This window comes from Homo sapiens, chromosome 18 (genome assembly GCF_000001405.40).
Source record: "Homo sapiens chromosome 18, GRCh38.p14 Primary Assembly".
In the NCBI taxonomy this organism is placed as follows: Eukaryota; Metazoa; Chordata; class Mammalia; order Primates; family Hominidae; genus Homo; species Homo sapiens.
In genome coordinates, this window is record NC_000018.10 from 54,694,703 (window position 1) to 54,983,060 (window position 288,358).

At 38.2% G+C, this 288,358-nt stretch overlaps 2 protein-coding genes and 2 pseudogenes across 30 annotated transcripts, besides 6 other annotated features; 3 read left to right on the forward strand and 1 right to left on the reverse strand.

Moving 5' to 3' along the window:
• Nucleotides 17,636-17,930: a silencer, noted in NCBI's record as "tiled region #14135; HepG2 Repressive non-DNase unmatched - State 10:DNaseD". NCBI's record gives its function as "represses a minimal TATA promoter and a strong SV40 promoter by Sharpr-MPRA in HepG2 cells {active_cell/tissue: HepG2}" and the evidence as "EXISTENCE:reporter gene assay evidence [ECO:0000049][PMID:27701403]".
• RAB27B (RAB27B, member RAS oncogene family) lies at nt 23,155-200,814 on the forward strand. 9 transcript variants are annotated; one of them, XR_007066208.1, is made up of 9 exons: nt 23,155-23,233; nt 23,365-23,439; nt 133,394-133,998; nt 182,865-183,036; nt 184,667-184,752; nt 189,631-189,734; nt 193,293-193,416; nt 194,522-198,404; nt 199,828-200,814. XR_007066208.1 is itself a non-coding variant. In XM_017025913.2 (9 exons), exons 5-9 carry the CDS (start codon nt 182,884-182,886, stop codon nt 194,709-194,711), a joined length of 657 nt encoding a protein of 218 aa, XP_016881402.1. In that variant the 5' UTR covers nt 23,155-23,233; nt 23,365-23,439; nt 133,394-133,998; nt 167,318-167,521; nt 182,865-182,883; the 3' UTR covers nt 194,712-200,814. The 9 variants fall into 9 exon arrangements, 8 of the variants coding, with proteins under 8 accessions (XP_016881402.1, XP_006722581.1, XP_016881403.1 ...); XM_017025913.2 differs by adding an exon at nt 167,318-167,521 and having other exon boundaries at nt 194,522-200,814; XM_006722518.2 differs by having other exon boundaries at nt 198,290-200,814.
• Nucleotides 39,416-39,710: a silencer, noted in NCBI's record as "tiled region #5858; HepG2 Repressive non-DNase unmatched - State 24:Quies". NCBI's record gives its function as "represses a minimal TATA promoter and a strong SV40 promoter by Sharpr-MPRA in HepG2 cells {active_cell/tissue: HepG2}" and the evidence as "EXISTENCE:reporter gene assay evidence [ECO:0000049][PMID:27701403]".
• On the forward strand, nt 49,971-50,954 carry RPSAP57 (ribosomal protein SA pseudogene 57; annotated as a pseudogene).
• Nucleotides 158,176-158,470: a silencer, noted in NCBI's record as "tiled region #14713; K562 Repressive DNase unmatched - State 9:DNaseU". NCBI's record gives its function as "represses a minimal TATA promoter and a strong SV40 promoter by Sharpr-MPRA in K562 cells {active_cell/tissue: K562}" and the evidence as "EXISTENCE:reporter gene assay evidence [ECO:0000049][PMID:27701403]".
• A 5,992-nt stretch (nt 200,815-206,806) lies between the features above and the next one.
• On the reverse strand, nt 206,807-264,759 carry CCDC68 (coiled-coil domain containing 68). 21 transcript variants are annotated; one of them, XM_011526199.3, is made up of 12 exons: nt 264,634-264,759; nt 250,724-250,775; nt 247,973-248,097; nt 246,295-246,381; nt 243,255-243,395; nt 242,131-242,256; nt 240,118-240,246; nt 234,098-234,180; nt 224,569-224,674; nt 223,211-223,294; nt 213,084-213,160; nt 206,807-209,713 (listed from the first exon to the last, which is right to left on the reverse strand). In XM_011526199.3, exons 3-12 carry the CDS (start codon nt 248,087-248,089, stop codon nt 209,656-209,658), a joined length of 1,008 nt encoding a protein of 335 aa, XP_011524501.1. In that variant the 5' UTR covers nt 248,090-248,097; nt 250,724-250,775; nt 264,634-264,759; the 3' UTR covers nt 206,807-209,655. The 21 variants fall into 21 exon arrangements, with proteins under 21 accessions (XP_011524501.1, XP_047293820.1, NP_079490.1 ...); XM_047437864.1 differs by having other exon boundaries at nt 250,686-250,775; NM_025214.3 differs by having other exon boundaries at nt 247,973-248,101; nt 250,686-250,775.
• Nucleotides 211,202-211,433: a silencer, noted in NCBI's record as "fragment chr18:52573135-52573366 (GRCh37/hg19 assembly coordinates)". NCBI's record gives its function as "represses an EF-1alpha promoter that drives an FKBP-Casp9 reporter gene in an ReSE screen in K562 erythroleukemia cells {active_cell/tissue: K562}" and the evidence as "EXISTENCE:reporter gene assay evidence [ECO:0000049][PMID:32094911]".
• MAP1LC3P (microtubule associated protein 1 light chain 3 pseudogene) lies at nt 259,711-260,335 on the forward strand (annotated as a pseudogene).
• Nucleotides 273,238-274,437: an enhancer, noted in NCBI's record as "P300/CBP strongly-dependent group 1 enhancer chr18:52635171-52636370 (GRCh37/hg19 assembly coordinates)". NCBI's record gives its function as "activates an origin of replication core promoter dependent on BRD2, BRD4, P300/CBP, MED14 and CDK7 cofactors, with strong dependence on P300/CBP, by STARR-seq in HCT116 cells {active_cell/tissue: HCT116}" and the evidence as "EXISTENCE:reporter gene assay evidence [ECO:0000049][PMID:35650434]".
• Nucleotides 280,360-281,559: an enhancer, noted in NCBI's record as "MED14-independent group 3 enhancer chr18:52642293-52643492 (GRCh37/hg19 assembly coordinates)". NCBI's record gives its function as "activates an origin of replication core promoter dependent on BRD2, BRD4, P300/CBP and CDK7 cofactors, and independent of MED14, by STARR-seq in HCT116 cells {active_cell/tissue: HCT116}" and the evidence as "EXISTENCE:reporter gene assay evidence [ECO:0000049][PMID:35650434]".

Consider the following 288,358-nt stretch of genomic DNA (forward strand, 5'->3'; position numbering starts at 1 on the left):
CACACTTTTACAAGTTATTCTAGTTTTATGGTGTGGTTTGATATTTAATAGAGAATTAGCAAGGGAAAGCTAATTATTCTTTTCCAAATCAGCTTTTAATTCTCATAAAAATACTTTTGGTAATGTCATATTCATTGGCCTTATGTTTATAGATGAATTTAGTGAAACTTATCCCTATAATGTTAAATTCTTTCAATACAGGAAGTTAGTCTCTCTCTATTTCTCTCTCACTGTCTGTTTTAATTGGGTCTTCTTTTATGTCCTTTAATAAAGATCAATACTTTTCTTCATGAATTTCTTCATGTAATTCTTCTCATTTCTTCATGCTCATTTCTAGTTGAGTTTGTACATAGGGATTTCATGTATTTTTGTTGCTATTAGGAATATCCATCTTACATAACATTTTAATCTCATTGGTTACTGAGGGTTTATGGATCTATTTATTTAGCTTCTCTAACTGACCGATATCAAACCCACACTCCTGTCTTTACTTAGCTATTCCATGTGACTGACTTCAGGGCCTTCACACCCTGACCTGACTGTAACTATTATTCAAGCCAAGTTCCACCTCTATCCACTCATCCTACACATCCTTCTTAGACTCCTTGCCGTTTTCTCCCATGTCTGAATCAATGCTGCATTTGTCTCAGAGCCATTTGTTTAATATTTAGCATATTACCAAGCTACATGATTTTACAAATATAAATAATGAAGAAATAGTTTTAATAACAGAATAACAGGGAAGGGGACCTGAAAAGGAAAGATTCAACAAAGAAACAGAGCTGTCTCCTGGTGCACACCTTCTCCTGAGCTCACCCACCACAACTCCCACCTTAGGTAGCAATTTTAAAATTATAGTTTTTTATTTTTATTTTCATTTATTTATTTTTTTTGAGACAGAGTCTCACTCTGTCACCAAGGCTGGAGTGCAGTGGCGTGATCTTGGCTCACTGCAACCTCCGCCTCCTGGGTTCAAGCAGTTCTCTGCCTCAGCCTCCTGAGTAGCTGAGATTACAACGTGCCCACCACTATGCTTGAGTAATTTTTTGTATTTTTAGTAGAGACGGGGTTTCACCATCTTGGCCAGGCTGATCTTGAACTCCTGACCTCATGATCCACCCGCCTTGGCCTCCCAAATAAAATTGTTTTTTAAGGGCCCCACCTTAGGTAGCAATTTTAAAATTATATTTTTGGTGTCATACTAACACATGTGACTTTCAGTGGACAAGGAAGAGTTGCAAGAGAAAAGTTGTTTCCTAACATTGTAGTTTGAAAAATTCTATAGGAGGTATGGCTGAAGACCAGTAGAGAGAGTGCTTCTACTAGTTCCACCATGATCAAATCATCCATGGCTAAACGTCTGTGAGAAATCAATCTGCAGGTATAATGAAATAATTCAGAGTCTGAAGCTTTTATTGTATTGGCTGACTTTCACTTCAGTCTACTTTTGGGGAAAATTTTCTCACTATTTTATAAATAGTGAGAAAATTTATGTAAAATATGAGTTTATGCAATAAAATAGGAGAATATGCACAACAAAATTGGGTGATAGTCATAAAATTCTAATTAGATATGTTTTCTTTTCTTGTGGCATTTTGAAGTTTTAGAATTGAATGGGTAGTTGATCCTATTCCTTTAAACTAGGGTCTTTTCTGACCTTATTTTGAGGTTCAGGCAATGATTTCTCTGTTTCTGTGAATTAATTGGGCATTTATACCTGAATTGCTACAAAACATATAAGTTCTTATCTCTTGATAGGTTTTGGGGGCAACAGAGTCAATAAAATGTTTGTCTCAAAAGACAGTGATCTGTGTACCAGGATTTAAAGTAGATCTTTCAAGGTGGAAGACAGAAATTGGGTAAAGTTTGTGACAGAGCATTTTAGGCTTGGTGGGTCCATTGAGGGATGGTCTTGAATAGAATGTTGATAAATTGTTGTGTTATATAGCAAGCTGTTTGCCCAGATGAGCAAACTTTTCCTAGACAGATGGGTTTGCAAGAATTTTCTAATGTAAACAGAGACTTTAAAAAAATTGGTTTAATTTTCTAATGTAAACAGAGACTTTAAAAAAATTGGACCAGCATTTTTCCAGAACAAATAGTCGTTATGTTGACACAAGTGTTCTTAGTTCCCAATCCTTATGGTTGAGTTGTTTTCAGGCAGGTGATGTTAATTCACATAAAGCAGTGTAGCTGCAATAAGCTAACTAAATAAGGCAAATTTGGAATATAGAGAATATTGAAAGATGCTGAAAAATTTGCTTGTTCTTCTGAGTGTTAAATTTAGTGTCAGGATAGTGGACATTGCTACTATGAAGCTCTTTGGCAATATCGGAGCCCTCTTCAGTTTGTTCTTGGGCTTCCCTGTCTCCCAGATACTCAGCTACTTGTTCTGCTTTGGCAGTTAAAATATAAACCAACTCCATTTGGGCTGTAGTGTTTCTGTTCCCTGTGGCTTCCAGTGCCACATCTAGAGCCACTGGCTCCTACCAATACTTCTAGGCAACACATCACAGTGCATGGGATTCGTCTTCCCCAGAAGATGCCGAAGTGGCCAGGTGACACAACCTGGAGGTGTAGGAGAGAGTGAACTCCCTTCATGGTAAACCTCAAGGAATGATAGAAAGAGAAACAGATTGGATCCAGCAGTAAATCCTCTCTTCCTTGCTCTGACATACTATTTTGAGGCATGGTACAGATGTCTGGAACTCTCTTACTACACTGAGCACATATATTGCTGAGTGGCTGTCTTGGTCCCTTTGAGCTTTCTGAGAATCGGTGGTCAGCTTGATGATGCATCATTGTGCATTTGCTTTCCATCTTTGCCTCCCTCATTTACCATTTTAAAAATTCTTACTTCCCAATAAAGCATTTTCCTTCCCAATAAAGGGTTTTCCTTCCCAATAAAGCATTAGTATTTAAGCCTTGCCTCAGGTTCTGTAATATTTTCTAGGAAACCTAGGTTAATACATTAACCTTAAGCTACTAAATCTCACAGTCCTCAGTTTTCTTGACTGTAAAATGAAGGGATTTACCTAAATTATTTCTATGATCCTTTTCAGCACTGATATACCATTACTATAATTTAGCCACTAAAATTTGTGTGCAAAGAAGTATGATAGGAAGCTGACTCTGGTAGCACACACCATCAAGATTGTTGGAAGTATAAGGAAAATAAGCTAAAGCAATCTGGGGAGAACAGGTACTTGCAAAAAGGGCTGTCCTGGTCTGATGACTACTATAGCAAAGATGATTTAATCCTGGCTCTCAGAAAAGTCACTGAAATTGCAATATTGTAAAAATAAATGTAGAAAGGAAGATTATGTAAAAATTCATGGAAAACACATGACTGATGCTGACAGTCATTGAAAAAAGGTGGGCTTCATGAATTCATTAATTCATGCTGACCAGGACATGCTGTCTACTTTGCTGCCAGACCACTGAACTCTAAGGGAGTTCTAATTAGAAAATAGCATATTTTTCATATTAAGAAATTCCTTATTGAACAATGAGAACATATGGACACAGGAAGGGGAACATCACACACCGGGGACTATTGTGGGGTGGGGGGACGGGGGAGGGATAGCATTAGGAGATATACCTAATGCTAAATGACGAGTTAATGGGCGCAGCACACCAACATGGCACATGTATACATATGTAACAAACCTGCACGTTGTGCACATGTACCCTAAAACTTAAAGTATAATAATAATTAAAAAAAAAAGAAATTCCTTGATAGCTCAATGACTTCTAAGAAAATTGAATTCCCCAGGATGTTGATTTGGGGTCTTCCCAGCACACGTAGTCTGTATACGCCACTGAATAATGAGGGTTCAGTTTTGGGTAAGGAGGGAGGTGTCCAAAAAGATTTTCCAACTAAAAAACTTCCAGTGGCAGCCACAGGGCATAAGGTAGGCTTTTTGGTGATGGGTTTAGAATGTCTATCTGAGATGCTGCCCTTCATTCTCTACATAGGGTGCATAGAATTCAGATGCTCAGAGATGGAAAAGGTCTCAGATATCACCTAATTGAGCCCCTTCACTTTACTAGTAGGGAAAAAGAAGCCCCGAGAAGTGAAATAACTTATGCAAGATTACACAACTGGACAATGAATGACCCTAGAAAAAAATGGGTTGCACAAATTGTTTTTTCTCCACATTTTACAAAAGAATCAAAGTAAAGCCAATGTTCTGTAAAAAATGCACAAACATACTAATATACCATGATGGGGAAGTTTTTACTTCCTCCAATAACAAAGGCTTCTTTACCATCGAATTCAGTTATAGTCCATAGATAATATTAAGTATGAACAGTATACTTTCTTGTCCCTCTGTCGTCTGGAACTTTGCAAATAGACAAATCTTTACCACTATAAAGATATGGCAAAACCCGTGATCTAGTTAGGGTCTAATGTAATGAATTAAAATAGAGAAGTCCACACTGCTTCTCAATTGGCCAGGTCAGCCCCACACCATAGATCATCTATTCAATGAAATGGACAAGCAGGAACTGCCCTTGTGAAGTATAATTAGAAAGAAACAGATTTGTCCCTGGTTGACTTGAAGTTCTACTACTGTGTCTTGATGTATTATGAGGTAAGTATGTTGTGCTAATAATTACCTCTTTTTCCATGAGTAAGCTGTAGCAGCATTGATGTAATAGGTTATGCGATACTATTGAATACCTGAATCTACCATTCCCTGGTTTTTATTTCAATGTTGCATAAATCACAAGGTATTGAACTACCTTAATACTCTCTATCCTCTATTAGGGTAATACTCAGTTCATTCACCGAGTTACTCATTCGATAGTAATATCTCCATCTTGTGGAAGCCACAGCACAATGAAGATTCAAGGAAAACAAAGGCTCAAAGCACATAGTGATGTAGTGTAAAAATAAACAGCAAGATAAAATACTTTCAGGAATCACTGTGTAAGAAAATATTACATATGACAGGTACAGATAAAATAGAACTCCTATGGAGAGTTGTTAGGAGGGAGATAACATTTTCTCACTGATGGGATGAAGAAAAGTAAATGAATGACTTTCAACATAGGCCTTGAAGAATTGGTGTGATTTGAATGACTGCGCAGTAGGTATTAGGGTAAATGATATAAAGATATCTTATGCACATAGAATGCACCACAAATGTATAAGGGCTTAAAAATTCAGACTAGTAAAGGAAATTAAGGTCAGAAAGGCAAGTTGAGGCTGATTTAAAGAGTATTAAAAACTAATTAAAGGAATTTTAACTTTATTCTGTAAGCAATCTAAATTCATTGAAGATTTATGAGCAGGAGGATATGGTTTGGCTGGGTCCCCACCCAAATCTCACCTTGAATTGTGATAATCCCCACATGTCAAAGGCAGGGCCATGTGGAGATAATTGAATCATACTGTTTCCCCCATACTGTTCTCGTGGTAGTGAATAAGTTTCACAAGATCTGATGGTTCTATAAATGGGAATTCCCTGCACAAACTCTCTTGCCTGCCGCTGTGTAAGATACTTTCCTTATACTTCCAACAGTCTTGACTTTGCTCCACCATCACCTTCTGCCATGATTGTGAGGCCTCCCCAGCCACGTGGAACTGTGTCAATTAAGCCTCTTTCCTCTATAAATTAACCAGTCTCAGGTATGTCTTTATTAGCAGTATGCGAACAGACTAATACACAGGACATTAAGGTAATTAGAACTTTTTAAAAAGAAAACTTAATCTGGCACAAGTATGTAAAGAAAAAAGGTGAGGAAGATGTGACGGTAAGAAGTAGACCAGTAAGGAGGCTACTTCAGTGGTATAGTCTAGAGGTAAAATATGCCAGAGTGAGGAGGAGACTGACGGTAGAATGCTAAGAAGCTGGTGTGAGAAAAGATCAGATGGGAGTAGTGAGAGAAAAGAGAGCCAAGGCCTATTCTTGGGGAAATTTCCACCAGTAAGATACAAGAGGAAGAACACCTAAGGAGAAAAAGAAGGAGCAGAGGAAAAGCAGAAAACTGGAGGGCTTTGGAACCCAAGAAAAAAGAGAGCCAGAAAAAAGGATCAGTAGTGTCAAAGGCCAGGAGAGGTCAAGTAAACGAGGCATTCTCACTGTGACTAAGCAGCAATGACAGAGCAAAGGGTCACAAGGAGATGCTGAAAGTGTCCATGCAGAGGATTTGGATGTATTCTTTCCAGAAGTTTGGCTGTGAATAGTGGTGGTGATATCAATGGGTACAACCTTCTGGAAGAAAATGTGGCCAGCCCACATGCTTAAACTCTTTACACAGGACATGTATACTTTGATCCAGCAATTTCATTGTAAGGATGGTGGCAAAGATTAAAATATATAATACTGAGGAATTGTTAATTTATAATACATTCATAAAACAATACTATTAATAGATAGGCACTAAAGTATGTCTTTTAGCAAAGTTTAGCACTTTTTCTGCAAAGGCCAAATAGCTTTATGGTACAATCTCCATCACAACTACTCAACTCTGTTGCTAAAACTTTGGTTTATATGTAAACAAATAAACATGGCTGTGATCTAATAAAACTTGGTTTACAAAAGCAGGTGGCAGGCTACATTTGACCTAAAGGCCATGGTTTGTCAACCCCTTTCTTTGAAGAATATGTAGTGAGTTGAAGACAATATGACAATTTAAATAATTACAATTAACCATGTGAGAAATGATAGGCTTTCCAAATTAGTGAAATAAAACATGGCATGTGTGTATGTGTGTATACCAGTCTTTTAAAAAAGTGTATCTTTGAATATTGGCATCACGGTGAATTTTATTTCTCTTTAATGCCTATTTATATTATCACATTTTCTACAATAACTATTTACTCCTTTTTTGTAATCAGGAAAAATGCTATTTTTATATAAAATTTTGTAGTAAGAAAAGTAAAATGAGATTACAACTGAAATGGTACCTTAAATGATGGTTCCAAACTGAAAACCCAGCAGGTCTTCATCGTTGGAAAATTCCATTGATACATGAATTCTGAATTAATGGTGCATAACTTTAAAGCCTTCTCCATGAGCTCTGTCTGTTGGGGAATTTGCAGTCTTGGCAAGGCTAATCAACACTTGCTAATTATCAAGATCAAGTTTTTTCTTGTTGTTGTTGTTGTTTTTCTCTAGATGAAGTCTTGCTCTGTCACCCAGGCTGGAGTGCAGTGGCACGATCTCGGCTCACTGCAAACTCTGCCTACCGGGTTCAAGCGATTCTCCTGCCTCAGCCTCCTGAGTAGCTGGGATTACAGGCACACACCACCACGCCCGGCTAATTTTTGTGTTCTTAGTAGAGATGGGGTTTCACCATGTTGGCCAGGCTGGTCTCGAACTCTTGAACTTGTCTTCTGCCTGCCTCAGCCTCCCAAAGTGCTGGGATTACAGGCGTAAGCCACCAAACCCGGCCCAAGATCAAGTTTACAAGGACCATCTTCCTAACAAGGTGAGAAGATAATGTCTATGATAGCATTGGCATTAGTATTTCAGAGGTGTTCACACGCCGAACTCCTCCTCCCTACTACCATCCTAAAAACTTTCAGAGCTTTCTTTCTGTTTCTCATTGTTCCATGTTATTCCACGAACTTGCTGCTTTTAAAGCCTTTGCACATGCTCTTTCCTCTGAGTGGAATAGGGCTTTGCTCTCTCATTTCTTTTTCGAGAAGGTAAAAATTATTTGTTACCTACAAAGGATTAATACAAGATACACGTAAGAGTTAAAGTATAATAATATAAGGAATGCCCGTAAACCCAAGAATTAGATCATTAGTAATAAATAGATTGCTTGTCGTGCTTTACTATCCCACCTGGGAAGTAATCACTAGCCTAATAATCCCCTGCTTTTTTTGAATACATACTTTTATCCCATTTGCGTGTATGTTTAACTTGTTGTTTAATTCTGCTAATTTAAAAAAAATTTCTATAAGCATTGTATCGTATTTATTCTTCTGGGATTTACTTTTTTAGTTAACATCATGTTTCCAAAATTTGGTTGTGTATAGTTTAAGGTTCTACATTTTTACTGTTGTATATTATTCTACATTTTTACTGTTGTATATTATTCTTTGTGTAAAAAGAGTGTTGATGGTTTATTTAGTCTCTTTTTCATGGCTATTGGAATGTTTGAGTTTTTATTACTCAAATATTGTTCTCATGAGCATTCTTGTGTATGTCTCTTGGGTATTACTCCATGAGCAGAATTACTGGATTATAGGATATTTGTTTTAATTTCTTTCATAACGTTAGGGTGAATCAGACTTTCTGTTTCTTTTGAATCTGTTTTGGTAAATTATATTTTTCTATGCATTTGTCCATTTTCAAGTTTCCAGATCTATTGGCATGAAGTTGTCCATAGTGTTCTCCTGTTACCTTTATCTGCCATTATCTGTCTTTATTGTTTTTTAAATTTTAATCAGGCCTAACTGGCATACAGTAAACCACACATATTTAAAGCGTCTAATTTGCTGGGGGTGGCAACCATGGGGATGTGCTTCTCACATCTTCTACTGCTAGGAAAGTGAGCGAATGAGGACACCAACACTGGGCTCTGAATCCATTGCTGTGTTTGTGCCAGGGCCACAGTTCCCCAAGGCTGCTTCTTCCACCCAGGGACCAAGTGCAGTAGGGAACTGAGATAGGCCCATTCCTGCAAGAGGCAGCACTCTCCATCAGCCTTGCCAACCTTTCTTAGAGCTCCACTCGAGTCCATGACCTTCCTGTCTTCCATCCTGCTTTCTTCATGTTTCTCTCCCCCACACTTGGGTCAGTTCTGCCACCTGTCTGCAGGCTCTCCCAGCCTTCCCTGGATGTTTCCTCCAACTCCCTTGCAGTATATTACCCCAGTAGATCTCTCATGATCTGGTCCTGTCATGGTATCTGTCTGCTTCTGTCATGATATCTGCTTCTTGAGGACTCCACTTGACACCGACACAAGTACACTCTATGAAAGCATCACCACTCTCGAAACAATGAGCACATCTATCAGCCATTGTTTCCCAAAGTCTCTTTTTGCCCCTTTGTAATCCATCCTTTCTTCTACCCTGTCATCATGCAACAATGGATCTAATTTCTGCCACTATAGATTAATTTCCATCCACTGGTAGTTCATAGAAATGAAATCATACAATCTGTGCCCTTTTAAAAATATGGTTTTAAAAATTCAGCATAATTATTTTGAGATTCATTTACATTGTTGCCATCTATCAATCATTAATTCCTTTTTACTGCTGAGTGGCATTTTACTGTACAGATATGCCACAACTTGTTTATCCATTGTTATCCATTATCTAGTTTGCTTATTATATAAAAATCTCTTGATGGAGATTAATGTTGTGTTCCATTTTCAATAATCATGATGAAAGTTATGATAATGGAAACTAAACTGAAGTTAGTTAGTTTAAAGTGAAACTAATAAAAGTTAAATTGAAACTGAAGTTGCTAAGAAAATTCATATATAAGTCTTTGTATAGTTTTTATCTTTCTTGGACAAACACCTAGAAATGGAATGAACAGCTGGAGCATATGAGAGATGTATGTTTAATTTTTTAAGAAACTGAAAAGCTTTTTTCTAAAGTGTTTTTAAATGTTTTTTGTGCCTTTTCTCTCTTACGTTACATAAAAAAATAACTTTTGACTTTGTTGATTCTCAGTACTATTTCTTTCTTTTTACTACAGATTTCTTTCTTATTTCATTGATTGCTTCTCTAATATTTACTATCTCCTAGCTTGATTTTCTGCCTTATTATTTGCTAATACAAGAATTTAAGACCTGGAATTTATCTATCTCTAAGTGTACTTTCATGGAATTCCATACGTAGTGTTTTCTGATTTCCAATTATTTTAAAACTTATGTTGTGATTTAGGTTTTGACCTATTAATTTTTGAGAAGTGTGGTTGTATTTATGAACTGTACAGGAAAGGTGTATTTATCATTTTGTTCTGATATATATATATATATATATATGAAATTGCACTCTGGCCAAAGAACATGGCCTCTGTGATACTGATTCTTCAGAAATTTTTGTGGTTGGGCATGGTGGCTCATGCCTGTAATCCCAACATGTTGGGAGGCCAAGGCAGGAGGATCCCTTAAGCTCAGGAGTTCAAGACCAACCTTGGTAACATGGTGAAACCCCGTCTCTACAAAAAAATACAAGTTTTTGCAATTTGAATTATGACCAAGCACATGATCAATTTTTTTTTTTTTTGAGTCAGGGTCTCACTTTGTCATGCAGGCTGGAGTGCAGTGACATGAACACGGTTCACTGAAGCCCCGACCTCCCACACTCAAGCAATCCTCTCACCTCAGCCTCCTTAGTAGTTGGGACTACAGGCATGCCCCGCCATGCCCAACTAATTTTTGTATTTTTTATAGAGATGGGGCCTTGCCATGTTGTCCAGGCTGGTCTCAAACTCCTGGGCTCAAGTGATCCTTCCTCCTTGGCCTCCCAAAGTGCTGGGATTACAGGTGTGAGACACTGTGCCAGGCTGATCTATATTGAGAAATGTAATATGTTTATATGAGAAGAAGATACATTCTTTGTTTTTCTTCATATCTACTAAATCAATATTTTTTTATGTTGGGTCTTTTCGATTTTTATAACCATTTTATTGGCCTATTGATAAGTGAGAACTCTTTGTGTTCCTATTTATTTTTGCTCTACAAATTTTCTGACTATTCTATTCATGACGTAGAACTTTCTCTTCTTGATCAATAGATCTTGAGATTATACATGTCATCCTAAGACATAATGATACACTAAACTTTTCATCAGCATATAGTCATCTTCTATATTCCTATAATGTTTCTATCTTAATGTCTCTTTAATCTGATACTAACAAGCCATATCAGCTTTATTTTGGTTAGTATTTGACTGGTTTATATTTTACTTTATTTTGTTTTTGTTCATTCAAAATACCTGTGTTCTTATGCTTTAAGCAATATCTCTTGTTGATGATATAGAGCTGTATCCTTTTTTTAAAAAAATCAAATCTGATAATCTTTGTCCTTAAAATGGTGAGTTTAGTATGTTTATTACTATGGATATTGATCTATTTGTACTTGTTTCTTTTGTGTTACTTTTGCTTTGTAATTGTATGACTTTTTCTAAGCTGATGCATTTTAAGGAATTGTTGAAGTTTATTGCATTTATGTTTATCTAATTTTATTTATTCCTGTCATTTGATTGAATGCATTCAGTGTAGATTTTACTCTTTCAGTGATTACCCTCAAAATTTTATCATGCATATTCTCTTTAAAAATTTGAATAAACCTAAACATCTCTTATCCTTCCAAACAATAAAATATCTGTGGAATAATTTAATTTGCAAAACTCCCTTTCTATTTGCATGCGATTTAATTCTTCTTTCTTAGCTCCACAAATTAGACTTCATTGTCTGCTTTTCCCCCCATGAATATACAGCATAATTATAATTTAATTTGCCTATCATTCTTTATTGTATCTCTGATGTTCTCCTTGAATTATTTACCTATTTATGATCCTTTAGAAATTATCTTATATGGTTCTCTTTGTGTTATCACATGTGGGTGTTTATACACCCACATTTTTAAATCTGTAAAAGTCTTTGCCTCACCCTTATTCTTAAAGGATTTTTTTTTTCTGGATATTCGATTCTGCATTGATCTTACTGTCATTTGACTTCCACAGATGCTGTAGAGGAATCTGATCTAATTTTAATTTCTTCATAGGTGATCTGTATGTTCCCCCCACTTTTAAGAGCTTCTGTCTTTGATGTTAAGTAGTTTCACTATGATGATTCTAGCTGTGAATTTTTATTGTTATTGTTATTGCCATATATCCTGCTTAGTGTATGTTGTGTTTTCTAGATCCATACAGATTCTTTTTAAGCTTTGAAAATTTAGATCCATTATCAAATTAAATGTCGCTTCTCCACTTTCTTTAATCTTTAATTTTGGGCTTTTCACTAGATGTATTTTTGAGTTTCTTATTCTAGCCTCTATATCTCTTAATGTCTCTCATTTTCTACATCCTTATCTCTCTATATTGCATTCTGGATAATTTCTAATGATATATATTTCAACTCATGTAGTCTCTCTTCAGCTAAATCTACTATGTTATTAGGTTGATGGATGTAGATATTATTTCAACAAGTATCTTTTTATTCTATGAAACACCATTTTTCCTCAAATGCATGATTATTCCTGGATTATTTTTGCTTCATTGGTCCGTTTATCATCATATTCCTTATTTTTTTAAGCATGAAATACACAGCTCTTCTGTATTCTGCACCTAGTTGTTTCAAATCTCAGTACTTGATCATTTAAATATGGTATTTTGAACATTTGAGTGATTCTCTCTTATTGTGGCTTTTTTGTACATTTGGTGATATTTATTTTTATTTTTGTTTTAAGTTCTGGGGTACATGTGTAGGATGTACAGGTTTGTTGCATAGGTAAATGTGTGCCATGGTGGTTTGCTACACCTATCAACACATCACCTAGGTATTAAGCCCAGCATGCATTAGCTATTTTTCCTAATGCTCTCCCTCCCCTCACCCACCCCACAAGATGCCCCAGTGTGTGTTGTTCCCCTCCCTGTGTCCATGTGTCCTCATTGTTCAGCTCCCACTTATAAGTGAGAACATGCAGGGTTTGGTTTTCTGTTCCTGAATTAGTTTGCTGAGGATAATGGCTTCCAGCTCTACCCATGTACATGCAAAGGACATTATCTCATTCCTTTTTATGGCTGCATAGTATTCCATGGTGTGTATGTACCACATTTTCTTTATCCAGTCTATCATTGATTGGCATTTTGGTTTATTCCATGTCTTTGCTATTGTGAATGGTGCTGCAATGAATATACGTGTGCATGTATCTTTATAATAGAATGATTTATATTCCTTTGGGTATATACCCAGTAATGGGATTGCTGGGTCAAATGGCATTTCTGGTTCTAGATCTTTGAGGAATCCTCACACTGTCTTCCACAATGGTTGAACTAATTTACCTTCCCACCAGCAGTGTAAAAGCATTCCTATTTCTCCACAACCTCGCCAGCATCCGTTGTTTCTACACTTTTTGATAATTGCCATTCTGAATGGCAGGAGATGGTATCTCATTATGGTTTTGATTTGCATTTCTCTAATGATTAGTGATGTTGAGCTTTTTTTGTTTGTTGGCTGCATGAATGTCTTCTTTTGAGAAGTGTCTGTTCATGTCCTTTGCCCACTTTTTATTGGGTTTGTTTTTTTTTCTTATAAATTTGTTCAAGTTCCTTGTAGATTCTGGGTACTAGACCTTTGTCAGATGCATAGATTGCAAAAATTTTCTCCCAACCTGTAGTTTGCATTTGGTGATATTTAATTGTGTATTAATACTTGATTTTAGTTATTGGGAGTACTGAGTTTCTAAGTTGGGAATTGGAAAGAATTCCTCCAGAGAGAATTTTTTCCTGTCAAAAGAAGGACTTCAAACCAACACCTATCCCCAGGATACCTTCATGCATATTGCAGATGACCTAAAGACCAGTTTGCAGAGAGAAGAAATGCTTTGAGCAACCTCAAAGAAATGCTTTGAGCCTGGGGTAACCCTGCCCTTTCCAGGCACCCATTCCTGTCACTTGCCTACGGGCTGCTCCTTATTATCCTGGCATGGGCTTATGTAATTAGTTTTGTGTTTCTTATTTGTTTCATATTCAACAAATATGATATCCATGGGATATCCATGGAGACTTCTTTGGTCACCTGTGAGAACACTGCTATATCAGAGAGAGAGAGAGAGAGTGTGCTTGCATGAGATAGTGTGTGTTTTAAGGTTTTTGTTCCTGATAGTAAAGTGGAAGTTGAATACCATTATTACAGTTTAACTGCAGATTAATAAATCATAACTAAATTTTAAAAATGAAATTGAAAGGAATAGAAAAAATTAGTGTGGATTGCAGGTAGTAAGGGCTATAGTGTCATTGTTAGAAAGTTTTGTTTAAATTTTATATATGTATATGTTTGCATGGGTATGATAATTTAAAATATTTGGTATATATTTGTGGTTACAAGAAGGTTTGCAAGCTATTGGTTCAGAAGTCTTCCTCTTTTGCCTTCCTTTTTTCACCTAATTAACTCTCTCCCATCTTTTAAATGTCAGCTCAGATGTTACTTGCTAAGGAAAGCCTTCATCATACTCTGATAGATTTGGTTCTATTGTCAATTGCTTTCAAGAGTCATTTCCCTTTACTTTCAAGACTTCACCTCAGGTTGTAATTGAAATTTCACAGTGATATTGTTTGATAGATGTCTGTCTCCCACAGCAGACTGTGGGCTCCATGAAAGTAGACTGTCCATAGCTTTGTTCATCCTCATATTCTCAGTGCCTAACACAATAGTTGAAACATAGTAGGCACTTAATAAATATGTTTTAAATAAATGAATGTATCTTCTCATGAAATCTTCCCATATGATCTCATTTTAGTGATACCAGCAATATTGGAACACCCCATGGGGTATGATGAGCAGACTGAGGGCATCTTCTTTCACTAGATGTGCAAGCTCTTCTGTGAATTAACTCTTTAAACCACAAAAGCACATTCCTAGTTTTCAGAAAACTGGGACATGATTGAACACAGTTGGGATAAAAGGGCTTCCCCTATTGAAACTCACAGCAGCTCAAAGTAAAATTTGACAATTCTTTTTTTTTGAGACAAAGTCTCTCTCTGTCATACAGGCTGGAGTGCAGTTGTGGGATCTCAGCTCACTGCAACTTCTGCCTCCCAGGTTCAAGTGATTCTTGTGCCTCAGCCTCCTGAGTAGCTGGGATTACGGCCATGTGCCACCATGCCTGGCTAATTTTTTTTTTTTGTACTTTTAGTAGAGATGGGGTTTCACTATGTTGGCCAGGCTGGTCTTGAACTCCTAACTTCAAGTGATCTGCCTGCCTCAGCCTCCCAAAGTGCTGGGATTACAGGAGTGAGCCACCGCACCCGACCGAGAATTCTTTTAATAATGACCTCCAGTTTAACCCTTCTAATAGTGTGAATGCCAGGTACACTAAATGGTAGAAATATGAACTGGGGTCTTCCCAGAAACTTTCTGCTACAACTTCTTGTGAAGGCAAGAGAAGGCTTAGCTGTAAAGAAGCAATAAGGCATATTCACTACATATCTTTTAGCAATTATTCTGCAATCATGAAAATTCTGAAGAATACCAAATAACTTCAACACCTTTAACAAAGAATTCAGTGAAGATGAAAGTGTTTTGGAAAGTAGATTAACTAATTATTGATATACCATAACTGTTACAGTAGATAGCGAGTCAGGCATGAGCGGGGCAGGAGAGCCTCTGCCTCCCTAGGAATATCAGGCAACCATCAGGTGATGGCCAAGCAGTTATTACACTGCTTCTCTAAAATAATAATTGGTCACTGCTAGTGCGAGGGAAAGGCAGTCTCCCAGTAGAAAAACCTGAAACTGATGGTCAATAGGTTCCTGATAAGATCTCAGGAGTTGGGCGAGTGGGCTCAAGCATGCACATTAAGAGGTAAAGTGACGGAGTTGAACTGTTCCTCGTAGGAACATTCAGCTGGTAAGGGAAGAACGCCTCAAGTGAGTATGCATACAACTCCAGTAAACACACTGTGCATAGGGCCCCTCCCAAGTGCTAGCAGGCCACTGTGCATGCAGACAGCCCACCCCAAGGCAAGAATCAGGGGAGAAAGGAAACAAGACCCCAGAAGTATGCCAACATATAAAACCCCAAGTCAGAGGTCAAACTGTGCACTTGATCTCCCAAGCCACCTGCTTGGCCCTCTTCCAAGTGTACTTAGCTTCCTTTCATCCCTGCCCTAAAACGTTTTAATAAACTTTCACTCCTGCTCTAAAACTTGCCTTGGTCTGTCACTCTGCCTTATGACCCCTCGGTTGAATTCTTTCTTCTGAGGAGGCAAGAATTGGGGCTGATGCAGACCTGTATGGATTCACCACCGCTAACATAACCATATTCATTTTCCATCATGTTTTTATGACAACTAAAAGCTATATTATGATGATGATGATGATGATGATGATGATGATGATGATGAAGTTCCTCAAAATGGGGCTTTGTTATGTAAATAATGAAAAAGTCACTGATGGCAACTGATGAGATTATTTGTGGCCATTTTTTGGTCTTCATTTTCATAGACTTTAGAGAATGTGTTTTCAAGATATTCTCAAGGTGACCTTTCCTTGGTAGAGCATACCTTGCATGCCATTAAATATACAGACAAACTGGGTATGACTCCTTCAGTCTGGTTAGGAATTTTTGTGTAGAGCTCTCCTGTCTATGTACATTTCCTGGACTCTACTTAGCCTATTGGCAAAGGTGCTCTACGCTATGTGTTTAAAAGCATTTATATTAGATGACACTGCTTTAATTTATATTACATATAGTGAGGCAAAGTCCATGTTAAGTCCTTTCCTTGTGCCATTATAAATGTTTAATTTGGTTCAGGACAGGAAGGCTACCGAAGTTATATCCAAACAAAGCATATGATGTATTACAAGGGAAGTCTGATGTGATGAGGATACCACCTTGGTCATTTTAAAAAAATGCTAGTTACATTAGAAAGCATAAGACATACACTTTAAATCTTTTACCTCAACTTAAAATAGATAAATGTTAACTTATTTGTCACTCTTTTACAATGAGGACAAGTTCTTTCCTTTGAGTGTGTATGAGTATCAAGTGTCTATAATTTCTAGTTTTAGTTCTGTTAAGTGGAGCAAGAACACAAAACCCTTGCAAAGCCATCTGAATACATAATTCTCTATTATTTTTGTTTGTTTGTTTTCAGACACAGTTTCACTCTCGCTGGAGTGCAGTGATGCAATCTTGGCTCACTGCAACCTCCACCTCCCAGGTTCAAGTAGTTCTTGTGCCTCAGCCTTCCAAGTAGCTGGTATTACAGGTGTGCACCACCACATCTAGCTAATTTTTGTATTTTTAGTAGAGACAGGGTTTCGCCATATTGGCCAGGCTGGTCTCGAACTCGTGACCTCAAGTGATCCACCTGTCTGAACCTCCCAAAGTGCTGGGATTACAGGCATGAGCCACCATGTCACAAAATTTACTTTCAATCCTCTAGAATATTTTGGGCCCATAGCTGATTTGGCAACAATTTATTTTAGCGAATCATCTTTATCTAGTTGTTACAAAGCATTACATTTATTTTTCTTAGAAATAGTAACTCTCTTTTGCACTCATATCTTATCAGTATAAACACCTTTCAATTCAATTATATAGTTACACTAAAAATACATCCAACACTAACAGCTTTGGTACTATACGCTAATGAATCTTGGTTTACGTGTAACTCAAATAGAGTGGAAGAACACGGACATGCTTGGGAGTAAACACTAGCCTTCTACATGTGTGGACATCAGTCAGCATGTTTTGTTGAGTAGATTGGAGTAAGTCGGTTAAAATGAGGAGCATTGGGACTGGGGGTGAGGCAAAAGTGATGGCAATGATGATTTATTGAAGCTTCTTTAAAAGAGCTTTACTCTATCTACAAATATGAATTATTCTCAGTGTTGATACAAATAACATAGTCACACAAGATGTTGAATATATTGTGGAATTCAAATATTTAAAAGAACGGTGGGGCTGGTAAGAAATGCATTTGCAATGTAGTATAATGTAGTATAGTTTCATCTCATATCTTTTTCTTAGATGAGTCATGTTACTTGGTGTTATTATTCTAAGCATTTGATCACCCCAGGTCATGAAAAGCATGACACACTTGTTTTGAGACAGAAAATTTCTCTTACTACATGAATCCAGAAAGCACATGATTCACATTTTATATGCCTTTGAAACGGGAAATGTTCCCTTGTTCCCCTAGCAGGGTGTGTGATGGGGGTGTGGCTCGCTTCTTCAGTGCCTGCTGCTCAAAACTCTAGGGGAGCCCAGAGACAGGCAGGCTGTGGGGCTCCAACCTCACTGCAGTGTCTAGGCATGAATGTTTATAGCTCCTGAAGCCCCAGTGGGTTTGTGTTACAGGGTGCTCTCTTGGTTTGCTGTCTATAGGCAGCTTATGTTAACCAGCTCAATTAGACTCTACACCTTGTCACAAGGACAGAGGGCATTCTGTATCCTGGGTTCTTGCCTTGGTGTACCAGAAGAATCGGATCACAGGTGGGCTTGGAGAATGAGTGCCAAGTTTTATTGAGTGGAAATAGCTCTTCACTGCTGGATGAGCCAGAAGGGAGACGGTTTTCCCCTGGAGTTGGGCCGCTCAGGCACATGCCAAACTCCGCCTCTCCTGCAGGTGGATGGCCTGCCAGTGTGCCAGCGTTTGTTGGTGTGCTCTTCTGCCGGCATGCTCCCTCCGTGTCCTCTTGATGTCCAGCAGCTTGTCTTCTTCCACTGATGTTTTCCTCTCGCCCTCCAGCAGCTTTCATCTCTGCCTTGCTAGGGTCTCAGCTTTTTATAGGCCCAAGAGAGGGGTGTGGTGGGCCAGGGTGGTCTTGGAAAATGCAACATTTGGGCACAAAGGCAGAAGTGCCTGTCCTCACCTAGGTCTGTGGGGCTAGGGCCCTAGCCAGGGACCTGCCTTTCTCTACCCAGCATTTCTCTACCCTCCTCCTGTATCACCTTGAAGAGGTAGAGGTTCTGTTTTATTTTAATAACCACCACAATTTATTTAACCATTCCTTGATCCACGTATAGAATATTCATGCTAAGCACTCTGCATGTATGATCCTATCTAATCCTAAACAAACTCTTTGCAGAGGTATTATTACTGGATTATACTTATGAAGAAACTGAGATTCACTTTGTAAAGTTTCAAAGTGAAAGAAGCTTGAAAGTCATTGCTGTTATCAATGCTGCACATCTCCAGAGTGGCAGCCTTTGGCTTTATGCTACTAAATATAGTGGTTTCCTTTTCTAAAAAGAAACACTTTTTTTTTTGTTTTGAGATGGAGTTTTCTTCTTGTTGCCTAGGCTGGAGTGCTATGGCATGATCTTAGCTCACTGCAACCTCTGTCTTCCGGGTTCAAGTGATTCTCCTTCCTTGGCCTCCCGAGTAACTGGGATTACAGGCATGTGCCACCACGCCCGGCCAATTTTGAATTTTTAGTAGAGATGGGGTTTCACCATATTGGCCAGGCTGGTCTTGAACTCCTGACCTCAGGTGATCCAGCTACTTCGGCCTCCCAGAGTGCTGAGATTACGGGCGTGAGCCGCCGTGCCCGGCAGGTTTTCTTTTTGTAATGGGGAGCTATTCTGTGCTAGGCCTTTAAATGTAGTTGACATGGGGTCATCACAAGAAGCCTATGAAGTACTACTTATTAAACTATATGGAAGCACAAAGTGTCAGATTTAAATCCAGGTCTGTAGTCCCAAAGTCAGTGATTATCCCACTCTATTCTATAACAGATACATTTGCATATGGCACCTGACTGCCACAATTCACTAGCACGTGAGTACACATAAGGTCACATATAATTGATAACCAATCCCACAGGATCTGAGCCCCCCTTCACCGGCTCATCCATGAATTCCAGCTCCTTACAATGTCCTTCACTGCACAGTCATCTTGAAAAGCCACAGACTGGTCCAAGTCACACTGTTCTTATAGTCACCATTGGCTTTTGGCAAGTTGAGCCCAAGATCTGTGATACCAGCACCCCCCTTTACAAACCTGGGCACTGTGACACAGCTGTCCCTGCAGAACCAGCAGTTCCTGACCTGATGGGGGTCCCCAGTGATTCTTCCAGGCACTGAATCTCAACACACCTGTGTGAGCCAAGCAGACTGAAAGGGAAGAGGATAACAGCACCCACACATTTCAAGTTTTCTCAGGGCCAAAATACTACAGAGTTTATGAGCTATCTATCTTAGTCAATTCAGGCTTCTGTAACAAAGTGTAGACTGGGTGGTTTATAAACAACATAAATTTTCTTTTCACAGTTCTGGAGGCTGGAAGTCCAAGATCAGAGTGCCAGCACAGTCAGGTTCTGCTGAGGGTTCTCTTCTGAGTTGTAGGCTGCCCACTTCCCTTTCGATCCTCACATAGCAGAAAGTGGGTGAGAGAGCTCTTGCGAGTCTCTTTGATAAGAACACTAATCCCACCCATTAGCGCTCTACCCTCATGACCTAATCTCTCAATGACCCCCACATTCTGAAACCATCACATTAAGGGTTAGAATCCCAACATATGAATTCTGGGGGGACACAAATATTCAGTCTATTGCAGTATCTTAGGGTTTTCAGTTTGTATGGAGTCTTTTTCTATTACAATCATGTCCATCTCAGTCACAAAGATCTACAAAGACCCACCACTCCCCTCTACCCGCAGGTCCTGTGGTGAGGTCTGTTTCCTCAAGCTGGGATCCTTCTGATTTATGGTGACATGTCTCTCAGCAGCCTCACTTTTCTTCTCTCCACCTGGAGTCATTGCACAGATGACATGTCAGTGTATGTCTGAGGCCCAATCATGGACATAGTGCTTTGTTTCTCAGGGAGCTCTCCAATATTATAAAAATCAGTAGCTACAGAGAAATGCTTAATGGTGGGGCATTGCCTCCCTCACACACTAGCCACTCCCCTTCTGCAGTCCAGCCCATTCACCACTTTGTAATAACAAGGATCTAATTGAGGGTACATTAGTGTCCTTTGGTGCTGATCAACTTCTTTAAAAATAAAAAAAGTCTCATTTCAGAAAACATGCTGAATTAGGAAGAAGTGGAAAGAAGTGCAGTGGATAAGCAAACCACAATCCTCAGGCCTCAACGAGGCATTCTTTCATTGATCACTAATCACTCTGGGTTCACCTGACTCTAGTCATCAACATGGCTCCCTAGTCTTGAAGTTGTCCAACCACAGTCAAAGCTGTTTGACCTGCACATGACAAACAGGTTGATTTCTGGATCCTTAGATCCTATAAAAACATCACTGTCCCTTGTGGTTGGGTTCAGTCTCACCCCATGCCTTTTGGATCTGTACTTTTTCCATGAGAAACACTAGCCTTGAGTTCTCCACAGCAAGAGTCTTACCTTGATTTTTTCTCTCCTTCCCTCAGAAGCCCTGAGCCTCAGCCTCAATGGCACATTGCCTTGTTATGGGCTGATATACCTTGTTACTGCTACTACACTTCATCCTGTGGTCTGAATGCCTGGACCACAAGGTATGAGCTGCCCTCCCTGCTCTGGAAGGCAACCATCTCTTGGTGGAGAGGAACACTCTCCTGATGACTACTTGCCAATGTGAGGCTTTGATCCAGGGCCTACAGTGCCCACATACCTGTACCTGTACTCCCTGTCTTCACCTGTCTTAGTACTGGTATTTACTCTGCTAACCAATCTTACTAGAGTTCACTTTCCATATTCTAGTCCCTTCTGTACCAACCTGCCCACTGCCACCTGAACTCTATGTACTCTGGGGAAAAAAAGAAATCAGTTGGGTTGAATTCTCAAACCCAATTGCCCAGTTCCACTCCATACTCATAACATCCAGACATAGAAGCCCTTAGCAAATATAGCATATTCTGACTTACATTGTCCATTCTTTTATGGCAAGTATTTTATGTACATGTAATTATTTGATTATACACATACACTAATATTTTTCTCTATATTTAAATTATAAGCTCCTGGCTGGGCACAGTGGCTCACACCTGTAATCCCAGCACTTTGGGAGGCCAAGGTGGGCAGATCACTTCAGCTCAGGAGTTCAATACCAGCCTGACCAACATGGTGAAACTCTGTCTCTACTAAAAGTACAAATATTAGCTGGGCATGGCGTGCACACAAGAATTGCTTGAGCCTGAGAGGCAGGAGGCTCCAGTAAGTTGAGATTGCACCACTGCAATCCATCCTCAGCAATAGAGTGAGACTCCGACTCAAAAAAATAAAAAATAAAAAATTATAAGCTCCTTAGAGGCAAACATATACTTAGCACAGTCCCTTATTAAAAGTAGTTGTGCAGAGAAGTATGCTAAATTGAATTTAATCACTTACAAGATTAACTTCTGTACCCGTATTCTATAGTGTAATTTCTCAGCTTACTGCCTCATTTATCTTTTCACAAATATTTACTGAGGGCCTGTTGCATGCTGGGTAATCTTCCAGGGGTTACTTTATCAAAGTCAATAGAGGCTGGGCATAGTGGCTCATGCCTGTAACCCCAGCACTTTGGAGGCCAAGGCAGGTGGATTGCTTTAGCTCAGGAGTTCGAGACCAGCCTGGGCAATATGGTGAAATCCCATCTCTACCCAAAATACAAATAATTAGCCAAGCATGCTGGCACACCATTGGTCCCAGCTACTCTGGAGGCTGAGGTTGGAGAATTGCTTGACCTGGGAGAAGGAGATTGCAGTGAGCCGAGATGGCACCACTGCACACCAGCTTGAGTGACAAGAGGAAGACCCTGTCTCAAAAAAAAAAAAAAAAAAAAAAGTCAGTAGAACAGATTCCTTCACAGATACTACATTGCAGGGGAGTTCAACAATAACTAAATTACAAAATATAAATGTCATGATGGGGAAAAGGTGGGGGGAATGAATAGAGAAAGATGAAGAGTGGCGTTTACATGAAGTGACACTTGAACGTTTTGTCTCTTTTATAGAATAAGTTTCTGGAGGTCTCAATTTTGTTTGTTTTTGCATTTATTTCATTTTAAATGTTTGAACAGCATAAGCTACTAACGGACTTTTTAGGCTTTTAGCAAACACTTTTTGCAAATAGTTACGTAAATATATCAGACTTTGAAAACCTCCTACTTCTTAATTTTTTTCCCTTACACATTAAACATGGAAAAAAGAAAACAAAACACATGGATTTTAGTAGATATAGGATATTATCAAATTAGTTTTCTTTTTAACAGCCCTCTGGCTTCAACATTTTCATGAGCATCATTTATTTAACAGACAAGATCATCTATAATCCTTTTTGGTTTCAACAGCAGTGTCTGATTGACAGTAGCAAACTCTATTTACTGATCATTTTTCCCAAACCCAAACCCCACTGCCCTGATGCTTAGCTGGCTGACATCCCTGAAAATCTTTGGTGATAATCATTAGAAGAATCACCAGAAACAGGGAGGCTCTTTGGAGCTACCTTGTGTGCTAACCTGGCGCAGGCACTAGGACCGCCCAGGAGCCGATAGGCAGCCACGCTTCACAGCCTGTCAGAGGGACTGAGCCGCCTTTGCTGTTACACAGGAAGAGAGCAGGCAGCATCAGTATCGGCTCAGCATCCTTCCCCCTTCTGTTCGATTAGAAGGTATTTACTTGCTATTTATCACTCAGGCTTTGAATACTGTCACGTGCCTTTAGTGTTCCCTTAATATGATGCTCTGAAATGCTGTCCAGCACCTATTGGGTTACTATATTATTTTATGTTAATTTCCACAGCTGATCGAAGCAACAGTGCCATAAAGAAATGGGCTAGATATTTCCAGAGGCTGCAATCTGGAGGCGTTTGGAGGTGTGAGTACGTTGGTCACAGATCTCTAATGTGTTGGCTGTATTAGTCGTGTCTCTTGACCTTCCTCTTCTTCGTTGAAAGAGCCAATGTGAGATGCCATCTGCATATTTCATTCATAAAGGAAATGCAACTAGATGGTGACAGAAACCGCTAATGATGGGCCTGAAACTCTACTTTGGAGTGGCTGTGGTTTCCTCTTCCAGCCTGTGGGTTTGCAAGAGAAGCTGGGTTTGCAACTGAGTTTGAATGGGAAAGAGATTTTGCTCAGGGCTGCAGACTGCGTGCATGGATTCTGCTTTCTGTTTTCAAAGCTCAAAGACTGTCCTTTCTAATCATTGCCATGGTGCAGTGTTGGAGTCTTTTTATGCTTTCTTTATTTCTGCAAATACTCCTATCATAGATGTAGACTGCCAGAAAGCTATTAAGTCATTTGGTGCCCCACAGTGTAAAGCCACTGAAGAGAAATCTAGTTTGCTTTTTCTTAACCATATACCATATACTTTTTCCTGACTCAATACCACAGCTAGTAGATGGCACACAGAAACATTAAAAAACAATGCTAATCTAAGATTCTTTTTTCCTGTTCAAAAATAATTTTGATTATGCATGATAAGAGAGTAGTTTGCTATTAGAAAACCCAAATGATTATGATTTTATGGGGGAGATGGAAAATTCTTTTTGAGTATTTTACAAATCAATTGAAGGTGCTTTTTAAGAGCCTTGGTGCCAATTTTATGCATTCAAGGCTCTTTTAATACTTTAAAGCCTTCCCAAACTGTTAGATGTGGTTTTGACCACAGTAATTAGTTTAAATTTGTATACATTATGCCAAAATGTAATAGGCAAGTGTATTCATAAATGAACAAAATATTGAGTTCTGCTAGTGGACAATTCATGGTAAGATAAACATGTAAGATAAAATTCATTGTAAGATGAACAGTACCAACAAAATTTATTTCAGGAAAGAAAATATTTAACTAAGACACAATGCAAGGCATCAACATTAAAAGTGTGACTTTAATGAAAAACATTTGTTAAATAATTTTTAAAATACTTCTAATGGTTCAAAAAAGTATATGTTTAAGTTTCTTGTATTTGATATATTGAAATATCCTAAATGTGATTTCAAAGTGTTTAGGTATCAAAGTTTTGAAAATGTATCTATAGTTCCCTTAACACTCTTTATTTGGTAAACAAAAGAGGGGCAGAGGATATGAGGGAGAAAGAGACTAAGTTTTACTTTACTGTTTTTTAAATATTTTGAATATTCTGATATAATATTTACTATATAGGTATGCTACCTATACTTTTTAAATGTAACTAAAATTACTAATGATTGTAATTATTAACTTGCAGTATCTGTAGCAAATGAAAATAAATATATCGAAAACATGTTTATATTGCTATATAACATTTCTTAGGCAGAGAAAGTCATTTTTTCTAGATAGTGATTTGCTTCTGAAGGAAGTTAGGGAAATTAGATTGGGGGTGGTAGTAAACTTTCATTAGTTTCTGGGCAAAAGTAATTTTTTAAACCTATTTTTGCATTGGTGCACCTACAATTTATTTTCAAGTTTGTGTATATTACATATCTTCATAAACTTTGTGTTATTAAAGTTTTCTCCTTTCTCTTTTTAAAATGCTTCCTATATTCCAAGTCTGTAAAGATGACTCAATTCTTCAAATTAAAACTTAGTTTTGAAAATTCCTACCCATCATATAATGATTTGCAGCCTTAAACTTCAGTTTCATGTCAGACTCATCATTACACATGTCTTGTTAATAATTTTAAATAACTTCATTTTATGTTAAGTATAAAGATTCATTGAATTCAATGATGATAGGGGAAAAAGTCCCAAGAAGTATGTTTTTATTCAGAATTTGACAGACACACTTTTCAGGACATGAATTTTGAACTTTCTTCCTGAATTTAAGTCCTAAAATTAAGTCCACTGGCTTGACCTAATCAAATGAAGACAGTTGGCACAGTGCTTAGCAGAAGTTCAGAATTACTAGCAAACAAATGGGACTTAAGCTAAGAAATAAAATGTAAAGGCTAAAATGAATTTGTTAGAATGTACAATCACTACTTTGTCAATGAGTTTGATGCCTGAGGTTATCCCAAGGCCTTGAAAAGTCTTGCAGCCCAAGAGATTCAGGTAGATATCAATATTATACAGATTTACTTGGTAGTGTTAAGGTTGACATTTCTAACAGATGGATTTTAACATGCATATTTTTAGCAAAAATAGTTCCAATAAATAGTAAATCTCATTCCACCGATTTCACCAACAGCAGTACTTTTCCATCCAAAAAGACAGACAATATTCCCTAACAGAAATTCTTTCATGAATAGAATACTTAGACATTTCTAAAAGACAGATTTTACATTATTTCTACATAGAAAAATATAGCATTTACAGTACTAAGCCATCCAGAAGAAGCTAACATAAAGGAAGAAGTATCAGCAAAATTATTCTAGTATTGCAGTTTGCTTTTTCAAATTTCTTTTTCTGAGCATCTGTATAAGTAAGAAAATATATCTCCTAGTAGAAACCACAGAAAAATGCAATAAGTCATCCAGGGACCAATGGTAGACCTGTGGGAGACAGTGTTTACTGAATGGATGAGAAAAAGAAATGTGGAAGAATAACAAACGGTCCTTTTTTATTTGTCATGAAAGATAATTCCAATTCTAATATGAGTTTTTAAGAATCTGTTGGCCACATACACATGCCACAATAAATAGGAATTACATGTAACTTGAGATTTTCCCATTATGATTTCCCCTTAAATAAAAGACTTAAAGGAAAGAAAATGAGAGTATGTAAGTGATGTGTCATCTCCACATCAGTTATAGTTGTGTGAACTGGGAGGCACAAATTATGTATTTTGTTGGAGTTTGGCCAAAGGGAAAGTTATTATCCATCATATAGTTTGGGAAGAAGTTTTTCTCCAGAGAAAAGGTTTTGTTGTTTCCAGAACTGGATGTTACTTATAAAGAAATAAGTTTATAGATATGCAGAAAGCTTTTAAATATATGAGATTCAGTTTTTGAGTGTAAAGGACACATACGCAATGTGTTCATACATTTGTTGATATGCAAGTTTATCCAAAACATTGCTTTAACTTGTCCCTCCTGGTTGACACAACTATAACTGATGTGAACATGGGAGACGATTAATATACCTTCACTCCTTTTCCCTTAAATATATTAGTTGATAGGGAGGAAGTTAACGCTAAGGAAACTTGTTGATAAATATTAATCATGATTTCACAGATGTTTAAATTGCAAATAAGATTTGCTCTTTCACATAATAGTGAACGTTGGAGTTTGCAGGCTGGAATCAGTGTAACATTTTTTGGACACAGCAATTAATGTCTTTGAATTATTTTTCATTAATATGTATTAATGATCTCTTGCTGTATTGCAAGTATGGGAGTTGGAGCAGTAAACAAGTTATGTCCCCCCTTGCACAGTTTCCATCATTTTGTGAAGGAATAGAGGCAAAAAGCAAGCAATTAAATATTATTAACCAAATGCATTGTTACTAAAATTATGTTGTTATTATTACTATAATTTATTGCCAATTAAATAAACCAGAATATATCTGATGAGTGCTAACTGGAAAATTAAAAGAGGATACTGTGATAAGGAATGGCTTTGTGGCATTTTCAGTTAGGGTTGTTTGGAAGACTTCCTGAAAAAGTGATGTATCATCAGGGATCCAGGTGAAAAAGTTAGCCAGATAATGAGAGGCACGGTGCTACAACAGCAAGTGTGTGGATTTAGAAGCAAACCTGCTGCAGTTTAAATCCATTCTGTGTCATTCTGAAACTTTGAAATCTTGAGAAATTTACCCTTGGAGCCCGTTTCATAAAACGTTATAGAATTTTGACAAGAGGAAAAATGAGATGATATATGTTGACTTTCTATGACACTATGGAAGAATTTAATTTCCATGATGACTTACGAAGTGCTACAACTTTATGAACTAACTCCTTCAAATACTTCATCCAACAAACAAGTATTTGATTGTTTTACCACTCCTGTACCGCTTTCTTTAAATTTTTTGGGTGAATTCTGTCACAGAGTTGAGGGAGAAAAGACTGGCACTTCCACAGACAACAGAAAAAGAAAGAATTGTTTCCGAATCTTCTAAAGAGCAAGCCTCAGCTAGGATCTTTGTTAGATGCAGATGTTATTAATTTTGCTTATTTCCCCAGAAACCACCAACACACTGGTTGATGGGTGTTGATTATGGTGCTGCTCCTCTCAGGCAATGCTGTAGTGAGATGACTACATCCACGGAGGTTAGACATAGCCTCTGGAAGGACTGTGCTTACTGGGCTCAGCCCATCACATCCCACTTCTTGAGAAGTTGAGTGCGATGCACATGGCATTTCATAGTGCACAGCACAGCTTTCAGGCTCAAGTAGAAGAGGCAATTGATAAAGATCAGTATTTCTTTGATAAATTTATGGATAAAGAAGGTAGTTCATTGATACTTGGAGAATTCACATCTAAAGATGCTTGGGGTTTTGTCATCTCATAGGCGTGCAGCCATGAAATACATACCTGCACACAAACATGCACATGTATTCCCCCAAGCAACTGCTATACATTTTTTTAAGTAGAAAATTGCTATGGTGTGATTTTAAGTATTTTCCTTCTATTGTTCTTGACACTACAGTTATGCATAGGATCAAAATGGTTCAACAATATTTTTCCCCAGTTATTTCAAAGGAAAACCTTCCTCCTGGAGTCTATCAGCTAGCTGTATTTGAAGCTACTTTATCAAACAAAAGTCAAAACAGAAAACTAAACTAAATTTTTTTTTAAATGGAAAAGTCTGGCATAGAAAAGAGGCATGGTTGGGGGAAAATGTCTGTGATGGGTTTGGACTTGATTGAGACAACTTTCCAATCTTGTAAAAGAAAATGGAATTCCCCTGAGTGGCAGCCACAGACAAATTGACATGTTCAGGCTAAAATGTGTCCTTGTTCAGAACCAGGAAAGAGCAAAGGCTCTTGCTGGGGATAAAATAAGCAGTGGGAGAGAGGTGGGCCAGGAGTAAAACTCAAGTTTATGAGACCTTGTGCTGCTACTGTTTAAAATCTACCTGCGGCTCTGAGGTGCCCCACCGGCGTGTTATTGGAGATGTAACTTGATCTACTTGGGGCCTATTCTTTATTGCTATGTATTGGGATTGGGTTTTATGATAATCAACAGTATCAGGTAGTTATTTTGTCATTTTCTTCAAAAATTTATCTATTATTCAACTATTATGCTTGGAACAATTCTGGAACTTATGTTTATTGCAAATAAAACATCAGAAATGTGGAAGGAATAAGTGAGTTCAGGAGGTCTACTAATCCCACATATAGTATAATCCTGAATATAAGTAGTAATATTGACTGTAAATAATAAAAAATTTTATTAAGATTGTATAATTCTGAGAGAAACAATAGATAGCTAGAGAATTAGATAGACATAGATAGATAGATAGATAGATGATACGTAGGTAGATAGATAAACAGATAGATAAAATCCCTAGTAACACATCAACATTTAAAGACAATCTTCAAGGTATGCATCTAGCAGCTTGCATAATTTTTCTCTCCCACATTTTAATTCAGTCAATTGAGTACTTATTTAAAACACCAAATTATTTACAACTTTGTTTTAATTATGACAACTATGATTCCTTCCAGTGTCACTACGAATTAATCTACCAGTAAATGTCATAAAGCAATAAGGGCAACAGGTCATGAAATATAAATATATTTTTTCATGTAAATATTTATTTGCAAAGACGAGACTATAATCCAACTGTTGGATGGCGCCAGAACCATGGCATAGTGGCCAAAATGTGTGCTCTTTAGGGAACATACTTTTATAAATTCATATTTGGTTTTTCAAATGTGATTTTAGTGGTGAGGAGTATCACGTGTGTAAATGTGGGGAATTTTTATTTACATCAAAAGTTGGATGTCAAAATAAAGGTAAAACTGGCTGAGTCTCACAAAATATTAATGAAGCAGGAAAAATTTTAAAAATTTTAGAAGCATCCAAAAATTCAACCAGGTCAAGAAAGACATGACTTAGCAACAGCATATATAGAAAATTACTTAGTAGTTTGAATTCTCAGTAAACTCAATGTGAGTGGACAATGCAATGTGGCTACTAGAAAAGTTAATGTTATGTGGCTACTAGAAAAGTTAATGCATGCTTAGGCTACACTAAAGGGAACAAGGTATCTAGAACATGGGAGGTGACAGCCCAATAATACCGTATTACTGGCTGGGTGCCGTGGCTCATGCCTGTAATCCCAGCGCTTTGGGAGGCTTAGGCAGGGGGATAACTTGAGATCAGGAGTTCGAGACCAGCCTGGCCAACATGGTGAAACTCCGTCCCTAATAAAAATACAAAAATTAACCAGGTGTAGTGGTGTGCTCCTGAGGTGGGAGAATTGCTTGAACCTGGGAGACGAAGGTTGCAGTGAGCCGAGATCACACCGCTGCATTCTAGCCTGGGTAAGAGAGGTATCAAAAACAAAAACAAACAAACAAACAAAAACCTACTATACTACTGTATTACTCAGTGATTCTGTTTCCAGTTCTGGGCTTCTCACATTAGGAGGGCTCTAGATTCATTAAAAACCATATCAAGGAGGTTTTTAAGAGGATGGAGAAGTTTCAAACTTTTTCAAAGGATGAACAGAGGATATTTTGTTTGGTGAACAGAATGGTTAAGAGTAAACTTGATTCTTACTTATGATCTGTTGTTAACAATTTGAATGCTATTACATGAAAGAGGAATGAGACTTGTACTTTAGGGCGCAGTAAGAGAACTTTTCTAGACCAATAGTGGAATCTCAGTGAGAGCTCAGTGGACCTCATTAGGGATGGTGACTCCTGTGGCAGAGAGGTGTGTTTCATGGCAATGTGGTGCAGAGGGAAGAATATGGTTTGAGGAATCAGATAGATCTGAGGGCACCTCTAAAGGGTGCCACTTATGACTTATCTCTGTGATCTATACTTTAAAAGAAAAATGGAAAGAGTGCCTTTCAAGGTTACCAGAAAGATTACATGAGATAATATATGTAAAGCACTGAAAACAATAGGTATCCTGTAAACGTTAGTTCTTTTTTTTCTTCCTTCTGTCTCTGGCAGTGATTAACCTTTGAGTGAGAACCATTTCAGGGTGAGTTTACTAAGGATTCAAGTTTCCAAACAGTGACTGAACTACGTGACTTCAATGTACCTTACTTACCTCATTGAAATTCCATGTAAAAACTTAATACTGGATTACTTTATAGGAGTTGTGTAAGTTCTTTAAAAGGTAATGTTTGTTGCCTGTATTAGTGCATTCTCATTATGCTATAAAGAACCGCCCAAGACTGGGTAATTTATAAAGGAAAGAGGTTTAATTGCCTCACAGTTCGGCATGGCACGGGAGGCCTCAGGAAACTTGCAGTCATGGCAGAGGGCACCTCTTCACACGGTGGCAGGAGAAAGAATGAGCCTAGTGAAGGGGAAAGCCCCTTATAAAACTATCAGATATCGTGAGAACTAACTCACTATCACGAGAATAGGACGAGGGAAACCACCCCCATGATTAAATTATCTCCACCTGGTCTCTGTCACGACATGTGGGGATTATGGGAATTACAATTCAAGATGAGATTTGGGTGGGGACACAGCAAAATCATGTCATAGTCTATGCAATGTGTTCATAAACACTAGCTTATAGAAAATGTAAAGAACTCTTTGGAATCTAACTTGTTATGGAAATCATTGGTGAACCAGCTGCATAATAAAGTGAAAGAAGATAGCTTCAATATATTGATACTTCATGACAGCTCATCTATGAGACCTGCAGATGTCCTGAAAGTTAGAGTGGAACTAATTTAAAACATTTCACTTTACATGAAACAGACTGTATTTTTATAAGCAAGGTCCAATATACTATAAATCTACTTTTTAATGTTAAGTTGAATAATAATTCAAGTAAGAAAGACTCTAGACCTACTCTTTCCCCCAAGTTACTCAATAGCCTATCGTATTTTAAATAAAAACTCAAGTATCATAAATCTGAGGGTTGCAAAGTATATTTAGTATTCCAGTTTAAGTTATCTAGGTGATACTGCCATTAAACTGATGACGACAACATTAAGAAAAAGTGGTTGGCCGAAGAGAATTTTGAATACATCTCACACTGAAGTATGACATCATTTTTGCTTGTTTTCAGGTTTCCAAAAATTCATGATGTTTAGCAGTAAGATTTTCCCCACAGCCTGCCTTTTAAACTAGCCTGAGTTATGAACATCTATCACACAGACTCCATCACTGTTCTTCCTGTTCGCTAACATTCAGCAGAGTTGATTTCAAATTGTTTCACAAAAAAAGCCCTGTTAGGAAGTAGATTTCTAATTTCACACATGATTAAAAGTAAACACACAAAAAGGCCATTTTACCCATATTTTGAAGGGCACATAGGTTTAATTCTACAGTAATAATACTGGAGGAAACATTGTTTTAGGTCCTTGTAAAACATATTATGATTTATATGATTTTCTTTGTATAAACACTTCTACCTTCAAATTGTGTCATTAATTTTACAGTAATTTCATTTATTCTGTAAGGGCAACTCTACCTTTTCAACCATTATGCCAGTTTTGAAATATATCTATTTCGTAAACAATCTCTAGACTGCTAATGGGTTTTGCATGTTGGCAAGGATACAGCAGAATAAATAATAACTAAAAATCCATGTTGACCTGTTGTCTTCATTGTCATATCAAAATAAGATTTTAGTTTTTTAAAGAAAGAGTTTCTATTTTTGTTTGTTTGTTTTGAGACAGAGTTTTGCTCCTGTTGTCCAGGCTGGAGTGCAATGGCACAATCTCAGCTCACTGCAACCTCCGCCTCCCGGGTTTAAGCATTCTACCTCAGCCTATAGCTGGGATTACAGGCATGTGCCACTATGCCCGACTAATTTTTGTATTTTTAGTAGAGACAGAATTTCATCATGTTGGCCAGGCTGGTCTTGAACTCCTGACCTCACGTGATCCGCCTGCCTCGGCCTTCCAAAGTGCTGGGATTACAGGTGTGAACCACTGTGCCCAGCCCAGAATTTATATATATATATATTTTAAATCTGAATGTGTTAAATACAAATTGACACAGAACAGTAGAGAGTCAGGTGTATATATAAAATGAAAAGCAAAATGTAAGTCTAAGACACAGAAAATTTTGGAAAGCTAACTTTGATTTCAAATTCAACTTCCTAAATATGATTTGGGATTTCCTTAGTGGGTGAATAAGGGCAGGCAATTAAGGTCCATTCTCTTACTTTTCAAGAGCTTCAGTTCTGGTAGTGGGGTGCCTCGGAGGCAGATAGCAAAAGTGTATGCATTAAAACAAGTTTTGTGTAAAGGATTTGTTAGACAAAAAACCAAATATTTGTGGGTGAGTTCTTAATACTAAATAAAGATAGTTGTATATTGTTTTAAACAAATTTAGATTTGCCTTTTAGATATAATCACATGCATTACTATAAATTATTTTTTCCTTTTAATATAGTCAGGAAAAATCCACAGCATTTAGCAACAGCATACCTTTGGATAAAACTGCTTATAGTTATATGTTTCGTTTCAGCATCAGTGAGAAAATATACATTATTATGCCACCGTTTAAAATGCTGGTGCTCCTTTATTTTATATAGTGTTTTATTGCTTCATATGTGGAATATTAAAATCACCTTAACAGCTAGCCGGATGAGATAATCACACTCCACGCTACAGCTCCCTGACTACAGCTAAAAACTCTGCATAAAATACGGCAGGTTTGAAGGTCTCTGCAAGGGCTCTGAAAAGTGGATAAGAATAAGAGGACTTACACGAAAGCCAGAAATAGAGGGGAGACTGAGCAGTACATTTCCTGGGGTTTTAATTTATATTTTGTATATACCAACAGGCTCCAGATCAGTCTAAGCTGCAGAGCTTTGAATAGGAACACACCAAAAAAGCTCCAGAAAAATTCACTTCCTCTGGCCAGAAGATGGGAGTGGGGTAGGGGTGGGGAGGCTACAGAAAAGCCTTTAGACTCTTGGCCATCTCCATCCAAGTGTCAGCAAAGAACTAGCAGCCCTCCCCTCCCTCTCATGGGGGTGGCGTTGGGGATGGCAGCCTCAGTGGGGTGAAGTTTTTGTTATCTTTTACTCTTGCCCCCCTCAGCTAGAAAGACAATCTCAGACCCTGAGGGGTGAAGCCCATGGTAACTGTCAGTCCAGAATCCTCTACCTAGCAAAATTAAATCTCTCAGAAATAGAGCAAACTGGGAAAATTATCAAGTGAAAACTAAACAAATTCATCACTAGTAGGTCTACTTAAAGGAAATACTAAAGGAAGTTCTTTGAGTGGAAGGGAAATGGTTAAAAGGGGGAACCAGCTGGCTGTGGTGGCTCATGCCTGTAATCCCAGCACTTTGGGAGGCAGAGGCAGACTGAGCACTTGAGGTCAGGGGTTTGAGACCAGCCTGGCCAACATGGCAAAATCCTGTCTCTATCAAAAATACAAGAAGTTAGCCAGGCCTGGTGGTGCACACCTGTAATCCCAGCTACTTGAGAGTCTTAGGCAGGAGAATTGCTTTAACCAGGGGGACAGAGGTTGCTGTGAACCAAGATCACACCACTGTACTCCAGCCTGGAAGACAGAGTAAGACTCTGTCTCAAAAAAAAAAAAAAAAAAAAAAAAACCCAAAAAAAAAAAAAAAAAAAACCACCACCAAAGGAAACCTGCCTACAAATTCAGGAATTTTTGTTTAAAAATTAGTAGAAATCTTAAATATCTGAGTATACAACATGGGCTATTTTTCACCTCTTATATTCATTATAACATATAAAACTATTAAAAACAAAAAGCATAACATTGCCTGATGGACTTTTTCACAGGCTGACGTAGTTACCTGTGAAAACTGTAACATCAAGGAGACAGTCTACGGGTACTTATTTATTTGTAAAGTTTCTATTTATTAGTGCTATTTGGAATACAAAATATCACTCTAACAAGATTAGGGAAAATTAAAAGGGAAGCATAAATACAAGGGGCCTAGAATGATTAAGTTTAAATATTTACCTAGTAAGAATTTCGAGATAAGAGACTAGGGAGAAAAGGAGAGGAGTGATATTCTAAGGGTTAATGACCAAGAGCTTTCCTGAAAAAGGCCGGAAGGAAGATACTAAGCACACTTAACCCCAAGAAGGATATCTAGAAAGGAGCCTACATCCTCAATATATTAGAGTTAGATTGTGGAACACCAATGACAAGATAAAATTTGAATGAGTTTAAAAGCAAGGTGGATGGAAAATGGAGGCAATCGTTTGATTTATAGCATTCTAAAGTATCTTGTATTGCTTGAGAAAAGGTTAATTCTGTTCATTAGCTTCAGACTTTGTTAAGACAAGTGTGTTATAAAGTTTTTGAAAAGGAATAAGAGGGAATTTTTAAAGCCTGATTAACCCATAGAAAGCAGGCAAATATAATAGTAAAAACAAGCAAAACAACAACAAAAACTTAGTAAATGGAAAGCACAAAATAAATCCACCATCAGAGAACATGATACTATAAGTGAATTAATCTAATCAACTTTAGATTTAAAAAAATAATCCACTTATGTGCTTCTTATAAGAGATACCCTTAAGACAAAAGGACAAAAAAAAAATGTTGAAAGTTAAGACCAGCCTCACATTAGTGATTGTTCAGTTAATACCATTTGCCTTAAATGACTCTCGAAGAGTTCTAATTTGCTGAAGACTCTTTTTCTCCATTTGGTATAATTTGCTAAGGAAAGATGCAATAAGAAGTGATAATTTGGGTTTTTTTAGGTAAACTCATGCTCACCAGTTTACTTAATATAAAATTTTCTGGTCAGAAAATATCTCAAAAAACAAATTTATATATTCATAATTCTAATTGTACATTGTGTTTGGGTAAACCCAAACAGAGTGAAGAGGTTGTATCTTTTATGACGTTTTAGTCTGTCACGTACATCACTGTTTCCATAGATTTAGGAAGTGCTCTTGTGTTTAGTTTTTATTTTGCCCTGAAGACGTTATCTGGACTTATAACTATGTTCAAGTGTATTTGGAATGAAAAATTAACCATAAGTTCCGAAAAGTTGAAAAACAGGTGCTGACATGGACTGCGCCTTCCGACAAATGCATGGTTCTCCGCCAATGCCCTCCCGTCATCAAGTCCTCCTCACTTGACAAGTACAATAAACTGTCATCATGCTATAGTTATTAGCGTGCTGCATTTACTTCTTTTTTATTTTTTAATTACCTATATGATATGGTTTGGATGTGTGTCCCCTCCAAATCTCATGTTGAAATGTGACCTCCAGTGTTGGAGGTGGGGCCCGGTGGAGGTGTTTGGGTCACGGGGGTTGATGCCTCATGAATGGCTTGGTGCCCTCCCGTGGTTATGAGTTCACATGGGAGCTGGTGTTGATGGAGCCTGACTCCTCCTCCTCACTCTCTCGCTCCCTCTCTTGCCATGTAATGTGCTGGCTCCACTTCACCTTCTGCCATGAGTAAAAGCTTCCTGAGGCCTCACCAGAAGCAGATGCCAGCACCAGGCTTCCTCTACCTCCTACACAACCATGAGTCAAAATAAACCACTTTTCTTTATAAATTACCCAGTCTCAGATATTCCTTTATAGTAATGCAAGAACGTACTAACACACTACATGAGTTTGTTTACATTGTTACTGTTTTTCTCTCTGTGAAAGCTTTTGAGAATCTAGAATTGGGATAAAACACATTGTCATTTTTGCTACTGAAGTAATAGTCATATGTATTTTTTCATTTGAAATTATTTAATTTGGCAATAAGGATTTTAGGAATAAATTCATATCACTAAATAAGGGATAGGTATAATACACAAATGTCTAACAAGCAGATATGAAATGAAGGCTGGAATAGCAATAATCATAGTAGGGAAATAAATTTTAAAGCAGAAAAAATTTAGGATTTCAAGGGACTGTGAAATAATTGTAAAAGTTGTAATTCATTAGTTCAATATATGCTGAACCTGTAAGTACCTGAAGATGTAGCCTAAAATGTATTAACAGAATATATAGAGCAACAAAAAAATGGGCAAATCCATAGTCATAGTGAGAGATTTGACCAAAGTTCTTTCAGAAACTGGGCAAAAATTCATAATGATATAGGAAGTTTGAACAACACAATTTAAATCTCAATCCAATGGATGCATATGAAATCTTCACCCAATCTGCCAGGTGTGGTGGCTCATGCCTGTAATCCCAGCACTTTGGGAGGCTGAGGCGGGCAGATCACCTGAGGTTGGGAGTTGGAGACCAGCCTGACCAATGTGAAGAAACCCTATGTCTACTAAAAATACAAAATTAGCCAGGTGTGGTGGCGCATGCCTGTAATCCCAGCTACTCAGAAGGCTGAGGCAGGAGAATTGCTTGAACCCGAGAGGCAACAAGAGTGAAATTCCATCTCAAAAAATAACAACAACAAAAAAAGAAAGTTATTCTTTTTTAAGTATACATACACATTCTTTTTAGGCATAAACATTTACAAAAATGTACTAGGTTCCAACACAAAGCAAGTCTTAACAAATGACAAAGATCAATGTCATACAATTAACATCTTTTACTCACAATGTTAAAAAATTATTTTGTAGGCTATTTTAACAGAATCTTAGGACATAGAAATTTGTATGACCTTTAACAGACTGCTTCAATTTCTGTCCGTGATAAGTTTTAGTTGTTTAAAATTTCCCATTTGTCTAAATTCAAACTAGATCAAAATTTTATTTCAGATCTTTAGCAACTTTGCTGTCAGTATAAAAAAGGTGGGAAGACATACTGAGTATTGTGTAAGCTCTCTGATAAAGAATGACCATTTTTTATGTCTTGGCAAGAAGAAAACTCTAGGAAAGATATAAATCTTGTCTCATTCTATGTGCATATCAAAAGTTATCTATCTAAAGAACAAATGGCTCAATAAAAGAGTGATTGCTCCTGGCAAAGTTATTTAAATGGTACTTTTTCATTTAGAATGGATCATGATAGTTGATATCACAATGAAAAGATTTGGTGTATTCCAGGTCTGAGTTCTTTTCAGAATGTTCAAGTTTATTTCTTTCAATAATACTCTGCCTCTGTTAATATATTCAAACTTTACAGTTTTGGAATATATAAAGTGATATTTGAAAGAGACATTTGAAATCTTGGCCAACATCCCCAGTTTAGAAATAAGAAGCCTGAGATTCTAAGTGGTCAGGTGCAGAGTCCGGTGTCACAACACATCATTACTGGAAACAGAAGCCATGGCTTATGATTCTTAACCAGGTATTATTGTACCATAATATAGTTTTGTTAAAATATAATTTTAAAAGAAAAAATAATAACTCTCAGGAAATATATAATCAACATGTGTAAAAGAATTTCTTTAGCTTATTAGTTAATAAAGAATATCAGTAAGATATAATGACTAGTTCAGAGAGCATTTAAGAAATTAGATATTAATCATCAATTTTAAAAACAAATATTAGGATAAGATTGCTGAGTTAAAAATAAAAGGTATTGAGGTTTTCTGTTCCACCAGACAAAAGTTATTTATATTTCTACAGGACCAACCTCTATAGGTTAACAAGCAACTTCACCAAATCTGGGACTTTTAATCAATAGTAACCTTGATACAAACTAAATCCCTTCCCTTAGACAATCCTAAGTGGCCTTTTCCCCCATATGTTATTGAAACAACTTTCTGCTCATCTTTTACCTTATTTTCATGCTTTAGATTAGATCAACCAACTAGGTCTATATGTCAAATTCAACTCATCACCTGTTTTGTAAATGAAGTCTTTTTATTTTTTATTTTTTTAGAGATGGGGTTTTGCTCTGTTACCCAGGCTGGAGTGTGGTGGCATGATCATAGCTCACTGTAACCTCAAACTCCTGGGCTCAAGCAATCCTTCTGCCTCAGCTTCCCAAGTAGCTGGGACTATAGGTGCATACCACCATGCCTGGCTAATTTTTAAAAATCTTTTTTAGAGATGAGGTCTTGCTATGTTGCATAGGCTGGTCTCAAACTCCTCAGCTCAAGTGATCCTCCTGCCTCTGCCTCTCAAAGCACTGGGATTACAGGCATGAGCCACCATACCCAGCTGTAAATGAAGTCTTCTTAGAGTCCAGGTTTTATCTGATTATTTCCAGGGGTGCATCCATAACATTAATTAATCATACAGTTCTTATTGAGTTTGCTCTGCCAGTGTAGAACTCTACAATATTGAGCAACTACTGAGGTCACAAAATTCACTTCTGTCTAGAAATTTTCAGAAGGAACTTGAGTTAGACTCTTGATCTCTCTTGTTCTTCTTTTCTAAGGCTAGGAAACCAACCCCAAAACATTCCGTCCACTAGATTTTTCCTGTAGTACCTATAAATTTAGGTGAAATCTTCTGTTCTAGAGCCCCCCCCCCCCAAATTTGCTAAGCTCCTTGGCCTTCCAGAAGTTTACTTCTTTCCTATTCCCTGTCCTAGGACTCTAGAAGCAGGTCCTGCATCAACTCACATATGTTCCTTAATGGTGAGTTGCTGCCATACTTGATTAAATATGAATCCCTCTCAAATATGGCACTCCAAGTGTAGATTTGGTTGCTACAGTGATTTAGGCGGTTAAGTTCTGGTAAAAATAGGCAGAGATTCTTATCAATCCTATGCAAATAACTTATTACCTTGGAAAGTAAGAAGAGTCTAAAAATATTTGGTTCCAAATTTTGAGTGAGTCAGTGACACTTAGGTATCATTTAGAACATTTAAGTTTACAAAAGCATAATCTACTAAGGAAAGGGTTAAAGATAGCTTAAGAAGAAAGATAGTGGTTCCCTATATACTTACTAAAAGCAGAAAATTAAAACAATGTCAGCCATATTCCAGACAAATAATCACAATTAAATTTTCCTCATGAGCTCATTTAGTCCTGGTGATTAATTTTTCTTCTTGCCTTGGATCTGAGGTCAGCGGTCTGCCTGTGTGTAATACGTCTGCTAGTGGACTGAAAGGAGCCTAGGAGATGATGACTCACTCCACTGTAGAGTCGGAGAGTTGTCTAAGCCATGAGAATTTGGAAACCTATCCCTAAGAGCCTGTTCTTTGCAGAGTACTTGATACTGTCTCTTCTATGAGACTCTGGAACTGTCTTTTGTGCCAGACACCAATTCTAGCCTATAACTTAGAGCAGAGACTTCAGGCAAGCACCAAGAAGCAGAGATCTATTTGATGATGAGACTGATTGGCTGTGGTTAATTTATTACAATAACCAATAATATAAGGACAAAGGACAGTAAAATCCTCCCATAGGTTCTCATAATGACTTGATCAATGTTTTCTCTGAAGGTAAGATTAGATTATGGAAGGCACTGAAGAATCTCCAAAGCCTTTTTAAAAAGCACATAATTTCTGATATATTTATATGAATATTTTAGTTATATAAATAGCCTAAGGAAGCCTGGGCATCTCTTTTGATTTTATTATTCTTTCCACAAATCTCTTGGAATGGTATTGAACAAATTAGTAAATATGAAGCCACCAAACAAACCTAAGTATTTCTAGCATCTCTCGTTTTATAAGATAAAAGAACAAATTTCTCAAGTGCCCTCTATGAAACCTGAGAAATAATTCTGTGGGTGAATTTTAGGGGATCCAAAGCTGAAATATAATTTTGAAATTATGAATCTCAGACAAACATAAATGTACATATGTGAATAATTTTGTATAACACATTAATTAATAAGAACTAGATTTATGATTGGTTTGGGAAAATGTGAGAAATTATGTGTATCTAGACAATTTAACAAAGATTTGTTAAAACAAAATTACTGAGTCACATTATAAAACTGGCCAATATCTACCATAAATCTTTGGCATTACTTGTTCTGCCAGGCAAAAATTATTTGCATATCTAACAGACAAAACTCTACCAATTAACAAGTAATTTTACAAAGACTAGAAACTTTCATTAATAACAAAAAATGAGACAAACTAAGTGCATACCTGTGCTGTGCTGTCCAGTAAGGTAGCCACTAGCTATTGAAACGTGGCTACTTAAATGTAAATTTAAATTAATTAAAATGAAATATAATGTAAAAAGCAGTTCTTCAGTCACACTCTCCACTTTTCTTGTGCTCAGTAACTACACTTTCTGAGGCTACCACACTGTACATCACAGAAATTTATCTGGGACAGAGCTGTGCCTATCTAGACGATGCATGGGTGACCATGGCCCTTATATGATATTACTGGAACATGCTGACCACATTTTTGCCTTATTTCAGATAATTTTTCTGACACTTTTTTTTTGAGATGGTGTTTCACTCTGTTGCCCAGGCTGGAGTACATCTCAGCTCACTGCAACCTCCGCCTCCTGGGTTCAAGCAATTCTTCTGCTGCAGCCTCCTGAGTAGCTGGGATTACAGGCACCTGCCACCATACCCAGTTAATTTTTTATTTTTTTATATTTTTAGTAGACAAAGGGTTTCGCCATGTTGGCCAGGCTGGTCTTGAACTCTTGACCTCAGGTGATCCACCCACCTTGGCCTCCCAAGGTGCTGGGATTAGAGGTGTGAGTCACCACTCCCAGCTGACACTTTTGTGATAGAATTTATAACCATTTAAAAGTAAAATTAGGTAGTAAATGCCTGTTGCATGAAAGGACTTTTCATATATCAGGACCATGCCAAACTGGATAATTTTATGAGTAAACCAAATGATACATAATATTTTTGGTAGTGTCACATTTTAAAGAAGTGGCTTTAGAGCAACACACACTTTAAAAAATGTATAATATTACCAAAATATAGTATGTATTACTTGGTTTACTTGGTTTCATAGGGGTTGATTCAGTTAACCTCTACAAAACCATGCAAGTTGGGATATTTGTGAATGGTCTGATAAAACTGAGTAGGGTCAAAATGGGAAGATGTGAGGTAAGGCAACCGCAGTATCTAAGAAAATTTGTGCTGCCTTTTGCTTCATGTAGAATTTTATTTTTCTATGCTCGATTATGATGAAACGGAATTGCTGCAAAAGTAACTTTCGTATTCAATAGAACCTAGTTTTATAATAGCACCCAATAGTGCAGTAAGGAAATACAACATTATCTAATTGGATGTTATTAAAATGGAGATAGTTAACTTTATAATAAAGAACTACTTTACCATGGTTTTCTCATTAGCAAAATGAAAGTCTTATTTCCTTGAATTTCATTATTGTTGTAAATTTCTTCATTTAGTAAAAAAAAAAGGCTATTAATAGCTATTAGGTGCCTATTACATGAACAAGATAGAAACAGGGTCTTCCCATCTGGAGGGTGCAGACTGATAAGGAAGATAGAAAATGAATAACTAATTAATAAATTGCATGAAGAAGTACAAAGGGAAGCCTTCTTTAGTCTCTGGGTGTGTGTGTGGAGGATGCAGTCAAGAAAGTCATCTCCAAGAAAGTGATATTTCGATAAGACCAGAGGATAAGTAGGAATTTTCTAGGCTAAGGGGGGTTTTGGAGGGAATTGAGTGAGGAATTTCAGGAAGGAGATATCATGTAGAAAAGCCCTGACAAAAGAGATAGCATAAGCGTTTGAGTTTTTCATTGGATAGGACACTGCTGGAGTGTCGTATGTAATGGCAAAGTTTGAACAAATAAGCTATGTTTTGCCAAAGAGAAATGTACACTCACCCATGGGATGTAATAATGAGGAATGGGAAGTCTTAGGGACTCGAAAGAACAGTTTTTAAATGTTATTTCCTTTTGTGGCAAAAAGAAAGAGAACAAATTGGTGCAGATTATCTTCATACATCAAATTGCAACAGAAGACTGCATAAGTAAACCACCTCCAAATGACATGCTTCTCATTCACAATTGCTCAAAATGATTCTCTCTGTGGAAAAAAAAACTACTTACATAGTCATGGACTTTCCACAAAGGTCAGTTTCGAACCATATCATAGTTTACTCATTCACTGTTGACTCTCTGGGTTGTCTTATGCACACAAGGCTTCTTCCCTGGATGGGTTAAGAGTTAAATCTTGGATGGGCTTATTGACTTTAGGCATCAAGAAGAGAAAGAGGCTACTCCCTTTGTCTAGAATAACAACCACAATTTTATTGCCAAAAGTAACTCAACCTTTATTTATAGTTTCAGTTATAGGCCATCTACATTAAGATACCTAAATAACATTAAATTTGATTGCAGAGTTTTATATTAGCTAATGAGTAGATTGATCAAAATTTAATTTTGAAGTTTATCTGGTACATCTTGGCATCATCTCTCTTCCTTTCCACATATCTCTTAGGATATATTTATCCAACTCTGTTAGAAATACGTGTTGCTGGGTTTGGCATCTTTCTCGAATGTGAGCACAAAATAATCTTTGTATTTCCAGCACTTACTGCAGTGCCTGGCAAAGAGAGATGCTCAATACATGTTTATTGAAAGAATAAACAAGTGAAAAAAATGAATGTGAACATAGGAGAAAGGAGAAATCTTTAAATGACTTTTTCTCTTAAATAAATGAATTTTTCACTTCAAATGGATGTGACCATATCTAAATTATTTGACTAAATAATATTGAAGAGGCAAGATTTTTCAAACATAAGAATATCAATATAATCATTTATAATATGTTCAACTTTTATCGAACACCAACTAGGTTCAAATCAGCCATAAAAAGAGGTGTCAGACATACTTCTTGCCTTCTAGAAACTTGTGACAAAGTTGAACAAGAAAAATGTGTGCTTAAAAATGTAATGGTCAATGTAGAAAATATATGCTACCTGCTGAATGGGTACAATAAAAAAAGAGAGATGCCAGACTTCGGAAGGTAAAGAGAAATCACAGGTTTGTAAGAGAGAAGAGCCTACGTATTATACTAGACTCCTCTGATTGTTCTTAGATGACTAACCACTGAGTCATAATCTTGTCTTTCTGCATATATTTCTCATTATTTATTTTATAGCTGACTGCCTTTGAATACATTGCTTACATTTTCCACATAAGAATAACTGGAAAAGAGGAGGAAATGAATATTTGTTGATCACCCATTGATATGGTTGGGCTCCGTGTCCCCACCCAAATCTCATCTCAAATTATAATCCCCATAATCCCCATGTATTGAGGGAGGGATCTGGTGGGAGGTGACTGGATCATGGGGGTGGTTTCTCCCATGCTGTTCTCGTGATAGTGAATCAGTTCTCGTGAGATCTGATGGTTTTTTAAGTGGCGGTTTCCTCTCTTGCTGTCTCTCTCACTTGCTGCCATGTAAAACATGCCTGATTCCCCTTCCACCATGATTGTAAGTTTCCTGATGCTTCCCCACCCATGCAGAACTGTGAGTCAATTAAACCCCTTTCTTTATAAATTACCCAGTCCCAGGGAAGTTCTTTACAGCAGTGTGAAAATGGACTAATACACCTATCATATCCCAGACATTGCAATCAGATTTTTCCATAACGTACCTCTACCTTAAATCCCTTTTTAGAACATAACCACATTCATCTGTTTTTTAATTTGATCTGCACCTTTTGCTAGTTGTGGAACAAAACTTACTTGAATGTTTTTCATGAAACAATTTTGTTATAATATACTTTACCTAAAATAAGCCTCATTTATTTTAATTGTACAACTCAATGAGTCTTGAGAAATGTATATCTCTGTGTAACTATGGGTGTCTTCAAGATAGAGAATATTATCACCCCCCAAATTTCCCTGATGCTTCTTTGCAGTCAACCCTAGCCTTGGGCTGCCTTTAATATGCTATTTGTCACTGCAAGTTGATTTGCCTTCTGTGGAATTACATATAAATGCATCATACAATATGTATGCTTTTGTGTATGTCTGCTTTCACTCCATGTCATGTTTTTGAGTTTTGCTGTGTGTTGTTTCATTTTAATTTATTAGTACTCAATAGTATTCCACCATATAGAAATACTACCTTTTGGCCAGGTGTGGTGGCTCATGCCTGTAATCCCAGCACTTTGGGAGGCTGAAGCGGGTGGATCACCTGAGGTCAGGAGTTTCAGACCAGCCTGGCCAACATGGTGAAACCCCATCCCTACTAAAAATACAAAAAGTTAGCCAGGCGTGGTGGTGGGTGCCTGTAATCCCATCTACTTGGGATGCTGAGGCATAAGAATTGCTTGAACCTGGTAGGCGGAGGTTACAGTGAGCTGAGATCCTGCCATTGCACTCCAGCCTGGGCAACAAGAGCGAAACTCCATCTCAAAAAAAAAAAAAAAAAGAAAGAAAGAAATACTACCTTTTTAAAATCCATTCTCCTGTTGATGTACCCTTAAATTCTTTCTTTCTTTTTTTCTTTCTTTTTTTTTTTTGCTGCTATGAATAAAGTTGCTATGACCTTTGATCTTCAAATCTTTGTGTGGCACATTTTTATTTCTCTTGGTGAATACCTAAGAGTGGAATGGCTGAGCCACATGCTAAGTGTACATTTAGCTTTGTAAGAAGCTGCCAAATTTTATTCCAAAGTGATTGTTGCATTTTACTTTCTCCAGTACAAATAGTTTCTCCACATTCCCATCAGCATTTCGTATTCTTAATATTTTTAAGTTTAACCCTTCTAGTGGGTATGTAGTGGTATCTCACTGTGATTAATTTGCATTTCTTCGAAGTCCTAATGGTATTGAGCTTCTTTATGTGAGCTTATTAGACATTCATATATTTTCTTTTGAGAAATGTCTACTCAAATCATTTGCCCATGTAGATGTGTAAGAGTTATCTATATATTCTGGATACAAATTGTTTGTAAGATATATGTATTGCAAATATGTTCTTCTCTCATTCTGCAGCTTGCCTCTTTATTTTCATAACAGCTTAATTTGATATAGTCCCACTTACCTATTATTGTCTTTTATGGTTTGTTCATGGTCTGGTAACAAGTTCATGGAGGAAGAATTCATCTCATGGCTACAATTATTAAAATTCAGTTACTTGATTGATTCTGGATAAGGCAGTAATGTTAAGGATCTTCCTATAAGAATGATTATTTCTTATAGTTTCTATTAGCTCATCCCCAGATAATGAAACAATTCTCAGACATTGTCCTCCTAACCCCTTAGATGTCTAAATAGAAAGAGTTATAGAGCCTCAGGGATATGAAGGAAATGATGAGTCATTCTTGCAATCCTTACGTTGAATAAACATTTTAGTATTCAGACCATTTTTTCCAACACAAATTTCCAGAACCTATTTTTATTAAAGAGAGCAATCTAACGTAACTCATCTGGATATTAGAACAAGAAAGGAAATGAGGACCTTCTTTCCAATGTTTTATTTATAGGATACCTGCCTGAGTTTCCACAGCTTGACAGTGGAATGTCTCCAGTCAACATGTCACTTTCTCTCAAGTAGAATCATGACCTAGGAGTGGCTAAAGTGGTCCTGTTGGCACAGTGAGAGCTTTCTAATTAGTTAGATCTAGGTATACATGCTGGATCAGCAACTTTGGCAAGTCTCTTAAAAGTTCTGAGCCACAGCTTCCTTCATTTGTAAAATGTAAAGCTTGGGATATATAAGCCAGTATATAGCAGGCTCTCACTAAGTGATAGATAGACATAGACAGATGATAGATAGATAGATAGATGATAGATCGATAGATAGATAATATAAAGAATGAAATGAGGAGATTTTACTGCTAGTGCATTTTTATTAACAGAAGAAAGGAGGCTGAGAAATTGATGAAAACATATGACAAGACTAAAACTTGGTCTTTATTTTCAATAAACTCTACCTAGGTTTTTGGTCATGATGATAATCTAATAACCTACTTTCATAAAAAGCATTTATTCCGGAAGTCATGGATACTAAATAGTGTCCCTAGCATACAAAACCTAAGAGGCAAGTGGTATCACAATAATTTTCAAAGATAAGGTAAAATACAGTTAAATGTTACTAAGACCATATCTTCCTATGAGACCCTTTAAATTTTGAATTAGTAAATCAAAACTTGAAAAATACAAAAGGACAACATTAGAACACTCACCTACATTCCTCCGCCCATCCCACCATGTCACCCACAGCCCTGTTCCTTAAAGCTAAAGAGGTTTATCACCTATTCAGTGTTTCCATTTGCCAATACAGTCAAAGATGAATGTATATTATTTCCTCCCTTTTGTCACAAAAAAGTTAGTATACTAAGTTCACTGTTGTGCATCTGGCTTTTAAGAAATATAGTGGCCATGAGAAGCTACTAAGAATCATTCCAATCTTATGTACTGTGCTGCTGAACCAAGAACTCTAAGCTCTTTTTTTCTTCTTTTTTTGAGACAGGGCCTCGCTGTGTTGCACAGGTTGGAGTGCAGTGGTACAATCTCAGCTCACTACAACCTCTGACTCTTGGGCTCAAGCCATCCTCCCACCCCAGCCTCCCAAGTGGCTGGGATTACAGGCATGCACCACCATGCCCAGCTAATTTTTTGTTTGTTTGTATTTTTTGTAGAGAGAGGGTCTCACCATGTTGCCCAAGCTGGTCTTGAACTCTGGGCTCAAGCAGTCCACCCACCTCCATCTCCCAAAGTGCTGAGATTACAGGGGTGAACCACTGTACCTGGCCTCTAAGCTTTCTTTAAGTAAAAAGTGACCTACCTCCTGGCAATGGCTTAGTTCTCCTTTTGCCTAAGCTGGCAGTAGGTAAGAAGTCAAGGCCTCTATAATATCTGAAGACATAGTCTAGAGTTAAATACTTGCAAAAACAAGCTCTGAGGATTCTGACATTCTACCTTCTGGCAAAATCAGTCTTAAGGGGTTTGTTTTGGCCTGAAGGCTTGTGCTACAAATAAAAGTATATTTCAGTGTAAAAGTTAATGCAGCTTTTCATAGAGGAGTGAATGTTTTCATATGCAAAGCTTGAAAGGGAAAGAGAATCTAAAGCAGTCTTATTTTTCTGATTAGGACAAATGACCAGGAGAAAGCCTTTAAGGCAATTGTTTGCAAAATGACTTAATTATCACCCTGGAGGAAACTGTAAGCCTCTTGTAACACTGTCCTTCAGGAAACTTACAGGAGAGACCTTTCTGGCAGTCGTAATGGTGGGTGGAATACAGTGTTGAAGTCATTATCGTACATGCGGTTTATTTGATGATTAAATTGCCTGGAAGCAGTTTCATCTTTCTGAGTTTATAAGCATCCTAGCTTGTTTTTCAAAAACCTAAAAGTACATGTACATGATGTTACTTAAATCTATCAGAACGGAAGGCAGGAGGAAGTTGGGGTCAGTCATACAAATGTTATAAAGTATAAGGTCATTTAAATCATTTGTAATTTATTTACTAAGAATACATTTGCTATGTCTGCAATAGATTGGCCTTCATTTCTGTGTTTTGCCTCTGCTAATAATCAAGTTTATTTGCATTTTCTGAGTATAAAGCAAGTAATTATGAGAACAAGTGCCCTGAAGACAGCTGAGTGGTAGGTGTAAGGCAGTCTGGCTTCCAGATTTTCTATGTTTCTAGACTGTGAGACAGAAAACAGCAAATCCCTGGAGTCTAACCACAAGGAGGATGCTGCCCACTTGCATATGAAGACCAAAAGCTTCCAGTTGCATAACACTGTGCTTTCCTCTGTGGATGTTGGCCATATCCCAGGACCTTGATAATAGGGCTCATGACTCCTAAAGTGTGCAGGAAAGCCTTGCAAATTTTGCATCTATGTCAACTCACCCTGTGAGGTCAGCTTTTGGCAGGATGACCAGACCATGTACTACTTTTGGAAGCCTGCAGAAGTTGCTGGCAATCCTCAGAAGTGTGTCTTCCAATTTGGAACAAGATTTTCAAGCCTAGATAGAAACAGAGAAGATCACTTTTCTTCCTGGTCCTGTATAACATAATCTCAAGCATTCTTGGACACCCACTCTTATTGCCTAAGCCAATGATTTTGTATCTGGTCCTTAATTCCACACTACTCTGCAGCATCTCATTCAGCTATTGTGCTATTTAGCTTTTACATACTGTAGTTTTCAACATTTTGTGTCACTGTAATTTTCAGCATTTTATGTCACTATATTAACATAACTGAATTAGAAGCTCTTTTTGTGGTGGTATTCTATTATTCATTCAGCCCATATTGATTGAGTTCCTACTATGAATCAGATCCTCTTCTAGGGGCTGATAATAGAGTTCCTGTTATCTTGGAGCTCCAGACAGTACAATGCAAATATGGAAATGCAGCTATAATATGTCAGATGTGAATAATTAATGAAGATCAAGGGCCGAGAGAGTAGGAGCTGATTTCCATTGAATCATGAGTGAGGAAAACTCAGTCCATGTGGAACTTAGGCAGAGTCCTGAGATCAGTGAGGGAATGAGCCATTCAGACAATAAATGCGGGAAAAAGCACCTAAGGCAGAGGGAATGATGACTGGTGGATGCCTGGTCCTTGCATAGCAGTGTGTTTGTCACATTCCAGGAAGAGCAAGAAGGTAAATATGGCTAGAATAAAGAGGGAGAGAGGAGAGTAATAGGAGGTGAGATCAGATACACAACAAAGAGCCAGAGTGGACAGAGCGAATCAGCTCATAGATCCTTGATAGAACTGTGGCCTTTATGCCCAGTGAGATGAGAAACCCTTGAAGAGGTGGGAAAAATAAGAGACATGCTCTGTCACGTGTTAATGGTTCACTTGAGTGCCCTTAGGAAATCGACCGTAAGGGAGGTGGGGAGAAGCACAGACCAGTTACAGAGATATCACATCACAGTCCAGACAAGAGATGTTAGTGGTGAAAACCAGTGCCTAGAGGAGTGATTCTGATGTAATTTATATCCAGCAATCATCCCTCGAGATAATTTGGGCCAAGCAATTTGCCTGAATCTGTTCTTTTTACCATTGTACTAACTTATTAAAATCAACAGTGAATAAATGTTATATGAAGAAGATAGATTGATTTCATTCATTGGAAAGTGTGTGAGCCATGGCTACTTGTATATCTCCTAGGTAGCTCATATTGGACCCATTCAAAATGATTAGCAGATTTGGATGCTTAATATTTCTTCTACCTTTCCTGTCTCATTTTAGGGCAAAGTTTTAGTTATTTATTTTTATTTCAAAATGTGATAAAGAAATCTTCTAAGAGAAGATAAAAACCTGTTTTTATTTTCCTTTAAGATTTGGGCTATACTGATATTCTAGCATTTTGAGGCTTAGACAATAGGTGACTATATCTCATCATTAGCAATCTAGACCCAACAGCTTGTTTCTTTTTGAAGGAGAATATAGAGAGGGTCAGGCCCAAGGCTATCTGAGGAAGAAAAATATTTCAGAAAACATTCTTTTCATCACATACACACAAATGACAAATGTTTGGGGTAATGGATATGATAATTATTCTTATTTGATCATTACGTATACATTGTATACATGTATTGAACTATCACAATATACCCCATAATTATGTACAATAATTATGTGTCAGTTAAAAATAATAGTAGCCTTTCCATATTACCCAGAGAGGGTCCATATGACATTATTCTGAATTCCTCTCAGAACTTAAAGGGAAACTTTTACAATGGCCAGAACCTGTGATGTCCTGAACATGAAAGAGGAGGATGTCCTCAAATTTCTTGCAGCAGGAACTCACTTGGGTGGCACCAAGATTGACTTCCAAGTGGAACAGTACATCTGCAAAAGGAAAAGTGATGGCATCTGCATCCTAAATCTGAAGAGGACCTGGGAGAAGCTTCTGCTGGTGGCTCATGCCATCATCACTGTTGAAAGCCCTGCTGATTCAGTGTCATATTCTCCAGGAACACTGGCAAGTGGGCTTTGCTGAAGTTTGCTGCTACCACTTGAGTCACTCCTATTGCTGGCCACTTTGCTCCTGGAACCTTCCCGCACCAGATCCAGGCAGCCTTCCAGGAGCTGCGTCTGCTGGTGGTTACCGATCCCAGCCTCTCACACAGGCATCTTACACTAACCTGCCTACCATTGCTCTGGGTCACACAGATTCTCCTCTTTGCTGTGTGGACATTGCCATCCCATGTAACAACAAGAGAGGCCCCTCAGTGGGCCTGACATGGTGGATGCCAGCCTGGGAAGTTCTGCATAAGCATGGCATCATCTCCCGTGAACGCCCATGGGAGGTCATGCCTGATCACTACTTCTACAGGGATCCTGAAGAGATTGAATAGGAAGAGCAGGCTGTGGCTGAAATTCCCAGGAGGAATTTCAGGGTAACTAGACTGCTGCATATCTTGAGTTCACTGCTACTCAGCCTGCAGATACCTCTGGGCCCACTCAGCAGTTCCCTACTCAAGACTGGAGCTCTTGGCCTGCCACAGAAGCCTGGTCTGCAACTCGACTGCTCAGGCCACCAGATGGGTAGGAACAACCACTGAGAGGTCTTAAGCTGTTCTTCCACAGACTCTAAAGCAAGATGGAAATAAGCTTGATGAAAAATAACCATCAGCTTCTAAAAACATTAATAAAAATAAAAGCAAAAAAATTTTTAAAAGAGTCATTAGAAGCATTCACACTGTCAATCAGTAAATATTTATTGGGATATGTATTCATAAATATTTATAAATATAAGTATTTATAAATATTTATTATTTATATATAAGTATTTATAAATATTAAATATTTATATTTATTATATTATATATTATTATTTATAATATTTAATAAAATAAATATAAGTATTTATAAATATTTATTAGCTACACTGCTGGCCAAGATAAATAGATACAAAGATGGATACTGCAGTCTGGTTGATGAAATAGCAACTAATATACAGCGATGCCAATCACAGGATACAGATATGCAGGATGCTATGAAAACTGAGAAGGGAGGCGGTCTCACTCTATATGGGTGAAGCATGCCACAAGATATTGATATGTGAGATGAAGCTTCAAGGAGATGCAGGTGGACAAGGAGGTGCACTGACAAGTTTTAGTCTTTGTTTGAGAAGACTGAAATTAGTAGGGATTCCCTCTAAAAATGAAATAGTCCACAACTGAAGAAAAACTTGAAGATTACGCCAGTGTCATCAGATGGCAAGAATATCCATAAGTTAGATCTCAGGTATGAGGTAAGACTCCTAATTGCCGGTCGGATGAGACAAAAATCAGGAAGTTGACTTTGGTTTCTGGACGGTAAGAATGTTACTGCTATTGGGAGGATTTGTGGTAAGACCTGAGCCCTCAGTGGTGTCAATAATCTTTAAAGACTTGTTTTGAAGTATTGCTACATGGGTCATACTTTATTCCATGAAAAGCTTCCTGAAATATTGCAAGCATTTTTGAAAAACAAATTTGGCCTTATTTTATACAGATCAGAGATGCTTGTAGATATAAGAATCTTACAACTTATTGTTTTTATGTAGTTAACACTCTTTTCGTCTTTGGAGGCATTCAAGCTTACTATTAAGATAGAGAGGCTGGAATAAATCAGCTTTGATGCAGATTCAGGCTCTAGTACCTACCTGCTGTCCTTCTTTACTTTAATTAGCCTTTGTTTTGTCATCCAAAAAATTGAGAGAATAATAGTGCCTTCATCACAGAATTATGATGGAAACACAATCAGTATATGTAAAGCACTTAGCAAAATGGCTGGTGTGTGTTAAATACTTAATGCATAAGATTTCTTATTATACTCAATCCACAATTCACTTTTTGTATACTTGCATTTCATAATGATTTGGCCTCAAGTAACATACTAACTTATATAACACAAACCAACCTTTATCTAAGAATTCTGGCTTAGGGGCTATGATGAGAATATGCTTCCTGATAGTGAAGAAAAACAGTACAGAGATTTAATGTTTCCCTGTAAATAAAATAAAATCAGTCTCCATGTATCTAAAAAATGTGTATCTGCTTTGGATTATTTTATAAAGTTTTGCCAGGCAAGACCAAGACAGGATTTTTATGTTTGGCTTTGTTACACCCCAGCCTACTCTCCATAGAGCAGGACCTCCTCCCCACAATCTCCAATCCTATATAGCCTCAAGTTTCTCCTCAACTGCCTTCATTTTTGCTTGTGAAAGAAGAAATCTATCTTGCGTAACTTTTTCTGTCCCCTCCTGATGATGAAAATTTGCCAGCCCAATGTCTCACTCTCCATATTACCTTATAGAAGAATACTAGTTAATATAATAGTGATTGTTAATATCTATGGCCTACTTCCAAATGACGTGGATAAACTAGCAAAGTCCTTTTAATACATTCATTTTGTTTTAGTCTTAAATAGATTTAAACAAAAATAAAAACCTGGGTAATACCAATGCCATTTTGCCATGGATATGAATTGTGAATTGAGAAAGATGGCTGATGATGCTTAATGAATGACCACAGTGGATAATTCAGTCTGAGGAGTGTGAGAAGACTTTTAAACAAAATCTGAATAATAGGTCTTGACATTTCAGTGCACATGTGTTTGTGTGTATGTGCCCACCTGCATGTATATGAGTTCATTTAAATTCTTTTGCTTCTCATACTTTGCCTACCAAATAATTATGATTTTCCAAAATATGCGTGGGTTTCAGAGCCAATGTTAGTTATTAAATTGTGTAATTAGAACTTTGCAGCTTGAGTATTTTATGTTCTCATAAAGATTTTGTGCATAAAGACTTTATTAAATGTTTCTCGGCTGGGCTTGGTGGCTCCTGCCTATAGTCCCAGTACTTTGGGAGACCAAGGAAGGCAGGTCACTTGAACCCAGGAGTTCGAGACCAGCCTGGACAACATAGTAAAACCCCATCTTTGCAAAAAATACAAAAATTAGCCATGCTTGGTGATGTTGCTGTTGTCCCAACTACCTGGGAGGCTAGGGTGGGAGGATGACTTGAGCCCAGGGAAGTGAAGGTTGCAATGAGATGAGATGGTGCCACTGCACTCCAGCCTGAGCAATAGAGTGAGACCTTGTCTCAAAAACAAAAAACTAAACAAAAACAAGACTTTCTCAGTGGTTGATCCTATTCTATTTAAAATTATAATATTTAATTATATCTACAAAATCATCTGAGTTCTCTTAAGAATTTACACATTTCCTGTGAGGATGGTGTGATAAAGATATAAGCACTAAAGGGACTTTGGAGTGCTCTGTAGAAGTCAGAATGATTATTGTCGGAATTTGATGATATAGATTCTCCCAGAACCTCACAGCAGTTCTCACTTCTATGCCTTAACACACTGGGATTCACTATGATATATGTCACAAATAATTTCTTATTAATAAAATACAACCATTTCCAAATGAATCACTCAAGTTTACATTGATTTAAAACTCCCTAAAACAGTGTGGTCCTCTTGAGTGTGAAAAAAGGCAGTAGTTACAGATATTTTGTGTAAGGCTTAAAACATGGTCTCAGACTATAGTGGGACTATGAGTCTCCTGGGGAGGCTGGTAAAATGCAGATAGATGGACCCAACCTGGGTTGAGGCACAAATTTGCATGTTTAATGAGTAACTCAGGTGATTCTGACACAGATGCATAGACATTGCATTTTCACAAACAGTGGTGATGGGGTCAAAGGAAAGCTTCCCATCTGTCCTTTATAGGTTCACTGAAAATGAACTGACAAAAGACAGATTAATAGATGAAAAAGGTATACAGCATTTATTTTAATGCATGTGTGGACACAGAAGCCATACCCAAAGTATGAAACTCAAAGAGGAACTAAATGGTTGAGGTTCACATATGCTCTTCATAGAAGAAAGGTGTACAGACCCAGGAGGCAGACATCATTTTGTAAACTATTCTCTGATTCTCTGTGAAAGATGGATGGGACAAATTATGGAAGGTGAGGGGCAGAACACGGGTTGTCTTATTATGCAGGTAAAGTTCCCCAGGTAACTTCTGGGAGTTGCCCTTAGAAGAATAGGTGAAAAGACTGTCTGGGCATGGTGATGACTCCCAATCTCTTTTCTTCTTCCTTGGTGTGATCCTTCCTGGTTATCTGATGAGGTTTCTAGGGAAGGGGCCTTAAGACAATCGCATTTCTTTTGCAAAGAATCTTCCTTAGATAAGAAAATTTCAGAAAGAGTCCCTTCCAGTGATTCTGGAAAGAGGATCTGAGAGACAGGGAGGTAGGGGAAAGTCAGAGAGAGAACTTGGTTCTTAGGCTTATTTCTATGGCCTTTCCATTTTCAAAGCACTCGCATGCTGAAACGCCAGGTTTTGGAGAATCATTTTCTGAGCCCCAGTGGCAGCTTGACTTCACCAAAGGCATTCCTTCCAGCCCAAATCCCTTGCTCTAACTCTCAGTCTGTAAGACCTGCTGGGGTATATCCTCAGCCAAAGGAGTTTTGGCTCACAGATCCTAACTCCTTACGACAGGTGCCAACATCTGGTAATTCCTAATGAGTTACCCTCCTACTCAACTGTATTATCAGAGATTGCAGAGGAGTTCTCTAGATTGTGTTTCACTTCCACCTACAAAGAAAACTGAAAAACAATTTTTTTATTTCTAAAAAGAATGTTATATTTTTTAAAAGCTACTGAGTGGGATAAAAGAGTCCAAAGAAAGCTACAATTATTAGCGACTTATCTTGAGATAAGGAGAGCTAATACAGAAGGAAGAAAGGAATAACATTTTTCTAATATTCATAAGTGTAAAATAGAGGCTTTGGATTTGGGTGGGGGGTTGGTTGTTTTTTTGTTTTGCTTCAAGCTCTAATAATGTTAGCTGTGTTTTATACTGTCAATTAATACCTGTTAGTAATTGTGCTCTTTGTTTTGGACTTTTAAAAATAAATACTGTTTAGAAATCCATAGAGACAAGCTTTTAAATATACCTACTGTTATTGAATGGCTCATCATTGATATTTGGGATTTTGCATCAATTAATGTCATAATTTCAACAATTCTGTACTTGAACTAAAAAGATAAATGACTCATGCTATATTTATGTGCAACAGAAGTTCCAGTTTTCCTCAGTAGTCACTCTAGTATGTCTCTGTCCATTCATATTTATAAAGGGAACTGCTTCCTTCCATTTTTTATCAATTAAATTAATGATCATTTTCAGAATCTTATAATGATCCAGCGCTAGAATATTAGAAAACAAATATTCTATTTACAGTCAGCAATGTGAAGATGTAACTATCTCTTGAAATGTTAGGAATCTTTGTTTTTTATTTGCTTGAGTACAGAAGGATAACATTACAAATTTTACTTGAATTTTTAATGTTTAAAGTTTTAAATTGCACTGAACAACTGTATAGAAATTGGACCTTCCTTCCTTCTTCCTTCTTTTCCTCCTTTCTTTTCATTGTCACTGATACAACACCTATTCATCGTTAGTCAATTTGGCTAACACTAAAGAAACAAAGACCCAGCCTTTGACAGCTCTCCCAGAGTTAATGATTAGTTGCAGAGACAGAGGAAGGACACAGTAAACCCAACAGAAGTTAGTAAGTACTGTGGAAGCATCAGATACTGAGTTCCCTGAAGGAATTCATTCATTTTTTGAGTGCCAGGCTCTGTCTTAGTGCTGAGGATGCAGAGTACATTCACCGAATTCAAGACACTCAGGTTATAGAGAAGAATGATTAATTATAATACCATGTTATAAGTCTAATGATAGAAAATTGCACAGAATATTTCAAAAAGCAAAGAACCCATAAGTCAATGGAAACAAGGTGCCATTTTCTGGAAGAGAATGTAACAGAAATGAGTCTTAGGTGATGGGCAGGAGTTAGTCAAGCAAAAAGCAGAAGGCCACAGGCACAGGTTGCAAAGCATGTCGGAGAGGAGCAACAAACAAAATGTTACTTCTGGGGAATTGAGTTCTAGGCAGAGAGTAGAAAGTTGTAAGTGGAGAGGAAGGCAGATGACAGTCTGCAGAGAGGCCCATGGCCACCTGAAGAGAAAGGACTTTATCCTGCCCTCGAGAGACACTGAAGTTAAGAGGGCAGTCAGACAGCTTTTTACCTTTTACACTCTGGCAGTTTTATAGCCAATTGGTTTAAGAAAGACAATACTAGGAGCTTGAGGCACTGGAGTAGTTCATATGAGAGGGGAGGGACAGGAGTGCTGAAGAGGATGGTAGCAGAGAGATATAAAGGAGGTGAGGTCTACAGCACTTAGTGGTTGGCTGACAAGGGGAAGTGATGTAGAGGGGGAAAGTCAAGAAAGACACCCCAAGTTCTAGCTTGGTTGACTAGATGGAGGCAGTGCTAGTGACTGAGAATTTTGGAGGTGAAATAGACATGAAGAAAATGATCAATTTGCTTTTGGACACATTGATTTGAGGTCCCTGTGTAACCTTGGAGGAGCCATCACAGGTAATTAGATATTTGAATGTAGGAGTCGGCATATGAGAAATTAAATAGACTTGGGGGTCACAGATTAAAGGGATCGTTGAAAAACTCTTTTGAGTTTTATTTTGGACACAATGAATTTAGGAAGTCATTGGAATGTAGCAATGCCCCTACAAAACTCAGAAGTGAGGTTGAGTAAAAAACCAGAGCATATTCATGGACTCTATTTCTCTGAGAATACACAAAGTATGACTGACTAGGCAGGTAAATCTACCCAGGTGCTGGAGGAAGATGTAAGAGATATAGGGAAATCGATGAAGCATAGAATAAAGAAGCTCCATAAGAAATTGAGCATCGCATGTATGAAGTTGTGGGAAAGCAGTTGAGGAGATGACACAGTCATTACAGAACATACTGAGCCAGGAAACTATAGAAAATACTGAGCCAGTTCCTGAAATAAAAATTTCTCTGGTTATCATTTCTCTTGGGCTACAAAGTCACAATTTACACTAGCTGGGGTTTCATAGTCCTCAGTGGCCGCAACAGGCTCATGCCCTTAGATCCAAATTGCGGCGTTATGGTAAGGAGCTAGTTCTTCCCGTCACAGAAGTTATTACTACTTGCAGCCATTCAATTTAGCACATCATGACATACAGGTGTGCATTTTTCTGTACTTGCTTTGCATGTAAATTGAGGCAGTGGTGAACATGGTGGTGAGCTCACTTTTTTCAAATTTATTTTAAAATTGTAAGCTGACAATTTATAATTTTCTATATATGGGCACTAACTGTCACATTAAGCCATAGCCTTGGTTCATTCAGGCTTATGGGTGGTGACTCTCAAATCTGGCTACCAACTGGAATCATTTGAGGAGCTTTTATTAAAGACCGATGAAACAATCCATGCTCCAAAGATTATGAGTTAATTGCTCTGGGGTGGGGCCCAAGCGTTTGTAAATTTTAAAAGTCCCCCAGGTGATTCTCATGTGCAAACAAGATTGAGAATCATTGCTGTAAAGTAAGAAAACACCTGCTTTACCAAATCAGAGTAGCTGCGAATAAATTGAATAAAATAGGGAATGTGTGGGAGAGTGTATTCACATGGTGGGGGCATTGAGGAGTGAAACAGCAGAGTCCTAAGAAAGCAGCAAGAAAGGTTTTCTATTTGGGGTTTGTTTGTTATTTTTAACATTTAAAGTTACCTGTGGAAGGTAGGCAATTGACTGGAGCAGTAGGCAGCCTAGAAGTTTCTGTGTTCCTCCCAGCAGCCAGGAGGTCTATGAAAGTCCCTTATCAGCAGAGCAGAGATGCGTGCTGTTGTGGCCATTCTACAGGGCATTCATCCCACCATGGAAGAGTTCCACCAGCTGCATATTTATAGTTGCCTGCCTTGGGGAGTCTGCCCCTTTTTCCAAGCTATCCACTTGGCTGTCTACTTTTTGTGTCTATCTCCAGAGAGATATAAAGGAGGTGAGATCTGTAGCACTTAGTGATTGACTGATAGAGGAAGTGATATAGAGGAGGAAAGTCAGGAAAGACACCCCAAGGTCTAGCTTGGGTGACTAGATGGAGGGCAGTGCTAGTGACTGAGAATTTTGGGGGTGAGATAGGCATGAAGAAAATGATCAATTTGCTTAACATTGATTTGAGGTGCCTGTGTCACCTTGGAAGAGCCATCACAGGTAATTAGAAATTTGAATGTAGGAGTCTGGGCATGTGAGATATTAAATACATTTGGGGGTCACAAGATTAAAGGGATCATTTAAAAAACTCTGAGTTTAATTTGGACACAATGAATTTAGGAAGTCATTGAAATGTGGCAATGCCCCTACAAAACTCAGAGGTGAGGTTGAGTGAGAAACCAGCAGCATATTCATGGACCATTTTTCTTCCATGCCTTGTATTCTAGTACCTTGTTGAATCTGCAGGCTTAACTAGTTAATCATTGTTTGGCTTTGGGCAAGTTATTCTAATTCCTCTACTTTCTATTTCTTCATCTGTACATAAGTTTGCTGTGAGGGTAAAATCAGATAATACATCTAATGTACCCATCTCAGTGGTAAACAGATTGTAAGCCCACAGAAAAAATGGTGATTTTCCTTTTTAATGGCAGCCACAATAAAGTAGCCAGTCCTCGTGTAAATCAAGTGGCAGTGCAGTTCTACGCATGATTTATAATTTATTTTGTTATTTGTTTTCTTCTTCACCCAGATTTTTCCCTAAAACAAAAACATGTCTATAAGCTTTCACAGGTGCATTTAATGTAATGAACAACAGAAGAAATAAGAAAGATACCTGTGTATGTTAATTGCTTGGTAATTTGTACGTAATTTATCTCAATGCATAATTTATGTCACTTATCACACCCAGTAGTTTTGCCATTTTATAAAATAGTAAGTTAATTTCCAGCCCACCGGAGCCATACACACTCACACACTTGGGGTTTAGAAGAAATATTTATACCAGCAGACCCAACTGTTTATGGATTCTCTATCTCCACTTAGAGACATTAGACCAAGAAAATGGTGCCCTGTTTACAGAATGAGGGTTGAACAGGACTGTTCTTTTTGAATGTGTACCCTTGTTTAAAAAATGCTTTATAAATTGCATTAATGATATGGTTTGGCTCTGTGTCCCCACCTAACTCTCATCTTGAATTGTAATCTCCAGGTGTTGAGGGAGAGACCGGGTGGGAGGTGATTGCATCGTAAGGGCAATTTCCCCCACGCTGTTCTCGTGATAGGGAGCGAGTTCTCATGAGATCTGGTGGTTTTATAAGTGGTAGCTCCTCTCTTGTTCTCTCTCTCGTCACCACGTGAAGAAGGTCCTTGCTTCCCCTTGCCTTCTACCATAATTGTAAGTTTCCTGAGGCCTCCCCAGCCATGGCTAACTGTGAGTCAATTAAATCTCTTTCTTTTATAAATTTTCCAGTCTCAGGTAGTATCTTTATAGCGGTGTGAGAACGGACTAATAGAATTAGCTATATGAATATAAGTTGTTATTGTTAGCAGAAAACGTTCTTGGATCTAGTGCAGAAAGGAATTCAAGGCAAATTGCAAAGTACAGTGAGAAGCAATTGAGCTTTATTGAAAGCTCCTCCATTACAGAGTAGGGCGTCCTCAGAAAGCAAGTGGAGGAATGCACCGTCTTTGTTTCAAGTTTTTCTTATGTACGGATCTTGTCTACGTAAAGGTAAACTAAGCTGTAACTATGTGTAGGTGGGCTGACAGCATGACAACATTTATCATTTTGTTGATTTAAAGAAAACTATTTCTGACATTTTAATGTGTAAATACATCAAAGCATAACTATAATTATCCTGAAAGCATATATTGTTATGAGTATTGGGACATCTGGACTTTCTGTTGTTGGAGTTTATCCTTGTAGGTATCTTTAAATTGTTTCCTGAGTTGTAAATATCTTATAACCATGTGACTGGCAATAAATGTGCCTTGCTAGTTTTGAGGTGGAGTTGATTTTAAAATGGTGTCAACTCTGGCTCTCCTAGGCTCCTGCATCCCTGACATTATTGCTATTAGGATGATGATTTATTGACTCTTCTGTGAAAGAAAAAGTTTGAAAATAGCACATTTTCAGAACACAGCATATTGCTCTGTTGGCACTTTGGAAATGCTTGCTTACTTGCATTTTTAAACATGTCACTTAAGGCTGGGCACAGTGGTTCACACCTGTAATCCCAGCACTTTGAGGGGCCCAGGCAGGCGGATCACCCGAGGTCAGGAGTTCAAGACCAGCCTGGCCAACACGATGAAACCCCGTCTCTACTAAAAATACAAAAATTAGCTGGGCATGGTGGTGCACACCTGTAGTCTCAGCTACTTGGGAGGCTGAGGCAGGAGAATCACTTGGACCTGGGAGGCAGAGGTTGCAGTGAGCTGAGATCGCACCAGTGCACTCCAACCTGGGCAACAGAGCAAGACTCCATCTCAAAAAATTAAATAAATAAATAAATAACTTAAAACTTTCACCTGAAAAGGGTTTTGTATTAAAAAATAGTTTCTCTGTGGCATCAGGTTTAAGGGAGAGTCTCTAGAATTCTTCTCCTATGTGACAATGACAATGTAATCCTCACAATTAAAGGCCATGATAAATTACAAGTAGGTGATTTCCCCTTCCAGGCACTTTGATATTTCACCCTTTTCAGAGCTAAGGAGAGGTCAGATAAAATAGGCCAACAGTATGGTCTGCATCAGATCACTACTTTGCAGTAATTTTATTGTGCAAATGCCTCATCTGACACCAGATCTCCATCTTTATTAACATTTAGTTTGAATTCCTGGAAGGAAAAATCAATAATAGCAAATGCCCCTGTTTTAGCACAGCCATCAGAGTTCCATCAGTCAAATGAATGTGTAGGAAAATCATCTTGGTATCAGTGGGCAATGATCTTATTAAACTATTGCACAAGGGGAAGCTGAATATTACATAGAAAGCAAATACCAGCGCCACCAAAATCTGTCCTTTGTCACAGCCATGTTTGAAATAAAGAAACAACCAGCAAAGACTTCAACCTATTAATAGTAACTGTTTTGATTGGCTGTTTCAGTAGGGATATAGGTAGTATTTTCTATCTGCAGTTTATTTGTGTCTCTATACAAAAGTGAAAACATCTATCACTGAATAATAAAGAATCATAACTGAGTAGTATTATCGACCTACTGAAAAAGTATGAGGTGATAATTGATTTTTCAGCTAGGTCATTCTGTGAAACATGACCTCCATTGTACAAAAATCAACAGGAAAGATGAAGGAATTACCCAAAAGTTTGCCTGTTCTGTACCAGTGATATTTCCTTAGGTAACAGAAGGACAATGTGAAAGTACTAATTTACATTTCCTTGGAATCATTGCCACCATTTCAGTTGAAACTGGAAGCATTTCCTTTCTATTCCACATTGTACTTAATTAGGTCTCCCACATTATTTAAAGAGCTCAACATTGATATCCTGACTATAGGTTCGATTCTTCCTGCCCCTAAAATACTGCTTTTCTACCATGTTTTTTTTCCTCCAGCCTTCTTTAGCCCCTAGGAACTTACCATACTGTTATTCAGAGCTACCAATTCAATGTGGAGAGTATAGTAATACTACAGCTGTAGTATTCTGAAGAATACCACAGAGCTGGTGTTGATGAACAGGAGCCTACTGTGCTGTCTTCTGGACTTGGATGTATTTATGAGTCTGGGCAGGGCTAGCAACAAGCCAGACTTTGATGTATATTTGTCTGGTTTACCTTAGTACTGTACCAGATATTTATGTTAAATGAATATGGATGAATGGGTAGAAGAAGGCATGAAGCATGAAGGTGACAGATACAGGAATACATTACTAAGGTCAGTTGAGAAACTTCATTTGACTTAAAAGATGATGAATTTCTGTACCTATCATCATAGTACTCATCAGGTTCTTCCTTTATATCTAACTAAAGTTTCATATTTCATCTTAGTTAAAAATGTATAGGGTAATCTTCATGGAAACAGATCAACCAAAGCTATTCCACTTGGCAAACAAGTGGTATGGGGTTCAGATAGTATGACACCTGCAATGATCGCTAGAGGTCTGGATAGAGCCAGGACACAAATGTTCAGAGATCCATTAGGCTCAAGGTTGCTGGTCAATGAGAGATGGAGACCAGTGGTCCTGGTTTCAGAGCAGGAGTAGGCCAAAGTCTCAATTAGGAGACAGACCCAGATATTAGCATGCCAAGCATAAGCAGAAAAGGAAAGTGTACAGGTAACAACCATTTAAAAGGACATCAGAGTCAGACAGAATAGGGGACCCTGGGAGCCCATGGATTCCCAAGCCAGTATCAAAGAAAGTCAGGATCAAAATGCAGAGATAAAATTTGAGCTCTTGAGGGCTCAGGAAAAAAGCTATTGCTCTAACATCAGAGTGGCTCTAACCTCTGCTGGATGTCTGTTGGACATCAATTAGAAGACTATTTCCTTCTAAACTTCGCAATTATCATACCTTTTGACTATAAACTATTTCATCTTAATTTGAGAAACAACAATTGCATAATAGTAACAAAGATGGTGTGAAATTAAATCAACTCTTTCATGAGAAAGCTGTTGATATCTAATTTTATTTACAACCTCTTGTATATATAATGAATTGTTATATGTGTTCACTAAGAACTGAATATGAACAAATTTGTATAAATTATAAAAGGGACAATGTAATTTATCTCTAAGGACCAATTTGATAAAATTGGGACAAAAAAGATTACTTATTTTTCTTTGTAAACACTGAACAAGATAGTTCTAGTTGAGATCATTCTAGTACAGGACAATAATAGGTTTTATGGGACTTGAAGTTTGTAAAATTTGAGAAAGCCTCTTTGATTTAATTATAATATAATTAATTATAAATACAAAATTAGGTATGAAAACAATCTTTCCAAATGACAAAAATCCCAGAAATTACAAATTCTTTTAAAAATTGACAAATACAAAAAAATCACAAAATCTAGAAATATTTTTATTAGTAAATTATCTGGCATGCCTCTACAATACTTGCTTTTCTTTTTTTGAGATGGAGTTTCACTCTTGTTGCCTAGGCTGGAGTGCAGTGGTGCGCTCTCGGCTCTGTTGAGTATTAGGTGTAAGATCAATGCTGTGCTTTGTAACCTAGGTTTTTTTTAAGCCTGTATTTTCTAGACAATGTGTTGCCCTCTGTTAGATAATAACCAAGTGTTTTTCAATTCAATATCTAGGTAGAGGTATGACAATTAAGATTGTTGTCAATTCCCTGGTCATTTGATGCAGACACTGCCTTCACTGTAATTTAAAAAAATATTCAGTAACTTCTCATTCATTCCATTCAATGTACTTAATACTTACCTGAGCCATTATGTTTAGGGCATTGTGTTAGTAACTGTGGATGATATGAAGAAAGGCCGTAGAAAGGTTTTTCCTTTGAAGAACTGACAGTCTCAATTAAAGAGATTAAACTAGCATCCAAATAAATGCAGTACAAAATTTAATAAGAGAAATACCCAAAGTGTGTTTTAAACAAAATGTTAAGAGGATACAAAAGGTAGAAAAATATATCAGGTTTGGGAGAAATCAGGAAAGACTTCATGTATGAAGGATCATCAGAGATGGCTTTTAAAGGTTGTGCAGTTGGTAGACAATGATGTCTCTCTCTCCAGCTTGCAAGCGACCAAAAACAATTAAAAAAAAAAAAAAAGGAACAACGACAGAGCTAAGAGACCCTACCAGACTTTAATACCAAGTTTTGCCAGGAATTCTGAATGAATAACTTGCTCTCAGAAAACCTCCCTGAAATGAAGGCATTCGATGGTGATTCTAATGAGCTCTGTAGTATGCTGAAGTGGGAGCAAATGCCAGACCAACAAACAGGAGACTGGGTGTCTTGTCCCTGAGCAATCACTAATTAGCTTTGAGTCATTTAACTTGCACAATCCTGGGCCTCATTTAAAATGAGGTTGAGGGATCAGAAGACTTCAAACGTCTCTCTATAGCTCTGAAATTGTATAATTAGCACAAACTCAACCCCAATTTCTATTATTATATTCTTACAAGAAGTAAAGAAACATTTCCTTTTAATTTTTCAAAGTTTTGTATTCTATCAGTGAGAAACACAGTAGAACACACAGTATTTGGTCAATAAGCACATGTTGAATCACTACTAGTGTCAAGAAATACAGCCTGCAAAGTGGAAGTCACTAACTGGTACTGAGAAAGTTAGTACCATCATTGTCTACCAACTGCACAACCTTTAAAAGCCATCTCTGATGATCCTTCATACATGAAGTCTTTCCTGATTTCTCCCAAACCTGATATATTTTTCTACCTTTTGTATCCTCTTAACATTTTGTTTAAAACACACTTTGGGTATTTCTCTTATTAAATTTTGTACTGCATTTATTTGGATGCTAGTTTAATCTCTTTAATTGAGACTGTCAGTTCTTCAGAAAACCTCCCTCAAATGAAGGCATTCGATGGTGATTCTAATGAGCTCTGTAGTATGCTGAAGTGGGAGCAAATGCCAGACCAACAAACAGGAGACTGGGTGTCTTGTGCCTGAGCAATCACTAATTAGCTCTGTGATACCGACAGAAGGCAGGGAAATACTGGGTAGAGGAGGGCAGTCCCTGGCGAGGGCCACACCCTCAAGCCTAAGACTGTGGCCTAAAGTGAGAATGTGCATTCCTGTTTTCCCATTCAAATGCGCTGTTTGGCCCACCCCTCCCCACCATCCTGTACCCATAAAAAGCCCAGGCTCTACTGGCAGAGGGGCAGCAGAGTGATAGGGAAGAAGAGAAGAGAAGCAGCAGCTGGGTGTTGGAGAGGAGCAGCCTGACTTCAGAGGTACAGCCTGATGGCTGGACTTCAGAGAAGAGTCCAGCCAGGGACAGCCGTTTAGCCAGTGGAAGACCACCTTCCCACTCCATCCCCTTTCCAGCTCCTTATACCACTGAGAGCCACTTTCATTGGCAATAAAATCCTCTGCATTTACCATCTTCAATTTGTTCCTGCAACCTGATTCTTCCTGGACACCAAACAAGAGCTCGGGATACAGAGGACTGTCAAACCGAGCTGTTAAATACATAAGCCATATGCAGACAGCAAAGCTAAAAGAGCACACTGTAACACACACCCTCTGGGACTCTGGAGGTTGTGGATACCCCCCAGAAGCTGCCGTGGGGGCCACACAAAGTTCTACTCCTGCCGGTGACCAGAAGCACTCATCCCAGCCCCTGCACCCACTTACCTATGATCTCCCCATCCTGTGAGGTGTTGAGAGTTGGGGGCTGAGTAAATGTGCCATCCCCTTAGCAAGTCCTGTGAAAGGGTCAAGGGAACCATCTCACTTCAGATGTAAATTCAGAGGGATAGGAATACAAAGATAACTAGGAATGCTGAGTGAAATATACTACATATCTAGGTAGAGGATGTAGGGGAGGGAGGTGGGGATGTAGCTTATAGACAACTTGAAATTTTATTCTGAGTGAGGTGAAATGCTATGAAGGGTTTTATATACATAATTTAGGAAATACATAATTTAAAGTTTTGAAAATATCATTTTGGGAGCTAATAGTCCTTAGGGGTCAAGGATGGAAGCAGGGAGGCAGGAGGCCATTGCTTTAGTCCAGGCAACAGATGATGACTTGAACTTGGACATGGCAGGACTATAAACATCTTAGTGAAAGGAGAAAAGTGTGATGTGCAAATTGATGCTACAGGGTAACGTAACACAGAGAAGAGGTGAGATTCAAACCAGATCATGAAAAGGGGAAGAACTTTAAGTGGGCAGGATGGCAATTCTCTTCAGGCAGAGCTCAAGAGGCAACAATGAGGATGCCATGTTTGGTGGGACATGGAGTAGCTGTACCTGAAGCCCTGGATTCTCTCATGGAAGGGAGATAAAGCATTACAGCTAGATGAAAGGTCTTTGAATAATACTCTTAGGAAATGGGAGAATATTCTTTAGATCATATATAGGAAGAGATCATTGTTGAATCAATGGGAAAGGTCTATGGAGGGGCAACTGTTAAAGGAGAGGTATTCTTTTTTTTTTTTTTTAACTGAATATCAAGATATTTGCTTGAGAATCTGATATCACAAATGGGATAATTTATAGTATTTCATTTCCTTCATTCTCCCTGCATGCCCTGTCTCTCAGAAGTTATAATTTGGGAAGTAAATCAAGATTTCAGCTTAAATTGATACCAGAGCACTCAGAAGTTCATACTGAGCCCCATTGTAGTTTTTCAGGCTGAGCTCAACTCCTTAGACTCTTTAAGATGTAAGTCTTTGCTTTCCTTTTAGATAGGTGAGATCAGTTTCCTTCCCTAAAAAGAAATATTTTCACTCAAATAGATAGAGTGAATCAAAATATAGAGTTGTTACAGTCCTAAAGTTTGCATGAGAAATTCAACACATTTATTCATCTCTGCCACATAAATGCATTTCCTATCTTCAGTACAATTTATCTTCAAAACTTTGCTCTATTTGAATTGCAACAAAATATACTAAGCTATGGGTATTTTTAATAGAAAATACCAAACAGTAAAACAGGAAATGTTACCCTACTTCCCTGCTTACATACAACAGTTATAAACCTTCATCTCAGTTTATCCTCTTTTCACAACAGACCCAAGTAGGCAATAACAATCACTGGGCTGCCACATAGCCCTTTCTCTTCCAAAAACCAATGCTTCTCTTATTTCTAAAGTAGTGAAGAAGAAAAACTCAAGAGGCAATAATCCAATGTGTCAATAAATCTCATTGGCTCTATTTAAAAATCTAAAATAGAAGCACTTGTGTGTTACCAGACGATGCCTCTGATGGATTGTTGATATCTGAATGGCCTCTTAACTGCTCTGGCTGCTTCACCCTTATTCCCTGTAGCAGATTGACTAGTGTCCCTCCAAAATCCATGCCCACCCAGAGTCTCCTAATGTGACTTTATTTGGGATTAAGTCTTTACAGATGTAATTAGGGTAAGAATTGAGATGAGATCCTAATGGATTAGGATGGGCTCCAAATCCAGTGGCAGTGTCCTTATAAGAGACAGAAAAAGAGAAGATACAGAAACACAGCAAAGAAGGAGATGTGAAGACAGAGACAGAGATTGGAGTAATGCGTCTACAAGCCAAGGAACAACAGAAATTGGCAGCGTAAGATAGATTCTCCCTATGAACCTCCTCAAGAATATCCCTGTTGACCTCTTGATTTCACACTTCCGATAATTCTGTAGTTTTGTTTTGTTTTGTTTTTTAGATGGAGTCTTGCTCTGTTGCCTAGGCTGGAGTGCAGTGGCACCATCTTGGCTCACTGCAACCTCCACCTCCTGAGTGCAAGCAATTATCCTGCCTCAGCCTCCTGAGTAGCTGGGATTACAGAAGTGTGCCACCAAGCCTGGCTAATTTTTGAATTTTTAGTAGAGACGAGGTTTCACCGTGTTGGCCAGGAAATTCTGTAGCTTTAAGCCATCCAGTTGGTTGTAATTTTCTACGGCAGCCCTGGGAAATGAATACACTCCCCCATAGTCTAACTTTATTTCCTCCTACTCCCGCTCTTGTTCACTCTGCCACATTGTGCACTTTGCAATAAGTTAGGCAATCCAAAGCACAATCCTGACTTGAGCCTTGACACTTGCTATTTCCTCTCTTGGGAGTATCTTTCCTTCAGATGTGTGCTAGGCTTTCTCAGTAACGTCTTTAACATTCTGAAAGATTACTTGTCTCTGAGGTCTTCCCTGGTGATCTAATTGAAAAAATCACATACCTTCCTCCTCCCCAACACACCGGGCCCCACTCCTTATCTGTCTTCCCTGCTTTATTATTCTTCTCAGTACCTACGACTCAGACAAATATTTTACTCCTCCATTCGCATATTACAGCTCCTTCCTCCAGTTTGCAGGCTCTGTGGCCAGGGATTTTTACTCTTTTGCTTGCTCCTATATCCCTCACACCTGGGGGGTTCAGTGTGTGTCACAATGAGTGTACCCAGGCATAAAGGAATAAATGTGTAAATTAAAGAAATTTATTTTCCTTCAAATTTATTTTTACTTAATGCATTCATTCATTCATCAAATATTTATTGAGTCTCTAAGCTCAAGGCTTTGATGAATATTAGGGTTTTTTAAAGCAACGCTTAAAGTTTTAAGTTTTCTGAAGGCAAGGAAAACTTTCAGGAAACTTATAACTTCAAAGAGTAAATAAATAATATAGACAAAAAGCAGTAAGGGAGGGTAAGGGAAAGCAATCTAAAGTGAGAGTATTATGGTTCACATACTGTGCTGGTATTTTTAGTGTTTGAAATATTTTAATGTATGTTAATAAATTCATCATTTTATATATATGTCTATGTGTTTGTTTATTTATTTATTTATTTATTTATTTTTGAGAAGTCACAATACAGACCAATGAAGGACAAGCTCCTTCCAAAACCATAAATTGCTATAGAGCCCAGGGAGGGAGAGGCCATTTCAGACCAAGTTGTTGCTTTTTGGAGGAGGTGGTATTTAAGCAAAGCTATGATGGGTTGCATGATTTTGGTAGGTGGAGATTATCAGTACATGCTCCAGGGATAGCAAATAAGATCATGGATGTAACAGATGTGCACTGTGTCCAGGTTTAGTGGGAGAGAAGCCTGGAAATACAGGCTGAAATATTCTGCCTATGGTACGATGTGAAGTGGATTCCTCTAGTTCTGTTCGAAGGAGAGAGAAACGGGTAGGAAGAGTCTCTGCCATTTGAATGTATTTGAAAAACTTTATGACTCAGGTTTTTATCCTTAAATCCCTGTGCCTTACTTGTTTCTCCTCCCCTGGGCACATCCATTTTAAGTACTAAAGTCCCACACTCAATTCAGGACTCCAGCAAGTGTCTGGTCTCAGTAGAAAATGGCAAATCGGATGAATGAGAGATATGATGGAGCCTGGTTTTCAACTCTTGGTTTTGCTAAGGGAAGAAGTATTGAGAAGGGGAAACTTTCTAAGTTCTCTTTCCCTGGTTATCTGTGGAATTTGTCACCTCTAATCAAGCCATCTCTCTGCTAGCTCTGACATCTGAACATTGCTCTTTCTCATGCACACATTTCTTTTCAGGAGACTATTCTCTGTCTTGCCCATTATATATACTTATGAAGCAGTAGTTATTGATTTTTATTTACTGCAGCTTGTTTATGGATACCTCTTTCTTCCTCCTAGCTTTCCCTAGATGTCATTGACCCTGTGTTTACCATCTTTGCATTGCCTCATTGTGTCACAGAGCCAAGCACAGACCAGACACCTAATGAACACCCATCGAACTGGGCTAATTTCTCAAGGAATAAGTATTGTTTTGCTACTTCAACTCTCATATCCATATGGGTAAATTTCAACACTCTATCTCTGACCAGACTTTGTAATTCAATTCTGTATCTCCTGAAATGCAATATTGTAAATATTGTAGGAATTAAAGTCTTAGCCATACTCCATGTTGAGTGTGTGTATTTTAAAGCAAATACCTGATATCTCTGCCACTCACTTTTCTCGTCTGCACAATGGGAATGATAATAATCATATCCATATCTCATTTGGGAAATAGGCTAAGATGGGAGAGTAGCTCTTTGAGTAGTTGTCCCTTCCCTATGCCACCGTTAGGTGACAGAACATCTCCCTTTGGATATTTGTCATTATTTCCCAACACAGAATCCCTCCACCAATCCTATTCTCTCTTAGAATTTTCCTTTCTCTGTGACTGACACTACAACTATCTTAGGTCTAAACTTGGATGTTGTTTTTCCATTGTCCCTTTTATTTCATTGTTCCTCAGGCTTATTGATTCTTCTTTCAAAATGCATTTCAAATTTATCTACTCCAGGGAAGGTGTTTGTCCTAAACTCCAAACTTTGTCTTCTAACTGCCGCATGCTGTCTGTGGCATCTCACAATTGAACTCCCACCAAACATCACCAATCAGAAATGGTTTTGAAAAAGACTGCTTGTGTCATTTTACTTCCCAAGCAGAAATCCTCCAGTTCTTATCCACTGTGCTTCTTTTATTCACAATCATTTGTTATTTTAATTAACCAACATTTTTAAAATTCCCGTTTCATGCCCAGGCAGGTTGCAAGATGCTAGGGATGAAAAGGAAAAACAAAACAAAAAAAAACAAAAAAACAAACAAGCAAAAAAAACCAAAAAGAAAACCACATGACTTTGGGAAGATTCTGGAGTTCTCATTAGCATAACGATTTTTACATTCTGCTTAAATTCCCCCAATTCAGTCTTTATTTTGCTCCTGGCTTCAAATGATCCTTCTACCTCAGCCTCCCAAAATGCTAGGATTGCAGGTGTGAGCCACTGTGCCCAGCCCCTCTCTGATCTTAATTTCCCATTCCCTGGAGCCCAGTGCTCACCCTCACTCCTGTCCCAGACACCCTAAGTTCTATATTCCCAAGAATAACATGTTTCATTCCATTTGACTTCAAGATATTGTTCGTGCTGTTCCCTAACCCAGAATGTCCTTCATTTGTTAAGCAAATATGCATTGGTCAACCTTGTGCCAGGCACTTTGATTTCTATATGTCCTTCAGGATCTAATTTAAAATTTGCTTTGTTCCAGTTAAGCTCAAATTGAAAATCCCAATGCCTTCATTTGTACCTTATGGAGACACTGGACACTGAATTATTTACTGCCTTAGGGTTTTGCTTACTTGTTGCATGTCTTGTTTATACCTAATACAATTATAAACTCAAGAAATCTAGAGTCATTTTTAACTTCTTATATCTCCTTCTTCCTTTCCTTTCCCCATACCCACTTCAACCACACAATTAGCTGCCTACAGGAAACATTTTGTAAATTCTTTTTAGTAAAACAAAGTATTGAAGGAGGAGATATTTGCCCACACCCCATTGCTCACTGTGATAAGGCAACTTACTAATGTTTGTTTTGTGGGAGATTAGTTGTTTCAGAAACTTAGGTACACACAAGGGCTTTCACATTCAAATATGTTTGGGAAATTATGAGTTAATTAAAGTTAAACCAGTTTGTTTACAGCAGGACATTAATTTCTTCTAGAAGAAATTATAGATTTCCAAATTTATTTTGAAAACACCAACTTTTTGGCGAAGACACATTTTTAGAATGAATGGTCAACAATCACACGTCCAGAATTGCCTGAGAATTCCTGGAGTTCAGTCTTAGATTTGTAATTGTTACATGGAATAACACATGGCTTTCTTCCATCTTACCACTTCATCATCTTCATGGTAGACCCTCCAGAAATAATCAAAAGCAGGAAATAATAGAAACAAATATAAAGCAAAGTCAACAGGAAACACAGTAAATGGAGTCATTATGGATTAATGAAAGGACAGTCATGGCCCTGTAAATCGAAGCTAAAGAAGTTGTTTTGCAGTTGAGTAGAAGCAGGCAGGCATATGCAAAGAGCACCAGGTTAGGATTTGGGAGACCTGGGTTTCATTTCTGGCTTTGCCTTCGGTTGCCTTAAAATTTGAGCAGATCATTGAATGTCTCCACATCTCCTTTTTGTTTTTGTTTTTTTTTAAGTTTTTTTGTTTTTTGTTTTGGTGTGTTTTCCCATTTATTTAATGAAGAGATTAGATTAAATACGTGCTAAAATACCTCCTAGATCTAATGTTTATGTTTCTGCAATGCAGATTCTTAACATTTTAGTCGGGCTTCACCTCTGCATACCAATCTGTGAAATATGCCTAAAGACATAGGCGTAGTGTATGAAATATTAGAAATCTATGGTGAGGAACTCCTGAAAATGACTGGTTGATGTTGCATACCCCTCTGGTAGTTTATGTGCTGGTTCCCCAGAGATAATGAACTCAGGTTGTTAGTTGTGAAATGTCATTTCTGTTATTCATTCTGAAGTGAGGAAACAATGGCTGCCTAGGGAATTTTTAATGTGAGGTATGGAGCTAAGTCATCACTAATGCATTGTAATGTGACTTTTCTAATGGAGCCTTGTGGAAGATTATGACTGGTTCAGTTTTGCCTCTTCTTTAAATTGTGCCAAATGACAAGAATGCAGGCATTTGGCCAAAGCTGACCAGGAACTTTTGAGGACCATCCAATTCACTAAGTTTGTGATTGATCACAAATTTGAGTTCTAAACACATAGGGAAGAAGGTGGGGAAACTTTAGTCAATTACAGGTTTTACCACGCTGGGAACCAAAGATTTTCCTTTCTTTTATCTTGCATTTTAAACAGATTGCTTACAGGAATGAAACACCCAAATACTTTCTCCATTTGCTCTCCTAAATGTTTGCTCTAATACTCCTAAAACAGGTTTTTGCTTGGGTAAATAACATGGAAAGGCAAATAACTCCACATACAACTGTTTACCCAGTGGCTCATGCCAGTGTGTGGTGGGCAGTATTGATTTTTCTGGAGTTATACAGCTCTTCTAACTAAGATGGTTAAAGGTCATAGTATAGTTATCAGGTGAGGTAATGGTCATGAGGGTATTTAATTGCCATAGTTATTCAACTGTGTATTTTTGAGATACCACCAGTAGATGGTGATTAATTAGTGGCTCTTTTTAAAAACAAGATACAACTGAAAATAATATAGGAAAGAACTCTTTGTATCAAGGTGTTCATAAACACAATTAGAAAATCACTGCCCTTTTGTGTTTTAGATGATGATCGTGAATAATAGTATGAAGTCAATGATGTTGATTATCTTCAGTGTTTATCTTATTTAATATACACTTATTTCATTCCATGTGGTCTGTCCACAACCAGCTGAATTCAGACCTTGATTATTTTGCCTGTTTCCCACAATTCACACAAAATAAGCATAAATGCCACCCTTGGCACATGGAATGCTGCAATAATTGTATGACTGAGTTCTGCTTATTGTGTGGACTCAATGAAGTCAGCCTATCTCCAGCAAGTAATCAGATTGTAAAGGGATGTTTGTTCCATAAAGTTGCCTAGAATCATCTCAGGGAGTGCTTGTGTTGGAGGAGGTGGTGGGAAAATTAAATAATGATCAGGGATATAGTAATAAATAAGAGATAGTCCCTTCTTCCAAGAATCTCCGGCTAATAGAGACTTGGAGAGGAAAGATGGGGAAAGCAATAATTACAGTACTGTCTAGTAGGGGCCAATGCAGAGGAGAGACAAGGAAGATGTGGGGGGAGTGGATGGATACCTGGAGGAGGTAAAACTTGGGCTCGAATTTGTGGGATGAGTGGAAATTTATTAGGTAATTAAAGAGGGAATCTTTTCAGATATAACAGCAAATCAAAAAGAGGGGATTAGAGAATGAGGTGTGTTACGGGAACACAAAAATGTTCCTATGGATAAAGCACAAAGGTGTTTGTAAAATGTAGCGATATGTGGCTTGTGGCTGGAAGCAGCAATATGTGGCAATGGCTGCATGGTGAAAGGTATTGAATGGCAAACAAATTTTAATTTAAAAAAATCATTGTTTGAAGGTACCGAACAGCCATTGGTAACTTGCAACTTTTTTTCCTACTCTTTATGTATAGATACATAATTTTCATATGTACTAAAAGTGGTCATATGCAGGCTTTCCTTATTTGATTCCACCTTTGCCTCTTTATTGTCATCACTAAACTACCTTCTCAAGGTAATCAATGTCAGCAATCTAACTCTCATGTTTTTCTCAGGATTTATTATCTTTTCTCACACTGCCATGAATAAATAGCTGAGACTGGGTAATTTATCAAGGAAAGAGGTTTAATTGACTCACAGTTCTGCATTGCTGGGGAGGCCTCAGAAAACTTAAAATCATGGTGGAAGGTAAAGGAGAAGCAGGCACCTTTGTCACAGGGTACCAGGACGAAGTGAGTACAACGGGGGAAATGACAGACACTTATAAAACAGTCACATCTCATGAGAACTCACTCACTATCATGAGGACAGCATGGGGAAACTGCCCCCATGATCCAATTAACTCCACCTGGTCCTGCCCTTGACATGTAGGGATTATGGGGATTACAATTCGAGGTGAGGGTTGGGTGGGGACACAGAGCCAAACCATATCATTCCACCAGGCCACTCCCAAATCTCATGTCCTTCTCACATTCCAAAACCAATCATGCCTTCCCAAAAGTCCCCCAAAGTCTTAACTCATTGCAGCATTAACTCAAAAGTCCACAGTCCATAGTCTCATCTGAGACAAGGCAAGTCTCTTCTGTTTATGAGCCTTTATAATCAAAGCAAGTTAGTTACTTCCAAGATACAATGGAGGTACAGGCCTTGGATAAATAAACCCATTCCAAATAGGATAAATTGGCCAAAAGAAAGGAGCTACAGGCCCCATGCAAGTCAGAAATCCAATAGGGTAATCCTTAAAGTTCCAAAATAATTTCCTTTGACTCCACGTCTCACCTCTGTCTGGGGCAGTCCACTGTGTGTAAAATGCCATCTGATGATTACATAAGAACATCTTTTTTAAAGTATATTTCTTCACCATTTCAATTTGATCTTCTAGAAATAGCCTCTTTTATTGTTTGTCCATCTTGTTTTTTTGTTGTTGTTGTTGTTGTTAATTTTTGAGAGCTCTTTTCTATCCTCTGCAACAGTAATATTTATTCAAAGTCTATGATTTGGTCTATTGGTTTTGTTAGCAGCATATTTTCCCATACAAAAGATCTAACTTTATCTGATATCTTTTTGTTTACACTATTAGGGTTTCCAGTTGTGGTTAAGAAGGACTTCCATGTGATTGCTTAGATATTCTTGCAATATTTTAAGGTTTTATATACATGATTAAGTTTCTAATCCATGTGGTATTTGTTTTTGTACTATATAATGTAAATCAGCAGTCTGATTTCATTTTTTTTCTAGTTAAGTAGTCCCTTGGACCAACACTATTTACTTAATAAACCACATTTTTCTCCACTGAATTTAAATACAACTGTTATCATATGCTAAGTTCTTCTTCTTTTATTTTTTATTTTTTGCTTGAGACAAAGTCTTGCTGTCTCCCAGGCTGGATTGTGCAATCTTGGCTCAATGCAACCTCAGCTTCTTGGGTTCAAGTGATTCTCCTGCCTCAGCCTCCTGAGTAACTGGGATTACACGTGTGCACCACTATGCCTGGCTAATTTTTTGTATTTTTAGTAGAGACTGGTCTCAAACTCCCAACCTTAAGTGATCCACCTACCTTGGCCTCCCAAAGTTCTGGAATTACACGTGTGAGCCACCACACCCAGCCATCATACAGTAAGTTCTATGTTCTAAGACAGGGGTTGCCAACACCTGGGACATGGACTGCTACTGGTCTATGGCCTGTTAGGAACAGGGCCACATAGCAGGAGGTGAGTGGAGGTGAATGAGCAAAGCTTCTTCTGTGTTTACAGCCACTCCCTGTAACTTGCATTACCGCCCAAGCTCCACCTCCTGTCTGATTGGCAGCGGCATTAGATTCTCATAGGATCATGAACCCTATTGTGAACTATGCATTTGAGGGATCTAAGTGTGTACTCCTTATGATAATCTAATGCCTGATGATCTGTCACTGTCTCCCATCACCCCCCAGATGGGACCATCTAGTTGCAGAACAAGCTGAGGGCTCCTACTGATTCTACATTATGGTGAGTTGTATAATTATTTCATTATCTAGTGCAATGTAATAATAATCGAAACAAAGTGCACAATAAATGTAATGGACTTGAGTCATCCCAAAACCACCCCCCAACCAACATGGAAAAATTGTCTTCCACAAAACCAGTCCATGGTGCCAAAAATTTCGGGGACCGCTACTCTTTGATCTATTTCTAGTCTCAGTTCTGTTTCTTTGATCTTTTTTTTTTCCTATTGCTATACCACGTTGTTTAATAGCAGACGTATAGTACTTTCTAGTATTAGATAAGGCATATCCCTTTCTGTTTTTCAACATTTTCTGCAGGTCTTTTTATTCCATTATAAACACCAGCATCATTTGATTCAATTCAAAAAATCTTTTTGGGGTTCGAATTAGAAATGCATTATATTTATATGTTAATTCTAGGAGCAGAGACACTAGTTTTTCTCATTTAGGTTCTGTCCCTTTCTTGTTAAACTGGAGGGTCTTCAGGAGTGGCTAGACATGAACAGATGTGTATTTTGAAGGCTCCATGCAGTATGAGGATGGAAGATGGATTAGACTGCAGTAAGATGGGGTGAGCAAGAGAGACCAATGTGTATTTTTTGCCACTATCCAGAAAATGCTGACTTCTGGCTAAGGCAGTGACAGTCAGTTTGGCCAAGAAGGCACTGAAAGAAGAGTCATTTTATAGATAAAATGAACACTAATTGGTTTTCATAAACAGTTTTATTGAAGCATTGATATAAAAAAACTGCACATGTTTAATGTATACAATTTGGTGAATTTGCAATAACATGAGTTTGTAACAGAACTTGTGTGGAAGTTGAAGGATACGGAAGAGTCTAATGTCTCAGGGTCTTGGCTAGATTGCGACTGGACTCATATCTGTGCCATTCATGATGAGAAGTCGAAGTGAGGTAAACATTTCTAAGGGTAGAGCAACAACGAGCCCAACACTGGACACATTCATTTTGAATTGCCTAATAATAGATGGCAATTTGGAAATCTGGAGCTGAGGCAAGAAATCAAAGTTGGAAGTACAAAATGGTATTATGGTGATAGAGCTGATAGTTTAGTGTGTGTGTGTGTGTGTGTGTGTGTGTGTGTGTGTGTGTGTGTGTGATGGCTCTAAAAAGACTTTGTAAAGTAAGAAAAAAGTTCATCAAAAGAACTCCTTCACATTCTCTTTAAAAACTCACATTTGACTTCATGAGTGGCAAGGTAGTAGGGGATATTTCTACTTATAAAGAAGCCAGGCTGAGGAGAAATCTTCACTCAGTTTTTCCAAAATCATTAGAAGAAAGGACTAAAACCCAAGCAGCCTTGGATACTGTGATCTGAAGACCCCAAGCAAGAATGAGGATTTGTTTTATTTATGATGTTGGCAAAGCCTACTCACTACTTTAGGCAGTTAAGAGAAAAATATATCATCTCTATTACTTAATGGAATAAAGAGTTTCACATTTGAACACATTGACTCACACACATTCAACCTACACAAACACACTGGTTTACTGAAAAGCTCCTCTTTAATTTCTTCATGTTGCTTTTGCTTTTTGGTGAGCTGCCATGTTTATTTCTAATGATGAGTTTCTTTAGGGAATGTGTCTCGTCACCTCTAGTGACAATATTATCAGTATAGTCACATAGAGGTCCTGGATAGGGACTGCTTTGTTAAATGACATTTGGCAACTGCCTGATGAGGTTTAGCCAATTTCCATGCCAGATATTTAGTAACATAATGTATCATGGGTTAGATGCCAATGGTTCTTGGACCATTTCCTCTCTGTGCTTACATGCTATGGACCCAGGGGGTGACTAACAAAGTGGCACACTTTATTCATCTGTGAATAACAGCATGTGCAAATGAAGACTGGGAATTAGAGCTCTCCTGCCTCTTCTGGAGAAAAGAGAATGTTGTGGTGGCTCATCCTTAATTCTGTATTGGCCTCTAGGCTTATCCATGTTGATTGTTCCTACGATTCCACACAGCAATTTGAATCAAAATGTGAGATCTTTCGTTTTAATCGTTATATGCAGCCAAATTTCAAATAGACATCCAGTGTGAAAACAAGAGACATTTTGCCTTTAACTAGTTACGTTGACTTAAGACAGTTAAAATCCTTACTCCAAACTCAGTCTCTTTTATTAATTATTTAAAAAACCCTTAAGATGTTATATTTAATATTGAATCTCTTGCATAATCAATACTATAAGCCATGCTTCTTATTCATTCACTTATTTAACAAGTTTTCATTAGGGATATGCTTGGTATAATCATCAGGCTAGGTATGGTGATTATACCTACCTTGTATATTGCATTGCATGCTGTCCTTCATGGTTTCATCTGTTTCCTCCTTTCTTTGTACAACTTTCCCTTTGCCATCTGGAAGAATAATATCAATTTGCTTCAGAATTTAATTCGGTGCTCCTTTCACACATTTCTTACTCCATGACTGTGTTTACATGCACTTTCAAATCCACTGTATTTTCAGAATGTTTTTAAAGCCATAGATCAATTGCCATGCCTATACTTCTTTTTTTTTTTAAATCTTCACCAATCCTTTTTTGGTTCATTTGGCAAAGGCCATCTCATATTTCTGTCCTGAATTTAATTAAATTGAGCAGACATTAGCTTTGAAATTTCATTTTCTAAAGCACTAAAGGAAATAAATGTTTTTAGAGTCAAGTAAATAGTTAGAGTGATCAAAATTTTCCTGTTACTAAGGTCATCATTCAATACAGGGATGCCCATTCTCTTCAAAGATGCTCTTGATGTACCTTCTAAATGGAAGCTCAGCAACCATGGCGTGCTGCCTTGGTGAAGGGGCTGTAGAGGCAGAGTGGCTGCACCAAGGGTAGAGATGAATTTGGCCTGGTTTTCCCAAAAGGAAACAGACCACAAAGCTTCTGCAAAGGAAAGGGACAGAGGTATTGCCATGGTCATGAACCTTAGTTTCATTCTATGATGCAGTATGATAGTCTTTACTCTTTCACTGTGAATTTTGTCACAGGTAGTCCTATCTTCCAAGCACATAACTCTGCGAGGCACTATCTTAGGTGTTATAGATACACACGAATAAGAAGGATTCTTTGCCATGAGGATTCACATTCTAGCAGAGGACAGAGAGACATAAAGCAAGAGACAATCTACTTTCTTTTTTTTTTTTTTCTTTTGAGACAGAGTCTCACTCTGTCACCCAGGCTGGAGTGCAGTGGCATCATCTCGGCTCACTGCAACCTCTGCCTTCCAGGTTCAAGCAATTCTCTGCCTCAGCCTCCCGAGTAGCTGGGATTACAGGCACCTGCCACCAGACCCGGCTAATTTTTGTATTTTAGTAGAGATGGGGTTTCATTATCTTCACCAAGGCCAGGCTGGTCTTGGACTCCTGACCTCATGATCCACCCGCCTCGGCCTCCCGAAGTGCTAGGATTACAGGCATGAGACATCGCGCCCGGCTGAGACAATCTACTTTCTACCACCAGAATAGGTTAGTTAATTTAACTAAATACAACTTCTATTTTTTTTCCTATTATTGTCTTCAAATAATAACCAGAGACGCCTTCAAGAAACTATGCAACTGAATAGCTAACACACACGGCATCCCTGCCAATTTGTACTCTCAACCAGCATTCTACTCTACCTCCTCCAACAAGTGATGGTAAGAGACAAAAAATCATGTATTACTATTCAGAAACAATTATAACCCTAGAAGGCTTGATTTTAATGTTGGGAAAATTTTCCAAAAATATTAGCATGTTAATAGGTAACTTATATTGAGTATCTATTCTGTGCCAGTCACTGAACCAAGCACTTTTGATGTGTAATCTCAATAATCCTTCCAACAACTTAAAGAAGGTACTATTATTTTTCCATTTTATAGGTAAGAAAACAGAAGCTCATAGAGATAAAGTAACTGACTCAGGTTACATGGTTTTCAGGGTAGAACCAGAATCCAAACACAGAGCATTTGACAGGCTTTGAAGCCAGTTCTCCTGACTACTGTTAAGAGAGCTTAACCTCTAGAATATCCTCATCCTCATTAAAAACTGGCAGTAAAAATGTAAGCAACTGATGATTGATGCTTATTGCATTTTAGAGAGATAGCTAAGTCTTTCATAAACACATTCCTTTTAATTCCCTTTACAATCCAGAGAGGTCAAGACTGTTCATTTTCACTTTTGTTTCTATTCTGTAATAAAGAAACACTGTTCAACAATTGTTTAAGCCAGTAAAATAGCATCTTTTCTTTTTTCTTGGTCATTCTCTATCCCATTATCCTGCTTTGTTTTCTTTACAGAACTTTCCTGTATCTGAAGTAGCTGATGTTTATTTGTATATTCTCAGCCTCCCCTCACGGGATCAGAGGCTGCTTGTGTTTTGTTCACTGCTGCATCCCCTGAGCCCTGAGCCTAGAACTATACCTTAAAAATGCTTGGCACCTAATTAATATCTGCTCAGTGGATGAATGAATAAACACAAAAAAAGCCTGTGTGCTGTCGGGAGCTATCAGTCACTGCTTTTGCATCCTGGGAGGAACTTGGCCTCTGTCCTTCCTACTGCTTCCTCAGAGAGCCTGACCTCAGAACAGGTGTTCAGCTTCTCATCCAGGCACAACTTGGGACTGTGTCTCCCCTTCTTTGGCGTGGCATCTTCCTAGAGGCCATGACCACAGCATCAACATAAAACAGCTCTGAAATCGTGTAAGGCCCAGAAACAATGTCTGGCAAATCCTCAAGCTCCCATTAGCTAAATGATAGAATGGAGCAGCTGCGCTTCAGACCTTATTCTTAAATCTGGAATTGATGCCAAATTAACAATATTCCAGCCATTACTCTTCCAGAAAACAGGGTAGATTTCTTGGCCTAAGTTTTGTCCTCTTGGCATCATATTGCCAAGGAAAATGTGTCCAGAGATTTGTCTCCAAAAGCCTGCTGCCTCAGGCTACAAACCGGTCATTTCATCATGCGGAAACTCTTCCTATTTCTGTCAATTGTCATGTTTTGCCTCCTGGCCTTCAGGATGCCACTAATGTATATGTACCAAATGGAGTCTGACCCCAGAATAAATATCTGCTGCAGTGAATTGAATCTGACATATGATGTTTCCTGCAATCTAACTTTGTCTATCTCTTCATCAACTTCTATATCCCTCTCCCATGAAACTACTTGTAATTTCCTCCACATCTATGCTGCCTCAACTCAGAGCTCTTGCTCATGCTGCTGCCTCTTCCTGAAATGCTCATGAAACTCCCCTCTTTGTCACCTAGCCAATTTCTAATATTCCCCAATCTCTTGCCAATGCACCGGTCACTCATATCAGCTCATGGTCAGCCTCGGCACAGTCATTCAACATCATCCACCTACTGGGCGTCTAGGTGCCTTGCAGTGCACCAGGCACCAGGAAGTGTGGTGATGTCATAAGATAATCATGGGAAAATTATAAGACTTGCTGGCATCTCCACCAAAAATCTCTTGTGGAAAAGATGCTGGAGTTGTACAAAAATCAGAATGTGTAGAATCTGCAAATTCCTGTGTATAAATCCTATTTGTTTGCAAATTAAATTGAATTTGCTTGGCGGTGTTTTTTGTTGTTGTTGTTGTTTTTTAAGAAAATGTCATAGAAAGTAGCCTGTTAGTGTTTCTGATGAGGAAAGAAATTTGCCCATAATCCTGGAAATGGTCTCCTGCTCAGGCAGGCAAAGCCTGGCTAGAGGCAGAGATGCCTTCCATCCCTTCCGCACACTTTTCTATTCCACCCCAACTACCAAGTAAACCAAACCTTTTCTGAGGCCTCAATAAAATCAAGCCTCTGACCTTCAGGCAGAAAGCAGGAGCAGCCTGATTCATATTGAGTATTACTGAGCCCTGCGTTGTGTAGGCAACAGGGATCAGTAAAGCCCAACTGGCTGGGGGTTTCCTGAAACCTCCATCTCTTGTGGTTGAATGAATCATAATAAGGACAATCCAGAAGAGAGTAGTCATCACTCATTTTAGGAGATTGCAAAACCAGCAGTGCGTAAAACAGACAACTTCTTTATCCTCACAGAGGATAGATTCTAGTGGGTGCTGCCATGATACCCTGTGCAGATTTCTGTGTGGGCCATGTCAACAATGTTCTGCAGTTGTTGGTTTGTGTGTCTGCCTCTTGGACTGTGAACACCTCTGGAGTCTTATTCAAGTTTATGACCAAAATGCCTAGACTATCTCCAGCACCATGTCAGTCACACAGTGAAGGTTTGATGAATGAATAAATCTCGGGCCTGGCATGGTCAGGCATGCCCGTAATCCCAGCACTTTGGGAGGCCAAGGCTGGTGAATCACTTGAGAATAGCCTGGACAACACGGCGAAACACCGTCTCTACTAAAAATACAAAAATTAGCTGGGTGTGGTGGCACACACTGGTAGTCTCAGCTACTCGGGAGGTTGAGGCAGGAGAATCACCTGAGCCTGGGAGGCAGAGGTTGCAGTGAGCCAAGATGGCACCACTGTATTGGGCCTGGGTGACAAAACAAGTCTTGGTCTCAAAAAAAAATTAAAATAATAAATAAATCTGACCACAATAACATAGATCACACATAAAAATATGGTGCTTAGAAGCATGCTTTATTTGTATACATTCTGGGAAATGTGAGAGAAATCCTCAAATTTACAATAACTTTTTAATAAAATGCATGAAATGTTACAGGATTGAAGAATTTGAATTTTGGTCTGTTTAAGCAAAGAAGGGCATCAAGAATGGTAAATAATTAACAGTGAGTGAGAAGGAAGAGAAAGTACTTGGGCAGGACAGAGAACTTGCAGTTCTCTTAGATCTCTTGGGTACAGGGATGGGTGCAGGTAGTGAATGAGAAAATGTTACTAGAAATGCATTGACTTGAAAACTGATCCTTAGAGGGTTAGAAATGGGTGCAGTATTTCTGCAGCCCAGTGTGCATGCAAACTCCACCTGAGCTCTAGCTGCGCTTAAATTCAGTGGAGAGTTTTAGAGTACAAACTGGAAGGGTTTGAGAGAGATGTGTGGAGCAGCATGGAAATGATTTACCTTTTGTTTTAAGTAATCAGAGAAGAGAACTGCAAATGCAGTTTGTGTACTCAGGAAGTAAATTATCTGTACTCTCAGCTGCAGTTCTTTAGGGTGACTGTATTTAACATTAGCTGTAAACTTTGTTTACTACTTGTCTTAATTTTCCATTTTATCTTCTGAAACATAGATTTAAGTTGCAAAGTGTATTTTCTTATTTCCTTTATGCTGTAATAAAAAACAAGTTTCTTCATGAATTTAATTAAAATTAACTAGTTTTAAAGTACTTCTTCGGACATAATAGAGTGGCATCCTCTCTCCCCCCCCACCCCTTCTTTTTTATTTCTCTTCTTCCTTTGCTCTTAATTTAGCTCTTACTTTCACTAATTGTCTCCGGCAAAAATATAAGGAAGCAATATTGTCAGGCAATGAAAACTTTTAAAAAGTCAACTTGCTAGAGAACTCAACGTACAAGTGAAGTTACAAGGAACAATTTACAGCTTTTCATAATTATACATGTATGTGTAGTTTTTCTTTCAAAAATCTTCAGCCTAATGTTGACCTGGCAATTTCCTTCTTACCAATAAGTCATGTCTCCTTTCTCGACACACCTCATAAATAATATAATCGCCATTTCTTTCTCTAAGGTGCTCCAGGGTTAGCATTTGGGCATTTTGCCCTTAAAGCCATATTTATCATCTTTTCTCCAAAATGGCTACCTTGCCTGAATCCCAATTTCTCTTTCTCCAAATCCTCCACTGTTTCTCCACGTCCTTCAGCATAAGAATCTGACTCCTTAGCTGGAAGAGCATGGCATGAATGAAGGCAACTGATCTTTGAGTCACAAAGTTCTGCATTCAAATCTGCCTCTGACACTTGGGTTAATTAATTAGCCCTGTGAACCTGTAAAGGGAGATAACAATACCTGCAGACAACTTTTGATGAAACCAACTAACACAGGCCTTTGAATCTCTTCGCTGAGCCCATTTGTACTGAGCTTCTGCTTTGTGCCAGACAATTTGCTTGGTTCTAGGGATGAATGATTCTGTCCTCCTGGAGTATAGCATTTAGTAAATGCTCAGTAAATTGAAGCCATAAATGATTACTATTTTCTGTTTATGGCCATCTTCTGCTTTAACCCAGTTTTCTGCCCTCATTTCCTTCCTTTCCATTCTTCTTCCAATAAAAATGATCTGTGCAGGGTCTTTAAAGGCATCCTGCACTTCTTGCCTCTCTGCTTTGTTCAGCCTAGCTTCTACTAACCTAGAATCTCTTTCTCTTTACTTTCTATACAGTTAAGTCCTTTTTTTTTTTTTCTTAGACAGAGTCTTACTCTGTCACCAGGCTGGAGCACAGTGGCGTGATCTCAGCTCACTGCAATTTGCACCCCCAGGTTCAAGCAATTCTTCTGCCTCAGCCTCCTGAGTAGCTGGGACTACAGGTGCGCACCACCACACCCAGCTAATTTTTGTATTTTTAGTAAAGACAGAGTTTCACCATGTTGGCCAGGATGGTCTCAATCTCTTGAACTCATGATCTGTCTGCCTTGGCCTCCCAAAGTGCTAGGATTACAGGCATGAGCCACCGTACCTGGCGCAGTTAAGTCCTTTCACACTTCAAGAATTAGTTGGCTCCAATTATGTCATTCTAGATTGTTTTAAATAGCGGTTATTTCTTCATCTTCAAAATTTTGTAGCTGTGGTCCTCACCATTGAGCAATATAAGAATCAACCAGAGAGCTTATTGATGGTGCCATTCCCAGGTCCCATTTCCACATATTACATTATATTGCAGCCTACTTAGTGTTGAGATCAAAAGTATAGGTTTTGGAAAAAATACGAAGTCACTTCCATAGCAGAACACAATTTCTATTATCCCATTGAGAATCCCACATCCAGAGACTCGGAGGGAGTTGGACAAATCCCCAAGACTGCTCGGTGGGACACAACACAGACAGAATCCCAAGATTAATGCCTCATGTTACTAGGACATGACCAAACTCAAGTGCAGCACAGCCAGGGAGGAATCTACACAGCAACGTACAAAGGTCCAGGATGTGAAAGCTATTCCTTCAGTTGGAAAAAATAGGTCAGTGGGCTTCAGAGTGCAATTCTTCAGACCAGTGATATCAGCATCAATGGGAATTTGTTAGAAATGTACATTATTGGGTCCCACCTAAGACCTATTGCATTAATTTTCTAGGGCTTCCGTAATGAAATACTACAGATGGGTGACTTAAACAGCAGATATTTACTTTGTCATAGTTCTGGAGGCTGGAAATCCAAGGCAAGATGGCAGCAGGGTTAGTTTCTTCTGAGGCCTCTCCCCTTGGCTGTCCCCTCTCCTGACAGCTTCCCCCTCACCCTCTCTACCGTCTCCTGACTGCTTCTCCCTCACCATGTCCCCCCTCTCCTGACGGCTTCCTCCTCACCGTGTCTCCCCTCTCCTGAGGGCTTCCCCCTCACCGTGTCTCCCTTCTCCTGACTGCTTCCCCATCACCGTGTCTCCCCTCTCCTGACAGCTTCTCCCTCACCGCGTCTCCGCCCGTCCTGACAGCTTCCCCATCACCCTGTCTTCCCTCTCCTGACGGCTTCCCCCTCACCCTGTCTCCCCTTTGCTGACTGCTTCCCCCTCACCGTGTCTCCCCTCTCCTGACTGCTTCCCCCTCACCGTGTCTCCCCTCTCCAGACAACCTCCCCCTCACTATGTCTCCGCTGTCCTGATGGCTTCGCCCTCACCGTGTCTTCCGCATCCTGACAGTGTCTCCCCCAACCTGAAGGCTTCGCCTCACCGTGTCTCCCCTCTCCTGATGGTCTCCCCCTCACTGTGTCTCCCCCGTGCTGACTGCTTCCCCCTCACCCTGTCTCCCCTCTCCTGATGGCTTCCCCCTCACCGTGTCTTCCCTGTCCTGACAGCTTCCCCCTCACTGTGTCTCCCCCATCCTGATGGTTTCGCCCTCACCGTGTCTCCCCTTTCTTGATGGCTTCCCCCTCACTGTGTCCTCGCGTGGCCTTTTCTCTCTGCACTTAAATGTCTGTTTCCTAAACTCCTTTTCCAGTAAGGACACCATTCGTATTGGATTAGAGCCAACCCACATGACCTCATATAACTACCTCTTTAAAGGTCCTGTCTCCAAATATGGTCATATTCTGAGATATTGGCAGTTAGGATTTCAACATACAGATTTGGGGGAGGTGGGACATAAGCCCATAACACCTACCCAATCAGAAACTATGGAGAAGGTTCAGTGATCTGTTTCAACAAATTCTCCAGGTGATTCTGCTGAACACTGAGGTTTGCAAACGACTGGATAAACCACCTGGGAGGTTGGATAATGCTGAGCTTTGTACTGGGAGTAGCATATAGGCTAACAGCTCATTAGTAGTGTTCTACATAGCCTTATATTCACACCCATGGTTATACCAATGCCTGCGGGTCTGGGAGAAGTACTCAAATTATTAGGATCATGCTGGGCATGCACAGTGTGGGTCTCTTCCACCCACTGGGTGAGGCTAAGCTGGTTTCACCTTAGCTGCCCTGCATTATCTCTGACCTCTAAGGCCCAGTGACAGCCCAACTGGCCAGCTAGCTGTGGCTCCCTCCTACTCACCAAGCAGGAAGCAGAAATACTCAGCCACTCCATGCTGCTACCTGATTGAAAGTATCACAATGCAGTCTTTGTCTCTAACATTAGTATAGAAGGCCAAACTACCTGTCCACTGGCCTTTCTGCTTGGGTTCTTAGTGTCGGTTTTCTCTGACAACTGGAAGAGAATAGAGGGCAGTGGGTGAGGAGAATGGAGCCTATCTCTGACCTTCATGCTTAGTTCAGCCAGCTTTCATTCTCGGCAGGCCCCTGAATTTGACCACACTTTATTAGTATTAGCCATGATTCAAGGTCCAGAGAGCTTGCCTAACACTATAAATCCTTTCTTCCACAAAGTCTTGGTTGCATCTAGTCCTGCCTGTCTATTTGAATATCTAATAACTTGATACTTGCACAGACTGGTCTTGAATTTGCTTCTTAAACTTTCAATTTGTGATACTAGATTTGGGCTTTTCCTTTTGCAGCTTGCATCCATTTTGGTTCTAGCTCCATCCCACATACCTTTTTCTGCAGGAGTTCCCAGTATGCTGTCCACAGGCACCATGTTACTACATTTATAGCATTGCATATAACACATGGTAGCTGACAAACTTCTTTGCTGGTTAAGCAGTAGCTATATAACCAATGAGCAAACATTATAATCAAGTGGCTGTGATATCTATTTAGGATCAAAAGGGGCTACTGATAGGACTACTCTGAAATGTTACATTTTTCTCAGGGAAATTTTTTTCACACCAAAAATTAAATGTTAGATACCAATTATACTCATAAAAATAGCACAAGTGCCAATCCTGTACAATAATGTGCCCACTAAGCTTTTAAATAAAATTTTAATGAGTTCAAAAGTTAAATGTTTTTGAATTTATTAATTATAGGGATATTTTATTCTGAAGTATAAAGAGTAAGGTTTTAGAAAGTTAATGAGAAAAATTATTTACTCTTGGCTATCATGCCTGGCAATAGTTAACATTCCATTGTGCTCAGGGTAAAGAAATTAATTACTGTTGGAATTCATTATTCTAAAGAATATCCTGCACAATGTGCAGTTGTTATTCTGACATCCACAAAGTTTATAACAGAATAGTAATATAAAGCCAACCTGATATATCATTTTCGTGTCCTGTTTACAAAACAAAATGTATTGAAATTTGACTTCAAGAAGTTACTGAATGTATTTTAGCACAGACTTGGAAAATTTAATCGTAAAGCCAAATAGTATGGTTGCAAATTGTAATGTAAAGAGGAAAAGAAATTTGAATGTAGGAGATATTTTGGATGGGCCACTATGAAATACTTTTTTTGCAGCAATAACTTAGTGCATTCTACTTACTCTAAGAACCTTCACTTCCTTCTGTTGTTTCTTCCTATTTCTTTACTTGTATAACACAACAGTAAGGTATAACCTTATTGGCTATTCTGATATATTTGTGTCATTGATGGTCATATAAATATAATGGAAATTCCAAGAAAACCTCTACAATGATTTTCAAAATTGTTATTAAGACTGAAGTTGTTCCTTAAATTCGACCATAAAACACAGACTGTTCATACATGTCCTCAGTATTTTCTGAATTGGAGTGAAGATGACCCTTGTACAATTTTAGAAAATCATGGTAACAAATCAGTAAACAATAGCTGAGGCTACCATTTGTAACTGAAAATATACCATGCAGTATTCAACTCAGTTCCATTGAAGATGTAAACATAAAGTATCAGAACCCTGTACAAAAACAGAAAAAAATAGGCATCTGACACAATGGTGGGGTCATTATGGATTTCTTAGGATAACATTGACAAGAGTCTCATAATAACTTTTTTTTTTTTCTTTGAGACAGAGTCTCACTCTGTCACCCAGGCTGGAGTGCAGTGGTGTGATCTCAGCTCACCACAACCTCCACTTCCTGGGTTCAAACGATTCTTCCGCCTCAGCCTCCCAAGTAGCTGGGATTACAGGCATGCACCATGATGCCTGGCTAATTTTTTTAAAATTTTTTTATTTTTATTAGAGACGGTTTCACCATGTTGGCCAGGCTGGTCTTGAACTCCTGACCTCAAGTGATCCACACACCATGGCCTCCCAAAGTGCTGGGATTACAAGCATGAGCCATCATGCTTGGCCTCATGATGACTTTTTAAATGCTTTTGGCAACACACAAAGATGATGATTATCATTATGTCAATTATTTTGGAGTTTGAAGAATGTATTTTATCACCTCCCCTACTGTGATTTTTATGGCTCTGATAGCCATTTGTAAGAAGCATTTTAAATGTGGTTACTTAATTAGTAAATATTTTGCTTCAGCTTTAAAATGTTAATTATGAAGCCTATGGCTTTGTGTGTGTGTGTGTGTGTGTGTGTGTATGTATAGCATAATACATAGTGATTATTCTACTTTAGATTTCTTGTTGTCATGTCAGTCTCTTAAAGTTTTAATATTACATATGATTGTAACAAACTCTAGCTTAAGGTAAGCGAAAAGGCAATTTATTGTGAGGATGCACGGGTGTCTAATGGAAACCCAGGAAGCTGGACCTCAGAAATGACCAGGAAGCAGACACTTTGCACTTGCTCCTCTCTTGTCCCTGCTTCCCTCTGGGCATAGGCTTCATTCTTCCCTCTCCGTGGAAACCATATTCTTCCACTGCAGTCTTCATGGTGGAAAATGAATGCCAAACATGTCCCAAGTTTACAGTCACTCCTCAAGAGAGCAGCCAGACTCTGGACTCTCATAATTACATAGGTAGGAGCACATTGGGCCACTTGGATTGTGCCTGGCCCTGAACACTTGTTTGTGACCAGAGGTAGGGTCAATGTTACCCAAATATGTTTGCTCCCATATAGAAATATGAGAAAGAAATGAGAGGGAGACAGTTTTCAAAGACAAGGGTACTGGGAGAGTTATCCATAGGGAGTTCACTATAGTATGCTAATTGGATCACATTACAGAAAGGCATTGCTAACCTATGGCTGGAGAGTCATGCAATTAATTAAAACAATCAAAGCAGAAGTTAGAGTGACAGGGAATGAAGGAGAGAGGCTGCTTCCGATCCCCAGTTGTAGATTGAACCAAGGAATCAAATAATATCCAAATTTCAAATTGCCATCATAACTGGCCTTCACCTTTTTGCATTCCATTTTCTTTTTTTAAACATTGTATTTTTCATTTCAGATTCAGAGGATACATGTGCAGATGTGTTACATGGGTATATTACATGATGCTGTGGTTTGGGCTTCTAATGATCACACTGCCCAGGAAGCAAACATTGTACCGGATAGATTGTTTTTCACCCCTTACCCTCCACCCTCTGTTCCCCATTTTGGAGTTCTCAGTGTCTATTGTTCCCATCTTTGTGTCCAGGAGTACTCAAGTGCATACCCAGTGTTTAACTCCCGCTTGTAAGTGAGAACATACAATATTTGGTTTTCTGTTCCTGTGTCAATTAACTTAGGATAATGGCCTCCAGCTGCATCCATGTTGCTGCACAGGATGTGATTTTGTTCTTTTTTTATGGCTGCGTAGTATTCCATGGTATATACATATCTCAAAATTTTTATCCAATCCACTGTCGATAGGCACCTGGGTTGATTCCATGTCTTTGCTATTGTGAATAGTGCTGCAGTGAACATATGAATGCAGGTGTCTTTTTGGTAGAGTGATTTATTTTCCTTTGGGTGTATACCCAGTAATGGGATTGCTGGGTCAAAAACAGCAGACAATGTGCTACTCTTAAAACATATATCAGATCATGTCATTCCTCAGATAGAATTCCTCTGATGGATGCTCCTCTCACTCAGGGTAGAAAGCCTACCATTACTTTGCCTACCTCTGCCTCACTAAATATGCCCTTTGCCCCCTCCCCTTGGTGTATGCCTCCAGCCACAATGTCCTCCCAACCTATCAGCCAGTCACATTCCTGCCTCAGGGCCTTTGTACCTGCCCTTCCATCTGGCTGAATGTTCTTTTTTTTTTTGAGACGGAGTCTCGCTCTGTCGCCCAGGCTGGAGGGCAGTGGCAAAATCTCGGCTCACTGCAACCTTCGCCTCCCAGGTTCAAGCGATTCTCTTGTCTCAGCCTCTTGAGTAGCTGGGATTACAGGTGTGCATCAGCATGTCTGGCTTTTTTTTGTATTTTAGGTAGAGACAGGGTTTTACCATGTTGGCCAGGCTGGTCTTGAACTCCTGACCTCAAATGATCTGCCTGTCTCGGCCTCCCAAAGTGCTGGGATTACAGGCATCAGCCACTGAACCCGGCCCTGGATGAATGTTCTTTGCTCTCACCTTCCTCAGGTTTTTTTTTTTTTTTTTTTTTTCCAAAATGCCACTTTATCAGCGAGGCTTTGCCTAACCACCCTTTTAAATAATTGATTCCCCCATACTGACTATCCCCCTCCTTCTTATATTTCCCTCAGTAACAACACCTTACACACAAATTTGTATACAGTATATTGATTTATTTTGTTTATAACTGTCTTCTGCCTACAGAATATAAGCTCCATGAAAGTTTGGGGTTTTATTTGTTTTGTTCCCTGTTCTATGCTCAATGCCTAAAACAGTGTTAGGAACATGAAAGGTATTAAATAGGCATGTGTTGTTCAAACATGTAATATGTATACACTGCCTAAGGATAAGGAGAAAATGCAATGCATGTGTATGAACAGTTAGGGGCCAGCGACCATGGTTGATGCTTCAAATGTCTTATTTATCAGCCATCTAAGACAAAACCAATACATAAAGATTCTTCTTATCTTTCAGTTGTGACTATAGAGGCCCAAAAAGGGAAATATTGTCCAAGGTTTTAAGCATTGGAAATGGGTGCAAAACTATGTTAGTCTGACTGATACTTTCCAAAACCACATTCTCTTTCCATGCTTTTAGCATCCAATCTGTCTCATCCTTCTTCTCCTTTTCTACTTTCTCTTCTTCTTCTTGATTTTCTATACTACTCTTCATCCTCTATTTCATCTTTTTTTTGTCTTCTGCAGAATATTTCCTCCTTCCTCAGATAATGTAATGTCTGTTAGTGAAATGTCTGAGAAAGGATGTCCTTTCAACTTTGTATGAAAATTCTTTCCTTGAGTCTTTCCTGAATAATTCTAACCAATTCCACATTTTTGAAGAAAAGTAACATTAACAGTCACATGCCTTTGACAACACTTACTGCCTCTCCAGACCTGTTCTTACTTTTCTTTCTCTGTGTCATCTCACACAGAGAGAAAAGAATGGAAGTTCACGGAGAACAGCTGGGACCCAGGCTTTATTTCTGTCTCATTCCCTGATGATACCCTAATGTGCCACTTTGGTTAATACAAATCAGCAATAAAATAGGACACAGCTGTCTGAAAAGTGTCTCATCTGAAATATGGAAATCCCAAGATGCATGTCTTTCAATACTTAATTAAATAGCATTTAACTCTAGACACATATTTTGTGTCTTTAACATATGCAGTGGACATGCATAAGAATAGTCTTTAAATTATTCTATAAGTTCTTTAAATTATTCTGTAATTATTCTATAAGTCATTGAAAATGTTAACATAATACATTTGAGAGATTTAAAATCACTATGAAACCTAAATGTTCAAGTAATTATTTTTGAAAAATCTCAGAAACATATTTATCTGGAAATGGACTATCTGAAGTTTATCAACTGCAACTGAAAGAGGTGTGTTGACAATTAAATTCAGTTCAATAAGCTATTAAGCGATAAACATGGCCTTACAATTTATTGCAAGGTGTTTGCCTCCTGAATAAGACTATTTAAGCACATCACTCTGCATGAGCAGACATTAATAAAGTTCTGTTTTGCCTGTATGCATCAATTAATAAGACACTGAGTTAAGTTTGCTTGCTTTCCTTAATTCATCATGACCAAGGCAATTTAACAGTTCAAGACACAGTGGATATTCTGAATAGTGAAGCTCGGAAACCTCCCAGTACTAAAGACGGAGTGATAGATATCACCATCTGAATTGTCATTTGGTCTCAGTCCCCATATCTTGGCTCAGTTCTCCGAGGTTGGCTCCATGGACAGGCAGTTTCTTGCCTTGTAGAGGTACCAGCTGCCAGCTCGTCCAGGTTTATTTCCTTCTCATGCAGAATTATCTGGAGTTGTAGTTCACTGCTTTTGAGACTTTCGCTCTGGTCACGTGCCCACTGTTGATTCTGGGGAATGTTCTCTTTCCTACAGGAACCACGTGGTCTAAAAGTGAGCAAAGAATCATTCTCCAAGTATAACTATAGTGTTGTTATTTTCAAAAGGGGAAGGAGCTCTGAGTAAACCAAAACAAGAGACATCTTTACTGCCCCATGGGAGCTTCTAAAGTAACTCTCACAGGAAGAGATGGAAAGGATCATATTGTTTCCTGTTCAGAGAGAAGGCCTTATATCTTGCTTAGCAGGCAGAAAATTTGACTTCTCAGCCTATGCAAACACACACACAAACACAGAAGCAGAGATAGAATTTTTAAAAGATAAAATCTAAGTAATAGCAGTAATGGCATCAAACTTTAAAAATATAATAAAATGCAGAGAAATCTTTAAAAGTCAGTGCAAGCTTTCAGAAGAAAACACTGACTGGATTAAAAAAAAAAAAAAACCTTCTCTAACTTGCCAATCACTAGTGAGATGGTCCAATGAGGTTTATGAAGAATTTATGGCTTTGGCTCCATATGTACATGCCTAAGTTAAGTGTTCATCACTTGTGCCATATAATTTACTCACACTGATTGTTTTCAAGTCAACTTAATTGGCCTAAAGTTCCAGTAAAAGATTCCACTCAAGGAATGTTGAAGCAGAAATATCTGAATCTACATGGTCCCTGGTTGTCACTCAGAACTTGCTATTGTGGCATCCAAGAAAAGATCAACTTTGAGTGTGTTGCTAGCACCAGTTATGTACATCAATGTTTTTGGTATATCTCTTCCTGTGTCCCTCCTTGCTTTACTTTCTCAGCAAGGCCAGACAAAAAATAGAGTGGAAAGAATTAGCCCAGACTGAATTTATACAAACTCAAATGGGAGAAATTTCATTGAAAGAGGCACAGGTTTAGAGACTTCTAAACTCTCCAAGCATTTTAATATTTGTATGAGTAATTGCTAATTGTACATGGTACTAAAGTATGGTGATTCCACTGATTTGTGTTTTTTGTTGTTGTTGTTGTGGTTGTGGTTGTTTTGAGAGAGTCTCACTCTGTCACCCAGGCTGGAATACAGTGGCACGATCTCAGCTCACTGCAAACCCTGCCTCCTGGGTTCAAGTGATTCCTCTGCTTCAGCCTCCTGAATAGCTGGGATTACAGGTGCCTGACACCACACCCAGCTAATTTTTGTGCTTTTAGTGGAGATGGGGTTTCACCATGTTGGCCATGTTGGTCTCAAACTCCTGACCTCAAGTGCTCCTCCTGCCTTGGCCTCCCAAAGTGCTGTGATTACAGGCATGAGCCACTGCACCTGGGCTCAGCTGACTTTTGAGAACAACAAGTCTACAACTGTGTCCCTTGGAAATGCTCTAATTTTACCTTTGGTTCTCTCCCTCAGCTTTAAAGTAATATTAGAAAAAGAAAATAAAGAATAAAGGATAATAATACTTAAGAGTTAGTAACTGGAGTAGATCTCCCAACAGTGGCATCTAGGAAGAAGCTATTTTTGTGTAGGAGCCTCTGCTTCCATCCCAAAACTGTCTGTCAGGGAATAAAACATATGGATTTGGTCAGTATCTCACCCCTTTGCTCAAGGCTTGCATTGCAAGGAACTTGGTAGCACAGGAGTGGTCACTTGGATGAAGAATATGTGTGATTTTCAGTGTTTAAGAGGTCACTGAAACTGCAAACTATGAAATTCACAAATTCACGGTCCTAAGTAACTGTGACATTTTTTTCCTAATATATTTATCCTAGGTATTGTGCCTGGTTATCCTGCCAATAAAGGGAATTTTAGACACTTGGCAGAGTAATTTAATTTTTGTTGCAACATTGCAGTTGAAGAAATGTAGGCCATTACAGGCAGAGCTGTAAGAAAATTTTCAGTTCTTATTGATGATCATATCCATAGCATCCTTAAAATTATATTATGAGAATGAAAAGGACATGTCAACATTGAAACATATTATTTCTGTATTCATACCATTGGCTTTATGCTGTTTTTTATGCATCAAAATCATAAAATTATGTATACCATGGTATGCTTTTAGTCAAAGTGATTAATATTTTCTAAATTGCTATGTGGAATACCATTTAAATAACAATTATTCCTTTTTAAATACTAGGTAAACAAAATATTAGAAAGATGTTTAGATAATATTGTCCCAATAATTAATAAATAATAGAAAAGTAATATATACAAATACCATTTTGCTACATAAATATGTATGTATACATGTTCATTTGAATATATTATTATCCAAATACAGGTTTCATATGTCTTACCTCTACATTCTTTTTTCTGTCTTCCAACACAAAATAATGTTTTTTTATTTGAACTTGGTAAGATGTTGCAAATGACTACTGTTAGGAAAAAAAACAATATGATGAGTGACTTTTTGTAACTTTTACATAGGTTTTTAGATCAAATAGTCTCTGTAATATAACTAACATATCACAAGGACTGGTTATGTTAAAATTACCTTCTTCATCCTTCCTATTTCATTTTTGAAATTAAAGTTAAATACAATAAAGCAATCTGTTACTAGGACTTTTTCAAGTGAACAACCTATCCCAGTGCATTCTACATTTACTAAGGTTTTGCTTTTACCTTTGAGCAGTGGATTATTTTGATAAATTTGAGATAAATTGCTATACTTTTTTAAAACCAAATTCTGTAATTATTTTAATTGATCCATCAATTCATTCAAAATGCTGGGTTTCATAGCTCTTGTTAGTCACAGCTTAACATGAGGTAAATTCCTTACTGAAGGAAAATTAATGAAGTTGAGCAATGAATCATTGAAACCTGGTCATTCCATTGTCAGGAAAAAAAAGAGTATTTAAAGATGTTTTTATTAAAACACACACACAATTTGTTGATCTTACAAAATATTCTCTAAACATTCATCTCTACAAATATAAACTATATCAAACTACGTGTGAGGTATGGCATATTTAAGAGAAAAAAAAGATATAAACCAGATGGTTGTAAAAGTGAGGCTTAGCAGCAGTATTTAGAGACAGTATCCAGGAAACATCAAAACATTTTTCAAAATGAATGAGTGCATTTTTGAAAAATTATTCCTTTTCAAATACTCCCAACCATTTTCTCTAGCCACTGCCATGACCATACCTAGATGCATTTTGAAGGTTGACTACATAAAAGTTATCAGTGATTTAATCTTGCATGATTCTAGAATAGAAGCACAATAAGATTGTTTTGCACATTAAAGTTTAGAGAAAAAAATGAAAAATTTAGTAAACAGATTACTTTCAAAAAGCAAGGTAATTAGCATATATCTTAAGCACAATTTTCAATAAACAAAAATATTTTTTTTCTTGGAGATATTTTTGTATAAGGTGTGCACATTCTCAATATGCTATTTCCAAAATTTATTATTATAGAATAGCTATGTGTAGTATATTTTTATAGAAAGCATATGAGAATTTAGAAATCCAATTAAGTGCTATCTCTAAAAACTTTTTGCCCTGGAAAATTATGACTTGTTAAATATTGTCAACACTTTTGTAAAACATTTTAGCACTTGTAGAATTATCTTCAAGCCTTAATTTTGAACCATGCAGAGAATGACATCACTGAACTTCTTCAACTCTTCTATTTATCACGCTAGATTCAGGATAATTTTTGGCTTTTTCTAAATACAAATTTCATCCTCAAAGTACCAAAATTTTTCTGTTGCTAAGACTATTGCAAAGACACTAACAGCAATTTTAAAAGTAGAATTTTGAAAACATCTTGAACAGGAACATTGCATTAAGAAGGTGGCCCCAGATGACTAATCCAAGAAGGTATTATTTGTCATTTGGATTTTAGCATCCAATATTTGTTTTCCATTTTAATCCCTCTCATTACTTTATAGGCTTGTCTCACAATAGTGATCTAGAGCATTAAAAAAAGAAAAAAGAAAGAAGAAGAAGAAAGAAAGAGTAAAGAAAGGAAAAGAAGAAACCTCAACTCTGTATGGATCAAGTGTATCAGACTTGATTGGGTGCGGTGGCTTATGCCTGTAATCTTAGCACTTTGGGAGGCTGAGGCTAGAGGACTGCTTAAGGCCAGCAGTTTAAGACCAGCCAGGGCAACATAGTGAGACCCCCTCTCTACAAAAATATTTTTAAATCAGCTGGGTGTGGTGGAACACGCCTGTAGTCCCAGCTACTCAGAAAGCTGAGGCAGGAGGTCACTTGAGCCCAAAAGGTCAAGGGAGTCCTGGGAAGGGAAGAGTGTGATCCCTTTAAATGATACGGAAGAGGGGAAGGGAGGTGCTGGGTAGAGGAGGGCGTGGTCCCTGGCTAGGGTTCCACCTCCACGGACCTAGGTGAGGACAGACACTCCTGCCTTGACGCGCAAATATTGCATTTTCCAAGACCACTGGGCCTGCCCATCCTGGGCCTATAAAAACCGGAGACCCTAGCAGGCCGACTCACAGGCGGCCAGACGTCAAGAGGAGCATATCAGCAGACAAAGACACAAGCAGCTGGACAGAGAGAGGACATCTAGAGCGCACGCTGGCTGAAGAGCACACTGGCACATGCTGGCAAGCCAGCAGGCCATCAACCCGCGGGACGAGGTGGAGTTTGGCAGGGCAGTCGGAGGAGAGTAGGGGCCGCCAAGCTGCCCAACTCCAGGGGAAAACCATCTCCCTTCTGGCTCTCCATGGTGGGACAGCTCCTTTAATAAAACTTTGCACTCAATCTCCAAGCCCAGGTGTGATCTGATTTTTCCAGCACGCCAAGGCAAGAACTGGGGATACAGAAAGCCCTCTGTCCTGGTGACAAGGTAGAGGGTCTAATTGAGCTGGTTAACACAAGCCACCTGTAGACAGCAAACTAAGAGACCCTGTAACACATGCCCACTGGGTCTTCAGGAGCTGGAAACATTCACCCCTAGGCACTGCCGTGAGGTCGGAGCCCCATAGCCTGCCTGTCTGTGTGCTCCCCTAGAGGTTTGAGCAGCGGGGTACTGAAGAAGCGAGCCACACCCCCATCGCATGCCCTTTGAGGGGAACAAGGGAACCTTTCGCCTTTCACCATGAGCCACGGTTGCACCACTGTGCTCCAGCCTAAGCAACAGAGCAAGATCCTATCTTAAAAAAAATCAGACTCATAAGCTAACTTTGTGTGCCACGCGCCTTAGTCTCTCTACATGGTCAAATAAATAACAATCTAAACCCCTTTATTCATTTGCATAAACTGAGTAAGATTTAAGAACTTAAATGAACACCCACGTTAATGAACAAGAAGAAATATATTTATGCATGCAAGATAGTGAATAAATTGAATAGACCCTGGTTTTCTAAATAATCGTATTATTTGTTTCCTCTAGTTATTACTATAATTGCTATTACTATCTTCTTTCATATTCCAAACAAGAAATATTTTTTTCTTCACTGCTCCAGTACCTAACAGTCTCTGGTGTTAAGGAACTCGTGAAGATCTACACTGGATTACTGATGGAAGAAAATGTGTTTTACAAATTTCTAACAAAAAGGTATTCTAAAGTTCCGGTAGTACTCATAAAATAGAAAATACTCAGGTATAAGAGATTTGCAAAATTGTCACCAGTGTCAATAGCATAATACAGTCGTTCCTCAGTTTTGACTGTAGGGGAATTGGTTCCAGGATTCAAGTCCACAGTCCTCTGGCAGAGCTGGAGTATAGAAGTCAGCCTTCTGTATATACGGATTTTGCATCCCATGAATTATTTTTAATCTGCATTTGGTTGAAAAAAAATCTGCATTTAAATTGACCCATGCAGTTCAAACCCCTGTAGTATAAGCATCAACTGTAGTTTTTTTTTTTTTTAATTATTGACAGCAACATAATGGCTAACTTATGATATTATTATGTGAAAATTGAGACTATCTCAGTTCCTGATGTAAATGAAACTTGGTAAATGAATGGATATTTGAATTCTCCTTGGGCCTTTGAACAAAAATGTCTCAGCAGACAAAACAGAAACAGAATTCGTTGGATTAAAAATATTTCAACTCCAGTACTAGCAAACCGACTTAGGGAAAAGCCATTTGATCTCACACCTTCTCATTTCCTCCTCTGATAATTCTTTATCCAGAAAGAGTATCCTCTTTCATGTGATATGCCACATAATGAGAGAGGAACATAGATAGGCGATAAAGGACAAGAATCCCCACATATACTCAATCAACTTTGACAGTCAACAGAGAGAGAGAGAGATGTCCTTTTCACATGGTTTTCCCAAGTTCTCAATTAAGGGGCGTTTGGACCAGATAGTCCCTAGGATCTGTCTCTTCCAATGTTCATTTCTTAGGATATTGTGTTATGTTTGAAATAACAGCAAGTAAGCAAATCAAGTCTTGTGATGAACAAATAAAGTCTTCCTCGTGTTGCATGTTGGGCTGAAAACACCACTGGTGATTTGTAATAAATTCAGAACATGGCACACTGTAATGATCCAATCAAGTTTGAAAGTAATTAGAAGCCAGGCGTGGTGATACACGCCTGCAGTCCGAACTATTCGGGAAGCAGAGGAGAGAGGATCTCCTGAGCCCAGGAGTTCAAATCTATCCTGGGCAACATAGTGAGATCCCATCTCTATTTTTAAAAATAGTTACATTTATTCTATTTACTGCATCACAAGAATGCATATGGCATGAAATTCTGCTGTAATTGTCATGATCCACATAAAAATGCACAATCATCTGGATACTTATTAACTTTAATTTGAAAGGCAGGCTGGCTGGGGGATTAAAATTAGATTGTGGAACCAACCTGATTGGCTTTGCATCCTAGCTCTGCCACTTCCTAGGTGTGTAAGAAGTTTGACAAAATACTTAAATTTCTATGCTTCAGTTTTTCTATCTGTATGGAGATTATAAAACTAGTACTTCAATTGGTTATGAGAATTAAGTAAATTAATATATACAAAGTAGCTATTATAGCACCCTGAACTAAGAAAACACTAGATAATAGTCTTCATTGCACACTCTAGTCTTCTTAGAACTCTCTATACACTTTGAGTGCTAGGTGAACACATTTGCATATTTTTCTGAGTGTCATTATCAATGACATTTCAGTAAGATTGCATTTTTATTAAATAAAAAGTTGAGAATAATCAAAATGAGCTCCAGTGGCTGTATTAAAGGTGTGCCTTTTGCATAAGTTTGACATGAGCTCTTACAGCGTAAAAACAAAAGTCTTCAGATTTTTCTGAGAAATGAATTTCAGTTTTACATGTAGGATGATTCTCTGTCTGAGGATATTAAAATGGTTTTGACAGAGATCACATACTGATGTGTGTATTTGATCCACACAATGTTGGAAAAATTCTTGGAATGGCTGTTCCTGTTGTTTTAATGGAAGTTCACGTAAAAAATCTTAATTCCCAGCTTTTTTTGAAGAAGGAGAGACCTGACAACATGTCCAATGGCGATGATTAGCTAGCGCTGAACAGAAGTGGTCCCGTTTAGAGTGCAGGAGCAGTTTAGTTTCTGGGCTCCCCCCAACCCCCAATGTGTTTGTGTCCCTGCTTCTTTTATTTAGTACAAAATAATTAAAAATGTAAATAGAAACAAGACCAGCAATCCTGTCATATGATGCACAAATGAAGTTGTCCTCTAAATTACATGGCTGGTTACTATATATTTGTTACTTTTTTTGACTACTCCTATTTAATGTAGAGACTAAAAGCATTGTTTTCCAAAGTGAAACTTTCCATTCCTAACTGCAGCATAGCAGTCTGGTCTGTTTCCTGTCACCAGCTTCCAAATTTATCATCTTTATACCAGGATGGAAATTGAGCTTTAGAGTGATTTTTTAAAACTTTCCCACTTATGGTTAATTTTACAGAATTTGTGATGCTACCACAATGCCATCCACTGTCACATGCCTGAGGCAAGAGAGTTGAAGTATAGCTTGAGCCCCCCCACACCCGCCCTAGACTAGGAAGTAGCTGTGCTAGGCCCCCAGTTTTAATGAGAATGTCTCAACTTTCACTGTTAAATTTACCCCATAGCAACAAGGCCAACATTGTATTATGGATGTACATGTGTTACCGAAATGCCAAGGGTTTGATCTAGGTCCTCGCCACACAGAAAGCCAATCACTGAGATGACAAGTATCACCAAGAAAGGCTTTGATCAGGTGCTACAGCCAAGGGGATGGGAGATCAGTCTCAACTCCATCTCCCTAACTAACTAAAATTAGAGGTTTATGCAGCAGGGAAGAAATGTGACTATGTGTGAGAAGAGAGGAAGTAGAGAATGGTTAGGAAGCAATCATGATGAATGAAGGGCCTGGAACCTCATTTGGCTGGAAGTGATGATCTAGTAAGTTTCAATCCTTTGATACTTTTGGAGAGGCCTGGGCATCCTTTCCTGAGGAAGAAACTCAGATAAAACAAACTTAAGTTTCAAGCTTTAAAACCAGAAGGGTCAATTTCTATGTATATCCTAGAAACTTGTCTCTAAGACTATTGGGTCAGTTTTGCATGTATGCATTGTATTACAGATGAAGGCATGAGGTAAAAGCTTAAATATCACATTGGAATGAGGTGTGAAGGTAGTTATGCATAAAACCTGTATTTATCATTAGCATTTTTATTTAAATAACTTTATTGAGGTCTAGTCAACATATGCTGCACATATTTAGTGTACCATTTAATAAGTATTGAAACATGTATACACCCGTGAAGCCATCACAATAATTAAATGAATATAATCATCACCCCCAAAGTTTCCTTGTGTCCCTCTGTCCCCAGGCAAACACTGATCTGCTTTCTATTACTATAGACTGGTGAAATGGGAGAGTTTCCTCATCCCCCTTGCAAGATGTGTGACAGGGGTGGCTCGCTCCTTTGGCTGCCCCACTCCTCAAACCCCTGGAGGAAGCATGCAGAAGGGCAGGTACAGAAGCCATGGGGAGTGCTTTTGGGCTCCAGCCCCATGGCTGCATCTAGGGGTGGGTGTCTGTGACTCCTGAAGTCCAAGTGGGCATGCATTCCAGTGTGCTCTTCCATCTTTGCCATCTGCAGACAGCTTGTGCTGATCAGCTCGATAGACCCTCTGTCTTATCGTAAGGGCAGAGGACCAGTATGACAGCTGTCTGTATCCTGAGTGTTTGCCCAGTGTACCAGAAAAATCGGATCACATGTGCACTTGAAAGGTGAATGCAAGCTTTTATTGAGTGATGGAGGTGGTTCTCAGTGAGATGGGTGGGGAGCCAGAAGGGGAGATGGAATGGGAAGGTGGTCTTCCCCTGGAGTCAGGATGCCCAGAGGCAGACTCCCCCCTCTCTCTTACTCTGCTGTGTCATTCTGCCATCACTGGTTTGCCAATCTGCTGGTGTCTATTGCTCTACTCCTCTGCTCCTCTCGACTTTCACCCACTGTGTGTGTGCCCGCTAAGGTCTTGGTTTATATGGACACAGGATATGAGGGCATGGAAGGCCAGAGTGGTCTTGGAATGTGCAACATTTGCGTGCAAGAACAGGAGTGCTTGTTCTCACTTAGGTCTGCAAACACAGGCCCGAGGGTGGACCCCTAGACTGGGACCCTGCCCTTCTCTACCCAGCACTTCCCTGAAAATAAGACAAAATAGTGGCATGATAGTTGTAATAAGAGTTTGGCCACACAGTAGTTGGTCCTGAGCAAGATGTAAAGACATAATTTTCTGCAACATCTGAGTTTAAGAGGAGTCATTGCCGTCTTTTCTCCATTTCAGAAACAGAGATGCAGACTTTTATCTACCCTGATCATGTCTAATGTGACTAATGCCTCTTATTCTGTCAACATCGAGAAAATATATTTCTAGTCCTGTGTAAGTGGGTGCAAATAAATGATATATGCAGAAAGGCAAACAGACATTTGAGTGCAAATGTGTGCACAGGCATATAAGAATTTGGAATTGTTTCTAGGGAATCACATCTCTTAAAATGCAAAAGTGGCCGGACACAGTGGCCCATGCCTGTAAGAGTAGCTTATAGGCACTCTTCTAGCACTTTGTGAGGCCGAGGTGGGTGGCTCACCTGAGGTTAGGAATTCAAGACCAGCCTGGCAACATGGTGATACCCTATCTCTACTAAAAATACAAAAAATTAGCCAGGTGTGGTGGTATGTGCCTGTAGTCCCAGCTACTCTGGGGCTGAATTGCTTGACCCTGGGAGGTGGAGGTTGCAGTGAGCTGAGATTGCACCACTGCACTCCAATTTGGGCCACAGAGTGAGACTCTGTCAAAATAAAAGATAAGATATAAAATAAAATGCAAAAACATCCATTTCTTTGTTCAGAATAGTCTAGTCTAAAGAACAGCCTTTCTCACTCATGGTGACAGACTAAATAAACATCTATCTGTCTTTATTTTCCAGTGACCTAAATCTGGAGTCTAATGAGCAAATATTAAAGGATTGCAGAGTGACTTATGGTCTACTGGGTCTAACCTTGGCTGCCCAATAGACTCGTCTCGGGAGTGGTCTGGGTCATTTCTGTAAACTGAGAATAGTTAACATTTCCAAGTTTGTAGATTTTTAAAGACAGTTTATTTGCATAATGGTATTTCTGAATGGACTTATTTTCTTCCCTTCTTCAAATGATACGCTCACCATCAACTTGTAGTTCTCAATACTGGCTGTGCAATAGAAATATTCAGGAGACATTGTTTTTATTCTTTAAGTATTAGTGTCAGCTCTACCCTTAAAGATTCTGACTTAATTGATTCGGATAAGTTGAATATTGATATTTTTTTTTCAAAACTCCTTAGGTGGTTCTAATGCAAGAACCGCCGTCTATTCTATGATCTAACAACTGACTTCTCTTTCTTTTTCTCTGATCTATTCTCTTTCCTATTAATGTTTTATATTGAGAGTTCATTCCTTCTTCCCATTGGTTAGCAATTCATATCCTGTTTCCTGAGAAATCACAAGCCTGGGAAGCAGCCATCCACCGTAGTGGGACTAAACATAGAGGCAGTCCTCCTCCAAGGCTGAGAAGCCAACAGGAGACCCTGAGGAATCCATGATTGAAGTGTATTCCTGGATCTGGTCACAGAGTCATAGAGGGCGAGGGCTTGAAGAGACTTCAACTGTTGCACAACTCTTCCATTTTGCTGATGACAAAACAGAAGCATGAAGGTGACAGGATCAAAGAACTAGTGCTGATGGAGCTAGATGAGAACCAAGGCCTCGGGTGCCCAGGCTTTCTCTGTCTCCACTCCATCCTGGGGCTACCCCTCTCACAGGAGAGTATTTGAGTCTCTTCACATAAGTGTCCAGGCAGAGAAAAGCCATTCCATTCAGCATAGGTGAGTCAACCTACACTAGGGAAGTTCTTCTGTGTGTGAGGCCTTCAAAGAAAATAGGAAAAACATAGACAGTAGTGGCAGCGTTTCAAAGCACTACTTAATATGAAGATGATAGGACTTGGAGATTCTGAAACTTCTAAGTTGCTAACATTCAGTCACATTCTGTATATCAAAGATGTACTAGTTGAACACTAAATACAATTATTTATTTATGACTTATTTTCATTCATGTTATTAAGAACTAATGTAGTGTATAGCCACATCTTATAAATTCAAAAGAATAATTGTCCATGTCCTAAATGTATTATTAACATTTAAGAAACTATTGAAACATTAAAATCCTCAAGGACAAAGATGAAGGCAAAAATCAAATTGTATGTTTTTTCAGCCACAATCACAAGAGGGTCACGTATGTAAGGACTGTCTTTTATTCAAATTTTCTGGCAATTTTAACTTAAAATTACTATTGTCATTGATCTCTTCCTGGAAACAATTTTTTATTTTAGGCTATGCTTAGAACGAGTTATAAAAATTAAACTTTGTGTAATATTAGACTAATTTTTTTTAACTAAAATTGTGACTCATTAACTTCCAAATTTGTGTTATTGATCATGCTAGGATCATGAGGGAAAATATAGTAAGTTTACATGATTTGTTTAGTTTTGTTTGGACCACTTCATTTATCATCAATGACAGAAAATGTACCCCTAACTTAATGGCACTTTGCTTTCACTAGTGATTTCTCTCAGACTTAAGGAGAAACAAGTAAATCAACTGGAATTTTCTTGATTCTTAAAAGACCAAGTGACATCTGGGGTTAATAATTTTGTAGGTCATAAGATACTATACTAAGTATCCCCATAGGGTATAATATGTGAACATTTTATAAATTTAAATATATATGTTTCAGATTGATTTATACATGAAAATAATAATTTCTGTTTTTTAAAAAACAATGGTTAATACTTTTATTACAAAAGCAAGGTATACTTGCAATATATACAGGAGAAAAATATCAGAATATATAATAAAATGATTTTTTTTTTTTTTTTTTTTTTTTTTTTTTTTTTAGACAGAGTCTTGCTCTGCCACCCAGGCTGGAGTGCAGTGGCGTGATCTCGGCTCACTGCAAGCTCTGCCTCCAGGGTTCATGCCATTCTCCTGCGTCAGCCTCCTGAGTAGATGGGATTACAGGCGTCCACCACCACACCTGGCTAATTTTTCTATTTTTAGTAGAGACGGGGTTTCACCCGTGTTAGCCAGGATAGTCTGTTAGCCAGGATGGTCTTGATCTCCTGACCTTGTGATCCGCCTGCCTCAGCCTCCCAAAGTGCTGGGATTACAGGTGTAAGCCACTGTGCCCAGCCAATAAAATGATTTTTTAAGGAGAATAACCGTTATCCCACCACACAGAAACAATCAGTAAGGACATCAACCAACAGGAACTTGAACTAGTGAGAACTTCTCTTTCAAAGACTTAACTAACTGTCCCTCAGCTCTTCCATCTGTTTTATTCATTGATAATATTTTGAGTTTATAAAAATATTATAATCTATCTTCCATCCATATATAGATTTGTTCATTCCCTTTGGCAGCTCTAAACCACCACACTGTGTGGTTGTTAATAAATTATATTTAACTATTGTAAATGGACATTGGAATTATTTTTAATTATTTGCTATTATAAACCATGTTACAATGAAGAGAATTGTGTATTTACTTGTATCCACCTGTTCAATTATTTCCCTAAGATAAATCCCTAGATGTAGACTTGTTCATGAAAGAACGCATACATTTTTAATGTGATTCAAAGCCTAGATTGCAAAGAACATTTACATTTGCCAGGATTGCATTAGTGGTGCTCTTCCTCCTCCCCACCAATGCTCCACAGCACTGGGCATTAATTCCTTTTTAGTATAATTGATGAAGACCATTTCATTTTAATTTGCATTGACTTCATTGTCATTACAACTATTCATCTCTTGCAACTGTTTGCCATTCTTCTTTTGAGAGGTACCTTTTGTAATTTTTGTCTACACTTTAATTGGAGTATTCCTTGCAGTACCTATTTGAAATACTGCTATAGATTACAGATATTAAGACTTTGTTCCTGCTTACCTTCCCAGCCCCAACTCTAATCTCACCAAGAATATGATGCTGTAAATTAGCCTCTTGTTTATACTAACTTTTTTCCATTGTAGTCATTTTCTCTGGTTATTACTGTTATTATAATGCCCACATTTTAACTGCTGTCTGCTCTCATGGGTGCTCAGACTTTATTATGCTGTTATTATCAGCTCATATATAATAAGTAAAGTACTAAATCTGCAATGGCAAACCATCAATCCATGGGCCAGATCCAGACCACTAAATTTTATTTTATTTTATTTTTTGGAGTTGTTGAATTTTTAAATTTGTTTTGTTCCTGTGTTTTTTTTTTTTTTTTTTTTTTTTAACAGAGTCTTGCTCTGTTGCCCAGGCTGGAGTGCAGTGGCATGATCTAGGCTCACTGCAACCCCCGTCTCCTGGCTTCAAGCAATTCTCCTGCCTCAGATTCCCTAGTAGCTGGGATTACAGGTGCACGCCACCACACCTGGCTAATTTTTGTACTTTTAGTAGAGATGGGGTTTTTTACCATGTTGGCCAGGCTAGTTGCAAACTCCTGACCTCAAGTAATCCACCCATCTTGGCCTCCCAAAGTGTTGGGATTGCAGGTGTGAGCCACTGCACCTGGCCTATTCCTGTGTTTTAATTTAGTTTTTCAACATTCTAAAATTCATCTTCAACATTTATAAAAAAAACTATAAAACTGATTTACAACAATGTATATGACTATTAAAAACCTAGACTCTTTCTCTCTCTTAAAAAACTGGAAAATCTGTCATCACTGTATCCCAGGTCACCAGCTTCCCCATGATGCCCTATTGCTTCATGGCCAGGTTCACACTTACTATTGCCCATCTAGGCCTGTTGACCATTGAGCAGGGTTCATCAGGTTCAGGCATGTTGACATTTTGAGCCAGACGATTCTTTGTTGGGGCTTGGGAAGTTGTCCAGTACATTTCAGGATGATTAGCACATCTCTGGCTTTTACCCACTAGATACTAGTAACACACACTCTACCACCCAGTTGTGACAACCAAAAATATAACCAGCCATTGCCACAGGAGGAGGACAGTGGCCTCACTGTGAGAACCACTGCCTTAAGATTTGGGACCTTTGATCTAGATTTGTTAAACCTGTGGATGATATGGGCTCTGTCAGCAACTATGGAGGTCACTTTTTGCTATCCGCTATTAAAATTGTCAGTCCTATTTTTTTTAGTGTGTAGGAGGGCTACAGAGAATTGAGGACAAGCTCTAATTTGGGTCCTGTGAGAAGGAGATGGAACAGCTGATGGACTTGCAGAATACATAGGCCAGAAGCAATCAACCATCAGGCACCTTGGTCCATCTTGTTGAGTAAGATACTTGACTATGGGATTATCTAAGCTACAAAACCTTCATTTTTGTTAGAGGTGAAGGAGTAAAGTGAGGGATCAAAGTTATTCATGGTACAATGAAATCAAGTTCAAATAATCTTTACATTGTTTGCAAATACAATCTTTGCAATATTTGCTAGAACAGAAAACACACACCCCTGTGATACTGTTAGTAGTAGAAATCCTTGGAGAAGGAGGACACAGAGGTTGTACTCCTGAGATGAGCTGAGTTTCTTCCTTTGTTCCTTTGCTTTGGACAATTGAAGTTAGCCAGTGCTTGGGGTACTGTCACTGTTGCCATAGCTTTTCCACTGGACTTTGCCCACTGGTTCAGTGCCTGCTCTTGTATCTGGTATGTGGTGATTTAAGAGTCAACGTTTTTCTAGGACTTGTTGCAGTAATCTCTTAATTTATGTCCAAGATTGCTCCTTTCTGTTTTGACTGAACGGTCAGCAACTGGGAGATTTTCTCTCAGGCCAAATCATCTCTATTCCCTCCTGAAATCTTTCAAGGTTTCTTGATGTGTGATTTTACACTTCCCTATTTTCCTAAACTGCTAGAGATATTTTCTTATTTCTAAATTCCTTAGTTATTTCAATGGAATATAAGGCAAAAGAGAGTTTAAACATGTAAGCTCAATTTGCTGTCTTGAAACTAGGAGAAGTCAGGAAAAATTTCCTGGCTAGAATGGGGGACATTGACATTATAAAGTCTAACTGGACCAGGGTCATTCTGTGAAACTTTAGGTAAGCTCTTCAACGTAGCAAGAGAATGGGCTATGTCAAGTCTTTGTCAATGGGACATGTGCTGCTTTGGAAAGGTTTTGTCGATGGTGAGTAATCATGTGAGGAGTGGCAGTTTTACCAACTCCCCATTCAGTCCTTTGCTTACATAAGCATTTTGATTTAAAGTAGTATTTATTTATTCATTCATTTATTCAGTTAATATTTATTGAGTTTGTTATAACTGGCACTGAAGCTGAAATACATGAGTGAAAAAAGAAATACAATATTTCTTTCCTTATGAATGTATATCTAGAAGAGGAAAGGAATGCTAATTAAGCAAGGAAAAAAATAAATAGCATAGTTTCACATAGTGATGATGTTTATGATGAAATAAATAAAGATAGCAGATAGAGAAGTACAGAAACTGGGAAAACAAGCTCTTTCAGATAAGGCAGTAGGAAGTCCTCCTAAGAGATGACTTTGAGCAGAATTGGGAGTTGGAAGTAGCAAGCTATGTGATGTTCAGGATGAAGTGTATGCCAGGCAGAAGGGGCATGAGGCTTGACAGATCAGAGAAAACACAAGAAGGCCAGTGTGGCCAGAGTGCAGCAAGCAAGAGGGCATGAGAACAATCCCAAAGATCCTTGAGAACAAAATGAGCAGTTTGCATTTGTGTTTTCCCCTAAACATGATCAGTAGACAGTAGAGGTTTCAGGCAGTGGAACCTGACTTACCTTATTTTTCAAAGCTCTCCCTGGCTTCTGGGTGGAGGGGGTCAAGAATGGAAGCAGTTAGACCAATCAGGAAATTACAGCGTAGTGCAAGCAAGAGATGATGGATGATGATATGCAATACATTGTGAACAGTAGAGACAAATAGAAGTGAACAGACTTGGGATATGTCTTGGAGTTAGGTGGTTCTGCTGGACTGGCAGTATGAGTTGAGCAAAAGAGAAGAATCAGAGGTGATTTCTTGGCTTTGGACTTAAGCAACTGGGGGGATGATGGAACCACTCACTGGGTTGATGATAATTTGGTTAGGACAGGTTTGGGGGTTCATTTAGGAATAGGAGAATCAATAGTTCTGGAAGTTTGGAATTTCTAGTGGTGAAATCAATGATTAGGAAAGTTTGGAGTTTTGGAAGTGACTTTATTAAATTGTCACAAAGGATCGTGGGATTAGTCCTGATGAGGGGGAAGGTGGATAATCAGTCCTGATTATTTCTCCCTCTTCTTGATTGGTGTCTTATGGGGCTCTTCCTATTAATTATGTGGTCAGTCCCATTGATGGCCTTGGAGTTTGTTAGAAATGCAGAACTATTGTCTTATTGTATCAGAATCTACAATTTAAATTCTCCATGAGATGCCTATGCACATTAAAGTTTGACTTCTAGGAAAGAGCAGCTAATCTAATGATAAGGAAACATCCAAACTGAAGGACATTCAACCAAATAACTGGTGGTATGGTTTGACTGTGTCCTCACCAAATCTCAACTTGAATTGTATACCCCAGAATTCCCACATGTTGGTCAGGGGCAGGTAATTGAATCATGGGGACCAATCTTTCCCATGCTATTCTTGTGATAAGTTTTGTGAGATCTGATGGGTTTATGAGGAGTTTCTGCTTTTGCTTCTTCTTCATTTTCTCTTGCTGCCACCAAGTTAGAAGTGCCTTTTGCCTCCTGCCATGATTTGGAGGCCTCCCCAGCCACATGGAACTGTAAGTCCAATTAAACCTCTTTTTCTTGCCATGCTCGGGTGTATCTTTATCAGCAGTGTGAAAACAGACTAATTCAATTGGCCTGTAATCTCCAACGGTGTCAAGATCATGAGGGTCAAAGGAGGACTTTAGAGTGGTTCTATACTAAACAAAAATTAAGAGCCATGAAAACTAAGTGTAATACATGATCCAGAACTGGAGTTGAATCCTTTTGCTCTGGAAGATATTTTTCAGACAACTGGCCAAACTTGAATGGGAAATGGGATCTCTGGGTGAGGTATATGAGAGTTTCTTTCTGCTGTGGTCACTCTTTTTATATATCTTTGAAAAGGTTTCTTTTCTTTCCTTCCTTCCTTCCTTTCTTTTTTTCTTTTTTCTTTCTTTCTTTCTCTTTCTCTCTCTCTTTCTTTCTTTCTTTCTTTCTTTCTTTCTTTCTTTCTTTCTTTCTTTCTCTTTCTTTCTGCCTTCCTGCCTTCCTTCCTTTTTTTTTTTAGTTTTCTGTTCCTCTTTTTTTAATTTTTGACTGCTCTCCACCATTGCATGATGTGCCCAAGCTGACAGGGAGGTTTCTGGAGGTCTCCTTAATCCAAGGGCACTCTGAGCATCCTCCCTAGAGCCTCAGCGAGTTAAGAGCCTCAGCAAAGCCTTTCCAGGGACATGAGGCACTCTGCACACTTCCCTTACACTCAGCTCTGGTTGGCATCACAGACAGCAAGTGGGAATCTTATCAAGTGCCAGGGATGTAGCTGGAAGACAACTCTCGTAGACTAAGGGGTCACTGTGGCATTCATCCGTGGGAAAGGCTATGCTAGAAAACACTACAAAAAGATTTACTCTGGGTCTGGATCTCTTTTCCTTCTGGTTTATTTATTCCTTCAAAGACTGTATAATGTTAAAACTTCATACTTTCCTTTTTCTGTGCTTGTAGAAATTTATGTCTTCCTATTTAAAATGTCAGGGTACTTTCTAGGTACATATACAAAGCACAAAAACAATGTTCACAACAATAAATGGTGGTAATTTTCTCTATATACTTAGAGAATTCATGAGCAACTTTGTCCTTTGTGATTGAAGACTTCCCTCTTTGAAAAGACTACGATCCAGTAGTGTTGATGTGAAAATTCTAGCATAGGTAATTTGTGAGTTCAGGAATCATGTGTTATTTATGTCTTGAAAGTACAGTACAGGTTCTTAAGAATCACTAATAGAGTTGAATGTCTTCTTGAGGTTAATGCATCATTCACCAAGCATTTGTTTTAGTTATTGTACGAAACTTAAGTTCCTACTTTGAAGATCAGGTTTCAGAAGATTGGATCTTATATAGAGTAATAAAAATGCCTCAGAGAAGCATTTAATTTTTATTCCACTGGAAATTATAATTTAAGTCCTCAAATGCAAGTACCACTCCATCAAAATCATACATTGATTACTCGTAAGTTGAGACAAACCCAATTCATGTGAAACCATGTGCTCATTTTTGTACCAGGTCACTCAATTGTATAGCTTCTAATTTAGCTGTTTCATCATGACCCATTGTGAAAATATGAATGATATACTTAGTCCATTTGATCTGCTTGCAACCCATGGGATTTCCTTTAAAGATATAAAACATTGTGCTAGTGCTTCCTTTTTTGTTCTGATACCCACATCCTGTGCTCTGTGGAGAGTCACAGTTTTTGAAATATGTTGACAGCCAGCACAGATAAGCAGTGTACTTAGCCTTTGGTCAAGGACTGGAAACTGGCTAGTATCTGAATCATCTGCTTAATGCAGAACTGCCCTCCTCTTAGGGAGATGCAGCCTGGTGTGTGGTATGACATGGAGCTCTATGGTGTGTTACTGTATGGGAAGCATAGGAGACTGGTTCGAGGAGCAGTCTCTCTTTTTATATCTTTTCACTTTGATTTCAAGTATATGTAGCCAAATGAATACATATATATAATATATGTTATATATTTATATATAATGATATATATAAATAAATAAATGGATAAAGAAATGGGTCCAAGAATGTTAGTAATGATTATATATGTAATTATATATATAAGCCACAATTATATATTATTTATATATATAATCACATAAATATAAGTGACTTAGAATGTTTATGTTTGATATTGTATCATAACATCTTTCAAGTGTAAAACAGGATGGTTAGATTGGCTTTCAGGATGTTATGTTAGTTACTATCAAGCTGAGATGGTTAAGTGGATGGAAAACATGAGTCATTAACACCATATTTAAAATGTTAACAACTAGCAAGAAAAACATTCAAAAAAAATTGAAGAATTATATCAATACCAACTTGCTCAATATCATACATAAACATTCTAAGTCACTTAAAGCAAAAATGAGTAGGTTTGAGTAAATACAGTTGACCACATATTAAACTAATTTTATTTTCTTTATTTTTTTATTTTTTGAGATGGAGTCTCACTGTGTGTCCAGGCTGGAGTCCAGTGGCACAATCTTGGCTCACTGCAACCAGGAGAACTCAAGAGGTTCTCTTGCCTCAGTCTCCTGAGTAGCTGGGACTACAGGTGCACGCCACCACACTCAGCTAATTTTTGTATTTCTAGTACAGATGGGGTTTCACCATGTTGGCTAGGATGGTCTCAATCTCTTGACCTTGTGATCTGCCGGCGTTGGCCTCCCAAAGTGCTGGGATTACAGGCATGAGCCACCGCGCCCGGCCTAAGCTAATTTTGAAATGCAGAACCGCTTTTTGTGGTTTAGTAAAATTAACTAGCCTTTAGTTTTAATTTCAGTATTTTTTCCTGCTCTGAGGTATCACCATCACATGCTGCATCAGTATTTTGGGAAAAAGTCTTTGCATGTCTTTATGGGCACTGACTTTGAGCATAAACCTTTCCTTGAGGGTTCAGCTTTTAGCAGTGGGCAGAAGTGTTGGACAAGCTTTAAACAAGTCCTTACCTTCTTGTTTTAAGGACATAATCTCCTCGGGAACTTGGAGCTTTACAGGATTGAACATGATAACTTGACTCATCACTAAGTCTCCAGCCTTTGACACAACCAGCTCATTTCTTAGCTCTATCAATATGCGTATCATCTGGTTGCCAGCTATGGAAACAAGCCCAACTCATTAATAGTGAATATTTATAAGGAATGACACCTTTGTGGTATTTAAGTACCATCTGTAATTTCTTGTTAGTGATGTTTTGGTAGTTTTCCTGTTGAACATTCACTGGGGAACTGATCAAGTTTACTATGCCCTTGATCTACACTTGACATGTGTAGGTAAATTCTGAAAATGGGATACTTCTGTGCTGGCAGGGGACAAACTGTGAACACCACTGTGTCTGAGCTAGAAGAAAAAAGCAGTTCCATAAACAGCATGAGACATTAAAATTTGCCTTATTACTTCATCACTTCAGGGGATATCATCTATCTCTGAACGTAGGAATCCATATTACTTGGTCTTTTAGATCTTGTTGTCTCCAGTCTGTTTGTATCTTTTGAAGCAGGAGTTAATTTTGCACTAATTATGGTGCTAAACATTGATAACACACTAGCCAGAGGAGTTTCCATAATAATAGAAGGAAGGTGTCCTTCATAAACAAAACTAGTTACATATTATATAATTTTGAAAATTAAGTTTTGTTCATTGTTTACTGCTTAAGATTCTACATATTGTTTGTAATCCTCTAGATAGGCCCAGTGGTGCTGTGGTAACACACATTCCCTGTATCTGATCAGTTTCCCTCTTACTCAGGCTTGGTACAGATGACCCTCCAGGGCAGCAGTCCCCACAGGTTGGGCCAGGATTCTAGGCTGCTGTGGTCTCATGGCATCTCCAATTCAATCCACACTCTCGTGATCACTGAGGCCCACTGTGCACCAACTCATAAATGCTTCCCCTGAGAGAGACACACATCACTTATGCACATATTTCTTTGGCCAAAACCAATCATATAGCCAAACCAGAATTCAGAGGGCAAGGAAATGTAAACGCTCATTTATGTAGAAGTAGAGAACTACTAGATGTTGAGGAACATTAGAAATCTCTTATTATCAGCCTCCACAAATAAAGATGACATGTGTCAACTTGTTCAAACAAAGCCGATATCCATGTGAGTATGCTAAAAAGGTTAGTTTACGATTGATCATTCAGTTCTTTATTGACAAATCTAAATCAATTTGTTTTCCAGTCTATAGTAAAAAATGTAAAATAATGATCATGTGTACACACACATACATATACACACATGCCTTACAGACTTCCAGTTTCCAAATTGATACATACAGTTAAAGACTCCCCATATCACTAAATGAACAGAATAAATATGAATTATTAAAAACAGAAAAATATGGAAAATAATAGATATCTAGCTGTGCTAAAAAATGAGAAGAACCTTTAACATACCAGAAATTATGAAAAATTGCAAAGGGAAAACTAAAGGAAAGCCATGCTGCTAAGATGAGGCCACAGTGAAAAGATGTAACCCAGTGTCCACAGAAGAACTTTTCCTTAGGAAAGACAGTTGACAGTGCAATTAGTACATGATCAATTCTTTGGTTGAAATTTTCCCCCATTGAATTTGTGTCACTGAATTGTATTTTCTTGAGCATTTTTCCAGTTTCTAGTAGAAAGTTGTAATAGGTTACATGATTATCTAGGAAACATTGACACCCTCCCACCTTGCCTCAGGGAATAATTATACTTTTTGACATATTGTTGTTAGATAGGACACATGACTTGCTCTGAACAGTGGTACGTGACTACAAATAGCATCAGTTTCAAGCATGGGTATTAAGAGTTTTGTCTGTTCAGTTTGTCGATCTGGTTGCTTCTGAAGTCTACCACCAGTAGAGTATGCACTGAAGAGCTGCTACCCCTATAAACCTGGGCCCCAGAGTGAGAACTATGGAGCAGACCACATGCCTCAGGGAGCACCTAGTCCCAGGAGGAGGAAAGACATGTGGGACAGACTTGAACTCAACCTGCGAGGTGAATCCTGGAAACTGGAGCACAGACTAGGTCACCTAAGTTGCAGCCAATCCACAGATGGGTGAGCAAGAGAATAAACATTGGTTCAAGCCAATGAAATTTGAAGAGACTTATTATAGCTCATTAATGAAGGAAAGTTTTAGCTAATGCATAAGTCAAAACCAAGTGTTTGGAGGCAAACCTGTTAGGAAATGCTTTAGTTAAGTAAATGTAATTGATTATAAATAAATTACCCATTTAATACAATTCCACATTTATTGAGAATCCACCTACATGCCAGAGACTATGTAAGATGCTTTTCAAAAATTAAGTATGGATGTTGTTAAACAGATCCTACATTAAGATTAATTTCTTGGAAAATTGGGCTATCCTTTCTTAATTGCTTTGTAGACAATATACGCATTCATGTACAGCTAATGATATTTTGAATTGTGCTGACTTTTTAAAAGTGTAAACAGTTATGTTTTACTGTTAAGAATTTAAATAATCATAATTTTATTATTCTGACTGTTCAGCTTTTCAGCATTTGCATAAATTGAAGTTTTGAGAACAATTGATCTGAAAATATTATTGAAAATATACCACATGAGAGCAAGTGAACATCCTCAACATATACAAAGAAGAACAAGTGCCTAGAATGTACCCATACTGAGTGAGAGATGGAAGGATAAAGAGTTAAATTAAAAGATGCTGGTGTCTTTCCTTTAAAGGGTATTTATGCCTACTTTTGTGTGTATATTTTCTTGGTAAAATTAAATTTTCAGGTTTCACAGTGAGGCCTGTCATTTGTATGCCTCCAATAAATTTGCTCGAATAAAAATTAATTCTAGGAAATATTTTGCTTTCCTAATAATATATATTTATCAGAAATTTCTACCAAAGTATGTGTCAGGTATGCAACCCTATAAAGTAGTTATTGTTATTATCATCTAATTTACATAAAAGAGTAAACAAAAGTTTAGAGAGATTGTGAACTTGTCTGAGTTAATATAGTTCTGAAATTTAAATTCAGGACTTCACAGAGTTTGTAAGTGCTCACTAAATAAATGTTGAATGAATGAATTAAAAAAAATCAGGCTGGGTGCCAAGGCTCACACCTGTAATCCCAGCACATTGGGAGGCTGAGGTGGGCAGATCACTTGAGATCAGGAGTTCAAGACCAGCCTGACAAACATAGTGAAACCCCATCTCTACTAAAAATAGAAAAATTAGCTGGGTGTGGTGGCGGGCACCTGTAATCTCAGCTGCTTGGGAGGCTGAAGCATGAGAATCACTTGAACTGGGGAGGAGGCAGAGGTTGCAGTGAGCCGAGATTGTGCCACTGCACTCCAGCCTGGGCAACAGAGCAAGACCCTGTCTCAAAATAAATAAATAAATAAATAAATAAATAAATAAATAAATAAATAAATAAGAAAACCTCTGTGAACCCTCCCCCTGCAATTGTAGACTCCTTGAGACCAGGAATCATGGCTTTTGTATGAATTCTGTTGTTAAATTATCTTTGTATCGTCAGCATCTAGTCCATTATTATTGGTTCTCGATAAATGTTACCTGAAACGAATACATTTCCTATGAAAAAATATAGCCTAATATTATAATATTAGAATCTGGATTGTTTTATTACTTTTTGGTTAGTCTCCCCATGCTTTATCACCTGAGTCACTCTTGAGAAATAAGTTTCCTAAAGTTTTAGAGGGGGGAAGAGGCACACTACATAGAGACTGTGAACTCAATAGTATCTGAGATAGGTCTCAATCAATTTAGAAAGTTTATTTTGCTAAGGTTAAGGACATACCTGTGACATAGCCTCAGGAGGTTCTGATGACATGTGCCAAAGATGGCTGGGGTAAAGCTTGCTTTTATACATTTTGGGGGATGTGAGATATTAATCATTATGTATAAGAAGTAAATTGGTTCAGTCCGGAACGGTGGGACAACTCAAGAGGGCAGGAGCTCCCAGGTCATAGGTAGATAAGAGACAAACTACTGCATTTTGAGACTTTTGAGTCTTCGATCAGTCTTTTGCTGAATGCACAATTTACACGAGAGGAGGATGGAGGAATAGTCACTTACGCTTTAGTCTGGCTCGGTGAATCTGCATTTTTACATAAACAGTAGGGCAGAGGAAGCAATCAGATATGCATTTGTCTCAGGTGAGCAGAGGAATGACTTTCTGTCCTACACCTGTGAAGATCAGCTATCGATTTACGTTGCCAGGGTGAAATTCAATGGAACTGTGTTTTAGGGTAAAGATCTTGAGGCCTTCAGGAATTTCCTTGTGGACAGATTGTGAGGGAGGTTTGTGGCTTTTTGTCTTTGCAGCTTTCTTATTTAGGAATAAAATGGGAAGCAAGTTTGCCTGATGCAGTTTCCCTTTGGCTTAATGATTTGGGGGTCTTGAGATGTATTTTTCTTTCATAAGACATTCACTCAATGCCCATATTGCAACTTCCTATCCATCCAATACTTTTTTACAGTACCTGGTATTTTTAAATGCTGAACATCTCAATGGGTTCTGAGCGAATCCATCACTCTCCTCCATGACTCCTAGTGAGGGGATTTTGTGTAAGTTTGCTCTGATAAGGTAATAAGCACACTTGCTAATGTCAAAATATCTGTTGTACCTTTCTCTTGCTATTGTCTTTATGAATGAATACCTTTCTATTAGTTTCATTGACATTTTGGGGGGTTTTGGGATGGAGAAAAGATAAACATGTTGTTGTATTAAACAGAATTTTAGAATCTGGGTAATATTGAGATCAATAGTTGGCAAACAGAAATGAATGAAGGATTTGAGTTTCCGGGTTCTCTTTTTTTGTTGTACATGATTATATTTCCTCATCTGTAGAATGAGTGGGTTTAACTACAAGAAAATTTACAGATGTTCTGGAAATAATCCTAGGAGATGTTAAATAGGAGTTTTACGAGTAAAGAAATTTTATTGCCAAATTGCTTTGGATGAGATAGGCTAAATAAAGAAGTTTCATTACTTTGGAAACCTTAATGTGTTAGTACTCATTGCAGAGACAGTAGCAGAGGCAGAATTTCCCAAAGAAGTCTGACCATGGAACTCCTTTAACACACACACACACACACACACACACACACACACACACACACACTCTTATGAATACCTTTCAGGTGTAGTGTTCCATGGAAGAGAGTTTGGGAAATTTTAACCTAGACAATTGCTTTCAAATTTTGAGATTCTATGACTCTACATTAATTAACAAGGACATTTTAAGAATTAATTTTTAATACTTTATTTCTAATGGTTTAAAGATGAAATACTAGAATAATTTAAATCGTAGTGTGAGGAAAACAAAATATATACAAGCACACATATATATGTATATGTACATCTGTACACAATATCTATACCAAATAGTTGCAAATAAAACTAATAATTCAAGAAATATTTTCCCCATCTTCTTGATGCAAATGATAATTCTGTCTCAGCCTGAGAAATAGAGTGAATAAAGAAGCATAGATTCTCTCTCACCCTCTGCAATTTTACCCCTTAGTTGACATAATTCAGAGAAGAAACAAAATGTCATGGCATAGAAATATGCTAACACCTTGTTCTCATGCTGCTTTCGGTTGTGGCTTTTCTCTGAGGTTCTGTGGTTCTTGTCTACTGCTGTGGCTGGAGAATACCCCAGCGCTGAAGGGGTTTTCTTTACTCTTTTCTGTATCCCATCTGCTTATTGAAAAATAAATAAGATAGGAGTTTCTTACCTTCTTCTATTGCCTACTTGAAGCAGAGGTAAGAGGAACATTTAAAAATGTAGTCTGCTGTGCCATGTACTAGACATGCTATGAGAAAGTTTACGTGCCTCATTTAATAATTAAATCTCCACAAGGGATTTGATATGGTTTGGATATTTGTCCCCTCCAAATCTCATGTTGAAATGTGATCCCCAGGTTGACAGTGGGATGTAGTGGGAGGTGTTGGGTCATGGGTTGGATCCATCATGAATGGCTTCGTGCCCTCCCCATGGTAATGAGTGGAAATGAGTTCACTCAAGATCTGATTGTTTCAAAGAGCATGGCACCTCTGCCCTCTGTCTTGCTTCCCCTCTCACCATGTGATACCCTGGCTCCTGCTCTGCCTTCTGCCATGATTGTAAGCTTCCCAAGGCCTTGCCAGAAGCCAAGTAGATGCTGGTGCCATGCTTCTTGTACAGTCTGCAGAACCATGAGCCAAAATAAACCTGTTTATAAATTACCCAGTCTCTGGTATTCGTTTACAGCAACATAAACAGACTAACACAGGAATAGATATAAATATGTCAATTCACCTCAAATCAATTTTTGGAAGGAGATGAGCGATATCTATACTTCAACATCCCCAGGTTATCATTTTTTTTAATGGAGAAAGAAGATAAAGTAACTTATTTTTCCACACAATGGATAATTAGTTGGTAAGGTCAGTAATGGAACTTGGATCTATGAAACTCTGATAGCCAAGCTCTTTCAACTCTAAGCACCTAACATAGTACTTTTTGTATATGTGCACATTTCAACAAAAATTGACTTTCCCTATGTATGCTGTTTTCAATTGCTTAGTTCATATGCATTGTGCATCTATTTTCATTTAATTAAGCACTGTCTTACAATAACATTTCAATAAATTCAGTCTGCTTTGAGTGGATGAACAGTAATTTATTTAACCAAATCCTCTATTGTTAGGGACAGCAAACTCTCTCTGTAAAGGGCCAGATAATAAATATTTCAGACTTGTAGGCTATGACAACTACTTTGTCACAGTTACTATTCATCTTTGCCATTGCACTGGGAAAGCTGTGAAAGATGCAGATTTACAATCCAGATTTATTGAATAAAACTATTCTATTTTTAAAACCCTACATAAATTAGTATTTGTTTGAACATTAATGTGGAAATATTTTTGATTTAGCTCAAGGGAATAGGGTCGAATGGAGGAGGGAAATCTATGGCTTTTCTTCATGTGTTGTTGTGTTGTTTCTCCAGTTGCCATGGGAAAACATTTTAAAAAAATTAAATCCCAAATAGTGATCCCACTGTATCTGAGTAAGTCAATACTCCAGAGCAGATTACCCTCCTGGTTATTTTAAAAATATTTTTAACAATTGGCAGGATATATTTCTTAGATTAGTTATATCTAATCCCTCTTCTGTAGATGATAAAAAGGCAAGGTTTGTTAAGCATATATTTTTATCTTCCCAACACAAAAATGGGATTAATAGAATAACAACCATGCCAAAATATTAATATTCTAAAACCACATTAATCTTTTGAATAGATATATTTCAACATTTAACTGAGTTAACCCATTCAGTTACTTGAGTATATATACTACAAATAGTTTTTATTGTAGAATACTGAATGAGGCTATGTTCATCAAGTTTATACGTTTAAGTGTCTGTGAACACGTTTGTGAGTCAGGGCTGAAAGGAATGTGCTGTTATTATTTTGTGTTTGGTATTTATCAGTTTTTCTCATCCTTTATTTCACAACCACCATCTCAACCCCCAACCCCACCCTAAGAAGTCTTTACAGGCATTTTTTTCCCTAATTGCCACCCAAATGAGAATTTAATAACACAGATATACTGTGTATCTGTTTATGTGCCATAGATATATCTGTGCTTCATACATAAAAAGAGTAAGATCATGTCACCTCCCAACAACAAATTTTGCCTCCCTGGGGCAATATTTTTCTCATTGAAAATGCATGGATTATAACTACTTCGATTGTTTTCCAAGGGTCAGACTAATCTTCCATGAAGTATTATTGCAGGAGTATGGTAACTATGTACTAGAGAAGGCTTAGAACAACTTGCAGAGGATCCTCCCCTGTTTTAAACTTGAGCAGAAACAGGGACCCCTTTGTGCAGACATAGCCATGTCAGACTTCTCAGCTTTCAGCTTTCATGACAAGACATCATCTTACCTCATTGGCTAAAGGACAATGATTCTCATTTAACCACCAACACGTAATGGCTATTTTCCAAATACTCCTGGGAGATACAGTCTCAAATCCCTCTGCCTCTGGACTTATCAAAATCTGTGTACCTGAGAATAGTCTATCAATTCCTTACTCTAAAATCAATTTATTGATTTAGCCAAATCTTCAAGGAGCATCATTTTGTAAACCCCTCACTCCCTTATAGAAACTCTTACTACTTTTCTTGATAATTCTTTAATAATTTGCTATTAAAGTCATTCTTCTACATTGAGGACCATTTTAAGAAACCACCCAAAGCAATTCATCATGGTATTTACTATACAAAAATTCTTAAAGTTATAGCTCATTATGTTCCACCATGCCTAGCTAATTTTGTATTTTTAGTATAGACGGGGTTTCTCCATGTTGGTCAGGCTGGTCTCGAACTCCTGACCTCAAGTGATCCACCCACCTCGGCCTCCCAAAGTGCTGGGATTACAGGCGTGATCCACCATGCCTGGCCAGTATTATTATTAATAAATTACCAGCTAAATAAATCTTTCTTTAAGTACCAAAATATTTTTGTTTCAATGTGAACATTTATCAGGTTTAAATATCGAAACCCCTATCTTTTTCAACTGGCTTAATATAGTTTGTGTATGTGATGGCACAAATTCACCAGTACAAACATTCACTGTTTTAATATGCTTAAGTGTGAGTAGCAAGTCTTTCTGGAGTTACTGTGAAATGTAGAGTTGGTTGTTCCTTGTCATGGCCAAAAAATATCAATTGTGCCAGCAAAAACACTAGTAGGTTGGGAATGCTTTCTGGTCCCCACTGACCAAATTGAGGGTATAAGGCGAAGGCCAAATCAAGAGTAGGTGAAATACGATAATAGTTGCTTCTACATCAAACATGGGGTCATAGAGTCATGGGGTTAGGGGTTGAATTCAATTTCGAGATATTTCGCAAATTTCCAATATTTTCAAAAACTTGTATTTGTAGTATTTTTAAATCAGTAAGTATATCCGTGCCAAGACGACTGAGGGATTGACATATTTGGAGCTATATGTTTAAATATTTTTCTAATTTATTGAACATTAATAACAAAATGAATGGTTTAAGCAAATATTTTATTTTTTTAAATTTGAAACAAAAGATTTAAGGATAATTTTTATCTTGACAGTGATAGTCTCAAAGAAAGTGAAAAACACTTCCAGTTAGTTGGAGAAAACAGGTTCCAAATCGTGGTTCCAAGTGTTAAAATATCTTAGAGTTAGGATCATTAAGTGGAAGTTTGGGCTGTGTGTTTTCTGATTGCCACAAATCCATTTTGTCCATTAATGAGTTGTGGTGAGGCTAAGGGCAAACCAGCAATAGCCAAGGCATTTCTGTGATTTATTTATTAAAATGCAAGACAGAGAGTTGCTAATATGTTTATCACTAATTGTGACATAAAGTCATAATATAATGACTAATGTGAAGGAGTTGTCCTTTCTAATTTTCACAGAGAAAAATATACAAATGTTTTGTATCATTATGGCTCAAGAAATGTATTTGCTATAGACTATTTTATTGCAAATCACATTTATTTCGAGAGTCTGATATACAATACTTTTAATCATTTTCACAAATCTTTATTTCTAACGTTTTACATCTCAATTTTTTAAAAAAATCAAAGTTACTGAAATTTAAAGCAAGAGATTCTGTGTTCTTTTCCTTGAAACTTTCCTTGCTAAGGATGTGAAGGTAATTAGCAGATTCATTCAGTTATTTACTCAACAAACATTCATTCTTTGGACACCTATTGTGGCATCAGGTGTGTGAAACTTTTATCAGCAGAATGAGTTATTTTAAAGCCTTCTATTTTGAACATATAAGATCAAAGATGAATTTATCACGTATCTTTGGCAGAACTTGGAGTAAAACCCAAGGCTTTAGATTTAGAGTTCTTATTGATCTTACCCTATCTGGAACTTGGGAAGACCCTCAAGTTTATAATGTATAGGCTTCCAAAATAATTATCCTACTAGGGAATGTCACAGGCTGTATGCATCACTCTGTTCTACTACCAATAAATATTTTATCATAAATCTTTTGGGCATAAAATACAAGAAACAGAATGGCTTTGTCGGAAATCTGGATTAGTTGGAGAGTCTTGCAAGTAATTTAGTAAATAAGTCTCTTAGAGCCATCTATCCAAGTATACCAAGTATTAGAATATGTATCTATTTGATTAGTTGCATTAGTTGCAATTGAAGTAATCATCTGATTAAGTTTATAGCTATTCACTGGCATTCTTGAAGACCCATCCCATCCACCTTCTACACAGTCAGTGTAGTGAACCTAGAGGAGATCTCATAAGAATCACCAGAAATTAGTGTCACCGTTAAGGACTTGAATCCTTAACGGTGACACTAATTTCTGCAGTTCTTTCAGAAAATGACTGTCCTATTGGATATATTCTCTTGAGTTGTGTTGCATAGTTTCAGTATCTTTGAATTCACTCTTCCATCACATTATCCTTTCATCTGTAGGAAGGGAGGAAACGGCAAAATAGATATGAGGTGGATTTGAGACTCCTATTGAGCCCCCATTGAAGTCGAAGTTGGTTAAGCCACAAATCCTGACTTCAATCTTTGAATTTCAGTGGCTTTCTTGTTATCCAAATCTTAGTGATAGCTTAGAGTCAATTTTCTATTATTCTGGAAATGTTCCTGTTCTCCAATGCCAATTACCTTGGCAAATAGCCGTACAATCCTTTGGGAAATTTTAGGCAGCAGACATTCTGAATGTATTTGTAATGGTATTGCAATGCCCTTCCTAAAGAGTTAGGGTGGGTCTTTGAATTAAGACAGGGCTTAATCTGGGTTTGAGTTTCATCAAACTGAGAAAACAATTACAAGCCCTCCCAGCTAATCAAACTAGTATATTATATCCTGTGCATCTATATTAATCAATTCATCCTTTTCTAAAATTGTGTTCCTTTCTCCTTGGTACAAGCACCCTCAGAATTCATTCCCATACATGTTTATCACTTTGCTTATACAAATGATGAAGTTCCATATTTTTTTTTTGGTGTAAGACTGCTTCTCCCTCATTTGGCATTTTGTTGTCCCTACTCCAGGGCATATTGGCATGGGACTAGAGCCATAAGCAAAGGCATTCAACCATGTGGTTAGTATGCCTCCACTGGAAGTACTCAGTGCTATTGCATTCAGGTCCTACACACCACCATTCCTGCCGTGAGAGCCTGACCTCCCACTTTTACAGTGGGATCCCACTAAGACATGCATCTGAGAAAGCCCCACAATCAGGAGAGAGGTTTGAATGCTCTATAACAACGTGACTAGTGTTCACCACATTTTACAGGTAGAGAAATGCAAGAAAATGAGAAGTTCTTATTAATTGTATCTTTATCCTAATCGTGTTTTTTAAAATAAATTCTCATAAAACTCATCTCTTCTGTTAAGACTCACACCAAAAATATGACTATAAAAATATATTGTTTATAATTGATTTAAAATAAATTGAATGGTTCTAGCATATTCATATTTTATATGAAGTATGTAGGGATTTTCTTCCAGCCACTCAACCTTCAGTAGCAATGAAATCTGTAGCTAAAAAAATCCATAGAACAGAAACCTACTTATTGTTTATGGCAGCAATACATATTTCAGAAGGAATTGTATGGCCGTAGTATTTAGAATTTTCACATTACTTTAAAAATAGAAATGTACTTATTATAAATAATTATATATTAACATAATTATTAATGAATATTATATACTATAAATATTATATAATTATAATTCTAAATATAATAGAATTATAAAATATAATACATAAATATAAACATACTTATTACATTACTTATTTTAGTATACTATTAGAAATATAATAAAAAATAAAAAATAATTCCTTATAGTCATATAAGCTGTTACCAGATTGATAATAAAAATTGACTAGATCATACAAAAAATTAGCTAAGCATAGTGGCATGCAGCTGTAATCCTAGCTACTCAGGAGGCTGAGGTGGGAGGATCACTTGAGCCTGAGAGACGGAGGTTGCAGTAAGCCAACATCACAGCACTGCACTCCAGCGTGGGCGACAGAACAAGACTCCATCTCAAAAAAAAAAAAAAAAGAAAAAAAAAAGAATAGATCATGTTCCACATAATTATAAGGTTTATTTATTTTTTATTTATTTTTTATTTTTATTATACTTAAAGTATAAAACTTACAGTTTTAGAGTACATGTGCACAACGTGCATGTTAGTTACATATGTATACATGTGCCATGTTGGTGTGCTGCACCCATTAACTCGTCATTTAACATTAGGTATATCTCCTAATGCTATCCCTCCCCCCTCCCCCACCCCACAACAGGCTCCCGTGTGTGATGTTCCCCTTCCTGTGTGCATGTATTCTAATTGTTCAATTCCCACCTATGAGTGAGAACATGCAGTGTTTGGTTTTTTGTCCTTGCAATAGTTTACTGAGAATGATAGTTTCCAGCTTCATCCATGTCCCTACAAAGGATATGAACTCATCATTTTTTTGGCTGCATAGTATTCCACGGTGTATATGTGCCACATTTTCTTAAGCCAGTCTATCATTGTTGGACATATGGCTTGGTTCCAAGACTTTGCTGTTGTGAATAGTGCTGCGATAAACATACGTGTGCAAGTGTCTTTATAGCAGCACGATTTATAATCCTTTGGGTATATACCCGGTAATGGGATAGCTGGGTCAAATGGTATTTCTAGTTCTAGATCCCTGAGGAATCGCCACACTGACTTCCACAGTGGTTGAACTAGTTTACAGTCCCACCAACAGTGTAAAAGTGTTCCTGTTTCTCCACATCCTCTCCAGCACCTGTTGTTTCCTGAGTTTTTAATGATTGCCATTCTAACTGGTGTGAGATGGTATCTCATTGTGGTTTTGATTTGCATTTCTCTGATGGCCAGTGATGATGAGCATTTTTTCATGTGCCTTTTGGCTGCATAAATGTCTTCTTTTGAGAAGTGTTTGTTCATATCGTTTGCCCACTTTTTGATGGGATTGTTTTTTTCTTGTAAATTTGTTTGAGTTCATCGTAGATTCTGGATATTAGCCCTTTGTCAGATGAGTAGATTGCAAAAATTTTCTCCCATTTTGTAGGTTGCCTGTTCACTCTGATGGTAGTTTCTTTTGCTGTGCAGAAGCTCTTTAGTTTAATTAGATCCCATTTGTCAATTTTGGCTTTTGTTGCCATTGCTTTTGGTGTTTTAGACATGAAGTCCTTGCCCATGCCTATGTCCTGAATGGTATTGCCTGGGTTTTCTTCTAAAGTTTTTATGGTTTCAATTCTAACATTTAATTCTTTAATCCACCTTGAATTAATTTTTGCATAAGGTGTAAGGAAGGGATCCAGTTTCAGCTTTCTACATATGGCTAGCTAGTTTTCCCAGCACCATTTATTAAATAGGGAATCATTTCCCCATTTCTTGGTTTTGTCAGGTTTGTCAAAGATCAGATGGTTGTAGATATGCGGCATTATTTCTGAGGGCTCTGTTCTGTTCCATTGGTCTATATCTCTGTTTTGGTACAAGTACCATGCTGTTTTGGTTACTGTAGCTGTGAAGAAAGTCATTAGTAGCTTGATGGGGAAGGAAATAAAGGGTATTCAGTTAGGAAAAGAGGAAGTCAAATTGTCCCTGTTTGCAGACGACATGATTGTATATCTAGAAAACCCCATCATCTCAGCCCAAAATCTCTTTAAGCTGATAGGCAACTTCCACAAATTCTCAGGATACAAAATCAATGTGCAAAAATAACAAGCATTCTTATACACAAATAACAGACAAACAGAGAGCCAAATCATGAGTGAACTCCCATTCACAATTGCTTCAAAGAGAATAAAATACCTAGGAATCCAACTTACAAGGGACCTGAAGGACCTCTTCAAGAAGAACTGCAAACCACTGCTCAGTGAAATAAAAGAGGATACAAACAAATGGAAGAACATTCCATGCTCATGGGTAGGAAGAATCAATATCGTGAAAATGGCCATACTGCCCACAATTTGACTTCCTCTTTTCCTAATTGAATACCTTTTATTTCCATCCCCATCAAGCTACCAATGACTTTCTTCACAGAACTGGAAAAAACTATTTTAAAGTTCATATGGAACCAAAAAAGAGCCCGCATTGCCAAGTCAATCCCAAGCCAAAAGAACAAAGCTGGAGGCATCACGCCACCTGACTTCAAATTATAAGGTTTATTGACATTATTTCCCAAAAGTATAGTTTTAAAAAAGTAATCATATAGCATGTGATTCTTTGCTATCATCAAACCTTAATTAGCTAGCTGTTATTTTTATTTTTTTGAGATGGCGTTTCACGCTTGTCGCCCAGGCTGGAGTGCAATGACACGATCTCGGCTCACTGCAACCTCTGCCTCCGGGGCTGAAGCAATTCTTCTGCCTCAGTCTCCCGAGTAGCTGGGATTACAGGCATGGCCCCCATGCCTGGCTAATTTTTGTATTATTAGTAGAGATGAGGTTTCACCATGTCGGCCAGGCTGGTCTGAAACTCCTGACCTCAGGTGATCCACCCGCCTAGACCTCCCAAAGTGCTGGGATTACAAGAGTGGGCTACCATGCCCAGTCAACTAGCTGTTATTCTTTACAACTTATATCATCATATATGGCCAAAAAATAAGGCAAGATAATTTCCCAAATTATACCTTAAAAAAGAGATAGTTATCTTAACATTGGAGTCCTTATAGTTCTCTTATAAGGAAACAATCATCAAATTAATTTGATAAAAGTGTACTTTGAGAAGGAAAGACATATTTGCTTGAAATTATATTAATCAATGTTAGTTTAGATGCCTGAAAAAAATACCTTATAATTGGTTAAAAGGCCAGCAAGGAATTTAAGATGATTTAATAATCATTCCTGAATATATGACATCACAGCTTGAAGTGTTTGCAGTTTAAAAAGCAGCAAAATTAACAAAAACACTGGTTTTAGGTAACAGCTTTTGGGAAAATGGAGAAATCACCATATATTCATTTGTACTTATATGGTAAGCCCATATGACATTTTATTTTGCACCTCACCGTAAAGCTACCAGCAAAGCAAATATAATTAAACATTTTATATGGATTTGCATATGACTATACTTATGTCCACACATACAATTATATATGCTAATAAATGACTATATTTATGTATGTGTATTGTCATATGACTTGTAGAAAATGAATTATTCTTTCCTATTTGCTTAGTTCTTATTTTTATAACTTTTCTTCTCTTTAACTAGTTTTTAAAATTGATTAAACAATGTTGTAATTATTTCTAAAATTCTGCTTATAGGTTTTTTTAATAAAGATGTCAAATATTCATAGACAGGATCATGGCATACCCACACTACTGTGACTTCTTGGCAAGTTAGGACATTCATCAAGGCTATATGTGAACATCACTCGTGAAATTATTTGGGCCTTTCCCACAGCATGTTCCTCTAACATAAGAAGAAAAAATTAGACAAAATTACAATAATCTCAAATGAGGTCCAAGTATATCTTCATTACACATTCTAAGAAACAGGCAACATGAGGTTGGAACTGGGAAGGTTAAGACCTCACCACAGAGTAGATGCAGTAGGTACAATTGTGAAAACATAGCCAGTTTAATGAGCAGATATCTAAAATAGGTCTTTATGAGCTACACATTTAAAGTAATTTGCCAGTAGAAAGTCTCTTAAGCATGTATATATTTCTCAAAGTTACATATTCGTTGTGAAGAAAACTAGCATGGCCTGGAAGTCCAGTCTTATGACTTGTTAGTCACACTGTGAGGTTTTCTCAAACTGGAGAAGGGTGGATTTTTATTTGTGATTAAACAGACTTCTTCACATGAACAGAAAATCAGCAGGAGGTAGGGGCACACCCGTGCATAACTTTCTGGTGAAGCCTTCCCTGCAATCGCAAGAGAAGGGTTACGAAATCTCGGATCTCATCAGTGAGGGGGTCAAGTCAAGAGAAATTTTTAAGAGGATGGTGAAGGATGAAAGGCATTATCATGACCAGAAGGTCAGTGACTCATGCTACTAAAGACAAGAGAGAAGAAACCAAATATATTTGTTGTTTAAAGCTTACAAATGCTGGTTTTCTCTTAGAACCCACCTTTATTTTTCCTTCATGTTCTGCACTGCATCCCCCATACCTGGCAGTGTACCAGGCACAAGTTGCTTAATAAATGTTTGTTGAATGAATAAATCATTGTGCAAACCTCTCAAATCTATCTTCATTCTGCATTTCAATTCACTTTCTCCACTGCTTATAGATCATTATATTAAAGTATATGCAAATACTTTAATAAAGCATAGTGTTTTCTCTATAGAACAAATATCTTTTGTTTCCTTATGTGTATTTTAAGGGTAATTTAAAATTAACTTTATTTTTATTAAGGTAATACATCTCATAATTTAAAACAAAATCAAAATCTACAGTTCTTGTGGAACAGTGCAGATCGCCTCCTAAGCCCTGGTCTTAATCCCCACAGGCAAACATTTGACTCTTTAGCAGCTTTTGTACTTTTATATGTCTAATTGGTTTGCCTATCCTGCTATTTCTTTATTTAGCAACTTTACACATTATTTATTGATTTTTGTTATGATGATTGAGGGTTTAGCTGTCTTCTCTGCACATATACACAGATAGTCTTTCCCTCTGCCATCCTCCACATGTAGTTTTATTGTAGGTTAGGGTTAATTCTCTTGTTGGCATTCCCAATATTTTTATTATGTCCAGATCTGAACAAAGTGGTATTCTATCATAATGTTTCTTTTTTCTTGCAACTTTTTGTTTCTCATGGAGTTAATAATATCCTTTTAAAATTAGTTCAGCACACTCCGTACCTATTGTATATTATTCACAATTGCCTCTGACTGATCTTTAAGACTGTAACAGAGTGATCTAACTGTGGTAACAACTCTAAAAAATCTTCGTGGCATCATACAATACAAGTTTACTTCTAGCTCATGTGGTAGTCCAATGTGTGGCAGCTGAGGTAGCCATGTCACACCCTAATTCAGGTTCATGACTTTTCATCTAGGGGCTTTCATGTCTTCTAGGGGCTTAGAGCTCTTCGTTGGTTCTTCGCATCTGCGCACTAGTAAGGGAAGAGGGGAAGTGTGGAGGATCTCAGGGGTTATTTTATGGGCATACCCTGGAAGCGATGTACATGACTTCTGCCCACAATCCATGAACCAGACCTCAGTGACATGCCTCCCCACCTGCAAGGGGCTAAGAAATGAAATCTAGTGTGGTGCTCAGGAAAAAGAGCAGAACATGGAATCTGGCGGGCACTTCCCGCTATCTACTGTATTTTCAAATGCACATGTGTATCAAACAATCTATCATTTTCTTTCCATTTTTTTTTTTCTTGGAGACATTCCTACTGCAAGCCATCTGTTCACCTCTCTTTAGGCCTGCTTCACACTTATTGCTCTGGAGAATTTATTTTACTGCCTCTTATGTTGGGCCTGCATTTTTGGGGTTTCATCTCTTCCTCTTTCTTGATTTATAAGCTTGTTTGGGGAACTGTTACTTTAAAATGGCACACAGGATGTATATTTTTTAAGTCCTTGCATATCTGAAAATTTTTTAAAATCAAGCTTGGCTGACAGTTTGTCTTGATATACAATTCTAAGTTCAAAATAATTTCATTTAAAAAATGTGAAGGCATTCAAAGAAACTTCTGGATCCATTATTGCTCTTGAGAAATCCAATGCAATTTTTTTTCCTTGTATGTGATCTGCTTTATGTCTCTGGAAGATGTTTTAGGTTTTTCTCTTTATTCCTGCATTTATTTTATCTCAGAATGATATATTTCGATGAGTTTAATTATTTGATTAATTTAAAGGATTGTTTTCCTGGACGTTTAGTGAAACTTTCGATCTCCAAAGTTCATCATCTTCATTTCTGGTATTGTTTTTGCATTGTTTTCAAATTAGTGTTTTTATCCTTTTCTGCATAGAAAGAAGTCTTTTCTAGAGCTTTCTGAGATTTCCATTAGTCAGAATTTTTTTCCATTTTTTGAAAATTTTCTGCAGCTAAATAGATTTTTCAACTTAGTCTTCTAACCCATCTGTCAGTTTTTTTGTAAATGTTGAGTATATTTTCAATTTCAAAAGATTTTTTTCCTGTTTTGTATATAAATTTCTTTTTTATTCATTATCTCTAGGAGCAGGGTAAAAAGGCATGTGTTCAGTTCATCTTGTTGAACCACAAATTACTCTAGTTTACTTTCTCCAGAAAATAAACCTCCAGTCTCCTGGAAGCTGGATTGAGCAGATGGAGGAACTTATGGTTGGTTGATTGTGTGACAGTGGGGAAGGGAACTCTGGGTCCAAGCATTCCAATATACAGACGTATAACCAAACCCCTGTGTTTACCCCACCACCTGGCCTCCTTCTATGCTGAGATTTCTGCCTCCTAGGCCTGAGCCTGCCCAGGTTTTGCAGGAAGAATTGGCTTGCTTTTTACCATAATCTCTCCTGCAGGCATGCAGTGTATAGAATCCTCTGCTCTTCCAAATCAGTTACCACGCCTGCATCTGATTTAGCTTCTTCCAAAATTCATTACAAGTTTATGTGTTATTTTATCTGCTTATTTGTCTTTGTGATTCAATAACATTTAAAAAAATTCATTTATTCTTGTAATAAAGCAGTTTGAGGAGAGATGAAATACATGTGATAATCTTGCCATTTGTAACTACACATCACCCCATGTACATTAATGTTTACCTCAGTGCCATATTGATTGAATTAGACAGATGTTATGTCTACTTAAGTTATGCTACATAAACTCCAGGTACAGGAAGATGTTATTACTATTATTATCATGACACACAATGCTGTCACCTTGTTTTCACTGGTTTTCCACTGTTTTTTATTCTGCTCTACCTCTGGTCAAAGTGGCCTTCATGGAGTGGCCAAGCAACATTTCTCTTATGTCTTCCTACTCTTTCTCTTCCTTGGAACCCCTCTTCCCAGGGAAGGAAATGTTCCACCACTCTCTGGTAGTGTCACTATGTAACACTACTGAATCTGAGCCTTGGAACCTCGGAGACAGGACCATATGTGGCAAGTCACTCCAGGAGAGCTATCCCTGCAAGAGTTGGCCCTATAAAGCAGGTGACACACTTATCTAGGGAAAGGTGGCAAGGAGAGTCATCAATAAATGTGTGTGTCAGATTTTCTTATGGCAGGAACCTTTTCTAGAAGTTGCAGTGAGGTAGTACAACACAGTGACCACTGTGAGCTCGGCATTCAGGATCAATAGACCTGTCTTCCACCTTTTGAACTTCATCACTTTGGACAGATTTACTGCGACTTTCTCAACCTCAGTTACCTCATTCTGAAAATGGAGACAATAAATATAATAGACGCCTTGCCTATTTCACAGTAATGTTGTGAAAGCCAAATGAGATGAAACTCTATTGCATACAGGAAATAATAGCTATTAGGACTAATGTCAGTAGTGAACACATGAACTAGATAAAGAATATGGGTTATCATTGTATAGCACAGAGGGTGATTTTAAGTCAATGTGTTAACAGTGGAAAAGATTCAAGGCTCTTATGTTCTTTCTTTTATTTCTGTCTGGGCCCATGGACACACACTTCTTATATACTTAGATATTGCTGTTAAATGCAAAGTAGATTTATCATAAATATAGATTCCAAGCATACATACTTTGAAAATCTACAGGCTGAGCCTCAAAGACTTTTATGCAGTAGATCCAAAATAATTTTTAGGAACTGGATCTTACTTGGGGAGAATGGAATAGATTGTTACCAAAATTATAAGTATAGCCAACACATTCATAGAACTTACTGTGCCAGGCACGTTCTACACACATTACTGATATGAAGTCAATTCTTCACAATAACACTATGAAGACATTATTATTACTCTTCTTTTCAACTTTCAAGAACATTGAAGGACATAAAATAGAACTTCTTTAATAGTTTCATAATAGAATAGACAGATTTCTATGAGACCAAAATGTTTTCTCTAATATTCCATTTTTCCACTAGTTTGCTATTGTTTGTTTTGTGTTTTGGTTTGGGCTATTCCTTTGCTCCCTTCTACAAGAAATTCTCTGGGAGCTGATAACAGCAGTGCCTCCCAGATTGTCTCTAGGGCATCGAATAAGAAACAAGTTAAGTAATTAAAATTCAAGCAGTCATTGGCATCTCGTTGTTTACTAACATGAATGCAAGACACAGGTTTGGAACTTTTAAATTTTGTTCACAGAGGAGTAAATCGGTTGTTATTATAATGTACCTAACCTTGTATTCTTACCTTTACTACCAGTCTGTAAATTAGGGATGTCTGAATGTGTCTAAAATGGAATCCCAAGATGGGCAGCCAGGATCTTTGCTTTGTGGACGAATCTAATGTGTTTAGAACACGGCATAGCACATAGTAGGTGCTTAACAAATACTGGTTCAATGCCTCCGTGTGCTCATTATCTTACTTAGTGGTAACCTATTGATCTCTGAAGTGACTTTAGGAAGTGAATTAGGGCTTTGGGAAGTGAATTTGGATGTTGCATACTGATTAATGCATTCATACGAACACATCCTAACTTTTAAAATATTAATTTCTTTCCAACGCCCTCTTTTATTTCCCGAGGCCATCCTCTGCTCCCCACTCGCAATCCCTCGCCTTCACTCCTCATAGTTAATGAGACACCCCCTCGGAGGAGAGAACGCAATGTCAGGGCCCCAGTTCTCACAGCGCCCTGGGCTCTTTGAATGAGAGACATCAAAGAAAACACAGAACAAAAATGAATAAAAATGAGCTCGCTGGTAAGGCTAGAAGCCCCACAGTGTGGAGACTTCATCCCCGAGAGGAGTGTGTTTCTCACTGCAGCAGTTGAGTCACCAGCAAGACTTGCCTGAGGTGAGCTCCGCACATCCGCGTTGGGACTTGCAGACACGCCTTCTTCTCACACAAACCTTACCCAGCCCCGCCGCCGCGGCGGACTCCGAGGGTGGTGCCACCAGCCCTGCCACTCGCAGTCCTGACGGGCAGGGGCTGCGGACCGCCCGGCCTTGGACCCATCCGGAGCCACAGGTTGGAGGAGATAAGTAGCTGTCCCCGTGCTCATCGCCCTGTGGAGCAGATCCTGTCTCCTTGCTGACGGTGGAGCCCGGGAGTTCCAGGGCTTGGGAAGGGGAAGGAAACCTCTCTGAAATCTGACACCTGCTCTCCCGGCAAGGAAACTTCGCAGGCTGGTGAGTTGGGAAGGCGGGCTGCTGCTGCTGGAACGCGTTCCCACCCACCCGGGTGCTGCAGCGCCGGCCTGCGCCGTGGGAAGTGAGGCCTCTGTGTGTGTGTGTGTGCATGTGTGAGTGCGTGTGCACCTTCGATCGCGGTTTCCAGCAGAAATCCTTGCAAAGAAGACAGTAGTGCTGTGTGCTGCACGGATGGCATGGGCCAACTCGACCTGGCTCTCCTTGAGTGTTTGCTTATCAAACAGCTGGTTACCACCAAAAAAAGCAAAAAGAAAAACAAAAAGCCTAGGCACAGCAATGCCAATTTCCTTTCATTTGCATCTCAAAAAACAATCAAAATAATGAATAAGAAAAAGCATGGATGATGATGTGCTCAGAGTTTCATTCCAGGAGGAGCGACTTAGTGAGGCAAGCCAGGAGAGCAATAAGACATTTATATGCACTTCCTTAGATGAAATAGCCACAGAGACCTTAAGAGTACTTTCTGTTTTCCAATTTTTTGCTCTGTTACTTTCGAATTCTGATCTAAGTGTTGCACCAACTAGGGTATATGTGTGCATGTGTGTTCACCCAACTGATCACAATAAATTAGCTTTCAAGACTTTCCCACCCAATGCAACATTAATTAAGCCTCTGAAAACTACTGAAGTAGGTGAACTGTAAGCAGAGACTGCATTCCTAGGAAAAAGCTGTGTTTGGTTAGAGCCTTCACACCTGTATCATGTTTTGTGAGTTTTTTATGTCAAGATGTAAAGCTAAGGGTATGTAATTCCAGTTGTTTTAAACTGCACATCATTAAATTAAGCCCAAAGTAATAACATAAATTTCAAGGTTATTAACAACAAAATTATTGTTTAATATAATACAGCTCTGAATTTTGATTTTGTTCTGTTTATAAGAAAAATGTCTACAGTTCTCAATATTTAGTTATATTCACACATATTCATTCATATATAGAATATACAGGGTTTTATGGTTATAAATTTTGAAAAGTTGAGGGAAAGGATAGACTTAAGCATTAATATAAACTCAGATATTTAAGTTTAATGAATTTTCAAGCTGCTGTAAAGTCCATATTGCAGTGATGAAGAGAGAGACATACCTGTCATGTGCCATTGCCCCTCAAATAGTTATTTTTCATAGTTTCCTAGCATAATCCTCTACCCAGATGGGGTCAGCCATCCTTGAAGGCAAGAGGTGATTCCTACCAATGACCAAAAAGGGGTAATCTTGACAGATAGTTTAATATTAATGGAGCTTTTCTGTTTCAGAATTGACTATGGCCTCTCATACAGTGTTACTGTCATTGCTTTCGAAAGGAAAACAAAACATAGCAGATAAAACTGGATGAGCCTGTTCTCATAGTTGCCAAGAAGGGATAAAGGGAATCTGTTGAATGTAAGCAAACCACAGTTCCCCTTTCTCATAGGTCATTTCTGGAACAGGCATGTTTGACCCAATAGGGAAGGTAACCCTAATATAATTGATCTTCTTGGTAGAAGATCAGTTGGTATGCCAGTTTACACTACAACTGTATGTTGGTTTCAGAATTGCTGTTCATTTATTTCACTGTTTTTCTGGAAAAATGGAAGTTATCCAAATGTCCAGGTAGTTCAGAATAGAAACCTGCTCTTTTCCCACCCTCACTCCTGCAAATTTTTGGTTAGGTTTTTGGGCTCTCAGATCAGTACGGCATGAAATATAGAACAATTACTCATATAAAACTCATCTCACAATCCAGTTTCTTCAGTTGATTCATCAAGGCAGGTTGACCAATAGTTCAGCTCTTAAGCAAGTAATTGTAATGTTGAGATGCAAGGAAATGATTTCAATAAAAACAGACAGGACAAATCAGGTGTTTCCCATGAAGAATATGTCACTTTCTAAAGATGGCTGCCAAATGGGAATGATTTTTTTTTTAAATTCATTATTAGGTATATATGGGCTTAAGTATATACTATAGAAGTAGCAAGCAGCAACATCACTATGCATAATAACATACCTATTGTAAACCCCAAATATGGAGTTGATAGTATTACTCAATTTCTTTCACACCCTTTGCAATCATTATTCATGTTCTCCAAATATTAACCTCCCATTGGCACTCCTTAAATAAGACAAACTTGTCTAGATTGCCAATAAGGAGAGTAACACTCTGTTTATCAAATGGCCAAAAAAATCTTAAATAAATTTTGTCTTTTTAACTAAACAACTGCTCAATATATTGAGATAATTAAGTTGCTTGTTCATTTGTTCAACAAATATTTGGTAAGAGTGTTATGCACTGTTCAGGGCTCTGTGTGGACAGAAGTGGACCAAAATTCCTGACCTTGTAGAGCTTATCTTTTACCAGGGAGACAAAGACCAACCTAGATAAGCAGGGTGAGTCTATGGCACAGTAGCAAGAAGTGCTCAGCAGAGAGTATAAAGCCGAGGAGGCATGCAGAAAGTGTCAGTGGCCGGTGTCAGGGAGGACTGAAATTCTAGATCAGATGCCCAGGAAAAGCCTCACTGAGATGATATTTTAATATCAATCAGAGGCAAGTAATGGAATGATCCATGTAGATATGTGGAGGAAGAGCATTCTAGATTGAAGCATTCTGGCATCTTTCAGGAACAGCAAAGAAGCCCATGAACCTGGCACAGAGGGAGTGAGATGGGGGTAGCAAGAAATGGGGGAGAGGAGATAATGGGGACAGGTCTTGGAGGACTTTGAAGGTCCTAATGAACATGTTGGCCTTTGTTTTTTATTCCAAGTAAAATGACAAAACACTATGATTTAGATATAGCCCGTTGAACATTTTTCAATAAATATTTACTGAGCATACTATGAACTTTAATATTCGTCTAAGCCCTGTGGATAACAGATGTTAGTGAGATATACGAGGCCTCTGCTGTCATGGACATTATATCTGGGGTTTGGAAAGAGACGGATAAGTAAATAAACAAATTAGTAATTCTGGAACTTTTAGTGATACTAAGAAGAAAAAATGTTAAAGGGTAATACAATGAGAGTGACCTGAAGGGGACTGTGTGATTCGGTGGTCAAGAAAAGCCTCAGGGGAGGTGATTTTTTTTTTCTTTTTTTTTAACTGAGACAGAGTCTTGCTCTGTTGGCAGGCTGGAGTGCCCTGGCACGATCTTGGCTCACTGCAACCTCCACATCCCGGGTTCAGGTGATTCTCCTGCCTCAGCCTCCTGAATAGCTGGGACTACAGGCATGCACCACCATGCCCAGCTAATTTTTCTATTTTTAGTTGAGACGGGGTTTCACCATGTTGGTCGGGATAATCTCGATCTGCTGACCTCATGATCTGCCTACCTTGGCCTCCCAAAGTGCTGGGATTACAGATGTGAGCCACCGCGCCTGGCCAGGTGATGTTTTTAAAAGATCACTCTGGCTTCCTTGAAGAGACTAAGTCGTAGGGTGACCAGAGTAGAAGAGAATCCAGTTAGGAGGCTATTCCAGTAGACCAACTACAACAGTGGCAAAGATTAGGGTCAGAACAGTGGCCACCAAGAGAAGTAGATAGATTCAGGAAACACTTGAAGGCAGAGCTGACAGAACTTACTAATAAATTGGATAAAGGTGGAGGTGAAGAAAAGAAAGAACCAAATGATCAACAGGATTCCTACTGAAGACACTGGGTAGACAGAAGGCCATTTCCTAAGATGGATAAAACTAGGGAAGAAATGGTTTTAATGGGAAATGAAGAATTTATTTGCAGCCTTTTGAAGCGTTTTTCAACATCCAAGTGGAATTATCAGCTTGGGCTTTTGCATATATGAATCTGGGGCACCTAGAGGACATCATAGCTGGATATAGAAATTTGAGAAGCAAGTGGCTATGGATACTATTTAGAGTGATATCCTTGAGGACATCACTGAGAGAGAGATTACAGAGAAAAAATTGGGGCTTGAGGACGCAGCTCTGGCTTATTCGGACATTTGGGACCTTGTATGGGAGGAGTCAGTAAAAAGCCATTCAAGTGAAAGGCAAACCGGAAGAGAGTGTCATCATGAACCTAAGCCAGGATGTTTTTTTAGGATGAAGGGTGTGGTCAATGGTGTCAGACAGGGCCAAGATAAACAGTGAGATGAGGACAGAGAAGTGATGATTGCATGTGGCGGTGTGGAATCATTGGCAGCTCGGGAAAGAGATGGAGTTCTCAATATAAGATATTCAGAAAAACTATAAAAAATTCTGAAAATAGCATTTCACCTAATTCTAAAGAGAATTGAAAAGAGGCCCCCAGAAAAACTCATGAGGCTACGTACATAGAAGCTCTAATAAATTCAATTTTTTAAAATGACTTGTAGAACAGATGAATAAAGGAAACATATAATTAGAAATACTTAACGAAGGTGTTGTCTGAGCTGTGAGCATAGTTTGAAGAAGAGTAATGCACAGTGAGCCGAAGCTTGGGAAAAAATGCTCAGGAGAGCAAAAGATTATTTTCACATTGTTTGAAACAAAGCAGTGAATAAAGAAGGGTCATCTCCCTCTTCTTTCTTTTCTTTTTTTCTTTCTTTCTTTTTTTTTTTTTTGAGATGGAGTTTCTGTTGCCCAGGCTGGAGTGCAATGGCACGATCTCAGCTCATTGCAATCTCCCTCCCCGGGGTTCAAGCGATTCTCCCACCTCAGCCTCCCAAGTAGCTGGGATTACAGGCATGTGCCACCACTCCAGGCTAATTTTTGTATTTTTAGTAGAGGTAGGGTTTCACCATATTGGCTAGGCTGGTCTTGAACTCCTGACCTCAGGTGATCCGCCTGCCTTGGCCTCCCAAAGTGCTGGGATTACAGGTGTGTACAACTGCACCCGGCCATGAATCCCTCTTCTTTCTACATGAAAGAAAATAGCCTTCAAAATGGAAGGTCTAGACAACACCAAAAGAAAATTAAAATCAAAGAAAGCTGAGAAGTTATTGTGACTGCAAATAACTTCTTTAAATGAGAAAGACTAATGGCAGAAGTTGTCAAGAGGACCTCTGTGAGGAAAGGGCATTTCAGTTGAGACCTAAAGGTTGCCTGGTTGCTAGTCAGGTGAAGGGGTTGAGAAAGAACAAACCAGACAGTGCAAAAGGATTTGCTGAATTCTTAACCTGGGAAAGAGCTTGGAGCGTTCAAGAAACTGAGAAAAGGAGTTTGGAGAATGGAAAGCAGGTGGCAGAGAGAGGCACAAAGTGAGTCTGGAGGCACCAATGGGGAAGAGTCATTGCAGAAACTAGACAAGACCAATGAAGATCAGGAAGTGCAGCAACCTAAAACTTACTTGTCAGAGCTGTTATAGAGATGACTTCTACTGGGAGGTTGAACTAAACAACCCTCAAGCTCTCATCCAAAGCTATAATCCTACAAATACAAGAACACAATTTGTTTAATATTTGATAATGTGTTCTAGATTTTTTAAATTAAGAATTGATAGTGAAAGTATAGTTATAAAATATAAAACAGATCAAAGCAAATTAAGTAGTAGCTGCCATATAAAGCAAATGTTTAATATCCAGAAAAGCAGGAAAAACGTTTCTAGGTAGCTACAGCTGTATTCAAGGATACCAAGACCCACTCACATAATTTTGGGAACAGTTTCATAGAAAGGAGATATAGACTTCATATATTGGTGGGATTTAAATCAAACCAGTAGGAAGTCTATTATTAGTCAAATATTGCTAGTGTTGAGTGGTGTATAACTATAGACAGGGCATTCAGTCTCCTTAAGGATCTTGATTTTCTCCTGTGTAAAATAAAAGGTAAGGGTTGATTATTTTAACATCCCTACTGTTCAGCTCTAGACTTGGGCAACACATAATTCTTGTTTGATGTTTACTTCCTTCCTTCTTTTTTCCTTTTCTTCCTTCCATTTATGTGTCTATCCCTCTAGATAGATGATAGGTAGAGATAGATAAATAGATAGATAACCTTAGATCTACCTAAGATTATCTTTGTTATACATAAATCTGTGTGCATAAGTGTATATATATGTGTGTGTGTGTGTGTGCATGTATGTAAACATGGAAGAAGAGATAGAAACATATGAACTCTATAATAGAGGGAAAATTTCATTTTAAAACGTTTAGGGAAAAAGCATAAGACTTTATTTTAGTCCTCTTTCTGGCTTCGTTCTAGCACATAAATTTATTTTCAATCATATTGAACTTGGGGTCAACTTAATCTGTTTTCTTCTTGTTTCTCTCCTTAACTTGCTCAGAAAAAAAAATGAGATTATGTATTAAATCTGACCTGAGGGATATACCAGAACAATAATAATTAGTAAAAGCAAAATCAGCTTGTATTATATTTGCCCAATCTAACTTAGGCAAGGTAATCAGAGCCTGAGAAGTTCATTAAATGAATTATTCAGTTCTTATGGTCTATTATTCAAAATATATTATTTTCATAAACAAAATGGACTGTTGATAAGTGTTCCTGTACATATATAAATATTAAAAATACAAAATGAAATTAGATTTTTCAGAGGGAAAGAGAAACTAGTCATGTCTTAGTGCCTTTGAAAAAGTAGACACGTTTTCTAATATTAAGAGGTGCCACATATTGACTCAGGTGCCTCCTTGGAGTAACTTAAGCCTCTAATTTTCTGGAACTTTCTCCCAAATGCTGCAAAATATAGGAGCAATGCAACCTGTTTGCAAATTTATTAATTCTTTAAGCGAACTAAAGATAGATATCACAGCTAACTGTATGGAAACTGTAATTCCCAGTCCCTATATCTATCCCTTTCTCACTCAATCTTTGATCTTAATCTTCCTAAGGTTTGTAATACCTATTCTCAAATACTGCCTCTCAAGGTTTGGAAGTAAACGCTTCTATTAGGAAGAACCTAGGAAACAACACTGCAAAACATACGTTACAGGAAAAAATTGCTGTAACGAAAATATTCTCATATTTATAACCGAGGGTTAAAACGTAATAAAACAGACTTAAATAAATAGGCCATCATGTTTGAAAAGTCTATTCTTTAATCTTCAGTTGGAAGCAAGATGCTAGTTGATGAAGCCTGCATAGCAGTAATAGTAATAAGATGAAATGAGCAACTTTGGGTTTGCTTTTCTCGTGTAAAGTCACTAGGCCATCATCAGATGCTACTTATTTTGAAATTGGCCTATACAATCTCCCCAGATCTCCTTTGCTGTATTTTATTTTTTCACTTACCTACTAGGAAAACCAAGAAGACAAAAGTAAAATGCACCCAGCAAGTACTCATTAGTATTGTTTCTGAACACGCTTAATTTGGGTGCCCTCAGGAATGTACGTACTTGATGAGAATTTATGCATCTGTGATTACAGAGCAGCTTATATTTAGATAAAGGTGAGGAGGAGATGAAAAATGGATAAAGACAGAACATACTGATCACTAGGTGCAGGTACACCAACCTGCAGGCTTTGTGTCCTTTGTAGACTTGGAGAAACCTTGCTGGGCATCTGTTTCCTGTGCAAGCTCTGAGGAAGTCATAAAATTCTACATTGCGGTTTTCTTTGGAAAGTGATTAAATGATAATAACTGAGTTGCTTTGAAGATGAATTTCCCTCAAATTATATTGTTATTCTGCTTCCCAGCAGATCTTCTTATCAAGTGTATTTTCCATGGTTCTGATTCCTTACAGTTTTCACCCTTTCAAAGTTCACTTTGACTTTTAAGGTAGACTTATGCATGAGGCCAGGGACCCAGAAACCAGTTTCCCATTCTTCAGTTCTAGATGGTGTTAGATTCTAGTGATTTTAGTAAAACAAAGCCTTCAAGGTCTAAGTAGTCCAGAGCAGTGAGGTTGATTCTTAAAATCAATATCGTAAATATTGAGACACATGAAGGTATAAGCTTGGCAACTTGAGAACAGAGAACTAACTCAAAATAGAAAAGGAACAATTAAAATTCATAAATATTAACTATATGTTTAAAGAAAGATGTTCTGTTTGCATTGCAATATTTTATAACCAGTAGAATATTTTTGACTTATTTTTCAGGAATCATGTTTTCTAAAAGTGTGTAGACATTAAAATCGGAGGATTTAAACATAAAACTGCTTTCTAATTGGTGTTTTCCACAGTAAACATGCATTGTGCATAGTCACTTGATCCAAAAGATGAAAATAAGAAATCCAAGAATTAATGACATGCTTCAAGGAGCAAAATTTCTGCCTGTTGTAGGACATTATAAACATTAGGAAAAATGTTAAGTTGGTTAAAGCTGATGATGTTATTACAACAAAAGACCTGGTCACCATGTTAAACCTGACAATACCAATTTAATCTCTGGTATAATTTTTGTCTATCTGATTTTTTGCTTAAAACATTCATTAAGTGCCTACTATCTGTCAGGTCATATTAGGTACTTTAGTTGTAATTGTCAGTAAGATATAGTTCCTACTCTTAAAGAACTTAGAATCTAGTAAAATAGAGAGTTACATGAGCAGATAATTTTAATGTAACTTGATAAGTTTTCAGTTAGTGGTTTGAAGGCAGTATTATGGTAATAAAGAGGAAGATAAATTTAAGGAGGTTAAAACTGTAGAGAGATCAGTGAGGAGTGGCAAATACAAAAGGTCTGAAATTGTAAAGTTGGAGAAGATAAGTTATATTAATATTAAAGGAATAATTAGCGAGGGTGGGCATTAACCAGACATTGGGGGAAAGGAGAAATTATTATAAAGTCTAAATTTCTGGCTGTACTAAGGCAATAGATGGATAAATAGTGGTCCTCAAAATTGAAAATCAGGCATACAAAAGGAAAGGCAGGTTGGGGGAGGAAGAAGAACTGCATTTGAGGTACCTGTGGTTATTCAATTGCATACGTTCAAGAAAATGACTCTTGAAATCTAGACCTCTCAGGAGAGGTCAGGCTGGTGATAATGACTGGGAAATGCAGGCACACGGGTGATCTCCAAAATCTATGAGACCAAATGCCATCTGTCAAGGAGGTCCTGGAAAGAAGGAGGTGGAGTAACCATAAGAGAGGAATAATTATTTTCTTTATTTTCTGCAAGCACTACTCTGCTTTGGCTAATAAAGACATTTAAGTTCTGGAAGGACTTGGGGAAAATTTAAGGTTATATATCTAATTATATATATGTGTGTATATATATGTATTTATTATTAAAATCATTGTTGTTCAATTGAAGGACATAATAAATATGCCTGTAGCTTCTGTGGGGGCAATCACTAAGTAATGTTTCCTTCATGCATAATTCTTTTCACCTATGTTCTCTCCCAACCCACCCTGTGAAAAATGACAAGTCGTGTCTCAATCAGGAATATGTTCTAGTACTAGAGATTGGGAACCCAACAGAAAGTGATTGAATCAAGTGATTCTGGCTCATTAATATCATGCTCTAATAATTGATGTACAGCCAATGTTAATTTAAGTGCAAATTAACTCCCATTCTCTTCATTTTAATTAGTAGCTTTGTTCTAGCTCTGCTGTCACTAAATTGATAACACTTTTATCCTCAAGATCTACTTACCAAAGCATAACAAAATGTATCTTGATGTTCTAAAAAAATTACAGAATAATTGTCTAGTAATGAGTATTTGTGTAGATTCCAATAATATGCAAAATATTGTCAAGAAATTGACTTGAAAAACATGTCAAATGATTGACCAAATTTAGGGAAAGTTACCTTGTCTCTTCTTCTGCCTCTTCTCTTCCCCTTCTTCATCTCCATGTTAATATTTTTTTTCTAGTCCACTGTTTGAAAAAGTTTGGGGAATATTCTATTACATTTATAAAAATTCTTTATACCACCATCTGGGTGCTTCACACTCTCCATCACAAGTATTTCTGACTATTTAATAATTAGTACGAGAACATATTGTATGCCTACTTGTTCGATTGAGATATTCTCTGTGTTCTTTCTGGATTTCAGGTGTATAACACTTTCTTTGTTATGGATCCATCATTTGAGACATCTAGTTCTGAACAAATATGTTTTTCATAAAAGCTCCCTATAATATGGCAATATCTGAGTTATTTCTGTTGTGGAGATCATAGATGGAGAACATTTAAATGACTCTTACGAGTTAGACACATACCTACAAATATTCCAGGCAAGATTTCTGATACAATCTTGTGGTCTTTAATTTTTTTTCTTAAGCATTTGGCTACTTATATTATTCACTAAACTAGTATCCAACTGCTGATCTTCTATGTTATCTCCATCTGTAAATTGATCAACCTTTCACATTATTTTGGGAAATATCAATGTGTTTTTTCTTGTGTTTTGTTAGTAAGTAAGCTAACATTATAGGGACAAATCTCTTGTTTTATAAAGAGTATATGGACTTATATGAGACAGTAATAATAAATATGGAAAAAGGATACAAATATTGCTGGAAAAGAAGTCCTCCTACAACTTATGATGAACACTTGTGAATCATTTTAAATAATGACTATTTGACATGGTTATCAAGGGTGAAAATATGCATTGATGTTAAACCCTTGACTAAAGACTGACAATAAGCAACCCCGTTTTCAGCTTCAAATTATTATCAGCAAAAGCATACATTCATTGAATATAACAGGGTTCAAGTCTAGGCTATTGTGTAAGAAAATCAAAAGTTTTAGTAATTTTGACTTTAATGGGAACAGTTTTGCAAATTCTGTTTTTTCCTACTACTGCTTTCTCTTTGGAATAAGTTTTTACATATAACTTGCTAAGATTACAAGACCTTTGTGCCATAAATAAACACAGCATGGAAAAGATGAAAGAGAGTTAAAGTAACAAACATTCTCCCATTGTAGCCATAATCTGATTCCAGTTTTAGGTAACCCAATTACCAAAATCAGGCCAAGGAATGGTTTCAAGGCACAACTGAACTAGGTAATGCAGGCAACAGTTAGGTCTTCTCCAAACCACAGGGTCCCAAGGACAAATAAATACAAGGGCAGAAAAGAAAAGGTTTCTTATCTACTAAGGTCCTATTTCTTTGTCCTGATGTACTATCTAGCACCCCCAGATGCTGAGAGTATACCTAAAATCCAACACTAATTAAGAAAAGTCTAAGAAGCAGACTGAATGGTGAGTATCTGTTTGCTTTTTTAGCAGCAAATATCACTTCATTACTCTGACTTTAAAATTACCCTGTACACATGGATCAGAAATGAATTTATACTAGAATTACAGGAGTGAATATTTTTATGAAATTTATTCCAGTGATGTTTCCAGAAGTACATTTACACTATAGCATAATGTCTATACATAAGTCAATAACATTATAAATAATAGTTGCTTTGTCATGACACCTTATTAAGGAAGAAACAAAAGATGCTTTTTTGCAGACTTTGTGAAGAAATAATATATCCTCAGATTCTCCTACTTAATTGGAAATAATGAAGCTTTTTATAAGGCCAAACATTCTCTATGGCTCCTAAAATTCTGTCTGGGCAAATAATGTTATGACTTGTCTATTTTATCATGAAGGTAAGATTGTCTTCTTGAGTATCTTTCATATTAATTGAGGGTAAAGTTCTTTCCTTGTAGTACAAATCATGGGTAAAATTAATCTTTCTTAGAACTTTATTTCAGAGCCCATCTTTCTTTCTTTTGATGTTTTTCTACAATGCTTAGTGCCATTTTGCAGCCCCCAAGCTAGGAAATCAATGATTTGTTGGCCAGTCTTTCTGATAAATTAATTTCTGCTAAAGTAGTTATGACTAAAAACAGCTATAAATTACTGTTCCCAGTAAATATATTTGCTTGTTTACATGTAACAAAAATCCAAAGTCATGCCTAATATTAGAGGCTCCAGACTTAAAAATAGAGTTGTACAAGAAGAATTTGGGGCAAAAATAACTTTATCAGTAAAATCTAATGTGACCCAAGTGGATGGCAGTGCTATGACCTGGAATTTCTGGAGCAGCTACTGCTTTAAATATTCCATTACACTGGCAGATTCAGGGTTAAATAAATAAATATTTAACAAGTTAAATAAATGTTTTGATCCATAGTTCTGAAAATATGGTCACTATCCTCTCTTGTAGAAAGGGCCTTTTGTCTTCCTCCTGTAGAGTTTCTAAGTCCATCCTCAGGAAGGGAATTTCATAGAATTTGAGGCTCATTCACCAATACTGTCAACAACACTTGACTGGGTATCTTTGACAATAAGTTCTCAGTTTCCCACCTATTTAACATCTAAAAGTACAGATAGCCAGCTGGGCACGGTGGGTGGCTCAAGCCTGTAATCCCAGCACTTTGGGAGGCTGAGGCAGGCGGATCATGAGGTCAGGAGTTCGAGACCAGCCTGGCCAACATGGTGAAACCCCGTCTCTACCAAAAATACAAAAATTAGCCGGGCATGGTGGTGCACGCTGTAATCCCAGCTATTCAGCAGGCTGAGGCAGGAGAATTGCTTGAACCCGGGAGGCAGAAGTTGCAGTGAGCTGAGATCACATCATTGCACTCCAGCTCTGGGTAACAGAGAAAGACTCTGTCTTTGGGTGGCGGGGCGGTGGGGGGTTTGGTGAGAGGGGCGGGAAAAATACAGGTAGTCCTCCCCATCCATGGGTTCATTATCCATAGATTTAGCCAACTGCAGATAAGAAGTATTTGGGGAAAAAAATAAATGATTGCATCTGTCCTAAATATGTACAGACTTTTTGCTTCTCATTATTCCCTAAACAATATAGTATAACAACTAGTTACATAGCATTTACATTGCATTAGGTATAAGTTATCTGCAGATGGTTTAAAATATATAGCAGAACATTATATGCCAATACTATACAAGGATTTGAGCACATGTGGATTTTAGTATCCACCGAGGGTCCTCGAACCAATCCCCGATGAACACTGAGAAACTACTGTATATGTAAGTAGATTGAGCTGGTGAATTGGCAGATGCTGTGGTAATTCTGCAGACTAAAGTATTAGTAACTGATCAACTAGCCTGAGCATTTTTCCATCGAGAATGGTGACATTATTTTCTAAGCCAAATTTAGCCAACTACCAGGATAAGAGGTGGGCTTATAAATAACTGTAGGTTCAGCAAACAGGTCCACCGTTGTAAACTAAATGGCCAAAGTCAAAGATATATGATAGCAAAAGATCTTTTGGTTGATTGCACCTTAATAATTTTAGAGTAATCATTAATGCTATATTGCCTCCTGAGTCATTGCCTTCAGAAATAAGACACCAATATACTATTCAGTCCAATTTCCAGTCCTCCAGCCTACAAAAATAGACTCAGTACATAGAATAAAATGGCTCACAATTAAGGATTTAGACAATTCACAGGGATCACAGACAACAGCTTGACTCCTTAAAAACATCTTATTGATTAAGCTAAATGGAGTCCAGTATTTGCCACATGAACATGTGTGTGTGACTGTGAAGGAACAAGTTAGGTCAAATGTCTAATGGCAGAAGACGGCTATGTGAGGAATAGCTCTAAACTAAACTAATTCGTTCATCACAGGGAAATTTAGTTCTGGTTTTCTATCTGTACTTGGCTTATCTCCAAATGATAATTTCAAGTCAGAGAAATTTAGAAAACGAATGTGGAATTGGTTTTCCCACTTGTTTGTAAGAAAAGATATGTAAACAGTTTCTTGCTTATTCTAGCACAAGGAAAGCCTAGATCAGATAAAACTATTGATATTCTTAGAATTTATGGGTTTTTCTTACAGAATCGCTAGAGGACTTAATGAACTGCACCAAAATAGTTTCCAGTCTTACTTCAAGGGCATACGGTTTTGAACTATTTTTCAGAAAAGATTTCTGTAAAGCTTTATGTATAAAAGAAAATTTGTTTTAACATTTTCAAGTAATTTTAAGCATAACTAGGTTTATCAGGACATTCTCAAGCCCATCAAGTTTAGAAGATAATATCAAGAAAGATAAACAAGATAACCTTATATATTAATAGGATAGGTAGAAATCTTTTTCCTATGCGTCAAAGCAAAAATCAAAACATTGACTAAAATAAATTTTAAGACACATCTTGCTGTTATGTCTTATCTATCTACTCTCAAGAACAAAATGCTTATTTAAAAACATTCTTAGTCTGCAGGGCTGCTGCAACTAATTTCACCCTCCATCCACTAGTTTCAGACAAAAGTATTTGTTGCAAGTTTCTTGAATTTATGCAATATTATTATTTTTGAGATGGAGTCTCATTCTGTTGGCCAGGTTGGAGTGCAGTGGCGGGATCTCGGCTCACTGCAAGCTCTGCCTCCCGGGTTCATGCCATTCTCCCACCTCAGCCTCCCTAGTAGCTGGAACTACAGGCACCCGTCACCACGCCCAGCTAATTTTTTTGTATTTTTTAGTAGAGACGGTGTTTCACCGTGTTAGCCAGGATGGTCTCCATGTCCTGACCTCATGATCCACCCGCCTCAGGCTCCCAAAGTGCTGGGATTACAGGTGTGAGCCACCGTGCCTGGCCAATAATATTATTTTTTAATGGACAGGCAACATAAACTTCTATAAAGTAAATCACTGTCTTTCAAATTCATTTGTACCATTGTCACTGGATATTGTGTCAGCAAGGAACATAACCTGCATGGAATTTTTAGTAAAAATATCTCTGATTGTTGAAGTTCAAGAAGGCACTACAATAAATTACAATAAATTAATGCCCTGTAGAGTTGATATTTGTTAAAGCTTTGTGGTAATAACATACCTATAAGTTTAGATTTTCAATAAAACTCTTTTTTTTTTTAGCAGTGCCAGCCTATTCTATATTAAGAAGATGCTTCTTTCTGACTCACTGCAAAGAGAATTTACACTTGAAGAGTCATTTTTAAGAGTGTCAGGAATATATCTGCACTCATCTCTGCTGTTTCCTCTCCTGATTCTCCAGTGACTAAGGGTGATATTAAACACATTGAACAACAACTAGCACGACATCTGCTGATCAATCAAAATAAACCACACTGGTGTGTTCCGGCTGCATATCAGCTGGGCCAAGGGTCTGATGTCAACCTATTATAAAAGAAAGCAGAGCAAACTGGCCTATTTGGAAATCAGATGCATTCTAACTTTCAAGTCAATCTACTTGATTCTAACACTTTAATGTATCATAATAACATGAGGATTATTTCTATTCTTCTAAAATGGAAAATGTTAATATAAAGTCTTTTCTGAAATGTTTCTTCAAATTCTATAAAATTTGGCCAAATAACAAGATCAAAACATTTAACATTAAAAATCATGAATATTTGGGCAACGGTCCCTCCTACACTATAATCTGTAGGTTGGTTACCCATCCAAACAAGTTTAGGACCACAGTCCAAACAAAGGACAGGAAGGATAAGAACCACAGAACTAGAAGAAAAGCCATCCCATAACTCTGAGATGGCTGCAGGGAGGAGGAGAAGGGTGTCATATTAATCAGGGTGGGGTCTGAGATAATAAGGGTGCCACTTCGAGAACTGAGCAAAGTTCATGAATAAAACACAACATATAGATATAGTTTTTCAATATATCAATATCTTCTGAGGGATATAACTGTGGGAAGAGACAGTGAATTAGCCAATCACCCTGACAAATGATTATGAGTTAAAATTTCTAAGGAGGTCTGTGGTGCAAATAATCCTAAAAATTTTCACTAAATGGAAGATCTGTGAGGGTTAAAGTTGAAGGCAATCCCAGTACAGACAGAAAATTTACTGAATTTTCACTTCATGAACTAACGTACTTTTCATTTTGAGTTACTTTTATCTCTTCTTTCTTTCTTTCTTTCTTTCTTTTCTTTTCTTTTTTTTTTTTTTTTTTGATACAGTCTTGCTCTGTCGCCCACTGGAGTGCAGTGGCACCATCTCGTCTCACTGCAAAAACTCCACCTCCCGGTTTCAAGTGATTCTCCTACCTCACCCTCCCGAGTAGCTGGGATTGCAGGCATTAGCCACCACACCTGGGTAATTTTTGTATTTTTAGTAGAAATGGGGTTTCACCATGTTGGCCAGACTGGTCTCAAACTCCTGACCTCAAATGATGTGCATACCTTGGCCTCCCAAAGTGCTGGGATTATAGGTGTGAACCACTGTGCCTGGCCAAATTTAGGTCTACTTCTTACAAAATAGATCCCTGAGATACTGAGAATCTACTATGTTGCAGCATCCTAAATAAATGAGCTGATCTGCTTCTTTTGTCCTACAAATTTCACATGTTTATTTTCCAGCCTGCCTTTCTACCAGTTTTCGCTGGTTGGGTGTCTTTATGTGTGGGTGTTGCTGTGAAAATGGAGGTATAGGGAGGGAGTTGGCTCTTTCAGGTTTAATAAAGTTTTTCATCATCAACACTAGAAATATGACATCAGGTTTCCTTTAGAATCTGATGTGTCGACTTTTACTAACAATTTGGCCAAAGCTTCTTATGTATTAGGCTACTTTTCTCTAAGACGTATTAGCATCACAATGCCCACTCACATGGCCTGATGTATTTGTCTAAGTGTAGGGTAAAAATCCATTTAGGACCTGTCGCAGTGGCTCATGCCTGTAATCCCAGCACTTTGGGAGGCCGAGGTGGGAGGATCATCTGAGGTCAGGAGTTTGGAACCAGCCTGGCCAACATGGTGAAACCCCGTGTCTACTAAAAATACAAAAATTACCCCGGTGTGGTGGCTAATGCCTGTAATCCCAGCCACTCAGGAGACTGAGGCAGGGGAATCACTTAAACCCAGGAGACAGAGGTTGTAGTGAGCCAAGATCACGCCACTGCACTCCAGCCTGGGCGATAAGTGAGACTCCATCTCAAAAAAAAAAAAAATAAAATAAAATCTATTTAGGAAGAAAATACGTCCCTTCGGATACCTCTAGCTAAGCAATAATGAATATAATAAAAGGATCATTGCAACAGAAAAAAAAAAGAAAATTGTGAAATAAGTTAATACCGTCTCGTTTTTAGCCTCACCTTGTTTTTCCTAGTCTGTTCCCAGGGCCCTGAGTCGCTGGTTGGACCCCCTGACTGCCCCCTGGAATATGTTTGTCTTGTCTTTGCTCTAGCCTTTTGCATATTGCTACAAGGTTATCCAAGTGTACTTTTCACCAGTTCCATTCCCACAGAACAGAACCCTCCTTTCTGTTAACCTGCTATTCTAATTGTTGTAAATATGTTAATTGGCCAAAATATAATATTAATTTTGAGATAACATACCATCAATCCTTTTGATTCACTAATCATGTATTTGCAAATCTGCCTGCTTAATAACATTTATTTGTGACCCCAGAATCAATACCATGGTGCTTTTGTAGTCATTTGCAGGCATATACAGAGTGGTAAAAGTTTGAGTCATCCAACTTGCATATTCTCAGCTGAGGTCAAACAAGTTGGTGCTGTACATTCTTGTTTTAGCTCTCATATTGTAAACAAGTGTCCTTTTCATGATTTATTTAATGTTTTTCACATTTTTGTCCTTTCGAGTGGTGGTTTCTCTGTTTAAAATGTCCCCCATGGTCAGCGCTTGAGGGACTGTCTAATGTTCCTAAAGGCAAGCAGGCTATATGTGCCTTAAGGAGAAGATACATAGATAAGTTTCGTTCAGGCATGAGTTATAGTGCTGTTGACGATGAGTTCAGTGTTAACAAATCAACTATATATTATATAAGATATCTTTAAATGAAAGCACATAGAAAACAAGGTTCTGTTTTGCTCAGTTGATGAAAATACTGGTGGCTAGAGGCTCGCAGGAGCCTAATCCCATTTCCTCTAATAACAATGGCTTGGTATTCACTAATTCAGTGTTTGTAGCAACTTTATAGAATGTATAACTCCTGTGAATAACAAGAATGAACTCTATTTATCTCCTCCCATGAAATAATTTTCAATCATTTAGGAATAGAGATAAAAATGCAATCAAATACGTAAAAGAAGAATAAAAAACAAGCAAGAACCAAGCCAAGTCTAGAAGTAGAGAGAGTTAAAGTAGTTGAACCAGAGAACCTTTGATACCTACCACATTTGAGCCAAAAAACTGACCTCTGAGCTTCCAGGCAATAGAGGCCAAAAAAGAAGGCAATGAATATCATAAGCTTTTCTTATAAGGCTAAAGCAAATATATCAGATTTTTGGGAGAGACACATTTTTGTTTTCTATCAGTAAATTCTAAGAGTAACTTTATGCCACAAAGCACATAATGGCAATGTTTCTCATTGTAGTTTTATAAATAAAATAGAAATGGACTTCACATGACTTTTTGTTTGTTTGTTTGTTTGTTTTGAGACAGAGTCTCCCTCTGTCACCTGGGCTGGAGTGCAGAGGTGTGATCTCGGCTCACTGCAAACTCCACCTCCTGGGTTCGAGCGATTCTCCTGCCTCAGCCTCCCAAGTAGCTGGGATTATAGGTGCCCGCCACCACACATGGCTAATTTTTGTATTTTTACTAGAGACAGGGTTTCACTATGTTGGCCAGGCTGGTCTTGAACTCCTGACCTCAAGTGATCCGCCCACCTCAGCCTCCCAAAGTGCTGGGATTACAGGAGTGAGTCACCATGCCCGGCCATGACTGCTTTTTAAATTGACAATAATGAAGCTCAAGGCACTGATGCTATTTTTGTTGCCCTATGAACACATTCCTACAGGGATCTGAAGTTTTGTATGTTTCTGGGGCTCTGACATAAAATACGTTTCTACTGCACATGTGAAATTATCCTAATGATGGAAATACCCAGTTCTCTGGTAAACTGGAAGGGGAGATATGTTTCAGTGAGCTGCTGTGTTGGTACCTCTAAAACCATTCCAAAAAGAAGACATCTGCATTTGCCTACAAATTGAAGAGTCAACATAGGGCAGTCCAGAAAAATGAGAATAGTCTCCAACCCATTATAGACTATCCCAATTAGGAATATGATGTTAGTTAGAAGTGTTGTGTTAATTATGACGTTAGATGTATCTGAAACTCCCTTCTCCAAGTCCTTGACTCTTTTAAATACCTATGCTCATTTTAATTTGTTAATTTATCTTACTACTGATGTTAAAATTTTCTGATATTATGTGGAGAAACATACTAAATGTAGGTTCAAATAGTGAGTAAACAAACGTTCAGAAAAAAACAGAAGACTGAGTAAAAGCTTATCAACTCATTTAAACCTCCCCACATATTTTATGGATTGGCTGTTGATGCCCAAATTTTTTAGCTTAATTTGTCCTGATTTTCCAAACATGGTTATTAACACATTTGGGACTCGTTTAAAAAAAGAAAGAAAGAAAAAAAAAACTTCAGCCAAATTAAATTTAAAGGAGTTTAATTGAGCAATGAACAATTCACAAATCCCTTAGGCCCAGAATCACGCAGATTCAGACACTCCAGTGCAGCCACATGGTGGAAGAAAATTTATGGACAGCAAAAGGAAAGTGATGTTCAGAAAACGGAAGTGAGGTACAGAAACAACTGGATTGGTTACAAGCTCTGTGTTTGCCTTATTTGAACAACGATTTGAACAGTTGGCTACATTTGATTGGCCAAACTCAGTGACTGGCACAGGTGTGGGATATGGTCGGTTTACACCTCCACTTGTATAGTTCATGATGTACAGAGAAACCTTTAGGCTGAACTTAAATATATAATGAGGCAGCTTTAGGCTAAACTTGATTTAACAGACCTTTAGGAATACACATTCTGGAAGAGTGAATTTATAAAAATAAATGTTTATGGCTGTCTCATAACTGCATTATCAGCAATTTTTGCACTATAGAGATTTTTATGTTAGGTCTTGGTCCTTTATATCATTAAAATATTAAATAGGAAAAATCATGGAATTTATTCATAAATAGATGTACATCTATTTCCCCAGACTACAGGTAAAGAACTATTTGGGTAAGAATGGGCTGCTGACCTGCAAGGAGAAAAATGAGAGCTTCAGTTTAAAACTGTCATAGTTTATAAAAGATATAAACCATTCAGTTCCTTTAGTTTTTAATATTTAGAAGAGTAAACAAAAATTTGATTCAATTAAATGTAACAAATACAATTAAATGGAGATGCAATTTGATTTATTGAAAATAACATGATTTTAATGCAGATTAACTGTAGGCAGTACCTTACCAGAATATAATGCATTCTGGAAAATATCTACTGACTCAAACATGTAAAACCATAAAAAGATTTCATGGTATGGCGGGGAGAGGGGATAGGAGGGGTGTCTGTTCCCAGGGAGCTAAAAGTAATGTAAACTCTTTAATTACTTGCTGCTTTTAGACATAATCTTTGATGACATAGATCTAGCATGTTATACATATTCTTTCATTTTGTTCTTTCAAAAAAAGTATCACTTTGATTAGAAATAAATAAGAAATAGAATATTCAAATAATGGCTCAAACACTGCAATAGAAAGACAATGATATGGACAAATGGAGCCATCACCAGGCCAGCAGAACGTCTGGGATTTCATTTTAGATGTTGAGTCCTGAGCTGATTTTTCAAAGCATGGATTTGGCATTGTAATGCTGCCAGCTCAGAAACGTCGATGTAATGGGAGAAAATGTATGGGGAATTCAGGGCCTGCCTGAACCTCCATGGGCCCAGCCTTGGTACACTCGGGCTAGAGAGATCTGTGAAGGGCTGTTTCACCTCCTGGTGACCACTCCCACACCGACATTGGTTGGAGATCCTGCCAACTATCCAGGGAGCCTGTGGATCTCTTTCCAATGGGATGCTAGCTTTTAGTCAACTGTTTAAAAAATTATTATCTTTAACAGCTCTTGAAAGATTAGCTTTCTATTGCCATTTCCAAATCTTCTTTCCTCCCACTCTGCACCAGCACCTGCACTATAAAGAAGGTAAATTGGCCAGGAGCGGTGGCTCATGCCTGTAATCCCAGCGCTTTGGGAGGCCGAGGGAGCGTGGATCACTTGAGGTGAGGAGTTCGAGACCAGCCTGCCCAACTTCGTGAAACCACTGTCTCTACTAAAAAATATAAAAATTAGCCAGACGTGGTGGCATGCTTCTGTAATTCCAGCTACTCAGAAGGCTGAGGCAGGAAAATCTCTTGAACCCAGGAGGTGGAGGTTGCAGTGAGCTGAGATAGTTCCACTGCACTCCAGCCTGGGCGACAGAGCCAGACTCTGTCTCAAAACAAACAAACAAAAAGAAGGTAAATCACTAGGGGATATATAGAAATTATATGATAAAATAGACTTTAGAAAAAACCTTTTTGAAACCATTTACAAAAGGAAACTGAATAGACCTCTGACACTCTTGTCTCCAATAAGCTGTGAAAATAGTACTGGTTCCATCACTTAAGAGGCATTCAGCTGTTCTCTGGTAAATATTTACTCATACCTTTAAAAGGAAAAATTAGCTAAAGGTAGGCTCGAGTTAGAAACTTAATCTAACTAGTTAAATCCTTTGAAATTTGGCAAAATTCCTCTTCACACATAAACCACTTAATACAAAACCATGTTTTGTATTAAGACCCCCAAATCTGAAGGGCAATTAGCCAACTCCTAGATCATCTCATGTTATATCCTGTCCAAAAATAAACAAACTGGGCTCTGGCATATTCTAAAAATATCTTCCTGTCTAAAAAAACATTTAACAGAGTTTGTCTAAGAAGCAGACTCCCAATTTTATTCTAAATATAATTATATTTGCATATATGTAATTTACAAACAACTTTCCTGGAACACAAGCATTACACAAAGTGAAGTATACCTGTATATTTATTTAAAAGCAAACAAACAGGATATATATATATATATATATATATATACATACATACATATGTTTAGTTTTTTTCTTGAGACAGAGTCTCACTCTGTCACCCAGCCTGGAGTGCAATGGTGCAATCTCGGCTCACTGCATCCTCTGCCTCCCAGGTTCAAGTGATTCTCTCAGCCTCCCAAATAGCTGGGACTACAGGTGTATGCCAGCATGCCCAGCTATGTTTTGTATGTTCAGTAGAGATGGCGTTTCACCATGTTGGTCAGGCTGGTCTCAAACTCCTGCCTCAGGTGATCCACCTATCCTGGCCTCCCAAAGTGTTGGGATTGCAGGCGTGAGCCACCGTGCCTGGCTTCAGAATGTATTTTTTTGCCAGTGTGTCATGTTTCATAGCTCGGTGACTGATGAAGGGACTTATTCAGTGCTTTTCCTTTATGCACTGATATTTATTTTATTAATTTTAAATTAATAAAATATTAATTTAAATATTTTTAAAATTATTAAAAATATTAATTTTCTGACTCTTTAGGAATACATATTCCTAAAGAGAGTGTTGTGTTGTGTTGTATTTAAAAGAAAAGGGCTGTGGATTTTGACAGACCTTCAAACCTCAGGCCTCCTACTCATTAGCTGTGTGGTCTTGGGCAAATTATTCACCCTGTCTGAGTTTAAGCCTTTTAATTTGCAAAACCTCTGAGGATTATTTTGAAGATTCAATTAACTAATATATGAAAGTGCAATGCAACAGGAGGTTGCTAATATTAATTTGAGTTATAGTCCGGCAACTCAACAAGTGTTTGTTAATATTCTATATATATCTACACTGAGAAAATCAGACTGTAATAGCACCAAATATTTGGGCAAACTTCTATTGGTTTGGTTTGCTAAGTGCATCACATGTATTATTCATTTTGTCTCTCTATATTGATTTTTAGCTCCTGTTAGAAATTGCTTATTTTTCAACTTTATAATAGTGTTTGTTTTAAAAATATGTAATATGTTTATGTGATTCAAAATTCAAAAAGCACCAAAGTGTACAGTAGAAACATATTTTTCCTCCTTGTCTCCTGCCATAGTTCATCTACCCAGAAGCAAACCTGCAAAATCTATCTTATGCATATAAAAACATTTAGGCGCAAATATAATTCTTTTCCCTTTTTTTGCACAAGAATTAGCATACTATTTAGGGTTGCCAAATGAAATACAGGACATCAGTTAAATGAGCAGTATTTGGGACATATTTACACTAAAAAATTAATTGGTGTTTCATCTGAAATTCAAATTAAACTGGGTGTCCTGAATTTTATTGGCTAAACCTGGCATCAGTAAATTATTATCCACCCTATTCTGCATCTTGTTTGTCTGCTTTTTTTTCTTTTTTTTCTGCATTGGAATCATCTAAAACTCTGTTAAAACTCCCAGGCCCAAGCTACACACTCCAAACCAATTTCATCAGAATCTCCAAGGATCATTCTTGGGCAACAGTATTTTTTTCTGTGATTGTGTTAAATTGAGGAATAATTTAACAAAAAAAGCACCCATTTTAAGTGTACCATTCAATGAGTTCAATGACAAATCTATACACCTCTTTTTACTTAATAATTATTTTGGTGATCACCCAAAAATCAGTTCTTAAATTGTAAACCCTTTAGAGCAAGCTTTGTATTTTATGCTACTTTTCTTCACAGGACTTGAGCATTCTGTGTTTCAGATAAATACAGGTTGACTAACAACAGAGTTCTTTATTTCAGTCATTATTTAGGTTTAATGCACAAAATGAGAAATGTTATTAATGAGTTTTTGCAGTTGCAACACTTGTTACAAAGAAATGCAAAGGTTGCGAAGAAATAGTTGCAGACACTACTTAGTACCAAGAGATCATTTCCACCTACTCAAGATCTCCCCACTGGCTAAGTGGTACGCCAGGTGCTTCACATACACTGGATGACCCTACAAATCCCTACTTATATAGGAGGGATCTGAGGCCCAGGTTAAAGAAATTGTTCAAGCCACATAGCTAATATTGAGAGGAGCTAGGATTCAAACCACATGTTTAACCCCAAATTCTTAGTAAGGATACTTCTCAATATGGCATAATTTTGAGATTCCACCTTTCTTCACACTATTCAGAAACTCCTATTTTTAATTTGGAAAATGGTTGAGAACAGCTGTTTCTGTTTCTCAGCAGATGCTTATCTCAGCCAAAATGCCTTCTTGAGAGAACCAATCAAGAGAAACCAAACAGGTCAAATTTCTTTAGGCTCAAGTTTCTTTGATCTGTATTAAAGCCTTTACAAGGTAGTTCTGGATTTTGTGTTTGTTGGTTCACATGCCTTGGATCACCTGAGCATGAAGGCTTATTGAAAGAAATAGTTGAAAGGATATAATTATAAGTTGTGATTTCAGGGGAAAGGAAGTAGTGTCTTTTGCTAATGAACCTTATTGTTCCCCTCAAGTTGTGTGTATATCATATCCATGTCTTGATGTGCCACTAAAAATGAAAGAATTGACTTAAAACACTAAGGGTGAATATCTTGTTTCTGCATATGCCAACTATCTTGTTTCTCTTCCTTTATGGATGTGTGTTTTGAAATGCAGGATGTAGACACAGACCACAAAACCATTCTAGTTTCTGCAGCGGAGAACGCAATATGAGTATCTGTCTCAAGGTCATTTCCTGATAATATTATCTTCCAGTAATTTGAGGCATAGGTTCAGGGAGGAGAGTAGGACGGAATTCTATTCCTGGCTTAGCTGTTTTCCTCTGTCTCCATCTTTAAAGCAATTTTGAAAGTCTCTTGCATATGGTTGATGTTCAGTAAAGGTTGGATGAACTGTCTTGACGTTCTTTTTGAAAACTGAGGATATGCTGTGTTCCGAGTAACTTGGCAATGTGTCAGTGAGGGCACAATTATGAGTCAGAGACCATAGAACTGCAATGGGATCTTAAATTCTTTTAATTTTGGCAATCTCAATTCATCTAGAAGCACCTTTAGAAGAGCAATTGATCTTGAAATCTTAACATTCATCAATAAGTAGATGAGAAAGAAGTTTATAAAGTCATTGAATTTCAGAGAGAACTTGATGCCTGGCAGTCTATGGCAAGTTGTGGACTTGCTTTATGTATATATATATATATCCATGAAACCACAATTTGATTGATTCCAGTAGTTTTGACTTGGGTCTTGGCCCAGAATTCAAAAGATAATGCTGTGACAGCAACAAGGAAATTGTAAGTATAGTTTTCTCTAAGTACTGTGAAAGGAGAAATGGAAACTAGGTTAACTACTTAGTGTTTTGCTAATCCTATTAATCGGTATGAAGTTTCTTGATTCTGTCTTTTTTGGAAGTATCACAATCATGCATGCTTTACATACAGTGGGGTTTTTTAATGGGTATTACTGTTAGTAATTCCCTTCATCCACTTTTGGGTGGACTACCTGTTATAAGCTTGGAATGATGTGTAGCTTTTGTTAGTTTAGAAAATTCCTTTTTTTCCAGCCTAGACCTTTCATTATCTCACATCTAATGTTTTTTCACCTCACATTATCCTCTTTCTTCCACCCTCTATCATTTGTATTTTTTTGTGTAGCTTTTTGCCTGTGGCTTCTTTTACATCTAGAATCCAGTAATGCCAATATGTCTTTATAACTTCCAGATGAACAATTTAATATTCCTCCTTTACTCCCCACCATTTACTGCATCTTGTTTCAACACATAACTTTAGTTTTAGGGATTAGTGAAAGTACAGATTATTGTATATTCAATTAAATGCCACCGGTAAGGGGCAGAGAGGTTTCTTCCAGGTTAATTATTTACATTCGTCTTTAGAATCTCAAGAGTTCAACAAACGTGGGCTGAGACCAGTTAAAATACAGATATTTAGAAATTGTTACAATATCTTTAGAGTCAGCCAGGAACAAAATTGTCAGAAAGGGAAGACAGGGGCTTGACTTCAGATCCTCCCACCCATCCACATACACACTTTTTCGTTCTTAAGTGTCTCTCCGTGTTCCTATTGACTTTATTCTAGTAAGCTTCTAGTTCTCCACTTTCCCATTTAGGATTTTCATTGGTAGAAATATGTCCCATTCCAACTCTTTCTTTGTGTCTTTTCCGTTAACCATTCAACAAATATGTTGTGCCTCTTTTTACCAGCTACTCTGCAAATCAATGAAAGGCTTAGTTTAGGTGGTTGTGGGAGTAATGAGATTAAACATAACCTTTATTTTAAAAACATGTAGAGATTAAAAAAATAATTAAGTGTGAAATTTCCTAACCCACCATTTAGATCTCTATAATACAGGTTCTGAGAACTCAACATAGCTGAAATTTGTCCGCAAGCAGACCTACTTTCAGAGTCCAGTCCCTTACAGAACGATTAATTCATCAGCTGCTGAAGAATCAAGTCCAAATAAAATTAATGGTACCACACAAGCTTCATCCTTTAGTTTACATATAATGTGAGTTATTTATATCCTTTAATGATAATGTTCTCTTGAATTTTCCTGAAACACTAGCCATATTTATCCATTTAAAACAGTGGTCCCCAAACTTTTGACACCAGGGACGGGTTTCATGACTATTTTTTCACAGACTGGGATTGGGGGATGGTTTCGGGATGATTCAAATGCATTACATTTGTTGTACACCTTATTTTTATTATTATTACCTTGTAATATATAATGAAATAATTGTACAACTCACTATAATGTAGAATCAGTGGGAGCCCTGAGCTTGTTTTCCCGCAACTGGACTGTCCCATCTGGGGGTGATGGGAGACAGTGACAGATCATCAGGCATTAGATTCTCATAAGAAGCGTGCAACCCAGATCCCTTGCATGTGCAGTTCACAATAGAATTCATGCTCCTGTGAGAATCTAATGCTGCTGCTGATCTGACAGGAGGTGGAGCTCAGACGGTAATTTGAGCCATGGGGAGCAGATGTAAATACAGATGAAGCTTTGCTTCCTCACTGGCTGCTCACCTCCTGCTGTGCAGCCCAGTTCCTAACAGGCCACTGACCAATGGGACCATGCCAAGGGTCCATGGCATGAGGGTTGGGGACCCCTGATTTAACATGATTCTTGCCTTCATTTAAAGTACAAATTATTTGTATTATATAATATATATCATCAAAGGGTGGTGTCCAAGGTGTTCTGTTGCTCCATTAGCAGCCTTGGATACAAGATAGAAGTAAGCATTTGAGCCAATGATTCTCTTGAGTGGAGTTCCCTCTTCAGTAGTCTTACCCTTGAGCACCTAAATAAGACCCGTTCCAGTACCTCATTAAAATCCCCAACACATATTTTTGCTGAGCATGGTTCTGAAAACCACAGAAGCAAAAGTAGGTGTTCAGTAATTTACTGTCTTAAATGCAGCTATTGATAGGGTTCAGTATACTATTGAAAAGTATATACTCATTCATCAGGGTCCCTTAATTCTATAGCTTTATATTTGTGAGTTTTAGACTGGGTTCTTCTTTAGATTCAACATACAAGGTACCTTTGAGTAAAGATGCTTTTTCTTATATAAAGTGCAGTATTCAGTTTTCTAATATGTACACCCTGAAGTTCTCCAAGACCAGTCATCTTTATTATACAACCACACTGAATTAGATCCAACAGGGCATATATTAGTGTTGTCAGCAACATTTGTTGAACACTTATTTTGAGCTAGACCCTAAAGTAAACACAAGACGTGCAAAGCTTCTGCCTTCCTAGAGCTTGCACCCTAGTGGGAAAAGCAAGTGATAATGAACAAGAAGACAGACGTCAGCTGGGGAGAAAGGCTATAAAAAAGAATTAAAATATGGGGAACCCACAGAAAATGAATGGGAGCCTTCTTTAGATTCAGGGTTCTGCAAGATCTCTCTGTAGAAGAAAAATTTCAGCTGAGAACTGAATGACAATTAGAAGTCAGCTTATGAAAGTCGGGGAGGAGGAAAAATTCAGGTAGAGAGAACTGCAGTGCAAAGGCCCTGGGGCAGGGTGAAACTTGGTTCCTTCAAGGAATATAACAAAGAGGGCAAAGAGTATTAGTAGAGAACTAGCCAGAGCCAGATCATGCAACATTTCGTAAGCCAGACAAGTGGCTTTAGGTTCTATTTTCAGTTTGATAGGAAGCCACTGGAAAATATTAAGCAGAACAGTAATGTGGTCTGACTTAGATTTTTAAAAGATAATTCTGCTTGTTATGTGGAGAATGGATGGGGCAAAACTGGGAGCATGGAGACAAGTTAGGAGGCTCTTATTAGTTGCAGTGACCATGCAGTTTATCCAAAGCAGGGCCTTTCAGAGAGTGAAAGTGGGTGCCACTAACAGAACAGGGAATGTCAACTGGGCCTGTGCTGAGCAGACCAGGGCATGTGGCCATTTCAGCTGTTACAGTGGTCTTGCTGGAGAGAGAGCTGTGGAGCCTTTTAGGATGTTTCATGTAATCTTCACAATAAACTCTGTGCCCAATGCATATTAGCACCTGATAAATGTTTGCTGGGTGAGTTAATGAGTAAATCAGTTAATCTGGGGGAAGATTAGTATCTTTGTTTCGTAAAAGAAACTATGCTACAAGCATATTGTGAACTCTAATTCCAATGATAAAACCCACACTCTTTCTTTAATTTCTTACCTAAGATGTCATAATTGTTGCTTTTCAAATGTTTTTAAACTACTGTACATGCATTTCCATTTTCTTCCTTCATTTTCTTCCCTCTCTTGGGTTTAGGGATCTACATGCAAAGGTTTCATAAATGTGTTTGCTGTACTCATTTTTATCAAAGTCAGGAACCAGAGAGACCATTAACGATATACAGTTCCCAGGAAACTTTTTGATCTTTCTTTTTGAAGCATCCTGTTCCACATTTAATGCCCAACCTCATAAGGTCTCCACCTGGGTACTCTGTCAGAATTCATTTAACAAGTCTAATGGTATGTGCTGTCTTACCTACCCACTCACACCTTTTACAAAAAACTCTCTCCTCTGTTCTCTTCTGCCCATCCGGGAAATAATTCCACCTTACTTCCAGGTAAAGAGACCTACGAATCATTTCCATCATATTCACCACACCCTTTAGAGGTACAGTAGCTTTTGCATGTTGGATAACTTTCATCAAATTATCAATAAAAAAGAGCATCTCACTCTCCTACTTTGAATTATGAATATTAAAAAATTTCAAATTTGTATGATTTATACAATTTGTATTGTAAATTCTATATATTTCTGGCTTACTCCATAAACATTCAAAATAGGCATATCTTCTGACATGATCAGGTTAAATAGAAGCCTGGCATATAAATAGAAGATGTGCATGCACGAGCTTAATGATGGGTGCATGCTTGATGTGACTGTGTATATTGTGTATGCTCACGTGTTCATGTGTGTGCATTCATGTGTGCACATGTGGGCAGGCATGCAGACGCAATGTGCACATGCTCTCATTATGACCCTGCTCATCCTCTATAATCCATAAACCTGATATAGCCCAGTAAATGCAGTTATGCTTCAGAAAAAAATGTTGCAGCTTGCATCCTTATACTCATTCCTCCTATTTTATCCTATTTAGATTGCTTAAGAAAATATAAACCTATATACCATGAGATAAAGGATATTCAACAAGAGCATCTTCTCTTTAGTTAGATTTATAAAACTAGTTTCCATTTTAGATCCCAGGGAAAATCAGCTCTTTCAGATGATGTTGGAAGATTTTAAAGTTTACAACATCATAGTCCCAACCTTTGCTTGATTAGGAGGAAGCTAATGGACCTTATATTAGCCTGTATTCGTCATCGTGTAAATATGAACTAGTTGATTAACTACCGAGTAATATTATCAGAGAAGGACAGTGCTAACATTCTCCTAAAATATAAACTCTCTCATAGTCACATACAATGATATATTCAATTTAATGTATTCATAGAGCAAATGTGAAGCATTTCTATTTTGTTATCCTATGCGTTAGAATTTATATGCTTGAAATTTAATATGTAAGCATTTAGTTTTCATAATTATGCCTTTTGTTGTAAGAATAACACCTACCAAAATGGGCTCAGCTTCCAGCAGGAAAACTGTTTTTTTTTTTTTTTTTTTTTTTTTGAGACGGAGTCTCGCTCTGTCTCCCAGGCTGGAGTGCAGTGGTGCGATCTCGGCTCACTGCAAGCTCCACCTCCCGTGTTCACGCCATTCTCCTGCTCAGCCTCCCGAGTAGCTGGGACTACAGGTGCCTGCCAGTACGCCCGGCTAATTTTTTCTTTTTTTATATATTTTTAGTAGAGACGGGTTTCACCGTGTTAGCCAGGATGGTCTCGATCTCCTGACCTCGTGATCCCTCCTAAAGTGGTGGGATTACAGGCGTGAGCCACTGTGCCCAGCCAGGAAAACTCTTGAGTTTAGCTATTAAAAATCCCCTTCTCTCTGCTCCACTGCTTGCAGTTTAGGTTATTGGAAACTTATAAAATAAAATTTGGATTTGGATTTTCCTTTTTAAAAATTAGCAGAAACGAGTTAGGAAGAGCATTCTTTGACACTGGAGGAGTAGAATGATTCTCAAGAATTTGAGACTGGACCGTCAATAAACTGGAAGTGTCAGATACGGCAAATCTATTCTTTGTGAATGACAGCTTTTTGTGATCTTTTTTCCACTAAAATGTTAACATTTACCTTTTAGTGTTTGACTTAATGTAGTAAGTTATATGTGTCTTTTTGTTCAAAAATATGAGAAACTAACACGTCACTTTTTAATGGAAATTGCCATATTTTTTCCTGGCCAGGAGTAGGCTTCAGGGCAGTGACTTTGCAGAGATGAGATGTAACATACCCCAGTCTGTGTCCTTTCCGAGTGCCACAAACTCCTTGTAGATCAAATCTGGAAAATACAGGCAAAGCTATTTCATAACAACTGTCTTATAACAAATCTTAATGTGTAAGAACTACAATTCTTGATGTTTATTTTACTTTATTGCTGAATTTGTGATTCTTTTTCAGGAAGAACAGTCACTGTGAATATGAGTAGTCAACAGGATATGTTTCCATATGAAGGTCCCTGTCCCAACTTAATGAAAAGTTGAGCAAAAGTATAATGCAAAATTCTAAGTAGCAACCTTTTTATAAGTGTAATTTCATCAAACCATCCACTTTCAAATATTTCATAACTTTTATCAGCCAAAAATTTCAATTAACCAAAAAAAAAAAAAAATCACCTATTCGAAAGCTAAAGAATATTGTAGAATTGGGAATGGCACTCTCTGTTGTCAGAACCTTAGCAGGCTCTGAATGAGGCACCAAGAATCTGCCTTCTGCTCTGTTCTGATTAAACTTTAAAATGCACCAAACAGCAGGAAAGGTGGTCATAGCTGTAAATGTCTTTGTGCTAATGATGACTTTTCTCACTAGTAACAGCTGGGGAGTGAAACTCGACAAAGACAAAATTATAAATGTTTTATATCGGAAAACACTAGGTGAGTTTGAAACGTGGTCAATCGATTAGGTTACTGCCAAGAAGTAAACAATAGACTCATTAAAGCTGTAATTAGCCATTGTTGACATATTGTATTTTTAATCAGAGCTCCAGTAGGGGATGAAGTGGCTGAAATCATCTAGTGAAATAATCTAGGGCTTTGTGAAGTAGAAGTAAAACCAGATTTTAAAAACTCAGCCATGCCTTTCCCTTGGGATTTCTATACCACCTTTGTTCTGATGAAGTTGGTGACTTCAATTAGGCTAGTAAGTAGCCTATAATAATTGATTAATTGTTTTGTGTTTTTGTTACATTGGGTACTTGTCAAAAGGGTTTTGTGGCTCCCTATTATTTGGCATATCAAGAGTAGAGAGGAATTCATGGTGAATTCCTCTTCAAGGCAGGGAGCCAGGTATGTTACATACTCGCGACTGCAGATAAACATCCTAAGAATCAAGGGTTAAGTACTTTTTCCTGTAGTTGGTAAATGGCTAAAATTGAGCTTCTGAACTCAGGGCTGTGGATTCCAATGCCTGCCTCTTTCCATGATACCATTGACAACAATGATCCTTTGGATCCCACCTCATCTGCCACGGCCCCCTAAAGCTTCTGCTTCCATCTAAGCCGAATCTCCTGTAACCAATGACACTCGTGCACATTCTACCTCCAGAACCACCACTCTCCTCATTCCAGCTCTCCCTCTCTCCTTTCCCTATCAAACTCCAGCTTTCATCTCATCTCCTCCATGAAGCCCTCCTGATTATTTCTGCCCACCCCACCAAACATCCCTTTATGAGTTTTTCCTCTCTCCTCTGAACTCCTCTGTCAGATTTACAGCCCTAGATTTTCTGAGGTAGAACTCATTCCAAATAAGTTAGCGGATGAAGAAACATTTTCCCCAATAACATAAGAGTTAAGAATCATATGTAATTGCCTTCCTTATTTTCTGTTCAGCTTCAAATCATGCACATCACAGAAGGAAAGTTCCAAGTCAGAGATTTTTATTTCTATAGGCATCTATGTAGGGTAGAAAGAGCCTGGTGAAACAAACAAGCACCTTCTTTGGACTAATTCCATGCTCTGTAGATATAATCTCCATTTTCCAGTATTTATTAAATTCATAAAATGCTTCTTGTAAAATATCCGCTAAAACAATGAATAGCCAACATTCTTTTTCTAAAGAGATCTTGGCTTTTCCTTGGAATCACATGGCTCTGTGAGTTATCTAGAATTATATTTAAGTGAGAAATTTTTAATAAAATGACACATCTTATTTTCATAGATATTTGCCTATGAACCCATAGATGCTATCTAATTCAACTTCCCCACATCTCAGGGAGGCAGAACTTGTGGGCAGATATTTTGATTAGTTTGCCCTTTCTCAGATAATAAAGCAAAGCAGTGGAACTTTGGCACGACTTCCTCAAAGCAGCAGCCAGCTAGAAAATGAACCCAATTTGCAAGTAATAGGCCAATGTCAGAAAACTTAGTAAATCATTTTATTAAACAAGCCATATCTTTAATTTAAAACCAAATCTTTTTCTTTATGGAGACATTGTTTAGGAGTAGAAACTTCAATTTGCATATATACATTTAATATCCTTTCATATATCACATAACTCTACAGAGAAAAGGGATGGATTATCTGCTTCACTGAGGGTGGCATATCATTTTCATGATAAGGGCAATGAATCGTGCTGTGACTGGTGCTGTTTAGCCCATTGAATCAGGCGCCTATGGTGGGAAAGGAATCATCTTCCTAACTAAGCACTGTCTTAGGAAAAGATATGTCTTTATGAGTGTGGTCTACTCTTCTAGTAGCTGTAGAGTGAGACTTAGGAATCATTCATTGGCAGTGAGGAGTTTCTGGGCTAAGAGGTAGGGCAGTGCTTCTTAACCCTGGCTACATGTTGGAATCATTAGGGAGAGTGTTAAAAGGTACACATGCTTTTGTCATATCAGAATTCAGATTTACAATACTTAAATTGGTGTATGGCCTGGGCACTGGGGAGTTTTTAAAGCAGCCAAGTTTGAGAACCACTGAGTTAGGAAAACCCATTTTCCTGTCTTGGTGACTGATCTCAAGGAAGGCATTGGCCTCTTTGTGTGTATTTCCTAGTCTGCTCAATGGACATTGGTTCTGCTTCATCGCATCACAAGTGTTTTCAGTCTTAGAAGAGACATATGTGAAAGATTCTTTCAATATACAGCTTTACAGAATTTCAAGCAATTTACATTTATTTTTCTTGTTCCCTAGCTGGAGTCCTGGCAGAAAGGATCTAGGAAAGCATTTAAAGAAAAAAAAAAAAGCATGACTGCCTTAGAAAAATTGAGTCATGCACCAACTTAAGAAGACAAGCAGAAAAATTTTTGAAATCAAATGATAAATCTTTCCAAAAATTCTTGAAGTGAGTTTATTTAATCCAAACATTTATATAACATCTCAGCGCATCTGTTTTGAGTGAGTAAAATTATAATATTTTGGGGGCTACTTCTAATTTTCAGGGAAATTTAGAATGTGTGAGGGAACAAAATCGAATGTAGTGGGGAAAGCATATTAAGGACATTTATAACAGTTTTCAGCAGAAGGAGAAATCCGCAAGCTATGTGCCAAGCTTTGCTGACAGCCATCAGTAAGGAGAAATCACTCTTAACTGCCACAGCATCAAATTATTAATAGATAAATGGGCTCCTTTCTTGACCAATGGGTTTTCTACACTGGAATTGGGTGCTGAAGGGGTTTACAGAGTCTCGAGATTCTGGAATAGTGGATGAGGATGGAGAAAAATGGTTTTCAGACCTGGCTGCTCTTCTGCTGATTCCTACTGGAATACTTAAGCTTCCGCTTGTCCAAGACCTACCTGCCTGAAGACACTCTGTTTCAGCTTATCCAGAGAGTCCCTCGAGTTGGTATTTGTAAACTTCACAGGGAATACTGATGATCCCCAGTGTGGGACCCACTGGATTATATACACACTCCAGTTCTGATCCAGGATTGCTTGGCGGTGCCTGGATCACCAACCTGCGCTGCTGTTTCTCAATGATTTTCAATTACTCAGTCCTGATCTGTGAGCACATGTGCACAGAAGATTGGCTGTTGGAACTTTGTCAAATAACAAACATTTCTATAAATCATAAATTACTTTATTTGTGAGAAATTATTTCTGAGAATTATTTTTTAGTCAAGATTGTTTTGGCTATTCTGTGTCCCTTTCATTTCCATAGAGTTTTTAAGATCAGCTAGTGATTTTTGCAAAAAGGCAACCAGATTTTGAGGAGGAATAAGTTGAATGTGTAGTGTTGTGGCATTGTTTTAAAGATTAAATGTGTTAATCATTAGTATTTAGTGCTTAGACTAAATGATAATAGACTCAGATGATAATAGAATAATGATAAAACAGTACCTGATTAAGTATATATGTGATTAAATACATAGATTATTAAAGGTACATATGATTGAATATATACAACTATATCAGGCCCTATTGTATCATTTTCTATTATCATTTGAATTGTCTCAAATATTCTTTTCTAATTTTTGATAGAAATGTATTTTATGGCCTATAGATAAAATGTATTCTATAGGCAATTTCCATTTGGTTTCAGGAGGGTATTATTGTTTGAATATGCATGATACTTACTAGTAAGTTACTGCAATGCAAACAAGCATTGTGGAGGTAGGCCTGAATAATTATTGTAAGAGAAAATATAATATTCTTATCTTGTTGGGGTTTTTAATAACAGCTTTATTGAAATATAATTCATGTATCATAAAATCTACCCTTTTAAAGAGTACAGTTCAGTGTTTTTTTAGAATATGCACAAAGTTGTGCCACCATTACTATTTAAATCCAGAACACGTTCACCCTTCCCCACAGAAACCCGTATACATTGGCAGTCATTCCCCAATCCTCCTCTCACCAGCCGCTGGCAAAAGCGCCTATACACTATGTCTATATGGATTTATCTATTCTGGGTATTTCATATAAGTAGAATCATAAAAAATTTGGCCTTTTGCATCTGATTTTGTTACTTTAACATAATGTTTTCAAGGTTTATCCATATTGTTGTATGTATAAGCACTTCATTCCTTTCTGTGAAGAATAACATTGAATTGTACATACATGCCACATTTTGTTTACACATTCAGTGGATGGACATTTGGTTTGTTTATAATTTGGGGCTATTATGAATAATGCTGCTATGAGCATTCATGTACAAATCTTTGAGTGAATATATGTTTTCATTTCTTTTGTGTCTAGACCCAGAAGTGGAATTATTGGATCATGCATTAAATCTATGTTTAAAGTTTTGGAGAATTGCCAAACTGTTTTCCAAAGTGGCTGCTCCATTTACATTCCCACCAGCAATATAGGAGGGTTGCAACTTTCCACATCCTCACCAACACTTGTTACTGTCCATCTCTTTATACCCATCCTTCTGGGTGTAAAGTGGTATCTCATTGCAGTTTTGACCCATACTTTTCTAATAACTAATGCTGTTTTGTCTTCTTTTCACGTACCATTTATATGTAGTCTTTGAGAAGATATCTCTTCAAAGCCTTTGCTCATTTTTAAAGTTTGGTTATTTGTCTTTTTATCAAGCTATAAGAGTTCTTTATGTAGTCTGGATATAAGTTCCTTATCAGATATATGATTTGCAGGTATTTTCACCCAGCCTAGGGGTTGTATTTTCCTTTTTTTCATGGTGTCTATTGAAGCACAAAAGTTTTTATTTTTTTTTCTTTTTTTGAGTCTAAGAAATCATTACCTAATCCAGAGTTATGAAGACTTACTCTTATATTTTCTTCTAAGAGTTTCATAGTTTTAGCTCTTATATTTAGGTCTATGATCCATTTAATTTAATTTTTCTATAAAAGCTTCTTTGTTGAAAGGACTATTCTTTTTCCCATTTATTTGTCCTGCCACCCTTGTCACAATTGACCATAAATGTAAGAGTTTATTTCTAGATTCCCAGTTGTCTTCCATTGATCTATTTGTCTATCCTTATGCCAGTGCTACACTCTCTTGATTACTGTAACTTTGCAGTAAGTTTTGAAATTGAAAAGTATAAGTCCTCCAACTTTATTATTTTTCAGTCAAGATCATTTTGGCTATTCTGTGTCCCTTTCATTTTCATATGAATTTTAGGATCAGCTTGTGATTTTTGTGAAAAGGCAAGTAGATTTTGAGAGGGATTAAATTAAATGTGTAGTGTTGTGGCATTGTTTTAAAGACTAAATGTGTTAATTATTAGTGTTTAGTGCTTAGACTAAAAGATAATAGACTCAGATGATAATAGAATAATGATAGAACAGTACCTGATTAAATATGTGTTATATATGATTAAATATATATATGATTAAATACATGCAAATACATCAGGCACTGTTTTATCATTATTCTACTATCATTTGAGTTGCCTCAAATATTCCTAATTTTTTATATTTTTGTTAATTTTACTGCAATGGCCTTTTGTGTGTGTGTGTGTGTGTGTGTGTGTGTGTGTGTGTCCTTTTTCTCTTCATAGTTACAATTTGCTTTGTTTGATAAAAACTTACTAGATTTATGTGGAAACTATGTTAGTTGGTACCTAAGAATTGCCAAGGTATACCTGTCTGGGGAAATAACCATGAAATTCTATACCATAATGTTGTAAAGAACTATCTATGAAGTTTCCAGTTACCCTTTATGGATTTCATGAGGCCTTTAACCTAAGAGTAATCTCTTAAGGTGCACTATTCCAACCATAAAAGAGTTATTCTTCTTTTGGCTTAATAAGCTGTAAATTGGACAAGGAGCCAAATTTTCCCCTTCCTTGTCATCAATGTGAGCTGAAGGTTGGTATGTGGATATGAAGCAGAAGTTCTTTGATCCATTTGCTATTTGATTTTAAGACAAGTTAGCATCCACACGTCTTCTTTTGAAGAATTTGGAGGGAAATGCCAAAACTACACCTTAGAGTTAAATAAGCTAATGTTAAATGTTCATAACTTTGTTTCAGTGGATACAGAAATACTGAAAATGAATATGCAATAAACACTTCAACTATAGGCCAGTTCACTGAAAGACCCTCTCAGCTGTTTATCAGGATATATAAGCAGGATGCCTTCATATGGTAATTATATGGCTGTCTTTCAAAACTGGAATTTATAGGTTGGAAGTAAGTTATGCAGGATATCAGATTTGAAATAGCAGTTCTGTCCATGGCCCTATCCTAGCTGTAACAGTAGCTATGCTTTAATTTTCTAAACTTTAAAAAATAAAGACAGATACCTCATGCTGTATTATCAACATTCTGGAAAGTTTTATCAGTGAGAGTTTTATCAAAAACAAAAAAAAAACAGAATCACTATGAGTGTGTTTTGAGAGCCCCCAGCTAAATTAGGGTTCCAATCCCAGACCTGCTAGCAACACTGTCCTAAAGGGAAATGAAGAGCAGCTGGACTTGGACTTGAATGTTTACAGTGTGACTCTCAGGGGATCCTGGTGGGATCCTTCTCCTCCCCGCCTCCCCGCCTCCCCGCCCCTGCCCCCCGCGCCCTGCGCTCCAATATGGGGTCTCGCTCTGTAGCCCAGGCTGGAGTGCAATGGCGCTATATCTTCTCACCGCAACCTCCGCTTCCTGGTTTCAAGCGACTCTCCTGCCTCACCCTCCCTAGTAGCTGGGATTACAGGCATGTGCCACCACACCCGGCTAATTTTTCTGTATTTCCAGTAGAGACGGGGTTTCACCATGTTGCCCAGGCTGGTCTCAAACTCCTGGCCTCAGGTGATCCGCCCGCTTCGGCCTCCCAAAGTACTGGGATTACTGGCGTGACCCACTGCGCCCGGCAGGGATCCTTCTTTTACCTGGCAGACAGCCAGATGCCTAGTTGTCCTACCTGTGACGGGGAGGGGAAGAGAGGGCAGGGGTCCCTCAGACAGGTAATGTTTATGCTGACAGACACTCTTGTGGCTCTTGTCTGACCTGTGGCCAGTTTATGCCTGACTGACCATCATTCTGGCACTGGGAGCCAAACCATTTTTTCTCCTCGGTGTCCTGGAGAAAACCCGATGTGGGGCAGCTCCTCGTATTTTAAATGGAAGACACCAATTCAAGGCACCACCATAACGGGAAACAAGTTCAAAGGTTTTTATGTACGGATCCTGGGCAGGGAGGGTGCGATGAGTCAGTGAAACAGTCCTTCATCCCCAAGTCACACAAGGCAGGAATGAAGAGTCAGAGAACAAAAAGAGCAAGTAGCACGTGGCAACTAGTGTATATAAGGAGTAGGTTGTGGGTCACACCAAAGTATTGGGCAAATGCCTGAACAGTCTCTTTAAAGGAAAGAGCAGGAAGTGGGGAGCCCACTTTCTTTGGTTTAAGTTTAAAAACTTATTTTAACCAAAATAACAACCAAAAATGAGTTTTTGGTTAAAATAAGTGTTTTATTAAAATAAAAGTGGGAGAGGTGCTAAGTGGGAGAGGTACCTCTAAATTCTTATCTCTGACCACCAGATTGAGCCAATTAGGTGTGGTGTTCTACTACTAACGTGCAGTCAACAACTTTGGCTGTGCTATTCCCATTGCAGAGTGGTACTGAACAATAGCATTATTAATCAGATTAGACCTTATGCAATCGTAGGAGCTGGCTGGGCATATCTTTGTAAGCCTGATGCTTTCTTTTCTTTTCTTTTCTTTTTTTTTTTTTTTTTTTTCTGAGATGGAGTCTCGCTCTGTTGCCCAGAATGGAGTGCAGTGACGCTATCTCGGCTCACTGCAACTTCCGCCTCTTGGGTTCAAGCGATTCTTCTGCCTCAGCCTCCTGAGTAGCTGGGATTACAGGCGCGTGCCACCAGACCCAGCTAATTTTTGTATTCTTAGTAGAGACAGGGTTTCACCATGTTGGTCAGGCTGGTCTCAAACTCCTGACCTCGTGATTCGCCTGCCTCAGCCTCCCAAAATGCTGGGATTACAGGCGTGAGCCACCATGCCCGGCCACCTGGTGCTTTTATGTCTTATGAACCTGAAGTTAGCAGAACCAGGGGCAGCAAAGAAAGATGGACATGAAGTGGGGGAAGCAAGATTCAGTAGGAATCCATGAGAGAAAATGAGAACTTGCCTGCCTCTCTCACCACCTCAAACCTCAGTAGTGCAAATGACTTACCAAAGAAACTGGTGGCTTCCCGTGGAACTGCACACACACCTAGTGATATAGTTTGGAGATTTGTCTCCATCCAAATCTCATGTTGAAATGTGTTTTCCAATGCTGGAGGTGAGGTCTGGTGGGAGGTGTTTGGGTCACAGGGTTGGTTCCCTCATGGCTTGGTGCTGTCTTTGTGACAGTGAGTGTGTTCATACAAGATTAGTTCTTATTTTATTAAAATAAAAGTGGGAGAGATGCTAAGTGGGGGAGATGCCTCTAAATTCTTATTCTGGCCACCAGCTTGAACTACTAAAGTGTGATGTTCTACTTCTAAGGTCCAGTCAGGAACCTTGGCTGTGTCATTTAAAAGTGTGTGGCACCTCCCCCCTCACTTTAGCTATCTCGCTTGCTCCTGCTTTTGCCATATGATGTACCTGCTCCCCTTTTGCCTTCCACTATGATTGTAATCTTCCTGAGGCCTCCCCAGAAGCCAAACAAATGCCAGCACCATGCTTCCTGTAAAGCCTGCAGAACCGTGAGTGAATTAAACCTTTTTTCTTTATAAAGTACCCAGTCTCAGATATTTCTTTATAGCAATGCAAGAAAGGCCTAGTACACCTAGCCCTCAGCATAACCTTGGGCACACTTTGGCATTGCACACATTTATCATTTATGTTTCCAAAAAGGATGTGACATTCTAAACTCTCAGTTTCGTTGTTGTTGTTGTTGTTGTTTGTTTGTTTGTTTTTTGAGACGGAGTTTCTGTCATATTGCCCAGGCTGGAGTACAATGGCGTGATCTCAACTCACTGCAACCTCCTCTGCCTCCCGGGTTCAAGTGATTCTCCTGCCTCAGCCTCCCAAGTAGCTGAGATTACAGACGTGTGCCACCACGCCTGGCAAATTTTTGCATTTTTAGTAGAGACGGGGTTTCACCATGTTGGCGAGGCTGGTCACCAACTAAACTCTCTGTTTTTATTAAGAGGCATTTTAGGCTATCAGCATTTAAAAATGTTTCTCAATTACTTATAGCCCATAAACACAAGCCCTTACAAAGGCTTATCTGAATCTGAAACAGCAAATTTGTGTAGTACTGTTTTGTTCCTCCTGATCATTTTCTCATCTGAAGACAAAAGCCTAAATTGTTTTAACTAACCCTGAGATTTGGGTCTTGTCTGCAAAACAGTGTTTTAAAGGATATATTAATTAGGGATTCACTTTCTATCCATGGATATATGTGAGCTTTGGGGATAATACTAGCTCTTTGCTTTCATGTTGTTTTCAGATGGAATCCATTAGGAGTATCTGTCAATATTGTTCTGCATCTGGGATCAAAATAGCTTTGTGCTGGTTTGGGTCCTGCTGAGTTGTAATCATTTGTAGCAGGGAAATGCATGACAAGCATTGATCTGAATGTATCAATATTAGTAAACAGTGATTTAAAAACACATTGAATTCAGGCAAAATGTCTTAGATCATGGAAAAGTCCTTTCCCAACACTGATTATAAAACATTATTGACAAGTGTCAGAGTTCCCATCAAGAATGTTCCTTGAGCAAATTTGGGTTTTAGCAAATTCATGTCCAGATTTTCAAGGTTCACTAGAAATTGACCCCACAGCACTTGTCTTTTAGTGGGTGTATAGAAACTGGAGTAAAACTGGAGAAGTGCAAGAACTCATGGACAGCAGAATTGTGGGTGTGATTAAATTTAGAAGATAGAGCAGTGCTGAAGAGGACATTCTAAGAGAAAAGTGAATGGTTGGTAGAAAATAGGATTAATAACCTAGGTTATATTATTAATAAAAATAAACTCTTGAAGAAATAACACTGGTGCTTTGTTTTCCAAAGCCTTCCACAAATAGGTTCAAATATATAGAATTAGAAATGTCAAGTAGGAAATAAGTATCAAAACAGAGGGAATTTTAAAAATCATATGAAAATAGTTTGTACAACTCCATATAAGTACATTTGAATTCCTAGATGAAATGGTTAATATTCTATAACATTTCAGCTTTACAAAACTGACCTAAGAAAAAACAGGATTAAATGGACCAATTACCGAAGAAAACAGAAGATAATTCAGAAAACAGTCCCAGACAAAATCACCAGGACAACGTGGTTTTACATAGAATTTTTTTCTAACATTTAAAAATCAGATAATCCCAAGAATACATGAACTATTTCAGAGCACAGAAATGATGGAAACATTTTACGTTCTATGAAGTTAATATAATGCAAAGGTCAAAACCACAGATTGTTTCAAAAACAAGACAAATTTTACTTATGAATACCAATTTTTAAAATTAGATAAAATATAAGAAACAGAACCCAACAGCACATTAAAAATGATACATCATGAACAAGTAAAATTTATTTCAGAAATGTAAAGATGATTCTACATAAGGAAATCCATTAAAATCCAGCTAAGGAGAAAAATCAGAAGATCATCTCAATAGAGGAAGAAAGTGCAATTGACAAATTTAATATCTACTCATGTTAAAAGCAGCCAGCATGTTGCTTAATGGGAAAACACTAAAAAAATTTTCAATTAAAATCAGAAACAAAGAAGTCTAATCCTCACTGCTACTCTTTAATTTTATAATAGAGGTATTGGCCAGTGAAAGTGGATAAGAAAACACAAATAGAAGCATAAGAATTTGAGAGGAAGACCTAAAGCTCTATTAAGGAAGGATATGATTGTACATCTAGAAAATTCAAAATAATAAATTGAAAAACCATTAAACATATGAAAACATACTTTGATTTGTTGTAAGTGAAATATAGGTTAAAACATCATTAACACATGATTTCAGACCTATCTAATTCTTAAAAAGCCAACTTAACAACCTTCTGTATAGATATACACCATGCCAACTGTGGTAAGGTTGAGAGATCTTGTTCTACAGATATGTATTGAATTATTTATGAAAAAACATTATGATGTCTTACATTTGCGTCAAAATAATCTGGTAGGTGGAGAGTTATAGGGCAGATGAAAGAAGAATGGCCATATATTGATAATTTAGAAGCTGAGTGATCGATTATACTATTCTCTCAAATTTAGTATATGTTTGAAATTTTCCACAATAAAAAGTGAAAGAATATTCATATAGTTTCAAAAGATGCAACTAAACTAAGCCAAAGGCAAAAATGTTATTTAGAGAAAAAGTAATTTTTTGGTTGATGTTAATTTATATTTGCAATTTGATCTGAAACCTTTCATATGGGCACTCATCAATTAATTCTAAATAGTCTTTAAGAAGAGTTGAAATAAAAATTAACTGCCTTCCTAATAGAACAAAATGCTAAAAAAAATACACTAAAGAAGCTTCCCCTTCCCTCAGAAACGTGCCTTCTGTTCTCTTGGTAGTCTGCAGGTCCTTAGAGTACTTTAGCCACCCATAGTTTAATTCTAACCTTCAGGACATAAATGTGGTTACGGGAACGAATATTTCATAGTCAATTAGTGGGAACCACCCTGAGGCTATCATTCAGACAGTGAAGTGCTTGCTGTGAGAGTTCCAGATCTGAAAATGTACCTACTAAAGCCTGACATAACCCAATCCAACAAAGATAAATGAGGAAATATTAAACATCTGCTTATCTTGTGCTTGACAGCTTTATTTTACTGAAACTCTGTACACGGAATGCAAAGAAATATGGCTGATACCTTATCTGCCTAATATTTTGAGCTTTCCGAAGTGTCTTAAGAATACTAAATTGCTGAGGCGGGAGGATCACGAGGTCAGGAGATCGAGACCATCCTGACTAACACGGTGAAACCCCGTCTCTACTAAAAATACCAAAAATTGGCCGGGCGTGGTGGCGGGCACCTTTAGTCCCAGCTACTTGGGAGACTGAGGCAGGAGAATGGCATGAACCTGGGAGGCGGAGCCTGCAGTGAGCCTTGATTGGGCCACTGCACTCCAGCCTGGGCGACAGAGCAAGACTCCATCTCAAAAAAAAAAAAAAAAAAAAGAAATATTAAGTTGGTTTCTGTTAATTTAATACGTTAAAGTCACAGGTTCATAGCTTGTCAAGGCATTCTTGAGACTTATCCAGTAGACTGGCAAAGAGCACCAAAGTTTGTGTGGGTAATTCCAAATGTGGAGTAGCCATCAACACGTAACTGTAGCATTTGCCAAGCTCCCCACTGGCGAGCAAGGAGTATATCCTCAGAGCCATGCAAAATGCCATGCAAGTGAGAGGTGGTGATGAGAGTATGTTAGATGGCAAATGGATGCTTATACGGAGGAGCCCAGTTCTCTGAGCCCTGACCTATTCAACCGACAGCTTTATGTGTTCTCTGCTAGCACAAATTTTACTTTCAAGTGCAGTATCTCTGTGCTTTGCCTTTTCTCATGTTGTTTGAAACTATTCCTCTGAAGATATATTCTATTTTGAGAAGGTTTTGTACTCTTGTGCAACTTAAGATAGAAAAATGAGCTCAGGGGCCAGGCACAGTGGCTCATGCCTGTAATCCCAGCACTTTGGGAGGCCGAGGCGGGCGGATCACCTGAGGTTGGGAGTTCGAGACCAGCCTGAACAAAATGGAGAAACCCCATCTCTACCAAAAATACAAAATTAGCCAGGCATGGTGGTGCATGCCTGTAATCCCAGCTACTCAGGAGGCTGAGACAGGAGAATGGCTTTAACTCGGGAGGTGGAGGTTGCGGTGAGCTGAGATGGCGCCATTGCACTCCAGCCTGGGCAAGAAGAGTGAAACTCTGCCTTAAAAAAAAAAAAAAAGAAAAAAGAAAAATGAACTCAGGAAGCTAGACCTGGAAAGCAATACAGTGAGTCTTTAATCTAAATACTTACCTCATTGATAAGAAGGGAGAATCCAAGTCCTTGCACTCGGATGGACACCACTTCCACAAATGGCTCATGAGATTAATTTCATTAATCATGACATTTGCATGGCTGCAGATAGCTTAAATAAATTTATACACTCAACAAATATGTATTGAGCTCCTTCTATATGGCAGCCACTGAGCTGAGCTCTGTGGATCCAGCAGTAGACAAAAGAGATCAAGTTTCTGTGCTAATGGAACTTACATTAAACAAAAATAGCAGGAGCTGAGAGATAGAGTGGGGAAGAGTGAATCCATGAGCAACTTCATTTGAGATATTCTAGCTATGGAAATTCTGTTTCTGCATATATCCAGGATAAAATTCCCTTTCCATATAAAATAAAAATATTCCTACTTTGTTTCTAACACAATTTGTATTTCAAATTATAATAATAATCTTGGATTTTCCTTCTCTGTATATGACTTCTCATCCAAAAACTGAGGGGCTAGACCACCTGATTACTTGAATTCCTTTTTACCTTTACGACTCTTCATTAAACAGAGCCTCATGGGTGTGATACATTTCAGTTCTTTTCCCTACTCTTTTTAGCCCCTTGCCTTCCCATGAAGGGCTTGTCTGTATCTAAAAGTCCTCCTGGTTCTTGTGGTACAGCTTGTGATACCACGATAAAGACTAAGTGAGATGCATTTCCTGAAACACTGCAGTCTTCTGGCCTTTTCTTCCCTTTTATATCCACAGAACCAAGAACCAGCAAGACCATCAGTCATTGTACAGGAATAAACAATACTGTTAAACTTGTCAGCCTTTTGATCCTTCCCACATCATTTTTTTTAGCCCAGTTCTAGGAAAATTTGCCAAGGCTTTTTTTTTATGGTGTTGTATTTGCCATGCCAACAACCAACAATAGAATATTGAGGCTATATGATTTTAGGACTCAAAAAAATCACATAATAATAAAAAGAGGAGCTGAGCCAAATCCTGTGTGTGTGTGTGTGTGTGTGTGTGTGTGTGTGTGTGTGTGTGAGTGTGTTGACAGAGACAGACATAGACAGAGTGAGAGAGAGAGGAGAGTAGTGATATAAAAAATAAGAAATAAAATTCATTTTTGAAAGGAGCTTAGAAGTGAACTGTCTCATACCTAGCTTAATATGTCAAATAGCCTATTGGAAAAATGAAGATTTTTCCACAGTGCCAAGCTTTGCATTCATTTCAGGTGGAATTTGTGTTAAATGTCAGGAAGTGTCCAGCACCCTTCACTTATAGAAAAGAGGCAATGTGGGCCACAGTGGAATTGATTTGTGTTAGCCTGGATTGTTCACTCTGGATTAGACTTTGACTGGGAGGTGGCACCAGTATTGCCCCAGGCAGGTTTATGTACAAAAGACAGAGAACAGTCTGGCTGCCAATCAGGAAAACATGATAGGTCGTGTAGTTAGCAAGTGGTAATAGTCTCATTCTACAAGTGGGAAGTAATCTCCCATGCTATGGTCCTGTATCTCCTCTCCTCATGTCTAATTCCCCTCCACGCTATAAGGTTAAATGCAAATTTTCCTTCCTCTGCAGTCTTCTTGGATCACTGCAGTCCCTGAAGACACTGTTTTGTTTGAATTGAAAACACAACCAGGATTTGACTCATTTATCAATTAATCATTCTACCTTGCAAAATTACGTTGTATTTTCTCAGATCCTTATTTCACTTTTAAGTAATTCAGACCTTGTCAGAAGCTAGACTAGAACTTCCATTTTTAAAATTTTCATCTTTGGGCCTGACACTACGTATTGAAGACATTTAACTAGATTTGCTCATGACTTAGTGTTTCTTGAGACTGTCACGCATTCATACACACACATTTGCTAAAAAAAAAAAAAAAAAGTTAGCTTTAAGCAAAATTTTAAAGTATGTAGATGTGTCTTATTGACTCCATTCTTTTCACTTTTTCTGGGAGCCACGAAATCCAATGTCTTCAATTTCACACCCCCACTGCAAAAACTGCTAAAAAAATTAAGGCTTTTGCCTAGGGAAGAATTTGGCTTTAGTTACTAATATCGTATAATAAATTTAAGCACTTTCTTTTTTCTGAAAATTAACAGTTTCATCCAATTCTACTAGTGAAATGACAAACATTATCACCCTCCAAAATAGTTTTACATGAGCAAGTTTAGGGGAAGAGGGAAAAAGGTAGAGTGATGGTGATAACAGACCTTAAGTGTGGGGGGAAATCATACTATGGCAGAAAACTTCTCTAGCTATCTATTTGGGTTGACTAAGAGCAGCAACTAAGAATAAGAGCAGCAACATATTCAATGATACAGTCCTGGTAAAATATTTTACCAGGCTGAGCGTGGTGGCTCATGTCTGTAATCCCAGCACTTTCGGAAGCTGAAATGGGTGGATTGCTTGAGCCCAGGAGTTTGAAACCAGCCTGGGCAACATAGCAAAACCCCATTTATACAAAAAATACACACAAAAATAACCAGGTGTGGAGGCGTGTGTTTGTAGTCCCAGCTACCAGGAAGGCTGAGTTGGGAGGATCACCTAAACCAGGGAAGGTCGATGCTGCAGTGAGCCCTGATCATGCCACTGCACTTTAGCCTAGATGACAGAGTGAGATCCTGTCTTCTCCAAAAACAAATTTTTTTTTGGAGAATCTGAGAAACCAGTCCATTCTTGGCAGTCACACAAAATAGACATTTTCCAATGTCTGTATTGGAATAATTGAGACATGTGTATCCTTCATGGCAATAATTGAGACATGTGTATCCTTTTATTAAGGAAGACGGGTCTTGATGGGTGCTATGGATCTCTTCCTAAGAAATGATTATGCTTTGTCTAGGTTTTTTTTTTTTTTGAGAACATCCATGGTCAGCAAAAATCCATCCAGAGAGCTCTGCTAGTGAAGAAAGTGTGTTATATGGCAGGAAAGCTTTAGAGCAAAAGTATGAATTTGCAGCTTTAAAAACATCCTACCTCAAAAAGCATTAATTCATGAAAGAAACATACATTCATAATAAAGTATAACGTAAAGCAATGCAAATATTCCAAATGATATAATGATACTGGATTATTTGATGAGTACCTCATTCTATTCTTCATTATTATTTACCCAAAGACGCAAAAGTTTTCAGTTTTGATTGGTGACTAAAGTAACAATATAAAAACAAAAAATTGTTTTAATTTTTTGTACATGTACATGTACCAATTTTTTTACACATAAAAAGTTATTAGAATTATCTAGTGATTTTAGATATGTCCTCTATTAGTCCATTTTCATACTGCTATAGAGAACTGTCCAAGACTAGGTAATTTATAACAGAAAGAGGTTTAATTGACTCACAGTTTAGCGTGGCTGGGGAGTCCTCAGGAAACTTACAATCATGGTGGAAGGTGAAGGGAAAGCTAGGCACCTTCTTCACAAGGCAGCCGGAGAGAGAGAGATAGCAAAGGGGGAAGAGCCCCTTATAAAACCATCAGATCTCATGAGAACTCACTCACTATCATGAGAACAGCATGGGGGAAACCACCCCCATGATTCAATTACCTCCACCTGGTCTCTCCCTTGACATGTGGGGATTATGGGGATTACAATTCAAGATGAGATTTGAGTGGGGACACAAAGCCTAACCATATCATGTCCATAGAATAGGCTGTTGTTGAAATTTAATTTTGATTACCCCAGAATGCTTCAAGAATACAGTGTTTTCTGAATCTTCAGAGGTGGAGAAGTCTTCCTCCCTGTCACATAATACTGAGATAAACCTTTGCATTCTAGAAAAATCTTCATAGGCCTTCCTTTACATGAGATATGACAAACCCATTTCAATTAATATAGCCCATGATTCAGGAAGTTGTACCGAGCAGTAAATTATTTTGCTCAACTCAGGAGTGGAGATTTCACCAAGTAGGTAATTGTGTCATTCAAATACATGTCCTGGTATTCTCGGTGTTACTGGTACAGGATTAAAGCTTGTCATGTCAGTTGTTAAATGTTTTAAATTAAAAAGGAATAATTTGTATACAGATTATATAGAAGGCTCATCCTGCATGGATAGATGCAAAACTTATCCCTCTGCTTTTTTATTCCATTATCTGTCTATAAGTGATGTCTCTCTGTAGGATATCTGCATCGTCTTGGACTGGGTTTTCTGTTCCCTGTGACTCTCTCCTCTTCCTAATACCATCCTCTAATCCCAAATGCACTGGTTTTAAAACACAAGTCTATAACTTTTTACTTTAAGTTCTACTATTGCTGTGTTATATGGTTTGGCTGTGTCCCTACCCAAATGTCATCTTGAATTGTGGTTCCCATAATCCCCATGTTTCATGGGAGGGACCCAGTGGGAGGTAATTTAATCCTGGGGGCATTTATCCTCATGCTGCTCATGTTTTTTCATGATAGTGAGTTCTCACAAGATCTGATGGTTTTATAAGGGGCTTACCCCTTTGCTGAGCTCTCATTCTCTCTCTTGCCACCCTGTGAAGAGATTCCTTCTGCAATGATTGTAAGTTTCTTGAGGCCTCCCCAGCCATGTGGAACTATGAGTCAAACCTCATTCCTTTATAAACTATCCAGTCTCAGGCAGTTCTTTACAGCAGCATGAGAACAGACTAATGCACTGTGGCAATTGATATTTTGCATATTTTTCCGTATTAGGTGATATGTGGTAAAAAGATTTGTACTGAGTAAAACATTAGATGTGCCTTCACCCCTAAAGCTGCTTTGATCAAGTTAATTTCAAATATGGCAGAATAGAGGTATTCAACTTTTTAACCCTGAAAATTAAATTTATGTCATATTTTGATATAAAGCAAAGGAAAATCAACTTTAATCAAAACATACTTGTTTTCCCTCTCCTATACAGACCGACCAAGACCATCACTATGACCGATGGAGACTATGATTATCTGATCAAACTCCTGGCCCTCGGGGATTCAGGGGTGGGGAAGACAACATTTCTTTATAGATACACAGATAATAAATTCAATCCCAAATTCATCACTACAGTAGGAATAGACTTTCGGGAAAAACGTGTGGTGAGTTTTTAATCGTACTTCTAACCTTGTCACTCATCCCCCTATATAAAATAAGAATCAAGAAGCTATGTTTATTGCATTGGAGTCTGTCTTTTGTCACACGAAATTCATAACCTGTCATTTTAATTTATTTTAGAATATTATTTACTACTTTTCAACTATAAATAACATTTTCCTAGAAAAGTATTAAGTGGCACTCTCTCTTGTCTCCCAAAGTGTACAAGGCAACCCAAATCAATATTTTACTGATTTGCATAGTGTGTTTTCTACAAATTCTTAAGAAATCTTTCAAAACTTGAATTATTAGAATTTAAAAACATTAACTCTGATCTGAGTTAAAGTCCTCAATAAGAGCAAGTGATCATTTCCCTACTCTTAAGAAAGAAGTTAAAAGTATGATTGGCAAATATCTGGAACATGAGCTTTGTAAGCTCTTGCTGCATTTTTATTTATGTGTAGACTCAGCCATCAATCACTGGCTTCTTATGAACAGAATGTGAGACCAATCATGCTGTTTTCCAAGATAAGAGAGTTTAAGTGAGAATCACAACCACTTCCTTCTCCTATGCTAGACGCTATTGACAGGAATAAGGATATTGTGACATGTGAGATGTGTAGCATAGGCACAGAAGCTAGGCCAGATTTACTGCCACCCTGGGTATTCTTGATTGCCAAGATGGCTGTGGCTTCCAGTTGATGTCACAAATCTACTCATTCCCTGAGAATTGGGAAAGAAAACAAAAGAAATGGTAACTGGAAGCCATTGCCTGGGAAGTTGAATCACGGTTTTTTTATAATGTGCTGGACCTGATCTGAAAGTCAATACATGGTTGTGTAGGCTTAGCAAACTCCCTGACAACCCATTCAGGGTTTTCCTGCCTTCTCTCCTTTCCAGTATCTGGGTATATGTCCTGGCAGAATTTTCCCTTTAAAACGTATTCACTAAACTATACTTAAGGAAACTGAGTAAATATTACATCTTTTAGGCTTTGCTTAAACAATAAAAAGGCCAGAATTTTTTTAAAAAAATTAAACTTACCTAAAAAGAGCCTTTGACTAAATGATTAGTGAAGAAAGGCTTGAAATGTCCTGTGTCAACTTATTGAGAAAGTCTGTGCATATTTCATGGCTAAGTCATTTTGAAAGTCCATTTCACAGTAAAAGATATTCGGATATTTGTAAAGCACTTTACTGTTTTAAAAAAACTGCTTTTACCATCTGTGATTTCACTGAAGTGTGCAGTTTGAAGTAACTCTGTAAATCAGGAAGGGGTTATGGGTCTCAATTTAGAGATAAGAAAATAAGACTCAAAGAGGTTAAATGAAGAGTTTGTATTTGAACCTAGAACTTGGGTCCTAAATCTGATGTTTGCTGCCTCATGAGGAAATGACAGAAGGTGTCTAATTTAAGTTTGCAATATGCCTAAACTGTGTTGAAAATCATACTTGCACTTGACATTTAAAAGTGAGAGTACATGTGATAATTCTGGAAAAAAATAAAGCAAATATTTATTCTGCACTATGAACTTTGATTATAGTAATTGAGAAAAAAACATGCTGAGTGAACCCAAAGAATTTGAGTGCTGACAAAATCCAAAGCAACCTCAACTAATGAACGTTGTATCTTTCAGGTTTATAATGCACAAGGACCGAATGGATCTTCAGGGAAAGCATTTAAAGTGCATCTTCAGCTTTGGGACACTGCGGGACAAGAGCGGTAATAGTAAATTGCTTTATTTGTGGCTACACATAGCTTAGAAAAACTTACTTTAAAATGAATTCTGTATGTGAACTTGAAAAACAAATAATATTCAACTCTTCTCCTGGTTTCAAAATAGACATTTGTATCCAGAAATAAAAATAAATGATTTGTAATTAATTAATCACAGTAGCACTGTGCAGTTGGTATGAATTTCAAAAATCAGACTTTCAAAAATCTCTCTGAAGATTCTTGCTATGCACTGTCTTTGCACTTCTTAGAAGGAAAAAAAGGTTCTCCAGAATTTAATTGAATGAAGATGGGAAATTAACGCCGTTATAAGTGCTACTTGAAGAGGGAGTTGAAGAAAGGGTGTTAAGATCTTCCTTGTCTCTTTCTGTTATTTCAGCACAGCCTCTTTGTCCCATGCCATGCGACTGGCTTTGTCCTTTCAGACTTTGATCTTAAAACAATTGCCCTCCAGCTAGAATATTTTACTCCTTCCCACTTTTCCTGATCCTCTCCTTGTACCAGGCCCAGCTCATATTTCTTCTCTTCTATGAAGCCTGTCTGAACATCCCAGCTGAAACAAACTCCCACTTTTACTCTGAACTACTGCAGACACCGGTTATTTCACCCTTAAGGTCTAAATAATTATATGCCACCTTGTCATGAAATGAACATTCTATTTGTATCTTTAACTGTTGTTCACTGATTCACTTGGGGCCTTCTCACTCCAACAAAATTGTCATCTTTACAGGTGTGGAGATCTTGCCTGGCTTTCCAGCATTGTCTCTGGTACAGTGTCCAAGCTAATACTCGGTAGACAGTAGTGTTAATTCCTTAGAGCTGGAGGTACTATTCCATTGTTAGATGGAAAAACAAAAGGGATCCAAAATTTCAAAGTGCAAAAGACCCCAAGCTAATGAAGCTTTTCAATATTAGATTAAATTAAAAGTGGCAAAAAATTGGCAGAGAGGATATTTAGAAGGCACATACCTCCAAATCCTGCATCGTGTGTCTTAGAATGCTTATGCTTGTAAACACTTCCATCTTTGAAATGCATCCAAAGCGTTCTCGCTTTTAGCGAGTGTAAATGCCAGGAGAGGTGCTGGGCCCTCTCTGTTAGCTTTTTTGACTGTGAATTCCATTTACACACACCCTTCAACACTGCTGGTTCCTCTGAAGCCATTCCTCACAAGAATCTCTGTTCATATGTCAGTTTTGTTGTCACAAAGATGTATGTTTTACAGAGCACTTTAATTCATTTTTGAAGAAGTAATATGAGAAAATGTGGTTCCCATATGTCCTCGCACATGATATGTCAGCCTTGCATGATGGCAGCCTTCTCTGTCTGTCCCCTGAAGGCAGCTGCTGTATGGGGGAAATGGGGAATACTCAGGGCAGGCTTCAGAACACTTGGGTTATTCATCACTTGAGAATTTTGCATTCTGTGTATATATAAGGTGTAACTAAGCAACAAGATAAACAATGCCTCACACCTCAGCCCTGTGCCTAAGGACATCTGGCTGTGCAATCCATGTAAGATAATGGGTATTGATAGAAGTCACATCATGGGAAGGAAGAGAAAACACATGGCCCTTAAGGAAACTTAAAGGATACAAGGCACAGACTTCATTCCCAGTGAGGGGGAGGAGTGATAATGTAGCTTTGGGGTCTGTTTCTTCTGTGATCCTAGTGTTCTGGAGCAAAAGGGGCTCATCACTCAATGCGCTAGAAGCCAATACTATGACACTGGATTTTGAGAAAAAGAAAGGTTTTATTGCAAATCGACTTGCAGGGAGACAGGAGGGTCAAGCTCAAATCTGTCTTTTTGTTCTGGCTTTTTGAAGTAGTAGTTTTATTAGAAAAAGTTGTGGCAGGGGTGGGTTCTAAAGGGGAGGGCTGGAAAGTCCTTGGACGTGGGCAGTTATCTCTGCATTCTATCTCAGGGGTCACGTGTGGAAATTCAAGGGGAGTTAGTATGAAACATGTGGTAGAAATTCAGGCTGTGACATTAGCAAGCTCATTCTGTACAGATTCCAGTCGGCCATATCGGTTCCAGTCGATTTCAGCCAGTTCTCTTATCTTATAAGCAGAGGGAGTTTCAGTGTTTCAGCAAGTTATTTCCTTCTTTATCTGCCATCCTGCAAACTCAATTTCTGTTCATCATTGGTTTCTGTAACTCTTTGGAACATGGTTTCACTGGTTCCTCCACCCTGCTGACTCAATAGACAGAATGAGATGGGTGGGGGAGGCTGGAAATGAATTACTTGTCTCCCCGTGGGGGAAATGGGGGATATCAAAGATACTGGACAGAATAGAGCAAGATGTCTGTTACTGCTCTGGAACAAGCGTGTCCTATCCATCCTGCTGGGGAGGAGAAATTGTTTGCCCCAAACAGATCACTACAGCAAGCATGTTTTTGAGTAACTTTGTCATACGCTCTGGGCAATGAGAGGGAATAACACACAGTTTTGTTCTCAAATGAGACACACACACTTAAGGAGAGAACAAAGAGCAGTTTTCCTGGCATGACACAATTATGGTCAAGTAGGAGACAATTTTGTGGGTACAGCTAGTTTCCAAAGAGGGAGAATTATTCAATCAAAGCACTATAATCTCTGTGGGCTTCCAAGGAATGGTAGAAACAAATCCACAAGAAAAAATTGAATAAATTTTTTTGGTATTTCTGCTCTACAGTTTTAGATCATGATGATGCCCTACAGACAAATCCTACTTTGGAAATAAATAGCAGTGAAAATATCTCTTCTCCCATCTTTTGGTATGAAAAGTATCATTCTCTGTTGCAGTCATTTAAAATATTTAATAATTGTATATCTTTTACTGTTTCTTTCTTTCACTTGCACTGTTTAACTTCACAAATATTTAGTGAGCAAATACCAGGTTCTGAGCCATGAAAATATGATGGATAGCAAGTTAGAAACACAGCTCCCTTCCCCTTAGAGCTTACAGTCTAGGGTAGAATTTGGATGAATAAACAATCGCAATGGAGCCTTAGGATACTAACAGGAAAACAAAGACATAGGCAGGCCCACCAGGAGGAGCGCATAGCCCACATGCAGTGTTGGGAAGGCCCCTTCGGGAAGTGTTATTTCCTCTGATACCATTATGTATTTGCTCATGCACAATGTATGAGTGAGTGCTATCCAGGCTCAACGAAGGGGTAGGAAGAAAAGGAAGCACTAAGACTAAGTAACCCACAGAAAGACCAGCATGTGTGAAAGCCCAGGGGAGCAGAGTGAACTTTCTAAGAACTAAAAGAAGATCAGCATGTCTGTGGGTAGTCAAAGGGATGAAGTTGGATAGATGAACAAAGATCACTTCCTGCAGAGCCTTGCCAGCTTTGTAAGGAGTTTGTGCATTACCTTACGAGTGATGTCTAATCATTAAAATGTCGTTAGTAGAGCATTGATATAATCTATGGGAAGAAATGGAGTGGTGATAGGAGTAGGGTCCCAAACAAAACTGGACACGGGAAGCCTAATCAGAAAGCTGTTGAAGTTGTCCAGGTGAGAGAGAATGGGTTTGGAAGTAGAGTAGTGGCAGAGTAGATGGCCAGAAATGAGAAGGTCGAAAGATATATGTTAACTGTAGACACCAGGTGAAGGAGGAAGGGATCATGGCAACCAGAAGGGTGGTGATGTCATAAACAGAAAAAGAAATTAGGAAGAGTGGCCAGTTTGGTTTTGGATGTATGAAGTTGGAGATGCCTGAGTTTCCACCAGCTGGAAGTATCCAACAAGTAATTAGGCATCTAATGTGAAAGGCAGGGAACATCTGGATCTCTAATTTTGGGCTTCTCAACACACAGGCTACAAATGAGCCACGGAAGTGGATAAGATTATCCAGTCAATGTATATAGAGTAAGAGGGGTCAAGAATAGACCTCTGAGGAAACCAACACAAAGGATCTATAAAAAGGCTAAAATAGGAGACCAAAAATTAGAAGAACATTTAGGATAGGAAGCGATATCTCTAGTTCAAAGTTATGTGCCTTTCTAAAAACCCATTGCCAAATTCAAAACCTTCTCTGGTCCCTACATGTGGTCTCTGGTTTTGCCCATTGCTCTTATTGAAGTGAATCTCAGCACATCTTTAACTTCACTGAAGATGGTTGGTGGTGGCTGGGGTCGGGGGTGAGGGCATGGAAAGCTGACCAGGCAGGGAAAAACTTTGCATTGCACACGAAAGAGCAAATTCTCTAAAATCCTCATTAGAAATGAGAGTTCTTTCCTTCTTTCCCCAATGACTATGTCTCTTTTCTGTCCTGACCCCCACTCAGTCCTCCAATCATCTTCCTTTTCCTCGTGAATCCTAGATGCCAACCTGAAGCTCAGTTTTACCCCCAAACAGTGCTTTTTGAAAAGAGTTTTGTCATCAATATTCTTCCTTACAAAAGAATTCCAATTCCTGTAGCTAACAAGTTGCGGTTTCCTTCATATCATCACAGGCATTCATTTTCAGGCTACTGTGTGCCAAGCTTTCTTCTGGGCACAGACAAGAAAGATGGAAAGTATAGGTTAAAGTCCCCACTCTAAAGTGCTTTACATTTTAAATGTGGACCACAAAATGCCCACGAGCCAAAAAGATTCCAAGAAGCTGTGTAAGCAAATCCATGATTGAATGTTACAAACTGTGTGTATAAAGTGCTGTGAGATCAGAAAGCCAGGAAGTGGTCTTAAAAAAAAAAACTACAACCAAATCTTCTCTCTTGGTTCTTCAGCAATTTCTCTGCCCACATTCCCATTTCCCTAAGATATTCCATAAGGGCCAGTCACGGAGAATTCATACCTGAAAGGGAAACTGTTATTTGTGTTGTTGTCAAAGATATGTGGACTAACTTTCAGAACTACCCACTGTGTTTCCTTGGCAGGTTCCGGAGTCTCACCACTGCATTTTTCAGAGACGCCATGGGCTTCTTATTAATGTTTGACCTCACCAGTCAACAGAGCTTCTTAAATGTCAGAAACTGGATGAGTAAGTGGGACTGAGTAATGTGCATTGGCCGCTTTGGGACTCAACTGCCTTAGGTGCTTGTTGGTCTTGCAAGATGAAACCAGATTGGGTACCACAGATTAACTTTCAAAGTCATGAGTTTAGTGTTGCCTGTGCCACTGTGTCACCTTCAAAGTGGTGGCCTTTATGTGGACCACCCTAGGTAGCTTGGAATAGTATTTTCTAAATATCTAAAAATTGATATTTTTAGAGGAAGCCTATGTAGCTTTATCACCACTTGTATTTAAGATCTTTATTATTGTCATTGAAAGGCCATTGATTCCACTTTTCCAGTAAGTCTTGAAGGACTTCTTAAAACTAAGTGAGCTACTACATTTGACCTGGGGAGATCACAGGGAAAATCGGCAGTATTTTCTGAGGGGACACTGGCACTGAAGGTGTGTTAAACACTAGTGGGTTAATTAGGTGTGAAACCAGAGCAGACCAGTCGCATGATGATAAGGTGAGGCATAGCACAGTGTGTCAGTCAGTCAGCTCGCTTGGGAATTTTACTTTTAAAAAGGGGTTCAAATGTGAGGAAACCATGTAAAGACAAATCTCCAGCCCCTGTGGAAACTTCGATATAGTACAAATTGAAATGTTGCCTAATCAATTACTAAAGTCATATTGACATACATCACCACAGGAGAGAAGTATTGGAATTTTCCTTTGTTTTACTTGATGTCATAATAAAGGGCATATTTCATTTGTATTTTTTATTACAAATAAGAATTTTGATCCTAGCAGGATATACAAGTAGCAGGACAGCTGAGTCGTCCTATGGGGCTGCTCTTATCATTTCCAGATTTGTCTGGGCCATCTGTAGCTAGAGTTGTATTTTTTAAAAACTAGATCATGTTATTTTCCTGCTCAGAGTCCTTCTGTAACTTTCCATCTTACCCGGAATAAAATCCAGAGTCCTTCACTTACCTACAAGGTCACTGTGATGATGTCTGGGCTTCCTCCGTAATTCCCTCTTACTTGGGCCCCGTTCACTAGCCTTCAGCCAAACTGCCTCACATGCTATTCCCAGTATGAAAATCTTGCCATTCCCTTTATCTTTTTTCTCTTCTCTCATTTACAGCCCTGTGCTAGTTTCTTCATTCCCTTCAAGTTCTGGCCAAACTTTATTTACCTCTTGACTGACCACTCCATCTAAAATAGTACTCATCACTCTGTATCCCCTCAACACACTTTATAGGTCATGGCCATCACCTGATAATGTGTTATGTATTTTTTGGTTTACTTGTTGTGTTAGTTCATTCTTGCATTGCTGTAAAGAAATTCCTGAGACTGGGTAATTTATAAAGAAAAGAGGTTTAATTGACTCACAGTTCTGCAGGCTGTATGGGAAGCATGTGGCTGGCATCTGCTTGGCTTCTGGGGAGGACTCAGGAAACTTACAATCATGGGGAAGGTGACGGGGGAGCAGGCACATCTGACATAGCAGGAGCAGCAAGTGAGCAAAGGGGGACGTGCCACACACTTCTAAGTAACCAGACCTCATGAGAACTCACTATCATGAGAACAGTACCAGGGGATGGTGCTAGACCATTCATGAGAAATACTCCCCCAGGATCCAGTTGCCTCCCACTAGGCCCCACCTCCCACATTGGGGATTACATTTCAACGTTGGACATAGATCCAAACCATATCACTTCTACACCCACTTCAAGTTTTACCCAAACCTTATTTGTCTCTTGACTGACCACCCCATCTGAAATAGTACTCATCACTTTGTATCCCCTCAACACGCTTTAGAGTTCATTCAGTCCCAGCCATCACCTGACATGATGTGATGTATTTTTGGTTTACTTGTGTTTTTGATGCTTTCTACCACTAGAATGTAAGCTCTTATGAGAGTGCAGACTTTTCCATTTTATTTCAATGCAATATGCCATACCTGGGTGAGTGCCTGGCACAGAGTAGATGCTCAAAATAGATATATTTCTTATCACTACATATTATGCAAAATTGATAATGTATTTTGTATATAATTCATGATTATATATAATAATTATATAGAACCACTCTCGGTGTGGGTTCAATAACCTTGTAACTAATGGGGAAACAAATTCTGACTTTCATAATTGCTTCTCCAAATGAACGTTTATCTTAGGATCTGTCCTTTATTTCCATTTAATATTGTATTTCATTACCCAAATTTTGGTGGTAGCTTTAGATTCCCAGGAGACAAGGAGATAATAAGCTTATTAAATTCTTTCAGAGAATGGTTTGTTTATCCTTTTTCAAGGCAGATGAGAGTCTCCCTTGTTTTTAAACGTCTCCAGAAGGATATTGCTGAGATTTAAGATAATTAATTGTCATGCCTAATAACACTTTAATTTTTAACACCCAAGTAATTGGTGTTACAGAGTTAGCCTTTCTTTGTCTTCTTCCTCTAGTCTTGGCAAGGTAGCACACAGCATGCCTTATGATAGACATTAGAGCAGCCTCTGTAACCTCAAAAACACAGCTTGACAGGTTTCTTATATTTTTTTCCCTTTTTTTCTTACCATGCCCTTCCTGCCCTGCCCTGCCCTCCCCTCGCCAACTCTCCCTCCCTTCCTCCCTCCCTCCCTCCCTCCCTTCCTTACTTCCCTCCCTCCCTCCCTCCTCTTTCTCTCTCTCTCCTCCCCCCTCCGCCCACACATAGTGTTTTTTGGAGAAAAGAGAAAAACAAATTACTGGTCTTAAAATTGTTTCTACATGAATTTGTAGTGATTAAAAAATGCTCCACACTATAGATCATCATTTCGGAGGTTAGAGAAAGGAAAGGTAACAACTTCCTAAAGGAAAAAACAAATTTACCCACTTAAAAATCATGTTCTATTTACCTCCATCTATATTTGAGGAACAAATGGTGTGAAGCAGTTATGGCCATCTCAGGGAGCATTTCCCCAGATGTATTCCGTATTTACTGAATACTTACTATGTGCTAGCAACTTGGTATGTATTATTAGAAGATATGCTGTATTATTAGAAGAAATCCCCTTATTTATTATTATGTATGTGTATTATGTATTATTAGAAGAAATCCCCTTAACCAAGAATAGCACATGGATTGAAAAGATCTTCCAGAGGAATATATGTGATGTTTTAATGAATTACTTAATAATAAAAGCACCTAACATTTACTAAATGTTTGGTGTTGACAGAGGTGCTTCATATATATTATTAGAAGAAATCTCCTTAAGCAAGAACAGCGCATGGATTAAAAAGATCTTCCAAAGGAATACATATGATGTATTAATGAATTACTTAATAATAAAAGCACCTAACATTTACTAAATGTTGGGTATTGATACAGGTGTTTCATATATATTATTAGTCCCCTTCATAATCTGAAATTTGTAAGGTGTTATCTCCGTTTTACAGATAAGCACATTGTGACTGGGAAGAGGAAGTAACTTGGCCAATATAACTAGTAAGCAACCAAACTGGAGATAAGCAATTAGATCAGGAATCTGGAATAAGAGCAGTCATTTGACATCACTTATTTATCAATAACTTGCTGGTTCCATCTGCTTTCTTTTCAAGGCCAACTGCAAGCAAATGCTTATTGTGAAAATCCAGATATAGTATTAATTGGCAACAAGGCAGACCTACCAGATCAGAGGGAAGTCAATGAACGGCAAGCTCGGGAACTGGCTGACAAATATGGGTAAGTCAGTTACACTGAGATGGCATGTGACTTGCACACTGCTGTTCAGCAAATGGAGCAGAGACATTAGATTGATATTAGAAGAAATCCCCTTAACCAAGAACAGCATGTGGATTAAAAAGATCTTTCAGAGAGATATATATGATGTATTAATGAATTACTTAATAATAAGAGCACCTAACATTTACTGTATACCTATAATGTGCTAGCAACAGTTCCTAGACATTAACTCATTTTAACCCATCATAACTAGAGTTATCTCATTTTATATATAAGAATTGAGTCACAGAGAGATTAAGTAACTGATGGAAGGCCACCCCACACAGTTAGTGACAGGCAGAGCTTAAACTCAATCCAGACAGTCTGATATCAAAGCTCATGCTCTTAAACACTGTATTCTTCTGCCTCTCAATCAATAGATGTAAAACTCCAAGAAATAATCCCTGACAAGGGTATGAAAATGTGGTCTTTATCCCAGCTGAGCTTGAATGGCAGCTTAAAAAAAAAAACAGAAACAACACCCCATGTAATTGTAAATTGACTTCCGTGGCAGAATCTGTCATTATTCTTTAAATTTAAAGTAGTTTTATCATATCTGCCAATTTTTTATGGAAGAATTCTCCCTAAAAGCTGTACAATTTACACGTCTTTCTTGAAACTTTTAAATCCAAATAAACATTGACTGTATTCACACAAATATCCTTATTCAATGCATACCTATTTTTTAAAGGAGATTTCCAGATAATTGAGTGGAAGGGAAGCAATATTTTAATAGTAACATTGGTCAGTAGTTTTATTGATCAGAGGGTATTTTTCCCCTCCTAATTTTTTTAAACAGTGATAATGCCTTGGCTTCAACTTCCTGACTACCTCTTGTGTCAATTTCCTTGCCCATAAAACTGGTTGTAATCATACTAAAGAGCAGCTCACCAATTTTTACTCACTGAGGAAAAAACAAGGATGCTTTCCAACTTAGCCAGCAAAACCATAATCATTTCACAATCTCTCAGCCAGCCGTTTTTGCATGTGTGATTCACTTGTACATCTTGCTGTATCTGTTCTGATTTCTTCCTCTCAAAAATATTTGCCATCCTTTCTATGCTAGCATACCATATTTTGAAACAAGTGCAGCAACTGGACAGAATGTGGAGAAAGCTGTAGAAACCCTTTTGGACTTAATCATGAAGCGAATGGAACAGTGTGTGGAGAAGACACAAATCCCTGATACTGTCAATGGTGGAAATTCTGGAAACTTGGATGGGGAAAAGCCACCAGAGAAGAAATGTATCTGCTAGACTCTACATAGAAACTGAACATCAAGAACCCCACCAAAATATTACTTTTAAAAACAATGACAAACCACACAATTGTTGTTGAGTAAACCACGCACAATGGCATGTCTTTCTTTTTCTGCCAGAAAATCTATTTTAAGAAACCAGAATAGTCAACAGTGTTCAAAAGAATTGACTAGTTATCCCTGAGGCCCTTTCAAACATGATCAAAGATTTCCCAATGTGATCTCATCATCATGGATACTCAATTTGTTTTTTCTTATAGAGAAAATGAGTATATAAGACAATATACAAGAAGAAATATCAGTGAGTTTTAAATCAGAACAAGTTACCTGTCACATTGAAGAAAAGGGTAGGCACTAAAGGGAGAACACAGAAAGAAGAATTTCTAAAATATTGGATTTACTTCTTATATTGAGTCAGATGCATACTTTTAGATTTGCATTGGGGAAAATGTACTAGCTAAAAATGGATACACAATGAAGAATTCTATTTGGCTAATTAAGAATGATATACTATGTACACCCAATAAGCTGTACTAGAATGAATAAATTACTGATAAGGTTACAAATAGGTAAATGTCACACTTCTGTTAAAATGCAGGAGGTAGTGTCATAATGCCGTCTTTATATTCTTAATAAATAGCACTTTGACAAGAACAGGACTGTAAATGATGAAGTACAAGACAAATACCCTGGGAAAAAAAATGAAAGTATGAGAAATTGGCATTTCTACAGCTGAAATTCAATGTATCTGTTAGAGATGTCTGGAAGGGTTACTTAGCCAAATTTTACTCAAGCCAATTAGGAGCTGATATTATCAGTTGGAATTAAGAGAACTCCAGAGGTTTCCATTTCAAACAAAATTTTAGAAATTGGTTTGGTGTTCAGCTTCACATTTCATTTTTTCTTAGCACATGTTGATAAAATAGTCACAAGGAGAAATTACCAGTTACGGTTTATTAAATCTCTTTTAAAATGCAGTCAAGGAAAACTAGCCTTGAATTTTTTTTAGATAAAATAAGATGGTGATATGAAACAAAAAGTGGCAATTATTGCAGGTTTCCTTTTAGTTTACAAAAGTACTGGAAACTAAATCATATTTCTTCCCTCCAAATTTCACCCATTCCTGACTTTGAATCAATTGCAGAAATGCAGGTGTGTTACTTTGTTGATCAATAACTTTGGAACAATTATGGATCAATTCTATGGTCACTCTGAATTTTCATGTCATTAATCACATAAAAATTGATAATACCTCATTCTGTATTACAATATGATTTTATTTTGCCAAAGGCAAGACACCTATAGTTGAGCTGTATTTTGGGGGATTGGGTGAGGAAGGACTTCTGATCTTATCTCAACAAAAAACTGGCCAGTATTTTTGTTAATGTAAAGCTTCCTTTTCTTTCTAAAAAATAGTAACAAAATTATTTTTCATTGGCCTATTCTGTTCTTGTGTCTAAACTAACATTACATTAATTTTTAATCTTAGTTTCTGATAAACACAAGCCATTCCTATCAAAATATTATTTATTTCAGTCAATTTTACCAAATAACAAAGACAATATATTTTCGTTTTTTTTTATTATGAGCATATGATTTTTTGACAGGCTGTTTCCTCGTCGTATAGATTTTTTCCAATCAAACCTACTTTTTCCATACTCTGTGCATATTTTTTGTGAAGTTATACACATTGAAGACCCTAAAAATCCCAGTCCATCATTCAGCTTACCTCTGCGAACTTCTATCTGGTATTGAATCAGTTTCAGAAACACAGACAGATCCAAGGAAATGTCTCTTTATAATGTTCTTAGGATGGACTAGACCCATAAATGTGCCATGAATCAAAATATTAATAATTTGAAAGCTTTCATGCTGTTAGCCCCTGATGAAATTCTCAGCATTAACTGGCCAGCTCCTCTGATTTCTGCAGCATCGCAACAGGTTCGAAGATGGGTTGTGGCTGGGTATTCCCTCCCATGGTGTTTCCTCTGGGATGCTCTTCATTATCTCAATGCCTGTGCCATGAAGATAGAAAACTGTAAGCTAACATTTAAGATGTTTCTTCTGGAAGGAAAGTGAGCAGGAACAAGTTATATTGCCACTGCTGTGGCAAATTTTGGTGAACTTTTGGGGTCATTATATCAATTTTTTCTTTGGATTCAAATTGTAATGTCCCCTGCATTTCCTTAATAGGGAATGTGAAACCTTTATAAAACTCTAAAAGTATTCTGTTTTGATATGTCTTTTTGTTTCTATTCATTTTCAGTTATATGATTGATTTACTTATGCCAAGATTCTGTCACTGTCAGTTATTTAATGAGTGTTTTTTCAGGGTCTGTTTTAAGATCATTATTTGATAGCTGTAGCATGAAGCAGAGGTTGATGATGCCCATAATTGCAAGACTATTCCTGTAAAAATAACAATTATTGGGTAATAACTTCAAGAGGAATGAGAAGTGACAAAATTGATTTAAAATATTGTTCTACTTATAAATAAATGCTTGATATAAAAAATTTTCTCCATAAAGTTTGACATCTGACCCCAGATTCTATGTAATCATTATTAGAAATTCCTTCTCTCATTATTTCAGGATTAGTAGTTCTGTGTAATTCATTTTACAATTTCAAATTGTTCTGGTGCCATAAAGTATACAGACTACTTTAAAGATTTCCAAATCCCCTAATTTACCCCACAACAGCATGTAATTTTAGCCAAGATATGTCCTGTTACTAAGTATCTCCCAATGCTTTAGTAAAACGTATTTAGGAGAAATGTTGAAAATGTACATGAAGCTCCTTTCTGATATAGAAACCATTTCTGGAGTATTTACACTGGTTTGATGTTTACATTGCTCTAACTCGGTGCCTCAGATACCTCTGTGACCAAATTTGTCTCCAACCACATAGCTCATTTCCTATAATGTTATATCATAGGAAGCCCTCACAGAGACACTAACACAGCTAAAGATCTTCTGATATTATCAGCAAGGGATGCAAGGACTTTATTGGAATCTGGAGAGTTTAACTGCCTTCTCTTGGTCTCCTCACTTACTTCTTATGAAGTTGGCATTACCTGAGACTCTTAGCTGTGATTAGGTACAAGCTTACCTTTTAGGGTAGAAAAAGAAAGATCATTTGAAAAATGTATCTAAAATAATCCAGAGAACATAATGTTTGTCTTGGTCTGATAATGATAAGAAGTCAAGGATTGGCAGAGAAAATACTAAACGCCAAGAGTTGAGCCTGTGGGTCTCTCCATAAGAGTTTTAAAACTCTTGCCAGTTACCACTTTATCCAATTTGCTATCATTTTCGTATTATCAGCTATCGCCCTGTAAAATATTCAAAACTAGCTATTTCTAAAGTAAACATTTTATCTGTTACTTTTAACCAGATAGGTGTCTTTGTCATCCTTCTACTATAAATTGTTCTTTGCCAACCTGTACAGGTAGATGAACCAGGCGAGAGTTTTAATCAGCCTTTTCTTGTCCCCTTTGTAAGAAAGAGATGCTTGCCATAGAGAAGGACATGAGTACATTAAAAATAATTTAATAGCCACAATATGATGTTCTTTAAGCTGCAAATTGAGTACACTGGGAATCAACAAATTTGATGAAGCCTGTCTGTCTCTTCACCAGTGGAGTGAGTGCAGCAGTTAGAAAGAGAAGCAATATTGTGCAACTGGTGCAGTGGTGAGTTAATCATAGTGTATAACCTTGTGTTCATGAAACAGGTTGTTCATTGTTCTGCATCTCTCTTCATTTAAAAAGGATACACAATTCTTTCCTCATTGCATATTACACCAAACGTTTGAGGGAAAAATCCTCATTCGTAAAGGATTTTGGATGTATAATCTAAAACTCAACAATAAAGAAATAATATTCCAAGTCTCTGGTTTCCTAAGATACATAATAACTGTTTATAAAGAAGGTCTAAGAGCTGATATTTGCCAAAGTGATAGAAGAGTTGTTTTTTCCTCTCTACTACCAAGCTTTAAGACATTAAAAGAAGTCTAGTGTATTTGAATATTTTAGAGAAAGCTTTATCATTTTTTAAGATGCCAAGATGCTGCCTACGTTTGCAAAAGTTGTCTAAGAATTCACCATGAGCTATATTTTCTTCTGGATCTTTGACCAAGGTGATGTCAGCTTATTTCTGGGGAAGGTGTTGAGCTCTTATACATGAAAATGGATATAGGCTATTCTCTGGGATGAGTGTCATTTCAATGCTTTATAAATCCATGAAGCTGCTTGTCTCATAAAGTAGAACTGATACAAATTTTGGTTGGATATATAGAGAATTTTATAAATGTATTGCCTTAGAATTTCTGGGTGGAGACCCAACTACAATGACATTGTCATGCCAGAACTATAAAGATAATTAGAGTTAAAAGTTGTTTAAATTGTGCCCTTAAATACAGCAGAACCTGGAGAAGGTCATACTTCAAAGGTCGATTTTGAGTCCGAATAAAGAAAGACCTAGTAACAGATAGTTTTTTTTTGTTCATTTTCTTCTACCAAGTAGAGGTTTATGCCCTCAGAACTAAACTAGTAAAAATATCTGAACAAAAAACCTTTCGTTGTTGGCATAAAAATGTGATACACTTAGAGACATTTTGTTTATTGCATATAAATCTAATTTTTCCATAAATTAGATTTATGATATTTTCATAAAGCACTTGATTAGTTTTTCAAGGCGTACCATCACAAAGATGCTTTCCTGCAGAGTTCTTTGTATCAACAGCCTATGGTTGAGATGTTTTCTCATTTCCTGTAGAGAGAGAATACCACTAACAAACAAACAAAAACTTTAGTGCCAAAATAGTGGAACTATTTTGTCATCTTTTGAGAAAAAAATATACAAAGAAGTCATCTTTTCATTAAGTGGATTCCCTGGTTCCTTTCCAGCTGGTTGTGGAAGTAATGGCTAACATCCTTCAGCTGACTTTGTCTACAAGGATTATTAGCAAATTCTGTAGGAGCAAGCATGTCTGACCTTAACTTAATGGATCCCTTATTCAATCAGTGGCTTCTGTCTTTATGTCTGTTGGCATATCAAAATGGTTTCTGTTCCTAGAAAAGTAATAACATATGCTTATCTTTATTCTTTTTCCAGGTGATTTTGTTTTCAAATGCTCCTTGTGAAAACACCTAGTGTTGTAGAAAGGAAAGTGGCCAGAAAGAACAACTTGGGACCATGAGTAGGTCATTAAATAGCTTAGTGATTTATCCTCATATAGGGCTTATAAACCCTGTATGTGTTTATATGTGCTTCACAGAGTTCGTGTCAGGCTCAAAGGAGATATGTATAAGAAAGTGGTTTGTAAATTATGTTCCATTTCATAAATAGACACTATTCACAAACTAAAATCTAATAAAAAACCACAGTTGTAATTTAAACTGCTTGATATAAAAAGAGGTATCATAGCAGGGAAAACACACTAATTTTCATACAGTAGAGGTATTGAAAACTGAAAATGGGAAGGCAACTTGAAGTCATTGTATTTGATTGAAAATGTTTAATACATCTCATTATTGACAAAATATGTCATCTTGTATTTATTTCAAGGAAACCAATGAATTCTAGGTAGTATATTACAAGTTGGTCAAAATATTCCATGTACAAATAGGGCTTCTGTGTCCATAGCCTTGTAAGAGATACTGATTGTATCTGAAATTATTTTTTAAAAAAATAAATTATCCTGCTTTAGTTAGTGTGTTAAAAGTAGACGATGTTCTAATATAACACTGAAGTGCTTCATTGTATCCCAACAGTTTACCTTCAAGTAATATTATCTTTATTTTTAGGCTAAGCACGTTTGATTATTTTGTCTGTCTCCTATATAGATCTGTTTTGTCTAGTGCTATGAATGTAACTTAAAACTATAAACTTGAAGTTTTTATTCTATATGCCCCTTAATAGACTGTGGTTCCTGACGCACACTGTTAGGTCATTATTTTGTTGTACCAAAGTTCTAGTGGCTTCAGAAATCATAGCATCCAATGATTTTTTGGTGTCTGGCTATGAATACTATGGTTGAGAATTGTATTCAGTGATTGTTTCTGCACACTTTTCAAATAAAAAATGAATTTTTATCAATTATTTTCTGTACTCAAAGCAACTTTATTTCTGTGCTGAAGTTGAGTGTATGGTGAGTGGGGAACATTAAACCAATATTAGCATGGAACTTGTATCACATTAAAAATGGATTCCATTCCCAACTAGGAAATAAGTGATTTGGACTTAGCAAAGTGATTTTTACTTACCTCTCCAAACTTTTCATTAATTATTTAAAGACTGGGCTTTGTGAGTGAATTTTTAAAATAATTTTGAAGGAAACATTTATTAAACTTAGCAATTAACATGTTGAAGTGTTCACTAGTACATAAGCACTTCCACGTATTATAACCTATTTCTTCTCCATAAGAAAATGCTGAGCGGGTGGTGGTATCTACCTTAGTGGCACACTGGTGAAAGATGGTGTTTGAGGCCGACTCCAGACCACAACTGTACAGCTTCCTTTACAACGTTCATTTGCAAAGGCTGACTTGTTCCCAGAGTGGATCTCCCTCCATATGTTACTTAGATTGGCTTTGCCAAGATAATGATGAGTTCTTAATTTAAAGATAAACAGCTCTCCCACTGCAGGCAAATAAATCCTTGGCACCATTCTCTCAACTTTATTCCCCAGTAGCAATAATGCTGTTTCTCACAGGCAGAATCTTTTGCCCACTGGGTTCATCTTAAATAATTCAAGATAAGTAATTGAGAACTCATTTTTCTTAATGGTTTTATAGAATTTTTAAAAAGTCACAGCATGCCCCATATTGAGGAAAAATAAAATAAAATAGAGCTGCTGGACATTCACTGTAATTATAGAATTTCTGTTTTTAAAGCCATATATAAGGTGTATTATTCACAGTTCTCCATGCCAAGGAGAATTTCATTTCTAATATGGATTGCTACTGGTGGGGAAAGAATAGCCATAATAGTGTGAGCATGGCTGTTCTCTTAGAAACTCATTTAGCTGACTTGCATTACAGCTTAGGAAGCCTATACACTAATTAAGATTTAACTAAAGCTATGTTATAGGTACTCAATGTTTTGTGATGGTAATCTGACTTTTGCAATTACCATAGTTTTGGACCATTTCGCTGAGAAAGACAAAAGACTGTCCATTACCAAAAGGATAAAAATTAAAACCAGCAAGATTACAAGAGAGGATTTCATCTGTTCAATTGATACCCCCAAGAAAGTTACATCATGAGCTCGTTCACTCTCATGAGAAAGTGAACCAGAAGGAGTGATTACGAGTTGTGCTGGTTAGAACATTGATTTATGAGTACTCCCACTCTGAGCAACCTTGGGACGTTTCTCCTCCCCTTACTTCCAAGGGCATTTCCTCTAGCCAAGAGGGGAAGTCAAAGCAAGACCACTTAACTGAACCATCTAGGCTCAGTTTTTCTTTTGATGCTTTTTGCAGAGAACATGGGCTTTCTCAGTATATTAGGGAAACTAGACCCAGGAGGGGATTGAGATACAGATTCCAAAAACTTGTTGGCTAATTACTGCTCAGCATTCAAAGAATTGGAAGGATAACTTACTAATCAAATAAAAGGAATGATTTATACAAAGGAAATATGACAAAATATATGCATAGGTAAGGATTTAGATGATATTGAGTCTTCCTCTCCTATTTAAATTGCAAATCTATAGTTAACATTTGTTAAATTATCACCCAATTTAAAATTGCAACCACACTGTCATCCCTAAAACTTCCTATTTGTGGGTTCAGCTTTACTTTTCTTCAATTCTTCAGACACCTCTGACTGTATTATCTGTCTCTCCTCACTAGAATATATTCCCATGAAGGTAAAGACTTTTTCTTTCTTCCCTGCCCCTCCCCGTATACCCCACCCCCAAACTGCCCACTACTGTAGCCCTGGCATCTAGAACAGTGCCTGGCAAATAGGATGTGATCAATAAATATTCGTTGAAAGAAAAATGAGTGAATCCTGCCAGAGAACCTGTTTGGGTGGACTGTAGAATAACAGTGCTCATGTCTTTTACTACTTTATTGAAGCAAATATTATATACAATACATTGCACATATTTAAACTGTATAAAGTAATGACTACTGTCATGGAATGTTCCCATGAAAAAATCATCATTTTGAAGACACTGAACATTGCTATGGCCTCCAATGTTTCCCTGTGCCCTTTTGTAGTCTCTTCCTCCTTCTACTCCTGTCCCCAGGACCCTGGAACAATGTGGGGCTTGCAAACACAGACCATCCCCTAACCAGGAAGTCAAAAATTGGCATATAACTTCTGATTCCCCTAAAACTTAACTACTAATAGTCTGCTGTTGACCAGAAGCCTCACTGATAACATAAACATTCAATTAACACATATTTGATATATGTATTATATACTATATTCTTACAATAAAGTAAGCTAGAGAAAAGAAAATGTTATTAAGACAATCCTAAGGAAGAGAAGATATCCTTACTATTCATTATGTGAAAGTGGATCATCATAAGAGTCTTCATCTTTGTCTTCACACTGAATAGACTGAGGAAGAGGAGGAAGAGGAGGGTTGGTCTTGCTGTCTTAGGGGTGGCAGAGGCGGAAGAACATTTACATGTAAGTGAACCCTTGCAGTTCAATGCCATGTTGTTCAAGGTCAACTCTACTAATTTGCTGTCATTATGATGTCATATAGTATATCTTCTTTTTCCCTCTGGCTTCTTTCACTTAGCATAAGGATTTGAGATTTATCCATTGTATATATTTGTTTGTGATTTGGTCCTTTTATATTGTTGAGTTATATTCCAATATATAAGTGTACCACATTTTGTTTATCTATCTGTTAATGGACATTTGTTTTTAGTTTGAGGCTCTTACAAATAAAGTGCTATGAAAATTCACATACAATTCTTTCTGTGGAAAGAATCTTTTGTTTCCCTTGGGCAAAATAATGAGGAATTGAGTGACTAGATCAGATGGCAAGTTCATATTTAAATTTTTAAGAAACAGCCTGTTTTCCAAGTGGTTGTACTATTTTTGCATTTCCACTTGTACTAAATGAAAAGTCCAGTTTTTCCACATCCTCAGTAATGGCAAGTCCTTTTAATTTTAGTTGTTCTAATGGGTTAGAGTGTTAGACACCACTAATGTGGTATCTCTTAGTGGTTTTAATTTGCATTTGACTGTATTAATGTATTAATACAGCTAATGTATTAAGCATTTTTCAGGTGTGTATTTGGCATTTGTATATCTTGTCTTGTAAAGCAATGGTTCAATCATTTTTGCCCATTTTTATTGTATTATTATTTTTATGTTTTAAGAGTCTTTATGTATTCAGGATTCAAACCCTATATTTGTTGTGAGTATTTTCTCTAATTCTATGGCTTACTTTTTGTTTCTCTAGTGGTGTCTTTCAAAAAGCAAAAGAGATGAATTTTAATAAAATTTGATTTATAATTTATTTTTCTTTTTTGGCTTATGTTCTTTGTGTGCTATTTTAGAATCTTGCCTGCCTTAATATTGCAAAGAAAATCTACTAGGTTTTCTCCTAGAAATTTTGTAGTTTTAGCTTTACATCTAGGCATATTGCCCATTTCAGGTTAATTATTGTGTATGGTATTAAGTAAGGATCAATGTTTATTTGTTCCCCCCACCCCATGCAGACATTTCCAGTATTTCTGGTACCACTGGGAAGACTTTCCTTCCCCCATTGGATAGCCTTGACATCTTTTTCAAAAATCAATCAATCATCTAGATGGATCTACTTATGCATTCTTTTTTCCAACCATTGATATGTCTGTCTTTTCACCAACTGCTAATATGTTGATTCTTTTATGTTAATCTTGTACTCTGTGACCTTGTTAACTTCACTTTTTCCAGTTTTTTTCCTAGCTTTATTGAGATATAATTAACAAATAAAAATTATATATATTTAGGATATATAACATTTTGATATACATAAACATTGTGATTACTATAATCAAGCTAATAAGCATATCTATCACTTCACATAGTTACCTTCTGTGTGTGGGGGGTGGGGTGAAAATATTTAAGAACTATACCCTTAGCAAAGTTCAAGTATACAATATCTGGTAGTTTTGTAGTTTTATTAGAGTTCTCTATATCAATAATTATATGAAATGCAAAAAGTGAATAGTTTTACTTTTTCCTTTCCAATCTGTATGCCCTTTCCTTCCTTCCTTCCTTCTTCTTCTTCCTCTTCTTGTTTCTTCTTTCACTTTCTTTCTCTTTCTTTTCTTTCTCTTTTTCTTTTTCTTCTTCCTTTCTATTTTCTTTTCATTTTCTTTTATTTTTCTTTTCATTTTATTTCTTTTCTTTTTCTTGCCATATTCCAATGACTAGGACCTGCAGCACAATGTTTAAGACAAGTGGTAACAAAAGCAGGCATCCTTGCCTTTTTCCCACTATCAGTAGGGAAAGCATTAGTCTTTCACCATTAATTATATTAACTGAAAGCTTTTCATAAATGCTCATTATCAGAAATGATGAAGTTTTCTATGATTCCCAGTTTGCTTAATGTTTTTATCATGAAAAGTTGCTGAATTTTGTAAAGTGATTTTTTCATGTACTAAAATTACCATATAATTACTCTCCTTTATTATGTGTATATGGTGAATTACATTAGTTGGTTTTCTAGTGATAAACCAACTTTACATGCCTAGGATAAATCCCAATTTTCCATAATTCTACCACAACTTTAAACAATTTTTTTGTGTAGGGGAAAATAAATATATTTCTTTCCCATCTTAGTTTCATGGCTGAAGCTCCTATAAGGAAAGATAGATTAATAAGAGACCAATATACAAATCTATTTAAGTTGTATGTAGCATAGGAGCCTTATAAAACAATTAAGACCTGAAGAGACGGGTAAAGCTGTGTTTTTTAAATGCTAGTTTTGATGAAGATGTGGATAGTTGTGAAGAAGTATATTGGAGAAAAGGAGTATGAGCTAATGTTAACAAAGTTGGAGGAAATTAGCAAGGCCTGTTTGTTCAGATTCTTCTCTGTGTCCCTGTGTCTTCCAAGATAAGGATATTCCTTTCCGGTGGGTATAAGGAGGACACCTCTTGAATGAGGGTCATATAGGGGAAAGTTAAAAAAAATTCTTGCTAGATTTTATGACCTGCTTCAGGGCAGAAGGAGGGAAAGTAAGAGTGGCCTTCCTGCTTCTGCTGTTTTCTCAAGTGCCAAGGTGCCATGTTTTGGGGTAGCATGTCCTGAAAGCCATCATTAGTATATACATTAATAATAAATCAATTAATATTATTACTTAAATCTTTATTGCCTCCTTAATATTTTCCACCAAAAAATAAGAAAGGAAGGAAGGGAGACAAGAAGGAAGTTATAATGATTGCAATATTAGTTGGGGGACTTTTCAATTCTGGGTGGATAGAGTAACTACTTGGATATTGATGAGGATTCTGTATTTATTTGCAGGTCAGAAGAGAGGTAGAGATGTTCAAAGTAAACATGAATGAATTTGAGAAGTTGTGTGTGTGTGTATGTGTGTGTGTGTTCCTCTTAATTTTATAACTCTTTTTTCAAATTTAGAGTAAAAGCTTAGTAGATTTATTTTATTGTCAATTTAAATCCAAGGAAAAGCAGCAGAAAAATTCAGGAAGCTATTTATAAATCTGTTCACTGACCAAAACAATACATATACTATGGATAATGTTGTCATAAACAATCAGATAAAACCTACTGGTCTGGCGCTGGTGGCTCACGCCTGTAATCCCAGCACTTTGGGAGGCTGAGGCGGGTGTACCACCTGAGGTCAGGAGTTCGAGACCAGCCTGGCCAACATGGCAAAACCCTGTCTCTACGAAAAATACAAAAAAATTAGCCGGGTGTGGTAGCAGTCGCCTGTAATCCCAGCAACTTGGGAAGCTGAGGCAGAAGAATTGCTTAAACCTAGGAGGCGGAGGGTGCAGTGAGCCGAGATTGCGCCATTGCACTCCAGCCTCGTCAACAAGAGCAAAACTCTGTCTCAAAACAACAACAACAAAACAAAAACAAAAAACCACAAAAACCAAAAAACTACTTAATTCATTTATGCATAATTTTAATATAAAAAGAAAACCAAACAATTCACACAATGTAGCATCAATTTTCTTTATGGTAAGGCATATTATAAGCAATTATTCAAAAGATATACTATACTAATTGTTTAAACATTTTATAATGATAATTTGTAACAACATATGTAATCAAGGTAGAACTAAGTTTCTTTTCTTTTCCTGACTTCATGTATGAATTTCAGACCCACCTCAGACCTTCTTATCCAATAAATTCAAGAGTATAATTAGAAGTACATTATTTGGAATAAAACTGAACTAGTGTTTCTTTTCCTATATTTCCTGTGAAGTACTATTTTAGCTGAATAAATATTATTCCCCCTTGTAATCTTGTTTTTTCACTGAGAAGTGTTTTTTTTTTCATAAAAAAATATTTCAAATGATAATTTTATGATAGTGGATATAGGAAACAATCCATACATGACGAATAAATGATAAGGCTGATGGTATTATAAAGACAGCTACTCGGGAGGCTGAGGCAGGAGAATCGTTTAGTTTTGGGAAGGGCTATTATAATTTAACCTATAAAGTAAATTTCTCCCAAAGTTAGCTTGGCCCACACTCAGGAACGACCAAGGGCAGTTTCGAGGCAAGATAGATAGTTAGGTCAGATCTCTTTCACTGTCATAATTTCCTCACTGTTATCATTTTTGCATAGGTGGTTTCACCACTGTATTTCCATGTTCAAAAATGAGTATAGTGAAATCAAAATAAAAACCAACAGTGTCTTTCCACTTTTGACCTTAGAATAAGTTATTCTAATGGAAATCATCAAGATTGTCAGGTCAGTTAAATAAGCCCATTCCAAAATCTGAAATTTATTACAATCCAGCATGATGAATGAGGTATAAAAGGAATCTGGTCTCCTAGTAAAAGATGGATTCTCTTACTACACTGCAAATACTTAAAGCAGGACTCATGATCCTAATTTTCCTACAAGTGTGCCTGAAAATGTATCATGAAGAAATTCTTCAATGTGACATAAAGTCATAAATAATAAATGTATGATAAACAGATTTTTAGCAGGGAAGTTTGTCTGAACTGAGTTCTCACAATGGTAGTCCAGCTGGTGAAAGATCAACTCATTTCAGCAAAATATTGATTTTATCAGTATTTGTTGTTTCTTACTGTCATCCACAAAATAACACAGGCAGTCATCCAGGAAGCTATGTGTTGATTAAAGTGGCAAAAATAGAGAGATTTCTATAGCTGGGAAATTTCTTAGACCACCATGTGAGCAAGTAGAATGAATATCAATAGCCAAGTCAAAAGGTTCAAATTTTTGCTTCACAGTTAGCAGCTGGGCAAATTACTCAACCACTCTCAGTATCTTTCTCTGTAAAACAGGAATAATCTGCTTCTGAGGGCCTTGGGGAAGATAAAATAAATTAATACAAGTAAAGTGCTTAGACTTGTTGCTGGTATAAGGTAACTATGCCCTAAATGTTAACAGATAAATATACCTTCAAAATAAGCAAGCAATAAAAATGTTTCCAAAAATACCATGAAGCGTAAAACTCACACACAGTTACACAACAATTCAAGGATTACAGTACTTGGATAAATTTATAAATACATTACATCATCTCATTTTTATATACCTTCAAATATTTATAGACAACACTGATATTTCACATTCCATAATGAAAGAGTCAGCATCTTTTCTGAGCAAATATTTAAAGTTATACACTAGAGAGGAAGATCAAAGGCCTAAAGGAAATTCATCCTTTAGGGGGACCAAGGTCTCTCATTATACATTTAATTGAAGTTTGTTCTTTCCTGACTGTATGTCTGCATTTCTGCAAGTCAGAATTTGTTCTATTCACTGCAATCACAAACTCCACCTACAAAGAAGGCATGTATCAGAATTTAAGCAAACTTTCACAAATACACTATATATATCTTTCCAATTCATAAATTCAGATTCTTTCTGGCTGCAGACAGCAGTCATTATTCCTTTGAGCCTATAATATATACATTTTCATGGAAGTATGAGCTAACAGCATTATTTTTCTATCCCCCCAATATTTTATTTAGATACTATTAATAACTATCAAGAAGAAAATTAGTCACAAAGGCAGAGGAAACCATGTGCATCCCTGTGCGTTTGTGTGTACAGGTTACCTCTAGAAACCAATTTTTAATCCCAGAACTAAGAAGAACAGTCATTCTCTGATGTGTGGTGAGGCAGCCATGATTCTCAACTTCAGAGGGGCATATGGGTTGGGGAATTAGCTAAAAGGAATCTGCTCTTTCTCCTGCCCATAATTCAGTCAAGTATAATTCTCCCACAAACAATGGATCAGGAGATGAACTTATGTCACTGTACGATCTTTCCTATCATCCAAAAGTTAACTTTCAAATATGTTTGCTCATTCATACATATACATGCCCTTCATACATATATATGCAGGAAATGTATGTTCATTCATACACATATACACTCTCCCTTCTATTTATACTCTTAAAAACCACTATAAAAAAGTCAGAATTGACAATCTTAAAACAATCCCAGTAGAAAAAAAAATCTGAAAACAAGATTCAGATTTTTTTTTTTTTTTAATTTAAAGCAGAATCTGTCTTCCATCATGAGAAGGCACCTGGTTTCTTCAACTATTTGGTAAGTTTTGAAGAGTCCATCCATTAAATATAGATTTGTTTGATTTTCTGAAATGTCATCTTCTTGCAAAGCCATTGGTATGTAATAAGTTCCATTTAAATAATGGCATTTTGCCATTTTAACATGAAACTTGGGCTGTGTTTCAGAGAATAAATAAGACTCACGCAGTCTTTCTAAATCAGATCTTCATCCAGCCAGTTCATTTCCGTAACCTAATCAACATTAAATAAGGGGAAACACCTTCGGTCTTCAATTCACTGTAGAAAAGACAACACGATGATCAAAATGGAGAATGTTAAACTCTAGTGATTATGGCTAGACTACCATACTCAACTACCACAATACTATTCACATCAAATCTGAACTAACTGCTTTGTTCTAAGAGATGTGTTAATAGATGTATTCTGACCAGTTCCCCATGATATACAGTAGAATCGCATTGTGAAAGCATTTAATGCATGCAAATTCTGCTAGATGTAACAGGACAAGAATGAGGGAGCATGAGGGAAGCCGGAGAGAGGAAGAGCCTGTATCTGCCATTCCACCTGGTGAAGACATTCCCCAGAGTGAGTTGGAGATGACAAAACACAAATCAACTGTTCCCCCAGGCTATTTTAGTTCAATGCATTTTGCATAGCCTGAATTTATTTCCTCACTGTGTGATTCTAGTATTTAAAACTGTAAGTATGTGTGTGTATATATATACATATGTACACAGACATATGTATGCATGCACACACATATATACATATGCATATTTTATTATTGTTGTTTAACAACATGGCCCCTCATCTCAAGCAAACCACTCAAGAAACATCAGGCTGGATGCAGTGGCTCATGACTGTAATCCCAACACTTTGGGAGGCTGAGGTGGGATGATCACTTGAGCCCAGGAGTTCAAGACCAGCCTAGGCACCATAGCAAGATGCTGTTTTCCACAAAAAGAAAATAGCCAGGTGTGATAGTGTGCCTGTAGCCCTAGCTACTGGGGAGGCTGAGGTGGGAGAATCCCTTGAGCCCAGGAGTTTGAGGTTAAGATGAGCTATGATTGCACTGCTGCACTCCAGCCTGGGCCACAGAGTGAGGCCCTGTCAAAACAGAAAAACAAAGAGAATGAAAGGAAGTGGAGGGGAGGGGAGGGACTAGTTGGGAAGAGGGGAGGGGAAAGGAAGGGCAGAGAGTGGGAAGGAGGGTAGGGGAGGAAGGGGAGAGAAAGAAAGGAGAGGGAAGAGGGGAGGGAAAGGAAGGGAAGAAGGAAGGAAGGAAGGAAGGAAGATCTATATGTTCTAAAGCTCAAGTAAAAAAGAAAAAACCTTTTTTGTTTGTATTCCCTGAGAGAATGTGTAGAGATTTGCCAAGATTAAATTTTTATGTGTACATAATTTTCTAATTTCAGTCTTAACAGTTATCTTTATACTCAAATCTCTCCCTAGAGTTAATTCCATTGTATATTTGTGAATCCAGATTTACCAAACCAAACTACCACTTACATTTTTCAAGCAACCAATGGGCCATATTTTATTTTGCAAATGTGAGTCCTGCCTTTATATCAGGGGTGCCCATGACTGGTGCCATGGACTGGTACCAGTCTATGGCCTGTTAGGCATAGGACTACACAGCAGGAGGTGAGCAGTGGGCAAGAGGGCGAAGCTTCATCTGTATTTACAGCCACTCCCCATCGCTCACATTACCTCCTGAGCTCCACCTCCTGTCAGATCAGCAATGGCATTAGAGTCTCATAGGTGCACGAACCCCATTGTGAACTGTGCATGCGATGGATCTAGGTTGCGTGCTCCTTATGAGAATCTAATGCCTGAACATCTGTCTCACCCCCAGATGGGACTGGCTAGTTGTAGGAAAACAAACTCAGGGCTCCCACTGATTCTACATTATAGTGAGTTTATAATTATTTTATTATACATTACAATGTAATAAAAATAGAAATAAATGTAATGCACTTGAATCACCCCGAAACTATCCTCTCCACCCTGGTCCATGGAAAAACTGTCTTCCATGAAACTGGACCCTGGTTCCAAAAAGGTTGGGGACTGCTGCTTTACATAATTAATACGAGAATTTCTATCAAAAATCACAGAACAAAGGGGACATTCAGTCTCATTTCACCACTTCAATTAGGAAATTTCCCCCATTTGGCCTTTCCCAAGTCACAGGGAGAAGAAAAATCTTTAAACAGTAAACCTTTAACTATTAATTAGTTAAATACTAATTAATAGCTGTAGCTAAAGCGTTGGCCAAAAAAAGCATTCTCTTCAACATGACCCCTATATACCAGCCAGAGTCTCAGCATTCAATACTAGAGTAGTTACCATATGAAGATAACCAGCTGTTTCATTGTCTGCTCCATTCTGGCCCCATTCCCTCCAGGGTCCAAGCAGCTGGGACTGGCCATAGTGCTTCACCATCCCAATGGGAATGGTAAAGATGGAAGGGAGCAAAATATTAGCCATCCTTCCTTCCCTTAGAATGTCACGCTTGCCCTCCTAGTCCAAACTTTTCACATCTTCCCCAACTGAAGTGACTCGACTCTCCCTGCTTCTGAAATGTAGGCATTTCCTCTCCTCCTGGGAAACCTCTGAGGCTTCATTTCTTTTATTTTCTAGAAGTTGCAGGGCTAGTGGCCAAAAAGTTTCTAACAAGCATCTGGAGGCCAAAAGATTTTAGAGGACTTGAATCATAATAGTTTCATCTCTAGTCTCTAATTACATACATCATTAGCAAAGTGAAATACTGTTTCAGGCAGTTTTAAAGAGAGAAGAATCTTCCTGAATTCCTAGACTGATGCTAATCATAGTGGGTCTGATTTTTCCACCTCCGGCACTGGGCTGAAGAGACGTTTAGAAAATAAGATTCTTCCCTAGAGGGACTAGCTTGGGAAATTCAAAAGCTGCTAGAAGACGAAGTTTTTAATCACTTTTTGAATGATACATATAATTAGAGACTATGTTTTCTTTTAAATGATAATTTCATGGGGTTTGTGGAAATGAGATTTGAGCCCAGATTCTGATTCTGCCAACAACCACAACAAAAATTTAACTTAAAAAAATGACTTAGATGGTTTCAACCATCATTTCAATTTCTTTAGTAGGTCATCATCATCGCTTGAAATCATTCATTATTAGATAGCTGTTGAAGAACCTTGTCCTTAGCAATGCAGGAAATTAAAAAGAACTATTCTTGCCCTGGTGATATTTATATTAATAATTTATTAGAGTTGACAACATAGCAATTTCAAAAAATGCCAACAATTAAAGATTAAAATGTCCATCAATGGCATAAAAAACTTGAGCAACAGAAGAAGAAAGACAATAAAGGAGATGATCTGTAATGTCTAGGTGTTGGAGTTGAGATTGGGCTTGTTAATTAGGGCAAAGAAGAAAAAAAGAGATATCTAAATTTGTTCATTAATTTATTTAGTATTTCTGTGTTAGGCTTTGAGGATTAAATGATGAACAAGATTAACACAGTTCTGAATAGAAACTGGGAGAAAAACAGTAAACAAATGATTACATAAGCAGTGACAGACTGGAATCTTTCTTGAGTGGGTTGAATGTCTAACATGTTCAACATAGGTTGTGAAGACAGGGTGGAAGAGGACAGAGACCTTACCTTGTAGAGACAGCCTTAGATACCTTTGTCCTAGGAGTTTCAGATGAAAGTGCTACCTGGGTTTTTAGTTCTTTATTCTAAAATTGAAAAAAAATGCAGACGTCAAATAGCTAACACATTTATTAGCTACACCCTCAATGCTTCTATTCAACCCAACACCTGCCTCACTCGTTGGCAGCAAGTTTGTTATTGCAGTTATGCTATAGAACACAGAAAATAGCCAGTTGAAAGTCACTAAATATTATCTCTGAAGATGCAGATACTCCTTTAAAAATGTATAATTTACCAAGGGACTAAAATAGAGTATTCTGATTTAGCATCTGAAATTCAACAGCTGAAGTATCCATATTTTATTTTACAGAGTTTTAAAAATACAGGCAAATGAAAAGAACTTTTAAGGAACCTTGTTAAAGATACCCACAATATCAATCACATGTTCGTCTTTCTTTTGCGATCTCTTGATTATAAACCCCATGAAAATAGGTACCATCTGCTCTTTACTATTAATATAAGTTCATGGCCTCTATAGCCTCAATTTTCTTATGAAACCTTAGTTTCTTTATATCTATACTAGTGGTAAATGATACATGTCCTGCCTACTTTGTGTAAGTTGTTGGAAGAAACAAGTGTCATATGAACATAATATTTTACATCTGGAAGCACTCTCATAATTCTGGGAGTTCATGCAACAGCTAAGAACAGGAGTGGTTAGAGCACAAGTTCTCAGGTACAAATCCTAGCACAGCCACTCACTGGTTACATGACCTCATTTAGGTTACTTAACCTCTCTGTGCCTAATTTCCTCATCTGAATTACAGATATAATAATAACGCCTTCTCCACAGATTTAAAATGAGATAAAAAAATACGTCAAGTGCTCAGCTAGTGCCTGGCACAGATTTTAAGAGTAAAGGCAATTGGTTATGATTTTCTAGTCGAAGTGCCTTTTTTTTTGACAGTGTCTGGCTCCGTCACCCAGGCTGGATACAGTATCTCGGCTCACTTCAACCTCCACCTCCAAGCCTAAACCTGCCTTCCACTCAGCCTCCCGAATAGCTGGGACCACAAGTGTGCACCACTATGCCTGGCTAATTTTTGTATTTTGGGTAGAGACAGGGTTTCACCAAGTTGCTCACACTGGTCTTAAACTCCTGGACTTGAGCAGTCCACCTGCCTCAGCCTCCCGAAGTGCTGGGATTGTAGGTGTGAGCAACCGCACTCAGCCTCAAGTACCATTTTTATAACTATAAATTGAATTCCAAAGACTTCCAGTGCCCCACATCCTATTCATGCAGAGCTCAATGCCAAGCTGTTTCCTCCTGTCCAGAGCCAGTGTTTTCTCTACAACATAGTCAAGTGAGCAATTTCACTTCCCAGATCTGGAAAGTGAGACTTAAAATGGTTAGGGATCATGAGCAATGCTGAGTTGCCAGTGGGTTGCACTTTAAAGGACACACCCATATAAAAGTGTCTGCGACCAAAAGGTAGCTGGGGGGAACGATGACAAGTGATGAACAGCAGAACATCAGCTCCCTTCCCTTTCAAGGAACAGACTTAGAGAGTCATGTAATTATAGTTTAAAAGGTATTTTCTTTCTTTTTTTTTTTTTTTTTTTGAGACAGGGTCTCACTCTGTCGCCCAGGCTGGAGTGCAGTGGCGCGATCTCAGTGTTACAAGGTGTCATTTTTCTGGCCGCAAATGTTTGAGGCCAGTGGCGCCTTTGCCAGAGTTTTACTTGGTTCCGTTGGGCTCATTTTGTTCACTCAGCCTGGCAGGCTGTGAACTACTGGCCTAGGTCTCATGCCTGTCAAGGGCGAGTCAGGTGTGAAATGGTGAGGGGTGTGTGAGCAAGTGGTGTGGGGTCCGGCCACTGTGTATAGTCAAACATGCCGACTGCTACAGTGGGGCACACAGCGCCGGGTACTGGCATGGGTGCTGGCTCTGCGAGGCTGCGGCTAGACCAGGTGCACCACAAGCAGCTTCCACAGCTGGCACCGGGGAACACGGTGGCACCCAGAAGCTTGGAGATGCCAGGAACCGCAAGGCCCCAAAGAGAGAGTCACAGCCCTGGCTCAGGGAGCTCCCAGGTCTGGGCTGCCCAAAGGGCCACAGCTCTTCTTTCCTTCTCTTTGCCTGCAACATGGCGAGCAAGGGGCATGTCTCAGCCCTGTTTGTGTTACAGCTCTTTTAGCCCAGGCATCCAGTGGGTCCTGAGTTCTTGTCTGGCAACCAGGAAGAATGAGGTACCCAGACAAGTGTAGAGTGACCAAGACAAAGAGGAGCTTTACTGAGCAATAGAACAGCTCAGAGGAAACCTGCAGGGGGCAGCTCCCTTCTGCAGCCAGGGTGTCCTGACAAGTGTCCAGCTCCTAGCAGAGAAGGTAGCTCCTCTCTGCTAGGCAAGTGATCCCAACAAGTGTTCAGCTATCAACAGAGACGGTAGCTCCTCTCTACAGCTGGCTGCCCCATCGTCTGTGCAGCTCTCATCAAAGAGGAAGCCCTAGAGTGGGTGGCTCCTCTCTGCAGGCAGGTTGTCCCAATATCTGCTTGATTCTCAGTAGAGAGGAGGCCCTGGAGTGGGTAGCTCTTCTCTGCAGCTGGTCATCCCAGTGTCTGCCCAGCTCTGGCTAAGCCTGGGGCTTTCATGGCCTCAGAGGGGAAGGAAGTATGTGCTGATTGCTCCATGGGCAGCCATGAATGGGCCCACAAAAGGCAACACAAGTTCTTACTCCAGTGCATAAGACTGGCAGCCCGGCCCCCAGCATTCAGACCCTTCCTGTCCTGAAGGTGAGGACTCACTGGAGACCTGCCCCCTTCTGCCCAGGAGCCTGTCTGCCTTCTGCTGTGGTTCATAGCACCCAGGCTGTTTGTGCCAAGGGGCACCTTCAGGCCAGCACCAAGCTGCCCTCAGCACCCCCTTGGCTTCCCTCTCATGCTCAGTGGTGCCCAAAGTCCAGAGGGGGTTGAGGCAGAAGGGGGTTAGCATGTCAGCTCTAACCCGAGCATGCACACACCCAGCTGAGCTGTGACAGTGCCTGGGCTTGGCCCCAACTTTGCTCCGAGATTGGGGAGGGTGCCAACAGCAGGGAGAAGCCAGGCAGTGGGAGCAGGCACTTCCGAGCCTGCAAGGGCAAGGGGGGCCTTCCAAGGCCCCCAGGAGTGCAGGGACTCCTGAGTCTGCAGCCACAGTTCAAACAGCTGCAGCTGTGCCCAGTAGGGGTGGGGCTCTTGTGGGCTCCATGGAGAATGCAGCCCTTGCCACGCCTCCCTGCTGCAGCCAGTGAGATGGCAATAGACCCTCCAGATGGCTCATTACAGCCATCAATGGCTCACTGCAACCTCCACCTCCACTTCCTGGGTTCAAGCGATTCTCCTGCCTCAGCCTCCCGAGTAGCTAGGATTACAAGCACGTGCTACCACAGCTGGCCATTTTTGTATTTTTTTTAGTAGAGACAGGGTTTCACCATGTTGGCCACGCTGCTCTTGAACTCCTGGCCCTCCAGTGACCCGCCCGCCTCAGCCTCCCAAAGTGCTAACATTACAGGTGAAAGCCACTGCACCTGGCCTACAAGGTATTTTCTGAAATTCCACCTGATGGTTTGGATTAAGTTAATGGTTTAGAGTCAGCCTTGAATTGTGCCTCTTCTTAGCTCCCAGCATTTATCATGAATAATAACTCAAAGATGGAGCCAGTATCTTCACATGCAATCATCATTTCACTGTGAAATTTCAAGAGTGAAGCTAAGTTTCACCAAGGAAATGTACTTCAGATTTCATCAATTGATGGTGAAGATTTCCTCATATAATGAATATAAATCTATTATACACTCCAAACAAGGGCAGGCACATATTATAGGCCAAGCACGTGCCTAGAAAAAAGTCCCTCTCTATAGTACTTTACACTTGACAAAGCAATTTGAAACACACTCCCTTGATGACAAGCATGATTGAAATGAAAATATTCTGTGACAGGACAATTAGGTAAAAGCTACTTAGGTTTTCCCCAGAATAAGCTCCCAGTTTCTCGACCAATTCAGTACCAAACAATACAAAAGCATAGGAGTTATTATGTTAGACTCTCTTCAATTTATTTTAAATTCCATGCTGATTTGTTTCATCTACCAGATTTAGGCATTTAGTCTTGATTCATAGACTTTTCTGATTTTTCCTTTAACTAGGACAGTATATGCATGAGTTTTATTTAAAAACTACAAATCACTGGCCAGAATATGCCTGCCATTATTATGGCTCTGTCTAAGGATAGTTTATTGACATAGTTTTCACAAAGAATATAATTTTTGCATACTTAATATTTTAGCAACACACTCCAGAATTAAATTTAAAGGATGATGGTGCTTATATAAAGTAGGATAATCTTCAAAGTTTAGAAAATGGAGTAATTTCTGAAAATGCATTTCCCTAGGAGCAGGTCCTTAGCGAAGAAACTAGAAATGCAAGAAATATAAGATGAGTGTCAGAGCTGTAAATTAAGATGATGAAAGATATGCAAAACCAGAAAGAAAGTAAATAATTTCGGTAGAGTTAAGCAGAAATTTTCTGGTGATATTTAAAACTGGCTAAGAAGAATTAAACATTTTTTAAAAGATAGGGTTATATGAGTCAATTTTATCACCTATAGGGAGAGGAAAAAAACTGCTAGGATAGAAAGACCACCACAGGAAAAAAGGAGGTGTTTCCATTACTTGAAAGCTAGAAGTAAGGTAGAAAATATTTAATACAGTAACTGTGACAATGACTAAAATCAACGTAAAAGACTATGCAAATTTAATGTTATAACCAGGTGTTTAAAAATATATTGGCTACACATATATATTTCACAAACATGTATACACATACACACACACACACATTTAATCACCCAGTGTATTAGTCTGTACTGACGCTGCTAATAAAGATGTACCCAAGACTGGGTAATTTATAAAGGAAAGACGTTTAATGGACTCACAGTTCCACATGGCTGGGGAGGCCTCACAATCATGGCAGAAGGGAAAGGAGACGCAAAGACACGTCTTACATGGAGGCAGGCAATAAAGAATGAGAACCAAGCGAAAGGGGTTTCCCCTTAAAAAACCATCAGATCTCATGAGACTTATTCACTACCATGAGAACAGTACAGGGGAAACTATCCCCAGGATTCAAAGATCTCCCACAGGGTCCCTCCCACAACACATGGGGATTATGGGAGCTACAATTCAAGATGAGGTTTGGGTGAGGACACAGCCAAACCATATCACCCAAATACCCAGATAAGCAGATATTGATGGGCAGGCATGTGCTGCAAAATTAAGCAGACTCAAATGCAGGTTCTGCCACCTGCTTGCTGAATGATTTTAAACAGGCTGCTTAACTTCTCAGATCCTCAGTTTTGTCACTTGCAAAATGTAGTCAACATTAGCTCTCCTGGAGCAGCTTTCAGGATTAAAGAAAACAAAATACGTAGCATGACTAAACAGAGACAAACGATTTTAGCATGAATGAGAAAGTGATGCTGTCTTTATGGTTTCAAAAGTTGCTGGGTTTAAAAGGTTGTTCAAGCTCTGATGATCATTTTTCATAAACTGAATCAGTTCCTCCTGTTATTTTAGGAATTCCAAAATGGGCAGTGACCTTAAATTTGCAGTGCAAGACAGTGTACCCCTGCACATTTTATTCTAGCTTAAAAGCTTTATAATAAGCTATTCACTAGGAATAGGATAGAAATTTATTTACTATGAGGCTGAGTGAAGTGGTTCACACTTGTAATTCCAGCACTTTGGGAGGCCAAGGCAGGAGGATCACTTGAGCCCAGGAGTTTGAAACCAGGCCTGGCAACACAGTGAAACTCTGTCTCTACAATTTTTTTTTTTGTTTGTTATAAATTAGCCAGATATGGTGGTGTGCGCCTGTATTCCCAGCTACACAGAAGGCTGAGGTAGGAGGATTGCTTGAGCCTGGGAGGTTGAGGCTGCAGTGAGCCATGATCATGCCACGGCACTTCAGCCTCGGCAACAGAGTAAGACCCTGTCCCTAAAAAACAAATAACAAAATAAAAATAAAATAAAATAAAATAAATTGAATCACTATGGCTCAAAGTCACTATATTTAGGTATTTGGATACCTGGTCCAACATGTGCTCAGGGATGCCCTCCCTAATCCCTGTTACTCTGTGACTCCCCACACTCTTCCATTCTTCCTCGGAGAACTTGGCACTTCCTAAGCAAGCTGTGTACTTGCTTGTTTATTTGTTTGTTGTCTGTTTCTTCAAAGTATAAGTAAGATGAAATCAGGGACAATCTGTCACATTCATAGCCACATACCCAGCACTTAGAACATTTCCTGACACATCATAAACACACAAAAATATCTGTTGAATAAATAAATTAATATGGCTTGGACTTTTTAAAGCTCAAATGGGTGTAGTAACATCCACTGCTGTGAAGGAAAGATTTATCTGTTGAAGAAAATAAATGTTGAGAACATAAAGTCACTCATCAGATACTGTTATTATTTGAAGCCTTTTTTTATACAAGTGTTAGAAAACACTGGCTTGAGTCTGGGCACAATGGCTCACACCTATAATCCCAGCACTTTGGGAGGCTGAGACAGGAGGATCACCTGAGGTCAGGGGTTCGAGACCAGCCTGGCCAACATGGTGAAACCTTGTCTCTACTAAAAATACAAAAATTAGTCAGGTGTGGCGGTGGGCACTTGTAATCCCATCTATTTGGGAGTGTGAGGTAGGAGAATTGCTTGAACCCGGGAGGCCAAGGCTGCAGTGAGCCGAGATCACGAGATCACGCCACTGCACTCCAGCCTGGGTGACAAAGTGAGACTCCATCTCAAAAAAAGAAAAAAGAAAAAGAAAACACTGGCTTGGGTTGAGCTACGTACAGAGACTCTAAGACAACACTGAGAGGTTCTGTCACATTACTGTAGAGAGTCTGCCACAAACCAAGAAGTTTTCATGAGAGGAGAGGGACATACGTATATTTCTGTGGCATAATTGCTGAATAGTCGGTAATTATTTGCTGAATTTTGGAATATACAAACGGAGTACAATGGAAACAAATACACCTTCCTTGTCTAACTGTTTAACCAACAGGCCAGCTGAATAATGTACAGCGTCGGGGTTAAGTTGTCAGTTTATTTAGGAAGATAAACTCCTCATTGGGAACAATATAAATAAATAGGCACAACTAAAGAACACAAAATTGAATTAGAAGCTGTAGTACCACTGACACATTGACTTTGTGATAAGAATGGGCACTTAATTAGATATGAGCAGAGCCCAGAACCATATGAAGTGAAAGATCTGAGAATGATGCCAACTCTAAAACAACCTCTCCAATTAAAACATATTACAGATGTACAATAATTAAAGCAGTAAGCTATTGGAGCCACAATAGGCTGATTCGCTGTTGGAACAGCTTCAATAAGAATTTAGTCCAGAATAAAGAGGCATTTCAAATTCACTCACTAGGCAGTAAGTTCCAGGAAGCAGGACTCATGTCTATTTTGTTCAACATTGTTTTCTAGAATTTAGTGCCTATACTGTAGTAGCCACTCAATAATTAAGTGTAGAAGTAATTACATAATTAGTGATGTGGAAAAATGAATGAAAGTTTAAAAATGAGAATACAATAGGCACAGTGCAGTGCCATATATATTCTATAGTTAGTATGTACACACAGGTATATAACAGGCACATAGATTCCCACAAAACATAGATATACCCAGCTATGCTGATTTGGTATCCAGGGATGGTACTTTTATCAGTGATTTTCTTGTTCTATTTGCTTATCCATATGTCCCAACTTATATGGAATGAATGAATGTTAGTTACGTAAAAAATGTAAGAAATAGGCCAGGCATGGTGGCTCATGTCTGTAATCCCAGCACCTTAGGAGGCCGAGGTGGGCAGATCGCTTGAGGTCAGGAGTTTGAGACCAGCCTGGCCAACATGGTGAAACCCCGTCTCTACTAAAAATACTAAAATCAGCCGAGTGACATGGTGTGCGCCTGTAATCCCAGGTACTCGGGAGGCTGAGGCAGGAGAATCACTTGAACCCAGGAGGCAGAGGTTGCAGTGAGCCGAGATCATGCCACTGCGCTCCAGCCTAGGCGACAGAGTGAGATCCTGTCTCAAATATATATATATATATGAAATACATAATATATTGCTACATGTAATAATATAAGAAAAAATATTTTATCAAGTAACATTTGCCAAAAAGCCACTAAGAAAGGCTGTGAAGAAATGTCTTTAGAGAACATTTCATACAAGGGGACTCCACTGTGACATGAATCACATAATCTGAAGGTCCCCTGAAATAAATTAGCCAGCTATTACTGGGCACTTGAGTGAACACTAGTTTTGAGCCAATTATTCCACAATCAAGGCATTTTTAGCTGCACAGAGCTGAGAGCAGTGTGTTAATCAGTCCCATACAGCCTGAAGAGGGCGAGAGTCTAAAGACAGTGCGAGGTTCAATGAGGCCTATCCTCAAAACCAAAAGAGAACAATTGTCTGCTGGGAAGGTAGAAATGGAAAATGAGGCCACAAAAATTAACATGTAAAAAACTATTATTATGATTTTTTATCTTCTGTTTGGGGAAAGCAGAAAGAACATGATAGTGGAAGGAATAATTCCAAAAGAGGATAAGGCCTCCAGTGGGAAGTCAGAACATCTCCACAGTCTACAGGACTGGGCAACATTACGCTGGCAGGTGACAATTGGCAGAAAATCAAAATACTGAGGGATGGAGTAGAACAGGTGAACAGCTCCAGGCAGTGGGTGATGCGCCATTTGACAGAGACAGAAGCAGAGACACGGCAAGAAATGGAATGAGGTGGAGGTGCTGTGGGGTCTTCAGAGGAGCTCCAACCTTGGCAGGGGCTTCATTGCACTTCCTGCAAGGCAGGGGCATCGCCAGCAGAGGACAGCAGCTGAGTGCTAGCAAGGGGGTTGATATGGTTTGGCTCTGTGTCCTCACCCAAATCTCACCTTGAATTGTAATAATCCTCACCTGTCAAGGGCAGGGCCAGGTGGAGTTAATTGAATCATGGTGGCAATTTCTCCCACATGGTTCTCATGATAGTGAGTGATTTCTCACAAGATCTAATGGTTTTATAAGCATCTGGCATTTCCCCTACTGACACTTCTCTTGCCTGCTGCTATGCAAGCTATGGCTTCCACCTTCCGCCATGCCATGATTGTGAGGCCTCCCCAGCCATGTGGAACTGTGAGTGCACTAAACTTCTTTTTCTTTATAAGTTACCCAGTCTTGGGTATGTCTTTATTAGCAGTGTGAGAACAGACTAATAGAGGGGTCCTGAGGAAAGGGGAAGTGAATGGGAGAGAAGAAAAGCATGTCTTATCCCAGGACATTAGATTGTATTGTGCTCAGTTTTAAAACACTGAAAAGTAAGACAATTATAACAGGCTTCTAGAAGTAGGTAAGCCTGGAGGCAAAGCTGGGAGGCCAGGATGGATGTGAATGAAGAAAGGAGGAAAGAGGACATCCCAAGCCAGGAAAGGATCATGCATGGGAACCAAAGCAGGAGACAGGAAGCCTGGCCGTCTGACTAGAGTGAAATTTACACAAGAGTAGATTTGAGCAAGCCTCTGATTCAAGCCCATATCGAGAGAAGTTATCATCTGCCTCTCCATTACAGCAAGTATTCTGGAAAATCCGAATGAACTTTTAATAATAATTTAATAATATTTATTTAATATGTAACAAAAATGCTAATAATTTAATAACAATACAATCTTTTAAACACTTCATAATTTAACAATTGTTAAATTGTCAGTCCTTTTTTCCATAGTGCTAATTTCTTATGCATAGAATATGCACAGACACACTCACAAAATGACACTTGCATACACACAGAGACACATGCACATACACTTAGACATAGACAGACCCAGCACACACAGTCACACAGACACTCATATGCCCGCTCCCAAACAGACATACTCGTAGTGTTATACAGGCATACAATGCATGCTTTCATACACAGGCTCACTGATACTGATACCCTCACGTGCACAGACACACACACACACACACACACACACACACTCACACCCTCACAACAAAATGTAAGACAGGTTCCCTCCTTACCTGGGCTTCAAGTATGTTAACCTTTTCTCTGAGATTTTCAATTCTTTTGTCTTGTTCTTTTAAATTATTTTTTAATCCTTCCATCTAAGAATTAGAAAACACAATAGGAAAAACCTTGTCAGACCACAGGAAATAGTTACTTAAGTCAGAAATTGTATGGATTTCTGAGGTCAAAAGATGTTCATCAAATTAAAAAAAAAATTAAATCCCAAAGCATTAGCAGACTCAGCAGGCAACAGAAAATAGCAGGCCAAACTGACACCTGGGGCTGAAAGCCCTCAGCTGGTGCCGTGATTCACTTTAATCTTTGGATAACCTGTTTAAACCAAGTTCAGCAGGAGTGCGTCCTGTGAAAGCAGCACTGGCCGCCCTTCTGCATCTCAGCAACTTAATGTTTTCATCCTGCAGATGCAGCTGCTGGTGGACAGGATGCGAGACCACTGCCTGGTGTGCAGAGGGTCCCTGCAGTAGAGATTTGTCAAGCAGCAGCATAATAAGGTGAGCCTGCTTTGCCAAGAGGCAATGTGGAATTGGGAGGTGGGGTGATGAGATGCAAAGCAGTGTAAGAAGAGAGGGGACACAAGGATTCTAAGACCAACTTTGGCACCACTAGCTGTCATTAAACTGCTCTATAAAAAGAGGGTGTGGGATGCCCCCAAAGTCCCTCCTGGCTCTCAAATTCCACTACTCAATTCTCTGGCCTTTTAGTGATGTCATAGCCAAGCAAGCACAAATGCTATATCTATGTGAGGAAGGCTCTGGAGTATTTGGGAGGACTTGTATTTGGCAGTAAAGTACCTGAATAGAAGTCTGATTTTAAATTTTAAAACAGAACCCCAAAACCAGATCAATGCATATCTTGAAGTAGATTTTAAATACACACTCCGCCATCTAGCTGGCTGTTACCACAATCGCCTCGACTTTGCCACCTATCAGGCTGCTCCCAGAGAAGAAGGGCCAGGCTACACCCCTATCCTAAATCATGTCCTAAATAAATTATGAGGTTATGAAAACAGATCATTTCATACTCAAGGAAGGGCTGAATCTCCTGATCTACAAAATTGTCTAAAGACCAGTGTACATTATTTGGCGCAGAAGACTTTTAGAAAATCACTGAAACATCTAAAAAACAGTTATACATAACTTTCCAAGCTATCTTCATCGAGAGCATTACAGGTGTTTTTGTTACAAACAAGAGAGGGCATTGAAAACAGAGACATATTGCATGAGAAACAAAAAAGGATATGTCAGTAGGGAGAGAAATCTCATTGCTTCAAAAGTCCAGTCAAGCCACTCGTATTTGGGCTCCACGCTGTAAACATACTGTCTACCAGATAAATACACTTGATTAATCTGACCTCCTGGATGACACTGCGCAGGTTCTGATGTTGGGAGTGAATCACAAACTGCAGATGAGAGATCTGCTCCTGGAGAATGGAAATCTCCCTCTGAAGATCCTGGCAACTGGGAATGCAAAGGGAAAAAGACCAAGAGAAAATGATTGGCTCACACGTTCCATAGCTCGTCCTTACTGCTAGCCCTCCTACACACTCTACTGCTACTGGGGATCAGTTGGGTAAGACCCCGGGGCCCCATTATGCCACATAGGACACACTGAAGATAAATAGCTATGAAGCGGGCTCTAATTTGATTGGATTTAACTTGAATGAGAATATCAATTCCCATCAAAATCTCCATTCTGGCCATCTGTGACTCCTCTAGCAGGTAGTGGAATCAAGTTATATTCAGTACGATAAAGCACTTATACGCTAAATTGCCTTGCCTAAGCACCCACAGACCTGGCACCCATCAAACTTCACAGACAATTGCATGCCAATAGCAGAGTCAGAACATGGGAGCAGAAATGGAGATTTTATCTATTAATATATTTATAAGAAACCAATTTCTAATGATTCGGGCTTAGTATATGTTGTGGATTGTCTGTGTTTGTCTTTTTTTATTTTTTATTTTTTGGATTCCTACTTTTGGTAATTCTACTATCATTCCATAGGGAAACGGGGGGAAAAAAGGAGAAGAAAGGAAGAAATTTAATTCCAGCAAATATTTTTGAGTCCACATCCATCATTATGGAAAAAAAAGTCAATTTTGAATTTAGATTATTTATACTTTCCCAAAGCTTCATTCAGGTAACTGGAATTGGTTGTACTGTTTTGGCTGTTTCTCTTCTTGCTACTGTTATTAGAGTTATGAAGCCACATGCACTGTGGCAACACCATCAAGCTTAGAAGCATTGTGACCTCGGAGAAGTCACTTGGCCTTTGCTCTTATCCAATGTCATCCCAATTCTGTTTCTTTCTTTTTTCTTTTTTTTTTTTTTTTTGTTGTTGTTGGTTTGTTTTTTTTCAGACGGAGTCTTACTCTGTCGCCCAGGCTGGAGTGTAGTGAGGCGATCTTGGCTCACCGCAACCACCACTTCTGGGCTCAAGAAATTCTTGCAGCTGGGATTACAAGCATGCACCACCACACCTGGCTAATTTTTGTATTTTTAGTAGAGATGGAGTTTCACCATGTTGGCGAGGCTGGTCTTGAGCTCCTGACCTCAGCTGATCCACCCACCTCAGCCTCTATGTGTATCACAAAGATAGCAGAAATTCATAAAATACTATATAGCATGTTCTAATTAGAAAAAAAGAGTTATTAGTTTTCATTTTGTTTCATATAATGGACTAAAACATTGTTTCAGAGAAATGCACATCTAAACCACTATGAGATACCATCTCGCAGCAGTCATAATGGCTATTATTAAAAAGTAAAAAAATAACAGATGTTGGCAAGGATGCAGAGAAAAGGGAATGCTTATACACTGTTGGTGGGAATGTAAATTAGTTCAGCCACTTTGGAAAGCAGTTTGGACATTTCTTAAAAGGGTAAAAATAGAACTACCATTCAACCCAACAATCCCATTACTGGGTATATACCCAAAGGAAAACCGATCATTCTACCAAAAAGACATGTGTACTCTTATGTCCATCACAGCAGTATTCACGACAGCAAAGACATAGAAACAACCTAGGTGCCTATCAACAGTGGATTCAATACAGAAAATGTGTTATATATACACCATGGAATACTATGCAGCCATAAAAAGGAATGAAATTGTGCCTTTTGCAGCAACGTGGATGCAACTGAAGGTCATCATCCTAAGTGAATTAAGGCATAAAAATAAAATCAAATACTGCACAATTCCACTTATAAGTGGGAGCTAAACACTGGGCAAACACAAACGTAAAGAAGGAAACAATAGACGCTGCGGACTATTAGAGGGGGAAAGAATGGAGGGGAAAGGGTTAAAAAACTACCTGAGTGCTATGCTGGCTACCTAGGTGACAGATTCAATAGTAGCCCAAACCTCAGCATCAGGCAATATACCCACGTAACAAACCTGCACATGTACTCCCACAGGTAAAATAAAAGTTGAAATTAAAACAAAAAATCAGAAGCTTTATTTTAATTGGTCCAATAGAGTCCTGGAAAGAAAACAAAAGAAGTTTACAATTTACAATTACAAAAGAAATTATTGTAATCTTCCAGGACTCTAGAAAGAGACAGGAGGGGAAGATAGGAGAATGTTTGGGAGTACAGCCACAAGAAATCTACAGGGAACAGGACGCCTACAACATTGGTGAGGGGAGTGAAGCAAATGAGGGGCCTGGGAGAAGGATGCAGAGAACAGAAAGAGAAGACACAAAATGACGGGGGAACAAGAACACGCGTCAAGCGTGCTACTCTGTTTTAGATGATAATCGGAAACATGTCTGATTATCATACCTACACAACGAAATCTCACTGTGAAAGTCCATTTCCCTCCTCTTGATTAACACTACAAGCAACTATGAAACTAAGAAAAGCTATGAAAGAAATGTAAACGGTCAATGCAGGCTGAAGGAAGATCACTAACTAGTTCAGCTGTGCCAATATTTTATCTGCTTTTTATAACATGATCATTTAAAGGACCCCATACCTGGCAGAAAGCCTCACTTTGATCTTTTTCTCTTAGAGAGGGGCAGTAGGGAATCCGAACCAAGTAAATAAACAAGCAGTCCCCTTGTTTTTTTTTCCATGGTCCACGGCAGGAAGTGTTTGAAAAGAAATAAGCTGGATGCCTGATTCAGATGAAAACGCTTTGTGCCCATGTAGTTTGAACTGACAATAGCAGCAATACTGAGCCCTCAGTATTTCCAAAATTCAAGTTCAGAGAATGGCTGCATCAGCACACCAGCCTGTATTCACATTAGATTTCAGTTGTCCCTAGACTTGAGGTTCAGAGGCTTCTTGAGGCACGGGAGACTGAGGAAATTTCAGCACCCCCAGCGGGTAAGGTGCCACACCCTAAGGATGTTGCGGGGAGATGGAAGAGCCTTCCAAGGTGAGACCAGACTTTGGATGTTGGCAAACATTCTGAACAAACAGTGAGAAGGCTTACCGCCCACAGAGAATCTTCAGGGGCAGGATGTCTTCAGAAGTCCGGGGAGATTGGGAGTGTGCGAGAGGCAGGACTGAGAAATCTGCAGATGTTGCTCAGAACCCTTGGAGGGTAGAATTGCTGCGAACATGCAGAGGATGGGGTAACTAAGGAGCCTCAGAAGAAAACCTCAGTTACTAGGAAAAGATGACTGGAGGATATAAAGATCAAAACAGGCCAGGCATGGTGGCTCACGTCTGTAATTCAAGCAATCTGGGAGGCCAAGGCGGGTAGATCACTTGAAACCAGGAGTTCAAGACCAGCCTGGCCAACATGGCAAAATCCATCTCTATTAAAAATGCAAAAATTATGCTGGGTGTGGTGGCTCACACCTGTAATCCCAGCACTATGGGAGGCCAAGGCGAGTGGATCACTTGAGGTCAGGAGTTCGAGATCAGCCTGGCCAACATGGTGAGACCCTGTCACTACTAAAAATACAAAAATTAGCCGGGCATGGTGGCATGCGCCTGTAATCCCAGCTACTTGGGAGACTGAGGTACAAGAATCGCTTGAACCCAGGAGGTGGAGGTTGCAGTGAGGCGAGATCGTGCCACTGCAATCCAGCCTGGGTGACAGAGCAAGACTCCGTCTCAAAAAAAAAAAAAAAAAAAAAAAAAAGATCAAAACACAGAGGGCAAACAGAAATTGGGTCCATAGCTGGTGCTAAAATTCAAAATTGCTCCAGCAAGGAAAGTAAAAGAAGAAAAGATAAAAATAACAGAAAGAGCAGCTATGACCCACTTAATGGTCAGACTCAGGACTTTCCCAGGAAGTAATGAGAAAGAGCTTAAGACGCCTCGCAGAGGCAAGCTGGCTTTGAATATGCACGAAATATAAAAATACTGTAAGCTGTTAAAGGTGAGTAAGGTGAGAATTTAAAATGGTTCTTTTTGTGTCCCATGACCCAGAACCTTGGAACCAATGGGAAAAAAAGATGGCTTTAGGCACAGAGAACATAGGTTGTTATTTTTCTATCAAAAATCCCAAGCTCAGAAAAATTTCCCATGTACTCCTTGAAGGTATTACCATAGCGTTCACTGTAAGTAAAAAAAAAAAAAAAATTGAAATTGGCCTCAAAATAGAAGAAAACTATTTCTAGAAGCACTCTTGAAAACACATGGCCTTGGGGCTTCACTTGTCTCCATTAACACACTAAAACAGTGACTAAAGGCCATTGCAGAAAATCTCTATTAGGACTGTCCAATAAATATGAAGCCTAGTCATCCATTTAAGACCTTTAAATGTAAAAATATATCTAAGTAAGCTGCCACTTGATCTTCTTTTGAGCTTTGTTATTTATCTTTCTGTTAAAGCACTCAGTCTTTTTTTTTTTTTAAACAAAGTCTCACTCTGTCACCCAGCCTGAAGTGCAATGATGCAATCTCGGCTCACTGCAACCTCCAGCTCCTGGGTATAAGTGATTCTCCTGCCTTAGCCTCTTGAGTAGCTGGGAATTACAGGCACCCATCACTATGCCCGGCTAATTTTTCTATTTTTAGTGGAGACGGGGTTTCACCATGTTGGCCAGGCTGACCTCAAGTGATCTGCCCACCTCAGCCTCCCAAAGTGCTGGGATTACAGGCATCAACCACTGCACCTAGCCCAATCTTAATAAAGAGGTACACAAGCAAAACTGGAGGAAGAAAACATAAGGAAGGGTCAAGCCTAAAAAAAGGAGGCAAATGTCTGTATCTGGGATTCATGCTCTGCCTTCCAATGTCTCAACATAATTTTTGATCATGTTTTCCTCTACAATGCAACTGAATAAAAATATAAAGCAAATGTTGAAATTAAAGCAGAATTGAAAAGCTTTGGCTTCTAAGAAAATGTAGAATACATGCTTTTCCCCATTGTTCCTGCTAAATACAACTAAAAGCCCTGGATATTGTATATGAAAAAAAAAACACAAGAAGACTCTGAACAGCGGAGAGAAGAAGGCAGACTGGCTCTGGAACCTGGGATCCAAGAAATGACACAATGGTGAATCCTCTGGGGTTTCTTTTTATCTCACACATCCCAGACTTGGAGCTGGAAAAAAACAGCAGCCTGGAATGCCAATGGGGGCAAGCAGAAAAAGCCCCAACAAAAAGAGAAGAGAATCTCTGCCCTACCCTTTTGAAGGAGGGAATTGAGGATTCTCTCTCAATTCATCACTGAAGGAGGGGGAAGAGACAACTATTTCTGGTTCACTTCCTGTTAGATTCCTTAGCATTCAAGAAAGGAAGTCAATCCTATCTTTAACTGCAGAAATGTGAAAAGAAATTACTTTGCCTCTAATTAGCAACATGGGATGATCATAGAAGAAGCACTTGACAGGAAGCCCACCCTCAATTTCTCTACTCCCCAACGTCTCCCAAAGGGTTGGTGAAAAGAAACTGAGTTCATGGAGAACTTCTCTCCCTCCACTCCTCACAATACTCGACAATCTATCTTTGGGTCAACTTATACCATAGCGGGTAGCATTATTGGACTTTCTCACCGTGCCCTCTGTTCCCCCCTGTTCCAATGGCTTTTATTGAATTGTGTTGGCATCATGCTATTCTGTTTAGATGATGTTCTGAGGTAAGCCTTTGTGTTTATTACAAGGGGTAAGCTGAAAACATTATTCAGGGTTCTTTTTATGACCATACCCTGGGCAATTTTCTTTCTGGCTTTATAGATAGATAAGAAATAACTGAATGATCGCAAACACCTGATTGGTTTTAATCATGTGGAATTGTGACTCAGAAAACTAATCATCATTTCCTGTTTGGGTTGGCTGCTGGAAAATTTGAAACTGAGTCAGTGATCCCCTGTGAGCAAGTCTGTAGCATCCATGGGCCTAATTTTGTAAATGTAACCTTATGGTATACCTATTCTTATATCTCCTTGTCCTCATCATCTAATTTTTTTCTAATTTAAGTAATCATATTATATTTTACATAGTTTTTATAAATAACCTTAGATTTTCTTAAAAATTTCACAAAGGGCATGAATAGCCTGAGCATGGCCATATTTACACAACTCAAGAATATAACATGTTTAAATCTTTATAAAGTACATTTCTTATCAAGGATTCATGTAGTAAGATGTTGATGAGAATGAAAATTCCAGAAGAAGCCAAAAGAACTAGGTGCTGAGACAAAGGAAATAAAAGTAGCAACGAAAGCCATGTTGCAGGCTCTAAGAGGCTACTTCTGGGTACACTACAGATTATAGAGGCATTGGAAATGTGAATAGCCCTACATAGAAATCCCACAGGATACAGAAGATAGTGAGATTAGTGGCATCGTAGAGCTTCTCTGAAGCTATAAAAGAATCTTACTACCATCTGTGGGGACTCATACTGCCTTCTGTTTAGGATCCAATGTTTCTCTGGACTTCCATGAGTGTAAACATCACTGACTATGGGCCCCCAGTGGAATAAAGGATAACTAGGGACCACAACCACAAGAAGAGAAGAGGTCAGATCCTTACCATTCCCAGGCCAGACTAAGGGAAAGAATCAGCTTGGATGTAGGTGTAGCCCTGTTTGCATTTCAACAAAATTCATGAATGTGTCTTACTATTTTCTATAAAATTCTTCTTTATTATTATTTTCATTGGTGGTACCAAAGGGGTGCCTTGAGAGAACACTCCCACCCCAAACTACTGCAGATAAATGTACAATTTAAGTGGCAACCATATGCTTTGACATGCAACCTCAGCTTCAAGGTCTTTCCTCCTCTAAGGAGTTTCCATTCCTAAGCAGCATCTATGTAAATACAGAGGGGCCAACACTGTTTATTTTTACAGCTCCCTGTATTAGTCTGTTCTCATGCTGCTATGAAAACATACCCGAGACTGGGTAATTTATAAAGGAAAGAGGTTTAGTTGATTCACAGTTCTGCAGGGCTGGGGAGGCCTCAGGAAACTTACAGTCATGTTGGAAGGGCAAGTAAACATGTCCTTCTTCACATGGCGGGCCAAAACCATGCAGCAAGGAGAAGTGCAAAGCAAAAGGAGGAAAAGCCCCTTATAAAACCATCAGAACTTGTGAGAACTCATGAGAACAGCAGCATTGGGCTAACCGCCCCCATGGTTCAATTACCTCCCACCAGGTTTCTCCCATGACATGTAGGGATTATGGGAACTACAATTCAAGATTCTCATCTTTTCGGGTGGGGACACAGCCAAACCATATCAATCCCAAATATGTTTCCCCAAAAGATAACTCTTAAAAAGGCCTGCATATTTGTTCGTGATGTGGCAGGGCAGATGGAAAAGTTGGAAAATGGCTTTTTGCTAGTCGTCACTCAGAGGAATGAAGAACCCAGTTTAAGAGATCTTCAGAGGTTTCTAGAAATAAAAGAAAGATGGTCAAAATCTTGTATAGCAGAATGAGCTAATGCTTTGCTATGTATGAGAATGTAGGAGCAAAATCTCCGAGCTCTATAATTTCTGAGAGATTGAGCAATCTTGGACAACTCAATTAGAACTTCATCTCTTTCCCAGAAAGGTGAATGAAAGGAATAAAATAAAGAAGTTACCTGAGGTTATTCTGAAAACTGCAAAGCATTTTACCTGTGTCAATTACCAGTAATGGTAATAGAAATATGGAGTCAACCTTATTTTTAAGAAGACAAATCTTTTTGACTTTTCTGTCTCTTTTTTATGACCATATCTATCTAATCTTAACCTAACAGAAACTGTCTTTTTTGTAGTAGCTTAATCAAGTCTCTGTTATTTCAACCAAAAGAGTCTGAGTCATACTGATTTCATTTTCTTGTTACTTCACAAACTGAATGCCTCTACATAAAGCTCAGACAAAGTAATAAGTCATCACAAATATGTATGATACCTACAATCTGTAAAAATTGCATAAGCCTGGATGTTGGAAAAACCTTTCTAGAAACACCAAACATCCATTTTTCCCAAGAAATTTCTAAAACTTCCTTAGGAGCTTTTAAAGAATTATTTATAACAACTGCTTATATAGAATAGAAGAGAAAGAATAGATCAGGTTGGTTTTTAAAACAGGTATATTGTTGGCTCAAAGACAGACAATAGCCCTATCACCAATTTTTTTTAAAACACATTTTTTAAAGGAAAAAAAAAATCAAGCTTGGAAGGCCTGAACTTTTAATGGAAGATGCGTACAAATCAGTAGTTCTGCTACCTGGAAAAGCTCTGCCTATTTAAGAAAAAATATTAACTGAAGATGTACTTAGAATTAAGTTATGAATATCCATATGTAATTCCAAGATCTAAGGATACTTTCTACAGTATTTCCTTCAATCTCTACAGAAATGTTCAGTGTTATAAAACTATCTTAGAAGTCCACTCTCTTGGGCTATATGTTTGTTACAGGGAAGAAGATAGGAAAATTAATAACATATTGGTATCCTAGTATGTTTCAAATGTGTGTGTGTAATTGCCAGGATCAGCCCATTTCTGGGCTTTGGCATATGTGGTCCAAAATGCAGGATTACAAGCCAGGCAGAAGGTACAACATATGAGGACAGGTGGGAAGAAAGATAAAAAAGGAAAGGAAGCAGCAGGGAGCCTGTAGGGGGGAAATCGAAAGACTGAGAAAGAGGGATGTCTGAGCACACATCATTGAATAAATGACAACAATTCTGTCCATAATGGTGCCTGATACCCTAGTGAACAACAGTTCTAGGATGACAAACTAAGATCTTGAAATCGATTTGACTTTGAACAATATTATATAATTATATCGGAACATACAATGACTGTGTTGGACTTAGAATTTTTTAAAAATAAAGAAAAATCTCATAAAATGTCTTATGATATGATTTATTACATGATAATACAGAGACTTTTTCTAATAGCGGCTGAGTAGCACAGCGATTATGGTGATATCCACAAACCCATCCCCAGCATACTGAGGACTGTGACTGCTTGTGAACTTTGAGTATTTATAAGTAAGTCCAAAGGACTAAGGATATTGTCCATAGCATTTCCTTCACCTTACAGAATTAAGGAGTATCAGGAAACTGTCTTAGAATTCTGCTTGTGGGCTGGCCAGTGTAATATCTGCTGTAGAAGTGACTCATTAATAAACACAGAAGCATCAGGGAATAAAGATCTCTCAAGCGTCCTCCTTAGCACAAATGGTAAACCAGGAGGTGCCAGGCTCACTCACTCATTCACTCTTTAGAAGGACTAACCTTCCTGCAGGGTTCCCTGCACCCCCAGTGAACTCTGCCCCCGGCTCCCAACTGCCCTGTGATTCCTCTGAGTTTGAGGAAGGGGAGGCACATAACTACATGACTGTTAATCCCAAGAATTCAACCTTCCTCCTGCACTGTCAGTCATCCTATTTCTTTGGGGGACAGAAGGTCTTCTGTTCCCTGGCTGGCATACCAGTGGACAGGAAAGAAATCAGGAACTGCCTTTACTTAACAGGTAGCTTCACAAACCTTTTTCCATATGTAGCACTGGATTTGAGTTGCAGTAGCTTGTTTTCCAAAGACAGTTTTCTTTCTAGTAGTGTTCTCTTTTCCTAGGAGAAAATAAGATACAAATTTTGCTAAACTGCATGTGTATGTTTGGTAAGGCCTTCCTCTTGTCATACTATAACTATGGCTTGAGCTAAAGAGTTAATTTCACATGTGCTGTTACTCCTCATCTTCAAGGAAACCTGGCCAAGTATTCTCCTGTGTGCTTTGCACATAGTTCAACTATAGGCCAAAAATAGTTGTCTTCACTCTCTCACCTGCCTGGAGGACTTCTTCTGCTCCTCCTCCAGGGCATTGCCCATAGCCTGTTCAGCTCAACCTCTCCCACTAATCTCTCCCCATCCTACCACATGTAAACATCCTGCCCATCTCTCGCTAGACCCTGGCTCTCCCACCCTTACACCTGTTTCGCCTACATTAGACTGACTTGTTGGTATCCAAGGACACTAGATACCTCTACATACTACTTGGCATCTGTCAGAAGGTAGTAAAGCAATAAACATGTTTTTGATGAAGGATCAAGGCCACAAAGGATACAACTGCTTTCCAATTAGGATACAGGAGAAACTGAGATTGCAATTTTATGATGCTAGGAAAGAATATCTTTTAAAAAGATGCCTTAATTTGATTATTAAGCCAAAGCTTTTCCATCCAAAAGGAAAACAGACAAGACCATGAAAAACGAAGCTGAGATGACTGTGTTCATTTTATATTTGATGGCACTCAGCTGAAAAAAAGGAATTTGGTGCTTTGGCCTGATGGTTTAGGTTGCCAAGTTGGAAAGAATCAAGGGAGATTGAAAAAAGGCAGGAATTGGTATTGGCAACATGGATGGAATTGACTGGAAGAGGCGTGCCGAAACCATAATGCTGTTTAAAATTACTTCCCGCTGCAGCATCTGAGTGAGTGGTACACAGCAAGGCAGTGCTGTATAGAAGAAACATCACAAAGACTGTACATAGGGACTTACCTGGTTTCTAAATTTTGGCCGAGGTTTTAAACTCTCTGGGCCTTACCAATGTTAAGAAAAATTAACCCAAACTTGGAAATAAAAACAATATACAGCATGCAGTTTTAATATCATATTGGGTCATCATTTAATCATCTGACCCAAGATTTATTTAATTCTCTCAGAGAATTTCCCTGTGTTCGCTTTTATTATTTATTATTTCATTAGAGCCCTGAGTCTGTGAAGTTGCATGTAAATTTGTAGATTTCTGTCCGGTAGAAGACATAATCCCAAAGGTTATGATTTAATTGCCTTAAAGAATATTAACCATTTTTTAAAAATTTAATCTAGTACTCCTATACTATTTTTCACTTTTTCTCCAAAATGCCTATAAATGGCTAGTTTCTGAAAATATTTTATTTAAACCAGCTTTCTCATCTTACTGTTTCCCTCATTAATTAATGAGTTAGTTACAACATTTGACTTGTATTCATTCTATATTCATTTGACTTATATTTGTATCTTCTGAGCATTCCTAAAATGGGGATAATATTACCTATATTGAAATGTTGGGATAATAGAGATAATATATGTAAAAGGCATACAGGCTTCCTGGCACATATTTGGACCTCAATATATAATAATTTGAAGGCACTAATTACTTCAAATCTTAATGTGTTCTGTTATGTTTTAAAATTAGCTTTTTCAAATTTTTCTTATAGTATTCTTGCCAGATAGAAATTGTCCTGGAGTTTCCCTAGCTGTGTTCAAATTATTTCTGAAGGATCACAGATACTCACTCCCTTCCTTCCTTCCTTCCTTCCTTCCCTTCCCTTCCCCTCCCTCCCTCCCTCCCTCCCTCCCTCCCTTCCTTCCTTCCTTCCTTCCCTCCCTCCCTCCCTCCCTCCCTCTCTCTCTCTCTCTCTCTCTCTTTCTTTCCTTCTTTTTTATACAGAGTTTTGCTCTTGGTGCCCAGGCTGGAGTGCAATGGTGCGATCCTGGCTCACTGCAACCTCCGCCTCCCAGGTTCAAGCGATTCTCCTGCCTCAGCCTCCCGAGTAGCTGGGATTACAGGCATGTACCACCACGCCCGGCTAATTTTGTATTTTTAGTAGAGACGGGGTTTCTCCATGTTGGTCAGGCTGGTCTCGAACTCCTGACCTCAGGTGATCCACCCGCCTTGGCCTCCCAAAGTGCTGGGATTACAGGTGTAAGCCACTGCGCCCGGCCCACAGATACATCTTACAAGCGTATGATAAGGCTTGGATTGTCAAAAAAAACACACCACAGATAATGTATTTTGAATTTGTAGGGTGAGGGAAAATAGTGCCTAACAAATGTTAAATAGACTTACTCTTGGTTAATGGATTTTCATAAACAGGGGTCAAGGGGACCAGACAACCGGACAAGTAAATGCTCTCCCTTGGCCAGGCTCTGCCATCTAGCTTGGGTTCTTTTTGCCTCCTCTTTGACAATACAGAAAATCTCACCATACCAGATAGCGCTTCTCAGGCAATGTCTTCAGGAAAGGGAAAGGGAGTTCACAGCACCACACAGTGGGCAACCCCACTATTCCCAGAGCCATACCTCCAGACAGCTCCAGGTTTCCCTCACCAGGCTGATCGGAGAGGGCACCAATTTCAATCATTGCCAAATGCTAACATCTAAATGTTTTGGAACCAAGTCTATCATTTTTGTCCAGCATTAGAGAAGACGGGGGCATAATGGAAAGGGTTGTGATCTAGAAAGTGGAGGATTGTGGAATAGTTTCTGGTTCATGCTGTCCTCATTTATAAAATGATGATGAGGAACTAGGTGGTCTCAAAAGTGCCTTTGAGCTCTAAAATTGCAATGGAGCTAAATCAATGACACTAGAAAACAAATATGATGTAACAGAATTGCACTGCTAGCAAACGGAACATATGCCATATTAAAATGCTCTTATTGGGCATTTTTGCTAGCTTATCACTGTGCTTATGGAATTCATTCTCACTGCATTCCTGATTAAAGTGGGACAGACGGTGAAGGTTTTAAGTAATATGTTCATTACCAGACCTCATACTACTAATGGCTATTTACTGGAGCGGTGGATTGTTCAAGTGAGTAGCAAGTAAATTTTTCTCCAGGGGGCACCTACGACCAGGCCAATATTTATCAACCTTTGTGAGGATGTTTGTTTTTAAGTTTTACTTTCTTTTTGAACTTGTGTCTTTTTCCTATTAATACAAAAGGCCCAGTACACCCTCCCCTTACTCTGGCTTGCGCTCCCCACCTGAGACACCCTTCCTCACAGCCTGTCTTCTCAGTCTCTCTTTAAACCAAGAAGTTGCCAAACTTCATTCCTTATAGTTTTATTTATTTGCTTGTTTCACAAATATAAAATATTTTTAAACCAATTTGGTTTTTTTTTTTTTTGAGACAGAGTCCTGCTGTATCACCCAGGCTGAAGTGCAGTGGCGTCATCTCGGCTCACTGCAGCCTCCACCTCCCAGGTTCAAGTGATTCTCATGCCTCAGCCTCCAGAGTAGCTGGGACTACAAGCACATGCTACCATGCCCAGCTAATTTTTGAATTTTTTTTTTTAGGAGAGACAGGGTTTCACCATATTGGCCAGGCTCGTCTTGAACTCCTGGCCTCAAGCGATCCTCCTGCCTCAGCCTCCCAAAATGCTGGAATTACAGGCGTGAGCCACCACACCTGGCCTAAATCATTTTTTATTTTAAATAAAACTGCACATTTCCCCTCCACATCATCCACACTTACCTCCACCCTCCAGAGATTCCAGTAGGCTTGCCCTCCAGAAAGTCACTGAACTATTCTGGAAGGTTGCTGCATGGCCTTACTAAGCCATGTGCATCCTGTCTGCTTCCTTTGTCCAAGATCTCCTGGAGACAGCCCACTGTTGCGAGTTATTATCAGGGCAGGAGATAGGCCATCACTTCCCAAGAATGTCCTGCCAGGATCTGAGCCACTGAACCTTATTCTGGGGCATGCTCCTCTGCCTTTGACTGGGCTTTCAGCCTCCCTAAAGGACTCATAGAGGAATTAAGAAAGGGAGATCTGGGAAGTTCCTTGAGCCTCACACAATCCAGATATACTACATTGTCATCTCCACAAAAAGAGACTGTCTGGTTCATTCACAAATATATATTCAGCCCCTAGTTCTATGCTACACATGGTGGTGTTCAAATATTTGTTTAGTAAACAGTCAAGTAAATATACCCCAGAACTCTGAGATGAACTAACATCTAGTACACATTTCTTGGGATTACTAGGAAATAGAAATTATCTTCCACTGTTCTTTCTTTTTTTTGACACGGAGTCTCGCTATGTCACCAGGCTGGAGTGCTGTGGTGCAATCTCGGTTCACTGCAACCTCCGCCTCCTGGGTTCAAGCAATTCTCCTGCCTCAGCCTCCCAAGTAGCTGGGACTAAAGGTGCGTGCCACCATGCCCAGCTAATTTTTGTATTTTTAGTAGAGACGGGGTTTCACCATGTTGGCCAGGATGGTCTCGATCTCTTTGACTTCATGATCTGCCCACCTCGGCCTCCCAAAGTGCTGGGATTATAGGCATGAACCACCATGCCCAGCCTGTTCTTTTGTTAATTTGGGGGCAGTGACGGTTGCCACTAAACCTGACCAATATCACTGGGTTTGAGATGGCGTGAGCTCTAGACTAAACTTAAATTTTAAGCTGGTTAATCAAGTTGTTTGGTTAAGCAATTTATTCGTTTCCCAGAATTGTCTTTCTTTCCTTAATGCAAACATTCTTTGTGCTATCTTAGTTTTGTTAAGCTATTTATTATAGGATCAAGTATTCTACCACTACCAAGTATACAACCAAATATTACAGTTTTTCCAACACAGCATAATTATAAATTGTCATGCCTGGATAAACTAATTGCTTAAGGAGACTCTAACCCAGTGATTCTGCTAAAGTATAACACTCAGTGACCTTCCACATAATACACATGCAGCTGAATATTATCTTAGAGCCACTTGATAATGGGCATATTTAATTTTTGTGATTTCCTCATAGGAGCTTCACCAAGACTACAAATTCAACCAAATCACAATGTCATAAAACTTTAAATTCTTGGGAAACATTTTTAAACAAATCAAGTTTCCTTTGGTAAGAAACCTGAATATTGAAATGTGATGTTTTTGAAATGACATTTATAAAATGGCATAAACCCAGGCAGACTCATAAAACAAATTAAAGCTAAAAAGAATACAGGCAAATACAATAAATATAAAAAATGTATTGGGCAATATTTACTAGTATCCAAAGCCTATATTTTTCTCTATCCCCAATTCAGTTTCAGAGATGCCAGTTTTCTCTTTGTTTTGCTAATAAAAAATATTCCTTGATTTGTCCAAATTCTAAATTCTATGGCATACATACACAAATTTATGTGTTCACCTTTTGTGTATATTTTGAGTGCCAGCTACTTAAATGAACATGGCATGAAACATTTTAAAATTTTTCTTCTATTATTGCTCTTCTCTAAATATGCCTTCTTAAAGTTCCAATTTCTATAGAATAGATTTTCTTAATGTGAACTGTATCTCTCCTAGTGCAGCCGTAGGTTTTTCCAAACACAAAGTAGACTTGGGTGGCCAAAAATGGATACTGCACTGACTCTAATACATAAAAATGCTGTGATTACAGGGAACTGCTACATTATTACTCCTAATAGATGGACTTTGTGATCTTTTCCATTATTTGCATTCACAGCCTCACCTGGTTCCCCTTTCTAAGTCACATATTTCCTAGAAAGAGAAAGTGACAAATGATGATATGACTACAGTATTTGCAGAAAGGTAAATCAATCACCACAGTATAGATCATATGAAATGTTTATGGGAAAAATTAATATTAAATACTTCCTAAGGCCAAGAATTGTAAAGAATACTTTCACATAATATTATCTTATTTAATTTAATATCCTATTTATTTTAGTATTATTTTATTTCATTCTCATCCTAATGCTGTCAGTAAGAAAATCCTCTAATTCTCCAGGGGCGTACCTTTTCCATTCTCTGTACAAGGTTCTCCAATTCTGTAATTTGACTGTGTTTTTCTTCAAGTTTTTCAGCAACTTGATTCAGATTTTCAACATGTTGTTTCAATTTCTGTTCTTTTTCAAGCTTGTTAACCTATGGTCAGAGAATCAGTTGTGTTGTGAAAACTCTGTTTTTCTTAAACCTATACACATATTACCTCTTTCTATAATTTTCTAATTAGCCAAAAAAATTCAGAATTCATACTTGTTTAGAATTACTCTTTTGATTTCAGTGTTTACTTCAAAATAACCCTGATAGACTACAACAACATTAAATAGAGAATTAATAATGTATAAATATTCTTCCTAGAATGTTTCCATTTGTTACCATAAAGCATACTTCCTGAACAGGTATAAGAGAGAAAGATGCTAATTTAACGAAAGCAACATTTTTGACTTTTTCTCAACAATTATTATCCAGAACAAAAAAAACCTTACATGTTCAATTAAAACACGTTTTATGTTTAATTAGAAAGTGTCATAAAAGCAGAATAACTCCTCAGTGTGTCATGGTGCTACTTCATAGGCATAGAGCAGGGGTTGTTCTGAACCATCATAGGAGAGAAGACTCCATCTAGCAGGCAGTAAGCTACAGTGGGACTGTGTCGACTAACTTGTTACTCTTCTGTGTGTGTATTTAACAAAGCTTGACATTTCACAGGGAAAAATAAGTGTCTGGCTTCCCTTGTAAATACCAAGTGGGCCTTCCAGTCAGGTCACTCCAGGCTGGTGCCGAGCCCACATTACAGGGATGCACACTTCCCGTCCCCACAAGCGCCCCCATAGCATAGCACCCTCATCCGCTTCCCGCTTATGTTCTTCATCTGCACCCAGCATGCATGTGAGTTTGCAACCATCACTACCACAGCCTGATGCATGAAAGGGTGTCACCTAGGCAGTGAATTTCCTACTGTACTCCCCTGAGGACCTTCTTAGAGCCTGAGCTGACAGACACCTGGGTGCCCCAAACTATGATGAATGAACTTTCCTATTAGCTGTTTTATAGTTTTAATTTTGGCAAACACACACACACAGGCATACACACACTTTTTTGACTCCTCCAGTTCTAGAATATATTTTTCAGACAGATTTTATTGGTCCTAGTATATATACTTCAGATTTAAAAACAAATGAACAAAAAAGAATATGTTTGAGTGTCTGTACATGATTTTTATTTTTAAAATTTATACATATTTACATATTAAAATATAAAAGCATCTAAATTTATATTTTAAAAAATATATAACTATATTATTTATATAGATAAATATATTTATTTATATAGATATTATATATTTATTTATTATATTAGATATTATAATTATATAGATAAATATATATAATTATTTATATAGATAAATATATATCTATATATTTTTAAAAAATATATAGTTATATATATTTAAAAATATATAGTTATATATTTTTAAATAATATATAAAAATATAAATATATAAAATATATAACTTTATATATTATTTAAAAATATATAGATACATATTTTGTTTTCTGTTTTTTTAAATCCGAAGTATCTATCCTAAGACCAAAACAATTTTGAAAGCATGTGTCTAGCCCAACTCTTTCATTCTAGAGACAAGGACACCCAAATCCAGAGAGGAAGAATGGCTCAGTCTGGGCCATCTAGCGAGTCAACGGCAGAGCCCGAAGAGAAGTTACCAGCCCAGCTCCGCAGAGCCAGTCCAGATTTCCAGGCAGGGTGGCACTGCCTCCCTCCCACCTGTGCTCATGGGGGCTCTGGGCAAGAACTGCAACACAGCAGCTCAGCAACATCTGGGGTGTCCGGCTAAGCAGGGGTGAGAGAAATTGGCAAAAGAGACAAGCACACCGCTTCTTTCCCAAGTCTTTTGCCAAGTCACTTGGCCATTGCTTGTTTCATTTCTAACTCTTCTAGAAAGATGAACTTCAACAGCTCAGGGTGGGGGCTAGTTCTCCAATAGACAAGCTGCATGTTTGGTACCTGGAGTAATTGTTTACTGTCCTCCTGCTTCTTTCTCACTTCTTCAGATTGCGTTTGGTAGTTTTCAAATAATCTCTGGGCCACGTTTCTCAGAGCTGCTGCTCCTGCTTCTCTGGAGGCTTGCAGCTAGAAAAAAGGTCACTATGCATGTTCTGACATTTACAACAAAAAGTGTTAAAGGCAGAACAGTTTGATGGGCAATTAAGAACACCAAAGGTATAACTATACCATTTACAGCCTCATAGACAATGGATACGAGAGAAGACACTGTTATTTGGTAAGAGGAAAATGTAAAATGAGAAACTCCCTATTTAGAGGGGCTGTTGAACAGGCAGATTTGCCATAGTCAAACCAAACCAGAGCTCTGTGCATAGTAACGTCCTGCAGTGATAGTCCTCACTGTTCACATAACTCCATGGTGCTCTGTCAGCTTATACACTTATTTGCAAGCCTTTTATCATTAATGTCCATAACACTATTAAAAAGTGTATCTTCCTGAAATAGAAGTGGGACAAGGTTAAAGTATTGAGGACAATAATGCTAAAATGTTATGAATCTTTCCAGGATTTAACCTAAGGAAACAATCAAGGATGACTATAAAGACTTCCCTACCAAGATATTCATTGCAGGACTGCATATAAAATAAACCCCTAAAGAGAAAAATCAAAAGCATTCAGCAATAGACAAATGTAAAAATATTGTGACATTTGACTATGAAGGCTATAATTAATATTTATTAAATATGAACACACTTTTAAAAAGGTATTGTGGATTGTGGTAAGAACAATTAACATGAGATGTACTAAGTGTACAGTACAGTATTGTTAACTATAGACACAATGTTATGCAGTAGATTTCTAGAACTTATTCATCTTGCATGACTGAAATTGTATAACTGTTGAACTTTTGTAAGATATTTTCAATAACAAAAGAAGCCTCAAAAATAAAACAGTGAGATATGATTTGTGAAATATAAAAATGCTTCTCTATGTAAGTGAGCATGCAGATGGACCTATGGATGTGTGTGGACATCTCTCTGCTTTTACAGAGCCACAGATGCTAACAACCCATTCTATTAGCTCGAAGGCTCAAAACACAAAATTTGAAACTTCTAAAAGTCATACCTTGATTTTCAATACTTCATTCTCTTTGTTCATTTCTAAGAGCTGTAGGTCTTTTCCTTTTATCTTTTTCATAAGCAAATCCAAACTGCAACAAGAAGGATCCATTTCAGAATCAGAGCCCTGTTGAAGGTTTCCACAGTGCTGAAACGGACAAATGAAAATCATAGACCTGACTATCTTTTCCTCTACAAACTTTGACAACAATAATGATCATTTAGTATTACATATATCAAAGAAGCTTCAGATCAGCACAAACAAACATCTTTTGAATCTCAAATATCAATGGGAAATTCTAGATGAAGCAGTTGACTTCTAATTTGCTGAAATTTAAACAGATTCTTATATTGAAAGAGTTAGAATGACATTTTAACTTTTATATTTTCTATAGTTTCAAATGTACTGATAAGGGCTTTTTAGGAGATAAATAATGTCCACAAGGCCAGACATTTTTTTAAAAATCTAAGTTGTGGACATAATTACATTTTGGTCACATTGCATTATAGACTAATACTGTCAGACCTAATAGTTACAATACATAATAGTCAATGTTTGGTGATGCTTCACTGTAATTACCTCATATTAAATTTCCAATCAGAGATATCAGAACTGAATGACACTGCCATTATAACCTGATGTAAGCTCTAGCTCACTGAAAATACACTTGGAACATAAATCTCATCTGGAATCGTGGACACACGGAGGTGGATAATAAATTGGAAACCACCTAACTTAAACTGTCCATTTTACAGATGTAGAAACTGAGGACCAGGGCCCAAGTTTATGCAGCAAGTGAGCGGGAGACCTCATGGCACTGCCTCTTGAATAGTTATTGTGTGCTCTTTCTGTTCTTTCAATTTATTTCAAAACTGAGAAATGATTACACAATTACACATACACTACAATTATAATAACAGCTTCTATTTGTTAAACACCTGTTATATGCCAGGTCATCTTTTAGATGTTTTATGTACAGTCCTTTGTCTGAATACTCAAAACACTGGAAGGTGCTAGGCCCTTTACACAGGTGAGGAATTTGAAGATGAGAGTTTAACTAACACACCTAAGGTTTTACCTAAAGTAACTGCCAGACCAGAATTAGAATCCCAGTTTGTTTAACAACAAAATATATGTTCTTTTCACTACAATATAATAACTATGATTGCAGAAATAAAAAACAAAAAGAACTTAGTGTATGTGGATAATATCCTCCCTCACCGTAACTCTGTCACAGTTTTGTGTTTTAGAGTCAAGACCCTAGTGCATACTTCCACTCTTCATATACAGAGTAGGAATTATTTTCTTTTTTAATTTGTTAAAGAATATTTGACAAAAAAAAAAACTCTTGAAGAAGGCAGATTATCAGCAGTGGTAGATGGCTACAAAGATCATTGATCAGTGCTTTTCAAACTTCAATGTGCCTGTGAACTACTGGGTGATAGAACTGGTTAAAAATGCAGATTCTGAATCAGGAGGTCTGGGGTAGAGCCTAGATGCGGCCTTTCTAACAAGCTCCTGGTGATGCTGAGCTGCTGGGACTGCAGACCACACTTGAGAGTAGCAAGGCCCTAGATCACTATGGTGAAATCTCTACAGGGCCAGAGGGCTGATGCTTTGATGCATGGTTGATCTGCTGACCTTCTGTGGTTTGAGGTGGCTGAGGCAGACACATGGCAACACAGTGTCGTCACCATTCCTAAGAAGCTCCTCCTATCTATGGTGGGCATTCAGTCCGCAATTTCCTTGGCCCATGGACATTATTTGACAGAGGGGTCCCGCCGTGCTTCTGAAACCCTCTCCTCATTTGCCTTCAGTGACTCCTGCTAAAGTGGCCTTGACACGAGTAACTTCAAACCATAAGAGGTCAGCAGATCAACCACACATCAAATCATCAGCCCTCTGGCCTTGTAGAGATTTTGCCATGATAATCTAGGGCCTTGCTACTCTCAACTGTGGTCTACGGTCCCAGCAGCTCAGCATCAACAGGAGCTTGTTAGAAATGCAGCATCTTGGCTCTACCCTAGAGCCCTGAAATCTCCTTCTTTTCCTCCTAATCCACCAGCCTCATCTCACCTTCCTGGGATGGTTCTTCTTCCTGATATCTAAACATTGGGAACGGTCCCCTCAAGACTCAGTCCTTAGATCTTCTCTCATTTCTCTCCACACTCACTCACTTGGTAAACTTCTCCAGTTTCAGAACTTTAAATACAATCCTCAAATGCCCAAAATCTCTACCCTGTATCCTGGACCTTCTAGCTCAGTCTTCTACCCGCAGCTCCAGAATCAGATGTCCAGCTGCCTATTAGAAGCCTCTACTTGGAGGTCTAACAGGCAGCTCAACATAGCCCAAACTGAATTTTTTAATCTTCCCTATCATTCCTAAACATAACCTTGTTTTCTAGTTTAGAAGTATTTTAAATAATAATTGAAGCTAGTTATGTTAGTGTGGGAGGCTGAGGGTGATGAAAATGACTACATTTATGCATTATACCCCACGTTCTGGTGGACTCTGTGGCCATGCCTATAGTGGACAACACTGATTAAGTACACTTGGCTCAGATGTGGTTTAGCTTGGTGTAATCCAGACAAGGCTAAGTGCAGATTGCTCGACCTTAGGTATATACAGCTGATGTTGGGGAAGGGAGTGCATTCAAACTTATCAACTATCTAACAAAGTCTTGACTCAACTCAGGCCTAAAAGCTTCAACTGTATGTGTCTATTCATGTGGCCCACGTGAGTCTAAAAGCTCTGCCTGTCATTGGGAAATGTTGCTGTCATGGATCTTGGCTGGGCCAACATCTTCTCATTTACTTTCGATAAGTAAGCCTTGTTTAATATATTCAAGTAAGGCCTAGCCATTCCAATTTGATCTTATAACATTTGTGGTTAAACATTTCACACATATGGCCATTAACGTCTTTAGATATGCATGAAATATTTCAACACTCATCCTTCGAATCTTCAAAGAAGTTAGTAATTGCCCAAAAATTACTTTAAAAAGTCTAAATGGCTTTATGCTAATCTTCTGCAGGAAATTATTACCTTTGCATCTAGTTTGTGATTTGTACTGTCATGTCTTATTTCATCTTTAAACATCTGGGTCCTGATCTTTTGCAGAGTAGTTCGAATCTAGAGAAGGAAAACAAAACCATTTGTTTCAAAGGCATTTAATGCCAAACGCTTTTTTTCTCAATACCAGTTACAGGGTACCTGATTATCTAGAAAGTAATACATATATACATATATTGATCTCAGATTTAAATAACTGCCACCATCAACCTAACTTGCATTTAGGCTAATATTGTTTAGATTGCTGAAGGTAAGCATTTGGACTTTATAACTCTTTCTCAGACAAATCTAAAATATCACTTAAGTGAATATTATCCCCCAAAAAATTATTAGTTAGTAATTAGTACTTAATACTATTTAGTTTTGTTTTGTCTATTTAGTAATTTAGTACTAATTTACTGTTTAGTAATTACTATAAAACAATTACTACTTAGTAATCACTACAAAATAATTACTACCTAGTAATTACTACAAAATAATTACTATTAAGTAATTACTACAGAATAATTACTGAGAGATCACACACATTTATGAATGAAATATAAGCCCATGTCTTGATGACCTATGGAGTTGCAAGACACTCAAAGATGATGGAATTAATTAATCTGAACAAGTTATAAACTATGCCAGAATTTGTCCATTATTTCACTAAATAATTAAATAATCCAAAAAGGTAAAATATGAAATTTCTCTTTTTATTCAGCATCCTCTTAGACTGTAAGACTGTAAGAGTAGGAGCCAGGTTTATACTCTACAACATTATTTTATTTTTTATTATTATAATTTTTTTGAGATGGAGTCTTGCTCTGTTGCCCAGGCTGGAGTGCAATGGTGTGATCTCTGCTCACTGTAACCTCCGCCTCCTGGGTTCAAGCGATTCTCCTGCCTCAGCCTCCTGAGTAGTTGAGATTACAGGCACCCACCACCAAGCCTGGCTAATTTTTTTGTATTTTAAGTAGAGACGGGATTTCTCCATGTTGGTCAGACTGGTCTCAAACTCCTGACCTCAGGTGATCCACCTGCCTCGGCCTCCCAAAGTGCTGGGATTACAGGCATGAGCCACTGCACCTGGCCTACTCTAGCACATTTTAAGTGCTTAACACATGTCTGTTGTAAGAAACAGTTAAGAATATATATTTCTGCCAGCCATTATCATTTTGGATTCTCATAAGACTTCACATGTTTAATGAAGTGATATGCCAACCCACAGTCACTGGCAATAGTTACCCTGAACTGTGAAAAGGAACAAGGTAACGAGAGGCACCAACTCAGCAGGAAATGTAAACGTCTACTTGGGAACACGATCAACACTCATGAAACCACTGGAAAACATTATAAAACAGTAGGAAATCCAGTGGTGAATAGTGAGGGACAAATTAAGTGCTGATAGGTGTTCTGAACCCTCCTGGCCCATTATTCAATTTTACTGAGTGAGTAAAATCATTTTACTCCAAGCATAGGAACAGTTTCGTATCCTCAAGAGAAATGACTAAACATGGGTTTAAACTTCAGCTAGGAAGACTGTCCTTTGCCAAACTAGGGTTGTTCCTTTACATATGTTCTATGGAGAGGGAAACAAAATCCTCCAGCCCATATTGGAATTTCTCTTTAAAAAATCATATCATACTAATGATTTCTGCTACCCACATACCTTTTTCACATACTCGGTTTCTTCAATAATGTGAGCGGACGTAGACTCATACAAGGCAGAATTATCTTCCATCTTATCCCTTGGGGGAATTTCTGTGGTCACTGTCACTGTTGTCATTGTGAATTCTGGCTTTAGGAAAACATAAATCAGCTAAGCAAAACAGACTGTTTTGATTGTATGATTATATGGTTCATAAACTGAAATAAGTTGTTTTATCACTATAGTCAAATATAGCAGAAAAGCTATAAATCATTGGTATCTGTATATATTCATAAATCCAGGAATTAATTTAATATAAAGCCATATCATCTGAAGGAATCATTAATTAAAAATTTAACATTTAAATAATCTAAAAAGGTAAAATCTGAAATTTCTCTTTTTATTCAGTATCATCTCAGACTGTAAAATCTAAAATCTCAGACTGTAAAAAGGAATGAGGTTTATATTCTAGTACATTGTAAGTACATAATAAATGTAGAATTAACATGATACAATTATAACAAAATTATGTTTTGTGTGCGTGTGTGTATCTTCATACATAGTCTGCAAAGCCTATTTACTATTAGGAGAACTAATAGTAAAAGACTGGAAAAACCCCATGCCAACAAGAAGAGGATAGATTAAATAAACTATCAACTGCTATGGAGCCATCACTAGGATGTATTATTATCTCATGAAAAAGCATAGAGCGGAAAATAATATATAATATCACATTTTCTATAAGAAGGGTAGGAAATATGAATGGAAGGAAGAAATCTGTGTCTTAAGGTTTTCATACTAAACCACATATATATATTATCTAACTATGAAATAAAATTGACAGAAAAAGTAATCATCCAAAATAAAGGTGAAATGAAATAAACAAATAAATATATCTGTATATCAAGTTCTATAACCATAAGAATTATTTCAAGTGATTAAAAATGACATACCAGGAACTATTTATCCCTGGTGTGCTATATTCTAAGAACAAAAAGAATAGCAAAATAATCTTGAACTATATTCACTCATAATATTGTTAGTGGAAATATTGGTATTGCCATTTTGAACTGTGAACTGTGTTTGGTGTGTTTATGTACACAGGTTCACATTATAGAATAAAGCCAACAGGTAATTGTGTTAACATCATGAAGAATCAAGCTATTTATCATAAAAGAAAAAATAAAATATACAACAAAAATGTTAGGTGAAGCCGGTGAAGTCGGGCATGGTGGCTCACATCTGTAATCCCAGCATTTTGGGAGGCCAAAGTGGACCGATCACTTGAGGTCAGGAGTTTGAGACTAGCCTGGCCAACATGGTGGAACCCCGTCTCTACTAAAAATATAAAAATTAGCTGGGCATGGTGCACATCTGTAATCCCAGCTACTCGGGAGGCTGAAGCACAAGAATCACTTGAACCCAGGAGGTACAAAATAATGATTTATTTTCCTTTAAATAATATATATTCTACCTTTATTCACTAAAAAACCTAGAAATAGTAGCAGTTAGCATCCCTCACGGCCAGACTGTGGTCTTTGAATATCATATCCTACCAAAAAGGAAACTAGGACTTCTTGGCTGATCCAGGTCTGGGGTAAGAAATATGTAAAGTGAGCTTATAATTATTATTTACTATAATAAATAGTAAATAACTAATAAGTAAACTATAATAAAAAGCCCTGTGGAGTAGGATTATTAATCTTATGTTACTGATAAGAAGCCAAGACTCCACTCCCATAGTCTGAGATATCTGGTCATATCAGCAAGCAAAAAAGTGATCAATACTATTTGAATAAGACACAAAACCCATCCTGAAGAAGAATGTCTATGATGGATTGAAACTTATCAAAAATGTTAAATCCCTGAATTTATGATGACTGAAGAAAAACCCGCAACAACCACAATGCTTACTGTCCACCTTTAGAAGCACATAAGGCAAAAGCTCAATGCACATAAACCAAAAGTATACTAAAACCTGGCAAAAAAAGAAACAAGCATGTATTATATGAACTATATTTCATAGCAACCAAGTAGTTGATGAGGGAAAGTTTATTTATTGAATTCCAGCTAATAAATTCAAAAGGAGAGATAAAATTAGAAAATCTATATTTTGCAACCCTTGATGAAGTAAAAAAACCTAAGCATCATCACCTAAAGCTAAAAACATTAGTGAATATTTAATGAGGAAACTTTAACCTGAGAGACACCATTAATCAATCTTAACATAAATTAAGGATCTTAAGAGATACAGGACCAAATGCAACATATGAATCTTGTTTGGATTTTGATTCAAAAAAATCAACTATGTAAAGACATTTTTTAGACTAACTGGATAACATGTGATGTTAAAGAATTGTTGTAATTTTGCTAGCTGTGATAATTGTGACATTCTTTAAAAGGATTGTATCTTTTAGTAATACCTACTGACATATTTGCAGGTGAAATTGTGTTACATTTGGAACTGCTTTAAAACTCAAAGAGAGAGGTAAAAAGGACATGCGGATAAAGATTAAGGAAATTTAGCAAAACATAGATAACTATTGAAACTGGGTGATGAGTCTATAGGGTTCATTGTATTCCTCTATGTATTTTGGTTTTGTTTGAAATTTCTATAATAAATAGTAAATAACTAATAATTAAACTATAATAAAAAGCCCTGTGAGGTAGGATTATTAATCCTATGTTACTGATAAGAAGCCAAGACTCCACTCCCATAGTAACATTAACTTACCCAAGACGAAGTAAAATTAATAGAGCTAAAACGCCAACCTTGGTCTTTTAGAAGTTCAGAGATGTTTCCATCATATTAAGACTGGCTTCCCTGGAGAGAAACAATAACAACAACAAAATATTTAAAATCTAACAGTTGTGAGCTAGGCTGCAAAAAAAAACACAAAGAATTTGCATATTTGAGGGCATCACTTTGAAACAAGATCGCTTCTGGGGATACTACAAAGTCCTGCATTTATCCTTTAATCTTCAATGAAATTGACAGAGGATGCCAAGAATTTTCCATTTTATTATAAATCCTCTTAGCAGCTATGGCTTCTATTAAATATTTGTTTCCGCTGAAGTTGATTTGGCAGCAGCAACTCTGCAAGTGTGCTTTTGCAAACTGTGAATGGAAGTACGTCTCTTACTGGGTCCTCTGAAGTATCTTCCGGGATTAAGATATTGGTGCAAAACAACATTTAAATGCTTGAAGTAAGAGAAACACCCATAGAGTCAATATGCAGTGTGCTTGGAAGCCAGAGAGAGGATGGTCAGGCCAGGGTAGGGGTCAGCAAACCCCAGCCTGGGAGCTCAATCCAGTTTCCCTCCTGTTTGTACAGCCCCAGAGCTAAGAATGGTTCTTACATTTTTGAATGGTCAAACAAAAAAATCAAAAGAAGAATAACATTTCATGGCACATGAAAATTATATGAATTTCAAATTTAGTATTCATAAAAATGGTTGGAAAAAATCAAAGGAGAACATTTCAAGACACATGAAAATTATATGAAGTTCAAATGTAGTGCCTATAAATGAAGTTTTACTCTAATACAAGATAGCCATTCATGTACATATCTTTTATGTCGCTTTGGCGCCACAAACAGCAGAGTTCAGTAGTTGTGACAGAGAAAGTACGTGGCAGGCAACGCCTAAAATATTTCCTTATCTAGCCCTTTACAGGAAACGTTTGCTGACCTTTGGGTTGGGGCTTGGCAAGGAGTGGGGGCAGGACCAGTGGGAAAATAGAGGCAAGCAAAGCAATCGATCTGGCCTGAGTTTGTTTTTTTCCTCCAGTACAGTACCCTGGATCTACAGTCCCATTTGACTGATTTACTTTCATTTTCCTTTTTAGTATGTTATGCAATGTGTACATTAACAAATCATAAGAGGCATTTTATCATAGGAATGAATCGCTCTTTAGAATGAATCCCACTGCCTTCTCAGGCTCTTTCATAATTTGAAAATTGCATCGGGCCTTATGTCTTTTATCCTAAAATATACTCTCTTATGTACCTTTTATTCTTAAAATCAAGGAATTTTGTTTCTTGATGACTGATATTTCTGAAAACTTCCCACCTTTTCCACTCACTGGTTGGGCCACCTTAAACAAGTTACATAAAATCTTTGTCTTCACTTACATAGCTGTCAGGTAGGGGTGATAACACCTAGAGATAGGAAAATGAGTTTTTTTTTTTTAAATGCCTGCTAGCAGAAGGCACTCACTGGACAGTCACTGTCAATAGTGTTGCCCTGTTATTTTATATTATCAATAGCCACAGAAGACAAGCAGGGCAGGTAGTTCACATCTATCTGGTTGCAAAGCTTTATAACTGTATCCATATGAAATTAAATTCCATTTCTGTCTTTGGTTCAGAAAACTTTTGTACCCAGAGTCCTTGGTTGGTATAAAGAAACCCAAGGGGAACATAAGCCGGCGAAGTCCAAATTGCCATATGGCATTACTATCCTGGGGAAAATCCATGTTAGCATTTTATTTCAGCCAGAAGTAGATTAAGGGGATAAAATTTTCAAAATAAATCACAATCAGTTAATTAAAGTAAGGAAAGACTTTTATTTGTCTTATGCTAGAATGGATTGAAGACAGCTTACAGGTGGCATCACGCCAAGAGGAGGTATTTCCTAGACAAGTGCCTTTCAAACAGGGCTCCCAGGGAGGAGGCAGAGGGCTGCTGAATAGACAGGGCTCTGCCACCTCAACTTCAACCACCCCAGCTCTGCTTTATTCTGTCTCACACACTGAATTTTTCCATGAGGCTTTCTGTGAAGAAAGAAGGTTCCACAGCTGAAACAGTTTAGAGGCAGCCTGCCTAGTCTCATGGCTCCATTCTGCCACTCCATACCTGTGTGACCTCTGTCAAGTCCCTTAACTTCTCTGTGCCTCGGTTTCCTTAACAGTAAAATGAAAATAACATTAATTATTAACAATAATCAATGTGGGGTTGTTCATGAGTTAATATTTGTCAAGCACTTATAGCAGCACATTTAATATATAATAAATGATTTGTACATATTTGTCAAACAAGTACATAAAATATGAAACCACTATCCACAATTAAGGCTGACATGAAATCTGGGTGGTTTCCTTTCTTCCAGGAAAGAAGCAGGTTATATTTTAAATAATCTGTTACTGGGCTATGAAGGAAAAATTGCTTTGGGGGACTTTAAGACTAGCAAACCCGGGGGAGAAATTCCTTATTGCTAATGCACCGATAATTTGTCAGTTTCCTCAAACAATGATGCTAACATCTATTGAAGAGTTTACAATCTACAAAGCAATGCACACACGTTATTGTGAACCATAATCCATGTGATAAACCACCACACCACCAGGCACCCAGGAGAATCTAACTAAACCTTGTGCTCTGGTTAATGACATGAGAATAGCAGTACTACACAATAAACACAAACAAATGCCTGTGATGGGTTGAATTGTGTCCTCCCTTCAAATTCATGTTAAAGTCCTAACCCCCAGTTCCTCAGAATGGGACCTTATTTAAAAATAGGGTTTTGCAGGTGTAATTAGTTCAGTAAACATGAGGTCACACTGGAGTAGGGTGGATCCCTACTCCAATATGACTGATATCCTTATGAAAAGGAGCAATGTGTCGAGAGATGAGAACACCGAATGCCCTGTGAAAATGAAGGCAGAGATGTAGCGATGCTTCTGCATGCCAAGGAACACCAACGATTACTAGCAAACCACCAGAAGCAGGGGAGAGGCATGAAACAGATCTCTCCCACAGCCTTCAAGAGGAACCAGCCCTGCAGACACCTTGATCTTGAACTTCTAGGCTCTAGAACTGAGAGATGATCCATTTCCCTGTTCAAGCCACTCTGTGTGTGGCACTTTGTTAGAGCAACCCTAGAAAAGGATTACAGACACTGTTTATATTGTAGAGACTGTAACAAGAGTGTTTCCTTTCTTTACTTAACTCTTGATTCATTTATTGAGAGAGTAAATATTTACAGAAAGCCACTGTGTTAGGAACTGTGGTTACAGGGCTGAGCCAAAGACCCTAGTTTCGTAGGATTTTCAGTACAAAGGGAGAGACAGACATTAAACAAACGAGTAAATATAGAGGGAGTCTAAGGGAGGCTGTGATGAGTGACGTGAAGAAAAGCTGATCAGGGGACCAAGGGTAAAAGGAGGTGCTGTTCTAGATGAGCAGTGAGGGAAGCTGATCTGAGGAGGTGGTATTTGAGCAAAAGATGAAGAAAATCAGGTGCAAGCCATGTGGCTCTCTGGGATCTAGGAGAAGAGAGTTCCAGGCAAATGGGAAAGCAAGAGCAGAGGCTGGCAGGTGCCTAGAGCAGTGTTTTTGTTTGTTTGTTTGTTTTTTGAGACAAGGTCTCTCACTCTCTTGCCCAGGTTTGAGTTAAGTGGCGTGATCTCTGCTTACTTCAACCTCTACTTCCTGGGTTCCAGTGATTCTCGTGCCTCAGCTTCCCAAGTAGCTGGGATTACAGAGCTGCATCACTAAACCCAGCTAATTTTTTTGTATTTTTAGTAGAGATGGGGTTTCGCCATGTTGGCCAGGCTGGTCTTGAACTCCTGTGCTCAAGTGATCCACCCACCTTGGCTTCCCAAAGTGTTGGGATTACAGGCATGAGCCACAGCACCCGGTCCCTAGAGCAGTATTCTAAGAAAACCACGGCACATAGCAAAGTCTACCATTTTCTTTTCTTTTAATGTTGCAGGACCTTTTTCTTTTTGATCTAAACTTTTTGAGGCTTCGTTTGCCTAAGGAGTTGTCTCCTTGGCCACATTAAAACAGGTCTAGCAGTGGCTATTACGGATCCCCCAGGATTGAGGCAAAGACAGAGTGAAGCTGTCAGGTACTGCAAGGTGTAAACAACTGACTCCAGGTCAGCCCAGAGAAGGGACAATGAAGTCTGATTGACCGCACAGAGGTATTCACTCACGTCTGGGGGCTGCTGATTGAAAAGCACCATGCTGGATGTCTGGCAGGTTTTGGCTAGCTTGTGCTTGAATCTCCTTCCCAGATATGCTGAGGCACCATCTGTATGAGTCTTGCAGGAAAGGTCTCTTACTTGTTCATGCTCACTCCCTGGAGCTGGGGCACAGGGACAACATCTAGAATCAGCCAAATGACAGCTCCCGCTGGAAGTGCAACTCAGGGAATGGCCATCTGGCTGGTTGGAGCTGGAGGCAGTGGAAATCCAGTCATTGTTCAGGAAAGGGAAGGAGTCTCTGACACAGAGTGGTGCTTCATGTCCAAGTGGCAGGAAATTCAGTGGCAGTATCCAGTGGCCAGTGTCCAGTGGCTACGTCAGGAGGATCCTAACTCCTCATCTCACAACCTGATTTCACCGGTGTCCTAGCATATGAGATCCTCCCATTTTCCAAACCTAGTTTTTCAACATTCCCATCAATTCCGGTAGCTGCTCTATATCCTCTCAGTAAATTCTTCTTCTACCAAGTCAGCCAGAGTCAATTACTCTGGATTGCAATCAAGAGCCCTGCTTGGTTTTAGCACAGTTTCTGAGTTTTCAGATTTTTGTTTCCTGGTTCTAAGAGATTATTTGTTCATTTCTGATTACTATTTTATAGAGCTTGAATATTAGAAACTGAAAAAGTAAGTCACTACAAAAGTGCCACACGGATAATTCGGTTATATGAGGGAAAATAGCGAACGTTATCTCCAAACCCTTGATGAGGCTAACCATGTCCTGAATACTAAATAGCACACCTGTTCTGCAGCTACATTACACAGCACAATGGTGACATCCAGTGTCAGCTGGCTAAATCTCAGGTGACTGTGCAGTTTATCTGAAAACGAGCACAGTATACGAAAGACATGCATGTTACGCTGTACCCAAGTTCTGTTTTCAAATAAGAATCCAAACTTTTGCTAAGCAGAATTAATTTTATTCAACTACATGCTAATCATTTGTATATACACATATATTATAGCCAGTGCTATAGAAAATTCTTAGATATAAGATAAAAGCTATTTCGGAGGAAAAATGAAATATTTGTGTAAACACAATATATAAATATGTACTATTGACAAAACATGTGCCATTTACCAAATAATTTTTCATATATTGCCCAAATTAATCATTACTTCACTGTGTTATTGTTATTATCTTCAGTGTATATATATATATATGATGCAATAAGGCACAAAAAAGGATGTAAGATTTTCTAGGTTATAAGAACCTCATCAACTGAACACAATTAGGTTGACCCCAAATTCAGATGTCTTTTTTTTTTTTTTTTTTTTTTTTTTTTTGAGACGGAGTCTCGCTCTGTCGCCCAGGCTGGAGTGCAGTGGCGCGATCTCGGCTCACTGCAAGCTCCGCCTCCCGGGTTCACGCCATTCTCCTGCCTCAGCCTCCCGAGTAGCTGGGACTACAGGCGCCCGCTACCACGCCCGGCTAATTTTTTGTATTTTTAGTAGAGACGGGGTTTCACCGTGTTAGCCAGGATGGTCTCGATCTCCTGACCTCGTGATCCGCCCGCCTCGGCCTCCCAAAGTGCTGGGATTACAGGCGTGAGCCACCGCGCCCGGCCCAGATGTCTTTTTAATGAAATAGTCTATCCTCATAGTTCACTGGCATAATTTGAAACATTGAAAAACAGCTGAAAGCTTCAGCCAATGTTCAGTTCAGCAACTAAACTGCAAAAAGGTACAAAGCACATGCATCCCTTCCCATCTGGAGAAGAGTGGGAAGGAGGGGCCAGGATTTGTTAAGTGAGGACTATATGCCAGGTAGGGTATGCTCTCTATAATACTTCTCACATATGCCCTGAGAGGTTGATATTATTATTCCCATTTTGCAGATGAAGAAACAAGGCTCAACAAGATAAACAAAGATAACTAGTTGGTGGCCATTGGATCCCAAACCATGAGTTGTCTGGCTCTTTCTCATGAGTCTACTAGCTCCTTCTAACTTACCACTTTGCCTCTGCTACATTCTGAAGGAGTTTCTAAGCCTCAACTTCTTGGGCCCAAGATAGCTTAAGAATCAAAGTTTTCCAAAGTAGGTCACCAAGTAACAGTCACAGAACTCCTGATGGGAGGTCCCAGGTGTGTCCTTCAGGAGCCTGAACAGATGTTGTTGTCCCAGTAGATTTATTCCATGAACAAAGGCAGTTTGGCTGCATGGCTTAAAAACAAGGGATTTGGACTCAGTTGTTCTGCCTACAAGACTCTGTTCCACTTCATCACCAGCTGGGAGGTCTTGGAAAATCATTTAAACTCCCTAAGCCTCAGTTCCTCAACAGAAAAATTCAGATGAGAATGCCAACCTTCTCAGAGCTATGTGAGGATTAAATGAGATAATGCATGAAAAGTGCTTAATGGAGCATCTGACTTCATGCACATTAAATTAATATTAAATCATAATGTTTATACTCACAACTTATTGTGGACATTTGCTTGTAGGACATGATTTGAAAGTGTCAATTCCCAAGCTTAGTTTTCCCCTCACTATTCTTTCCTTAACCCATCAGCCAATTATTCCTCCTGATTTGAACTTCTCTATTAACAAGTCAACCCAAAAGCTGAGTAACACTTGCCAGTCAATAAAATATAAAAGGAAGCTGAGGTCAATGACATATGTCACAGTCACTTGCAACATTTACATGATGCCCTTTTAGAAAATGTCATTTGTGGCTCTATAAAATATTTTAGGAGTGAAGAGCCCAGGAATTTATAAAATACCTACAGTTTTCTGAGCTTGTCCTGGATTATTTTAGCTTGAACATAATTTATGTCATTTAAAAAAATTATCCAGCAAGGGGAAAAAGAGAAACCATACCAGTTCTGGTGAGGATGTGGAACAGTTGGAACTCCTGTCTGTTGCTGATGGGAATGGAAAATGTGGAGCTGCTGCGGACAACAGCTTGGCAGTTTCCTATACAGTTAAATACATAGTATACAACCCAGAAACCCCATGCCTTGGTATTTATCCAAGTGAAATGAAAAGTTATATTCCATAAAACCTGCACACAAATGTTCATAATTGCCAAACACTGCAAACAAGTCAAATGTTCACCAACAGGTGAATACAACTCCTCATTAAGAAGGAATGGACCAGGCATGGTGGCTCACACCTGTAATCCCAGCACTTTGGGAGGCCGAGGCGAGCTGATCACCTGAGGTCAGGAGATCGAGAGCAGACTGGCCAACATGGCGAAACCCCATCTCTACTAAAAATACAAAAATTAGCCAGTTGTGGCGGTGCACGTGCGTAATCACAGCTACTCAGGAGGCTGAGGCACAAGAATCGCTTGAACCTGGGAGGCAGAGGTTGCAATGAGCTGAAATTGTGCCACTGCACTCCAGCCTGGGTGACAGAGTGAGACTCTGTTTCAAAAAAAAAAAAGGAATGTATTACGGATACACCCAACAACATAGATAAGTGTCAAATGCATCATGCTAACTGAAACAGCCAAATTCAAGGAGCTACATATTCTATGGTTCCATTTGACATTCTAGAAAAGTAAAAACTGTAGGAATCAAAAGGGATAGTGGTTACTTGGGACTGGCAGTGGGGGACAGGTTAACTACAAAAGGAACACATAGGACTTTGGAGTGGGGGAATATATCTTGTTAGTGATCATGGTTCTATGACTATAACAATTTCCAAAAACTTACAATAGTCTATACTGAAAAAGATGAATTTGTACATGTTATTTAAAAAATAGTAACCTGGCAGGATCTAAAAAAAGCAATGCACAACTGAGATTTCAAAATCCAAGAACCTTCACTGATTTTATCAGAAGTAACTGGAAGCCAAAATTAATTGGATTTGTTTTTCTTCATTCAAATTCTTGACCCCCAAAAGAGTGTAAATGATTATATATATACATACACACACACACACACACACACACACACATATATATATATAGAGAGAGAGAGATACATAGATAGAGAGCAATGGAATCAGGGTTGTTAAAAACAACAGGCAACTGGGCTGCTGATTCTAGCTCACGCTACATGACTAGTCAATTAAACTTAGCATTCAGTATGACAGAAACAAGGAAAGCCTTTTAAACATTTTTAAAAACTTAATCATAAGCACTGTTTATTAAAGGTGATAAAGTAGAAGGAAATATACAATAATACATAAGAAATATAAGAATATTTCCAACAAGCTTTAAATCTAATTTGTGAACCTAGAACTTCTTTTCTCATCTACCCATTCCTTTTCTAATAGCTTTCTAGATGCACAATATGTTTTCATTCTTCATATTTGTCCATCTGCACATACACTGTTGGATCGATGATGAAAATATCTACTTATTCAGGGCCTGAAACAGCCAGGACCCTCCCCTCCCCTCCCCTCCCCTCCCTTCCCCTCCCCTCCCCTCGCCTTCCCTTCCCTTCCCTCCTTCCTTTCTTTCTTTCTTTCTTTTTTTTTTTTTGTTTCAGACATAGTCTCACTCTGTCACCCAGGGTGGAGTGCAGTGGCTCAATCTCAGCTCACCGCAACCTCCACATCCCAGGTTCAAGCAATTCTCCTGCCTCAGCCTCCCGAGTAGCTGGGACTACAGGCATGTGTCACCACACTCGGCTAATTTTTGTATTTTTAGTAGAGATGGGGTTTTACCATGTTGCCTATGGCTGGTCTCAAACTCCTGACCTCAGGCGATCCACCCGCCTCAGCTTCCCAAAGTGCTGGGATTACAGGTGTGAGCCACCATGCCGGGCCATGACCCTACTTTTTATCAACACCATCGCCCACCCTCCCACACCATGAAGACGTTTGACTTATCCAAGAGCAGCATCCTACCAAAATCCAGGTGTTTATAGAAAGATAGAAGAGTCAGAGGCAGCTTCCCACTTTGGGTAAAACTAAGTTCCTTGTATCAGATCACAACAATGTAAGTGACCTAATCAAAATAAATAGCAGGTGCTTACAGCTCAATACTAATCAAGCCTTCTTTCTCTTGATAAACCAACATAGCTTGGTGAATGTCTCTGCCCTGATCCTGATCCCTGGAGTATATGAAAGTGAGAATGATGAAGGTGGATTCCTGTAGATGGTAAATACCTCTTAGGAGATACTTGCTATAAAATCGTGAGTATAAGGCTAGAAAAAAAATGCATTTGTTTTAGAATTTTAAAAATCCTTACCAAGGAAACAAAGGTGTATTACCAAACAAGATTGATTACTCCATCCAATCACAAACAGATCATCAAAACAGTAGTAGTATTCTCATCTAGGAGTTTTAGGAAGTTGTTTGACATTTCAAGCAGAAAAAAATGAGTTGCAAATGAAGACATTCAGCTTTGGAAAACTATATTATTTAACCTACATTATCTTCTTTTCAAATTGTAGATGTTAAAAAAAATAGTTTGCATTCTAAATTGCCAATAAAATAGACTTCAAAAGTTGGCCACAGTGGTTCACATCTATAATCCCAGCACTTTGGGAGGCCAAGGTGGAAGGATTGCTTAAGGCTGGGAATTGGAGGCCAGTCTGGGTAACACAGTGATGCCCCATCTATGAAAAAAAAAATTTAATTAGCTAGGCATGGTGCCACATTCCTGTAGTCCCAGCCATACAGGAGGCTGAGTGAGGCAGGAGGATCACTTGAGCCCAGGAGTTTGAGGCTTCAGTGAGCTAGGATCCTGACACTGCACTCCAGCGTCAGTGACAGAATACAACCCCGTCTTGAAAAACACACACACACACAAACAGACCTCAAGTTATTTTGATGCTCTTTTTTTTCCCCCAAAAGGAATTTGCAATTTGAGTAGTAACTTAAGGGCACTCAGAGAGACACTGTCTTCTTTTTAGGCTCACAGAACTGGCTAGATTTTTATAAAAGGATTTCTGTTCTACTAGAGAAATCTTCCTAAGAGGATATTTAAGCATAAGTTGTGAAGCATGACCCGCCCCCACCACTCAAAATGCATTTGCCATAATAGTTAGCACAAAGCAAGGTCAGTGGAGATATATAAGAAAACAATTCTGGCTGGGAACTGCTATTCCAGTTTCCTGATTCCTAACAGAGGTATACCAAAAGTCAATGTTCTTGCAAAGTTAAGAAGTTCTTTTTTGTTTGTTTGTTTGTTTGTTTGTTTGAGGCAGAGTCTCGCTCTGTTGCCCAGGCTGGAGTGCAGTGGTGACATCTCAGCTCACTGCAACCTCCACCTCCCAGGTTCAAGCAATTCTCCTACCTCAGCCTCCCCAGGAGCTGGGATTACAGGCGCATGCCACCACACACAGCTAATTTTTAAAAAATCATTTTTAGTAGAGAAGGGGTTTTACCATGTTGGCCAGGCTGGTCTCCAACTCCTGACCTCAGGTGATCCACCTGCCTCAGCCTCCCAAATTGCTGGGGAAAATTAGAAGTTCAGACGAGTCTTGCTCTGTTGCCCAGGCTGGAGTGCAATGGTGCAATCTTGGCTCACTGCAACCTCTGCCTCCCTGGTTCAAGCGATTCTCCTGCCTCAGCCTCCCGAGTAGCTGGAATTACAGGCGCATGCCACCACGCCCAGGTGATTTTTGTATTTTTAGTAGAGATGGGGTTTCACCATGTTGGTCAGGCTGGTCTCGAATTCCTGACCTCGTGATCTGCCCAGCTCAGCCTCCCAAAATGCTGGGATTATAGGTGTGAGCCACTGTGCCCAGCCAAGGTAAGAAGTTCTTAACATTGGTTTGTTGGAGAGTTACACACAGAAAACACCACTGCTTAATAGGAACCTGGATGTTTAACTCTTGGCATTCATATTTAAAATTATCATAGAAGAGAGTCAAAGCACCAAATAAGAGGTTGGCTCATATCAGTTATTCTCACATTATGCTACCATAGAAGCTGCACCAATGTATCTGTTTTACCATGCAAAAGTATTTGCAGAAAGGTCTACCAAATGGTGAACAAAATGCGGCATAGCCATGGCATGGAATAAATCCTAGTTAAGCAATAAAAAGGAACCAACTACAGCTACATGTGACAACCTGAATAAACCTCAACAGCTATTCTAACTGAAAAAAGCCAGATGCTAAAGACTATATATTGTACGATTCCATCTGTATGAAATGTCCAGAAAAGGCAGATCTAAACAGACAAAATAGATTAGGGGTTGCTGGGGCTGGGGTAAGAACGGTGAGTGATTGCAAACAGGCCCCAGGGATATTTGGGGAATGATGAAGTGATCTAAAATTGGATTGTGCTAATGGTTGCACCATTCAGTAAATTTACCAAAAATCATTGAATTATACACTTGGATGTATTTTATGGTATGTAAATTATACCTCCAATAAAGCTTTTTTAAAAAAAAATACAGAAGGAAAAGTAAGAATAACTTGAATAAAGATGCTGTTTTCCTCTGGGGGTGGGGTGAATGTAACTGTAGTCTTATTTTTCTAATTTATAGGAAAAAATATAATTTAATGGATAGATGTTTTTCAGTTTTAAATTTTTTGTTCATTAATTTTTGTCTCTAGATTATTGTCATCCATACTACAAGTTTAGTTTTTATTTAATTTGCATGAAATTGATACTTAGCTATTTTAAGTTAATATTTCATAACATTAAGCCTGGAACACATGATTCCTAAGTTCTTCCCCAACCTAAACAAAAGAGAAAACCACTGAGCAGAATAACATGCAAGCTCCTCTATCATTTTTAGACTTGACTTTTTAAATCAGTGAAAGGAAATATGTGATTTGAAACTAATCTAGTTTTAGTCACTGTCGAAATTGAATGGATCATTTATGTGGTCTGTAAATCTATGGCCTTGACTTGGGGTGGCCTGGAGGACTCCAATGTAGTAAATTCCAGGAGGATAGAAATGTGTCTGATTTACACAGGGCTGTGTTTGGCCCAGACCCTACTTCCCCTCCCATCTGGTTCTCCCACACAGAACACAGTGTCCTCAATAAATATTGTTTCAATGAATACATGAATAGGCCCACAAATTTACAGATGTACCAAATAGTTTCTAAAACAATGTACACACACACACACACACTCTCTCTCTCTCTCTCTCTCTCTCTCTCTCATTTTCCAAACCTATATAAATGGCTGTTTTTGTGCTTAGTAAATGACATTCATTTAAACGTGTTAGTAAATTCATGGTAAAATTTTGCCATTATGAAATGTTTTCAATCAATAAATAGCCATATAATTTTGATGTAAATATCTCAGTTCTAAAGATGAGAAACTACTATTTTAAAAGACTTTTACATTCCCATCAAAATCTTCAGTTATTTCCCCTTTCAGTCATTATTCCAAGCAAATAAACACCTCATTTTTCAGGTTTGTCTAAATCTAGCTTACATTTTTTAGCTTTGGCCAAAATTTGGATTACAACTCACCTTCAATGTTGAGCATACTGTAAACAAATAAGCTAACAAATAACATGCCTATCAGTAATTCACAAAATAGCAACAGTATTAATTTCAAAAGTCTCTTTCTAGTTAGGACAAGGGATCAATTTATTTTGTAAATAACAAGAGGAAAGAACCTTCTTATGACGTCGGCCTTATGACGTTGGCCTGGGTCCCAAGAAGTGTAGTTGTTTTCATTCTTTCTGCAAACATTTGAGGAACCACACGGGGATACTCCCTGCCTTGGGCAGAAATTCCTCTGTGTCAGGGGCCTTCCCTCTCAAATTGGGAGTGGGGTGGGGAAGAGAGTGGGCAGCGGGGGAAAAGCATAACAACAGCACCAATTGTGTCTGCCAGGGTACCTGACACTCCTGCCCAGCTCACATATCAGGAAAACCAGACTTCAGTAGCTCTGAATATTTAATGGCATTAGGTAAAATCAAAAGAACAGATTATCTCCTCCCTATCACAAACACAGAATAATTCCTTTTTGTATTCTGACACTTCATCCGAACTATATACACCAAGAAAGTAAAAGAGGTTTTGATTCCTAAAATAAAACAATCAGAATATAATGGGGAGCAGGTACACCTTCAGTTATGTTCAGGGCTTGTTGCTTGTTCTGATCCTTATATTCAATTTTGTCTTCACTTCCAAAAAGGCTGAAAATTCACAGCTATGTTATCATCCAATCTAAAAACTACACTTGCACGGTCCCGTACTAACCTTCAGTAAGATAAGAGTGTTCCTTTGTCTAGCCGCCTAGCACTCTGTAACTTCCACATCTAAAATATCATGATGCTACTCAACATTAAGGAAAAGGTCAAGCAATGGGCTGCTCTTTTTACTACACCTGCGGCTGCAGAAGCCCGCACAAATGAATGAAGACAGCCACCTTCATTCATCTCTGCTCTTTAAAAAATGCGAGCGCAGTGACCTGTCAAAGCCACCACGCTGGAGTTCCTAGGTCAGGGCGTTTACCGCAGGACTTTTCTCCATAGCCTCTGAAATTAGCAGGCAGAAATCGCGGGGACCCCTGACAAACGGATTGTATAACAACAACCTAAATAAATAATCAGGTGTGCGCCGGACTAAGTAGGGGTTCCTCTCTGCGGAAAAGCAGCTCTTCCCAATGGGGAAGAAACTTCTCGCCCAGGAAATTCGAGCCCAGAACCGAGGTTTCCAGGGAGGATTACCTCTTCAACAAGGACCCTTTTACAGGAAATGTCCTTGATGCCAGGAACTCCACTGGGGAAGCCGCTGGAAAGGCACCTGGACACCCACACACATGGAGGGGATGCGGGGGCGCGCCGCAGGGACCGGGCCCGAAGGTGGCCAGACTCGCCTACCTTGTGGGGCGCCCAGCCGACGCGGGGTCCCGGTGCTGCTCCTCCCCTGGGCGATCGGACCTTGGGGCCAGGGTCGGCTGCCAGGGCCCTGCGAGTGCAGCCGCCACCGCCCGCAGGCTTGGCTCCGCCCCGCGGGGCGCGCCCAGGGCAGAGTCCGGCGCCGGTGAGGCCCCGGGGAGGAGTCGCGGCAGGACGCGTACGCCCAGCGCTGGAGAGCCAGGCTCTGCCCCTCACGCCCCTCGCTAGGGTGCTGTACAGGCGGGTGGGGGGAGGGGATCGGCCGCTGCTTTTCAAGAAGGTTCTATTTGCACCCTAAGTTTATAAACTTTTGTTTTTGTTTTTTAAATAATTTTTGATTTTATTGTTTTTAGTATAAATTTATGGAGTACAAGTGCAATTTTGTTGTTTTTTTAAAAAACTTTCTTTTGGAACTTAAAAAAAGTTGCAAAGATAGTAGAGAGAGTCGTCTATATACCCCTCAGTCGGTGTCTCCTAATGCCTACAGCTTCCATAACTGTGGCACATTTGTCAAAACTAAGAAATTCACATTGGGCCAGGTGCGGTGGCTCACGCCTTGGTAATCTCAGCATTTTGAGAGGCCAAGGCAGGCGGGAGGATCGCTTGAGCTCAGGAGTTCGAGACCAGCCTGGGCAACATAGCGAGACCTCATTTCTACTAAAAATATTTTTTAAAAGACATTAACATTGATCTGCCACTATTAACACTACTCCAGACTTGATGTAGCTGTCACTAGCTTTTTGGCTAACGCCTTTCCCTTTCAGGATCCCAGCCAGGATACCACACTGCATTTAGCATCCTGTGCCCTTTGTCTCCTCTAATCCATGACAGTTTCTCTGTCTTTTCTTGACTTTGACAGCTGTAAAGAATTCTAGTAAAGTATTGTGATGAAGTATTCTGGTAAGGTATAGTTTTGTGGGGGTACCTCGACACCCACTCATGTGGGTATTGTCTACTGTTTTTTTCTCATGATGAGACTGGGGGGAGGAAAGACTCAGAGATGAAGTGCCTTCCCCACTGCATCCTCTCAGGGACGATGGCACGATGGCCAGGTGACTTATCACTGGTGACTTGACCTTGATCCCATAGTTAAGGTTGTGTCTGCCAGGTTTCTCTACTGCAAAGCTGTTTTTCTCTTTCCATACACTCTACTCTGAATGGCATGAATGGCATGACTCAATTCAGCTGACACTCAAGATGAGGGCAAGATTAAACTCCATCCCAGAGCAGGGAGTATCTATATGTTATTATTTAGAATGATTCTGTAAGGAAGATTTGTTCCATCTCTCTTGTTTATTCAATCATTTATGTCAGTATTTGTTATGTCAGTATGGACCCATGTATATTTATTTTATACTTTGGGCTAGAATTCAATACTACATTATTAATTTTGTTGCTCAAATGGTTCCAGCTTTGACCACTGGGAACTCTTTCAGGTTGGCTCCTGTGTCTCTCTGAAAGTTCATAAACTTTTAGGATTGTGGGGAAAAAAAAAAGGTGTATTTCCTCCGCCCCCCCTCAACATCTAACAGATTGAGAAAACTGCAACCCAAATCCTTCAATATCCAAGGGCTTTTCAGAATCTTCCTGGGAATCCTATGATTACTGATTCCCACCACAGTTAGAGAGGAATGTTATTTTTTTTTTTTCCTAGCAGATTAACTTGTAGATTGTGACCCAATTGGAGAAGTGAAAGTTGATGGTTCTTAGGTAATTTTTTTGTTAACTAATCCTTGTGGTTCTAGTAAATAGATGTATGTATGTTTACAGACAAATCGTGTTCCAAAGATAGCCATGGATGTTTATTACAAGTTTCAGCATTGAAGAAACCCAGCTGTTGAGGATCATTTGTTACATTGCTTTGGTTTGCTCATGTTTGCATTTGCAAGTTGGTTCCATAAACACCACATTTCCTCCTTCTGAGCTTGGCTTTTGCTCAGCATTTGACACTGCCTGCTTTCTGAGACCTGTCCACCTCTCTTCCTGGCCTTGACCCTTCCTGGAGAAGGAAATCTACTTCTCCATTAGCTTGGGTTGAGCTGGGTAAACACAGGATGCGGTGAAGTACCAGTGAGTACTCCAGAACTGCAGAGCTAACTCATTTTCTATCTTTCAACTATTTTTAACAAAGTTAGAAAAGTAAGAGTTAAAGGAAAACATTTCATACCTAAGACTCACCATATCTGCTATGGACTGAATGATTTGTGTTCCCCCCTAAAAGTTTATATAATGAAATCCTAATCCCCAACGTGGTGGTGAAAGTGGGGTCTTCGGGAAGTAATTAGGTCATGAAGGTAGAGCCCTCATGAGTGGGTTTTAGTGCCCTTCTAAGAAGAGACAAAAGGCTGGGAATAGTGACTCATGCCTATAGTTCCATCTCTTTGGGAGGCCAAGGCAGGTGAATCGCTTGAGCCCAGGAGTTTGAAACCAGCCTGGGCAATATGGCAAAACCTCATCTCTACAAAATATACAAAAATTAGCTGAGCATGGTGGTGCACTCCTGTAGTCCCAGCTACTCAGGAGGCTGAGGCGAAAGGATCACTTCAGCCTGGGAGGTAGAGGCTGTAGTGAGCTGACAGTGTACCACTGCCCTCCAGCCTGGGTAACAGAGTGAGACTCTGTCTCAAATAAAGAGAGGGAGAGAGAGAGAAGAGATATCTGTCATGTGATAACACAGCAAGAAAGCAGCCATCTGCAAACCAGGAAGCAGGCCTCCACAGACACCACATCTCTGGGTGCCTTGATCTTGGACTGCCCAACCTCCAGAACTGTGAGAAATAAATAACTGTGGTTGAAGCCAGTTAATACCAGTCTATGTTATTTTGTTATAGCCCCTGGAACTAAGACAATATCCCAGAAGAAAGCGACAAGGTCAGAGATGAAGCTGAGATTCTTGTGTACGTTTCTGGGCGGGAGAGGAGAGACTTTAAGTGAAAGTGGTCATTCTAATTAGAATGAAATCATAGTTTTATTTCATAGTTCTGCAAATAGACTATTTTCTCAGTAACTTTAATAAAACTTTTGTGGAGGGGAGCAGAGTAAACTCAGGATTCATGAGAGTGTGGAGTTACAATATATTAGCAACCTCCACAGGGAAGCTCAGGAGAATCTATAAACTATTATTAATTTAAAACTCCAGTGGTGTTTCTCAGAGGTTGGATATTGGGGGATTAGGGATGAGGCAGGGATTGATGTTTATGGATTTCTCTTACAGCTACTGCCTTTGATTATTATTTTTATGACAGCATATGTACAAACCATTTAAAATTTTCCTAGAGCTGTATATCTTTACACTTTTAAGATTATCCACATTAAGAAAAAGTATTGCTATTACATAATTTTCGGAATGGCTTTGGTTGGGTCTGATAGAGATTAGGTCCCGGGGACTAAAGCATCCCCAAACCACCCAGAGTGCCCTCGTTGAATAAATCCGTTCTCCTACTCACTCCACTAAAAAGAGGAGGGATTGAGGGTGCAGAAGAAAGCAGCAGATGCAGTCTCCTCTCCTGAAGAACACTGTGAATTGTCACCCACGTTCAAAGAGGGTCTAATTGTAAATCTAACACCCTGCCTTGTGACATTCAGAGCCTGTGGCTTGTGGCATTTGGACCCAGGCTCATATTTGAAATCGCTCTTGTTTATTTCTGTTCAGGGATTATTTGCTGAAAGGGAAAGTTGTGTGTGTGTGTGCGCGCACACACGTGTGCGTGTACTTAGTGCAATTTTATTTTATTTAAAATTTGCATTTAAAATGTATTAAAATTATTTTATTTTAATATTATTTTAAATTTGCATTTAAAATACATGTGTGTGTCTATACACACATACATATATTTAGTGCAATTTTAAATGCAAATTTTACTGTCATTTCCAGCCTCTAACACGTGCGCATACACACACACAAACACACACCATTCTTTAAAACATTTCATTGTCTCCCCATGAGCTCTTATTAAAAGCCTAAACACTTCTCCAGGGAGAGAAGTTGCTTTGCTCTCCCCCATCCACCCCTCCTGCTTCATCTCTTGCCACATTGTTTTTCAACAAGGCTGGATGATTTGTAGTGTTCCAAACCAACTCTCGTTTCTTACCTTATTCCTTTTGTTGCTCTTGTCTCACCCCCACCCCCAACTCCTAGACTAGAATGTTCTTTCTCCTCCTCTTTGACCTGGAAACTCCTTCTCCATTTATTTCCTGTGTATAGGGAAACGTTCCCTGAGCTCCCCAGTTTATGTTGGGTGTCCCACTTAGGTCTTCCCATAAAGTGCTTGAGGCACTGCATTTGCTGTTTTATAAGTTTTCTGTGGGTACTGTAACAAATAACCACACTTGGCTGCTTACAACAGTGCACATTTTTTGTTATAAAGTTCTGTAGGTTAGAAGCCTGTCATGGTACCAGGGTAAAATAAACTATTCCTTACTGGAGTCTCTTGGGGAGAATTTGTTCCCTTGCATTTTCTAGCCTTTTCTAGAGGCTCTCTGCATTTCTCCACTTATAGCCCCTTTCTACACCTTCAAAACCAGCAGCACATGTCCTCCTGACTCTGTCCCACTTTCACTTATAAAGACCTTTGTGATGACATTAAGACCAACTAGATGACCCAAGATAATCTCCCCATCTCAACATCCTCAACTTGATCACATCTGCAAAGTCTCTTTTCCACATAAGATAACATATTCACAGGGGCTAAGGATTAGGACATGGACTTCTTTGCAGGAGGGCATTATTCTGCCTACCATAGTTTTGTACCTAGGTCAGGTCATAATTCAAACATTAATTAGGTTTTGTTATGAAATATTTCATTTTTAAGGCACAAAATCAAGAAGGCTTTGCAAAATTATAAAGGAGGCATGCTCCCATCACTTTTTTGGTGATGCCTTTCCCTGCTTTCCCTCCTGTCCTCTCACATTCCTGTGACGTCCCCATAACGCCACCCTAAGGGGTTCCTGGTATTGGATAATTTTCCAACTTCTTCCTCCTCTCCCATACCTACCGCCTTTCTACATTTTCTGTGACTTGTGGAAAGGAAAAGGGAATGCAAATGTGGAAGTTGCAGCATTGATCTTGACAAAATTTAACTGTATGAGCCCTCCAAGTCTTGCATTTTGAGCTCCAAGCTCACGATTTAGCTGACTGCTAGGGAAAACACTCTATACCTAATGTCTCTCGCAAGCTTAGGACAAAACTCCATCTATTCTGCACAGTTCACAGCTGATATGCTAAGTGTTGGGGTCCATTTTACAATTTTAAATTTCAAAGAGTTTGCACTTTAAATGGCTAGATCACATATAAGCACATAAAAATACCTATCCATGCAATTATATAATAAGCTACAATATTTTCAAGCAATAAATCATCACTGAGTATTAGTGAAGCTACTAAGTACTAGAAAACTAAGAGAAAGTACTGATTTTAGTTGGTGTTCTAGGGAAGGCCTCAAGAGGAGGTAGGCTTGGCATTGGTTTTTGAGAATAATTACCATGTTATTCTGGGAGAGCATGGAAGCCTTTAAAGGTCAGACACAGCCAAAGGCACCAGGGCAAGTCAATTTTCAGGCAGACTGGGAATCTACCAAGTAGACCAGTCCAGCCAAACCACAGGAGACTAGTGGGAGATAAAGCAGAGAAATGTAAGCAAGCCTTGAGAAACAAACAAGAAGTACAGGAAATACATTTTTCTTGTCCATCTCTGCTAAGAGAGGAAGGGAAAACAATATTGTAGGAACTGAAACTCTGGCTATTGAATGAGTTCATTAGTAAAATAATTAGCCAATGCTTATCAACAATATGTGAATGTCTACTTATGTATACAAGTCTGTCTACACAGGTGAATCTTTTTCTAGGACTCCTTTCACATAATAGGTACAGAAACCATGACATAACCAAGAGTGATATTCAGAATATGAACCTATCGGTTGAGCAGTAGTACTGACCAACCAGAAAAGCTGCCAGCCATAATAGACAACTGGCGAGTAGGAACCCAGGTGAACCAGCAAAAAGTCAGCCCTGGACATCATTATTTAAAATGATTGCTGCTCTCTTAGCAAAACTAAATATCCTGTTGGAAATGTCTTTTCAAAGCACCCAGTTGGAGTTATTAAGTTCTGATTTCTGTAGGCATTCTTTCTGTTGATGAGCTTGGTTCACTTTATCTTAACAGTAGCTGGAATAATAAATAACACTTCCCTCTGCACTGTGAGCCCTTACCCCTGAGTAAAGAACTCATAGAGAAAGGTGAAACAAGACAAGAGGGTTGAGATGTGCATTCTAAATTCAGGTATTTCTAAGTTTGGAGGAGGGATGTGAAGCCCAGGATAAGGCTGTAGGAAGGCTGTGTTAGACAAGCTTATTGATTATAGGTAGAGACTGAATTTCAAGACTACTTGTCTTTGCTATTTGTTCACTTTCTCTGCCTTTATTCTCATGCTACCTTCAGTTGGTAAAGACAATTTCAATATTAACTTCAGAAGCTCATGTTGGTTTGTTTTTATTTCTTCAGCTGGAATAGAAGAAAGCTTACTGTATTCCCAGGCCAAACAAGATGAATTTTCTTTGATTATCCACTGTTTGAACCTGTCCACACACTGTAGTGAAAACCATACCTTTACAAAATATTTTTGCTTGTTTTTAAAGGTATTCTCTAATAGTCTATGGGATTTTGGCTTTCTATCCTTTTTGCAACAGCAGTGTTTTGGGGGATAATTGTGGTTTGATACCTATATCCCTGTTTCTTGGTTTTTGTTTTTGTTTTTTCTTTGAAATATTATCTTTCTTGATGGTTTGGTAAGTGGTTGATATCAAAATAAAAATTTTGGGAAAAGAAAAATAATGTCTTCATGTTAGCTCAAGTAATAGTGGGGAGTTAATATTAGGGTCCACATGGCAATAAGGAAGATGGAGAGCTCATCCAGGTCCCAAAGCAAGAACCCTGCAATCGCTGAGATTCCTGGAGACTGGATAAGGATGGAAGAGCTTTAGGGTTTCAGCTAGAGTCTGGGGATTCTCCCTCGAAGCTTTACCCAGCATTAATGCGGCATCTCTGCTTCTATGAGGATGGCTCCTGGTGTCTTGCCACTATTGAGTGGCTTCCTTACCCCTTGTCCTGTGACTCTTCAGTGGCCATGAAGTGTTGTGTAAAGCAGTGTTCAGGTTAGCTAGTCGACCTTAGGCAAGTGACATAGCCTCTCTGGCTTCAGTTTCTGTAAAATGGGCTCTAACTTTCATGAATCCTTGCAACCTCAGCCATGGCGACACACTGCTAGATTATTTTTGTTCTTATCAGTTTGAATTTTTGAGAGTGAAGATTTGATTAAACCTGCTTTCTCCTCTTTAGGATGAGCTATTCATAGATCACCTCAAAAGTCACAGGCCATGCTTTGGCTTGGCTGCCGTTGGGATGGGTGCCCATCACTTTCTGTCTGTCTTCTAAGACTTAGTAACTACTTGGTGGTTGCCCATGACAGAGCAAATGCCTGCCTAGGGCCCTTCCCTCAACAGGGGCTATGGGTGTAACAAGCCCTTCAAATGAAAACTAGGGCTGGGGGGCACCATGACTGTGGCTTCAAGTACAAAGAAGATAAGGACTGAGGCCAAAGAATTCAACTTGGGGCCAGGTGGGGGCAGGTGGCATCTGGAGGAAGGATTAGAGTCTTTAAGAAAATCACTAAAGAAGGAAAGAAAGAACTCAAAAGTTAAAAAACTATAATTATCTCCCAGCTGTTAGGAACTGTATTTCTCTTTTTTAGCCATAGTTAAATGCTTTAAATTATTACCTAAGTAGGCAATAAATCTCTACATTTATATATCTGTGTATGTCAAACTTCACACACATGTAAACAGTGATTAATAAATTATTATACTAATAATGCACAAAACTAATAACATTAGAATTTGGGTATTTTTTTTTCTGTAAAATGACTAAGTTATTTTATGCCCAGATTGGTAGAGATTCTGCAGAATCTGTTAATTTTGGGTACTTTTTGATATAGTCTTTAGTCATTTTTAAAAATAGTCCTTGCTTTTGGAAACAAAACTATATTCCTTATCATTGTTAATGTTATTGCTGTATATTTTTATAATGTTGCCTACAAACCTGTTTTTCTTTAGATACTTATGACATTTGTAGGATGTTTATCTTCTTCAGCAATTATTTTTTATTTTGCCTTTCCTAAATTCAAGCCTCAAATTCAGAATAATAAAGCCATTAAGATGTCTTTCATACCTCAATTGTCTTTGGGTTTCTTAAAATGGACATTAGGTAACACTAAGATCTATTTGTTTACCCTACAAAAGAAAAGGCAATAGAAATAATTGGGTTTGAATAAAATTCCCTAAATTTTAAGTAAGATACTTGGTCTGTTTTCATACTGTTATAAAGATGCTACCTGAGACTGGGTAATTTATAAACAAAATAGGTTTAATTAACTCAGTTCTGCATGGCTGTGGAGGCCTCATGAAACTTATAATCATGTCAGAAGGTGAAGGGGAAGCAGGTACCTTCTTCACAAGGCGACAGGAGAGAGAGAGGGAGGAAGCACCAGACACTTATCAAACAGTCAGATCTCGTGAGAACTCACTCACTATCACAAAAACAGCATGAGGGAAACTGCCCTCATAATCTGATCACCTCTCACCGGGTCTCTCCCTCAACATGTGGGGATTACAATTCGGATTACAATTTGAAATGATATTTGGGTGGGGACACAGTCAAAGCACATCAGTAATTCAAAACTCTTTTGCAATGTCTTTTCTTTACCAAACTTATGATAATTCAAAATAACTGACAAAGCAAAATGAGAATTATCTTCCTAGATTAATTATACATAACACATATATACTAACAAACATCTTTTTATGATTATATACTTTTTAAGTTAAAAAACATCAAGCTCCTGTTGAAGCACAAAGACTGTAACAATAACTGTCTATGAAAAGATTTTTACTAAAGGAATTTAGACTCACAAATCATTTTCTCTTTTGTTCATGGAAAGTCTGAACAAGCACTGGAGGTACTGAGTCATTTACAAGGAATCATCAGAGGTCTTTTTGCTTCCGTTTTGTTTGTTTTTTTGTTTTTGTTTTGAGATGGAGTCTCGCTGTGTCACCCAGGCTGGAATGCAGTGGTGCAATCTCGGCTCACTGCAACTTCCACCTCCCAGGTTCAAGCGACTCTCCTGCCTCAGCCTCAGGCGCCACCACGCCCAGCTATTTTTTCTATTTTTAGTAGAGACGGGGGTTTCGCCATATTGGCCAGGCTGGTCTCGAACTTCTGAGCTCAAGTGATCTGCCTACCTCGGCCTCCCAAAATGCTGGGATTATAGGCCTGAGCCACCATACTCAGCCCTTTTTGCTTCTTTAAATCTCTCGTTAGGACCAGCAACCAAGGCATCTCCTCCTTATCTAAAAGCTATAGCAGCAATAGCAAAGTGTATTTGTTTTTTAAAATTTAACTCAGTGGATTTAGTCCTAGGGTTTCCACAAAATGTAACTGTATTAGGCCGTTCTTGTATTGCTATACAGAAACACCTGAGACTGGGTTATTTGTAAAGAAAAGAGGTTTAATTATCTTACGGTTCTGCAGGCTGTGCAGGAAGCATAGCAGCTTCTGCTTCTAGGGAGGCCTCAGGGAACTTACAATCATGGCGGAAGGAGAAGCAGACAAGTCATATGGTGAAAGCAGAAGCGAGAGAGAAGAAGGGAAGTGCCACACACTTTTAAACAACCAGATCTCATGAGTACTCTATCACTATCATGAGGACAGCATCGGGGATGGTGCCAAACCATTTATGAGAAATCCCCCCCCTCTAATCCAATCACCTCCCACTAGGCCCCATCTCCAATTTTAGGGATTACATTTCAACATGAGATTAGGGCGGGTCAAATATCCAAACTATTATCAGTAGTATTTCTCAGTTCTATACAGATTTTCTGATTGTCCTGCTGACTGCAAACACTCAGCCATTTATACAGCTCGTTTCTTGACCTCCTATGAAATATTGTTCATTTCTCTTCACACATCACTACTCGTTACTGCAACACTCTATAGCCAGTCTTTCTCTTCCCTCACCCTAAGGAGCAGGAACTTACCTCTCCTGCACAGAGAGACTTCTTTGAATAATGCTGATTAAATTTTGTTTGATGATGATGGTTTCTACTTAAAAAGAAAAAGTAAAAATTGCATACTAGGCTACATTAGCACAGATGTGTGTTTACCCTTAACATATTAGCTTCTCCCAGAAAGTAACATAGTTCAAACAGTTCGATTAATTGCCTTTGCCTGGGCATGCTGACTGACCAAAGATAAAATAGCAAGTATTTATACTAATAATAGGTATGATTTGAAGTTAATAGACTTTGAAATTTCCTGAGGCTATCCTTGCTACAATGGTCAGTTTGTTTTCTTCAGAGACATTCCAGCCTGCTTTGCAGAAATTATATAATTCTATTTAATGAGCCTGCCCACCTTAAGGGGTCAATGTCTTATTTCTGTGGTTCCCAGTAGAATCTGTGACCCTCTGTCACTACTTCTTAAGAAAGCATGATTTCTGCTCTAAGCTAGTTTAAATTTAAATTCATAACCCAAGGGAAAGTTTATGTTTTAGCAAACACTTTTTGCTGTGCCTTTATAAATTCTAGAGGTCACATTGAACGGTTCAGGACCAGGATAAAGGAGAAAAGCATCCAGGTCTCTAGAAAAGGCCAGCTGAACTTTGGGACATCCTGGGATGATAACTGAGGCCTCTGCTTCAGGGTCTAATAACAGAGTGGGTGGCCCTTTGGTTTCTCACACTCACTGGGTTGCAGCTGGCTGATGCATCTCTTTCAGATTCTTAAATGCTACTTTACAGCCCTTGTTACACCAGAGGTTTGAATAACTCATCCTGTAACAAAAAGAACAGAAGACATTAACCTTCCCCCAACTACAGGCAACATTCGCTGGACAACCTCCTGATCAGCAAAATCATAGCAATGGTAAAATGCTGTATATCCTAGACTAATGCCCTGTGGTCTAATATTGCTTACCTTTGGTCTAAAATGGGACTAAGAAAAGAAAAAGCAGCTCCTGAGAGTCAGGAGATAACATGGTATTATCAGCTGGCCTTGGCATTGCCAGGAGAAAGGAAAATAACAGGCCAACACCATTTATGAGCATATATAGGTAAATCTCTCAGACAAAATACTATCAAATTGATTCTAGCAAGATACAAAAGGGGTAATATAACCCAACCAAGGTGAACTTGTTCCGCGGTTGCAAAAACAGTTTAACTATTAAAAATCTATCAACATAATTCTTCACATTAAGAAAATAAAGAAATGAAATGAATCATTTCAAAAATGGAGAAAGGACTTTTGTTAAAACTGGATACCTGTTCATGATTAAAAGACAAACAAAACTTATAACAAATTAAAAAAGTGAACTTCCTTAATTCAGTAAAGAATATCCACAAAACTTCGTAGAAAATATCACACTTAATGGTCCTCTAATCTGAGATCAGAAATGAGGTAAGAATACTTCCATCACAGTTGTTGTTTTGTTTTGTTTTGTTTTGTTTTGTTTTTGAGATAGAGTCTCACTCAGATGCCCAGGCTGGAGTGCAGTGGCACAATCTTAGCTTACTGCAACCTCCACCTCCTGGGTTCAAGCAATTCTCCTGCCTCAGCCTCCAGAGTAGCTGGGACTACAAGTGTGCACCACTACACCTCGCTTTTTTTTTTTTTTTTTTTTTTGTATATTTACTAGAGACGAGATTTCACCATGTTGGCTAGGCTGGCTCGAACTCCTGACCTCAAGTGATCCACTTGCCTCACCCTCCCAAAGTGCTGGGATTACAAGCATAAGCCATTGTGCCTAGCCTCATCAAAGCTTTATGCAATATTATATTGCAGATCTTATCCAGTGAAATAAGTCAAGAAATGGAAATAAAATATATAAAGATTAAAAAGGAAAAAATATGTGTCATATATAGATAACGTGACTATATATGTGGAATGTCCATAAAAATCTATAGATAAATTTTTTAAGTTAAGAAGTAAATTCATCCATGTTGCTGGATGCATGGTTAATATACACACACACAAAATTAATCAATTCTGCTTCTGTAAAAAAACAATAAACAAGTAGAAAATAACAAGTTTTAGAAAGATACCGTTTACAATAGCATTAGTAAACAATAGCATAAATAAAATACTTGGAATAAATAAAACCAAAGAAATGCAAGACCTTTACACAAAAAACTGTAAAACAGGCTGAGCCAAACTGCAGAAGGCCTAAAGAAAATGGAGGGATATACTATGTTCATAGATTGGAGCACTGATTCATAAAGTGGAAGATGTACTATCAAAATGCCAGTTGTTTCTCATATTGATCTCTGCAGATTTAAAAAAATTACAATCAACATGATGACATTTTAATATTTGAAGTTGACAAGTTATTTATTAAATTTATATGGAAATGAAAACATCCATAAACAGTCAAGACAAACTTGAACAAAAATGGACTAAGTTGGACTTACACAGTCAGATATCAAGGCTTAATAGAAAGCTAAGGTAATTAGCTTTGTAAATGGCCAAAATATAGACAAACCCACAAACTGAGTAGGATAGAAAGTCTAGATATCCACATATATCCAGTCACATGATTTATAAAACGGAAAGGGTTACACTATAATTGGAAAAGACTTTTTTCCAATTACAGTGCCACCAACTAAGAAAAAAATGAATCTTGCACTTTACTTCACACCATACGTGTATATTAATTCCAGCAGCATTGTAGATCTAAATATGAAAGACAAATCAACAAAACTTCTAGCAGTTAACATAGAAGAATATCATCACAATTTTGGCATATGCAAACTTTCTTAAATAGGATACCAAAATCACACACTATGAAGGATAAGATTAACAAATGTTACTACATTAAAATTAATAAGTTCTGTTCATTAAATTAGATCCAGAGAATGAAACTTAAGTCACAAAGTGGTATAACACACAGTTAAATACTGTATAGAAGTTAGAATAAATTAGCTCTTCCTGCATACAACAGCACAGGTGAATCTCATAAACATGTTAGAGAAAGAAGCCAGACACAAAAGTGCACACGTTAAATTCATTAATATAAAGCTCAAAAAGTGAAAAAACAAATTTGCGGTGTCAAAAGTCAAAACACTGGTTACTTTTGGGTGCACAGTGCCTGGGAGGGGGCAAAAGGGAGTCTTCTCTTCCAGGGTGCTGGTACTATTCTATTTCCTGTTTTGGGTAGTATTGACCTTGTAAAAACATTTCACATTTTACCTAGGCTTTTTGTACATTCTGTATGCTTGTTATACTTCACTTAAAATGTTCAATAAAAACAAAGACAATCTTCTCTTATTCCCACTTCCTCTACCAGTTACCTTTCCATTTCTTTGTACCATATATAGCAAAACTCCTAAAAAGAGTTGTTATTACCTCCAATTTCTGTTTACTTACTCTCTCTTAAACCCATTCCAATCAGGCTTCTCCTCACCCCCCAACCCCCACATCATACCAACAAAACTGTTGTTGTCATGGATACTGATGACCGCCACATTGCTAAGTCCAGTGGTCACTTCTCAGTTCTCACTTCACTTCACCTGTCTGCAGTATTTGGTGCAGTCGTCTCTCTATCCCAATAGACGTGGATGCCTTCTCTTGGCTCTCAGGACACCACTCTCCCAGTGTTACTCTTACTTCGCTGGCAGTTTCTGTTGGTATCCTTTAATGAGTCCTCCTCGTTTTCTCAAACTCTTCATTTTGGAAAGTCCTAGCCACTCAGTACTTGGTCTGCCTTGCCCCTCCATCTAAGCTCACTTCCTTGATTAAATGCCATTTATGTACTGATGACTCACAAACACAAATCTCCCAGCTTGGGCCTCTCCTCTGAGTCCAGACTCGTGTTCCCAGTTGCCTGCTCAACATCATTACTGGGATGTCCAACAGACCCTTAAACGTGGCATGTTCAAAGCGGAACTCATGATCTTACCACAAACCTGCTCTACCGCAATCTTCTTCACTCGGTAGAGGGAAAACTTTATAATTCCAGTCATTTAGGCCACAAAATCTTTACATCATCCTTGAATTTCCTCTTTCTGTTATATTTCCCATATGTTTCCTATCCTACCAGTCTATCAGAAAATACTATAGGCTCTACCCTCAAAATACATCCATCCCTTCGCTACCACCCTGGAATAAGTCATCATTGTTCCTAGCTCAAATAACAATAGCTTCCTAACTGTTGCCCCTGTTTCCACTCTTGCCTCCTTAAAATCTATTCTGGATCATTACTAGAGTGATCCTCAAGAACATGAATATAATCAGGTCACAGTGCCAAAATTCTTGCAAGGATCTGCAAAGACCTGGTCCCTACTCCCTCTCTGTTCTCGTCTCCTCCTCTCCCTTCTCCCCAACTCCCTCCACCCTGACTCCTGGCTATTCCTTGAGTGTGTCTGGCAGGCTCTGGCTTTACACTCTTTGCACCATTGGTTGTTTGCTATGCCTGGAGTATCCTTTGGGTATCTGTATGCTGAATTCCCTCACCAATTTCAAATCTTTGCTCAAATGCCACCTTGATGACATCTTTCTAATCCTCTTATTTAATGCAGAAGACCTCTTTCCACTATACGCTGATCTAATTTTCTTTCTTATTTTTATAAAGAACTGATCACCCTCTAACACCCTAGATATTTCTTTGGGTGTTTTATTTACTGCCTATTTTCTGCCTTCCCCCGCCTTTGTGTCCACTGGTATATCTTCAGCAATATGTGGCATATAAGATGTACTCAATAGTGTTTCTACAATGAATTAATTTGTGAGATTAGAATAGCAGAAGGAAGAGTAGGTTTTAAAGGAAAATTGAGTGTTTCTTTTTAAAACTTTTTATCTAAAATGCCTCCCAGATATCCAGTTGCAGACAGCTAACAATTACATATCTCAATGTATTAGACTAAAGTTCTAAACTGGATACAAATATATATATGAATTATTAAATGTATATGAAAATATAGAATGGGTGAAATAATCTAGGGAGTGAGTGTAGATGGGAAATATTTAGAAAAGGGTGTATCAAAGACCGAGAAAAACAACCAATACATTTGGAGAAATACTAGATGTATGTAGCTCTGAAATTTTGTATTTCTTGGTAAATTTCATGATGCGATGAAAATAGAGGAAGTCAAGCAGAAATCCAACTAGTTAATTAATTAATGTGACTAGTACATAACCATTTAAAGCTTACATATATGTATATGATGTTTTGATGATGATGATCTGTAAAATAATAATTTATTAAAACATAAAGATATTATTTAGGACAGTTCAAACAGGTGACCAGTTTCAAACTTGGAACAGGATAATTCTCATCCTGTTCCTAAAAGCAGATAGTAAGCAAAAGTCACAGCTTATCTTTACGAGTAAATAAGTGTCCCCTTTGTGTGCACATGATTTTTGTGTGTGGTATCAAGCTGTCACAGATGCGCAGGATATAGCATTTCAGGTGCCTCTGGAAACAGAAGCAGGCCTCAAGTGTCCACAGCTGACCTGAGTGTGGACGCTCAGGGCCTCAAGTGTCCACAGCTGACCCTGAAATTCTCCCTAGGTGCCTCTCTTGCCCCCTCCTGTCCTGTATCACTGTTTCGCCCTGAACTTTAAACTTGGTGACAACTCCATACTTGAGTCCTAAGGAGATGCTGCTTTCCACTCCATAATCTTAAAGAGACTAAAAATATTTACTTAAAAACTTAGCTTAACCAAATAACTATGCCTTTGGAAATAATTGTTTGGAAAGCTAAAGCAAAATATAGCTATCACACAGGTGCAGTGAGAATGTGGTAAGTTTTAGATGTCACAAGATGCTCAGTTAATTCTGGAACTTGTTTCCTGATCATTGCTTCCCAAGACCCTTTGTGGCCTGTCAAAGGGGCACGATTTTCATTCTACTTTCTGCTCTCTTCCCTTCTAGGGTCCTTCTAGCTTTGCTCTAGCTCTTGGTTCAGCAGAAGGAAAAAGAAGACACAGTATCCCCAAGTCCTCCCTGGACTTCTGGTCTTGTAGTGAGTTCTTGCCCCACCTCTCCAAAAAGGCCCTAGGATACCTGCTCTCATAAGGCCCACTTCCCACCTTGCTCCATCGCTCTGTGTGTCTCTGTGCTGTGGAGCTGTTCTATGCCACATTCACTACGTCTTCCTCAGGGAAGCAGGGCACCTTCATTTGTTGTGCTGAGCTCAGGCCTCAGAGGGCACAAGTGACCGCCGTATTGCTCAGTCTTCATCTTGAGCTCCTTGGCAGGTATCACATCCTTTTCTCACCTGGAGGAAGAATCCCAGCCCTTCCCATTTCCAGGCTCTGAATTCTCTTTGGATGCTTCCAGGAAATTTGTTTTCTAGGCTAAAGAAAATCTCTAATTCTTGGTTTATTTGCAAAATAGAAATTATTGCTGAGTCATATGTCAAGAGCATGAATTCCTTTCCACAGAGTCCCTAAGACTCACTCCAATAATTAAGGAAATAATTCTCTAGAGTTTGACAATAGCAAAATGATTTAAATGCACATTGAGTAGAATGTTGATATAATTTCTACCAAAAGCAGGGTGGTAAGTATTTTCCCACAGTTTCTACATACATTCTTGCCTTTAACAATGTAGTTTAACATCCTGACCCATACAATAATATAAATATGCTTTTGAAATTGAAACACGAATACCAGAATATATTCACTTACACTTCACATTCTTCCAAAAATAACTTGAGGAAGGATATCATAAATATTCCCAATTACCTTAATAGTTGGAAGCATAGAACATTTACAGAGAACTGAGAATTTAAAGTGAACTAAATATCTGAGTAAATTAGCTCAGAGAAGAGGCTCCAAGTGTTCAAATATTGATTTTCACTGCAAAGAAATACTGTTCCTTGCCTCACAAAATTAATGAAGCTCTGTGTTAATTAATCACTACGCCTCTATAATAAGAGGCTGCCAATCAGCCTGTCAGATTGTTTACTGCTGAAATCCTAGCCTAACATTCATCTAATGATCTAAGTTAAATTTAACCCATGTCTCAGGACCTCAAACATAATTTCAAATCACAACACTGATCATAGCTTTAGAATCCCATATGTGCATCTTTGCTTTTCCATTACAGTAGCCAAGACCCAGGATCATGTTGAGCCTCCTGGTCCAAGGCTGAAACTTAGCTGAACCTTCCTAGGCTATGAAAATCTAGCTAATATACAGAAAGTCTATGCATATTTCTTTTCAGTCTCATAGAGTAATATGCTTGATAAAGAATTTCTTTTCTGCTATTAACTAGAAAATTACTAAACTATTTGATACATTTATAACTAAATCTTTAAAATTTGGGACGAATATACCATCAACTAGAAATAAATTAGAAATAATGGTTTCACTTACAGTGCTGAGTTTATATTTTTATTCAAAACTTAAGACTTTTGGCCTATTACCCTTTTGTGATTTTTCTTCTTTTTTACAGTGTTACAGACATACCTTGGAGATATTGTGGGTTCAGTTCCAGATCACCACAATAAAGTGAGTATTGCAATAAAGCAAGTCACACAGATTTTTTGGTTTCCCAGTGCATATAAAAGTTATGTTTAAACTATACTGTAGTCTATTAAGTGTGTAATAACAATGTACATATCTTCATTTAAAAATACTTTACGGCTAAATGTGCTATTGATAATCTTAGCCTTCAGAATCATAGTTTTTTTTGCTTGTGGCGGGTCTTGCCTCAATGTTGATGGCTGCTGCCTCATCAGGGTGGTGGTTGCTGAAGATTGGGATGGCTGTGACAAAATTTATTAAAATGAGACAAAAATGAAGTATGCCACATTGATTGACTCTTCCTTTTATGAGAGATTTCTCCGTAGGATGTGATGCTGTTTGATAGCATTTTATCCACAGTAGAAATTCTTTCAAAATTGAAGTCTATCCTACTGTTTTATCAAGTAAATTTATGTAATCTCCTAAATCCTCTGTTGCCACTTCAACAATGTTCACAGCATCTTCCCCAGCAGATTCAATCTCAAGGAACCACTTTCTTTGCTCATCCATAAGAAACAACTCCTCGTCCATTAAAGTTTTATCATGAGATTGCAGCAATTCAGTAACATCTTCACACTCCACTTCTAATTCTAGTTATCTTGCAATTTCTACAACATCTACAGTTACTTCCTCCACTGAAATCTTGAACCCTTCCAAGTCTTCCATAAGAGTTAGAATCAACTTGTAAATGTTGATATTTTGACCTCCTCCCATGAATCACAAATGTTCTTAAATGGCATCTAGAATGGTGACTCCTTTGCAACAGGTCTTCAACTGACTTTGCCCAGATCCATTAGAGGACTCACTGTCTATGGCAGCTATAGCCTTATGAAATATATTTCTTAAATAATAAGACTTGAAAGTCGAAATTACTCCTTGATCCATGAGCTGCAGAATGGATGTTGCATTTGTATGCATGAAAATACATTAATCTTGTACATCTTTATCAGAGCTCTTGGGTGACTAGATACATTGTCAATAAGCAGTAATATTTTGAAAGGAATCTTTCTTTCTGAGCAGTAGTTCTCAACAGTGGGCTTAAAATATTTAGTAAACCATGGTGTGAACATGTGTGCTGTGATCCAGGCTTTGTTGTTTCATTTATAGAGCACAGGAAAAGTAGATTTAGCGTAATTGTCAAGAGCCCTAGGATTTTCAGAATAGTAAATGAGCATCAGCGTCAACTTAAAGTCACAAGTTGCTTTAGCCCCTAACAAGAGAGTCAGCCTGTCCTTTGAAGCTCTGAATCCAGGCATTGACTTGTCCTCTCTAGCTATGAAAGTCCTAGAGAGCATCTTCTTCCTACGTAAGGCTGTCTTGTCTACATTACATTGAAAATCTGTTGTTTCACGTAGCCACCTTCATCAGTCATCTTAGCTAGATCTTCTGGGTAACTTACGCAGCTTCTACATCAGCACTTGCTGTTTCACTCTGCACTTTTATGTTATAGAGATGACTTCTTTTCTTAAACCTCATACATCCAAACTCTGCTAGCTTCAAACTTTTTTTGGGCACCTTCCTCACCTCTCTCAGCCTTCATAGAATTAAAGGTTAGGGCCTTGATCTGTATTAGGCTTTGGCTTAAGAGAATGTTGTGGCTGGTTTGAACTTCTATCCAGATCACTAAAACTCTTCATATCATCAATAAGGCTGTTTCACTTTCTTATCGTTCATGTGTTCACTAGAGTAGCACTTTAAATTTCCTTCAAGAACTTTTCTTTTGCATTCCTAATTCGGCTAACCATTGGTGCAAGAGGCTGAGCTTTCAGCCTATCTTGGCTATTGACATGGCTTCCTCACTAAACTTTGGCTTTAAATGGGAGACCTGCAACTCTTCTTTTCACTTGCACACTTGAAGGCCATGGTAGGGTTATTAATTGGCCTATTTTCAATATTGTTGTGTCTCAAAGAATAGAGAAGCTAGAACAGTCAAGACACACAACATTTATCACTTAAGGTCACTGTCTTCTATAGATGTGATTCATTGAACCCAAAACAATTGTAATAGTAACACCAAATGTGACTGATCACAGATCACCATAACAGATACAGTAATGAAAAAGTTTGAAATATGGTGAGAATTATCAAAATATGACACAGAGACACAAAGTGAGCACGTACTGTTGGAAAAATCGTGCCTATAGACTTGCTCGACACAGGGTTGCCACAAGCTTCAATTTGTACAAAACACAGTAACTACGAGATACAATAAAGCAAAGCACAAGAAAACGAGGCACACCTGCACTTATATCAAGCCACTTTCCTTGAAAATGAAGGCTATAGGATTTAAGAAAGCAATCCTAAGGAAATGTTATTCTCTATGGCACTTAATGATTTTAGAAGTATATTAAACAATTTCTTAAAGGGTCTTTTCCAACTTTGTGTTTGGTAAACTTTTGTGTGATGGAAAAACGTGTCCAAAGCGAAGATTCAATGGACTCACACATTTCAATCATTTACCTTACATTGGATGGCCAACAGGCTCTCTGTAAGTGGTGTGTTATTTTTGTCAATGGGGTTTCCATTCAGATGGTTTCCCGGGAGCAATGACACAGGAGTGGGGAGGGTAAAGGCAGGGCTAAGGGTTCAGGAAAAGGAAAAATCACACAGTACAGCTAGCCTGGGAACTAGTCCATCTGTGGTCAAAGAACAGCCAGGGGCTCCTACCAGGTGACTAATCTATGGTCAGCCCATGTCTTCAAGTTTAGGGTCAGGCTATTGTTTCAAGCAGCATTGTTGAATAAGGCAGCCAGGATCCACCTGGGACAGGTGAGCTGCTCTAACCCTCAGAAAGGCTGACTTGGATTTTGCCACATGGCAGCAGCCATTTTCCAAGAGAACAATCCCCAATGCAAAGCATTTTTAATTTGTTTTTATTTTTGTTTAGTGCTGTTGTTGTTGCTTTGTTTTATTTATTTTTTAAATTGGCAAGTAAAACTTGTATGTATTTATTGTGTATAATATGTTTTGAAATACTGTAGATATACATTGTGGAATGGCTAAATTGAGCTAATTACCGTATGCATTACCTCACATACTTATCTTTTTTTTTTTTTTTTTTTTTTTTTTTTTTTTTGCAGTGAGGGCACTTAAATCTACTCTCTCATCAATTTTCAAGAACACAATACTTTACTATCAACTACCATCACCATGTTGTACTATAGTTCTCTTGAACTTACTCCTCTTATCTGGCTGAAATTTTGTATCCCCTTCAAGCCTCTGCTTCTGTAACATTTACCAATGTCTCATTGGACAAAGCAAACCACATGGCCAAGCCCAGAGTCAATGCAGGGGGCGGCCACACAAAGACATGGATACCAGGAGGCATAAAACTGTCAGATTTTACCATCATAATTTACCACAGTTAGCCATGTCAGGTAATGTACTGACTAGAGAGCAGGATATAAGCAGGGGAATAGTAGGAAATACTACATGAAAAGTAAATCACCATTATATTTTGGGAGGCTTGAAACTCCATGGTGAGAAATATACATTTAATTTGTCAGGTTCATAAGGAACCACTGAATGTTTGCAGTAGAAAAGTTCAATATGTGTAGGCCAGGTTAGTTGTTTTTTGTTTGTTTGTTTGTTTTGTAGTTTTTGAGACAGGCTGTTGCTCTGTCACCCAGGCTGGAGTGCAGTGGTGTGATCTCAGCTCACTGCAACCACCACCTCCCAGGTTCAAGTGATTTTCCTGCCTCAGCCTCCCGAGTAGCTGGGACTACAGGCATGTGCCACCACGCCCAGCTAAATTTTGCATTTTCATTACAGACAGGGTTTCACCATATTGGCCAGGCTGGTCAACTCCTGACCTCAAGTGATACGCCCGCCTCAGCCTCCCAAAGTGCTGCTGGAATTACAGGCGTAAGCCACCGTGCCCAGCCTAAGCATCTTGATTTTAAATAAACACACCTAAAAGAGCATAGTCTAAAGTGTCCAGCTTCAGTTCTTTTCAAGAAAAGTGAGGACATAAACATACTTGGGAGGAAATCTAAGTACAGGACACTTCTAGATTTTCATTGATTTTTCGAATCCATTGTTTTCTTACCATTTCCTATTTGGGGAGCAAAATCTTTTTTAGCAATTTATCCTTGGGTCCTTTTCAAAGCATTCAACTTATTTTTCATAAAAACAATTATTCTTTTTTGTCCTACTTCATCAGTTCACAAGATATTCAAGTAAATTATAAAACTAAAATGTAGAGTAGAACTGGTACACATCAGTTTGGGGAAAGCATGTAATTGATGGTTAATAAACACACAACCCAGTCATGTGAGAAGAGGATCTGGGGTTCCAGAGAGTTAGCGTACTAGCTGTGGGATCCAGAGGCAGTGAGCATCACTCACAGATGTTATCAATGGCATCCATGCCATGGACACTAGAGATTAATTTCAGAGAGCCAGTTAAATGGGAATCAGATGAAGAGTTTCTTTTGTAGATTTTGTGCTAGCTTGAAGGATAGCAGGATGGTAACAAATTGGTAGTGCTGTGAAACATGTTTACTGGCTATTTGAAAGATCATTAATTAGCAATATTAAACCATATGGGGTTTTGTTTAGGTTTTTGGTTGTTGTTGTTTTACATGTACAAGTCATTTATTTAGTAAACTTAAATTCCAGTGTGTACTCTAGGTAAACTTTCTTCTTTTATTTCAAATTTCCTGTAGCCTTCTTTTCCATCATTACCACATGTGTTACAATGTTTATTTATTGTCTGTTTTCTATTAGAATCTAGGAGCAGTTGTGGGGTCAGAGACTATGCCTATTTGGATCACTATTGAATTTCTAAGGCCCACATCAGAGAGTCAATAAATATTTGTTTAATGAACAATTATATACAGTATTTTGTCCTTTCTAGGGCCAAGTTTCCAGTTATTGGCAACTATAATAGTTCTAAACCATCTGTTTACTAACAGTGTGCTTTCTGCAAAACAAACAGATAAAACCCCATTATATAACATTTACAGATATTTATGTCTTATCACAAGGTGATTTTCAATATAATTGGAAGGGTATGCTGAGACAATCCTCCTCAATAATCTGTGTTGTAATCAATATGCCTCCTTTCCTACTATGGAGCCCCCTACCACTAAGAACAACAGACATTTAAATGTTGCTTTAAAATATGACTTTGAAAATGCTAATTTTATAATAAGCCTGAGGTTAATTTCCAGGCAGTAGCTGGATCATTAATGACAGTTTTAATTAAAAAGTAAAAGCTTAACATGTGTAGTGATCAGTAATATATCATTATTTTACTATAGACAGTAAGAATTCATAAGAAATGCCTATAGACAGAACTTGTTCTGGAACTTTATTTGTTAATATCAACTATTTACCCTTTTATTTTATGCTTTTAATAAATATAAATGAACAATAAAATGTATCATGGCATTCTCAAAGACCTCTCAATCATGTACCAAAATATTTATTATATAAGATAACATAACATTTTATCATACAAATCTCTCATGTGTCTTTATAGCGGTTTTATTATCTAACTGTGCTCCACATAACAATCCCCTCTTCAGGCTGGAGTTCTTCAATCCTAATTCACATCACTGGGAACCTTTTCTTACCACCTCTCTTCCTCGTCCACAAATTCTTATATTTTTACTCCTTGCTGTCACATAACAGTTGCATCCCAAAGCCTCCTTTTATGTCAGAGTCATCCATTTATTCTTCCTTCATTCCTTATCTACATTTCTCCAAAAAAACACACTTTAAAGGAATAGCAAGGAAAGTAAAGTATATGTTCATTTTAGAGAGATTACTTTGAATTTTCTGAAAAATCCCAGCCTGGTAGAACACAAGGTTTGTGTCCCATGTGCGGTTGCTGGCATTTTTGGTTTTGGGGTCTGCATCGAGACTTTGATTTAAGAACATAAAATGCATAAGAAAAAAAAAATTTTATCCTTTCTTTCCCCAAGTCGTTAATATGATGCCAAATGACCAGGTCATGCAATGAGATTTTTTTTGAATCGTGACAAACATCTAAATCCTTCATCCTTTGTCAGGTAATCAATGTGTTAAAACATTTAAAAATCAAATAGGAGCATAAGAATAAAAAACAGAGAAATCCTCAAGTGTGATATTTAACATCATATTGTTCGTATGATACAAGGATAACCATTCAA

What these genes read in the sequence shown, in the direction of transcription:
- RAB27B (XM_017025913.2), top strand. Translation starts at nt 182,884, where the DNA reads ATGACCGATGGAGACTATGATTATCTGATCAAACTCCTGGCCCTCGGG. An exon ending in GACACTGCGGGACAAGAGCG is followed by an intron (nt 184,753 to 189,630) that starts GTAATAGTAAAT and finishes TTTCCTTGGCAG; the next exon opens with GTTCCGGAGTCTCACCACTG. An exon ending in GAACTGGCTGACAAATATGG is followed by an intron (nt 193,417 to 194,521) that starts GTAAGTCAGTTA and finishes TTTCTATGCTAG; the next exon opens with CATACCATATTTTGAAACAA.
- CCDC68 (XM_011526199.3), bottom strand. Translation starts at nt 248,089, where the DNA reads ATGACAACAGTGACAGTGACCACAGAAATTCCCCCAAGGGATAAGATG. An exon ending in AAACCGAGTATGTGAAAAAG is followed by an intron (nt 246,382 to 247,972) that starts GTATGTGGGTAG and finishes TTCCTTCTCTAG; the next exon opens with ATTCGAACTACTCTGCAAAA. An exon ending in ATGAAGTATTGAAAATCAAG is followed by an intron (nt 242,257 to 243,254) that starts GTATGACTTTTA and finishes CCTTTTTTCTAG; the next exon opens with CTGCAAGCCTCCAGAGAAGC.